Raw genomic sequence first — 281,879 nt, 5'->3', positions numbered from 1 at the left:
GGCTCTGACATCCACCATCATGAAGTGCTTTGAGAGGCTGGTCATGGCACACATCAACTCCAACCTCCCAGACAATCTTGACCCACTGCAATTCGCCTATCACCAAAACAGGTCTACAGCAGACGCCATCTCCCTGGCCCTACACTCAGCTCTGGAGCATCTGGACAGAAAAGACACCTACATTAAACTATTGTTTATTGACTACAGCTCTGCCTTCAATACTATAATTCAAAGCAAACTCGTCACCAAACTCCGAGACCTAAGACTCAACACCTCCCTCTGTAATTGGATTGTTGACTTTCTGACCAACAGACCACAATCAGTGAGGATAGGCAGCAATACCTCTGGCACAATTATTCTCAACACTGGTGCCCCACAAGGCTGTGTTCTCAGACCTCTACTCTATTCCCTATACACTCATGACTGTGTGGCCAGATTCTGCTCTAACTCCATCTACAGGTTTGCAGATGATACCACCGTTGTAGACCGTATCTCATCAACGATGAGTCGGAGTACAGGAAGGAGATAGAGAGCTTAGTGACATGGTGTCATGACAACAACCTTTCCCTCAATGTCAACAAAATAAAAGAGCTGGTCATTGACTTCAGGAAAGGGGGCGGTGTACATGCACCTGTCTACATCAATGGTGCTGAGGTCAAGAGGGTTGAGAGCTTCAAGTTCCTGGGAGTGAACATTTGATCTGTCCTGATTAAATCACGTAAATGCCACAGCCAAGGAAGCTCACCAGCGCCTCTACTTCCTCAGGAGACTAAAGAAATTTGGTATGTCCCCTTTGACACTCACCAACTTTTATCAATGCACCATAGAAAGCATCCTATTTGGATGCATCACAGCTTGGTATGGCAACTGCTCTGCCCAGGACCGCAAGAAACTGCAGAGAGCTGTGGACATAGCCTAGCGCATCACGGAAACCAGTCTCCCCTCTTTACCACTCGCTGCCTTGGTGAAGTAGCCAGCATAATCAAAGACCTCACCCACTTGAGTCATTCTCTCTTCTCTCCTCTTCCATCAGGTAGAAGATACAGGAGCCTGAGGGCACATACCACCAGGCTTAAGGACAGCTTCTATCCCACTGTGATAAGACCTGAACGGTTCCCTTATATGATGAGAAGGACTCTGACCTCACGATCTACCTTGTTGTGACCTTGCACCTTATTGCACTGCACTTTCTCTGTAGCTGCAACACTTTACCCTGTACTGTTATTGTTTTTACCTGTACTACCTCAATGCACTTTATGTACTACCTCAATGTAACTGCACTGTGTAATGGATTGACCTGTATGATTGGTATGCAAGGCAAGTTTTTCACTACCTCGGTACAAGTGACAATAATAAACCAATACCAATACCAGGCATCCACCACTCTCTCAGTACTTAAATAAAGCCAGAAATTCATGCAACAGCTAATTGACACACCAGATATTTACTGCTTCACTGAACATAATTATTGGCTATTGCTTTATTTCAGGTACAATTTGAGTGCAGTTGTGACATAAAATGTTATATAAATTGCTTTTTAAAGAACCTTTTAAACACAAATTATGCAACATTTTGACTATAAGCATAATATCATTGTTTTAGTTAGTTCCTAACAATGCAACTAAAGATGATGACTGCAGAGCGACTGGAATATCTCCTCAACAAATTAACAGTCACAAGACAATCGCCACAGCTGGCTTATGTCGTAATGTAAGTAGTTCATGTGAGAACCCAACTGGTACAGCAGGCTGAGTGCGTAAGTGAAAACTTGGGTATATTCCCTACTCTAAGTGGAGTGGAGATCACTACATTACTGAAATAACTGATAATTCCAGGTATTAACATATTTAAAAGTTCCCACATTTATTTGGTGATTTACCAGGCAATCTTTGATTCCATTCTACTTTGGTCAGATCTCTTTTTTATACACTGAAACTACCTCTCCCTCATTTGAGTTTTTTTTCATACTGGTGTATTACGACACCATTGGATCCATGCCCGCTTCCAGAAGAACAATCCTACTCCCCCATCCTCACTTTTCTGTAGTGCTGCAACTTATTCCCTCTCACATGTCCATCAGCTCCCCTTTGATTCTTTTTTACCACTTACCAGCACTAAGGGGTCATTTACAGTAGTTAGTTAACCTAATAGCATGTCTTTGGTTCATGGGAGGAAATCAGAGCACCCAGTGGAAACCCACACAGTCACGGAGAGAAAAGGCAAACTCCATGCAGACAGCAGCTGAGAACAAGATCAAACCCAGATCCCTGAAGCTGCGAGGCAGCAGTTCTAATTGCTGTGTCACTCTCCTGTTTGTTTTTCTTTTATTTGTTCACTTTCAGGACCATGACTGTTGTTTCTGAAATAGTCTGCATTTTTACATACTCCACTTGTATACTTTAATCTTTGGAATAACATCAAGCACTGTTTCCTTCCCTTTGAGTTGGAGACACAATGAACATGAAAGTTCTCTTTGGAAAAAGTAGCAAAGTTAATGTTTTGAAAGGTCATTGACTGGAAACATTAACTCTGCTTCTTCGACAATAGACACTGAATATTTCCAGTATTTCTGTTTTTATTTAAGATTTCTACTTACTGCAGTATTTTCCTTTGGTTAGGGAGTTTACTCATATGTCATTCAGGAGTTACTCTCCCCTTTGTCTTTTATCCTGCCCTTTTTTTGCAATTCCTCTTTTAATAGACAAAATAGCTTTCAAAATATTCAGTTAAAAGAAGAGTGCACACTTGCCTATAGTAGGCCAGATACTCTTTTTTGTTGATGTAATTTGTGAAATAAATATTGGCTTGGAGGCCAAAGATAAAGCCAGATATCCTTCAAAGTACTGCCAAGGGATCCTCTACATCCACCTGAAAGAGCAGACAGGACCTTAATCTATCATCTCATCCATCCCTCCGTGCATTGAGTATCAGCCTAAATTTTTGTTCTTATATCCCTAGAGTGGGATGTGTGCTCACAACCTTTTCTCTCATGTGCTACTAATAGAGCTACAAATGATACATTGAGGATTTGCATTCTTCAATTCTAACGTGTATGTAAATGGTTAATATATCTGATAATAAATTGGTTGATGCCACCACACTGCTATGGATTCCCCATATGCTCGAAGTCCCTATTGGTATTGAGTTCAAGGTGAGGTGACTGTCTACTATGAAGAAGGTAAGGAAGATCAGAAGGTTAACCCCAAGCCAATCACTGCGTGGTGGCACTGTAGCAGTCTCAGAAGAAGCCATTCAATTGCTCTCTCTGTTAAAATTGTTTTCAGAAATATGGGAGTGCGTTGGCAGCTAAAAAAGTGGAAAAAGATTAAAAATTGTGCTCAATAGAAGCCAAAATTAACTTTGCAATTTTGTGTATGGGTAAGAAAATTAATCTTTGATTATGTTTCTGTGAATAAGGAAAAGATTATGATTGTTAATTTAGGAAAGTTGTACTCCTAGTTATACAAAAAACAATCTGCTGGAGGAACTCAGTGGGTCAGGCAGCATCTGTGGAGGGAAATGGACAGTAGAAGTTTGGGGACATCTGTACCCAGATGAAGGGTTTCAACCCAAAACGTCATTTGTCCACTTCCCCCCACAGATGCTGCTGGACCTGCTGAGTTCTGCCAGCTTTTTGCTTTTTTGCTCCAGATTCCAGCATTTGCTGTCTCTTGTGTCTCCTAATTATACAACATGGTTACATCATATGCCATGACAAAAAAAGTCTCTTCGACTCAAATGCTTCAGCATTTGCTCTTCAAACCCAACGTCCCACAAAAATAACTATCTACCAGCACAATATATTACAAACAATGCAAAAGCATTTATTTGTCTGTCTCTATTAGTTTGAGGCTACAGTTTTATCTTTGATGAGCTTATCAGTTAGTTACTTCCTCTGAGCTGACATTAACGGAAGTGTGAGGCTGATCACATGAAAGGCTGTTGCTCTTTACAGAGATACATCTGAGAGGAAATTTATTAGACTGGAAATTTTGGTGGTAGTTTTTACACAGAATAGTACTCTCATTTCTGTCCAAGCATTTGGAAACAATGTGGCATGTCTCTGTACCTAAATTGCTCAAACCCAGAGAGACTGGAGGACAGATTTACTGCATAATGGAAGTTCATTGCATAATGGAGATTTTTTTGCATTCACTGCACTGAACTTGAGACTTTGCAATAAAATCCTAAATGTATATATTCACAGTGAATTTGTGAGTTGAATTAGAAAGGTCTGGATACATATTTGCATCAAACCTCAGTTTACTGTTATGACCATTTTTGACATTTTCCTTCAATAGAAACATTAATATGGCTAGTGTTTAGTTAATTTTTAATTTTTAAAGCATATTTTTTTATTTCCATGAACTTCAATAAAAAGTGCAACAGATAATGATCATCCACTCCCATCAAAGGCATAAAAGTTACGGATGTACAATATTATATAGAGACTAGAATATAACTGAAGTGGAAGCAAATCTAGAATTTCTCTGAAGATAATAGGATTGCAACATATGATACAGAACAGGATAGTCCAGGCTCAATTCCTAGTTCCCCAAAAGGTCTGGCTAATTTCCTTGGTTAGAGAAGTTAGGTACCTACTCTTGATAACCGTGAATTGAACTCTGTGGGAAAAATAAGCAGGACACTCTACATGGACCAGGAAGTGAAAGAATTTTTATAATCTTCTACATATTATTCATTCACAGGGTCAGAGGTAGCAATAATGATGCTTTAAAGAGATAAATATGTGACTGTAGAGGTTTACAGTAGATCAGTGTCCCTTGTGTGAACTGCAGCAATGTAAGTGGTGCCTGTGGAATGTTACAAGATAAATCCCTTGTTAAGGATGGGCTGGAAAGTTATAAACATGGATAATCCAACATGACATTGATTGGGCAGCAAATGTTAAATCCCATAATAATGGGTGGTATGACTTCTTCAGTGCACCAGCATATAATATGACGAGAGGCCTTTCTTCAATTATGCAGCACAATCACAAAAAGGGAAGTCAGTAAAATGTTTGAAAGTAATATGGGAACTGCTCTTGGGCTCCACAGACACATGACATGGCCCAGGTTGTCAATGAATTTTGATAACCTGGGCCATGGAACCCAAGGACAGAGGAAGAAACCAAGATAAGGATTATGGTGAGGTGTAGGCCGACTGACCTCTTGAAACCTTTGACAAATGCAGCTGGAAAAATTCCAGATTTTCCTCTCTTACAGACAAAGGGCTATTACATGTGGTGGTGCAAAGGAATTAGTGAACAAAGGAGTTAGTACTAAACTGTAATCCTGCAGTCTAATACAATGCTACCTTATATATAATGGAGAATTATAAACAAAGTGATGTTTCATTTAAATAGAGCTTTTGTCAGTTTGTCTCTACTTGCCATTAATCTGCATATAATTCAAGTTGCTTATATGCACCAGTCTTCCATTGTAAAGTGTATCCATCAGTGAATTAATGCAACTGAGAACAGTCTTTTCCAAGCCTCCATCAAAAATCAAAGTTTTAGCATAAGACCAGATTGTCTAAGCTACCAGAACCATATTACTACATCTCAGACACAAATGGAACACATCTGTTCAACTGAATGGCCATATTCATTTTATAATTCAAACTTTATTCAAACTTATATAGACGCTTGTTAAAATGTGTTTGAGTTTAATGCCACATGTTTAGATCAATTAGCCATGATAACTATGCTTACTTTTGATTTTCACTCCAACTAAATCTTTAAGTTGCATCTGATTAATACCACACAGGAAGTTGGCAATTTTTCACAAGAATCAATGGGTAGTACGTCATAATGTCAAAGTATTCATTTCAGTAGATTGGTATGGTTTTATGAGCTCTGAGTTGAGATCTGATTTCCATAAATGAGAAATGGGAGAGTACATATTTTGTGTACTTCAACAGAAGAAAGAATGAAACAACGAAGAGAGAAAAAGAAAATATTAAGTTGAATAATGAAAAAGTCCCAATTAATTTAAAGAGTGGTGTTCATTTAAAAGTATTCCTCACATTCCATTCTCATGGTTACTGTGATGGCGATAAGTGGAGCTCATTGGTAACAGAGCACATATCGAAGTACAAGATTTCAGTACTGGCTGATACATAGCTGGTTCTACACATGATGCAACATGCTCAACCAAATTTATAGTCTGAACAAGAACATTCTAGCCACAAGAAAATACAGCAGATGCCAGTAAGCACTAGGAAATAAAAATAAGAAGAGTGGTGTTCTAACTGTAAATATTTGCCAGTAAACATCATGCAAAGTCAGTGAGAAATGATTCTAAAATCTAATATCATTGAAAGTATATGATCCTGATAAAAATATTTGCTCCCCTTTCATAAGCCTCTCCTGTTTTACTAAAGGGGAAATGAAACTCTTTGGCAAGCTTTCAGTTTCCGAAATTTGGAATTTTCTGCTTGAGCAGAAACCACAAAAGTGGTTACTTCCTACAGGGAAATGCAGTCTGAAAAATTCCACCTCTTATTCCCCTTGCAAACAAGTGACTGTCACTTGTGGAGAGGCAAAGGAACTTGTGAACACAAGTCACTGTTAATTAGTAAAAAAAATTAATGGGGAATGTTGTCTTTATTCTAATACAATGTTGACTTTTATTTTAAGAGGACTGGTAGTCAAGATGATGTTTCATTTATTTAGAGCATTATCAGACCTCACCTGCAGTAATCATGTTTGGCGTTGCACCTCAGAAAGGATGCATTAGCTGTGGGAAGAGTGCAACCTAGTTCACCAGAACAATACACAGTCTTTTAAAGGTTTAAACTATGAGTAATGCATAAACTTAAGTTGCATTCCTGGAGTTTTAAGGGATGACAGGAGATCCAACTGAGATCTCTAAAATTATACAGGCATTTGTTAGACTGGGCATAGAGACGCAATTTCCTCCTGTGGGAGACTGAGATACATGTCATTCTAAAGTAAAATCAGGAAGTAATTTCTATGCAAAAATTAAGGGGAATTTATAATTCTCTTTCCTGAATGCCTGGAACTGCTGAATCAGTTGCAATTTTCAACACTGAGTTTGAAAGATCTTTATTTGGTAAGGATGTCGACTAAAAGTAAACTAAGTTAGAATGGGAGCAGTCATGATCTAATTTAATAGTGTTACAGGCCTGAAGGGATTAATGACCTTTCTCCATGGCTATGTTCCTAGTAAAAATGCTGAAATGCAGGCAGATGCTTCATAAGTCAACTGTTACACGGCATCAACCCCATTCTGATGATTATGAATCGCTTTCTAGTGTTAATTACTTCTATTTGTCATTTGTCAACAACACACCATTTGGCAAAAATATGGACCAAATGACAACAAAATTAAAAGGTGATGCCAATCAGATTACATTTTATAAAATAGCAAATTTGTCTATGGTTCTCCACAGATTAATTTTTTTTGTGCCTGTTTATCTGGGCACAGTACTTCGACACACGAAGGAAAGTGGAGTCGGGAGGTCTGACATACGAGCCCACTCTTCCTTGCTTCTCAGTACAACAAGGTTAGCACTGGCAGCATTTGGCTTCAGGTTAATACCTCGCTTTTTGACTTGGATTTGGAGAAATGTTGTGAGAAAATGAGGAATGACAAAAGAGCAAGAAAATACAGATGGCAAATTCAAGCCTGCAACCTCACTTCAGCATCCAAATAATAACTGTTCTTTGATTTTATAATGTCACTTGGGCCCTTTCATTAGATTACAGCCTTCTAATGCTCTTGAGGTATCCTTTATTCTCCATAGGAACCAGGGAACAATGCTGTGAATCTCTATAAATGGGCCTTGTTACATACCATGTGAATCAGACAATGCTCTAATTCTGTTTTATGGATGTCATCATTCACGATTACACTATATGGCAAATGTCAGTGTGGCACTGCTTCCAGCTTCCAGCAGCAACCACCTCGTATGAATTCATTTCAGCAGCACTGCACTGAGATTGTTAGTAGATTTGATTTTTAATGTTTATGAGCTGACAGAATGGAGATTTTTCTGTGAGTTTTTTCATCTTCCCTGAGCCAGCCATCCCTAAAGCAAACTTCCAAAGACACTCCATTGACTCTCCTCTATTTGACATGAGTGCAACTTTCTTGTAGCCCCTTTTTTAATTCCACCCCGTCTATCTTTCCTCTGTGACCTACCTACAGGACATTACAACTTCCTGTGTTTACAGCTATTACCTAAGAAGATGAAAAATAGAAGTTGTACCAGGCCATTCTGCTGTGCTGCTCAATGTTCATTGTTGATCTTTTACCTGTTTTCCTGCAATAAACCCATATCCTTTGATGACTTAACATCCAAAGATTTATCAGTCCTTATCTTGAATATACTCAGCAACTAAGCCTCCACAGCCTTCTCTGAAAGAGAATTCCAAAAATTTCCTACCCTCTGAGTAAAGAAATCTTTTCTCTTCCCAGTCCTGAATTGCTGATGGCTTATTTTTAACACTGCAGTAAGATCACCCCTGCTCTCCCACCTCTACACCACCACCACCCACCTCCCTCCCCTCCCCCCAGACCCCTGCACCCCGCTCCCCCCCACCACACACACACACACACACACACACACACACACACACACACACACACGCGCGCGCACACACAATCTTTCTAAAGCCAGGATATCACAAACCCACCATCCCAGGAATCAGTCTGGTGAGTGTTCACAGCACTACAGCACTTCCTGTACATATTTCATGTACAAGGACACCCAGGTCCCTCTTAATATCAACACTTTTCAAACTCACTCACCATGTAAAAAGTACTCTGCTTTTGTTTTTTTTCTACCAAAGTGATTGATTTTACATTTTGAATTGAATTGAATTGAATTGGTTTATTATTGTCACATGTACTGAGGTACAGTGAAAAACTTGTCTTGCATACTGTTCATACAGATCAATTAATTACACTGTGTGCTGAGGTAGTAGAAGGTAAAACAATATTGGAATGCAGAATAAAGTGTAACAGTTACAGAGAAAGTGCAGTGCAGGTAGACAATAAGGTGCAAGGTCATAACAAGGTAGATTGTGAGGTCAAGAGTCCATCTTATCATACTAGGGAACCGTTCAATAGTCTAATAACAGCAGTATAGAAGCTGTTCTTGAACCTGGTAGTACGTGCTTTCAGGCTTTTGTATCTTCTGCCCGATGGGAGAGGGGAGAAGAGAGAATGTCTGTGGTGGGTGGGGTCTTTGATTATGCTGGCTGCTTTACCAAGGCAGCAAGAAGTGTAGACAGAGTCCATGGAGGGGAGGCTGAATTTCTGTGTTGTACTGTGCTGTGTCCACAACTCTCTGCAGTTTCTTGTGGTCCTGGGCAGAGCAGTTGCCATACCAAGTTGTGATGCATCCAGATAGGATGCTTTCTGTGGTGCATCGATAAAAATTGGTGAGTGTCAAAGGGAACGTGCCAAATTTCTTTAGCCTCCTGAGGAAGTAGAAGCACTGGTGAGCTTTCTTGGCTGTGGCGTCTTTTGTTTTCCTGACTTCGAAGGAAAGGTTGTTGCCATGACACCATGTTATTAAGCTCTCTATCTCCTTCCACATTATATTCCATCTGCTATGTTCTTGCCCATTCCTTAACCTAACTGTTTCTCCCTGAAGTCTTTCTGAATCCTCTTCAAAACCCATAGTACCCCCCAGCTTTGTATCATCAGCAAAGATGGATACGTTGCACTCATTCCCCTCATCCATATCAATGAAATAGGTTGTGGATTGCCGGTTCCCCAGCATTTATCTGCAGGATCCCACTAGTCACAACTTCTAAGCCTGAAAATCACACATTTGCCCCTACTCTATTTTTTTTGTCTGTTAATCAATTCTCAATCCAGTCTTGTATTAAAGTGTATTCTAATTGTGTTTAATAATCTTTTGTGTGGTACTCTATCAAAGGCCTTCTGAAAATCTAAGTACACCACATCATCTATTCTGTTAGTTTGTCTCAAAAATGTTTTAGCAGATTTTCAAACATAATTTCCCTTTAATAAATTCATGCTGACTCCATCCAATCCTTTTCATTATTTTCCATGTGCTCTGTTAACATTTTTTATTAATAGATTTCAACATTTCCCTATGGCTTTTATCAGGCTAATGTCTATGTATAGTTCTTTGTTTTCTGTCTCCCCTCTTATAAAGTGGAGTTACACTTGCAAGGAACCTACGCCAGTTCCTCATGCTGTCTCCCTTCCCGATTTAATTTCTCGGACTTCAATCATTTCTACAATTTTTAAGAAACGTTTCACTTTAAAACCAAAACAAGCATGGTTTCCATGGAACACAAATTTATTAATGTGTCACTAACCCACAGAGATAAAATGCTACCCTTGATCTGTGTTGAATTTGACAATCTGAACTGGGGCTGCAGTGAGAACCTGTAATGGCCTCAGTGTCCCTGGAGCCAACAGAGGATCTTGTATATCTATGAAGAGAATTAAAGATTTCCAACATGTGGGTGTAGGGAGCAGGTGGAACAATTAAGAGTCTATTTTTTGCAACACTCTTAACATAAAGATCCCTAGAGGCAAGGATATCAATACATCAGTCCCTGTGAACTCACTAATTGACGCAAACCATCTTTTTTCATTCAATTACAGCTACTTTCAAACAAGATAAAATTCAACTCATGTGATAGAGTTCACCTACAGGTGGTAACTCAGTGATGGTGTGCAGCAATGAAGCGAAAGAGGCAATTAATGTGGGTTCCTATGCACTTACCCCATCAACAATGACTATTAAAACTATATAACCTATCTGAATCAAAGAGGGATTTTCTTTCCAGAGTGCCAAACCAGCAAAGTTGCCACAGAAGAGCATATGGGTTTATGTGCCAAGCCACAAAGTTTTCAATTATCAACCTTCTGATGCCAGCTTTTGACTTCAAATTATGATTTAAATTTATGATCACTGAGACACAATCTAAAATTTGGGATTAATCTCAAAAAACTGTGGTTGATTTGTTGACAAACCAGATAAAAATGCAGAAAAGAAATATTAAATTTTAATTAATGGTGGTAATTTGCAAGAGAGGACACCAGATATTTTGTAGGGTGGAAATAGGTTACTGAGATAGGACAGTGCACAGTCATAGAGGGATATGGAAAAAGACGAGGATTTATATAAGGGTCTGCTTAAGCAGAAGCTATTGTAGATCAGTGAGAATAAGCGTCACAGGACTTGTTGCACACGAATAGTAGAGTTTTATATGACTTCTAGTCTGCAGAGGGTAAACGTGGGAGCTTGGGCAGATTACCAGGAGACAAGTCTGAAGGGGAACAAATACAGGCCTGAGGGCTTCCAACAACAGATGAGCATTGACATCACAGCATTGGAAATGGGGGATCTTAGTCTGCCCAGGTGTCTGTTGTTGCCTTTTTCTATCTTCACATATGCTCTCTGTCGTATATGAACTCTCACATCGTTGCGCACACGCACACGCGTGCACACACACACACACACACACACACACACACACACACACACACACACACACACACAGAGGCTGAAATTCAAGATCCACTGGAACCATGCCGATAAGCACAATACTGCTGTCCTGCCTCGTTGCTCTTATGTGACATAGGTCATGACGAGCCTTTGGTAAAAACCCACCACTGTTAACGTTAACATTTTTCTTTTTTCGGTTATTCCACATTTCTCCCTTTCTAGTCCATTACAATTATCACAAAGGGAAGCAGGTCCATGGAAACACCTCCACCAGATTGTGGGTTGCGCTCCACGTCACACAACATCCTGACTTGGAAATATATTGCAGTTCCTTCACCATTGCTGGGTCTAAATCCTGGAACTTCCTACCCAACAACACTGGACTGCAGCATTGATGGTTGTGCCTCACTGCCTCAATGGGAGATTAGGGATGAGCAATAACATTTTTAATTCTCCCACTTTAAGTAATCCCCACACCCATTCCCCAACCTGTCCCCCAACCATGCTGCTTCTTTTCTTCCCCTTCCTAGCCTATTTCTCGTTTTGACCCATCCCCCGGTGGATCTTCTCTCTCCCTTCCCGCACCTGCCTATCACTATCTCTTACCTACATCTACCTATCACCGCCTTATGCCCACCCCACCTCCCCTCTTTTGTCCACCTATCACTGCTCTGCTTTTCCCTCCTACATACTGGGCTTCCCCTTTCCCTATCTTCAGTCCTGAAGAAGGGTTCCGACCCAAAACGTTGACTGCCTGATTTTCTTCATGGGTGCTACCTGTCCTGCTGAGTTCCTCCAGCATCATCATGTTTTTCGTCTAGATTCCAGCATCTGCAGTCCTTTGTTTCTCTACATTTTTAATTCATCCACATTCTACGGATGAATTAAAAAACATCCCATGTTTTCTGGTTGACAAAACTGCTGGTGTGCAAACAATTTCCTCTCAGTCCTGAACAGCTCCTTAAATCTCTCCTTAGCCTCAGTTCTAAGAACAATTCCAGCTTTGCTGGTCATTCCCCACCACCAAACTCCCTTGCCCCTGGTTATACAGAACATGGCACCAACAGCACTGAAATGGGCTATTTGGCCCAACAGGTCAGTGCTGCTGGTGCCTTGAACCCTTTGAAGTTTTGCATTAGTTTTCATTTACTCTGCAAAAATAATTTTCAGAGGACTGAATCACTTTCATTTCCATGTGATGAGAAAGTGATGCCAATTGAGACCTCTCATATTTCATTCTTGCAAACCCAGTGACCTTGGCAGAGTCCTCTTTCACCTATTATATAAGACAGGAGTACCTGATTCCTACTGCTAGTCTTTTGGAATGCTTTTGTACGGTGACCAACTATGTATGATACTTCATTCCTGCATACACAGCAGTAATGGAAGTTTATGCTAATCCTTTGCCCACTGTGTTATTCAATAAATTTCCTCCATTTGTCATGAGAATACTTGGCTGTTTTGTACTGAGAACACCACAAAGGTATTTTGAGAGGTGCAATGCCACAGATTCTACGAAGTGAAAGCTAAAATGGATAATATTTGAGAGTCAGTGAAATGTTACCCAAACTTAGTTTCAATAGCAAGGAACTTTAAACTTTTCATATTCTTTATTTGACAAAAATAAATAACAAAGGGCTGTATCAAATATTCTCGCAAGTAGAAAATGTACAGTATTTACAGTACTTTACATATTTACAGTTTTTATACATTACAAATATGCACAATATCTCAATTATAGGAAGATTTACATATTTCAGTCATCTATTGCATGTAATTGAGAATACAGTGCATTCAGTATATCCCTTTATACTGGAAGATCTCATTCTACATCTATAACTTACAACATCACATTCTCTGCTTCTGGATAATTCTTTAATTACATTAACAATTATTTAAGATACATGGGCACCCAGCTGCATGACTTGAAAATATTAGTGTCTGTCATTGATGTTTCTCATCAAATTAGATGATTGGGTAACCATGCTTCAATACACATCTCCAACTCTCTAGATGAATTGAAGTACAGAAAGTTCAGAGTAGCAATGTGTAAAGGGATCATCTTCAGTACCCAAGTGGCTGTCCCCCAATTATGCAGTCATCATATGAGAAAGGAACCTGGAAAATAATGAATTACACATTAGCAACAATTTTGGTGGCAAACGTATTTCACCTCACATTATACAAATGATCTAAAGTAATGGTTTTAGTCCACACAGTAAACAAATTTATTGTGTACATCATTAATTACTAAAGTGTGGCTTTTAAACATTTCATGGTTGGATAACTTTCTTCCAGCTCACTCACCTCCCAGTCACATGATTCATAATCCCACATCTGATTATCTTCATACAAAATCTGTAAGGATGGATCTGTCACATTAATAAGTTCCTTCTGGATTCTCAAATTATCCCTTCCCAAGGTCAGGTGGTATGGTGTACAGTCATTGTACATCAGGACATTGGGATCTGCTCCACACCGCACCAACAATGACACCATTTCAGCATCCTGCTCCTCCACTGCAAGATGAAGCGCAGTCCTACCACTGGATGGTTCCTGTGGAGAAACAGCACACCTTGTGGTTATTGACATGCAAGAGAAATTTGTAAAATCATTAGTCAATATATTAACTATTGAGAGACAACTGTCAATTAGAAAGTGAACTATCAATTTACCTGAGCATTAATATCAGCTCCTAGCTGAATTAAATATTTCACCATATCAGGAAGTCTGTTTTTCACTGCCAAATGCAAACATGTAAGACCTGAAATAGAAAAAGCAGAAACAGTTAAATGTTGCAACCAACCAATATTCACCAAAGATGTTTAATCCCATTACATTTTCAATAAAGTTAAATTCCATATTATTGTTTAAAAAATACTGTATAAAATAGTATTTTCTTTAAAAATATCCAATGTTATATTTTGTGTCAATTTATAATTTAAAGATACAAAAATAAAAAAAGCATTCCTATTGAAGCTGTAGAAGTAATAGATAACTGTACCATTGTAGTTCTTGCTATCCAGGAGGCTTCGGATATCATGCCTTGTGCAGGATTCGTTGATGATTTGTACACAAGCGAACAGATTCGTCTCAGAAGCAATGTGCAGAGGTGAGTTTCCATTAATGTCCCTCGATCCCAGGTCTCCTCCAGCCCAAAGCAAAGCCTGCAGCACATCAGTCTGTTGCGTGATCACTGCCAGATGCATGGCACTCTGGGGGGAAAAAAAGGTGAACCATTCCAGTGAGAATACTGAAAACAATAGAACAGAGGAAAACTGAAATGTGTGTGTGTGTGTGTGTGGGGGGGGGGGGGCTAATTTGTTCCATTTGTCAGTTAAAGCATTTATTAATACACCAGGGACTTTCCAGCCTCAGGAAACCGCCCCTTTCAGCTGCTCCTCAGTTCTTTATAATAATCTACATTCAGTCTCTAAAGTATCAAATTTAAAACAACGCTGAGCATAAAACGCGAGCTAATATTACTACAAAAAATGCACAAACTTGCAAAAGGTCGCAAATATTTACCTGTTTCAGGTTATTCTGGCGGTGAAGATACGGATCCCCATCCTGGGTATTTTTAAGGATCTGGAACACAACATCCTTTGCAGTGTGGATGATCGCCAGATGCAGAAACCTAAAAGGAGGAAAATGACACGTTAAAGCTTGCTCCTTGGGCCATGGAGGCGCGGGGTGGAGGTGACACCGTAACTCACGGCAAGTGACGGAACTCTCCAGGATTGCGCAAGCTCGGTTTTTTTGGGTACTTTCCACACTGTTAAATATTTATCAGTGAACCAGAGGTTGGCCACCTGCAGGGACTTTCCAGGCTCAGACAGAACTACAACCGCCCAGCGCCTCTACAGTCAGAACATGGTGTTCTCAACAATTTCTTAATCAGCTCCTTCCTCCCTTCCCCCAAAACAAGGGGATTAACTCAACTCAAAACTTTACTCAAAGACATTTTAATCTGAAAAAGAAATTAAATTGGAATAAACCTTCCCCCCCCCGTCAATTAAGCATAAATTTTCCAACTTGTTCTGAACTCCGCATTTTGTTTTTTCACTCGTAGGAGTTTAGAAACTTTCAGCGCTAGTTAAAGTGCTGAGTTAGTGGAATACGTGCGTTTTCTTTCCAAGCGAGTTTTGGATGCACTTTCACCAACCCAAGGTTTTTGGAGCAAGATGCATTAATATTCCTTTTACCAAGCAATTGCAAACTACTTAAAGGCAATAACCTCCCAATGACTTACGTGTCTCCATCCTCCGAGACGAAGTCTTTCCAAGACTGGGCTGCCTCGGGCTTGTCGGTCAGGCTGAGTTCCCTGATTTCCCGCAGCACCTCCTCATCCCTCTCATTCATAGAGCCGATGCCGCTGTCACAGCGCTCCTCGCACAGCCCGGCCAGCTTGCTGCCGCCGCCGCTCTGCAGCGCTCCGCTCGCAGCGTCCAGCTTCCCCTTCCCTCGGAGATGCTGATCCAAGCCATCGATGCAATTGTTAAACAAGACGGAATCGGCCATGCTTCGAGCAGTAGGAAAAGTTTTCCCCGCGAATGAGGGACGGGAATGGGGTGGTAGCGGGAAAAAGCAATAAGAACAAGAGCCAAAAAAAAGAGACAAGAAATGCCAATATCTCCCAAACCAGCGAGCTCCTCCGTCGCGTTTGAGTGGCTTCTCGTCGCTGCAACAGCTTTAAAACTTCGCATTTCGGGGATTTTTTTGCTGGGCGTGGTTTCTTGTCTCCGCCTTCCCCTTTGCTCCAGTCACGCAAAGGCTCTGTGCTTTTCGCTGGGAAATTCCAGAGGGTGGCAAGTACGTTCAATTAGAAAGAGAACAAAGTGTACAGAGTGGGGAAATGAGGGAAAATACCCCCGCTGGTGTGTGCAGTTCACTGAGCAACGGAAGGTCCGCAAGTAAGGGGCAGAGCACAGGAATTCGAGTCCCCCTTTCCCACCACTACCCCCAGTATGGGCTGAGCCTCTAATGCATACATATTGATCCCTCAACATATTCAGAGGGTTTTGTTGGGGTAACATTTTGGAGAGTTTTCTTTTTCCTTTTTCTTTCGCGGTCAACTTCTGGTGGAGAGTGACTGAACCACTCGGAAGCTGTGCGAAAATGTTGGGAAAGCCCCGATCGTTACCGTATTTTTGTGCACGGGAACATCCCGGCCCCCAAAGGGGATTTGGCGTTCGAAGTCTGCATGTCCTCTTCATTCATAGCCCGTGGAAAGTCTGCATGGGAGGGGGGGGGGGGGGGGGGAGTTTAAGCGAGGGTGGTTTTGAAACAAATGACCTTTGGTATTCTGATTTTTTTAGGGCAATGGGGAGGTGGGAGTGTCAGAAATGAAACAGCAGTACCAATCCTTGCATTCTGCAGATCGTTTCAGGTGCAAAACATTGGCTGAACTGGCAGGAGAGGTCTTGAAGTAAGTTAATAACTCTCTCTGCAGCATCAAACTCCACTATACTGCTCAGAACGGCCTCCAGTATTTCTTCTTAAATCGGCCTCAACGCAAAACCAATGGTTGCAAGAGTTTACAATTTCAAAATTAAGCTTTTGGATTAATTTTTTTTGATTATCGCATGGTATTAGAAAGATAATAATATTCATGAAAACAATAAAATATTGATACCAGTCTTCAGACTATCATTGCAATAAGAGCGATCAGCACACATGAAGTAAAATACAGACTGCAAATCATAGCAAACTGTTGCCAGTGTAGTGAAACAACACTTTAAATGGATCTTCTAAGGGGAAAGAAAAACCTCCCGTATTATCAGGTTTCCCTGGTTTATATTCAAAGATATAAACAAAAGGGAAATACGAAATATCTACAGGTTGCCAATTTAACAAATGATCCACAGGTAGGATGCCAGGCTCTATATATCCACTAACAATATCCAGCTCCCACTTACCACCAATTCCCTCTTGACCTTTCCACCTTCCATAAGGCCACATTGATTAGCTGATATCCTGCATTGGACATCAGCGATATCCTCAAATTAAGCACTGAGAAACTGGAAGCTGCTACCTTCTACTTTCACCCCATAATCTGTTCCCAAGCCATCGATTCTATCTTTCTCACTTGTCCAGTCTCAAGCTGTTCTCAGTTTTGGTACCCTATCTGACCACGAGCTAAGCTATCAATCCTTTCCATCTCAAAGACTACCCACTGCTACCTCTGACATTTCTTGTCTCCACTCCAGACTCACATGATGAAACCTTCATTCATGATTTTGTTAATTCAAGACCCAAATATTCCAGTGTTCTAATTATATTTCCATCTTTCACCTTCCAAAACCTTGAGTTCATCCAGAATTCTACTGCTGATAACTGGATCCACACCAGTCCCCTACACCTGTTCCCTTTTGTTTGCTGAGCTACATTGGTTTGCAGTGCACCAAAGTCTCAATCATAAAATTCTCATCCTTGTGTCCAGTTGGCTCCATGACCTCACCCTTTCCTATTTCTATGGCTTCTTCCAATGCTACAACCTCACAAAAACACCTCTCCACAATAGTGGCTCTTGTACATCTCACATTGCCCATGAATGCCATCAGCCTTCTGAGCACACACTCATTTTCTAACTTTTCCAGTTCTGACAAGAGTCACATTCCTGAAACTTTAACTTTGTTTCTCTCTCCACAGATGCTGTTATTTGTACAAAAAAGATCCTTGAGCATTTTTGAAATCATATGTACAGGAGTGGATATATTCTTCTAGCATTTAATGCACAACTGTACATGAATCTGAAAAAAACAGGTTTACTGCAGTTTGTGCACATTTTTTAAATGTCATTTAAAAAAGTGCAGGAATTTGTAACTATTTTTCGGGAAATCACTGATGAAACATGTCTTGTTACAACTATACGCCCTCATGGTATCACCAGGATTGCAGCAATAGTGGTCACTGTATAGGCCATAGGTCAGCTCAGGCCCAAGGCCTCAAAGACTTTCTGGGCACGATATGGAAAATAAATCATTCCTACTCAGGATTGGCTCAAGGTCTAAAGAGTGCCCTCTACTGGACCAGCACTAACTCTGTGCCTTTTTAAAATACAGTCTCTGACGTTCTTGTTGATTCTTTTGTGCCTTCTTTTCTTAAAGGTGTTAATTTCCCTCTGGTTTACCAGTTATTCTCTGCTAAATAAATTTAGCATGCTATTTTCTTTAAAAATCACTATCAAGTCTTGTGCATGAGTAACGATTAATTGAACCTTTTACGACCTCCTAGCACTTCACTTCTGGAATGCAATTCCTGTTGCAATGTGGGAACACCGGTGACGCAGTGCTTAAACAACAGCAGCTGTGGGATATTAATTCAGATTAATAAAGATGATTGTGAATTTATTGGATTGTTGTGAAACCCACCCGGTTCATTAATGTCCTTTAATAATCTACCATCTCTCCCCGGTCTGGTCTTCAGGTCACCACCAATGTGGTTGATTCTGAAATGGCCCAGCAAGCCACTCACTTCAAAGCCAGTTAGGAAAGGGCGAGAAGACAAAGCTCCTGAAAAAAGAGAATAAAAAAATAAATAAATTTGTGCCAATGTGTACAGATTTCCAAAGCCTAGTTTACTTGCAAAGTTAAAATTGCTTGCGTGACCCAGAAATGCATGCTCCTCGACTGGGAGGTTCCCATTGGAATTTGGACTTCTTCCAATAATATCAACACCTATCATCCTGCTATATTTCAAGAGCTGAATTTTGCACTGCCTTGACTGATTGACACGTAGACTCAGGCAACTGCCAGGGGAAGGAAGCAACATACCTTTCTTGGCTCACATCTGTGGTCTCAGAATTGCATACCTACACTCCTTGCCTCCATCACTGCAGCTGTATTTTGTAACCCTATCCCATACATCGGAATGAACTGCAGTGCTGTTGGCACAATCCTGGCTGTACTGCCCTGAAGGATCATTGCCTTCTCCAAAGCCCAGAAGAAGGTGGCAAGTAGTGGCTAATAGCAAATGGCGTGGTTGCTGTGGAGCTAAGAATTGAATCCTGGTCCTCCTGTTAATACACGAAATTCAAAATAAATAAACTTACCAATTTGCTGGTGGTGGCTGGATAGGCAACTTCCACTCGGGAAAACTGGAGTGGAAGCAGGCCGAGCGCTAATTTACTCAACTTCCTGAAGAAGTGTTAGCCAATTTATTACCATATGCAAGTGGCCCAATGCCTGCTTAGGGTAACCATCTTATTGACTGAATATCCTGCAAGGTTAAAATGGCACTGGACATTTTTGAGGCACTCTTGGACCGTGAAATTTATGTTCTAATTTTTCATTCTGGCTGGTACAATAGTAACCAACTTCTATTCTTTGTCCTCTAAATAACATTTAAATCCCCATTTAAGGAAATGTCATAGCTTGCTCACACAAAGTAAATATCAGCGATTAGTATTCATTAATGATTAGAAACCAGCTTATAACTGATTTTTAAAACAACACAATAATGAATTATCACATTATCCAATAAACAACCAGTCACTGTTTTTGTACAATTTTCATGTAAATAGGGCTGATGTACATGACACAGAAATATAGTGGCAGTCTATACCCTAACTCAATGAAGTGAACTATTGCTGGCAGAATCTCAGACGGCAATGAGGAGGCGTACTGGAGTGAGACAGATCGGGTGGTTGAATGGTGTCACAGCAACAACCTCACACTCAATGTCAGCAAGACCAAGGAACTGATTGTGGACTTCAGGATGGGGAAGTCGGGAGAACACACACCAGTCTTCATTGAGAGGTCAGCGGTGGAAAGGGTGAGCAGCTTCAAGTTCCTGGGCATCAACATCTCAGAGCATCTATCTTGGGTCCAACACATTGATGCAATCACGAAGAAGGCACGCCAGCAGCTCTACATCAATAGGAGTTTGAGGAGATTTGGCATGTCATCAAAGATTCTTACAAATTTCTATAGATGTACGGTGGAGAGCATTCTGACTGGTTGCATCACTGCTGGTATGGAGGCTCCAATGTGCAGGATCAAAAGAGGCCGCAGAGGGTTGTAGACTCAGCCAACTCCATCAGGGGCACAAACACCCCCCTGCCCCCCACCATCCAGGACATCTTCAAGAGGCGATGCCTCGAGAAGGCAGTATCCATCATTAAGGACCCTCTCCACCCTGGACATGCCCTCTTCACATTACTACCATCAGGGAGGAGGTGCAGGAGCCTGAAGACCCACACTCAACATTTCAGGAACAGGTTCTTCCCCTCTGCCATCAGATTTCTGAATGATCTATGAACCCATGAATACTACCTCATTATTCCTCTTTTGCACTATTTATTTATTTTTGTAACATGGTAATATTTTACGTCTTTATGTCTTGTAATGTCTTGCACTGTACTGCTGCCACAAAACAACAAATTTCATGGCATATGTCAGTGATAATAAACCTGATTCTGATTCTGAGATTAATGTAACTGCTTTGTCTTGTTCATTGTTGGATTTCACTAGTAAAAACAGAAACAGAAAAAATAGGAACAGGGAAAGTTATTCAGCCCTTCGAGCCTGCTCCACTATTCAATAAGATCTTTGCTGATCTTCAAATTCAGTACGCTGTTTCTGCTTCCTCCCCATATCTCTTCATCTCTTCAGTGTTTAGAACTATATCTAACTCCTTCTTGAATATATTTAATGATTTGATCTCAACTGCCTTCTGTGGAGAAGATTTCCACAAATTCACTACTCTTTGGATGAAGAAATTTCTCTTTATCTCACTACTACTTGATCTACACCATATCCTTAGGCTGTGACCTGTGGTTCTGGACTTCCCCACAGTCGGGTACATCTTTCTAGTATTTCCAGTTGCATCAGCATTTTGTAAGTTTCTAAGTCTCCTCTCATTTTTCTGGACTCTAGTGAGCATTAGCCAATCATCCGAATCTCTCTTCATAGGTCACTGCTGCCATCCCAGGACTCGGCTTGATGAACCTTCGCTTCACTCCCTCCACAGCAAGAACATCCTTCCTCAGATAGTGGCCAAAGCTGTACACAGTGCTCAAAGTATGGTCTCCACAAGGCAGTATGACATCCCTGTTCCTGTACTTAATTCCTCTTATTATGAAAGCCTCCATACCATTTGCCTTCTTAACATTTGCTGCACCAACATGCTTCCTTTCATTGACTGGTGCACAAGAACACCCAGATCTCATTACACTTCCCCCTTTCCTAATCTATTACTGTTCGGATAATAATCTGCCTTCCAGCTTTTGCCACCAGAGTAGATGACCTCTCATCTATCCACATTATAGAGCACTGGCCACACATTTGCCCACTCACTCAACCTGTCCAAGTTGCTTTGGAGCCTCTCTGCATTCTCCTCACAGCTTATAGTCCCACTCAGATTTAAGTCATCTGCAAATGTTTAGATATTAGGTTTAATTCCCTCACCTAAACATTAATATATGTTGTGAATAACTGGGATCCAAGGATTGAAGCTTACTAGTCACTGCTTGCTACTTGTCTGTCAAGCAGTCCTCTGTTCATCTCAGTGAATCAGCCCATGTTCCATGTGCTTTAAGTTTGTACATTAATCACTCATATGGGACCTGATTGAAAGCCTTCTGAAAGTCCAAATACACCACAGCCGCTGGCTCTCCCCCATACACTATACTAGCTACATGTTCAAAACTTCCAGTAGATTTCTCAATCCTAATTTCCTTTTTGTTACTCCATGCTGACTTTGACCAATCCGGTCACTGTTTTCCAAATACCCTGCAATTACATCTTTAATAATGGACTCCAGCATCTTTACCACGACCAATTTCAGGCCGACTGGCCTCTTATTCCTCACTTACTCTCTCTCTCTCTCTCCTTTTTTAAATAGCGGGTTACATTAGCTACCCTTCCAAAGATGGTTGTAAAATGACCACCATCCATCCAGTGTTTCTAGTGTCACCTTAAGTTACTCTGGGAAGCCAACTATTGGGCCCTGGGAATTTATCAGCCTACAATCTTATCACTTTGCTAACACTATTCCCCACTAAAAACTGATTTCCTTCAGATCCTTGGTTGTGTATCATTTCTGAGAGATTACTTGTGTCTTCCTCTGTGAAAACAAAACCAAAGTATTTGTTCAGTTGTTTGTTTCTTTGTTCTCCATTATAAACTCCCTGTTTCAGACTGTAAAGGGCCTACATCTGTCTTCACCAATATTTTTCTCTTCACATATCTATAGAAGATTTCACAGTCAGTTTTTACATTCCCTGCAAGCTTACACTCATCCTCCTTTTCCCCCCTTTTTAGTTAATTCCTTTGCCGTCCTTTGAAGAGCTCTAAACTGTTCCTAGTCCCCAGCTTTGCTCCTTATCTGGGCCAATTTATACATCTCCTCCTTGGATTTATTACTATCCCCAATTTCTCATGTTGGCCACAATTGAGCCAGACAGGAACAGACAATTGTTGTAGCTCAGTATCAGGATCAGAAACAGGTTTATTATCACTGGCATATGTCGTGAAATTTGTTGTTTTGTGACAGCAGTACAGTGCAAGACATAAAAATTACTGTTACCAAATAAATAAATAGATAGTGCAAAAGAGGAATAACAAGGTAGTGTTTATGGGTTCATGGACCATTCAGAAATCTAATGGCAGAGGGGAAGAAGCTGTTCCTAAAATGTTTATTAAACGCTTGTCATTGCTAATCCACCATCAACCTCATAAGTAACATTCCTCGGCTTTCTTGAAAAATTTACTGGAAGTTTTGAACATGTGGCTAATAGGGGGAGAGCCAGCGGCTGTGGTGTACTTGGCTTTCAGAAGGCTTTCAATCAGGTCCCATATGAGTTATTAATGTGCAAAATTAAAGCACATGGAACATGAGCTCATTAAATGCTTCTCATTGCTGATCTACCATCAACCTCATAAGTAACATTCCTCAGACTTTCTTGGCCAGCTCTCATTTCACACCATCGGAGTATCCTTTATTTATATGCAAAGTATTAAAGATTATGCTGGAGTTATGGAATTATGTGGATAGCAGGTATTAATTAAAACAAGAACCAGCCTTCAAAAATAAAGACCTGTTCACAATTTAACTTTCACCGACATTTTAAGGCCATTGAAACCAGTGTCGGGTGTGGGACATTCTGATCCTATACCACTGTAACTACGCAGGGGAAGACCATAGATGAATGTTCATGTTAATTGGCCCTCATTGAAACTCCCATGATGAGATCAGGGAAGGCATTAAGTAGCCATCTCCTGTGTTAACACACTGTTAAAGACATATCTCTGGCACTTAATACACAGTTCAGGACATGTCAGTTTTGTTACTTAATATTCTGGCTGTTGAGTGTGAGGAGAGGAGAAATAGATTCTCCTGTAGACCTGTTTGTGATGAATAAAGATCTTTTATATCAACTAGCTTCAGTGTCTTCAGTGACTCAGTTCAGAGTCACAACACAAGGTATAGCCTGTCCAGCTCGTACTGGTTCAGCCTCCCCCAGATATGATTCCAATCTCCCAGGAATTTGTATCCCTGCCCCTTATACCATTCCTCTACCCATGTATTCATCTGACTTATCCTTCTATTGTCCATCCCTAATTGTCCTTGAGAAGATTTTGGGAGCCACCTTCTTGAACCACTGCAGTCCTTCTGATGAAGGTACCCTCAACCTGCGTTTGGGAAGGGAATTCTAGGATTTATACCCAACGACAATGGAGGCACAGTAACATATTTCCAAGTCAGGATGGCCTATGGCTTGGAGGGGAACTACTTGCAGGTGGTTATCTTCCCCTGTGCCTGCAGCCCTTGCCTTTCTAGGTGGTAAAAGCTGCAGTTTTGGAGGTGCTGTCAAAGTAACCTTCTATAGATGGCAACCCACTGCAGCCGCAGTGAGATAATGGTGGAGAGAATGAGTGCTTAGGATGGTGAACGTGGTGCTCTTCAAATGATTAGCTTTGTTCTCGGTGGTGTCAAGTTTTTTGAATGATTCTCCAAGGCTATAAATATCATAACTCCCTGTGCCCCATTATAGATTCTGCTTGTCATTGCTAATCCACCATCAACCTCATAAGTAACTTTCCTCGCTTTCTTGAAAAATTTACTGCAAGTTTTGAACATGTAGCTAGTATAGTGTATGAGGGAGAGCCAGTAGCTGTGGTGTATTTGGACTTTCAGAAGGCCCATATGAGTTATTACTGAGCCTAATCGAGCATTTAGTGAGCCCATGTTCCATGTGCTTTAACTTTGCACATCAGATTCTGATGACACTTAACCAACAGCTCCTGAGGTAGCCAGACCTGCAGCAGATGTGAAGTTGGAAGGGGATGGAGGTAAATAGTCTGCATGGGTTAGGCTCCACATTATACTGGGGAAAAAAATCATCAGACAAGTGAGAATCCTTTTGTGCTGAAGGCTGGCATTCTAGTCATTTTGTTTCATGTAGAAGATGATTGTCCACATCAAAACTAAAACACTTTCAGTGAGAACTAACACTGCCTGTTGATAAGTTGCATCGATTAAAGAATAATAAACAAATAACTACTGATGTATACTATCATTCCAGAGTTTGCTGACACTGACCACCGGGTCACTGATGCACTGTTGGATTATATGCTTTAGATATATCGAATTGCAGGATGTTTTGACAAAATGTGGTCAGATCTTTGATGTGCTTACATTGATAAACTGTCACCACTGGCCTATTCACTGTTCTTCACTCACCAATTACACGTAGCACTTGTTTTTCAGGTGAAAATGGGTGTTGTAACCGTATGATTGCCTTTGTTACATTAATGGCCAAATGATCCATTTTGCTTAAATGGAAGGATCCAATACCCCCGACTACTTTTCAATGGTTCTCGCAAACTATATTATGTTTAAACTTGGAAAAAATTAGGAGTGTTACTGTTGATCCTTCACTTAAATTTGAAGATATTTGGAGTCCATTTATTCAATACTTTCACATGATATAGATCCCCTTTCAATAACTTTCCAACTTAGAGGAACGAAGTTGACGACATAATATTGCTCTGTTTCTACTGAGAAATTTTAGTCCAGTTTTGTTTTTGAAATTTTTCTGTTTAGCTTAATTTGGTTTGATATATTGTTTATAATTTTTCTTATTGATTTGGGTTTTTTCTCTTTTTATTTATATAATAAATCTTTTTCTTTCCTTTTTTTATATTATATTCATTTACTAAGAGATTGTTGGATCTACAGATTTTAAAATATTTTATTGTTCTTTATGATTATCTATGCCATGATTGTTCTCCTGATCTCTTTGTATTACATGTACAAACATTGATGTTATATATTAATCTGTATTAATTTAAAAACTAATAAAAAGATTGAAGAAGAAAGAAAATGGGTGTTGTATGGGCTTGCAACATCTCCATGCCAATAGGTGATGATCTAGTGTTTCATAGAATATAGAACAGTACAGCACAGGAACAGGCCCTTCAGCTCACGATGTTGTGCTGAACTAATTAAACTGGTAATTAAATGCCTAACTAAACTAATCCTTTCTGCCTGCACAATGTCCATATCCCTCCATTTTCTGCACATTCATGTGCCAACTTTCCTGGGTCAAATCCTGCTGTAAAAGACATGGAAAGTATATCTCTGCTCCACAGTGCCACAGGCCCATATCAAAGCTGGTGGAAGTCATAGAATACGATCCTGATGGATCCAAAACCTACAGTCAACACTAAAGCTCCCTCAAATTGTACCCATCTGAACCACATATACTATGTCCAGGTTAGAGGTAAAACTAGTGAACTCCAGTATCAACAATGAAGGAACACAATTGGTGAACTTCCTTTTTTTAAACCTGCATGTTCCAATGGCCATGCACATTCATGAGAGATGACCCATGCTTAGGTCACACTTGGAGAGCTGTGCAGATTTCTGGTTTTCATTTTATAAAATGGATATAGAAACACTGCAGAAAGTCTGAAAAAAATAACTGGATGGTAAGAACTGAAAGCACTTAGTAATCAAGAAAGGTGAACAGACTGGGGTGCTTTTTCTACAAAGCAGAAGCTGAAGGGGTGATCATTTAGGGGTCTTGAATGCTCAGTGGGTTTGATAAGGTAAGAATGGAAAAAGTTTTTGCACTTTGGGGTAATTCCAAAACTGGGAAAAATAAATTTTAGATAGAAACATAGAAACATAGAAAAACTACAGCACAATTCAGGCCCTTCAGCCCACAAAGCTGTGCCGAACATGTCCCTACCCTAGAAATTACTAGGCTTACCCATAGCCCTCTATTTTTCTCAGCTCCATGTACCTATCCAACAGTCTCTTAAAAGACTCTATCATATCCACCTCCACCACCGTTGCCGGCAGTTGTCACTGATAAATTCAAAGAGAATTCAGCACAAACTTCTTTAACCAGTGTGGTAAGAATGTGGAACTTGCTACTGCAGGGACTAATTTAAGAAAATATCAGAAATGCATTTGATGTGAAACTGGAAGAGCACAATGGAGGAGAGGAATAGAAGGATATGTTGACAAGTCTAGATTAATGAGAGTGGGGGGAAGCTTGTGTGGTGCATAAATACTGCCATTGATCAGTTTTGCCAAATGCATGTACGCCCCAGCAACTCTGTGCCTGTTATCGTAGCATGTGAAAACCTATACTTCCGTCTTTTACCAGTTCCTCTTTCAAATTATTGGAAGTTGGTGGTGTGAGACAAGTTTTGAAAGCATGTTTTTTTCTTGTAGTTTTGCACAGACTTCTGCAAACTTCTGCAAGCTCTGGAATTCCCTCCCTATTTAATATCTACTTCCTTATGTCAATCCTAAGGCTCATCCCTTTGGTTATTTTGTTTCTGTTTATTTTATTTCTATGTCACATTTTGTTAGACACCGCTTCTCAAGGACTCTTTGGAATGTGTAAAGGCATTATATAAGTGTAAGCTGTTGTTTAAAGTTGTCCTTTGAGAGAGCAGAGTAAAAAAAATACAACAGTGGTCAACATTTGAACTATTTCAGGTCAAAAGTTTATAACATTTTCATCACTTTTGTATTTAACTCTTAGGCTTCTCAAGCTTTAGTTCGTGATGCTGAGGTAAACTTTAGTATTATGGTAATGTATCCACATAGTTATCAAGAAAAATATTTCATACAATTTTAAGCTACTTATATAGACAGAAAGTAGTTTTACATACATTAAAGATATGTTATGTATGGGCTTGTCTTCCCATTCCTTTACACTTGTTAATCTAGTATTTCTCCTTCCAATTGCCTTCATTTAAAATTTAACATTAATATATATATTTTAATTTACTTCCTTTGTTATTTAGTATTAACAATGCTTAAAATACTCAAGTTACTTTTAATTTATTTACTATCTTTTTATTCCCATGAGCAATATTGAAGGAGGGTACAAGAATGTAGTTTAATTTTCTGAAAATTGGCTGAGATTCAGGTTTTCCATCTGATTGACAGCCCAGATGAATGAGTTGGTCCCAGGTCAACTTCTGACATGAAAATCCAAATGGAAACTGCTGCGCTGGTCAAACATGAATAGTTTGGGCAGAGCTGTGTTTTGAAAGGAGAACTAAGTTTGGAATGGTTTGGTTTAAATACTATACTGGGTATGACAGGACACTGCCATTCAAGAGGCTGTGAATTCAAACTTCACAAATGCAAGTTTTGAGGTTGATTTCAATACATTTGGCTGTTAAAATGCTGGGAATGGAAGGAAAGACAACCTGAGCTGCCAGACATCAGGCAAAAGGGTCTGTGACTACTCTGTGTGACTCCAATCTCATTCTATGTAGTTGTGTGGTTTACTCCTAATTATATCAGAAGTGGCCAAGAAAAGTATTGAATTAGAAGGAAGATTAGTGAACAACATTTACCCATGGAGAAAGTTCACCATCACCTTCTCAGGGAACCTAAGCATGCAGAACAAATCCTGTTTCACAAAATCATCCACATTCTGAAAACTGGTAAAAGACAAAATATTTACTTGGGAAAGGAGGTGGTGTGGAATTTCCACAAGATTATCTCAATCTCCCACCACAACTCTGGAATAAAGTGAGGCTAATAGTTATTTACTTAGTTTCCTTGGAGCTCCTGTCAATTTTTTTCCAAAGCGTCTTTGCAGATGTTCCAGCAAGGATCTGTAGAGTGATGAGTTAAGAGTTAGAGCTTAGAAGTCTAATGTAGTGACAATTTCAGGTACAAAAAGGAAACTGTGCTCAAGCTTGTGGGCCAGATTTTTCTGCAGTTGGGGATCTCATGGTATGTCCATTCAGTAGACAACTTTTAGGTTTAGGTTTTAGAAGTTTTTGCCTACGAAATTGGTGGAACTGTAACCTGATAATGGCATGGCAAGGCAACAAGATTAAAGTGTGGAGTGACAAATGACCGAGACAGAAGGTGAACTAGACTGGATGAGTTCAGTTTCAAACCAGGTACAGAAGGAAAGTTTAGTAAGGGAGAAAAAGAGATGGGAAAAGAATAAAGCAAACGTAAAAGACATTTTATAGTATCCTAAAATATCTCACAACATCAAGGAATGAAGTTAAATACTTTAAATAGGTTTCATTCTGAGTAAGTGAAGTTGACTGGGATTACATTAAGAATGAAAAGGACATGGAAAGGTATTGCACTCTCATTGGCAGGGCAGTGTCAATTAGTGAGTTTTAATAATTTGTAATTCACTGGCTAACTTGAAGATGACATTATTTTTCCAGTAAAATCTGAACTAGTATCAATTGTTCCATCAAAGCAGATCTTTATAATCTAAGGGATTGCCAGCAAAGTGTTATCTTTAATCAAGCCTTTTACTTTCTGCTAACTCTTGACCGTGTTAGCATTTCCAATGCTGAAGGCTTTCACTAAACTTTCTCTTTCTATCACTTTCATAATTACTGTAAACAAAAGTGACAGAAGGGATGTCTTCAGAAGAACTTAGTTGAAGGTGGTGGTCACAGAATAATTTACATTTTATTGATATACGAGAGCTCTACCCAGTGGCCAGGAACTTGATTGCAGATCCATTTTGCCTTGGTTATTCTAATTCCTTTGCAAATTTACTTTCTGATAAAGGTAGATTTTAATGTGAACTTTGCACTGTGGTGAACTGTACTGAACACCAAGTCTCTTTGAAGAATAGTTGCAAAGCCCATTTCTGTTTCCCCTGTTAAAATGTTGCTTGTAGTCATGGTATTGCAGTGGCATCATTTGTGAGGAAATGTTTGTAGCAACAATTATGATCATCAAAAGTAAAACAGATTGCAAACCTCATTGTATTTCACTCATAGGTTGTCATCACTTGCAGAGAGAGAATTTGCTGATCAGTATCCAAAAGGGAGCTGGGCATGTTCCTGCAAGTAGAAGATGTTTCAAGACAGGGAAGCCAATCCTGTCACTAGATGCTGATAAATCACCTCGGCCTCCTGAAACTTGCTTGCTTGCCTTTCAGATCGGAGAGGAAATTCCCAAAACATTTTTTCCCGTAAATAAACCGAAGCTTTTCCGTCTTGTTTCCTTCTCTGTGGTGACTGCCTGAATGCAGGGCAGGGTTCAGAAGTCATAAAGTGAGTCACTATGGGCTGTGCTATGTACTTATCCAAATTTCAATTGAATGTTACTTAATCACTGACTTAATCATGCATCATACAAGAGATCTAACAAATGAAATAAAAACAATATGCATTTTGCGTGAACATGCACATATGAGCCTGTGTGCAGCATGTACATGTGCGTGCACTGCGTGCATAGTGAGTATTTGCATGTTTGCATCAATTTGTCCATGTGTGCGGTATGCACTTACATATGTGTTTCCATCCATGTGTGTACATACATTTGTGCATGCATATATATACCCACATGCGTATGTACCTGTTTGTGTATCTGTGTGTACCATTGTCAATGTGTATGTACATTATTGTGTGTGTGTATCCACGTGTACTTTTTATATGTGTGTATGTATACAGCATGTATGTCTTGGCATTTGTATGTTTATATATAATTGTGTGTCTCCTTCAGAGTGGGCATGTACATACGTCTCCGCTTGTATGCATGGATGTAACTAAGACCTTAGTGCTGGGGAAGTTGTCCTGGGAGAGAGGTCACTGATTAGTTCTTTTTTCCTTCTGGAGAATTTGGAGGCTTTTGCTGAGAGACTGTTGGTGGTATTTTTCCAGTGCCTTGAGTTGTCTGCTGGTGATAGTCCAGCTCCTGTTGGTAATGCTGGGCAGGTCACATTGTTCACATGCCTGACTCCCGAGAGAGACATGCTATTCCAAACTCTGTCAGGGGAGGAGATTACTAGGTGGATGGAGGAAAAGATACAGGGATGTGCCTCAATGCCTCCTTGAACCTCTGGCTCTTGACTGATCAAAGTGGAGAAGGTGCACTCGGGATGATATTTAAAAACTTGAGTCCATGCATTGGAAGCAGACAGAAGTAAACTGCAGAAGGAATGCAACCCCTCACAAACTACCACCTACTTGCCCTGTCAGAAACCTATTGTCTCACCAGTGTAAGAGTCTGCATTTCCCACAATGGCATCATCAGTCACCTCTGAACCATCAAAACTGGAGTGGAAACCAGTTGTACCTGTTCCCAAGGGACTGGTTAAGAAAGAAAAAAGAAGTATGTGTGTACCTATGTATACGTGTGCATCCATGTATTCATGTATGCATCCATGTGTGTATGTGTGAGAGAGGGATAGACAGAATCTGTATGTGTCTCTGTGTGTTTGCTGTCTATGTGGGTGTATGTGTATGTCTGGGTTTACACAATGACCAATAGCATTATTGAATGATTCTTGAATAATGTATGTCAAAAATAAAGATTGGAAGAAATATCGAATATTCTGTTGATTATTGTTTGAACAATTAGATTAAATGTGACAAAGTCATTTTTTATCTTAAGATTTTAATTAATTCTCTCCATTTTTATAAATTACACTACAGTGATTTTATGACAGTGAAACATGTTTTGGCATTTTTTAAACAGCTATAATTAAGATACATTCCAGGTAACTAATACAGTGGCAAACAAGAAAATACAGCAAATCACACATGCAGGGCAAATGTAAACTGCATTGAGGGTTAATTCCTGATTATATAGAACAATATAGTCAAATGAGAAATTGAGGCAATTTGAATAATAAAATAACAGTCACAGAAATACAATCTATCAAGACTGGGCGACATCCAGTGGGGGAGGTCTTTAGAAGGCATAACATTAATTTAAGTTGGAGAGGATCCTGAACTTAACCAAGTATTCTGCTTACATGAGAAATTACAATAAGATAAAATATCACTGAGGCTGGTACTTCCTCATTTGTGTCCTCTGGGTGGGTTGCCAGTATTTATCTGTTTGACTTTGGTGAAATGCTCTATAATTGCTACTTTAAATGTATGCTTGTAGTACAACTGGATTGCAAATACTCCAATTACACCGATTTGCCCCTACCCATGTTATTTTCCACCATAGGATTTTGCAGAGACTATACTTTGAGATTACTTTGAGAACCCACAGTAAACAATGCAAAGTACAGTCTCTGCAAACTCCTCTAAACTGAGTTGCAGGATAGGTAAATCAATGTCAATGTCCTTGCCCAGCACATCCTCAACATTGAGGCTCTGGTGTTGCTCAACAAGCACCAGTGGGTAGACTGCATCACCCCATGCCTAATACCAGACCTCCGGCTTAAGCACTCTTAAAATATCGGCAAGAACCCAAATGATGTTGCAAGGAGCATTTTATTGCAAGAAAGAACTACTGCATTCAGCACAATGCCACACGGTGACAGAAAACAGTTTGAGTACGTTATATCAAATCTTCAGTCTGATCAGTTAAGCAGATGCACAGTTGCTTGCTCTGTTCATGTAGGTCAAAGGCCATACAAAGTCTATAAGTAAATGTAAGTGTAATGAAGAACTTGTATCATTAATGCACCAATATTGCAAAATCTGGCCCAATACTACTTCCATTAATCGAGCAATACAAATAAAGCAAAGAAAGGAAATAAGGATATTTCCAGATGAAGTGCACAACATTCCCAAGTATCCACCCATCCTCCCTGTTCTGTCCACACCACCTATGGCAGAGTCTGTGGATCCTGTATAGGACTCTTCAGTGCTGAGAACACACAGAAATGAAATGAAAGCTTAGAATCCTTAACCCTGAGGGATTGCTTTAGAGAAAAACCTTCCTGCTTATTGCTATGGTGGGGTGCAGGCACGGAAGAGAGGTTGAGGTATTCTTAAATTTCTATGATCTTCTTTGAAAGTCTCACCCTCTTTTAAAGGATACGTAAGTGATAAATATTCTTCCACTGCTGCTCAATTTCACATTTCAACCAACGAAAACTAATCTGTTAGTTATTTTAATGTTTACTTGGTTGCTATAGAGTTTGGGAACACCAACATTAGATAAGCAGCATGTAAGTAGCATTTAAACTCTGCACTTAGGGCTTTTTGTTTGAGAAATCTTATTTCCTTTCTTTTGCCTTATTTGGATTGTTGGATTAATGGAAGTAATATTGGCCCAGAATTTACAGTCAGTTGTGCATTAATGACACCAGCTCTTCATTACACTCACACTTACCCACACACATTCTATGAGTTTTCAAACTGGGACATATAGATTTAGACCTATCTGAACTGAGCAAGCAATTGTGTATCTCCTTAATTGATCAGGTTGAAGAATCAAGATCACATGCTGAAAGCACTTTCTGATACCGTATTTTGTTATGCTGTTCCTAATAGTTGTTCTCTGGGCCCTGGTGAGTCATATTTTGAGGTTATTTTAAAGATTCTCACAAGCCTGCAGTGCATTTGTCTTCCATCTTAACATCACCCTCTGACTAGAAATACTTGATACTTGCAATTGTTGAATGAGTGGATTGGTAGGTTAATGACCACTGTAAATTGCTCCAAGTTTGTAGGTGAGTAGTAGAATCTGGGGGAAACTGATGGGAATGTTGGAGAATAAAATGGGATGAGTATAAATTAATGTAAATGGGTTTTTAATGGTTGGCAAGAACTTACCAGTTTACCAATTTACCAGCTTGCCAAATGCATCATGACAGCTTGCCAAACAGGCCACGCTCTTGGCGAATGAGATGCATGACATCATTGGCACTTAACCAATGAGAACACAGTGTGTAATGATCTATTTTAACCTGATTCAATGAGCACCCTCATTCCTGGGATCACATCCTGAGTGCTCAGGGAGGTACCAGTATATTACAGTTACGCTTGCCCACAGATCTTAAATGGGCTTTTGGACTAGAACTTGCTATATCTAGTATCCTTTTTCAGAACAGGATCTCCCATAAGGAATATGTGACTTCTGTGAGAAGGACAGGCTCTTTTACTGATCAGATGTAAATTCCTCTTAGAGCAAACAGAATCAGAACCGAAAGTATCAGTTAGAATAATTCATTCAAGCACAAAGAAGAAAGGGAAAGTTGGGGTTAAGGGATACTAAGAAAAAGTTTTATAACTGTTTTTTAATTTTAAGAAATCTCCAATAATAGTTGAAATCTGAAGGAATGAGTCTCCATTCTAGCATAAGTTACACTTCAGAGTCAGAGTGCTTGTATGACAATTGCAAAGATTTATCAAGTGAATAAAATGGACCAGGCCTAACAATTTCTGACATATTTAGAGTCTATTCAGTGGGTGGGTATGGAACTTCCAATGTTGCATATCTTTTATTGCCAACTCATAAACATATTCTAATAGCAAAGCTTCTGGAGAGGCAGAGAAACTCAGACTCAGCTTCCTGACCCATGCTGTGCTTTCAGTTACTCTTAGAAAATAATGCCGTTGGCCTCACTGCTACTTTTATTACAAAATCTGGTCATGTCATTTTCCAAGCTTTGAATCATTTAAAAAATATTTTTTTCCTTTTGAAGGGACTGCTTTTCTGTTGTTCCTTGGTGATTTTGTTCCTTCTTTTCTCCTGCTAAGTTATTTGCTGGAACTCTCAATTTTGTCAGGAACATATGCTGCATGTTAATAGGATTAAATCATGCTCCACTGCCAATATCTGATCTTCCTTGAGTGGTAATTCCCCTGCTTCAGCTGCATTTCCTGACTACTTAGCGAATCTGAGCAGACGCTTAGGAGCTGTCAATCCATGATCACTGAACAATGATTTCAGGGATCCTGTTGTGAAAAGACATGAGCATTGGTAATAAATGAAATGACTGTGAAGCATTTCCAGAATCCAATTCCCCCTTCTGGGCTCCTTCAGAGAGGGCTTCTTCATAATGTTATGCATTATGGTAGCTGCACACACTTCTGTGCAGGATCTTGGCTTAGTTTCAATAACTTTATGATTGGATATTTGTGGACAATTCTGGACCTTCTGAGATATTGAATGATGAGTCAGAACTCCTTCAGCAAGTACGTCATGATAATGGGTATGTCCATGGGAAAAGAATACAGCTTTCCCCTTCATTTTAGGGAAATTCAGTAAAAAGCCATCTCAAGGGTAAATTCTGAATGAAGCTGGCTATCTCAGAAATAAAAAGCAAATTAAAAAAAAAAACTCCAGGGAACATTATGCCCTTCTTATTACACCACAACAAAGAAGAGCATAATTCATCTTAAAGGTTCTAGGCTCAACTTTTCACAACAGCTGCTGTCTAGAAGTATGTTTCTTGAGTGGGTAGATCCTAGCAAGGAAATAATGACATTTAAAGTGAACTCCAATTGTCTTCCTGTTGGAAGTTTTGTGGTGATTTGGGGTAGTATTTCACCAAAGTGAAACGACTGTTGACATACCGCAATTTCCTGGAAAACCCTCAATAGTCTGGCTTGTGGGCGAGTGTTCAGAAAGCTGGATTAGGACTGATGTTAGGCAGGAAGGGCATGTAAGGGTCGCTGGTTTAAAGAGGAGCATCACCTTTTTGGCACATTGGGGCACCTTGAGGCTGTAAGTAGTTAGAAAAGCCCTCCAGTTTTATGATGCATCTGTGGAATGGATGCTGATCAAACTGATGCCCCCAGAAGGGACTGAGGCAAAGAGACTCCACACACTCTCACTGTAACAGCCACACATCACAGAAAGAGGTTAAATAATCCCACTACAGTGGCCATGATAAATCGAGGCACTCATGCTAAGCCGCATCTTTCAGCAATATGACAGCTTCATTTGGCTCTTTACCTTCCCTCAGTGGGTGGTGGGGAAGATCACTTCTGTTATGTGCAATGCAGCCAAACACACAAATAAGTTTTTCACAAAAAGGCACTCTTCAGCTCATCATCAAGGGCATGGGAATGTGACAATATGGAAAGGGGTAAATTGCAGTGGCCAATTAACCTACCAGCAGGTCTTTGGGAGTAAAACAGAGCACCAGGGGAAAACCCATTCAGTCACAAGAAAAATGTGCAGAGTCTACAGACAACCTAGTCACAGCACTTGCTTCATCCCACATAACTTTACCAAGTTGTCAGTACTTTCTTCCGCCTCAGGTGGGCAATTAGACAAGATTCTTCCATGACGCCACCCCTCCCTCTCTGGCCCTGGGTTGGCCTGCTTTTAAAGAAAGACCCTCAAAGGATGCAGGGGAATAAGAGCAGTGGGTGAGCTGTGGCTTTCAGTTATTCTGAGGAATCTTCTGTCATAATCTTAAACATCAGTGGTAGAAGTGGAAAATGCAGATGCTCCTCAAATGTTGATTATTTTGAAACATCTGCAGTGGCATCATTTTCTTTTTAGCAGATGTGGTTTCCATAGATCTCTTGTTTTTCAGCTCTCTGCTCCATTTTTGTCACGTGCATGCTAAGCAGGAGACACTTACTGCCAATACTCAACGGTTTTCTTTATCATTAATTTCACGTAGTGTTTGTTTCCACAGTGCGGAACTATATAGATATCTTGACACCCTTTTAACTTCATGCTCTGAATTTCAGTAACTGTATCTGCAGTGTGTGGCCCACCACACAGGAAACGGCTGCCTGCCTCAGTCTATATGTTTGTTTCTAAGGTGGTGGAGCGATCTTGACAAGTACACCCTGACTCAGTTCTTGCTTTAGTGACTGGGTGACATGCTACTGCATGAAAAGTGGAATCTGACAATTCCTAGCCAGCAGAACAGAAGCCTTGTCCTTATGCAAATGCCCTTTTTAAGATATCTTTAAGTTTGTTAGTCACATGTACATCGAAACACACAGTGAAATGCATCTTTTTTGTATAGAGTGTTCTGGGGGCAGCCCGCAAGTGTTGCCACGCTTCTGGCGCCAACATAGCATGCCCACAACTTTCTAACCTGTACGTCTTTGGAATGTGGGAGGAAACTGGAGCACCCGGAGGAAACCCACGCAGACACAGGGAGGACGTACAGACTCCTTACAGACAGTGGCTGGAATTGAACCTGGGTCGCTGATGCTGTAGTAGTGTCATGTTAACCGCTACACTACCATGCCTGCCCTTTTCATCTTCCTCAATGAATATTATAGATCATTCACAATTATATAGTTTTCTATCTGATTGACATGGAGTAGAAAACTGCATCTGTAGAACTATACAAGTTTACAGCACAGAAGGAAGCCATCTCACCATAGTGCCCATGTTGGTCAAAATATTGGACTTTTTTAGGTTTCTACTTAACATCAGGTCCTGGTCCACAACTCTTCAGTTTGTGAATCCAATGCTCATCTGGGTATTTTCTGAAGATTTTGAGGGGAATTTCTACATCCACCAGCATTTTAGGCAGTGAATTCCTGACCCCATTTCAATTTTTTTTTCAATTCCCCTCTACACCCTCCATGAATATTCTTCCACTCAATCTGTGAGTAAACTCCCTGATATTATACTTCAGGGATGCAGTGGAGGTGGGGAGCTGCTCTTGAAGGGAGATTTGAGCTAGGGTTACAGGACTTTCTGACCCACATTCTTTTAAAGGCAGATATCAGCTTCTTGAATTTTTAGAACCGTTAAAGCTCATCAGACCGATCCCGAAGTAATGCAAAGTGAAACCGCTGTGGGGATTAGGGGAAGGGAAGGGGGGATTTGGCAGCTGCATAAACCATTAAATAGCTTTGGAAGTGGCCAAGATGGCATCTTGAATTGAAGTGCTGAATTAGCCCACATTTATAGGAGGAAACCATGTCAGTGAGGAAGCTGAGGGAGAGAGGGAGCACAAAAGATAGTCTGCAAATGCTGGAGCAATAGATAAATTGCTGGAGGAACTCAATGGGGCAAGCACCATCTGTGGAGGCAAAGGAATAGGCAACGTTTGGGTCGAGACCCTGCGTCATCAACCTGAAACATTGACCCTCCCTTCGCCTCCAGAGATAGGGAGCACTTGGTCATGCACCTTGCTAGGGTACTTCTGGTCTGCAGGGTATTGCATGTTGGGCAGGCAGGGACACTCGAGCTGCTGTGGGTCAATCCTCCATGGATCTCCTCCACAAACACTGCTGTTCAGCTGCTGAGAACCTGTTTGCCCTCGTCATTGGTCCCTGCAACTTACCACTATGTGTCAGCCAGAGCACGGTGGTACAACTGGTAGAGCTGTTGCCTCAGAGCTTGAATGATTAGGGTTCAATCCTGACCACTGCTGCTGTCTGTGTGGATTTGGCACGTTCCTCTTGTGGCCACGTGGGTTTCCGAAGTGTTCCAGTTTCCTTCCAAAGGTGTGATGCCTCGTACGTTAATTGGCCACTCTAAATTGTTTCTAGTGTGTAGGCAAGTGGTAGAATCTAAGAGAGTTGATTTGAATGCAGGGAAAATAGGTTACAGGGAATATTGGTGGGATTACTCTATGAGTTAACTCAAAGGGCTGAAATGACCTTTTTCTGTATCTTAAGAAATATGGAAAAAAATTGAGGTCTCCACACCGTCACTGCCCTCAGGCATTGTTTCCAGAATAATCCTTTTAAGCAGCACTGAAGGCTGGGCTCAGAACTGATCCTGTGCCATTTCCTGGCATACCTGGGGATTCCAGCCCTAGGAAGCGGCTCTGGAGGTGTGTGATGGTCTAACCACATGAAGTTTGAACTTGCGGTATTTGCTTTATAAAGGCTGCCCCCTTAGTATTTCAATATTTTTCCTGTGGTTTTGGATCCACAGCTGTTACCGGAACATTTACTGCAAGTTTCAGGAACGAGGAGACTGAGGGACTGAGGGTGGAGGAGCGGTTCATTGACGGGAAACGCTGAGCAGCAGAATCTTTGATATCCTCACCCCCAGTAACTGATGGTAACTCACTGATTACTTACTAATAAAACTGTTCATGCTCATATTTCCCTTATGACCAATATCTTTACAATATCACACTGATGATATATTTGAAACTATTACTAACAGATACCCTGATATCTGAACAATAACTAGCTGTAACTTTATAAACTGCTGGTGGCCCGACTGTTGGGTCTGTACTTGCCTGCCTTTATTATTATTGTGGTATATGTAAATAGGTATGACATCACTGTAAGACCTGTCTGATTGTGGGAGTTTTGCTGAGTCCATGTGCATATTCTGAGAAAAACCTCAAATAAACCAGCCACACCTTTCAGGTGTCTTTGTGCTTCCTATGTATTATTCTGCTCACTCTGCATGTCACCTCCCTACAGAGTGGGAACCCACAGAGGCGTATACATTGCACCCTTGATGAGGAGGGGAAGGCAAGGTATTGAAGGTGTCTGAAGTAAAGAATTATTTGAATACTAACTGAATTAGTTGAGTGACTTTATTCTCATAGTGGTAGGGTGAGTCTGAGAACTTGTATTTAGTCACAGTAACTTCAACATGAAGGGACAGGACAGTTCAGATTTGAGCACAGGTACAATAAAGGCATTGGACGCTGCAAGTCAAGTATAAGTCTTGGGAAAGTTAATGCTCAGTATATTGATTTGAACATCAGTACAGCTGCTGACTGCTTATTCTGGTCAGAAATGTAAATTGATAAACTAAATTGGTTTATTATTTTCACACGTACCGAGGTACAGTGAAAAACCTGTTTTGCATGCCATCCATACAGGTCATTTCATCACATCAGAACATTGAGGTGTACAAGGGAAAAGCAATAACAGAATGCAGAATAAACTGTTACAGTTACAGAGAAGGAACAGTGAGGTGGACAGTAAGGTGCAAGGCCAAGAGAAAGTGCAGTGCAGGCAGACAATAAGGTGCAAGGCCAGCTTATAAGGTGTACATCAAGGAGTTCAGCAAAGTGCCATTCACAAAAAGCATGCTAAACCTGAAGACATTTTAGTGAGACGCTGAAAAGTCCAGGTCAGATCCCATGGATATCTTCTCATAATGGTCAAAAAATGAAGCTACTAATCACACTACATGAGCAGATCAAATCTATTGGGACATGTTTGGCTGAGTGAATTAAAAGTGAATTAGAAGAATATATTTAGTGTGGGCATCTCACAACCACATCTGGGTAAGCTTCTTGAGAAGATTGCGTATATGTTCAATGATATGAATATTGGCTTGATGAAAGGAAAAGCAGGTGGTGTACACCTGCTGTAAGAGAAATCTTAATTGTGAGCACCCTAAGTTTATACCATGCTTTGTACATGCTAAAGTTCACTTGTGATGCCTCCAATTATGTTGCTATAATATAAGCTGTAAGTTATATTATAAATTTATTTGTTATATTCATTATTTTGTGATATTCATTTTCAGAATCCAGGCGCCACTGACAAGACCAGCATTTATTGCCCATCCTTAATTGACTTTGAAAAGGTTGTGGTGAGCCACCGCCTTGAATTGCTGCAGTCCTTCAGATGAAGGTACTCTCCCACTGTTGTTAGGTAGGGAGTACCACAGTTCCACAATGAAGATATATTTCCTGAGTATATTTCCAAGTCAGAAAGGTGTTGACTTGAAGGGGAACCAGCGGGTGGTGGTGCTTCCTTGCCTCTGTTGTCCTGGTCCTTCTCAGCCGTAGATTATATATGGTTTGGGAGAAGCTGTCAGAGTAGACTGGGTGAGTAACTTCACTTCATTTTGTAGATGGGGCACACTACATCCGGGGTGAACCAGTGGTGGAGAGAATGACCGCTTAAGGTGATTGATAGGGTGCAAATCAGGTGAGCTGGTGTTGAGCTTCTGGTGAGTTTTTGGCCCTGCACTCATCCAGCAAGTAGGGAGTATTCCATCACACTCCTGATTTGTGCCTTGTCAATGGTGGAAAGGTTTTGGAGTGTTAAGAGTTGTTAAGCCTCTGACTCCTGTAGCCACAGTATTTATGTGGCTGGTCCAGTTGAGTTTCTGGTCAATGCTGACCCCTTGGATATTGAAGGTGGGGAACTCAGCAATGGTAATCTCAAGGGTAGGTGGTTAGATTCTCTCTTGTCATTGACTGGCATTTGAGTGGTGCAAATGTTGCCACTTATGTATCCATGCCTGTGTGTTGACTAGGTCGTGCTGCACACTGGCATGGACTGCTTCTTTTGCTGAAGAATTGCAAATGGAATCGATCATTGTGCAATCTTCAGTGAACACAGGGCAGTACAGCACAGGAACAGGCCCTCTGGCTCACAATGTGCTGTGCCAACCATGATGCCAATTTAAACGACACATCTGCGTGCATGTGGTTGATATGCCTCCATTTCCTGCATGTTCATGCGTCTGTCTAAATGCCTCTTAAATGTTGCTGTTATAAACAACAAAACAGCTTGCAATAGATGGTGCTAAGTGATCTCACAATCAATTGATCATCCTACAGTATTCACCCTACAAGCAGTAGGGGATAATTTTCCTGGAACAGTGATGGAGGTAGCGAAATTACAATGGAAGGATTGAGTAGTAAAACAAGCTGAGTCGGACACATATTTGGATCAGAATATAAGCACCTCCATCACAACTGTTTCGAATAGTCTGCAAACCAGGACTACGTTAAGTGGGGCCACAGTAGTTTTACCCAGAGCATAGATGACAGCAAGAAAGGTGTGGGCAGCTGTTGGTGAATAGCCATGAAAGAATGATTGAAGTTAAGCATATGGGGTCACACAGCACCACTGATCACACTTTTGAAGAATTCAGATCCACCTTCACAACACATGATCTTCTAAAGAGATTGTCGTGAATAATGGTTGACAATTTTAATTGTGTCTATTTGGAGCTGAGTAAAATAGAGGGCTATGGGTAAGCCTAGTAATTTCTAAGGTAGGGACATGTTCGGCACAGCTTTGTGGGCCGAAGGGCCTGAATTGTGCTGTAATTGTTCTATGTTCTATGTTCTAATTCTTGTCATTTTGATTTGAACTGTTTGTGAAACAACGAACAACCTGCTGGAGGAACTCAGTGGGTTAAACAGCATCTGTTGGTGGGGGGGGGGGGGGGGGTGGGAAGGAATTATTGACTGCTGCAGGATTTTGACCCAAAACGCTGACAATTCCTTCTCCCCTGCGGACGCTGCTCGACCTGCTGAGTCCCTCCAGCAGATTGTTTGTTGCTCCACATCCCAGCATCTGCAGTCTCTTGTGTGCCTGCGAAACAAGATTGGATCAAACTGTTCACAATATATGTTAACGATTTGGAAGAAGGGACTGAGTGTAGTGTATCTAAGTTGATGACACTAAATTGAGTGGAAAAGCAAATTGTGCAGGGATGTGGAGAGTCTTCAAAGAGATAAAGACAGGTTAAGTGAGTGGGCAAGGGACTGGCAGATGGGGTACAACGTTGGTAAATGCGAGGTCATCTACTTTGGAAGGAAAAATAGAAGATCAGATTATTATTTAAATGGTGAAAGAATGCAACATGCTGTTGTGCAGAGGGACTTGGGAGTGCTTGTGCATGAATCACAAAAGGTTGGTTTGCAGGTGCAACAGGTTATCAAGAAGGCAAATGGAATGTTGGCCTTCATTGCTGGAGGGATTGAATTTAAGAGCAGGGAGGTTATGCTGTGATTGTACTGAGTACTGGTGAGGCCGCACCTGGAGTACTGAGTGCAGTTCTGGTCTCCTTACTTGAGGAAGGATATACTGGCTTTGGAGGCAGTGCAGAGGAGGTTCACCAGGTTGATTCTGGAGATGAGGGGGTTACCCTATGACTGAGTCGCCTGGGACTAGACTCGCTGGAATTCAGAAGAATGAGAGGGGATCTTATAGAAACATATAAAATTATGAAAGGGATAGATAAGATAGAGGCAGGAAGGTTGTTTCCACTGGTAGGTGAGACTAGAACCAGGGGACATAGCCTCAAGATTCGGGGAAAAGAATTTAGGATGGAGAATAGGAGAAACTGCTTTTCCCATGGTAGTGAATCTGTGGAATTCTCTGCCCAGGGAAGCAGTAGAGGCTGCCTCATTAAATATATTTAAGACACAGTTAGATAGAATTTTGCACAGTAGGGCAATTAAGAGTCATGGGGAAAAGGCAGGTACATGGATCTGAGTCAACAGCCAAATCAGCCATGATCTTATTGAATGACAGAGCAGGCTCAATGGGCCAGATGGCCTATTTCTGGCCTATTTCTTATGTTCTTATGTTCTTATTGGTTCCTTTATCCTTATCATTCAGTCTTAAGAGGAGAAGTTGAAAGGTCATATGTGCCGTGAAAGAGGTGCCAAGCAAGCAAGTCATGTAAGCCAGGCCTGATTTCCTTCTGAGCTACAGGTGGACACAGCTCTCCATGAGAGGATACATTCTTTCACCAGTGTTGGTGCACAGGACACCCAGAATGTGTTTAAGTTTAGTTCAGCAAACTGGAAGACAAACAGCAGAAACAAATCAAACCCATTCTATAAAGGGAAGAAGTTCAGATTACTTGCTGAGGTTTGTCTACCAATATGACCAGGTAAGACAGAGATAATTGAACTTTGCAGATATACTGTATATAGTTCCAAGAATTCTCTTATAAGAGATGATGAGAGATTCAGAAGTATTTACATGGACCACTTTATCTCAGTACAATTTGCCAGGAAAATAATGATAAAAATTATGAGTTTGAATATACTCCTGAAGAGTTGTTGAAGAGGAGTTAACTCAGAACATGTGAATCAAGAATTGATGCCTTAACAGAGCCCAGAGATTGATGCCAAGTCAGCAATGTTTGCTGAGTCTCCATGATAAAGCACAATTAACACTAGGACAGTTATAAGGACTGAAGAGAATTAAAAAACTCAATTAAGTGGTTAACTTGGAATTTATGAAGATTGTTGGTAAATTGGTTTATTATTGTCACATGTACCAAGGTACAGTGAAAAACTTCATTTTGCATGCCATCCATACAGATCATTTCAATACAACAGTGCATTGAAATAGTACAAGGGAAAAATGCAGAATAAAGTGTTACAGAGGAAGTGCAGTGCAGGCAGACAATAAGGTGCAAGGACATCTTATTGTACTAGGGGACAATTCAATAGTCTTATAACAGCGGGATAGAAGCTGTCCGTGATCCTGGTGGTGCATGCTTTCAGGACTTTGTATCTTCTGCCTGATAGGAGGGGGGAGAAGAGAAAAGGTTGAACTACTTACCATCTTTCTTTTCTTCAAAGATGGAAAGTAGTGTAGTATATATAAATAGATACAGTTCACTGCATCACATATTTGATTATTTGTGTATTAGAATGTGCATGTTCACAGTCTGAGAAGAATCTTGAATAAACCAGACACAGTTTCCAGAGCCCTTCATATTTGCTGTGTTTTATTCTACATACCCTGAACTTATTTCCCTATAGACCAGGAACCTGTTAGACCACATACATTACAATTATCTATCTAGTTCTAGACAGGGAATCAGCTGATCCTCTTCCCATTCACACAGGATACTCCTGGTGCACTCTCTGTAGGATATATCTTGACTCTTTCATTTCTCATTGAATGTTGTACGGCAGCTCAGCTATTTCCCATATGTACACTAGCTCCCTCCTGACCATTCCTCATTCTGTATGTTGTTAACTGCTTATCCTGCATCCACTACTGAACAAGCAAAATAATTCTGCAGTTGAATATAAGGTGGACCAAAACAACCATCCTTCGGCGCCACAAACTCCTTTCCCCAGTCATCCTTCTCTCTGTCCACTATGTGATTCCAGGCTGCTCATAATCTTCGGTCAATGTTTTGCCCTGACATGAGCTTCTGACCATCATTAAGACTGCTGGGTTCTCCTATCTTAGATCTTTTGTTGCTGTCAACCTCAACCACACATTTGTTAACAGAACATTCATTGGCTGGCCTCCCATCTGCCATCCTGCACAAACCTACACTCAACCAATGCTCTGCCACTATCTTCCATCAAGTCCTATTCACCCATCGTGCCCATGTTTATTGACACATGTTGGCACCTGGTTATTATTTCTTGAATTTAAAGTTTTTATGCCAACTTGCAAATCCCTCTATGGTGTCACTGTTCCCTAACTCTGTAACTTTTTCCAGCCCTACAAGCCTCAGTGATGTTTGCCCTCCTACAATGGTGGCCTTGTCTGCATCCCCAGTTTTCATTGCTCCACTATCAGTAGTCATGCCTTCAGCTGCCCCTCTCACTAGCTTCCACTAGCCCCTCTCACTTTCTATTTCTCTGTTTTCCACTGAAGCTCACCAAACCTAGACTTTGACCAATTGATCTAACATTTCCTTATGTGGCTTGGAGTCAAACAATGTTCCACAAAGCTCCTTGGGTTGTTTTACTCCACTAAAGAAGCTTTATAAATACAAGTTTTGGCTGCACCATTGCACAAGACTCCTGGGATGTTCATGCATGTTCAGGCAAGTTCAGAGGCAGTGCAGCAGAAGTGAATAAAAACACAGTGCTGTGGCCTCATTGGCAGAATTGTGGTGTGAAGCTTCACCATCGGAGAACCATATGACAGCAGAAGGGGGAAACAGTCTTATCAATGTGTCATCATCAAGCTTCAATAGTGCAGTGCCGAATTACCACAGAGAACTAAATGAAATTGATTACCAAAGCAGAGAAACAGAAACAAAAGACTTACTTTTATCTAGTGCATTAAAATTGTTTAATGTCTTAATGCACTTAACAGGAGGGTCTTTAGACTACAACTGGGACTGAGTCAAATAAAATATTAAGATTAATGAGCAGACTTTGGTCAAAGGTGTATTTTCCAGGAGTGCCTTGAAGAGAGAGAGGTTAAGAACTTAAGAGGTCTAGGGAGGTTAGTTTCCAGAACTTTGGACTCAGAATGTGACACCATAGCAATTTCTAGTGAAGGAAGATGGAATATTCAAGATCGGAGGAACCTAGAGAACTCAGAGGGTTAAAGGAATGGAAACACAAATCAAATGTTCAGGGTCAGGGAAACAGCAGATTGCTCTGTTTCTAGTAACAAACACTAATGGCAAATCAACAGATGAGTTGCCTATCCACCCCATGAGAGAAAATCAAACCAAACACATGTATCCATCACCAAACTCCAGAATAACCAGACTGAAGAGCAATTCTACAGGCAAGAGTGTAACCATCTTTCCATAAGTGGCAACTCCCAGACTCCATAAGGAAATAGAGGGATTTTGACATCTCGTGAGTGGGACAGAGTAACAGTTTCCAACCAGTGCCTGTTCCCATCCACAGTTGTGTCATGTACACTGCGGTGGATGCCAAATATATCATCCTCCTAGGCAAAGGGTGGATGAATTGGGTCCTCAACTCAGCAGCCTGACATGCTTCCAGGAGAGATTTCAGCCATCCAGGCAGCTCTCAGACAGCTTGACAAAGGCAGTGTAGTGGTTAGCATCACGCTATTGCAGTGCCAGCAACCCAGGTTCAATTCCCACTGCTGTCTGTAAGGAGTTTGTACGTTCTCCTCGTGTCTACGTGGGTTTCCTCCGGGTGCTCCGGTTTCCACCCACATTCCAAAGACGTACGGGTTAGGAAGTTATGGGCATGCTATGTTCGCGCCAGAAGTGTGGCAACACTTGCAGGCTGCCCCCAAAACATTCTATGCAAAAAAATGTATTTTCACTGTGTGTTTCGATCTGCATGTGATTAATGAAGATATCTTATTGTCTAAAACTGCTTCTATCTCAACCCGACTCCAACCTTGCAGGATAGCACCACCAACCTTACCAAGATCTGCTCACTGAGCACTGATCATTGAACAACAGCAGTCTTCAGGTAAATGTCCACAACCAGTGACAGGGTTTCCTAGTCAGTCAGATCAAGGGTCACGGCTGGAGATTTCTGCATGTGCATCGGGAAGCAATGGAAATGATTTATTGCATTGTAGAAGCACTTAGCACATCTAGTATAAATCACTATTTGTTGCAGTAAATGCTTTAGGGAACATTTAAAGGAAGGTCAATCACAGCAATACATTGGCAATAGGAGGAAAACAGCTGTCATACTGCATCAGAGGAATGAAACACTGCAGCAATGGCCAGGCTTAAAAGTCCAAGAAATTCAGAAAGCATTCAATATGAGGTGTATTTTAGCACTGCATTCACCAATAAAAATTTCTCAGTGTCATACCTCTGTTATAAAATAGAAATGTAGAGGTCAGGTTCTGAAAAGTATAAGCATGTCCACACTCGTTGTTCAGAACAAGCTGCAGAGAAGCTGTGTGATCACTGAGGGACGGTGTTGAGAGCCAGAATTAGGGTTCCTATTGGCGCCATCCAGTGATCACAAGGATGAACAACATGACTGTAGAACCCTTCAGGGTCCTTCAGGAAACATAAAAGGATCACATTTTCTGTATCCAATGCTTCATCAATGGCAGGAGCTGTGCACCAGAAGTATGGCTGGAGACATGTAACGGGTGAGTCTCGCTTCCCATAATGTTACCTCTCAGCTTCCTCCCTGCTCTTCTTTGAAGATCACAGTCTTCCTGCATTGGCAATTAAAACAATCCTCGTTTAAATAGAAGTTCTGACAGAAGATCGTCAGCCTGAAACATTAAACGCGTTTCCCTTTTCACAGATGCTGCCTGACCTGCTGAGGGTTTCCAGCTTTTTCTGTTTTTATTTCAGATTTCCAGCAGCTGCAGTTCTTTTTTGTGTAGGTCGATTTTTTTGGTCATGGTATGTTATCAGGATCGACTGAAGGCATGGCAAAAAGAACAAAGATTCATCCTTCAAGGCAATAAATTAATCCATTTGCAATAAGAATGTTAATTTTGCTTGAGAAGTATTTGAATGCAGAGTGCTCAGTGTACAGAACCTGCCCTCCTGCTGCCCCTCCATCTCTCACCACTCTCTGACCCTATCCTTGCAAGCTTTATAGCCCAGTCTCAAATTTAGTGTCTTCCTCCTTGATTGTCCTCAAAGACTGCAGAAAAATGCAAGACTTTAGTAATTGGCAGTGGTATTGGGACGTGGAACAATATTAGATGATTTTTCCTGTCTAGCATCAAGGGATCCGTTAAATTCATTTGTACTTCTGCTATAGACTCTCTTATATATTATAGACTCTTTTACATACATATACTGTCCTGAAGAAGGGTCCTGACTTGAAATGTTGACTGTCTGTTTTTCTCCACGGATGCTGCCTGGCCTGCTGAGTTCCTCCAGCATCTTGTTGTTTTTTCACCTAGATTCCAGCATCTGCAGTCCTTTGTTTCTCTTTATCTATTAACTGCTCCAGGTATTAACACAGGGCAAAGTATGCAAATTATAACCAGGGACATATTCCTTAAGTGGGCAGGTGACCCCATAGGTTTACATTTGCACTGTTAAAAAATATTATTACATAGAATCTTTCACTGCCTCAGACTGTCACAAAATACTTCACAGTTAATGAAGTACCCTGAGCTACCAGAAACACGGTTTCTTCTTAGTCCCTTGGAATTGATTTGCTTCCACTACAGTTCTGTGGGTTTTGCGGTGGCTAATGAGGTCAATGTGGGGACGCAGACTCTTCCACAGAGGGGGCAGGAGGCGTCTGATGGGGAGGGTCGAGGGTAGCTTGTGAGATGGTGCGTACCTTTATTGTGTGCTTATGTTTCTCAATACCATCCTGAGTACTCTTTCTCCACTTGGGCCAGGGATTCACAGGTGTCGGTGGGGATGTGGCACTTCTTCAGGGAAGTTTTGAGCACATTCTTGCATTTTTCTCTCTCTGCCTGATGACGGAGCTCAGAGCAGTGCTTCTTTCAGGTGGTGTTTGGCAATGAGAACAACGTGGCCAGCCCAGCGTAGCTGACTGAGAGTAACTACAGCCTCAGTACTGGGGATGGTGGCCTGGGAGAGGATGCTGATGTTGGCCTGCTTGCCCTTTCAGTGAGTTTGGGGGATTACATGGAGACAGTGTTTTTCCAGTGCTGTAGGTAGTCCAGGTTTCAAACATGTAGGAGGGCAGGAATCGCTGCTGTCCTGTAGACCATGAACTTTGAGCCAGGTATGAGGTCTTGATCTTCAGGTATTCAACCAAAGGCTGTTCTGGCACATCGAAGGCGACAGTGAATTTCATCATCGATTACTGCCTTCGCCAAGAGGTGGCTCACGGGATATGAGAAGTGGTTCAAGTTTTTCAGGGTTTTATTGTGAACTTTTGTTGTTGATGGGCAGTGTAGTGTAGTGGAAGCAGGTTGGTAGAGAACTTCTGCTTTGCGGTCACTGAGTATAAGGCACATCTTCTTGTATGCATGGGGAACAGGTCAATGATGTCTTGGAGCTCAGCCCCCAAGCGCAGACCCCAAGCATGTGCAAATGCAATCAATTCTGTATACTGCAGCTTGACTGCTTGAGGTTCTGGTGACTTTGCTTCTGGAGTGAAGTTTGAACAGTTTCCCACTAGTTCTGAAGCTTAGCTCCACTCCCATGAGAAGATGGCGGAAATGAGATGCTACATTGCAGTGAGAAAGATTGGGAAAAGCGTTGGGGCAATAATGCAGCCTTGTTTGACACTGTTCTTCTCTGAGATTGGTTCTTCTGTAGAATATTGGTTAGTATCATGGCTTGCATGTCGTTGTGGAGCAAACATAAGGTGGAGGTGAATTTATGTGGGCAGTTCCACAGTCCCTCCCAATAAATGGCATCACAGAAGCCAATTAGTGGAATGCAAGATTCCACAAACAGTTGTTACAATAATAACCAGATAATCAGTTGAAGTGGCACTTGGCAACTAAACATTGGTCAGACAGCAGGGAACCCTTCAGTTAAAAATTATGGTTTGGGAGCCTTTTTAATTCCAAACTGGGAGGGAAGGTGGGGCCTTAGTTTAATATTTAATTTGAAAAATGGTACCTCAGACAAGGAGAAGATGCCTCAGTAATGCATTCTGGACCTAGTGCTTATGTCTATGGGGTGGGATTTGAACCCACAATCTCCTAAATCAGAGGAGGCTGGCTCTAAAAATATGCAGGTTGTTATCCCAGCAATTATCACGGGACCACACCTGCCAGACACCTCCACAATAAACTCAACAGGCCAACCCTGAATTTAAATGCTTATTTCACTGAGTATGTTTCCAGGGTTCCTTTTGTAAGGTTGGCAACAATAGCCCAGAATTTCTGCCAGTGCTGAGATGCCCATGTTCACTGCCAAACTATGAAGTGAGACTGTACTTAACTTTAGTGGATCTTTGATGTCAAAGACCTGCAAAGTGTTGACCTGAAACTCAGTGGTCAGGTCATGTGCAGGGGGGGTGGGGTGGGTCTTGTGAGTGGAAATCCCCTCACTTCAGTGGAGCAGAACAAGTCTTGTCTCTAAAGAGCGGAAAAAACTTTGACAACTGGCTGATCAACCAAATTACTAAACTTTTTGTAAAATTAAAATACTTTAAAGCAAATGAAAAATATTTTTAATAAAAGCTAAGATACTTAAAAACCCTCTCAGGCATGAAAAGATTAAAAATGACTAAACACCCATTTAGTTAGAATATACAAATTACGAAATACTGAGTGGGAGGATACGTTGGGGGCTGAGAAGCGAACTGATAGAAGTTTATAAAATTATGAGAGGCATAGATAGGGTAGTCAGAGTCTTTTTCCCAGGCTGGAAATGTCAAATACTAGAGGGCATAGCTTTAATGTGAGAGGGGGAAAGTTTAAAGGAGATGTGTGAGGCAAGTTTATTTACACAGAGAGTGCTGGGTGCTTGGAATGTACTTCTGGGGGAGGAGGGGTGGGGGAATGGTGGAAGCAGATACTATAGTGATGTCCAAAAAGCATTTAGACAGGCACATGAATATGCAGGAGATGGAGGGATACAAACCATGTGCAGGTAGCTGGGATTAGCTTAATTTGGCATCACTGGCAGTGCAGACATTGTGGTCTGAAGGGTCCGTTCCTGTGCTGTAATGTTGTATATTCTATGTTCTATGGCCTTAGTCCTTTGGAGCTGCTCCTTGCTGTTCCTGTGCCAGATCTTACCTTGCATTAGCTGTTCAGGTAGATTGTCCAGGACAACATTACGTTCCAGTGTTAGGCTCCAGGAGGAGTTCATTGATAGCTGGTGAACAGCTGCTAGCAACTTCTGTTTGCATGCGTACATGCGAATGCTGAACATGGTGCTACTTACTCCAAGGAATTGTTGGCAGTTCTGTGCAGGACTGCAGGCCTTTCCCTGTCAAATCATGGTCAACAATCTTCAAAAAACATACCTGTATTTACCTGTCTTACATCGGAATGTAGAAACACAGAAAATAGGCATAGGAGTAGGCCCCTGAGCCCTTTGAGACTGCTCCACCATTCTGTATGATCATCCATCTCAATACCATATTACCACACTCTCCCCATACTTTTGTGTCTGTAAATGTACTCAGTGACTTGGCCTCTACAACCCTCGGTGTAGTGAATTCCACAGATTCACTACCCTCTGAGTGAAGAAATTTCTCCTCATCTTAGTCCTAAATCTTCTGCTCACCAACTCAAGACCATGACTCCTTGTTATAGACTCCCTGGCCAGGAAAATAATTATCCCACCCCCAGGCTGTGTGGCCCTGTCAGAAATTTGTCGATTGGATCTCCTGTCATTTTGCTAAACAAGCCTAATTCCACCTCATACAGCTATCATATGGCAGGCACGGTAGCATAGTAGTTAGCATAATGCTTTACAGCGCCAGCGACCCAGGTTCAAATCCGGCCACCGTCTGTAAGGAGTTTGTACCTTCTCCCCGTGTCTGTGTGGGTTTCCTCCGGGTGCTCCGGTTTCCTCCCACATTCCAAAGACGTATGGGTTAGGAAGTTATAGGCATGCTATGTTGGCGCCAGAAGCATAGTGACACTTGTGGGCTGTCCCCCAAAATCACTACGCAAAAGATGTATTTCACTGTATGTTTCGATGTACAAGTGACTAATAAAGATCTTATCTTATTATCTTATCTTATTATCCCAGGAATCAGCTGGGTGAATCTTCTCCACATTTCCTCTGTAGCAAACATAGCCTTTCTTTCATAAGGAGACCATAACTGCATGCAATACACCAAGTGTGATCTCAACAGGCACCTGTATCACTATAGCAAGACATGCTAACTCCTGTACACAAATCCTTTTGCTATGAAGGTCCAAAGACCATTTGCCTTCCTAACTGCTTGCTGCACCTGTTTGTTTGTTTTAAGTGACTGTTGTACAAGAACGCTGAAATCTCTTTGAACACCAGCACTTCCTCTTCTAACAGCATTTAAAAAAAATATTCTGTCTTTCTATTTTTCCCACTGGAGTAGATAGCTTCACAATTATTTACGTTACACTGCATCTGCCACGTTTTTGCCCAATTACTCAATCTATCCAAATCACCTTGAAGCCTCTCTGTATCGTCCTCACAATTATAATTGTTTAATGTCATTTGCATACTCATAAGTATTACATTGTTCCCTCACCCAAATCATTGAAGTATGTTATGAACAGCTGAGGCCTAACCACTGATCCCTACCATACCCCACTATTTACCTCAGGCCACTCTGATAAAGACCCATGTATTCTTACTCTCTGTTTCTTACTTATTAACCAATTTTCAGTCCACACAAAGACATTATCCCAAATACCATAAGCTTTAATTTTACATACTAACCTTTTACATGGGACTTTATCAAAGGCTTCTTATGAAAATCCAAATATATGAGATCTACAGGTTTTCCTGTATCTATTCTACCAGTTCAATCCTGAGAAAACATAATTTTCCTTCCAAAAATCCATGTTTAACCCTGTTACTATTTTCCAAGTATCCTGCAATCTTATCCTTTATAATAGCCTTCAGCACATTTCCCATGAACCCATCTGTGGTTTCCTGTTTTCTATCTCCTTCCTTTTTAAAGAGAAGGGTCTCATTTGCCTCCCTTGAGTCTGCAGTAAGTATTCCAAAATCTATCACTTACTGGAAAATGATAAGCAATAAATTCATTATTTCTATGGTTACTTCTTTTATTAGTCTTTGGGTCAAGCTTGTTATGCTTTTTTACCCTGGGTGCACTGAATTGTCACTGTTCTGCCAGACCTGAATAGTTGTGGTTCCAGGAACTCCTACTAAAGGAATTTCCACTTCTGGGTGTCCCCTCTGCAAATCAAGAATTTTGCAAGCCCATTCAGAAACTTGGCAAAATAGTCAGGAGGCCCAAGACTCATCAGGTTCTGGCCTTTCCCAGTCATACTATGTTCACCAGCTCTCCACTGGAATTACCATAAGACTTTTGACCACAATGTTCATTTCTTTTGTTAAGGCACCACAAACCTCTTTGATGACGGATAAAACTGAATATTCTCAATTCAGTTTGAAAAATGTGTCTCAATTAAATAAAATTAAAAAGAAATGCTGTTCTACTTTTTTTTGTTTTTTATAAGTGGTTGTAACTAAAATATAGGCTGTTGAAAGAGTCACTTCTTAAAGTAACTGGTAGAAAAGCCCCCATAGTGATTTTTTCTGGCATTGTTATTCCAAACATATTCTTGGAAGATGAGCACATAGCAATCCAACATGGAAGATTAATCTCTATTTTTTAGACAATAAAATGGTAAAGCATTGAAGTCAAATATTTTCAGCAGTGAAAATGTAGCATTTGAGATTACGGGGATGGCACTGTGGATAGTTCTGGCAAAATCTAGCAGCAATTTCCATGTTAAACTTTGAGGCTGTCCAGCATGTTCCATCATCCAGGTTCTTGCTGACTCTTAGGGTATTTCCTTAGAACTAACAATGTACATGTGGAATTTCCATGGGTCTTCCATCAGAGTTACAGGTGAAGATTGGGAGAAACTCTGAGGAAATTCCAGTTTGGATGCATAGACAAATTTGTTGATGCAGACTGACTTGTCAGTAAGGGAGAAAATCTCTTTAGAATTGTAGAAATCACTTAACCAATGATAGGTCCAATTACAAAACATTTTTAGAATTCTTTCTTTTAAAATCATAGAATGGCATGTGAAATCCTAAATAGGAGGAACTGGGGGAATTTTAGTGCAATGAAGCAATTATACATGCAGAACCATGGAAGTGTCCCCTGATTTCCATAATTGCCACAAACTGGGTAAGCTCATGTCGTGAACTGTTTGTGTCCAGCTCTTGCAAAAATACATCATGCCACACAGAAACAAACTGAGCTCCTGGTGGAAATCTCGAAGATTTGCATCAGCAAAAGAAAACAAAATGGTGAAAAAGTGTGATGCAGAAGTAAAAGGAAATGGGAATTCTAAGATGATGACAGGAAATACATTAAAACTTCAGGAAGTTAAAGATTTAAAAAATCCTGCGTAATTAAGAAGAGCGTCGAGTCAAATGGCTTTTACTCATTAAGAAATTACTATAATTACTGGAAACCCCTTGAGCTAGCAGATTGTAATTAGACCATTATAAAGTCTCATTGTCCTTTATTGATCATTGTTTTGGATGTTGTGTAAAGTGCTTCTGAGCAAGAATTACCTTCATTATTTAGTAAACTTGCATTTATTTCTGTAGTGGAAGGACGGTTAAAGCAAGTAAATGAGCCAAACTGATGCCAAGTCATACTGCTGCACATCAGGGAGTGTTCCTGCTGTCACCTCACATCTTTCGCACAGGGGCTGTTGTTTTTCATTTGCTTCTGAAAAGGAAAAGAGAACTGCAAAGATCCGGACAGATGGAAGAGTGATTTTTCCCGTATTATTGGGATTATTGAATGCAGTTTTCTGTGATTTTTGTAAATATGTCAAAGTATCATCTGCATAGTAAATAAACATTTTTATCTTAGTACTTATTTGCCCCATTGTGTGTAATAGACTGAATACTACAATATACCAGCGAAGTAGGGTCCCCTATTGTTCTGCCATATCAGACTGCTGACTGCTAATTGGTTCACAGCACAGCTTGTAGCTGCAAAATAGATTTCTTATTTTAACCTTAGAAGTATTGAAATATTTTAAACAATTCAAAATATTCATCTATTTTCTTTCATGTTGTAAGAATGATCTTTTGCTGATTCCCAACAATAGCCATTACATATTAAAATCAGAGGAATAAACAGACCTGTGGGATATTTCTAAATTTAAGCTGCTTTTCAATAAACAGCTCAAAATATTGTGCAGCTTTTTAAACATTTTGGTCTTGTCTTGATTCCAAATGGTTATTAAAATAAATTATATTTCCTCACAAATCACTGAAATACACATATGCCTCAAATCATTCAATTAGACATTTTCATTTCTACAACAAAATATATTAAGCTATATCTCATGCTTATTTGCTTCTATATTACTAGGGGGCAGTGTTGCTGTACATGGAACTGTCTGAAAAATAAAATTTCCTTTAATAAAATTATTCAAATAGGCGGTAAAACAAAAAAAAAGAAAGAAAAATATAAGAACAGAAAAACAATTACACTTTCATACATTGATGGAGATGCTAATACAAAAATATGAGAAAAAAAGGCTTACTTATGGTGCTAATAGTTTGATGGTGAAGTCGCAGGTATATGTGCTCAGCAGTACAATTCATTAGTAGTATAAAGAGCCAGATACATTAAGGTATTGTATTTTAAAGTTCTTTACAAGAAACTCATGTCATAAATGAAAACAGAGCTATACATTTGGTGATAAACAGTACTGGAGTTGCTGTCTGACAAAACACCTGGCTCCCATTCACAATTAAAATCTTCTGTTTTTTCCTAATATACCCAACTTCCCTTTTCCATCCGTGTGGAGAGCAATAACTCAATATTAACCACTATTCAGTCCTCTATTCCCAGTAAGAAAATTATATACCACTCAAAGCAATTCTCACAAGTAAATCAGTACTTTTAATGTAAAATAGTCAGAATATTCAACGTGTACACATGTAGAAGTACATAATAGTCACAATAGTTCTAGCTAGGCCCCTGCCAATTACTTGTCAGGAATCCTTAAATCTTCACTGTCTGTGACTATAATAGAAATTTCCAGAAACTAGCTCTCTTTTAATTCCTTCTTGGGCTGCAAAGTTATTGGTGGGCATCGTACCTGCCATCTTTTTGGAGCAGTTTGATGTATTTAAACTTGCTAGGCTACTTCAGAGAGCAGGGAAGAGTCAAGCACATTGGCACATGAGGAGGATGGCTGGATTCCCTGTTGGCTTTTGAATACGGTTTAATGATACCAGCTTTGTACTTCCAGATCTTTAACCCTGAATTCTAATTCTTAGCCTGGAAATCGGTTCATAGTAACTCATATTCTATGGATCATTAATCCAAGATCATTTACACAACTATTGTACTATTGTACCTGAGGAGCTCTATAAGGTAACAAGTGGAAAGCTTGTATTGTAGCTGACCTACTTGGGAAGCATGTCCCTTTAGAAGGCAGAGGGATTTGGGGATTATGGCAATAAAGTCGATAATAATGAGGATGAGAAAAGAATCTCATCCAGAATAAGGTCAGGATTTTCCCAGCTCCTGCTGTTCAAGTCCTTTTTGCGTGTAGAAAACCATCAGACATGAACACTTGTCAGCCTCCGTAAATTGCTGATAAACTCAGAAGTCATGGTGTTGCTCAATAATTTTCCAATTGCCCTTTATGGATCTTGATATTTAAAGGTTGTTCAGTAGCAATACCCTAAACTGCTGGCAGACCAGAAAGGGTTCATTGTTTCATGAAGCAGTTTGTTTTATAATCACCATTAATTCTGTTGGTTCTGAAACCTGTCACATGTAGCAGAACTTCATGCAATTAATCTGTTCTCAAAGAACCACAAAGGCATGTGGTACCGAACTCCTCATTAGTGGATTGATCATAGCATGTTCCCAGATTGGTAATTATTGTCTAACAGCTATTTGTAGATTCGCGATTGCTTCTGTGTTTAATACTGCTCAGCAAATGGCAGAAGTGTATTGGCTGACCTTCTGATTGGCTTTTTTATGGTTAAACATTTCCACATAGCGAGGTCTCTAGTTTTCAAGGCCTTAAACTGGTGGATAGAGGTTGAAAGGAAGGGGTAGGAGGTTTAGACAGAATCCAGGAAAGAACTTCTTCACTCAGAGGGTGGTTAGGATCTGGAATACACTGCCTGAGTGGTTGGCGGAGGCAGGTACTCTTGCAATATTTAACAAGTATCTAAGGGAGCACAGAATGCAACAAACCAAGTACTGGTAAATGGGATTAGTAAAGATGGTTAGCTGATGTTTGGCAGGTTGAAGGGCCAGTTTCTTTGCTATTTGACTCTGTGATTCTATGATATTCTTTCAGTTGCGTCAGTATTTCTACTATAACATCATCATTTCACTGCAGAAGTCAGAGCAGCCACAAAGTTGTTGATAAGGCACTGGGATATTGGGTCCTTAAAACAATGGCCTCAACAAAGAGGTTGAAGGCCCTGTTTCTGTGCTGTACAACTCTATGACTCTGTGAACCTGGAATGACATCAACACTCAGCCAGACTGAATGTCAACTCAAATTTGCTTTCATTACGTGACACCAGCAAGTCATGTGGTGATGTACTCAGATTTTGACAGAAGGCAGCGGGTTTTTCTCTTTATATTTTATACATTTCTTGGGAACACCGCCACAGTCAACTCCTGCATGTTTCAGATTTAATCAGAATTATGATCGACAAAAAGAAATCTGAAGTAGAAAGAGAAAATGTCTTAAATATTCCAGTTTTGATTTCAGTTATATTGTCTGTTGCATTATCTCAGTATGAAGTGTAATTGAATCATTCAGTCTTTTTTCCCCTGAAAAACAAAGTGATGAAATTTTGTATGAATTTCAACAGGTTATTTCTCTTCAACACAAAGCCAGAGGCTTGTTTAACAATCAATTCAAATTTTTCTTCAACGTCCTTAAGTAACTTCATCTCTCCTGCTTACAGGCTGGTTACCTTTTGCTGTACCTCCCATGTCTTTCATGAGTAACCATAGCCAAGGGGGTGTGCAATGTTATAATGCTGATTTCTGCCAATTTCTGTCTGACTGTAACCTGCTTTCGAAGACGATGAGCTATTGAGTTAGGCTCGACCATTTGGACCAATGATAACCCCCTACTGACAAATCAAATTTCAGTCCAGCAGGAAAGGTGCTGTCAAATTTCCTATTAACAAGCAATCCCAATTGAATTCATCCCATTGACATTCAAATATTACTTTAGTTATTACAGTGGGTCTGGTTTGAAAGATTTTCTCATTACAAGGTCTGGTTCTAACACAAAGCCTACTGATCAGCCCTAGAACAAAGTAAATGAGTTATACCTTCATTACAGAAAAACATGGCAGATGTATCCAATAGGGACGTGAATTGTCTGATATTGACGTTGCACATCTGGTATTCTCCCAATAGTCAAGCAATCTTTTTTCCTTAATTTTATAAGCCATAAGAAACTCATAAAGATAGTCATTTTTTTTCATTTAGTAATTAACACTTCACCTTCCAATTCACGTTCTAGAAGACTTTTACTGTGGTTTGGCGAGATAAAGATGATGAAATTAGATTAACAAAGTTTAAACCTTTTAGTTGCTAACTGCTCACAGAAGACACTGACACACCTGAGAATACTCCAAAATCTGTTGTACACTTTGTAATACCAACCCAGTCTTGGGTGACCCAGCCTGTCATTCAGCTCGCTCCTCATGATATGCCTTCATGGTTTCACAAGGGTTGAATTGGTGTTCCAGAAATAAACTGAACTGGAGCAAATTAAATGTACAGTGAGCCTTCATGCAGTTGGTTATTAGTTAAAGTACTGTGAAGAATAAGGTCATTCCAACATGAAGAGGGAATGTTTGTTTAAATAACTTGGACGGTTTCCCTGATGACCTTACTTCACTTTGACAAAATGTGATTGAAAAGGAAGATTTTCAAATAGTGGGCACTTTGTACATCTTTCACTTCACTCTCTCTCAGCCTTTCCTTGTGCACTGGTAACCGAACCTGTTAGTTAGTCAGTGACTATGGTCAATTATTGTTAGTCATGGCTCCACACTGGACCAAGTAGATAGGTCCCTGATCCCTGAGAATAGATTGAAGCCATCTTCTACAATTTGGAACCATGCCTTCTCACAGATCAACTGCAGAGTGGTGCTAAGTATGCTCAAGTCAGTTTTCTTGCACACTGACAGAGGATGAACAGGGAAAACAACTGGAAAGTAAGAAAGAAGTTCCACAACATGAACATTCATGGTGGTGGCATGGTTAGAAACTCTCACAGTGGATTGACCAGAATGTCCCAGGACTGAGAGATTACTACTAGCAGAAAAGAACTAACACCCTGAGGCTGAGGAGTGATCTAATCAAACTTTTTAAAATTAGGAAAGAATTGGGAAGGGCATATGTGAAATAAAAATCTACTTGTGTTGGAGTCCAAAACCAAATATATCTCTCAGATAATCATAATAATCTCAAAAAATACTTCAGACAATGATCGTATCTCAGAGAGAGTTGCCACATAGATTCATTTGAGGTGAGTATCAGATTTGCATTTAAGGTAAAGGCAGTGAAGTAGACGAAGGAGAAAGGAATAAATTGATGTGCTGATAGGGTGGGAAGATGCTCATGTGGAACACAGGCGCTTGTATTGACTATTCCCATGTGATAAATTCTACACGATCATGCTGGCCCTGACTGCTGTTTAGTTTGATATATCTTCTATGAGCAAGCTTGACCAAATCTTGATTGAGCTTTTCAATGAAAGTGTAAGTCCATCTCCACTCAAGAAATAAGCCTCTATTAACCATTTACGGGGCAGCACCCAAGCTTAGGTCTGCACAGAATGCATAATCTTAGCTGAAGTAAGTCTGTGAGGAAGAGAAGGAGGTGAACTGATATAGATAAAACAAAAAATTGTTACAAATGGTCCCAAGCTCAGTCTTTGAGTATAGGTCTGGAGTCCAAGGCTTCTCCCAGTAAAAGACAGTGGGTGAGGATCCAACCCCAAGTTCAATAGCTGTCAATGACAAACATGTAAAATCACTGAGACCCTATTAAAAATACTTTAATTTAATTAAATGAAATCAGACCTTTATCCCAACAGCCAATTGCTCCCACTCATTTGAATGGGCCTGGTGCAGAATCAGAGGGTGGGTTTTCCAGGGTGAGAGCTGGAACCTGTAGACTCTCCTGCTGCCCTATGTGTCTGCAGAGTGAGTTGACCAGTGCAGAGCGGATGTCCATGGCTGGCACTCTGCTTAGGGAAGGCAGGGATCTGGCCTCCTCTTGGAAATTGCCCAGCTATGGGTAAACTGCTGATCTTGGTGGAAGATTTGCCCCATTATTATAAAAAATGGTTGCTTTCTTCTCTTGATTTCCCCCTTTCATACCTCGTTTTTCCCCTGTTATTTTCAGGCCAAGGTCACCAAATTTTCATGTAGTTAATGCCAACTGTCCTGGGCTATAACATTCCTTCAGCCTCTGAGTTTGCCACCTCCTGATTGGCAAAGAGCAGGAACAACTCAAAGAGGAATTTGTTCTTGTCTGCTCTCTGCCCTCAATACCAAATGTCTGTCTGCCATCCCACAACACCAATGATTGACAGATGCTGGAGTGGATCTGGCTAAATGTCTGGAGAGCCAGACGGCTCCAGGACCTGAATTCAAGAATCATATGTGCTTTCTCGTTGAGCTGCTTTGCCAGTGTATAATGTACTTTTGTTTTGTTTTCTAATTTGCTATTCATTTAAGGAAGGAGCAAAGATTATTCAAGATTTATTGAAGAGCAGCAAAAAAGGCAGCAATTGGCAATTTAAGGTAATGAGAACAAATTACTTTAAAGGAGGAAAGCAGGATTTTTGAAATAATTAGGAGAAAAAATATTGCTCCAAGTAATCAAAGTCAAATTACTTGAAAATTGCTGCAATACGTCTTGAATTAATAAAAAATACATTGAATAATTTTTCAATTAAATCTATTTTCATTTTTTAAAGGTTTCACTGGGCTTTAATGATTTAGCTGCCACCATACGATACATCAAAGATTAATGAAAGCGACACAAATACGTTCATCCGTTCCAAAATAAGTGTGCATATCTTGCTTGTAAATGCTGCAGGTTCCAAGCTCTTGGCATTTATCCATTTAATCAAAAGCAAGTCACGGCCGCTGTACAAACGTTGCTAAACCCGGAAGCTCCGGATGGCTATCACTTTCTTGCTGTCTCACACGCGTGGGGCTACAAAAACATGTAGAAATTCTACCCGGCCTCCTCCCCCCCCCCCCCGCCTCCCCTTCCCCCTCCCTCTTCCCCTCCCCTTCCCCCTCCCCTTCCCCCTCCCCCTCCCTCTTCCCCTCCCCCTCCCCCTCCCCCTCCCCCTCCCTCTTCCCCTCCCCCTCCCCTTCCCCCTCCCTCTTCCCCTCCCCCTCCCCCATTCCCCTCCCTCCCCCTCCCTCTTCCCCTCCCCCTCCCCTTCCCCCTCCCTCTTCCCCTCCCCCTCCCCCTCCCTCTTCCCCTCCCCCTCCCCTTCCCCCTCCCTCTTCCCCTCCCCCTCCCCCATTCCCCTCCCTCCCCCTCCCCCATTCCCCTCCCTCCCCACACATGTTGGAAAATGGGACAGGACAATTCTGGGCAGAGTTCCCTGGAATGTGACTTCAACTCACGTTATGCTTCAGCCACTTGTTTTATTCTGTCTCAACAGGTCATGGAGCAGACAATCCGGGTTTCTGTAAGTTACCAGACCACTGAGTCAAAGATCTTTGTTTTGGATCAGGACAAGAGTTAAACTCCCTGTCTCAAATACAGCAATTGTTCCGTGCTTTATTCCACATGACATTCTGAATATTTCCATGTTAAAGATACTTTCACTGCGATGTAATTGCGAATGTCTTATTTCTTAAGCATATTAACCGGCCATAACTGATTATAGAATATAACCCTGTATCAATAAAAGTTGGCTTTTAAACACTATGTAATTTCCATTTTGTCGTTTTAAGTCTAGGAAACCCGTTAAGTAAAATAATAAGAAATAGTTTATAAAATGTTCAAATTTATCACATTTTGAATCAAAAGTGGAATTAAGACCAGTTAGTCAGGATTAGGGTTTTGACGAAATAATTTATAACGATGAACGTCACGGTTTATTCACCTTTCTCTCGATGGACTGACTGAAAAGCCTGCAGGTGGTTTTATTAACTTTGGTGGAAGAGGAAGACAAGTCATTTTGTCTTTAGGGATTTGCTTTGTTCACCCAAAGATTTGTGCCTTTTTCACTTAGTTTCAGCAAATAGGCAAGATAACCCGCTGTACTGGTTACAATTTTCCTGAGCTACGTTTCAGCAGAAATAGCTGACGTTTACACAACGCTGCACAATGAGGAGAATTGTCCATCAAGTAGACAGTCAAAGAATTTTAAGGGAGGGGACGAAAGGCAGAGTCAAAGAGGAGAAACGAAATGGCATTTGCCGAGGACATGAATATGGGACAGGACAAAATGATGACAAACAATGCAGAATTCTGTCTTTTCCTCGATAGGAAATTTTACATTTCAGCTATTTTTTTTTTGCTTAGTTGTGTTCCTAATGTCACAGAACTAGAGAACAAAACCAATTAAATTTCAAACGCTTTACACGAATCTCCATCCTAGTAGAATTACTAATAAACCATCAAACGGCTAATTAGCCTGAGAGATTCTTCCCGGCACCCTCATCACTGCCTCGAAAGAAAGTTACGTAAGAGTGGTGTTCATCTCTATAAGTCATCTGGAAGTGTAAAATCATGGGGGGTTGATTAGATCAGGCGCGTCTGAGTTTAAGATACTGAAATATATTATCAAAGGTTTAAGCTTGCAGTATCTAGTCCAAAAAAGGCTCACGCTTCAGGCATTATTAAAGGCACACGGACTTATCGAAAAAAAGTATCTCGAATAAAATGATCAATAAAAACGTTTGAAAATTAATTAAAAAAAGTTTGAAAATTAAGGCTGGATTTATAGGTTTCTTAAAACCACTATAGTAGTCATCGATTAATTGCTGGTACCGTCTGTTATTAGATTGAAGGCATGATTTTTATTGTATACCAGAGATGCACCTACAATCCGGTTTTTGACAAAGTAAATATTTTGACTGAAAGAGATACTTGTAGTTACACTGGTTATATTGACAAAGCCAATGAAGCAGTGACGGTAATTAGCAACAATTAAAATGTAATTAAGACACGATGTCTAATCTCTTGCCCGATTGTGCACATCAGTGCTGGAATCGTCCAAATCCCTTGATACTGGATCACAGGTTGGTGATCCTTTCCATTGGTTCCCAATCTCCAAGATCTACCCGTAGCTCCAATTTCAGCGAAACAACAATTGACCGGGATACTCGATTTATGCTAAAAAAAAGATTATTTTCCGAAGGATTAAAACCCACTCGTTTTTCAAAAGAGAAAAATGCATTATTTCCTTGCCATTTGGTATTATGTCCCGAGTGAAGTTGAGCACAATATGAAATTTTGATTTTCAACATCTGCCAACATACAAACATTACATTACTAACCTATTGAGATAAGATTGTCCCACAAAAAGACAATTAGCAGCATAAAGAGGATTTCACCCAAAAGGTATTCATTGAAATATTGGTTTGAAAATTTAGGGGCGACGGAAGTGGGAGCACTGCATCATCTATTTTGCTCTGAAATGGCGTCCACTTATCCAACAGGACACGGTGTTGGCGGAGAAGTTTGCACATGTACCCAGTGACCGCCCAGTGGCGGTAGGGATTCTTCTTGTCTTGTATTATGGCTGGGACAATGAACTGAGACCGGGCAGGATGAGAGGAGGGAGGAAACTCTCTCGACAGAAATCGTCGCTCCATCATTCAGCAGTTCTAAAGTTCTTACTGTGTCTGAAGAGCCAATTTGGAATGCGGTGTCCTGTCTACAAAACCTCTTTTGCCAATATGAAACATGTCCAGAAGCGCACCCTTTTGGACATGTTTCATATTATAAAAGAGGTTTTGTAGACACCTCAGGCAGCTGTGATAAACAAACATTGGGTCCCTTTTATGTGAAATAGAGGGCAGGCGAGTCTACTCGAAACCCGTGCAGTTAGAAGGGTGGGAGCTGCGTTGGGACGTGCAAATCAGTTTCTGCGTGCTTACTGGCCGAGATTTTATGCTGCCTCCATCGGACGCCGGGTTCTTCAACGGGTGTTACGCCAAATGTAGGCACCCGAAAGGGCCCCCGACATCTGAATTAAACTGCCCTAGGGTTTGCGAAGTGAAACCTTTGATTGGACGCAGGGTGTTCCAGTGTGAACTTGCTCTAGTTTGGTTTTACACGGGGCGTAGTGGGCATCAACTCTGGATTTCTAAGCGGAACATGAGGTCCGAGTAGCCTTGGTCAGTCAACTTCTCCAAGCCTCTCTTTATTGTGGCAACACTTCCTGACAAGAGTTAGCTGCCCCCCCTCCCCATCCCAGATGCCAGTTTTGCTTTCTGTGCGTGATGACCACAAGACGTAGGTCGATGAGACCCAAGAACAGGTTAGGGAATACCTGTGAAGACAAAATGTTTCATGCCAGTGAAAGCTCATCCACTTGAAAAGTTGGCGCTTTTTTGGAATAGCTGTTTACACGTTACATAAGATCGCCTTATAGCCCTTGTTAAAGGTTAGTATCAAATCAACGTCGCCTCTGACTAAGGAACCATCATAGCGATGACAATGCAAAGCAGGCTCGCCCTTGGAAGCCCTTGTGCTATTTATAATGTACATAAAGGCCCTTTCTCTAATATTATCAGTGAGTTTCAGTAAAAGGCGTCGGTCTATTGCCAGGTTGGGTTTATGGTTGACCCTGAGTCGGGGAATCGTTTTGCCGACTCCGCTTTTGCTTGTCTCTTGATGATGTTGAAGAACTGACAATTGGCACCGCTGGTGAGAGGCCGGTCCCCGCACACAGTGCAGGGGAAGGGGGAGGTTTTAAGCGATAAGATTTCTTTATTAGTCACATGTACATCGAAACACACAGTGAAAAACATCTTTTTGCGTAGAGTGTTCTAGGAACAGCCCGCAAGTGTCGCCACGCTTCCAGCACCAACATAGCATGCCCACAACTTCCTAACCCGTACGTCTTTGGAATGTGGGAGGGAACCGGAGCATCCAGAGGAAACCCACACAGACACTCAGCGGCCAGAATTGAATCCGGGTCGCTGGCGCTGTCATAGCATCAGGCTAACGTACTACGTACTTGGTACCACCCTATCACAGATACTTCCTCTGTACCACACATCCCCCCCCCCACCTCTTCTGCTATTGAACGCCAACTTTTTTTCTCTCGTTCCCAAGATTAACACTGCCCCCCCCCGCCCCTGACCCGAAATATTAACCGTTTCTCTCCCCCTAAATGCTCGCCCATCGCTTGCAGCAGGACGGACCGAGCACGACTCACCGCACAGACGCCGCGGATGGAGCGCACGTCCTGCACACATGGACGTAAAATAACAAGGGGCCAATTAATTCTCGGCGATCCCCCAGGCGTCTCTGCTTTTTGTTTTTATTTTATTTCGGGAGGCGTAATTGGCAGCAAACAAATTTGGAAGTGTTGACTGGAAGCAGCAGGTTGTCCGATAGAAAGGCAAGGCTGAACCTGTGTGAACATCCACATCGGGATAACCCTGAGATCCGGAGAGGATTGGCCATAGAACACAGCCCTCCAGCTGGGCATGCAGCAATGTTCAATCAGCCCCAGCTCCAAAAATGAACTGCGGCTCATTTCACTTTGCTGCGGATTCTCAAATCTTAAATGAGGAATTTTATTCTAGATCTACCGGCGAGCAGAATGACATTGCAGAGAGAAATGGGGCAAGGCTTTGGAGGGTTCCCGATTCTCATTAACTACCTCTGTTTTCTAAAGTAACAAATAGGGAGAGATCATGCCAAAGAATGAGCATCGAATTAGACTCGCCTGCCTTTCATAAATCACGAGCAAGCAAGGCTGACAAACACACAGCACGGTTTCTCTAGAGACTATCTCGGGAGGTGACTGACAGACCCGAGGAAAAGTGTCACAATTGTCCTGTCGGGGTGTTATGACAACACGGTCCCCGGATCTCCGTAACTGTAAGGACAGGTTGGAACATGTTGTCAGGAGTCGGGGCTGATCCAAGGTATCACCTCATTTCAGAACAACAGCTAGAGGCAATGTGATGTGACACATAATCCAGGGAGACAGCTCTCGGGATATACATGTACTGGCATCAGCGTAATGTGACTACGGAGCGTATTCTGGTTTAAAGCAAACAGCGGTGGCCACAGCTTGCGTTCACTCGTGGACTGACTTCAACCGCCATCCATTATTGATCAACCTAACACTCTGCAAACGCGCATCAGTCCCCCAGGCGTCTGGCTACCTCATGTTTATTGAACGCGGTGGAACTGTTTACTTCATTTTGGAGTGGGAGTGGAAATTAAAAACACACATTCCCCACTGTCTTTTTCATTCTCCAAGAAAATATAGCTGTGAAAGAAATGGAATGTATGTTAAAAAAAACAAATTAACCGAGAGGGTCTCAAACACAGCAGATCGTACCAGGGATCTGGGAAACGGAAGCGAAGGGGGATAAGAATATGTGCCGGAATAACCCAATACTGAACCCCACCACATGCTCCCTCTGTTCCAGATATCAGCCCTCATCTCAACTGTAATCCTCTCCAACACCACCGATTTGCAAGTGTGTTCGGTATACTGTGAGAAAGGTCAATAGACTGAATGAAGTGTTTATTATTTGTAAATTCAACACTTCCAAAGGGGGTGGCTCACCTGTCAAGAATTTCTATTTATTATGAATTGAACCAGGACATTTATCAAAACTGCCCACATTTTAGATGTACATTAAGATAAGAGCCAGCTCTCCATCTGGAGTTGTGTGAAAGCTCTTTATCTCCGGCTGCAGTTCCAAGGCGAGTTGGGACCCAGCTGGCTATCTGGCCTTTCCGACTGGATTATCAACACCAACTGCCACCAGCCTCCATTTGCCACTGCTGTTGCTCCAATAACCCCAGCGCGTCCGCTGATGAGATAATGAACAGACTCTCCACATGGGAAAAGGCAGGAAGACATTCCCACGATTTCTGAAAAGACGCTATCGCCGTCGCGGCCGTTGCTGCAACGTTATTGAACATTTTGATTCCCAACAGTAAATTTACCAATCTCTCCGCAGGATACTGTTTGCTTTGCGGTTTAATTATTTGGGCGTTGTAGTTATGGGCAGGTGCAGGAATACAGAGGCGTTATCTCTCAGAATAAAACCCACCTCAATGTAAATCAGCACGGTGAGATAATGGATGCCTGCGTTGCACTGATAGAGGAATCTTTCTGTCGAGATGTCGATTTAAAATAAATGCGACTTCCAGGACATCTGCGAGAATCCAGGCATTATTGGTTTGCGTGGGAGCTAGGGAAATGCTGGACTGAAACGACGATTAAATCAAATCAATCTGTAAAGTGAATAAAACGCGTTTAATTACACCTATTATGTCCATAATGAAAAAACTCAAGCAATGTTTGATTAATTTCAATGGGATCAGCAAAGATCTGACGGCGTTACAAATTAAAAGGCTGCAAGATTACAAATATTTATCTTGTTTGCAATTTAATGAAAATTAGAGGCAACTATTTCCTCTGTGTATTTTACATCCGAAGTCATAAATTCTCAAGCCTTAAATTCTCTCGCTCTAACAGCATGAAGCAGTGCAACCCAGTTGCAACTAAATAAGGAGTCTGTTTTTCAAAATAGTATTATCTTCTTCTCAATAAGGTGAAAACCGGGTCTCCATAATGTTCAGGACTGACCACATTTCCTTTAATGGAATAAACTCTCAATCTCAACCATCTACAGGCATGTTATTCCGCACAGTTCTAATTCCAGTCGTGTGTACACTGAGAAACCTTTTTTTTTGACATTTCAAAACCCTCTCACCTATGTTGGAAACTGAGCGATGCAGTGAGCTGAAAAACTTTGGGAAACTTGTTTCAAATTAAACCCAATGGATCGGCGGGTAGCCTCTCTGTTACTTTGCCTATTACAAGGGCCCTGTGCCTATTAGGGAAGCAGAGGCAGCACCGTTAACTGAGATCAGAGAACGACAGGGTACTGTTGGTGGCAAAGGCACTGAATTGGTGATCACACGGATGTAAGTGTCTGTGATATTAGACACACAGAACATATACCTGCACCCATGTACCCATATACTTAGAACATAGAACAGTACAGCACGGAACAGGTCCTTCAGCCTACAATGTTGTGCCAATCTAATTAAATTAACAATCAAATGCCCAACTAAACTAATCCCTTCCACATAAACATCCATATCCTTACATTTCCCGCACATTCATGTGCCAATCTAAGAGCCTCTTGAATGCCTCTATCGTATCTGCCTCCACCACCACCACCCCCGCAGCACATTCCAGGCACCCACACTCTCTGTGTAAAAACACGTGCCGCAAATCTCCTTTGAATTTACCCCATCTCACCTTAAATGCATGTCCTCTGGTATTAGACATTTCAACCCTGGGAAAGAGATACTGGCTGTCTACTCTATCTATGCCTCTCATAATCTTATAAACCTCTATCAGACCTCCCCTCAGTGTCTGCCACTCTGGAGAAGACAACCCAAGTTTGTCCAGTCTCTCCATATAGCACATGACCTCTAATCCAGGCAGCATCCTGATAAACCTCTTATGCACCCTCTCCAAAGCCTCCACATCCTTCCTATAATGAGGTGACCAGAAATGAATGCAATACTCCAGATGTGGCCTAAACAGCATTCTATAAAGCTGTAGCATAACTTCCTGACTCTTGACTCGATGCCTCGACTAATAAAGGCAAGCATGCCATATGCCTTCTTTACCACCCTATCAACCTGTGTAGCCACCTTCATGGAACTATAAACTTGGACCTCAAGATCCATTTGCTCATCAACACTGTTAAGGGTCTTGCCATTAACAGTGTACTGTCTTTTTACATTTGATCTCCCAAAGTGCAACACTTCACATTTGACCAGGTAAAACTCCATCTGCCATTTCTCTGCCCATATCTGCAACTGATCTATATCCCACTGTATCCTTTGCCAGTCTCCTACACTATCCACAACACCACCAATCTTCATATCATCTGCAAACTTACTAACTCACCCATCTACATTTTCATCCAGGTCATTTATGTACATCACAAACAACAGAGGTCCCAGTAAGGATCCCTGCAGAACACCACTCGTCACAGACCTCCAGCTAGAATAAGTCCCATCGACCACTCCCCTCTGTCTTCTACGGGCAAGCCAGTTCTGAATCCAAACGGCCAAGTCACCGTGGATCCCATGCATCTTCTGGGTGAGCCTCTCATGAGGGGCCTTGTCAAGTGCCTTAATAAAATCCATGTAGACAACATCCACAGCTCTACCTTCATCAAACACCCTTGTCACCTCCTCAAAAAACTCAGTCAAGTTAGTGAGACACAACTTGCCCCACTCAAAGCCATGCTGACTGTCCCTAATTAGGCCATGGTTTTCCAAATGCTCATAAATCCTATCCCTAAGAATCCTCTCCAATAATTTCCCTACAACTGACATGAGACTCACCGGTTTATAGTTACCAGGATTATCCCTGTTTCCCTTCTTGAATAATGGAACAACATTAGCTACTTGCCAGTCCTCCAGGACCTCGTCTGTGGCTTGAGAGGACATGGAGATATTGGTCAAGGCCCCAGCAATCTCATCTCTTGCCTCTCTCAATAATCTGGAGTATATCCCATCAGGCCCGGGGGACTTATCCACATTAATGCTCTTTAAGAGACCCAACACCACCTCCTTCTTTATCTCAAAGTGCCCTAGCATATTAGGATGCTCTGCACTGATCTCCCTATGTTCCACGTCTTTCTCCTTGGTAAATACTGACACAAAGTACTCATTTAGGACCTCACCCACATCCTCCGTTTCCAAGCACATGTTCCCTCCTTCATCCTTGAGTGGTCCTACCTTCTCCCTAGTTATCCTCTTGCTCTTGATGTATGTACAGAATGCCTTGAACTTATATTTGTGCTTATGTGGTTGTTCGATATCTTGGATTAAGATAAAGAGAAATTCCAATTATCAGAAAATGCTTCAACAAAATAGTTTCATTTTCACTCAGTATCTTTCATCGACTTTTATACCTTTATTTTTCCAAAATAAAAACATTTTGTGCAAGATGTTTCTGAGAGCAATGTCATTCTGTGATGTGCATCGAAACATTAGCATCAATCACCAGCTACTTACAGTCATGTGATTTGAGATCATGAGATAGTGATAGAAAATGGAAAGAGATTTTCACCAAGGAGAGGCTAGTAATATTGGTGGACACAGTAATGATGGAATGTGGAAGTTTATTTTGGCAGGGAGAACTTTAATGTTGGGAAGTTGCTGTATCCTTTGCCAGCCTTTGCTTGTGAATAGGAGAAGCTTTGAAGAGTCTTGTAAATTGAAAAAGCGTAAAGTAAGGCATTCTTTGTAAAAAGAGAAACTATAGATATAATAAGAACATCCAAAAATCAGATAAGGAACTATCAGGGTGATGAAGAAAGCGTTTGGCACGCTTGCCTTCATCAGTCAGAGCATTAAGTACAGGAGTTGGGACATTATATTTCAATTGCACAAGGCGTTGGTGAGACTACACTTGGAGTAGTGTGTGCAGTCCTGCTCGCCGAGGAAGGATGTTATTAAGCTGGAAAGGGTGCAGAAAAGTTTCACAAGGATGTTATCGGGACTGAAGGGCTTGAGTTATAAGAAGAGACTGGATAGTATGGGTCCTTTTTCCCTGGAGCATAGGAGGGTGAGACGTAACCTTATAGAGGTATAAAAAATCATGAGGGGCACAGATTAGGTGAGAGTGGAAACATTTGTAGGGGAACTGAGGAGCAAGCTTTTCATATAGAGGGTGGTGGATATATGGAACGGTTTGCCAGAGGAAGTTATTGAGGTGGGTACAACTGCAATGTTTAAAAATATTTAGACAGGTACATGGATAGGAAGGGTTTAGAAGGATATGGGCCAAATGTAGGCAAATGGGACTAGTTCAGTCAGGCAACTTGTTTGGCATGGTTGAGTTGAGCCAAAGGGTTTGTTTCTGTGCTGTATAACTCTATGACTCTATATCAGCAAAAATATAAAAGGCGTGCCATGAATAGGAAGGTATAGCATGAAGGATTAGTGAAATGGCCACTCAAAGGATTAATATGCATGAAGAAAAACTAGCGTAGAATGTGGAAAATGTAAGTTTCATTTTGATAGCGAGACCAAATGATTTAAAATGGTAACCTGAGAAAGCGGTAAACAGAGAAAACCAATAAGGCCCACATGCAGTTTCAGAAATTAACTTGATAGTAACTTGTATGTTGGACTTTGTTGCAATAGGGTGGAGTACAGGATTGAGGAAGTCCTGCTGAAACTACATCAGGACCAGTGTGTGTAGTTTTGCTCTCCATACCGAACAAAGGATATTTTTGCCTTGGATGCAGTGCTGTAGAATTCACCAGTTTGATTCCTGGAATGAGAGGGTTAGCTGATGAGGAGAGGCTGAGGTTAGAAGTCTGTGGTGTGATCTCTTTGAAACATATATGATTCTGAGAGGAAGCAAAAGATGCCAGAAAATATTCAGCAGACCAAGCAGTATCTGTGGAGATAGAAACATGTTGCATTTCATGTCAATGACCTTCAACAAAACTGAAACTTCTGATGAAAGGTATCAACCTGAAAGTTTCTTGCTCCAGAGATGCTGCCTGACCAAGCATTTTTTGCTTTATTTCAGGCTTTCAACATCTGCTGAAAAAGAGAAAAGGACATTTCAGTAACCTTTTCTAAACTGCTGGAGTATTGTGTCCATTTCAGGCACTGTACTCTAGGAAGCACATCAAAGTCTACAAGACTGTGTAAAGAGATTTACTAGAATAGTTGCAGGGATAGGGAAGGCCAGTGATGTGGAGAGACTGAAGAATAAAGAGCAGTTGTCCTTAAAATAAAGAAGGGGGGAGATGATAGAGGTGGTGAAAAATCGTGAAGAGCTTTATTAGAGTAAAGAAGAAGAAACTGTTTTTATTGGCAGAGGACAAATTTTAAGGTAATGGACAAAGAACCATGCAGGTAAAATAGGGAAGAATTTTTCAGTACAGTAAATTGTGATCTTGGAATCCCTATCAGGATGATGGAAATAGGTTTGTCAATCATGTTGAAAAGAAACCTAGATAAATACCTGAGGGATAAAAAGGGGAAGGCTATGGGGAAAGAGTCAGATAGCGTGACTAGTCAGATATATCTACCAAGGAACTGGTACTGGTTCTATAATGTGATTGGGAGGAGGCTGATAATCAAGCAAATAGACATGAAATATGATAGAAAAGGGTCATCATGTTGTTAAATAAGAAACACAAAGAAAGGCAGAGTTCAAGGAGAACCCAGCTGATCTACAGCCATATCACAAGGTTACCTATATCTGGACATACATCTGTCAATCCTGCCCCTTTAATCTAGTCAGCAATGTATAAACTTGTTAGGTTTTGGTACTTGTACATATATACACAGAAATATCATATATTGCAAGGAAAGAACAGTAAGTTCACTCATTGATTTGAAATATAATTATGTAGTAAGTATATAGCTACATTTTGTTTGTTCAGTTGGACTTCAAGAGATTTTTAATTAGATTTTAATATATTTCTGTGCACTGTCCATCTCATGTAACTGTTACACTATCATTCCTGACTTCCTGACAATCTTGACACATTCCAGTTTTCCCCTCACCCTCTACCCCTCACTACTCCTATGTCTGATGTCCTTGCTTTCAATGCAGCGGAAGATTCTGTAACAGAACTCATTGACTGCAGTACTGGGAGCTCTTACCGATTACACACATTCTGGTATTCTGATGACCATGCACATAGTGTTCTTCCTTCATTGGTTGGGTTAGGGTTAGGGTTAGGGTATCTCAATGAGGATCCACAAACGGCATAATGCACAAGTGGCAATCACAAGTGCGCTACAGATGCCACACAACTTAATGAATGCATTCATTTGCAAGATCTTATTCTTCCTTTATGTATAAACTGACATATGTAATAAGAACTAATTTGCTTGTAACCCATTTCTTGCTGAAGTGTCTGTAGTAAGATGCATGATAACCCTCCAATAGAGCATTACCCAAGAAAGGGCCTGACTCCTGCAATCTCCCTTATTGTTTCATCTATCGTAGCGCACAAAATGATGGCTGTGTTGGTCATCACAGGAGCCCCATTCAACAAGTGACATCATGAATTTTCATTGCCTTATGTGCTCTTGAAAGTTCCTTTCATTCAGATCACAAGAACACGAGAAGATAGGAGCAGACGTCGGCCACTAGACCTCTCAAACCTGCCCCCCATTCAATATGATCATGGCTGATCTATGTTGGCTTGAACTCTTCTGTTGTACCAGTTCCCTTAACCCTCGGTTCCTTGATCTTTCAAATATTTATCTACCTCCACCTTAAATTTATAGAATTGCAGAGATTCACTGTCCTCTGAGAGAAGAAATTTCTATGCACCTCAGTTTTAAATGACCAGCCCCTTATTTTGTAGCCATGTCCCCTTGTTCATGACTGTCCCACTAGTGAGAACATCTCAACATCCACCCTGTCAAGCCCCCTTAGGATCTTATATGTTTGAATGTCGTCACTCCTCATTCTTCCAAACTTCAAGAAACACAAATCCATACTGTCTCACCTCTCTTGACAGGACAGTCCACTCGTCCCAGGAATTAGCCTGGTGAATCATCTTTGGACTGCCTCCAATGCTACTACGTCTGTTTTAGGTAAGGGGACCAAAACTGGGTGCAGGTGTAACTGTAAACAAAACCTCCCTTTTCTTAATGTCAATAAAGGCTAATGGCATTGACTGAGCTAAGTGGCAGTGGGGACTATGAGGAGGATGTGGAGAGGCTTTGGGGAAAAATGCACAGGCTTAGTGAATGGCAAGGACATTGCAGATGGAATATAATGTGAAAAAATTATGAAGTCCTCCACTTTATATAAAAATTAGAAAAGCTGAGTGTCTTATAAATGAAATGAGAGATTGAAATGTGTTGGTGTTCAGAGGGACCTGGGTATCCTTGTACATGGATTACTGGAAGTTAATATACATATTTTGAAAGCAGTTAAGAGGGCAAATGGTACATTGGACTTCATTGCAAAATGATTTGAGTACGGTTAGAAATGTCTTGCTATGATTATATAGAGCCCTGATGAGACCATATCTGGAAAATTTTGTACAAGTCTGGTCTCCCACCTAAGGAAGAATATACTTACAATAGAAGAAATGCAGGAAAGGTTCCTGAGATGGTGTGTTTCCAGTACGAGGAGAGATTAAGCAGACCAATTCTGTGCTCTCTTGAATTTAGAAGAATGAGAAGAGATCCCATTGAAGCATATAGATTCCTTCAGGGGAGTTCAGGATTGAGGCAGATGGATGTTTCCATAGGCTGGAGTGTCCATAACTAGGGCCACAGACCCGGCATAAAGGTTGGGCCAGAGGTGATGAGAAATTTCTTCTCCCACATGTTGGTGAATGTGGGGATTCAGTCTCTGATGGAAATCAGTTGTCTTTTAGACATTAAGGGAATTAAGGGATATTGGGTTCGTGCAGGAGAGTGCCACTGAGGTAGAAAATCAGCCATGATTTTATCAAATGGTGGAGTAAGCTTGAGGGACCAAATGGCCACTCCTGCTTCTATTTCTTAGGAGTCAAATTCTTTGATGAGGTCAACAGGGGCCACGTATAATTGGTGCTGCATTTCTCTCAGAGTTGACACACAGTGAAAATCATGTCTATTATGCCTCTAAGTGGATGGAATACACCATGTGGTTTGGGAAGCAAGTCTTCACACACTGGGAGGAGGTGATGAAGGAGGACCTTGGAAATCAGATTCCCTTCTGCGCATGACTGGGAAACCCCTCTGTAATTTCACAATTGAAATTTGTCTCCTTTCATGATTACGTGTCTCTAGGGTACCCTGGTATGTCCTCCTCTTGCCAGATGTGGGAGAAGAGGTTGTGAATGTAATTAGCAGGGACACCATCTTCTCCTCAGTTCTGCTATTTTTAAGTTGGCATATAGTGGCAAAGCTGGTTAGGATGGTTTGCTGTGGAATAGAGTTGAGGGGTGTCTCATTGAGGAGTTCTTCAAAGTGACGCCCTCAGTATTTTGCAGGGTCATGCCAGATCCTGGCTCTCAGTGAGGTGGACCCTTGGGTGTTCGGGCTGTTAGGTGGCCATGAATCCACACAGATCATGGCTACCAGTGAGTTGCTGAACCTCCTGCACTCTTTCCACACACCATTTGTTCTTTACTCTCAGGTTTTCCATTATACCTCAGCATTCAGGTACTTGGAGTGCTGTGTACTTTCCCTGATGACATGCAGCTCACACTCACCTATGGGCTCCACAATGTCTCTGACCTGTCAGTGTGCTTATCCAGCCTTCAGTACTGGATGAGCAGGGATTTCTCCTACTAGAAATGAGAGGATTCAAGTTGTTGTCTTCATTCTATAAACTCCATTCCTTGGTCAGTTCAGCTCTCCTGCTGACCACTGTCTAGAGGCTGCAACAGATATTTTGGAACTTTGCATTGTATTTGACATAGGATAAGATTGCAACCATATATTTATTACATCTACTCCCTCCACCATGACATCACCACCATCTGCTGCTGAAACCCTCACCCACGTCTTTGCTACTTCTACACGTTGCTATTGCCATGCTCTCCTGGCTGCCTCCCATCTTGTAACTTCCCTAAACTTGAACTCACCCACTCTAGTGCCTGACCCAAGTCTGGTCCAGCTGTTACTGACCTACAGTAGCTCCTGGTCCAGCAAAGCCTTGACCTTAAAACTTCTTACGCACCTGTCTTCAAACTCTTCCTGACCTCCCTCCTTCCTTTCTCTGTAACCTCCCGCAGGCCGATAATCTTCCTGGATCTTTGCACACCCCCAATTCTGGCCTTCTGATGTTAAATCCCACCAATTCTTTCTTTCAGTCGCCTTGGCTCTTAATTCTGGAATTACGCTTCCTCTGAGTGCGACTTGATGCTTCTTCAAGGGACGGTTGGAGATGATGCCATGGATTTGTTTGACTATACCCGTACTCCCTGTATGGCTTTGGTGGTCATCACATACGCAGCTAAAACCAGACACGTGGAATCCTAATGCATACAAAGGCTTAATATCCTGCGATATGTTGAAATTACTGTCGACCCCTCCGCTTGTAGTTTGTCACAGGGTTATCGTGAAGTGGCGTTAGATGCGTGGTCAAGTGGCGTTAGATGCGACTTCACTCAAGCTGTGCTTTTGTTTAACAGGAATTTTGTGACAACTAGTTATGGTATATTAAGTATTGCAAAACATGTTACTTAAATACGAATGCTTGCATGCAAACGTAGACATGGCCTGTAGAAGGATCCGGACACCAAAAGCACACAGCAGTTTGAAACTCCTGCAGAGCACCAAAGTACTCACCAATTGTTCCAAAACAGGACCGCGCTTGAAATTAACTTTCTGAGTGTGTTTGATTTCATAGGCACAGCTTTCATTGACCAAGAGAGAGTGTGTGTGTGTGTGTGTGTGTGTGTGTGTGTTGGGGGCGGGGTATAAACACCACAGCCGTTATTGTTATATTTGAATCCGGTCGGTGTTGTCCAGTCTTTAGCGCTGGTCAGGGAGACATCCGCCAGCTGGTATCAAGTTACTCCACTCTGTCAGAAACGGACTGACTCAAAAAAACCGCCGCCAAACAAATACGAATAATAGCGAAGTGCTATGCATCTGCCAGCACGGTGCGAGAGATGTTCAAGGCAGAATACTCTGCACCTTCCGGCCGTATAATGCTGGTTTTCGTCTATTTATATCTCATTAGAAGCAATGACAATTAACAGAATCTTCTGAAACAACACATGGCAACCTGTATTGTGCTAATCCTCTCTACATGAAATCTTGGAAAAGGCATTATCCTTTCACCGAGTTTAGTTCACTTGCTCTGAACAATCCGCCGCTCGCGGTGAAACATGAAGCCTGGGAGACAATAATGAGGAGAACAAATCAATCCACCTGTCCAGGTCTCCATCATCTTTTGCCAAGAAGCTACATGCAAAGTTAAATGTTTTATTCGGCGAGGCGACGACTTTTATTATACTGTAACATAATCAGTGTTTGGAGGCCATTGTATTTTTGAGGTTTACAGTGTGGTTATTGCAAATGAGTTCTTCCGCAGCGGCTGCTGCAAACAATCACGTCCCAAGTATCTCCCTCCCCTGCGTCATTAGATAACACCCCGGTGCTGGGAGGAGGGCGACGCCGCATAAACTGTGCAATATTGTTACAGGACAAACCTCTCCACTGATGAGAACGGCATCATATCATTATCGTCCATTATTTTCCTGATTATTATTTCGAAATGATTCATTAATTCTCACATGTTTTGTTTGTTTACGTACTGGTTTCCAGGGGAACAGTATTTAAGTCAATTACACGCCGTTATTGTTTGCAGATATCCGCAAGGAGTTCGTATATCCCAACTTTCTTTCACTTCGTACCAAAAACATAGGGTGCAGATGTAAAAGCATTTTTTTTCAAATAAACAAAACGCAATTTCTTCCCCTTAATCGGGAAACTTCAAGCCCCCGAGAGACTGGTGGCTGTTTTGTTTTGTACGTTTGCTAACGTGCGCGTTGGTGACAGTATACTCTGAGTATGATGCGCCCCATGATCCCCACATGAATGAGACACATAAATTCGACGTGGTTATAATTCCTTCAGCAGAAATATTTTAAAATGCTAAATCCAAATTCTTACGAAGGTGGAATTATTTGGGTCAACTGAGCAATAGGTTCCTGGGGGATTTTATGCGGACCTAAAGATCCAACTGGGCAAAAAGGCAGCCCGACTGTAAAAGCAAATTGTGGAATCAGCAAAATCATAATCCAGCCATATCGCTTTATCCTTGTTTCACCGAAATAACATTTAAGGCCGTAATCTGATTTCAAATGAATGGAAGAGTGTTTTAAAGATTTTTTTTACTCCTGTAAATAGAGGAGTGATCAGACAGTTAATCCCGCTGTGTCTGGAGCAAGCCAGAGGCAAAAAAAAAGTGCAGCTGTATGGAAATAAGCGCTGGTGGTTAGGCGGAGATGGCAGATTACTGAACACAGACAACGGCACAAACTGGCCATTTCCCCAAGCAAACACTCTCGCTTACCACCACAAATATTGATTTAAGCACGGAGATACACTCAATCCTTAATAACCAACGCTTACGATATCAAAGTAGGCAAGCTCACCATCTCTACAACGCTGTTGTCCTTGTTGTCTAAAGAATGATTGCAAAATCTGTATAATCCTCTCTTTTCGGAAACGATAGCATCAAGGAGGGATAGTGGCTGAATGAATAAAAGCGGCACGAGTCATAATGTTTGCAGCTACACATTTTGAACAATAGCAAGCAGGCTGCCCAGAACACAATGTCTTGGTAAACACATTTATTTGATGACTAATTTAAGGTTTACGTTATACCATCCCCCGAAAATGTGAAGTGGGCATGACAACACCAAGAAATGCGCTTGACTGAATGTGTCACTCCGAATGATATGATTCGGATATTTCACACGCCTGGCAGTATAATTGGAAATACGAAGAGCGTGCTCCTTTCTACACATTGAACCTAAAAAATCTTTGTCGAAATAAGTACACACATCTTTACGTTTTTTTTGAGTCTGCATCCAGATACTTGCTTTCATCTGTGGAAAATTCGCTATAAAAAGAATATAGCTCAACAACTTTGCCTTCTCTAGGCTTTACAAATGTTTCAGTGGAAAGAATTCCGAGTGTAAAAACACTTTTATCTTTCCGCACATTGTACAATTATCATCCCACCATTTACTGTAGGCACCTGTTTTTTTAATTTTTTAATTTTTTAATAGGCAGATTAAAAATAGATACGCTGCCACACAAAGGTACTGTCATACAGTTCAAGCGCCTTTTTTTAAATGACTGTTTACCAAAATAGAGCAAGGTGAACCGAATTAATCCAGATGTAGTAATTATTTTATAGTTGATCATTAATATGATGTTAAGAAACGTCTCAAAATATTGATTCTATTTCAATAAAGAATGAACAGCACAAATGCTATTGTATTTGGTCTGTACCCAGTGGATAATTTACTGCCACCACATTTTTAACGCAATTGAGTCAAAAATTAAACCGAATCTAAGAACAGATTTTGTTTCCCGGAAGGATTCAAAACATGCTCATCTATAGTATCAAATAATAATTCATCAATTTCAAAACAATCATCGGCCAGCCAAATCGTGTTAATCTAAAATGGCAGGAGGACACCGCGCAGAAAGAAGGTTTCGGCAGTGGAATACGTTTCGTTGGTGCCATAAGAACAGCGATATTTACATAGAACGAAACGTGCACGTTGCTCTTAACTGATTCTGAAATGCGACCAGTCAACAACGTCATGGCAACACGCCCCATTTCAGGCACAGGTAGTGAAGAGAGTCAGGAAAAAGTTGAGATCAGATGAACTATTAATTGCAGAACAAGAGTAGGCAATGGATGTTTGGTGTCCCGGCTGCTGCGATGTTATCCACTTATAATCACTAGAGAGGTGGGAAATAAATTGTGTCATCTTCAACCAAGTCACACATGTGTGAATAAAAAGTATGTGTATAGACGTTTGGAGAGGAAAGATCTTCCTTGTCGCCGCTCCTTTCTTTCCATGTGATCTCGCTGATGACACACCGGTTACCTTACTGTCACAATACACCACGCCACGGTCATCCTATTGTCCCCTTTCTCCTCCTCCCGCCCATCCTTTATCGTCCACGTCCTCTGATTGGACTATCTCGATTCTAAACAAAAGGCTTCTCCATCATAAAAGCAAGGCAGTCATGTCGAGAGTCAGTGCTACAGTTCCCTGACTCCTTTGAACAGACCTTCAGTCCAGACATCCAGCAAAATACCTGACTCATCGATCGAATCCGTAAAACTCCGTTCCTTACCCTCGCAAAATACAGGTTGATTCACCTTTGGAAAAGTATTCCCGCGAGTTTTAAAGATGCCAAGAGGATTTTTAGTAAAGAGGAACATTAAATCGTCTCTAGTTTCATACAGGATTCGGAATGAGGAGAGGCAGCCAGTGGAAATTCCCCCTTTGAGCGGGAATGTGCGGGCAGCCATATATCCATTTAGCCTGTCACAGCCAAGTTCTGAGAAAAACAGTCCAGAACAGCTTAAAGATGGATTTACACGAGGTAAAATCGTGGACACGGCCCACAGAAAGGACGAGCTAGAAGAGGACAGTACTTCAGGTACATTCTACACTAAAGCCACTTTGTCAGAGTATAGTATCTCTGGTTGGGCTAACGTCTCCTACACACCCATCAAACCCATTGACAAGGAACTCGGGAACACTTTCTTTGACACTTGTTTAACCCCATCTGCTTCAGACGAGCCTTTCGCTCCTGCGGCCTCGTTAAACCCAATAGAGAGGCTTTTGGTTCAGCCACATCTCTCAGAGGCGACTGCCAAATGCGGAGGCATTACTCACCTGTACGCACCTTTCCACGGGAGTAAGCGATGCGTGCCAGATCCCGGCCCTCGTAAGCACAGGAGCACCCCGAAGAAGTCCAAAGTATTCAGAAAACTCAATTTCGAGGACGAGGTGAGCACTTCCCCTGTCTTGGGTCTACGAATTAAGGTTGACCCCAGGGATTGCAAGCCGTCGCCGGCACTGATGAACAAGCCCCTTGGAGAATTCATCTGCCAGTTGTGCAAAGAGCAATACTCAGACCCGTTCTCTCTAGCCCAGCACAAATGCTCCAGGATCGTCCGTGTGGAGTACCGCTGCCTTGAGTGTGATAAAGTCTTCAGCTGCCCAGCTAACCTGGCCTCGCATCGGCGCTGGCACAAACCTCGCCCTGATCCAAATCCCCAGCGGGACAACCAGAACTGCTCGGTGGAGCCGGCCCGGGCAGAGCCAGTCAGAAAGGAGAACTCGGGGGAACGGGACGGCAGCGCCGGCACCATGGACAGCGCCAAGCAGCCGGGCTGTCCGGGCGGCGGCTCAGTCCAGCGGATGGACGGGCGCTTCCAATGCCGCTACTGCAGCAAGAGATTCCGCCGACAGGCTTACCTGAGAAAGCACCTGGGCGCCCACGAAGCGGTCGGGTCGAGCGTCCACCGCCACCTCGGTGCGGCCCGGATGCCCTTCCCCTGCCAGCTATGCGGGGTGGACCTGCAGACGGCCGAGAGCCGTGACAAGCACCTCCTCTGGCATGCGGTGAGCGGCGGAGCACCGGCGCTCTTCGGGCCCGACTGCGGCGAGAAATGCGCCGCTCCCGAGGATCAAGCTGACAAGGGCGACCTGGGAGCCCTGCTCTTCTGCTGCAAACACTGCCCATCGACTTTCTTCAGCTCGCCCGGACTCACCAGGCACATCAACAAGTGCCACCCATCAGAGAGTAGGCAGGTGCTGCTTCTGCCACTGTCGGCCTCGGCGGGCTGTTAGTGTTACCGGAGGCTGGGCTCTCCCATAGTTTGTGAAGGAATCCTTGGTGAAGAATTCTCTTCAGACCAATTCTTGCTCATTGAGGAAATGTAATCTAAAGCAGCAATTTGATATTAGAGTAGTTGACTGTTTCACTTAGCACACCTCAAACAGTTCGCTGCATATCAATGGACACTGCACCAGTGCTGTTTAAATAACATTTCCAATTTTCTGAATACGTATTGTACCTTTTAACTATTAAGCCTAGACGTCAAACCAATTGACAACACTTTTTGTTGCTGATATGTGAGGGTTGACTGGAGGAATGTACGAATCACACAACTAAAATCAATGAGTGATGAGGGTCAGTGACAAATTATATTTCAGATAACTATATTGCAAAAACGTGGTAGTCCTAAATAGAATTGGATTCAACATAATTGATCATTGTTGTTCCATTTTATGATAAATATTTATATCATGATATTTGTTTGGATTTTAGCTCTTTTCAGAGCGCTACCACAACACACGTCTAAACAGCTGAGTCAAAGCTTTAAAGAACACATCAGGCCTTGAAATCTTCTCAACTGGTAATTGGGATTTGCTTTTAATTGGTTGTTTATAGGACTCTTCATTGACGTCAGAGAAAGAATGGATTTTCTCCCTGTTCTACAATCCTTGGTGGACTGTTACCTGAGTGTTAATAACTGCAAATTTCTTATACCAATCCTATTGTCAAACACCAAAGGAATTCATTCTCATAATGCATTTTCTTTAATCTTTTTTCATTCATTCACAGGGCCGCTTTTATTGCCCATCTCCACTCGGGGTGAACCGCCTTCCTAAACCGCCGAAGTCCTTGCAGTGAAGATACCTTCATATTTTATATTAGGCAGTTCGAGGATTTCGATCTAGCAATGACGAGGAATGGCCATATAGTTCAAACTCAGGATAGTACGTGCCTTTGAAGGGAATTTGGTTGTGCTCCCGGGTTTCTGCTGGCCTTATTGGTTTCAGTGGTAGAGCTTGTTGGTAATGGAAAGTGCTGTCAAAGAGGCTTTGTTGAGATGCTGCAGCATATCTTCTTAATAGTACATACTATAGCAATGGTGCACCGGTTCTGTGGAACTGCCCCTGACTTGTTCATGTAGCCACAATACTTAAATACTGGTTCAGTTACATTTCTCATCAATATAACCCACAGAGTGTTGATGGTAGGGGGATTCAATATTGCAATGTAGGTGAAAGTTAAGTGGAATTGGTTTGTTTCTGTCTTACTGATGATAATCTTTGTCTTTGAGTTGTGTGGCACCAATGTGACTTGCCACTTATCAGCCCAAGTCTGAATATGTTCAGGTCTTTTTGCATGGAGGCATCAACTGTTTCATTGTCTGAAAAATCAAAAAAAAGGAATTGAACACTATTTAGTTATCAGTGAGCATAGGATTTCTTTATTAGTCACATGTACATTGAAACACACAGTGAAATGCATCTTTTGCGTAGAGTGTTCTAGGGGCAGCCCACAAGTGTCGCCACACTTCTGGTGCCAACATAGTATGCCCACAACTTCCTAACCCATTATCACATATTACCTTATGATACTGGAATGGTCAATGGTGAAGGGACAGAAGATGGACAAGGATACTGCCCTGAGGAATTCCTGCAGCAATGTCCTGCATTGAAGTGATTGGCCTTTGGCAATTCTAGTCACCTTCCTATGTACCAGATTTGATTCTGGTCAATGGAGTTTCCCCTCTAACTTCCATTGGCTTCAATTTTATTAGGGGTTTCTGATGTTTCACTTGGCCAGATGCTGCCTTGATGTCATTCTCATCTCATACCAAAATTCAGCTCTTTTCTCCATACATGGGCCAAGGTTGCAATGAGTACCGTAAGAGCATGGTTCATCTCCACAACTATTGTGCATGTGTGTTCCAGATTTATTTCCTGCTGCTTTGGTGGTATTTGAACTTGGCTCCACATATCACATCCCCAGTAGCCCTAATTTTTCCACCTTTATTATGCAATCTTTCATTCCATTGGGTCTGTAATCTACTTATCTATCATGACAGAACTGTTTCCTGGAATACTCAGTTAACTTTGGCATCACAATTGATGTTAAAAGTCTGCCCCCACTCTTAATAACTAATGCAATTTAAATTTTAAGGAGCACCCAACTCCCAATATAGACCTCTGAGCCTCTGATCAGATATGCACACATCACATGATGCTAATATCTTCTTTAGGTTAACAACACTTTGCCAATAAATTCAAATGTTTAAATTATTTAGCATTTACAGATTTAGGATGTATAAATCAGTTTTATATTATTTGTACAACAACTTTCCACTTTATTTCTATTTATATTAATTACTTTTTATTGATTGGATAAACATTGATTATTTTTTATCTCCCTAATGATTTGGTTTTGTCTGTAGCATGAGAAAATATTTCTTTCAGTGAAATTATTTTGCTATTGATAAAATAGGAAGCAAATAAAAACAATCAATTCAGCAGTATATTTTCATGTTCTTATTTGGTAACATTCCTTTGAATACTCTTATTAACTTAGTCAATACTTTCATTTAGATTCACTGGTAGTCTATTAATGATAGACTATTACCACATTGATTACTAACAATGAAATCTGTGCTTTGCCACTTTTCAACTTGCATTTGAAAGATGACAAATAATTATTCACCTAAAATTTAGCATTAATTTTGCACACTGTGTAAAGCAGCTACAAATTGTTTTGCAATTTGACCAACCAATTTTTGTAAGTTCCATCTAAGCTAGAAGGAGATATGGGATGGGTCAGTCACTGTTGTTCCAGAAATGACGATTGATTTAGAACACATCAGGCTGCGAATAAACTATCTTGCAACAGAAAAAAGACTACAGAACAGAAAAACTATAAAACAAAAAGTCTTGGGTTGTTAGTAATAAGATATTCCTTCAAGTAGTACAGAAGTGTGGTGGTTAGTTATTGGACTAACAACAAGAGTTCTGGGCCATTATTTCAGAGAAGAGTTTGAATTCCACTAGTTGGGGAATACAAATTAAAGCAATTAAATAAATCTGTGATTTATCTTTTTAAAAGTCAGTCTCAATAATGCACACCATGGAACTACCAGATTGTGATAAAAATCTCCCTAGTTCACTAATGTCCTTTGGGGAATGAAATCTGCCATTCTTCCTCACTTTGGTCTATACGTGACTCCAGACTTTCCAATTTGGTTGACTCTTAACTGTCTCCCAAGTTCAGAGGCAATTTGGGGATGGACAACAAAGCTGACACTTCCAATCATGTCCACATCCCATGAACAAACAAAATACTACTGTCCTGTGGAATGTAAATAAATATTTCATTTTAGTAATTGCTTTCATTGGTAAGATTTTCATAAACATCCATACTAAAATTTTATATGTGGTGTCATTTATGTCAAAGGATAATTGTGAACTGCAAATTCTGAAAACCATTAAAAACACCTGTATTGAAATCTTTTTCATATTTATGTTGATGTATAAAGTATTTGTCCCATACAGTACTACATTATGTAAATGATTGCACTTTGCAATTGTTTTGTGCTGAACAGTGAAGTACCAAAATAGTTTCAAATGTAATATATTTCTACACCAGTAGACTGTGCGCTAAGTCAGTGATTCACACACACACAAATAGTTTCTATTCTATGTATTTTCTTAAACTGCTTAATGTCATTTTAAGCTATTTTAATAAACAATTGCTTAAAGTCACTGAATGCATCAATGCTGTTTAGTACCAAAAAGCTTAAAAATGGATATAATTAATCTTGATGCCTTGCAATCGAAGATGTGGTTAATTTGTACATAGTCAGGTTTGGGAGATTTATTACTAAACAGAAAGACAGGCTAGTGTAATATTGTAGGAAGAGAAAGTTAGGTAATTTCTAAAAGGTAACCTTTAATTAAGACAATGAAAATAAATGAAAATTTTACAGGTTTTCCATAGTTTCTAAGAAGATCTCCAGCTGTAAAATAATTAAAAAAGGGAAATGTTTTAAGCTCATGCCTTCTAGTCTGAATAACAGATTTCCAAATCATTTGAATTTTCTTTGTCTGGGAAATAGATGAAGACTGTCTTTACACATTTGTTTCTGTATAATAAAATGAAAACTCCATGATATCAGAGTCACAAATTTGACATGGATCATTATTCAGTTGCTACTTTTCCTGCAGAAGAGCTCTACTGATTTGAGTTCTTATAATTTCAATGGCTTGGAAGAAATGCATTAGGACAATCATAAAGATCCATTTAGATATCAATATTTTATTTAGAAAGTGAATTTTAAGGTTCATAAAAAATGCTTAAACACAGTCAAGCCTGAATTGTACACAAATTATAATATGCCAGAATTTATCAAGATTGATGTGTTTATGAACATAATTGCCTCAGATCTCAGTAGTCTTGCCAAATACTAGCACACTGAAGTACCTGCGAGTTTGTGTTGGCATTTCTTTTAATGAAAAACTTTTGGAGAAGGGATAAACTGGAAAAACACTCTAATGGGATAAGTACAAAAAAAACAACCAAATTTTAAAAAGTTGCTATTGCAGATTTTACTATGAATTACAAAATATTGACAGCTGCAGAAGTTTTTGACTAATGCCCAATTATGACAGAATTAAAAAAAAAACTGAATAGTAGATTATCTGGCCCATGATTTAAGTCATCAGCAATTAAGAGAAAGCAATTAATGGGAGAGTATTATACTGTCATTCTCCATACACAAGCTGGTCACAGATGTGCTGATTACAACACATTGGCTACACTTGAGAAAGTACTAAACCTCTGCATTAAAGGATAGGATATCAATGCAATGTTATTGAACAGCACTGATATTGCAGTAATTTTGAAATAAGATGTATGGAACAAATACTGAATTACAGTACTTTAGAATACTTAAATGGTTTCTATTTCTCAACATAGGAGAACATTTATCAGATGCTCAAAAATAAATATTTTAAAAATTTTGCTAAAAGGCATGGTAAGAATATTTTTTTATTGCAATATTCAACAGCACATCTTTCTTCAGCCATTACAAATCTTATAGACAACTACATGAATGACATTACATAATATATATATTTTACCTTATGACTTATTTACACATGCAGTTAGTACTGACATCATGCTACATACTGTTAGTAGTAACATTCCAATTTACCTACAAAATATGAATAATGGTTCCTTACAGGAAAATACATCAAAACAGCTGGAATGTGCATTCAGGTGCACCTCAGCAATTTAAAGTTGACTCAATTCAAGTTCAATTGATTATACAGACACTCTTAATGATCCCTTTTCCCCTTAGTGAACAGATCACAGAAAATTGAAAATAGAGTGCAAGCCCATAAGAGCACATCTAAATACTTACAGAATTTTCAATGTTTGAATAATAAATTTCACCTTGGCTCTAATCTGGTATCACTTTCTATAGTTTCTTGGTTGGAAGCCATGCACAAGGTAAATAGTGTAACTCAGCTGCATTTTCAGTGTTTTAGGTCTGTTTATATATATATTTATATATATATATGATATGTCAGTGCTTCAAATAAAAGCAAGTCTATACATTTCAGCATAAGAGATTAATTTTCCTCATAAGCTAATCTTTATAATTGAAATGCTGAGAGACCATTTACATTCCTTGGGAAATTCATATCTTATAATTTAAAATGAAAATATTCTGTACATGTTCTGTGCCATAAGATTGATTTGGTGAATATATTCTTAAACATAACTTTACATTTACGTACAAACTGAAAACTTACTTTACATTCCTGAATTGTGCACAAGAAATCTGAAATGTTTCTACTGAAAAATCAAAACTATGTACAAAGTAGATAATGTACATGAAAGCAAATTTATCATAATTTCCAAAAGACAATCCCCAATAACTAATGGGCCATTCAGTTTAACTAGCCAAATACAATTGGACAAGAAAATGTTTTTCATTGAAAGTGCAGTAAATATACAGGTAAGTAATCAAGTGGGTGCAGGGCAGCTGCACTGTACAACAAAGCATAGATTGCTAAAATATATATTTTGGTAAGCTAAAAATAGAACTCCAGTGTTCTTAATAAAAAAATAGTTTACAGGGAACAGGTTTCAAATGAATACGGAGTGGCAAATACATATCTAATAATTAGCAAAAGGCAAAACATTTGGTTTAAGCAGCAACATAACAGAAAAAAAACAGCATTTACAAGGCTAGTTCTGAGGAATTAGAGTGTAATTATTTGTTATGATGTGGTCATTAGGATTTATTAGCTGAACCAGAAGAACGTCGCAATTTCATAGACATACGACTCTTGCTAGCACGAGGTGACATTGGAGAGGCTAAGTCGATCCCGTCCACTCCCTGTGCTGCAGGACTTTCGACCTGCTGATTCTCTGGGCATGAGCCTGCAAAACAGTGGAGAAGAAAGTAATATTTGTATGCAAGATAGCCATGTGGCTTGTTTTTGTAAATATATTAAATAAAGCATTTAATATAACCCTTAGGAGACCAAAAATGTTTTCAGAATTTTACTGATATTATTAGACTGTTAAAAGGACAGAAAATATTTGGTAAATTACACTAAGTAGCTCATTTATACTGTAAATCCCATTGTTAAAGGAACAAGGTGATGCATGCTCCAAAGAAAAGTAGTAAATATGTATTATAGTAAGTGAGGAATTGGGTAGCTTTCAGCCCACACCCAGAAAAGTGCAAGCGCAAGAAATTCATTCCATGTTAGGCAGTGACTATGCAGTGTCAAATGGACCAGTCCTGGTTTAGTGAAAATGTAAACGGAGAAATAAGAGGATTTTCTGCAGGGCTCTGTAGTCAGCAGAATTCATTAATGATTAAAAATGAGATAACTTGGTCCTTACTTCATTGAGATTAAACTGGAAAAGATTTATCTCCCCATTGTGAGTGGAAGATAAAGTAAAATATGTTCAAAAGAATGTAGAAAATAACAAACCTCAATTCCAACTTAAAATTAAGGACAGACATTAAACACGTTAAAGAACTACCAGTCTAGCACATTGACACTGAACTAAGCACTTAATTCAAATTTATAACATGACTGACGCAAAATGGAAGCTTGATTATATCTGCAGCACAACTGAATGCAAGTAAGCTTAAACTAAGAGGCCAAATTAATTTGGACTGATGAGATTCATCTCAAAAATATAATAAATAATAACAATGCCATATTTACTAAGTGAACTAGACTTGAAGGAATATTCAATTTAGGTAATACAGCACTTCTTGACCCAGAATACATCTGAAACAGGTCTCAAATAAAAAGCAGGTACCTTAGCTACACAATTTAATTTCCACCCATTTTAATCAAAATAAAAATTTGATTACAAAACACCTTAGCAAGGAAAATAATTTATGGTCCTCTGCAGTCCAAATTAAAGCATTATTTGGACTGGAAATGTAATTTTAAGAAACATTCAAAATTATATAAATATAATGAACAGTTTCTTTTTCACAGAAGTATTAACAATACATTTCTTTCAATTACCAAAAGTTAATTGAGTAATTAAAAATGACAGGTTGAAGGAATTTTGTTTTAAATTTTGCACAGCATACCATTCATAGCTAGCGTGAATGACCTTCCGTTTCAAGCCTTTGCCCTTTACCTTGATGAGCCCAATGTTTTCTAGTGGAGGTTTAGGAAGAAGAAGAAATATCACAGCATTTCTTTCTTTAAAATGAAGAAAATGAAGCAAAAAAAAAGTGAATTGGACAGGAACAGGAGAAAGGGAAAAAAGAGAACAGGTGTGAGAAGTGACACAAATACTAAAGTAGAAGGGTATTAATAATTAGAGCGCAGAACAGAGATAATGAGCAGAATTCCTGATGCCACATCTCACTAGCTTGTATTTGAACACCTTTTAAATTGAAGTTAAAGCTGGCTATTACACACTGTGGGAAACAAGGATATTTAGAGAACCATACTCATTTTGAATAATGAACATTTTGAAAAGAAAACCTATGAGGTATTCAGTAGAAATGCACTGTTAGATCTTAAAAAGTACAGAATACCTTTAAATGGAAGATTCAGGCTTGATAGACTAAATGTTATGATTGCAGTAGGTACTGGTGGTTCACTGTTGACAATTCAAAGTTACATTAAAATATTAAATCCAAGCTGGAGATCTCTGCATTTAAAGGGAAATAATACTGGAGCAAGCACATAGTAAAGCATTTAGTACTGCATGTGTCACACAACAATTAAGTACTGTATATCTAAGAAGGGAGCAAAGGCACACACAAAAAGACATTAACTCCTCACCAGTTCAGAATTCCCTCATTACAATGCAGCACTTTCAATCTGAATACAAAGACTATGGATGGTTGGGGTCTCCATGGACTGTGATTCACTATTTGCCAGTGTTTACTAAATCAAAAATGCAACATTATATTTTATGTTAAAATCCACGTCCACTGAACTTTTCTGCCATGTACTGATATGAAGATGCTGGAGAGGCAGAGAGAAAGAGACAGAGGCAGAGAGGGAGGGACCACAGAATGATAAAACATTATAGCAGAGGTTGCAGTCATTTGGCTGATTGTTTTCAATGTCATATGAAAGAAAGAAAGCATTTCAGATGAATTCCAACTCCCAGATTTCATTCACTAGCCCCAAAGATTACTGTGTCTCAATGCTCAAAGAGCATGTGTTATATATGATGTGGATTTCTGTCCCATTGCTCTTTAAGCAGCAAGTTCTAAAGCCTCATCACTTTCTCGGTGAGCATTTATCTACCTCAATATCCCTCCAATCCTTATATCAACTACATTATGTCCACACTTCCCAGTTATTGATCTCTCTGCCAAGGGAAATAGGTACGACTTATTTATCCTGTCTTGGTCATTCATAATTTTTATACACCTCAGTTAAATTTCACATTTAATTTGTTTTCAAGAAGCAAACTAACCAAGTTAAGCTCTCCTCATAAAAATTCTCCACCCCTTGCAGAGAAAATATCTAAAAATTACACATCTTCTCCAGTGTTATCACATCATTTCTTTGGAATTCCTCACTCCAGAAAGCTGAATTACTGAATACATCCAAAGCTGAAGCAGATATTTAATCACCAAGGGAATCAAGGATTATGGGCAGAGGCCTGGAAAATGGAAACTTGGAACAGCCATGATCTTACTGAATGGCAGAGCAGGTTTGAGAGGACAAATAGTCTCTCTCTACTCTTTTTCTCATATCCTTATAGAAGAACATTGTCTTCAAGTGACTGAGGCACAGAACACAAGTAATCATGTCTGTCTTCTTTATAACCTTGTCTACCTGTTCTGTTACCACAGGCAACCCCTGCAGTACATGGCTGTTGTGTTTCTAGAAAACGGTCCGTGTTGCAATTTTCTGTAACACAAAGCCGCATTATCTGCGCTAAGAAATGCGTTGAGAAAATATTTTGTATTTATTAATTCCCCCCCCCCCCCGCCCCCCCCACTTAAGTTCTGAGAACAAACTTTATTCTGTATGTCATATTTTTGGGTAATGATTTGTGAATTCTGTAAGGGAAAATTTCCATTTCCCAGCCATAACGTGGGAGTTGCCTGTATTGGGTATCTGAACATTGCCTCCAAGATTCCTCTGCTCCCCAAAACTGTTTAGTACCCGATTATTTGTGTATTCCTTGCTTTTGTTCTTCTTAAATGCATTACCTCACAGTTCTCTGAAATAAATTATATTTTTCTCCTCATTGACAGGTCCAGTGATAACTTCCTGCAGCCAACAACGTCCTCTTTCATGATCAAAAACTTCCAGAAACTTCCAGTCATTAAAATTCCTTACTGATACCTTTGCTTCCTGCTACTCTGCCAATCCTGGATTCAACTTGCCACTTTCCCTCAGCTGTCATGGCCTTTTAGTTTTTTTGATCCATGAGAGAAGTAGGGAAAGTAGATTGTAGTACTTAAATAATTTTAATTATTTGGAAGGGAAAACAAGGCATTAAATGAAGAAAAATAAGCATATCACTTCCATGTACTTACCTTTTTAACCAAGGTCAACAACCCCATGAAATGAATGGAGCTGTGCCATCTATGCCAGCCACCACTATCAAATCTGAGGGGGTGAATATGAAGTGTACCAGGTCCTTCATGATGAACCTTGCCTAGAGTAAGGGCTTGGTTCTGACTTCTGGATTGCAAAATACAGACACAGCAATCAGAGGCAAGCAATTCTGCATGGAAGATAATGTCAGCAGTTCCTTGGGGAACCACTGGCAATAAGTATGTTTAGGCCCATTTGTTTTTGACATTGAGGGATAAACATTGGTCACAACACCAGCGTAACTCCCACAATATTCCTTGTTTAATGTCTATCTAAAAGATAACACCATTAATATGCAGCACTTGCCAGAACCTGCAATATTAATTAATGTTCGAACAATAGGTGTTGAAGACTAAAGCTTACACGAGTGTAGATAGTAATAAGATCTGAACATTTTTAATGCTGAAATAATCGCGATAAAAGTCTGCAAATTCAAGGAACATAATTCTGTTTTATTATTTTCTCTTCAAGCATCCAGAACCTCAGTGGAGAACAACTTGCATTTCTATAGCATGACTAGTACTGCAAAAGTTAATAAAGATTTGCTATATTTGGGCTAATTCTGTTACTGAATACTGCAATGAATTAATCAAACATATATGTCTTACGACTGCTTATCTAATGTTTGTCAACAATAAGGAAGATCTTTATCTAACATAGTACTACAGGACCAAGGATATTTATCTCACTAAATATATCACACAAAGCCAATTCCTTTGCAGACTGCTCTCCCAACCCAAGTTCAAAGTACGCGTGTAATGCCAGTGCCTTGCTTCTAGCAGGTCCAAAGAAGAAACACATATCCCAGCCACAACAACAGTCATTTTTCTCCTTTACGACATCCCTCAATTCCACTCCTACAGTATAGCAGTGTTGCTGATACTTTCATGCACAACTGTTTACTTCTCACAAACACCTTCAACTTTCTGCCCATGACTAATCAAGAAACAGCCTGACACAGCTGAACTCACAATTATAAAATCACAAAAATGTGGCTGAATTCTCCCTGTATATGTTTTAATCCAGAAACAAGGCAGAACCACCAGAGGTGCTCTACGTGTGGGGCATCTCGTTGTTAACATTGATTATTCCAGAACTTAAGTCTCATAGCATCAGATCAAACATCAGCAAGGAAACCTCTTTCTGATAACCATCTTATATTCTCCCTCAGTTGATGAATCAGTTCTCCTCCATGTTTAATAGCAATTGGCAAAAGCACTGAAAGCAGCAAGGGCACAGATGTACTCCAGGGTGGGACTCAATGTCCATCACCAAGAGCAACTTGGTAGCTTCCAAATCGAGTCTGTTGTAGGTAATGAGTATACCAACAGGAGGGATAAGCCACCTTGCCCTCCCCATCTCCAATTTACCTGTGGCAAAGGCATCCATCCATGGTGGTACTGGCAGAAATGACCACTGCATAGCCCATGTGGATACAATGTCTTGTTTATACACCAAGCACAGCTCTATCATGCTAAGTGGGACAGACTTACAACAGGAAATGAAGATCAAAGAAACTGCTAGATATCTGGAATAAATCTGGAAATACGCAGGTCAGGCACTTGGAAGGAATGCTAAAGCAAGTCAGGCAATGTTAATGGAGAGAGAAAAACTGAAACAATATCACAAATGGATGACCTGTTTCAGAACTGACCATTTTGGTTCAGACAGGGAGAGCAAGTTACCTGAAGCTGCTGAGTTCAATATTGAGTCTCGAAAGCTCCAACATACCCACGTGAAATGAGGTGCTGTTCCTCTGGGGGCCCAGATAGACAAGGCAGTATGGGAATGGGCACTCACCCTATCAAAGATATTCTCTTCGTCATATCCACCTCCCCCACCTTCTCTGTGACTTTAAACCAAATAGTTTCTCTAAGATCTTAACAAATGGTCCTTGACCTGAAACAATCAAATCCAAGAATATCCCTGTCCTCAACGATAGTGGAGTCCAGCACGAGTGTTAAAACGTTGAAGCTTTCGCAATCACATTCAGCAAGTAGTACCAAAAGAAAGATCTATCTCAGCTTTCTCCTGAGATTTTGATCTCTACATGACATCAAGAGCTGAGAGTACTGGATAGCGCAAAGGCTATGAGACCAGACAATATCCCAGCTACAGGACTGAAAATCTGTGCTCCTAAACTAGCTGTGTCTTTAGCCAAGCTGTTCCACTATAATTAGCACCCACCTCAAAGCAGCCCATTCACAAAAAGAAGGACAAATACAAACCAGATAATTACTACCCAATTAGTCCACCTTCAATCATCAAAGTGATAGGTTGAATCATTGACATTGCTATAAAGCAGCACGTGCTCACTACTGATCTGCTCACTAATATTGCCGAGTTTGGGTTTCACTGTGACCATTCCACTCCAGATCTCATCATAGCCTTTGTTCAAATATAGAACAAAGAGGTGAGGCAGAGGTGACTGCTTTCAACATCAAGGCAGCATTTGACCTAGTGCAGCATCAAGGAACCATGGCAAAATTGATCAAAGGGCATCCAAACGAAAACACTCCAACAGCTAGACTCATAACTTGGACAAAGGAAGATGGCTGTGGTTGTTGGAGGTCAATAATCCCTACCCTAAGATGTCACTACAAAAGCTCCTCTGGCCTGTATCTAAGGCCCAACCAACTTCATCTCTTTTATCAATAACCTTCCCTTCCATCACAAGGTCAGGACGAGGGATGTCCACTAATGATTTTACAATAGTTAGTTCCATTTTCAAACTCTCAGTGCATGATTCCATACAGCTTGACCTAGACAACATTCATGCTTGGAGTAATAAGTGAAAAAGTAACATTTGCATCATGTAAGGTGTCAGGCAACATCCATCTCCAGTAAGAGAAACGTATCATTACCATCACCAAGTTCCCATCATCAACATCCTTCCTGAAAGGGGGGGGGGCGGCGGGGAGGTGGGGGAAGGATGGAAGGATCACCAGTGATCAGAAACTCAGCTGGAACAGCCATATAAATACCGTGAGTATACTGGCAGATCAGAGGCTGGGTATCCTGTAATGAGTGGTTCACCTCTTGATGTGCAGAATAAATCCAACTCTTAAAACTTAGAGATGGTCAAACCATGCAACCAAATTTATGGCTGTCATATATGCAACATTTTCCTTTTTCTATTTTGGAATAGATCTTAGAATCATTCCCTCAGATTGGATAACACATATTCAAGAATTGAGGAACAGGGAAAACAGGAAATTATAGCCTCATATTAGTATTAAAGAAAATTATAGAATCTATGTTTAAAAGCAAGATAACAGGAGACTTTGATTTTCTGTCAAGACAGATTTAGAAGAGGGAAATAAGGAATCAGTGCATGCACTGTGAATAAACAAGAGACTGCATTTGCTGGAATCTGGAACAAAAACCAATCTGCTGGAGGAACTCAGCATCCGTGGGGGCAAAGGAACTGTCAATATTTTGCATTGAAACCCTGGATCACGACTAAGAGTGGAGAGAGGAGATAGATAGTATAAAGAAGAGAGGGGGAGCGGTGAGACGTGGGCCAGAGGTGATTGGTGGGCAGAGGAGGAATGAAAGATCATGGTCAGATGCAGTCAGGTAGGAGACGGGCAGGAGTGGAGTTGGGAGGCAGAGGCGGAGTTGGGAGGCAGAGGCAGGTGAACGATAGATGGAGGCAAACAAAACAAAAAAAAATGAGGCTGATGGAGCCAGGTTGGAGAAGGGGATGGTGAAGGTGGAGACAGCGAGGAGAGTGATAGGACCACAAAGGCTACCAATGCTGGAATCATCACCTCTCCACTCTTCGTCCTAATGCAGGGTTGCAACCCAAAACATTGACAACCCCTGCCTCCCCACGGATGCTGCTCAACCCACTGAGATCCTCCAGCATTGTTTTTTCACTCCAGTGTATGTATTGTATTTGCATTTTCAATGAGATATCATACACAAGATTAGACAAAGTTAAGACTCATGGAAGGGGGGGGGTGGAGTTAATATGTTAACATGGATTTAGAATTGACTGCTAAACATAGAACAAGCTGTAATCCATTGGGTACCTCAAGATTCCGTGCTTAAGGCCTCAGATATTCAACATCTATAGCCATTCCACAGATAACAGTTTTGAGTGTAATGCATCTAAGAATGTTAATGATAAAAAGCTGATGCATTACGAGTACAATCCAAAAATGTGACAAAGATGTAGCAGGTAGAATATTACAAGCAGCTACTGTTTTCTACTATTGTTGGAAAAATAGAAAAGCAAACTAATTTTCTGCAATGAGAAATTAGTAAATGTTGGTATTCAGAAGAGCTGGAGGTCTTGTACACAATCGCAGAAAGTTAACATCAACCCATTTTACCTCTTCCTTCTCACTCTCCAGGGATGCAAATACTCCTGAAACAATGTACTGAAACAATGTAAATCCCAATTTAGTGTACTGCATTTGGTGCTCACAGTGTGGTCTCCTCCACTCTGGAGAAACCAAACATAGATTAGGTGAATGCTTTGCGGAACACCTCGGTTCAATTGAAAAGGACAAACTGGAACTTCTAATTGTCTGTCACATCTCATTTTGACCTCTTGCACCATTTCAACAAAACCCAACTTAAGCTCAAGGGACAGCATTTCATCTTTTGATCTGGAATGTTACAGGCCTCAACAATGAATTCAATAATATCGGAAAACCAGCCTTTCCAGTTTGTGTCTGAACTAGTTAGTTCTGATGGAAGGTCATTAACTTATAATGTTAACTCTGTTGTTCTCTCTTGCTGGCTGACTTAATGGGTATCATTTTCAGTATTCTCTTTTATTTCAGGTTTCCAGTAACTGCAATGTTCTCTCACAGATCCAGCATTGTCCCCCACCCCCTCATTCAGCTTCATCTTTTTACACCTCCACCAAACAGCTGCAATTAACACACATTCACCACCCTCTCTCAGCCACCATCACCAGTATTCGTATCATTCATTCACATTTGGTCTACATCCTACTGTAGATATTCCCTTTGTATCTTCCACCTTTCTTTGCAACTTAAAACACGCCTGTTTCCTAACTTTTCCGAGCTTCGAGGAAAAGTCAATAGTCTGATTTTATTTCTCCCACAAATGTCACTGAACTGGCGCGTTTCTCCAGCATTTTCTGTTCTTAGCCAATATTCCTCAAGACCTTTGATCGCAAAAAATCTCAGTCTTAGGTTTCAGATTAAGCCTAACCTTAATTGCTGCCTGCAGTACTTTTCAAACTGCTATCACATTCTGCATGGAGAAATGTTTTCCAACTCCACTCCTGAAACAACTAACTATACTTTTAATTTACTACCTATTGTTATACTCACAAAACAGTGAAAATGATTTCTTCTTTCTACCCAATCAGTTCCCTCTCTTTTAAAAGGGATAACCCCCAATTTTCTACATTCTAAGGAATATAATACTATTTTCTGTCACCTTTTTGCAATTTAACCCTTGGAATATCCCATCTTAATGCCTTGTAGATGCAGTCAGTGCATATTTATAAATATTGTTCTCCAAACAATGCACTAAAGCTATATTAAGCTATGACTATAATAATGCAAAACTCAATTGGTCACATTGAGCTGGTTGTGGTTAGCTGTTCAACAGGGAAGCAGAATAACAGATAACACAGCATGGACAACTCAGCTCTATGGAATACAACAATCACCTCAGGTTGCACGCCAGTCACACATGACTTAGAATCAATGCACCACTCATTGGAATTGGGGCCTGTAGACTGGAAGAAAAATTATTTTTATTTGATTGTCATTTCATTGTTTTTAATTATTTTGCAGTGTTTTAATGCAGTAATCCTTCGTTTGTAATTATGTTTTATATTCTTTCATTAACATTAACTAATAGTTTTTAAATGTTTCCAACACATTTCTTTGAGAGAAGCTCAGCTCCAGCTTCGTCTCATCTTAAAGGCTGTTCTGGGGCAAGACATCAGTAATATGATGCCTGAGCCTCACTAAACCTCGCTGGTGACCCCCCCAGATAGAGAATGTCATCCTGATCGACCTCATCTGGTTTTGTTCAGTGCATGGAGAGATGGCAGGCTAGTTCCAGTTCAATTTGACCCAACATGCTTTTTCTCTCTCCTTTTTCCATGACAGAAAAGACTGTTTAAAGTCTTGTAAAATACAATAAGGTTCTTTGTCTGAGGAATCCAGAGTAGGGGTCATAACACCAGTTTAAGAGATACTACTTGGGACCAAGACAATTACTTCATTCAAAAAGGTTGCAAATCTTTGGAATTTTCTACCTCTGAGGGCTGTGGATTCTCAATTGATGGTGTATTCAAGGTAGAACAGTAGATTTGTATTCTAATCTCAAACATTCCTTTACATGCAGTTACAACATTCAATATTATCATAACAAACCTAAGCAAGAAGAAAAAAAATCAGTTGTCAAACATTAAGAATTTTGAATTGTTCAAAAAGAAAGTTAGAATAACTAAACTTTTACAAATGAATTAAAAATGAAGCCATTTCTCTTCCCTGCCAGGATGAAAATAGGTGACACATGATGCATGGCAGAAAATACACACATTTTATAAATTTATCACTATCAGATTATCTTGACTCATCAATAACCCTATACAGGAGTATTTGTACAGAGTGATCACAAAAGGCAAACAAAATTTTAAATAAAGAAATGAGTTGACTAAGAATCACTAAAGATTTAAGGGAAATCAAAATTAAAAATCTCACTTTTTTTGTGTTTCATTTGAGACAGTAAAAATTAAATTACCAAAAACCAGATTTCACGGACTAATTTAAAGCATACTTTGTGTATTACTGCATACATGATCTTGAAAAGACTGCACCACTTGGTTTTATATGTTCAAGCCAGCAAAACAGAAAATACACATCTCAAACCTGTTAACTATTTCAAGCTACTGAAAATCTTAGAAGTGATTCATCAATAGCTTGATGGCTATAAACAAACTCTGATAAATTACCAAATTATACTAGAGCAACAAAATCCCTGGTACGTTCTGCACTAGCTAATCTCAAAGCAAGTTGGAGTCACTAAAATTGACATCATTGTGCTTGAACAGGAGGTAAGAGAAAGAAAAATAACAATGAACAAACTTTCATTCCTAATTTCTAATCCTTGACTTTCTGGAAGTGCACGTAATTGGGTAAGAATAAAATTGGACCTTGCAGTAGTGATCTCACAGCTGAAAACATTTTTGCCATTCACAGTCAAGACCCACACACTTCGGATTACTGTTTTTAGCAAATACATAGAGAGGGAAGTTGGTACCAGTGTCAACGAAACAGCAGTACAAGCCACTGACTTCAAGGAAGAATCTGAAAATGGTAGGGAAAAAGTTGTCTTTTGATACTAAGAGGTTCGACTTTGATTTCACCCTCCCTTATGCAATTCCTCTTCCAGTCACAACCCAGATTTGCCATTGAAATTGACAGCATTATATATTCAAAGATATTATCCAGGGCAGAAGGAAGGCGGGGAGGTTGATTAGTTTAAAGAACAGTAGCTAATCATTTAATGGACTCTGTCCAGTCATGGTTCTGAATTTTCTGCTGTAGTACTAACCACTTAACTGGAGTTAAACCAATATGATTGCTAATTTCCTATGTATAAAAGTTAAAATAACCTTTTTAAGTCTTCTGTCAAACATGCTGCATAGCATTTATATTCACAAAGGAAAACATTATATAGTTTCACTGCACTCCTTTACATCCTTGCCATCAGCATTGATATGAATTTAAGATCAAATGACCAACTGTGTACCTTTTTGCAAAGGGGCTAAATCATGTATATGATTCTAAATTGAGAGGAAAGGAGAATGTTGGTGATATTTTTCAGCTTTACAAGAACATAGAACAGGACAGTACATTGCAAAAGACTGTAAATTAAGTTAAATAATATTTTGAGCATTTTCAGTACTTTGGTTTTCCCGCTAATTATCAAAAAAAGGTGGCTTCATATCAATAATATTTATTTCTGCTGACGATGCAAATCAGAGTTTGCAATGTCCCTGATGAAAGCATTTATAATTTTCTTCTCTAAAATAATCAGCAGTGCAGCTTAGCACTTTAGTTAAACCATTAAGCCTGCATCAACTTGTGAATAGTGTTTCAGAAGTCTAAAGGTAATTTTAAAGTGAAATAATCTTGAAATTCATTCAAAAAAAAGCACAATCACTGCACTGAAATTTAGTTGGGTAGAAGTGTTGTTCTAACTTAAGAATCAAGCTACTATAAATTGGCTTACTTTCCATGGCTATTAATAATTTACTAGCAATTAGGCAATGTAATATTTGTTAAACTAGTCCCAACATTTTATTTTCTAACCAACATTAGAATGAAAAATATAATCTGCTTGATTCATATTGAAGTGATTATGTAGTTCTCCGTAAGGTTATGCAACTTTGTGACATGTGATTTTTATCTGTTACCTGAGTGGTTCCTCATTCCTGTTTATATTTATTTCAAAAACTTTTAAGGAATAGTTGCTTTTATTTTAAAAGAGTAAAAAAAGATATGAGTGAGGTATTTTTTTATTTAAAAGTTCTTATTATGGCCAATGAGGTAAAATATAGTAAAATTTCTCTGAAGTTCCTTTGTCTGGTAACTGTTGAAAATGATTTTTATATTTTACAGAAATAAAAAGAGCTTTCATTATTTTCACTTTTGTATATTTATTGTAAGGGTATGTTATTGAACTCATTATAGAAACTTTCTTTGAGAAATTACAATTTGTGGGAGCTAAATTAATTAAAGATGCGTATGATAGCTTCGTGGATGTCAGCATTTAGGTCATTTTAATCAATGATTAACATTTTCTCCATATAATCAAGTTCAGTAGCTTGAAGAAACCTCAATTAATTCATCAGCATTCATTACTTCAAGAAAATAAATTTAGAATAATGAACAATGGGGGAAGCAAACAATTCTTTATGACATCAGAAATGTTAAAAGGCAGCCAGTGAGATAACCAACTTAAACAATGTTCCAGTTACAAACCTCACCTCAGATTTTATAGCATCTAACACTTAATTTACATGTTGCATACTTACTGCTGACATTAGAGCCAAACAGTACATACATACATTAATGCTATTGCTTCTGGTTCATGCAAGAGGGAAATAAAAGAACAAAGAGGTGTTATTTTTCCAAATTAGCCACGATTATTAAAGATATTTCAATGTTGAAAGGTTAGTTTGACGTGCAGGCCTGGTTAGTAAACTATAGTTGAAGGTAATACTTAAATTAAAACACTTGGGAAATTTCTTTTAGTGTGAACAAAGCATCAAGAGAACTGATTTAAACTGTTAAGTGTTTAGTGCTCTGGTAAGAAGTCACCTGAACATAAGCTCTCTCACTGAATCTTACCTTGGACTTATAGAACTGACAATTAATGATCTAAAGGGGAAAATAAAACAATGAAAATAATCACTTTGATACAAAGTTGATTTGCACAGGATAGGAAAGCTCTGAGTTTGCCATTTCTACAAATAACAAAATAGACTGAAAAGACCTTTTAATAGCAATTCCACCAGCAAGTCAATGTTCTAAAACCAATTTATGAAGGACCACCATGATATAACATATTAACTTTTAATGCTAGATAAAGTTTTAAAATAAAGTATGTTATATATTTTGTGAAATAACATCAACTACAACTTGTCATTTTTGAAGGGTACATATGACTCTTACTCATCCAGTTTAAACTAATATGCAACACAGGAAATCCTTTCCAAGAATGAAAAAAAAACATAAGAATTCTTCAGAAAGGACAATTTCTCTTGCCTATGGAAGTCCTGATTTACATTGTTTTACAAACCCATAATAAACTCTAGTTATCAATCCATCAGCTGTTAGTTATTCCAGAGACTCAATACAACTTAATAAAAAACATCTCTCTGTTAAAGTGACAGAATTGCTCGAAATTCAAGTAGCAATGTTATGTTTAGTAATCAAAAGTTACAAATCAAATATACAACCCAACTAGTATTCAACTGTAATGGGCTTTTAATTATGAATTCAAACCTGAGATAAAGTATTTGCTGTTACCTGAATCAGATGGTAAATGATGACAAGGAGCTGGACAGAAGACTTGGGCAGCAAAATCCTCAAAAGTAGTTGGTTCCTGGTGGTGTTGTACAATTGTTTCCAGATATCGAGCTCTCTCCTCATAGCTGACATTCAAATTAAGTATAAACAATCTAATTAAACTAACCAGCATAAAAAATCTGTGACGGTGAAGTGAACATTGCAATTATTCATGTCAACAGGAAAATTTGTATTTCTACCATAAAAATTGTTATTTCTCCCATTAAAAATCTTGGCTTGGTACCTCACTGGAGTTTACAATGTAACTTATGAAATATAAGTGAATGCAAGAGAAAAAAAAAATCAGACTTCCATCCATGATCTCTGAATTTTAAACAATTTTAAAATGAAATAACATTGTTTGTGGGGCAAAACTTTCTCTGCATTCTCCTAATGATATATTTCAACCTCTACTGAAGAAAGTGCACATGCTTTTGTTGAGATTTCCAGCTGTCATACTAACTGTTACTGTTTTTCCAGTTCTTGTAGTTATATAGCTAAATGTGCCTGTAGTTAAGATCAAATATTACCTGATAACAAAATTCTGAATAATAGGCAACAAGCAGCTTTATGCTGGTGGTTCAGCAATGAGAACTAAAGATTGCAAATGTATTTCATTTGAAGAAAACTATGACCAAAAGAAATGTTTACTTTATTCTCTCATTAATAACAACAACACTATATTCTGCATTCTGTTTTCCTTTTTACTACCTTGGTGTACGTAAGTATGGAATGATCTAACTGGATGGCACACAAACAAAAGCTTTTCAATGCATCTTGGCACACGTGACAATAAAAAAACAATTCCAATTAATCCCAAAAGCAACCCACCTGTTGAGAAAATAACAGATTTTGTAGGATCAGAAAAGAGCACAATGCTCCATCATTTCCTTAAATATTGGTCAAAAAGTTTTTAATATAACTGTGCTTGCTTTTTCAATTATTACAATGATTGGTTGACTTTGGGAATAAGCATCTGACAAACTCTGTATCAATCACAAATACAGAAAGCAATGAAATATCACATCTTGTACAAACCGGGACTACAGTAGAGAACATACCTCAGCAGCTGTTTACATTAGGACAAAATAAAGAACGAGTTTAAATGAAGTTAAAACAGGCAACAGTAGTTCCATGAAAATATTGAGATATAGAGTTGTACAGCACAGAAACACCCATTATGTCCATGCTGATCTTTTTGCCCATCTACACTAATCCCATTTGCCTGGATAAAGATCACATCCTTCTATGTCTTGCCTATTTAAGTGTCTGTCCAAATGCCTCTTCAAGGTACTAACTGTACCTGAGTCCACCACCTCCTCTGGCAGCACATCCCAGATATCAACCACTCTCTGTGTAAAAGAAAACATACCCTTCAGGTTCCTTTTAAAAGCCCCCAACTCTCTACTTAAAATAATGCCCTCTTGTTCTTGATATCCATACCATGGAAAAAGATTTTGATCATACCAAGCAATATGGTCTTGCAAAGAACTGAAGTTCTAATTTTTCAAAAATTAGATGGGCAGTGGCCTGGAGTTAAAATATTTCTAATTCAAATCAGCAACTGTATAAAAGATCTCCTGAAATTTGGAACACAAGATAACAAACTGCAATTGTCAGAAAATGTGTTGACTAGGTGACCTAGTGGTGAATCAATTTCTTTGAGTTTTATAGGAAATAGAAGCAGTTATAGGCAAATTGGACCCTCGCATTCCTCTAATTCAATCAGATCTTTTGCCTTAGCACCACTGTCCTGCATGAACCTCATATCTCTTAAATTCCTTATTATTCAGAAATCAGTTTTGTCCTTTTAATATAATCACTGAAGGAGCCTTCACAGGCCTCTTCGATAGAGAATTCCAAAGATTCATCACCTTCTGAGTAAATAACTTGTTCTGGGACTGAGTTTAAGATTGTGACTCCATTTCTTGACCTACCAACACAGAAAACATTGTCCCTGCACCAACCTAGTACAGCCCTGTAAGAATTTTGTATGGCTCAATGAGCACCTCTCACTCTTCTAAACTTGAGAGTATTGGCCCAGTCTTTTAAATGGCTCCTCAGGACAATGCTCCAACCACCTTCCCATCCCAGGAATCAATCTGGTGAACTTTCATTGCACGCCGTCTATCACAAGCATATCACTTCTTAGGAGGGAGGAGGAGACAGCGGTATGTGGGGAGGGAGAGAGGAGGATGCTAAGCATTTCCAGGGTATGCTGGTTCACAACGGAAAGCAGCTATCAGTTAAATAGTTTTGAACAGATCCAACAAAACCAAGGGAGCAATTTCCCTTCTTTGCCACAATTACTCAAGTAGTCATGTGGAACTGCTCATCAGGAACCTGTTTTGTTGGTAGCACAGCTGTTTGGCTTTACAATCTTTAATGCAACATCCAATCAAACCTTGACTATTTGCAACTAGCTGGTGTGTGAGTGATGAGTAATAGCCATTATAACACCAACTAAAGCTAGCATGTGATGAGTAGCTTGGATCTTCTGAGCTAATCTTTTAATCCTTTATCTGTTTTTAATGTTCCTGCAACCATCCATTCCTATAAGTACTTGGATTTTCCTTGAATAAGTAAAATCCAAGTACTTTTATTTGCATTCTTATATCAATTCATCCTCTCATTTATGTTGACTGCTTCTCCTTATTAATGTCACTTGTTTTCACAGTACATTACGTGTGCTTTGTCCTAATATATAAATGAAGCTGTTTGGTAGAGCAGTACTAGTATCACCAAAATAAATAAAAGTTAAATGTCATTGAAATGTACAGCTGCTACAGTCCTTCATGAGATAACATATAGTAACTGACAATAAGCAGATCAAACAACTAGAATACTTATATGGTTATGCATTTTACAGCTTTATTTAAAATATATTTTTTCCACTGTAGCTTCACAGCTGCAGCTAATACTGCCCTTTGTGCAGCAGTGTCTCATGCATAGGGAATGTGGCCTCTTGCATTACCAGAAACAATTTTTGTGTCTTTCCAGAGGGAAAATGGGATTATTGAAACTTCCACCTACTGTGCTTTTCATTCTGTTGATGCAGACTACTGAGAGCCATCTCTCCAAGTACGTTTGAAACAAGTGTACAAGAAAAAGCTTGTCAGCACATGAAATAGAAATGCAGTATCTCTGGGCTCCTGAAAATTCCCAGAGGAGTGATAATCTTTATACATGATGATGCACATAGCTTCCCAAGTGAACATTCTTTTCAAATAAGAGGTTCCAAAGAAAGATTTGATGGTCTATAGGATAACCTTCAAAGCAAGCATTTCCAAAGTCCATCTGACCACAAGGTCAATAAGCTTCACCTACCAGGTTTAAGTTTATCATTTTCCTTTTTGGGAATAATCCATATTCCTATGTGAAAACTGGCTTCAGTGATGAAGGGTTCGAAGTCACAAAATGTAACTAAATTGCAAACATGAACAGAGCCTTTCTGCAAATTGCTATTTGGTAAAAACATCAATGAAAGGGAAAATAAATTGTAGGCAGCTGAAGCTATCAAATGCTAAATGAAATTACAGAACAAATCATTTCAATCCAGAAAAACAAATATATAATTATACATTAAACTTACTAAGATCAGAGATGCTTAATAATAAGTGATGTATTCTAAACAAGGAAAGCCATGAACAGATGCTGTTTACCTTTGAAAAGATTAATATTTTTTTTAATTGGAGTGGAATCAATAAAAGTGATGTCCCTTCGTCTTTACCCTTTCTGAAACTATAGGTCAGTAAAAAAAAAGTGAATTTGAACTTGTTCTGCACTTTTTGGTTGAGATAATTGTAAGAATTTATACTGCAGATATGCAGATTTTCTCATTAAGGTACTACAACTCTCTACGAGAAGGATGTCAACAGAAGTAATACTGTCAATCTCCAAGCTCCAAATAATAAAATACACATAATATTTAAAAGATGTATATATTTACAGTAGCAGTGCTGACTGTTATTTAAATGACAAATATTAGAATAAATGGCTGTTTTAAATTCAGTTACAAATTGTGATTTTGTTTGACATCTACAGGCAAACTCTTACTAAACAAATTAAATTGCAAATAGTGAAATATAGTCTTTAATTGCTACTGCCAATTCTTCTGTCTGAACCACTTAGAATTATGCAAGACCAAGCTGGGCTACCCTGTATGAGGATCCATTTCCTTTTATTACTGAATACACAGTTTATGGGCAGACAATTCAGAACGTGAGGTTTTGGATGCAACTGAACATTAATTCTTTATTGTAACTCATCATGGTAGTCAAAGTGTTACGTCAGCACTATCACAGAACACATTTTAATTGTTGAATCTTGGTATTTACCATATTCAATAGAATGAAAGCTGTGATTTAGCTAAGAAAGGCGACTGTGCTAATCCATGCAGCTAAAATACAACACGTATACTGCTTATAATGTGGGTCAATTAAGAATTAGGCAGAACACCTGGTACTTCTTTAGCATAGCTTGTGGGTTGCCAGATGACCAGAAAAATATGACAGATGCTAAAGCACTGCAGTCACAGTCTGTTAATAGTTGGCAGAGTCAGATTAAATGAGCACCTTGTATGACTTTTTTCAAATATGGCAATTATTAACCCAGTTGCCTTAGTGAACTGCATCAGGTTCCAAGGAGTCTTGACATGGTGGATGTGCAGAGCATGTTTTCTCTTGTGGGAGAATCTAGAACCAGGGGTCATTGTTTGAAGATAAAGGCTCGGCCACTTAAGACAGACATGAGATAACAAGTTTTCTTAAAAGATCATGAATCTATGGCATTCTCTTCCTCAAATGATGGTGGAAGGAGAGTCTTTGAATATCTTTAAGATAGAGGTAGATAGATTCTTGATAAAGTGGACAGTTGGTTTGTCACAGGAATGGCCAGAACATTGCTATTTAACAATCAGGCCAAGTTAAACACACCTCTGTTTAAACAGCAAAATACCATGATCATACTTCAAAGTTCACACAATCCACATCACAGGAGATCAACTAATAAATGAAAATTAATGAAAAGTGATGTAGCAGCTCTGAGTAGCAACATATCTGCTATGCCACTATTTGGTCTACAGCAGAAGTACATAGCAAATATCATATGCAATTTTCTGTCTACTAAATTTAAAGGATAATGTGACATAAGCTTCCGGGGTAGTCAGTAAGGAATGTGGATTGAGGTCGCAATCAGACCAGCCATTAAATGGCAGAGCGGGTTCCAGGGGCTAAATGGTCGATTCCTGCTCCTATTTGTATGCTTATATGTTCTCATTGTTTGTTTGCATACAGCACCACCCAATTACACATAATTTAACATTATATATAAAATGTAGATAAAAAGAGGCAAATATTCACAACTTATTCTTGTTGTCTTCCTTCTGTTCCTGAAGCAGACATTTCAGTACAACATATACCTTACCTTTCTGTAATTAAATTTTTAACTACTTTGTTCATTTGACTAATTTCAAAACAGGTTGTAAAGTACAAAGGCAAATAGCTAATTTAAAATCAAATAATTTGAGAAAGGAAACTGCTTTTGGATACAAAAAGAGAAAATCTCTCTAACCACATGAAAATAAGAACAGAATTGCAACTCGTGTCAAAATAAAAAAGTTTACATTTTTTTGAAATGCTAAATATAACAACTTTACAATTTATGTCAAAAGGCAAACATTAAAGGACTGAACTGAGTAGCCTCTGAAGAGAGACAGGGATGGCAATGAATAAATCAAACCATGCTCATGCTTCTAATGCAGCCAGGAAGGCAACTCTGTGCCGCTGGCTTATTTACATGCTGTCCACTGGCTTCTCACCTCAGAAGATATTCAATATAGGGCCACTTAAAGGTCAGACTGCATTAGGTAAAGCTAGCTTGCACCACTTTTTATTGGGCAGTTGGGGTTCCACCATGTGTCACCTATCAAAAGGAGAAGATTGTGTCGCCCTTAATGGAGCAGCCATAACATAGACAAAGGCCAATGACAGAATCAATATACTGAAAATGGTGCTATCCTCCTGCCTAATCTTTCTTACATCTCCCTCAGCCACAACTTTTTCTGATTTACAAGGTGCATATAAGCATGTACATCTTACTCAATGTGCTTCCCAACCACCTTTTCCACCCCAACCCTGTTACTTTTAGTACCGCGATGTGAAACAGCAAGGGACACAGGGCCGTTCAGCATCAACCTTACACAGGACATTATGCACAGGGTGGAGCTCATGCTTTCCAATACGAAAGTGTTGAGCAATTCATCAGCACTTGGTCCGAACTACAAGACTGTACCTGTTGGCCAGTCTCTCAGCTTTCTGCATAGCATGAAAATAACCACATGTCTGGGTGCTTATAGTACAAGTTCAAACGTGAGTCACACAAGCTCAGATTGCTGCAATCATAACTCTGGAAATAGTGTTCAAAGTGGCACGTAATGTGTCACAATTCAGCAACCTATCCTCGAACAGCTTACTTTGATCTCAGAAGTGACACTCCAAGGGATTGTCTGCGACTCAGTGAAACATAAATCTCTCATGTTTCTTTGGATGGCAGCTTTTGTGATCTTCATTACTCCATCAACATTCTTACTTTTGACCTGCCCACCAGCAAGCTCAGACAGCTGCCATTCAGTGAAAGTACATTGCAAAGCTGGGCTGCCCAGTTCCAGAGCTATCAAAACTACCATGACTAACTGCATATTTCTCCACTAAAGGTCTGCAATTCCCTTCACTGAAAGTTAACAGCCTGCTGCCAGCCATATTGCACAATGAATTTGGGAAGAGGAGGATCTAGTTAAAGCTAGTACAATAAAATGGACTCTTGACCTCATAATCTACCTCGTTATGACCTTGTACCGTATTGACTACTTGCATTTAAATTGCAGCTCTGTAGCTGTGACACTTTACTCTGCCTTCTGTATTGTCTTACCTCGTATCACCTCAATGCACTGTGTGAAGAATTGATCTGACTGGACGGTACGTAAGACAAGTTTTTCACTGTACCTCGGTACATGTGACAATAATAAACCAATTCAATTCAAATGGTCCACACAGGAACCAACAGCATAAGTAGAACTATGAAAGAGCTTCTGTGGAACAAACATGGGGATCTAAACGAGTAAGCAAAATCTTAATGCTCTTACTCTGAAAAGTATGAAGGTATTTAAAATCATCAAGGGTCTAGGTAAAGTAGACAGAAAATTTATTCTGTCTGGCAGAAAGGTCAAGGATTAGAGGACACAACATGAAGGTGACTGAGAAACAACCAAAATTGACATATTTATGCAACAAGTAGTTGAAATCTGGAATAATCTGCAAAATCTGAAATCTGGAGGGGGAGTAGTAGGGGCAGTTTCAATCATTACATTCAAAAAGTGAACTGGAAAAGTACTTGACAGGAGAAAATGCAATGCTATGTTGGAGAGGACAGGAAATTGGAACTAGCTGGATTACTCTTGTACAAGTATTGGCAGAATTTTCCTCATTTCTAGTATTTTTTTCTCCTCCAAATTACATCAGAGAGTACATGCAAAATTCATCTGCAGTGTGATTTTCAACTTCACGTCTGAAAAACAATTGTTCTTATTTACTTTGAATAACTAGTTCTTAACTTTGCTTTCCCTGAAACTCTGCTATTTAAAAGGTCCAACACTCAAAATGCATTGATTGTCTTCACTGAGATCTCTTACCCTGCGACCTCAAATGCAGGTTCTTGTGTGCTTTGTCTACTTTGTTCATAAAATTCAGGGTTATGGTCACTCTCTGCTTCCTAGCCTCAGGATTGTTATAGGCTGTTGATCTCTGCCTCATTTCCATTTTCTGCTTGCTGCTCTATACTCAAGAAGAGACTTTACCTACTTTTTATTTAGCACAGAGGAACAGGCATAGGTTGTTGCTGCACTGCAGGTTTCTCTAAAAGGTAGGCATTCAGAGATTTCACTCCATGGCAACCTCCTGCTAGGAGTGCTTGGCAATAGCCTCCAAAGGGTGTCCCTATTCAAAGATCATGCCCCCAGCAGGCACTGTTTTTCACCAGTCAGTCTAGATCACTCTGACCCCTTAGGAAGGCTATCCTACTTCCTTCCCATCACTGCAGCATTCATTTAGTAGCAACATTCCATGCAGCTGGAAGTCTTTAAGAGACCTTTTAAGAGCTCGTTGTAAAGATAACATCTGCTGGGCAACATGCTGACAACTGCAGGTGGTTACAACACATCAGTATGGAATATCATGCTGAAATGAATGTCAGTTTCAGCACTGAATTACACAGAGAATTCCTGTGAATCTTGCATTTGAAGTCCTTGTTCTTTATACCACATACACAAAAAGGATAACCCACAATGCTGCTTTACCACTCAAAGCAGTACAGAGCAATTTAAGTATTTAAATTGGCTGTTACTATCAGGATTTTCCACAACTGTTTCACTTTGCCACAAAGTATAGTTCCAGTTTCTTTTTTTTTAAAACAAAAAGAGGATGACACTACAAAGGGAACAATTGTGCCTTCTCCACAGTTAAATAGAGAAAGTGCAAATTAGCTACAACTTCCTAACATTTCTCTCTCAATGGAGGGACTTAAATCCTTGACATAGTCCATGAACTTAACTGACTTTTATTTTGAGAAGAAAAAAATCAATTTGTCTACACTCCTGAAGCTGTGCTGGGGATGTTCCAGATACCTTTCTACTAAAGACTTGTGTGCTTGTTAGCAAAGAGCTCATAACAGTTGAGTAACCCTTTTCAAGTCAAGGGAATTTAAAAATGAGAGCTTGCAGGAAATTCCTAACATCAACAAATATTTTGCCAATATTCAAAGAAAAATAGCACATCAGAAACTACAATAGATGAAAATATACTCAAACTGCTGGAAAGCAACTTTAAAAAATAAAGAACAGTTAAACAAAAGGTTTCCAGCACACCACATCAAATAATAACCAAAAATTTAAAAAGAAGTAGCATCGCTCAATTTTGCTTTTTAATAAAACTTTTTAAAATACAAAGAATCTGCAATACAAAACAAAAAATCCTAGTAATTCTAATTATATTTAATTTGACCAAAAAATATACTTTATCAAATTACAATAGAAATTGGATCCAAATTCTACTAATGATCAATTCAGGTCAGTTACTAGGTCTCCTCAAAGTGCTGTATACTTTGAGAAGCTACCCATTCAAAAGAAACCAAAAGCACTTAAATGGATCATTCCTGCCATTTAATTTGAGTTCAGTGAAACAATGCTAAGCTGCTAGGTTTCATTGTATGAATTAATATGAATTAAAGCCGAGGAAGGCAATGACCCAAGCTCCCTATCACATTAAACCATATGCCAAACCTTTCATCATTGATACTTTATCACAAGAAATCAGAGGCTGTGGTTTCCTTGTGAAAATCCCACTTCACATACCCGCTGTGCACTGAGCTACTTGTCTGGGAACATGTTTGACAATATTGCCTTTTCACAATCAGTATGAACAGATGGATGGTAACAAATGTGGCTTGGCAACTGAAAGTTATTAAAATTTAATAGCTTACACATTAAAAACAAAGATAGAAATTTAAAGGAAGACAATAGTAGTTGACCCAGTTACCATTTCTTTTCAACAATGGAGAGTGATGGGGGTGGGTGGAGGGGAAATCAAAGCTGATGAAAAGGGAGGAGTTGACTGAACCTTTCACTGGACTAATACTAAACTGACTGATTCAGTGAACAGTATTCAATTCCTTCAGTCGTATTTTTTTTTTGTAAATTCACTTCTCAGGATCTGGGTGTTACTGACAAACCAGCACTTATTACCCATCCCTACCTCCCCAAAGAAGTGTTGGTGAACCACCTTCTTGAATCACTGCAGTCAATGTTGAGAGTATGCCCACAATGATTTTTGGGGGGGGGGGGGGGGGGGTGGTGGTGGGTGGGGTGCAGAGTTCCAGGATTCAGAGCCAGCGATGACAGAAGAACATGGAGGTGGTGGTCTGATCCTCTGTCTTTCCTAGTGGTAGAAATGTCAAGTTTGGGAGGTGCTGTTGATGAGTAACTGCAATGCTCTCTGCATATGGCACCAAATGCAACCAATGTGTGCTGGTGGTGGATGGGGTGCCAATGAAGTGAGCTGATTTGTCCTGGATGGTGTTGAGCTATTGAAGAGAGTATTCCATCACATTTCCAATTTGTGCATCACATGATGGAAAGGCTTTGATATGTCTGGTTTCAAGTTACTCTCCACAGGATACCCGGCCTCTGACCTGCTCATTGTTTTTGAGGCTGGCCCACTTGGATGTCTGGTCGATGGTGACTTCTAGGAAATTGATGGTGGGGTACTTGGGATGGTAACGCCATTGAACATCAGGGCAAGTGCTTCGAATTTAACTCGTTGGAAATGACATTTTGAATTGAACTATTGGAGTATTTTCCCCTTGATATCCATTGACCAGTTTTATCAGAGCTCCTTGATGCCAAACACAATCAAATGTTGCCTAGATGTCAAGGGCAGTCCATCTCACCTCACCACTGGAACTTGGATCTTTCAGCCACATTTGGACCAAGACTAAAATCAAATCTCAAGCTCTGTAGTCCTGGTAGAACTTAAACTAGGCATTAGTGAGCAGGTTATTGGTAAGTTCTGCTTCACAGCACCAACAAGAGATTCTATTTCTTGGCTGATGATGGAGAGAAGACAGATTTAATAGGATTATTTATTTCACAATTCTCCTTTCCCCAGGAATAATATACACCAAATCCCACGGAAGTAGTTTTGCATCAATGGTAGAAATAGTGATCCTATTGTGTGAGAATATAACTTCTCCAGTAGATTTACAATTAAAGAGATTATGCTTCTGAAGCATAATGTGATGTTATTTAAATTCTCAACTTTAAATTACAACTTCATAGTTTTATGTGCCAATGAAATAGATTTTAAACTGGATATGAAATGCAACATCTCACCCTTATATGAATTAAACTCCATTTGCCATTCCTCAGCCCACTTACTCAGCTGATCAAGATCGCCCTGTAATTTTTGATAATCTTCTTCACTGTCAGTGATACTACCTCTTTCCTCTTTTAGTGTCATTTGCAAACTTACTGACTATGCCTTGTACATTCTCATTCAAATTGTTGATATAGATGACAAACAATAATGGGCCCAGCGCTGACCCGAGGCACACAATTAGTTACAGGCCTCTAGTCTGAGAAACAACCTTCCACCATCACTCTCTGCTTATTACCATCTAGCCAACTGCATATCCAATTAGCCAGCTCTCCCTAGATTCCATATGTTCTAACCTTCCAGAGCAGCCTATCGTGTGAAACTTTATCAAAGGCCTAACTAAAGTCCACATAGACCACATCTACCGCCCTACCTTCATTGACCTCCTTGGTCACTTCATCAAAAAAAAACTCAATCAAGTTCGTAAGGCACAATCCCTCACGCACTTCCCCGACTCGTGCTGACTTCCCTTAATCAACCCGTCTTTTCAGATGCACGTACATCTTATCCCTCAGAATCCTCTCCAGTAACTTGCCTACCACTGATGTTAGGCTTACTGGTCTATAGTTCCCAGGTTTTTCTTTGCAGCTCTCATTCAGAGATTGGACAATTTATTATGAAATTCCAGTATTTTCTGTTTTCATTTAAATCTCAGCATTTGTAGAGTTTGCACTGAATGCTTATGTGGGAAGGTAACTATATTCCCAAATGCCCTCAAAATTCACAATATGGTTCATATTTCTGAACAATTCATGCTTTAAATTACAAATCTAATCTCCATAAAATATCACAAATAAATTCAAAGTTTGTATCAGTTCTTTTCCCAATATCTATTTTGTTCCAGCTCCTAGCAGAATTTTCCTTCTTCCAGTAATTCAGCAACTCCAATTGCACGATCAATCAAATAAACTGTTCAAATGGGGAACAAGCTTCATTAGTGCTTTCTTCAGGACAGTGCAATCAAAACATTTAAATGATCAAATTATCACTGTAGTAAGACCCAGACAGAAGCTGCAAAACTATCAGAGCCAGATATCAAGAGTACTAGATTACTATTAATCTGATGATCAGGAATATCTATCTACACAACATATGTCAATCAATAACACGAGATAAAAGATAAAAATGCCTGAGGTTCAAGTAAATTAATGCTAGCTTCAGGTATAACTGAGAACACCTTATGAGTAGAATCACTGTGAAAGTAATAATATTTTCACTAAAAGCTATTGAACATAGCTAGGATAAAAAGCAAATCTAAGCTTTTTAAATTGTTGTGGTGTTAGGGAAATCTCTTCAAAGATAAAATCAATTTTTTGATGGTTTTAAAAAAAATCACATTTCTGTCCTTCAAATGCATGGCAGAAATGTAAAGTGTAAAAACAAACACTGCAATCCATTCGTATTATTAAAATTATATACTTTTCAGCTAGCATTACACACAAGTTGCACACCAGCTTTTTCAACAAGATGCAATCTGTGCTTCAGTCTGGCCCAATGAGATATCTGTCATTTAAAAAATACCAGCACCCAAGCATAAAATTATCTTTGTGCACAATAAATGAGACAAAAGTAAATTACATGTAAATGAATAGATATTGTTGAAAGGGTGTGATAATTATTTTTGGAGCTCACCTGCAAACCAATGCAATTAAACCTATCTATTCGCTTTGACATGTTGATAAGGTAATTCTATCAAACAGAAATTAAAATGTGAAATGTAAATAAGACATATTAATTTTGAACCATTTCTAACCAAATGACAGCTCTCAACAAGGAATTAGGAAGTTCTATCACCAAACGGGGAAAAGTAAATCCTAGATGTCAAATGACTTTCACCTGTTTTGCTCTATCACAGCTTTGACAAGACATTTAAAAAAATACTTCTAGATTCTGAACCTTCTGTTGAGAAATAAAGCCACAGGAAAAGTGATCCATTCATGACTCACTAATGAAGTTAAGCAAAGTATTAAATTGAAAGAATATGTTTATATAGTTGCAAAGAATAGCAGTAGGCCTAAAGTTTGTAAGTATTTCAGAAACTGGAAAAAAGGAATTAAAAAAAGTTAGAAAATATGGAATACAACTTAAATTAGCAAGAAACATATAACTAGATTATAAGAAATTCTGTAAGTATGTAAAACGTATGTAAACATTGGTCCCTTGGAAGTTGAGATAGAAAATTAATATTGGGGTGCAAGGAAATGATAGACACGTTAAACAAATACCATGTATGTGCCTTTACAACAAAAAACAATAACAAAAAAAACCCAAAAATAATATTAATTGAGGAGTAATAGAGTAAGAAACTTAATATCAGCTGGTAAAATGTACTAGGTAAACTAACAGAACAAAAGGCTGACAAATTGTCTGGACCTGACTGCTTGCATCCTCAGGTTCTAAAAGAGGTGGCTGCAATAAATCACTACATTTTTAAAGGAAACAAAAATGCAGTGAAGTTTTGTTTGATGTAGGTTGCTTGTCAATCTTCCAAAGTAGAATATAGAAATCATTATACAAACACTTTGTCTCCCACTTAAAAGCACTAAAAGCATGTGAAATTAGAAACCATCATGAGCAGCCATCATCCCACTTCTTAACTATCATTGCTTTTTGGCTGAATACAAGGATTGTGGTGAGGAATACAAGGAGCAGAAATCTCACCTATATTGGTCAATGATTCCCAGTCAGAGACTGTGGAGCCAGAAATAAATTCACATTTTTGAGAATTAAAGATATCTACATGCATGTGAAAGAAGACAGAGTCAGGAATGGGGGATGGGGGTTACTGCTTACTTTGGTGCATGCAAGGGCTGGTCATGATTACTAAGCAACATGGAATCTGGCACAGGATCAGCTGCTAAACTCAGTCAGGAGTTCGTAGCCTCATCGATAATTGCTGAGTGGCACCTATAGCTTACTAGCCAATGGTTTTCCATCTCAGAATGGCCTAAGTATGTATTGTTTGGCCAGAAGGGCAGCAATATCTACAAACCTGGTGAGTACACAAATAGAATTATATAGAAATTAATTCAAAACTATTTACATCTGCAAGCCACGATAAGCCAGAAAGAGAATAAATTAGTAGGTTGGATGGAACTTTCCAAAGTTGTTTGGAAAGCATCCAAAAGGAAGACTCAATTCACAATATTCAATTTTTGCTGTTTTGAATATAGGATCAGAAGCCAGGCCCTGAACTTCTTCCATCATTCAATTAGGTCATGAGTAATCTGTCCGTCACATCTATTTATTGGATTCACATATCTTTACACACTTTACTAACAAAGATCTAGCAACCTCAGTTTTGAAACCTTCAATTAACTAAGGAACTGCAGCCTTTGAATTTGAGCACTAGATTTCAACCACAATTCATATAGAAAAAAATGTCTCCCAAATTCCTTCCAAAATGTCCTGGCTTAAATTTTAAGATAATATTCCCTACTCTGGAATTTCCAATTAGTGAAAAACTTTCTCAATTTATCCCCCGTGCTATTCTGGTGAATTTGTACCACATCCCTCCAAAGCAAATACATACTTCCCAAGGTGTAATGCTCAGAACTTAACACAGTATTCAAATAGTGTCTGGTCAGACTCTGTACAAGGGATGTATATGTTCCTCTTCATTGTATTTCAGCTCCCTTCAGATGAAGACTAACGGATGATGCTTTATGTACCTGCCCACCAGGAGTGTTGTGTGTATATGGACAGCCATATCTCTATATCCTTCCAATGTTCCTAGATTCTCATTTGTTTAAAAGCTCCAATTTACCTTAATTTGTTCTTTGAATCATCAAGATAATAATACGCTGGATGATGCTGACACTGGCCTGCCATTTGGAATCATCACCCACCTGTATTTACCTGGCTTGGATACAGATCGGCCTACTGACCTCCGTGCTCAGAAGTTGGCCAGCAAAGTGTAACTGCCATGTAGACCTTGGGTCATATAGTCTTGAGATCTCATCTGCGCAATACCCTGTCAACCTTTGAAAGGTGAAAAATCCAGGGCAGAATTCATCACCTGTCAAAGCTCAATGGACATTTTTTTTAAAATTAAGTTTTTAGATTTTAATTTTTAGATGCACAAAGACAGTTAAAAACAACTGGAAATATTTTTCAATAATTAAGAATAAATTAAGATAAATTATCCCATTCTCCCGGCTGAAAATCCTCTTTTAAATGAATGGAATATCTGCTAATATGCTAAATGAGACCAAATAGTATTCACAGAGTAATACTGGGGATTACAGCAAGACTGGGCTTTGCTGTTAGACCCCGACAAAAGTATTTGACAGATGTAGCTGCAACATTTCTGTAAAAGCTGGGATTTGCACAGAAACAATTGAATGTCAGCAGTTCCCTTCAGCTAGCACAATTCAGCCTTGCCACAAGAGTCAAGAGTCATACAGCACAAAAACGTGCCCTTCAGCCCACCATGTTTATGCTGACCTTTCGCTCATCTTGTGCTCGGCTCTCAATCAACATAGCAATCAAATATAGTTGCTAATTTCACATTTCAAAACCCACATTCTGATAAGTTTTTAAATACAACACTGAAACTAAACAAATCTAAGGAATGGTGGAGACACAATGGACTGCAGTTGCTGAATCTAGAGCAAAAAATAAACTGCTGGAAGAATTCAGCAGGTCAAGCAGCATCTGTGGAGGGAAAGGGATGGTCGACCTTTCAAGTTCAAACCCTGCATCTGGGCTGAGACTTTAGCAGGAGAATAAGACAGTATGTAGAAGTGAGAGGGAGAATTGAGATAAAGGTTGGTGAAAGTAGAAACATTATATTTCCACCCATCACCTACCAGCTTCTGTCTCTACACCCCCTCCCAGCTCTAGCTGCCCATCACACCACACCCAACAACCCCCTCATCTGGTTCCACCTATCACCTCATTTCTAGACACTGGCCATCTTCCCTCTACTCTCTCAGTCCTGATGTAGTGCCTTGACAGGAAACGTTGACCACCCCTTTGCCTCCACAAATGTTCCTTGATTCACTTACTTCCTCAAGCAGTTTATTTTTTGCTAAGCAGTTGTGGCTTTCCTCCCAGTGGATTGACAATGAGAAATTACTAGCTGAGTTCTATAAACAGCCTAGTTATCAATTCTAAAAACTAAATTCAGCTAATTTGAAGCTGTGGGCAGTTATCAGTAAAATATACTAAATGCCAAAGGCAGCTGGTGACCACAAATGGAAGAGATTACTTGTGGTCAAAACCTGCAGTGCCTTCTCACTGACAGCACAATGCTATTGCTGAAGAAAGTAGATATCACTGAAAGTGAAAAGCGATCTCTTGCTTCTGAAACTAAAAATCTGTTCCATATTTAGTCTTTTTCTAATTATTCCAATTGTTTATTTTTGTACTACAAAATAGTTATCTACATTCAAACTGAGGCATTCAGATGCAACAATGAACACACTATGGTCTGTAAAATAGTGCTTGAAAAACACAACAAAACAAAGCAATACTAAATGCAGAATCAGGACTAACTGCAATGCAGAATCAAATCTAAATAGTTTTTCTGCATTGTAAACAAAAATCTGATCTATTTTAACTAGCACAACAATCACATATTGTAATCAAAATGCTGGAAACAGTCAAACTGAAATTTTAATTCCAGTTCTTTTTCTACAAGTGCTCTTTGAGCTGCTGAGTGTTTCTTGTTTTCAAATCACATTTGACAGACTTTCAAGTCATGGGATTAAATGTGCTCTGTTGCTTAATCAATATCTTTCAAATTCTATTTTTAATATATTCATAAGCTCCATCTATACTTTTTAGAATATTGATCTAACAAAATAGTTTTCACTACTCCCAACACAGAAAATTGCAGTTTTACCTTTGAGCTGGAAAAACTGATTTGTTTGGCGAGTAGATTCCCTTCTTGAGACATCAGCAGAAGCACAAAAGTGAAGAAATATGCACTTTATATCTATCCTAGTTAACAGGATTTCTATAACTGAAAAGTATTTTAAAAAAAGGATACAAATTTTGATATAGTGGAATTAGCGATTTTAGTGCTCGACTTGCATTGATTGCTGTAGCTCGTACTAGACACGGTAAGACTTTTCCATCCACAATTGCTCCATCAAAGAGTGGGCCAAAAAATGGTACCTGTTAAAAGATAATCATTTTGTCCAGTTTTAGAAGTTGACTTGTTACACAAAACTTCTGGCTTAAAATAACTACTTATTTTGCAATTAGAAAGAACTATAATTATAAGTAAATAATAAAAATGAAGCAGTATCTATTTCAGATCCAAATCTTTTACTTGGTCTCTTCAACAGAGATAGACGGGAGTGTTCATTATTTAAAATAGATATATTCTTCCTTATTCCTTGACATTTCAACTTTTACTACAAGTATGACAATATTATAATTAAATTGGGAAGACTCAATGAGGGAGTCATCTAGAATATTGCCACTTTAAGATATTTTATCATGGTGACTTTCTCTCATACCATGTTCCAAGTGCATGTAGTCAGTGTTTTCCAGACTGAATTCCATTTGCTACATTTGTACCTACCTAACTAGCCCATTGATATCTTTCTGCAGCCTAGTACTTTTTGTCTCCCTGTCAACCATAGTGCCAATTTTGCTATCACTGATAAACTTCTTAATTACAGGGCCATGATTCTGGTATATATAGTTATTATACATATCACAAAAATGGGCCATGTAATGAGCCCTGCAGAATGCAACAGCATGTAGTCTTCCAGTCACAAAAGTTGAGAATTATCACTGATCCACAGGGCCATGTTCTCTTACACGTGGTAAATTTTATTTCTTGATCAATCTGCCTTATGGGGCATGTAAAATGCTCTGCTAAAATCCATGTATACTGCATCAAATATGCAATTTTCACCAATACTTTGTTTTCTTTCCAAAAAATTTCAATTGTTAGTCAGATATGACTCTTCCCAGCACATTCCAAGTGGTCATCATCCTACAGATTAAGGACTTGCAGGTGGAGTGGGAATGGGTGATTGCCAAACAGACCAAGAGGAGCAGACAGGCATAGAGGAGTTAGTGAGTGCAACATGCTCTCCATTTGGTATTCACCTATGAAAAATGAAGGAAGGGATAGTTTCTCAAGAGAATATAGCCAAAGTCAAATGTAGAGCACAGCAAAAAGTCACTAAATGGCTGCCGAACACTCTGAATGATGAGGGTGAACAGCCAGATGTTGTGATCGATATCAGTACCAACCACATAGGCAGAAGGAAGGACAAGGTACTGCAAGCAGACTACAAGGAACTAGAGCGCTGATTAAACAGGACCTCAAAAGGTGGTAATTTTGAAGTTACTGTGTCACACTCCAGTGGGTACAGAAATAGGAGGATAATGCAAATGAATCCATAACTGTAAGATAATGCAGAAGTGTTGGTTTTAGATCTTTGCAGCATTAAGTGATTCTCGAGGAAGGTGGAACTGTACACACCACTTGGATTGGACATCAACAGGGCTGGAACTAATATTCTTGCTGGGAAGTTCAATAGTACCAGTGGGGAAGTTTTAAATCAACTTGATTGGGAGGGGGGGCGCAGAGAATGAGAATCTGACCCCAGTTTCAGAAGGAGCAAAAGCAGATGTGGAAGGTAGAGGTTTAGTAAATGAGCCCTAAAGCTAATGCAAGGAAATAAAGACACTAAACTGAGAACTAGATAGACAACGCAGCAAGAATGACATTGTGGCCATTACCAAAGAATTATTAAAGATGGGCATGCTTGGCATCTCAATGTTCCCAGCAACTGGGTCTTCAGATAAACAGAGATAGAATGTGTTGCAGTATTGGTTAAAGAAACAAGTAGAGCTGTGAAGAGGTATGATACGTACTGTGGCTGTATTTTAAACCAAAACACAATATGGGCAATGTACCATCAAGGAGAAATATCAAGACAATGCTTGCCCAGGGTCCACCAGCATCTTGGTACAAAAGTACTACCATAATGGATAGAAAATTTTTATCCAAAGGATGTGGATATAAGTGGCAATGCTGGCTGGCATTTATTGCCTATCCCTTACTGCCTCCCCTATCTGTGATCACAATGATGGAGTAACATATAGGCCAGACTCAGTAAGAATGGTAGATTTTCCTCACTGAAGGGTATGAATAAAGCTGCAATGTGGCTAGCTTTTCTAAAATTCCCAATTTCAGCTACCACATTGGATTTGAACTTGCATCCTTGGATCAGTGTGGTCCAGACCTTTGACTGCTTGTGAAGTAACTCAACCATCATGCTCCCCTATATCTCAAGCAACAACTTAAACGATCACATAACTTTGATGATATAACACAATATTGTCAAATATCACCAAAGTCTGTCTTTCAGATGAATCTGTTCTACTGGATTGCAATTTTAAAGCTAGAGTAAAGATAATGGGACTGCGCTGGGCTCATCTACATGCAATGCTTTGAACATTTGCAAAAACCTTAATAAAGTGGTGAAGAACCGAAAGTCTGTTGCTTAACCTTTGAAACTACAAAAGAATCATGAATTAACTATTAATAATCAGAAAATTAATCATTTTTGTGTCTTGAGACCAGGAGCATGTACTGGAATCTCAATTCGACTTCTTTTAGGGCCATGTTTGAAGCACAAGAAATAGAATGATTAGGCTACGCAGCTTCTTTGCCATTCAATTAGAAAATGGCTATTGTTTTAAGACAGGGCCTCTTTGTGGTTACCCTACCCCCATCATGTGCACATCTCCAGACAGAATTATTGCTCACTAAAGCAGAAAAAACAAACCATCTGAGCAACTCTGAATGAGATAACCACAAATGCCTCAAGTAAATTTGTCTCCTGTGGAACGTATATACTAAACTATTCAGAGATGAAGGCTGAATATTTGAGAAATGAAATCAATCACAATATGGTCTTATAATTTTTGGGAATGCTGTAAAATTTTCTCAGTTCTCTTTTGTAAAAACAAAAGCAGACAATGCAGAATCAGATGTTTTATTTATTTCTGAGGTCTTCCTAAAGTATAGCTCTGTGTTCATAATACTAATGCTATAGATGAAAATAGTAGTCCGAAAGAAGTTCCAGCTACAAATCTTAAACAGTTAAATAGTGTGTAAATACCATGGTATTATTAATTCAGTTCTAAGTAGGCATTTAATATATATTGGACTTCCTTACCTCAGGTTTCTTCATTACATGGATACTGAACATATAGTTTTTCATTGGATATATAACAATAAGGACATCACCAAACTCTGTTGGAATGATTCCTCTTCTGTAGTCTCTTGTATGTTCTGACCAAACTATATGTACTTCATCATTACCTAGGTGTCTCAACTACTCAAAACAAAACATGAAACAAACACATGGAAAATTTATGATTATATACAAATATCAATACTTTTGTCTTAATATGGGCAATCATTTCATTTTTTTCTGCACTGCATCAGAGGGAAGTGGGTACATAATGCTTGGCCACTTAAATGGAAATACATGGAAAATATTCCTTACTTAAAACATTCTATTGATTTTAACAAAGCTTTTATTGTGATTTTATACAAGAACTAATAATAGGATGGGTACTTCATGAGATACAAATGGCATTTCTCAGTTATAGTACAATGCATTTATTAAAGGGAGTGAAGGTGGGTTTCACGGGCATCTGCTCCCGGAAAAGGTTTCCAGCACCACAGACGTTTTGAAGTCATGTGCAATAAGCAGCCATAATGTTAGACCAACTGAGGTTATTTTCACCAACCCACTCTGAAACACTCTGCAATGACCTGCAAACATTTTAAGTCTTAGCTGACTGAATATTCCATGAAGATTTCTCTACTGTGTGACTGCAAAAAAAAAAATTCAAAAGCACAAACTGGTAAACATGCCTATCAAAAATAGTAAGTAAAAACTTTTCATCTGCAGCTGCCAACCAGAAAAAAAAAGAATTGATGAAGATGGACTACTACACATTAAAATGCGTTAAGATCACCCAACGTTAAACTTCTTAAAATGTTATCACAAAAAAAAAGTCTTCTTTGCGATGCAAAAACATATGAAGGTAGAATGGTCAAATTCAACACAACATTTTGTACAAATTTCTTTATGCATGGGAGGGCAAGACGAGGCAGATGATGGTGGTTGGGTGGAAGGCAAGGGAACTTGGACGAGACTGTGATGGCAGTAAAGGGTCATTAATGATTGTGCATCCCTCCTATTTAAGCAACATCCTAAGTAGTCTTGGAGAGATTTAAATTGTGTGTGGCTAATTGTGATTGTGGTGTTCTGTTACTCATGGTAAGTGTGCTGATGTACTGCTCAGAAGTTTAACTATTTTGTATATTTAAAACTAAAAATGTTCACTGCATTCTAAATAGAGGTACATTGGTCTCACCCAAAACCATAACTCCTAGTCAAAATCTTATACTGATAGAAGAAATGCAGGATAATAGTATAATGGCCTATAGTAATTAATTTCTGAATATTTTTAAACATTTTATTCTTTAATTTCTGTGTACATTTCAAAAGTCCAGGGGCTTTCATTCTTTCTAATGGGAACTGAACCACATGTTAACATTTTCAGGGTAATGGATAGGAACAAGTAGTAATGAACTTCGGACCATGTTAATTTTGCAGATACAGCACATTATTACACAATAGGTAATAGTGAAAATAAATCACTTTTGCAAAAAAAGTTTTTGTGAAATCTAAGACTAGCAACAATCAAAAAAAAGCATTTGAAATGTCTACAATTTTTAAAAAAACATTACAATAGAAACAAGGCACTAACAATAAATATCAATTATGAAATTGGACAATATACTACTGATATCAATTTCAAAGCAAGGTGTTTGTAAACTAGAAATGAAATTCAAGGAAAAATATACAAATATATTTTTTATTGCAAATGTACCTTTTTAGTTAAAGAATCATCCGAATCAGAAGGCATTCTTGTAGATACATGAAACATTACTTCTACAGTAGAGGTAGCAAAATATGGAGTTGATAGTCCAGTGCTCTTATTTTTTTGTAGTCCACCCATGAAACCACAATGATTGGTAAGGTTAACCTTAAACAAGCAATGAAACCATGAATAAAAGGACTGATTAAAAATACTATTAAAATGCAATTTACCCATTAGCTTAGTCCACAGAACGGAAAAGGAAGAGCATACTATGTTTAGCAATAAATGTTTGTGCATCAAAGATAATGAAACTGCAAAACGTCACGTCCTTAATAAAATCTGTGATGCTGACCAATTAGGAGTTTTTGTTCCATATTGCATCCCATAATGGGATAAATGGGCAGCCATTAGGAACAGACACTAGCAGAGAAACTGAAAACAAATTAAAAAGTTCTCATAACCTAATGCAATTGACAACAACTCTGATTCAGTTCAGAATGGAAATTGCAGAAGTAGAAAAACAATGCAACTTAGTTTTTGCAATACAGACCTATGATGATTTTTTAAAAATGCTATAATTGCTATTAGAAAAGTTATTCAATTAAACTATGCTAGCTTGGACTGAAATCCAGCAAGTCTAATATAACAAACATTTTAAATATTTCAACTTCTCATCTGGCAGTGGGACTGGGCAATCTCCAAACATGGAAGATCATGGAGTAGAAGAACAAGGAAAAAGCTAAAGGTGGGGAGAAAGGGTGCTTCACGTTAAAGCATCAGTTTTTATCTTTAAGCCCCAGAGAACAAATCAAATATCTTATCCTTACAATTCTGTCGCAAGTGTGCTAATAACTGAAAATAGTAAAGCCGATTGCAAATTTCAACAGTGATCAAAACTTTGATCAAAAACATTAAGAAAGTAATTAATCAAAAAAGTGTGGAAAACTGAAAATAATGCAGCTTACTTATGATACAGCTACACTTTCTTTACTATAGCAGGAGCTAGCAGATAAAGAGCAAGAGTATGATTGTAAATGATTATAACAGTTCACAGTTGCTTCCAGTTTCTCCCATTGGGCAGCTGATGGTTTCTATGATTCATGGGGGATAATGAAAAACATCCATACATAGCAACTAATATCCTAACTGAGTTTCAAAATAAGATTTTCACAAGGGACAACTAAGATTGCTTTCTTCATTAAATATAAATACAGGTATTAAACCAAAACAATATTTCATTTGAATTCTGAGAAGCCCCAGTTTAAAAAGAGAAATAAGGAAAATATTAATTCACAGATTAATTGGAATTCAACTTAGTGAGTATGTTTTCTCATACTCTTCCAAAAGGATAATTCTTGTTGGGTTACAGTTCCACAGATGTTAGAAATACTTCAGGTTTTTAAGTGGCCCCACTTTATACGAGCACCAAAACTATGGAATATTATGCAGCTGATTGGATGGAAAAATAACAGCACCATGGAAGAATCTTAAGAGGCAAGGTAATTTATGATGACTGTTATTTTGGACAAATCTCACCACTGCAATGCAGGCTTACAAATAACTAGCAAAGCCAACATCTATTCAAGGAAGAAGTCAATTAACTCCATATTGATATTTTGAAGCAGACACTTATGGTTTTAAGTGAAGAGAATAATGCTTCAACGAAGATGATGGCAAAGATCTCAAGATAACATAAAATGTACTGTCCTCAAAGGGCAGTTATCTTTGAGATTTATATACTTACTATCATACAATATTAGGTAATTTAAAAACATCTTCAACGTGAGAAACATTAATTTGTACAATCTTATTTAGAGCTGTTGAATATGGATTTAGAAAGCACAAGATGCTTTACCTCCCAACCAAGACCTGCCACAAAGTCCTCATAGGATTGGCTCCCTCCAGTATTTGTTAGAATGGAATGCTTATCTTCCTGTCCTTCAGCAACATAAAACACTGCTATCTTGTGTGTTTCTCGACTGCACGACATAAAAGATAGTTTATATAAACCAGAAATATTTATGTAGAATGTTCATTTTACTTTAATTTCAATTAATAACACAATAATGGATAAGCTACAATGCTTATGAATGCCTAGACTTACAAAATATTTCAATCTCTAACATATAACAAAAGCAACTGTCACTAAACATTTATTTAATGCCTTTGTTACAGTCAAACAAACCGAGCAAAAAAAGAAAGTGACACAAAACAAAGTTTCCCTTGGTTTTGCTAACTTAAAATGCCAAAGCTTTCTAAGCATCAGCAAATAGAACAACTTGCATTCCTATCAAATAGACTGGTATAGTGTTACTGACTCTTCAGATTTGGTCTGCTAAATTACTAGAATATACTAGAAGCAGCCACGGCAAAGTGGAATCAGCAAATAACTTCTACTAAGAGTCTTATGCACAAGATACAAGATATCTTTATTAGTCACGTGTACATCAAAATACAGTGAAATGTATCTTTTACGTAGAGTGTTCTGGGGGCAGCCTGCAAGTGTCGCCACACTTCTGGTGCCAACATAGCATGCCCACAGTTTGCTAACCCGAATGTGGGAGGAAACTTACGCAGAGTGAGTGTCTCTGTTCATCTATCCCAGCTCTTGGAAGAAAAAGCTGAGGAGACATCAATTTCTGGCTGACACGGTCTGGTGAAAACTCCAGTCAAGTACATTAAGGTTACCAGCTTATTTTCATGTTCAACACCCTCCTTGTCAAAATATCTGATAATGACTTCCTATACTCCAATGTAGTGTGACTAAAAAGGCACAGAAAATTCTGGCAAATGCCCAACCATAAGGGATGCCTATTATAAGTACTGATGTATATCTGTAAAGATTTTTTATAATCCTTATGATTGTGTTCCCTATTTTAACTCCAGTCAGCTTTATAAAATACCTTCCTTGAGAATGGACACATGAATTGCATTCTCAATACTTCAGCGCTTTGGTGCTTAGCTGTTGAGACATGCAGTTAGTAAGGTCCCAATTTCAAATCTTATATCTGTACTCGGCTAATTAATTCAATCCTGGATGCATAGTACTGAAATTGCTGGTCATGCAGTTTGAAGGCCTGGACTAATTTGTCTAGAGAAATGACTTCACATCCTAGCACATTATCTGCTAATAATGCTAAGAAGACTTGTGCATTAACAGCCAAAATGGTGAGAGAATACCTGCCTTTATTAAAACAAAGCTCTAAAAATTATGCTATAAATTAATGAAATATACGAGAGAAAAACCAAAGGAGATCACAAAATAAACATTCACCATTGTCTAGAGTCTAGGTTTTTTAGTTCTCGTAAAAGCTTTTCATTTTTCTTCAGAAGATGGAAACTGGTCCTACAATGAAACAATGTTAAAGTTAGAATGGATACCATAATTTTTCCCCCCAATATAGATAAAGTTTACTGCAGTAAATCAAAACTAGGATGCACTGAAATATTTACAATGAAACTGAGAAAATAAAATTTATAGAATATAATAATCATAATGGCAATTTTCAGAGAAGTTGAAGAATGACCTGCTACATTTTATCCAAGAACCCTAGAATAAATAGGCACTTGCTGTCCCATTAACCTCCTTCCTAATCAGAGAGAGTCTTTAATTGTGTCTTCAAGTAACACCAATATTGTACTTAGTATGGATTTTATTTGAACCACTTAGCTCCTACCTTTATAATAACTTTCATGTTGACACAGAAACAAGAGCTAGATACCAGAGAAATAATGAGCAGTTCCCCTCAATGTCAAATGCAATGCTTAACCTAGCTGGAGCATCATGGTATTAGAATTGGTTTATTATTGTCACAATGTAAAGCATTTGTTTTGTGTGCCATCCAGATAGACAATGCCATACCTAATTACATCAAGACAGTAAAAAGGAAACAGAATGAGGAATATAATATTGCAGTTTCAGAGAAAGTGGAGTGCAGGTAGACAGATAAAGTGCAAGGAGCACAACGAGGTAGGCTGGGAGGTCAAGAGCTCATCTTTTAGTGTATAAGAGGTCTGTTCAAGAGTCTGATAACGGTGGGATAGAAGCTGTCCTTGAGTCTGGTGGTTTGTGCTCTCAGGCTTTTCTATCTTCTTCTCGTCGGGAGAGTGAGGAAGAGAGAAATGACCACGGTGGGTGGGGTCCTTGATTACGTTAGATGCTTTCCCGAGGCAGCGGGAAGTGTAGACGGAGTCAATGGAGGGGAGGTTGGTTTGCATGAAGGACTGGGCTGCGTTCAGAACTCTCTGCAATTTCTTGCAGTCCTGGGCAACAGTTGCCATACCAAGCTGCGATGTATCCGAAACATAACTGAAGTCAATGGAGATCAAAAGGCAAACTTTTCAGTTCAGAGTCACAACTTGAACAAAGCAGGATGGTTATTGGTGGCCAGTAATCGCAGTAATAGAACAACAATTCTTCAGCAAGTGAGATCAACAAAGTGATTAAAGAACTGGGAACCAAAGCCAGAGCTGAATTTGAATTTAGAAATTCAGGATACAAGAAAACTTTTTTTTTCAAATCATAATCATGAAATATTGACCAATTTTTAAGCAGCCTTTCACACCTGTATTACACATACAGCTGTTCATGAATATGTGGGAAGTATTTTTCCACAACTGGGCAAAATAGGATTTCATCTTAATATTTCATGACTTTGATCTACTGGTGATAAAAATGAATTGATACAAATTTTCATGCTCTACACCATACTTTGCTTCTATGTAATGCTTGATAAACATCTCAATGCAAGTGCTGATGGCTTTATTTATATTCTTACTACAGGAGTATTGCTGGAATTTTAGTTTTTTTTCCTAACACACAGAGGCATGGCTGGAAATATATTACTATGTGGAAAATATCCTAGATTACTATGCACAGGAAATAAGTGGAAGATCTGGATTTGGAACATTGAACAAGTGCTAGTATCACAATAGTGCATCTGTGAGACCGAGTATTACACGAATGATGTGTTGCAGGTGGTGACTACATTAGAGCTTAAACCTTTGTAGGGAACAGAGGGATCATGTGACTGTTAGACAGACATAATTGGCCAAGCAGATCATGCACAAGTTCTGCAAGGGTATCAGGCTCTCTAACCAGTACCCAGCTCTCAGTACTGGAGAACCCACTGATTCAAGGGGAGTCACAGGAAAATCCATACTCCCGTATGTGACTCAGCTCTACAGGTGGGGTTAGAAAGGTCAAGAAAGCTATATTTTTTTTAGGCACTTCAATTGAAAGTGGGTGATATAGGTGTTTTTCTAGCTAGTGAAAGCACCCTATCTGGATGCATCATGGCTTGGTATGGCAACCACTCTGCCCATGACCGCAAGAAACTGCAGAGAGTTGTGGACACAGCTCAGCACATTATGGAAACTAGCCTCCCCTCTGTGGACTCTGTCTATACTTCCCACTGCCTCAGTAAAGCAGCCAGCATAATCAAAGACCTCATCCACTGCAGACATTCCCTCTTCTCCCCTCTCCCATCAGCAGAAGAAACAAAAGCCTGAAAGCACGTACCACCAGGATCAAGGACAGCTTCTATCCCGTTGTTACAAGACTATTGAATGGTATGATAAAATGGACTCGACCCCAATCTCCCTCGTTATGACCTTGCACCTTATTGTCTACCTGCACTGCACTTTCTGTGTAGCTGTTACACTTTACTCTGCATTCTGTTATTGTTTTATCTTGTACTACCTTAATGCACTGTGCAATGAATTGATCTGTATGAATGGTATGCAAGACAAGCTTTTCACTGTACCTCAGTACATGTGACAATAATAAACCAATTCCAGTGATGCGATTCCAGTGATCTGCTGCCTCCTTGGTACCAGGATTAAGGACATCACAGGTAGCTGCAGAATAGTCTGGGTGTACAGCCAAAGGTTATGGTCATATAGCTACCAAGGACAAGGGTAGAAAAAGAACAGATGATGTTCTGCAGTCAGACTACAAGAAACAAGAAATTAGATTAAAACCAGGACTTTACTTACTCATTATGACAGAGGAGGCCCTTTGGCTCATTAAACCCAAGCAAACTCCTTAATCCCATACCTTGTCCTTATTTTGCTGTAACTCTGCAATTTATCCTCTCACATACTGATTAGTGGAGAGTTAATGAGCAACTCACATTAGCCAATTAACCTCCAGCACATCTTTGGGACATCAGAGGAGACCTCAGCACTCAGCAAAAACAAATGTAGTCATAGGAAGAACACAAACTCCACACAGAGAGTATCCGAGTCAAACCCGGTTCCCTGAAACCGTGAGGCCACAACACTAACCGTTGCCCCACTCTGCTCTCCAGTTATTTTTTTCTCAGCCATGATGGAGATCCACGGATGGAGTTTAACATTCTGCTCCATTTGCATCTGAAAGGTGAGGCAAGCACACACTGTCCCTATCCCAGATCTGCACGATGGAAGAGTGAAGGGGATGGTATTCTGTGTCTAACTCATTGCGTTCCTGTTCTGGAAGTGTTTAATGAGACAGTGTAGAGGGAGCTTTATTCTGTTTCTAAGTTATGGTGTGTCTGCTCTGGAGGTGTACAATGTCTCCTGCCAGTCACCTTGGTCACAGGCTGAACTTACTGAAACGGAAAGCATGCTGTTTCACAAAGATGGATAACTGATACAGACAGAGAAATCAAGTTACCTGAAAAAGAATAGAGGGATCTTGGTGTTCAATTCCATGGATCCCTGAAGATGGCAGGACAGGTGGATAAGGTCATTAAGAAGGCCTATGGAATTACTTGCCTCCACTGGCTTAAATGAGGAATAAAAGAGCAGGGAGGTCATGCTACATGATCACAGCTGGAATACAGTGCAAAATGCTGTCACATTACAGGAAAAATGTGACAGCATTAGAAAGGGTGCAGGGAAGATTTTAAAAATATCTTATTCAGGTTGGAGAATTATAGTTAGGAGAGCAGACTGACTTGGGTGAGGTTGTTTCCTCTGGGTCAAGGAAACAGAGGAGACTGAATAACAATATATAAAATTGTAGGAAACCTGGTTGGTGAGAACAGGAAAGACGCATTTCCCTTTGCAAAAATATTATAACTAGGATACATGAAAAAATTAACTGGATTAGAGGACAGGAAATTGTTTTATTGCCAAAAGGGAAATGGATTTCAGGAACAAAATGTATGAAGACAGAAGCCTTGTAGCATTTGGGAAGTACCTGGATGAGCTTTTTAAAAACAGTAAAAGACAATGGACCAAGTGCCGGGAAATGGGAATAACGTAAATGTGTTTTTTTTGTTCAACATGGATATGACGGGCCAAATGGCCTCTTTTCAGTGCTGTAAACTTCTGTAATTATGTGACTAATACAAGTTGAGTAACAATGAGGATGCAGTAAAATGTCCCAAGATGCACAAGAGGCCAAAGTTGGGGGAACATACATCTCAAATCACTGGTAGGGCTTTATGGAGTTATAAAAATGGGAAGGTGTGGGTCAACGAACAGATTTGGAAACATAATGAGAATTTATGTAGTGTGGGAGGTGGGAGATTGAACAACGGAGGATTGGAATAGTCAGCTTGAGGTGGTAATGAAGGCACAGCAAGGATTTTAGTTGCAGATAAAGGGGAAGTAGGCATGAGTTGGGGGCAAATAATGATATAGAAGCAAGTGGTCTTGGTGATAGAATGGATACAAGGTCAGAAGCTGTGAACAGATTGCTGTTGGAAAACTCTCAAAGGCAAGCATAGTTCTTGCTTTCAGTGCCAAAATATTTACAGCACAGACAAGAACAGGTCCATGCTAGTGTTCCACATAAACACCTCCCCATCCCTTGGAAGTTAACTTCATTAATATATTCTCCTATCCCTTACTCTATCACATGCTTATTACAGTATGCTTCCTTTGAAAGCATCCATGCTATTTATTTCAGCTCCTCCCTGCAAGTTTCACGTCTTAACCACTCTCTGGGTAACGAAGCTTCTCCTGGCTTACCCATCTACCATATGTTATTTATGGTTCATAGTTTGATCCTTTCCAATACATGCAAACATCACTATTTCTATCAACAATTTGAAAACTTTGCTGCTGCTGCTTAAAATTTCAGCACACTTTACCTGTGTGGACATAACCCAGAGAGCATGTGGTAATTAGATTTTTGCTGCCCACACAGGATGTGGAGGAAATATTATCATTTGGGTAAAATGTTCAATTCAAGTGCTGTGCCTGATTCCCATTTGTTTGAGCTCCATTTATTTTTCCATGCTTTTAAAAATAACTGCAGAGACCATACAATATTTTTTTTTGCCCAAGAAAATCTCCTTGCTTTTTTTAAAAAAATGTGCATGACCGAATAAGGACATCATGACTTTAATACAATGTGGAAATATTTCAATTAAAAATATAAACTCGAAAATAAAACTACACCTTATTAAATGTCTTACCTTTTGTCCCAGGAATTCATGCCAAGAATATTTAACAGCATCCTGCAGTAGTAAAAGACAGACTGAGGTTCCTGTGGGCACGGTTCTTCCTGCTCCGTTGCCTTCATATTCAAGTCATTGCCATGCTTCTCCACAAATTCTTCCTCTTCAGTGTACTGTTTTAGGATTGCGTTGATTACATCATTTTCCTGTTTTTCTGAAATACAAACTGGAGGGGAAGCAGGGATATTAAGTTGCACACCAGCTCTCTGGAGACATTCTGGACTGGTGGAACCCAGATATTGCAGCATCTCATCCAAGGCATCTTCATCATCATGAATTACATCCCAAGATGGCACCATTTCTCTGCATCTTCTTTTTGTTTGAGGTACCAAATATTCTCTTAAATCAGCATCAGTAATGTCTGTCTCACTGAAGACAGGTTCTGCCATTTGTTCTTCTTTATGAAGATTTGTGAACTGGTGAGCAATTTGCCTTTGTTGACAGCAATGAGGTGGCCCATATAGAATTGCAGAATCCCAGGAGTACTTACCAGATATATCACGCATCACAACTCTAACATTTGAGGTAGCTGTTGAGAGTCCAGCTGACATCCCTCCTCCAGGGATATTACCCTCAACAGGGATTTCCAAGTATGAGATAAGAGTGGAACTGTTCAACACAAAAAACTGGAGATTTGGATTCTCAAAGAGTTCAGGGGAAAGCTCAGTACAGTCAGTGAAGGGATTGTCATGGTTTTCACTTATCAAACTGGTCAGCATTGCTGGGCCACCACTCAATGGATAATGGCCAACATGATTTACCAAATGTATTATCACAGTCCGGGCAGCAACTGAAATCAAGCCTTGCTGAATGCGACTCCTCACTGTAAAATAAAAGTGGAATGAATTGTAAAAACATTTTCTGACTGATAAATAATTTGATCCAGAGTTAAAAATTGTAAATTAAAACATTATAGTATAATCAATCGTGTATGGCTTAATTTGAACATATTCTAAAAGATACAAAGACCGCATGATGAGTCTAAGACACAATATTCATAAATATTGGCAGTACCGTGCATTCCTCAGCCCAAGTCCTCAAACTTATCAGCACAAGTGCAAGTCCCAAACCTACTGGCCATGCCTTGCTGGCCCTTTCCTGACTGTACTTCAGCATAGGACTCCCTATGGAGTGCAGTGGTAGGGCAGGTTCTTGCTGAGATTCCCCAATATTTATGCAAATTAGATCAGGTGGAGGACCTGCACATCACTGATTTCAATGGGGATAGTAGAGCTTAGAGGAAGAAAGGGAAAATGGTTAAGTTTCTTTTTTATCCAATTATTTGTGGCTGGTTTAATATTTTAAATTCTTTTTAAAAATGTTTATGTTTTAGTTGATTTTAAAGTAAGGTAAAAGGTTTTGAAATGTTTCTTAATGTCAGGGACTAATACAATGTGCAGATAAATGTACAGCATATTTAATTTTACCCTGTACTACCTCAATGCACTCCGTACTACCTCAATGCACTATGTAATGAATTGATCTGTATGAACGGTATGCAAGACAAGTTTTTCACTGTACCTCGGTACAAGTGACAATAATAAAGCAACAGCAATTTTCTATGTTCTAGACTCGGAGATAACTAAATGCCGATTAGGATGAAAAGTGAAAAATGTTTAATCCACCCATCCACATGTTGATGAACCTGTGTTTTGTCTAAAACAAAAATCACTTCACCTGTATCCAGTTTCTGCCATGGAGCTCAATTTCTGGCTTAATACCAACATATTGTCCCAGATTTTATAGCCGATGATTCACCACTCACAGTCACCAGCTGTCTGAACTTAACTTACACGAATCCGAAATCTTGTTTGCCCAGATGGATCAAGTGGTAAGGCCTTGAGCAGCGGCAGGAGCTTAATTGATGTAATGCAGTGCAGCAGGTGAGTCAAAACAATGAAACTCAGAAAAACCTTTGAGAACAGTAAAACCCTGCCTCCAGCTTGGCTGGCTGGTTGTCAAAACATATTTATATGGCAAATACCTCCAATGTTCAGAAAGATTTTAAAACACATTAAAATGGACCTAAGACTTAAAATTATAAAATATGAATAATTAGCAAAATAAAGTCAAATACAAAAGGGCATTTTATTTTCCTCCTTTTTCCTCACAATCCTCAGTGAAGTCAATGCTCCTGCGGACCCTGCACCAGAGCAGAAAGCAGATTCCATTGTGTGTTGGAAAAATCTCATAAAAGTCCTACTCTGTTGCTGGACTCCATGGGGAGCTCAGTCACTATGTAATGGGACACAAATAATTCTATGGGAGTTCCTAAACATATCTGCAAGTATGCTGAGGAATTCCAGCAGTTTAATGCTGAAATATCTGCATTCTCCAGCAAAATCCAGGCTGTTAGAATAAGGCATAACACGAAAGAAAAGATTGCTTTTTGTTGCTTCGGCTATTCTTAATATTCCTTCATACAAATTTTCATATACTTAATAGGAATTTTATTATGTTTTCCACCCAATGTCTCTCTCCAGTTTGTTATGCTTTTTTGGTTTTTGGTAAAGTCAATGTCAGTCAAATTTAACAACCCCATTAGACAGCAAAAGTTTGGTTTAAAAAAAACACATTTCTGAATTTTTGCTGAATGCTATTATTGATTTTCTGAAGTAGAATCATTGACTTAAGCCAGTCTTTCAAAAAATAAACTATTGCTATTAATTGACAGTCTGACCCTTAAAACAAGACAGAATTCTGCTGTTGGTCACAGAAATCAGGATGTCATTTATAGATACTGAGTTATAATATTTCAAGACCATAACGAAGCCAGTGGATCATGATTGGATTACCTATTTTATTTTTTTTTCCCAGTGCACTGAGAATCAGTGTAAACAATCTCTAATCTATTTTCGGAAGGAAATGAAAAACTGTTGCACATCACATTGACCTTAGCTGTTATCTGAACAGTATTTAAGATACCAAAGAGAGTATTTCTCCAAATAGTGGTAAGCTCAAATTTTGAAAAGCTGAAAGAACACTTGGAATAATGGATCAAGAGTAGACCATTAAGGAATGGACTAAATGTTAAATATATCCAGGCAAAGGTGCAGTGATTATGTTCAATGCTTATTTATAATAACCACAATGTTGGCGACTGACCAAAGACTTATCTACTGGCTGTATAATAGAGGCTAAAACCTTTATCAATATTGCAAGGTATGCATCTGTTCAATTGCAATGCATATGAATTCCCAAGTGCATCAGAACAGACTCATTGTCAATGACAGAGAGAACAGTGAAGGATGGAAACTAAGTAACAAGCATATTTGGTTCCATGGACCACCAACACAAATAATCTTGCATTTCCATCTGCTAACCTGAAAACCAGCCAGCAGCAGGTGAAGAAAATGCATCATAGGTCAGTAGTCCTTCATTTGACACAAGATATTCTCAATTGTAAGAACAAAAGCCAAAAGAAAAAGCTTAAATCTGAAGAACCACATGCATGCTTATGCATGGGTGACTGTACTCCCCAATTTTTGAGGACGGTTTCCCAATGAGATACTATATAATTATGGAAAAACAACACCCCGGTTCAGAAAACATGTTCCACAATTGATCAGATGCACTACTGAGCTGGTGCTGAGAATAGCCACTGACAGGAAATGCATGTATTTCTATGGATATGCGCACATCTGGAAGCCCCAGTTTCTTTCAGCACCACAATGCATCTGGAGCCAGGCATATGTAGCTAATGTTCTAATATTGTGGCTAAGCACAAGCCTGGTGAAAGCCTGCAGCAACTATTTCTTTGTCGGCTCGAGGTTTACTTGGATAGGCGGAGTTGAAGGTGGTGCGGAGAGGAGGGGTGGCTGAAGGTTTAGGAGATGGCAGCAAATTAATGGAAGGAAAGGAGATCCAGGGTAATGGGGGTGGGGCATGCAGAGGACAGATAGAGGGCAAGAACAATTTGAAGAGGGCATGAATAAATGATTTCTGGATGGGGGATGTGGGGGAGGGGGAAATGGAGTTTGGAGAACGACATAGAATTAAGGTGATAACCTAAATTGTACAAAATACACTGGCAACATGACTGTTGACTAACAGTCCTTAGTAGTTAAAGGACTATTAGTCCACACGAAATGTCTCTTTTCAAAGTAGTGTTGAATTTGTTGATTTTGAGAAACACAAGTGATCAAACCGTGAACAAACCTTTACCAATAAATGCCAAAAAAAATTAAATCATGGAATATAATCCTTTCGATTTCCCAAAACAAGTCTGATCTCTAAGCAGCACTGTCATTTCAATCATCATAAAATACAACTTTGGATACTGGAAATCTGAAATAAAAACAGAAAATACTGGAAACACTCAGCAGTTCATGGACCGTCTGTGGAAAGATCAACAGAGTTGACATTTCAGGTTGTAAACCCTTCCACAAGTTGAAGCATTCCAGCATTTCTGTTTTTGTTTCAGCACTATCATATCATCACTCAAGTAGCTCTTCTTGTAAAAGATGGCAGTTCTTTGAAAGTAGTAATATATTGGTTGGTATAAATGTAAAGATGTGGTGTATACAGCCATTCAGAGCCTTTTATAAGGTCTCTTAGAACAAAATACTGCTGAAGATCAAGGATATGCAATTGTACAGAAGGCAATTAAAAATGGTTGGAGAGAACTAAATGGAAAGTACGAGTTAAAGGCAATTCTGAACTAGTGGTTGGAAATGTGTAGAGGTGCCTCATTAGGGTTTATTTTAGCTGTATATGTGGATGATTTGGAAAGAGGTGCTGTCCAAAGTCTGCAGGTAATACTATGAAGGAGGCAGAGTGAATAATTCTTCAGATAAGAGTGACAAGGCGATACTACTTGGTACAGTTTGGATGCTGCATAAAGCCAATGGAATGCTCATATTTATTGAGAGAGATACAGAATACAGAAGTTGAGATGTAACAAATCATTTATATAAAACCTCAGTAAGTCCATGTTTACAGTAACCATGTACAATTTTGCTTTCCATGCAAGAGAAAAATTTGTTTAGGCAACATAGAGGATAAATACAGGCAACCCCTACGTTATGACCATTTAGGTAACAGAAATTCACTTACAGAATTCACAAATCAATACCCAAAAATTTGAGATGTGGAATAAAATTTGCTCTTACAGAATTTGTGGAATAAATAGGATACAAATAAACACAAATTTTTTTTTTCATTTCGCATTTCTTGACACGTGCAGATGACGTGACATTGCGTTATGGAAAATTGTGCTATGGACAGTTTTCTGTATACTCAACCCGCCCATAATGCAGGGGTCGCTTGTCTAAGGAAATAAACAGCAACAGATCTTTTCCAGTAATAGCATGGGGACATTAAACAGCAAAAGATTTAAGACTGTGAATAGGAAAAAACTTGCAGTAAAATGGATAAAGATTTCGAATGGATCACCAGAGCTGATGATGGGATTACCACCGTTTAAATACTTTTTAAAATACATGAAGCCTAATATTGCATTCAAAATAAAAGCTATAAAATCTACAAAGCTCAATGCATCTGCAGGAAGCTAAACGGATCTAAATACATTTAACGTGCAGGCTTTCTTTATCAATTTCATAAAAGTGCTTGAATTTCTGAAGATCCATCAGGGCAGGGTGACACTGTTGCAATATAATCCTGACAACTGTAGCAATTAAATCAATTCCAAGTCAACAATTAGGAAAAGGTTAGACAGTAGTTAGATGGAAATGGGATTTCATACATTCTGAATAGTCAGTTTCTGTATTCTGTATTTGCACTGGATCCATGATTAGCGAAGTCCAGAACCATTGATGACTTGGCTCACAAGACTAGCACTAAAGTGGATACAGAGGCTACATTTCCCACCAATTGTCTATGAATGCATGGGAAATGAATGTCAATTAATTTTCATTAAGGCATAAATGTAGAAATTTGCCCAACAAAAAAGTGTATTTGATGAATGAGTGCATAAAGCTGGAAAGGGGAAAAAATTGTAGACACTCACAGAGAATGTTTAATCTGAAACTATCAACAAGATACAATCATTTACTGAAGCAAGATAATTTGACTATCAAAGACCCTAAACCTATAGAAGTAAAAAGCCACATCTGTAAAACGTGTGTCACTGACCTGATGATGATTAAAAAATGTGATTTAATTAGAGCTTTAAATTACAAAGATGTACTACTAAGTAGGGCTGGTGACCTTTTCAGCTTTTAAAGTAGAAAGAGCAAGGGCCTTAACTTGAACTGAAATGTACAAGTTAATAATCATTAGATAAAAGAACATTCTAACTATAATCCCTTTCCATCTCCTCTTACTATATGCATGGAAAAAATTCCAACTGAAACAGTCAGTTCTGTGCCAATTAACATTTTAATAAAATCAGTTGGATGAACATGTGGTTAAAAATGAAGGTTAAACAAGCCAACGATGACATTCTGTGGAACACGATAACTTTGGAACTTCTGAGATTACAGATTGAGGACAACAGGAAGTGATAAATGAAGGATGGAACATAGGAAAATACAGATTATTAAATTCCTTCCAATGTCAATGATAGAGCAAATTAGTGAGTTTGGCAGACTGAGTGAACTTTGTCTATCTGAAACCCAATTAAAAAAAAACTCATTAGCTTTATCTCAGGACAAAAACAATATACGCAGATGTGCATATGGTAGAAAAGAGCACTCCTCATATTCTGCAGGTTTTTAATGTCATTTTGTCACACTAGATAGAATGAATAGTTTAAAAGGTAAATCATTTCCCCACACTACTGCCCCTTAGATCTGAAATACAAAGATGAAATCTTTTGATGTTCTAATTAAGCTTTCTACTCAATTATTGAATTCTCAATAAATGACCTGAAAAGGTAAGAATACCAATAGGCAGCTCAGAAGTCTTTTCAAACCTTCTTTTGATTGTAAGCTGCAGATGATTCTCTTTATTTTTCTATCAGGACATTGCTTTGGACAATTGCCAACTACCTTGCTTCATTGCTGTTGTATTTTGTAATTACCTCTTATCCTACTGACAACCACCAATCAAGCTTGTTGAATCCAATGCTGAGCTTATTAGGAACAGCTATGTTTAGAATAGTTTGGCACTTCACCAAAGATTTCAAACTGCTTGAAAAGAATGAAACATGCTTTGGACAATGCAGTGATGATTAGTAATTTTATTCCTCTGAAAAGCATCACGTAGATGCCATGGGCAAGAAAAACCACCTGCTGTTAGCACATAGCAAAAGGGCTCAGCATTTATCTAATCGGTAATATCATTTTGGTGCCCTTAAGGAAACTCAATATGAATAGTGAATAGCAGTACATAAAGCCTATCAGAGAGATATTGAACTCATCTGTTTCAATTTTTTTTGGTTGCTTCCAGACATCAGGATCTTTTCTCCATCCAGAGAAAAGACCCTGTTATTCACATATACATTAAAAACATTTTATATTTAAAACAAAAATGTAAGATTCAAAATTACACCATTTAGTCTATTGTAAAAATAAGCCAAAGGAACCTAAAAGTTAAATTGAATCTTTTAACATTTAAACCAACTGAGAATATTCAATAATGGAATTATGCAATATTTGATGGACATTAAAAGGTAAAATTACTTTTTTGTGATTACTCAGGAACACTTCTGATGACACATTCAGGGCAACTAATTCCCAAAATTACAGTCGTTTCTAAAAGGACAGAAAATTCAAAATATGAAGTCTGAAATTGGTAGATTCAGAGCGACAGTGCCATATTTATAAGTATTTTGGTTAGAATTGAGTATTTTAGAATTATGGAAAACTACTAACAATTTTATTGCAAAATTTGGGATGAGAATAACTGATACCGCTTCATATTTTAAACAATTTATCAGTAGCTTTGCCTTAAGATGCTTAATTGAAGCAAGGACTATTTTACTTTTTAACAATTATATTTAAAAATAATGCAATTCTCTGGAAATAGGTTTACTGCAAGAAAATCCAGTGCAAATTACCTCGATTTTAAGGAATAAAAGTGTGAGAGGCCCTCTATTGACAACACAAAAAAACTCAACCTCAGGGTAAAATGAGAAGATGAATGTAGCATCAAGAATGCATTATTCAGCCATTTAAGGCTACGTTGCCATTCAATATAATTGTGAGTGATCTGTTAACTCTATCCAGCTGCCTTGGCTCCTCATCCTTCTAATAACCCTACCTAATTTATGTTAGTGATTTAACCCTTTGCCATAGCCTGCACTGTTATAATTCCCACACATAAACACTTCAATATAGAAGGGCTTTTAAAAATATTTGTATCTTTTAATATTTATACTTTTTGATATTTATATTTCAGCGTTTACTATTATATGCATTTTCCAGCCTTTATTTAGCACTCAAACATTTAATAAGCTCACTTAAAATTGTTCCTTCCCCCCGCCACCACCATTTGCTTGCTGTGGAAAAACTCTTGAATATTACTGGCTGCTCAGTAAGTTTGATGACATCTGTTATTGGATTCCTCTGAGTCCTGATGGCACCAGTATCAGAACAAAGGAAATTGCCACCAGAGATCACAAGAGCTTCTGGGGGACTTGGAAATCAGCAGCATATCCCGCTACTGCACCATTCATCATTATGTGCCCACCATTATCTTGTAATCTTTCGAAGGCCTTCTCATATTGACTAATATCCTACAAATTTGGTGTTAACCATTAATTCCAAAGTGCTTTTGTTTCTACAGTCTAAATTGTTAATACAAATTGTGAACACAAATGGTCCCAGCAATAATCCTATGGGACCTCAGTTTTGAGTCATAGTATTAAACTTATTTATACCCAAAGCTTTGTCTTGTGATATAAAACTATATGGCCTCTCAAACCTCCATGAGATCACAGTTGATCCTTTACCAGATTTCTGCCCATTACCAATATCCATTGATTGCTTCAGCGTCGAAACATGTCAGCCTTGACTACTTCACAGCTTCCACAGCTCTCTGGAAGTACATAATTCCAAAGATTCATAATCCTCTGAAGAAATTTATCTTTACATATTCCTAAGTGATCTGCTCCTTATCTATGGTTTGGGGCTTCTAAACTCTTCAGCTAGAGGATACAGATTTTCACCATCAATCCCTCTCCATCACATTTCTGTTGCATAAAGCTTGGTTCTTTATACCCTGTCCTTGATCTGCAGCACCTTATTGAAAGCCTTTTGGAAATCTTGGTAAGTAAGCTGTGTTATAACTGCTGATTCTCTCTATTAGCCAGAAAAAGTAAGATGGGAAAATTTCTATTCCCACAGACATTAGTAAACCAGAAGAGCTTTTATAACATCTAAAAACTGTGGAGGGGGAGGTTTGGGAGAAAAGAAAGAGGTAAACAGACCTCAAACCAATTAATACTTCAAAAGAACACAAAATATAGAAGGCCCATCAAGATAGATATGCCATTTAATAGAGCAGGGTTGATCTTTTACAATTTCTCCTCATTTACTGAGTGTGGCCACTGGCAAGATATTGCCCATCCCTAGAGGCAATTGAGAACTCATGAGCTACTTCCTTGAACTGCACCTGCACTCTGGTGAAGGTACTCCCCTGGTCTTACTGTGTAGGGAGCTCTAGGATTTAGAACCAGTGATGAAAAGATGGTAATATATAAACTTGTTGCCAATGACTTCAGTTTTACCAGAGCTTTTCCTTTGTTCATACACTGGATGTAGGCTTCACTGTCAAGGCTAGCTTCACTGCCACCCCTAATTGTTCTCCAGTTGGGATCAATAGCCTTCTTGAACCACTATGAAAATACTTCCACATATCTGCTGAATAGGAATTTCCACAATTTTGGCAGATGGGGCCTTAGAAACCTGTAGCAGCTAGTTTAACTTGGTCAATATCAACCAACTCACAGATGAGGGTCGATGCTTGGTCTGTCCTGATACAATGATTCAGGACACCTCAACGTTTTTCCACACTCCCTCCAGCTCAATGTCACATTTTAGTTTTACCTGAATGCTTCCAAGATTTGCTCCTCTACCCCTCTCTATATTTCATGTTATGTACTACTTCTTGTCAATGGGTGGAACAGTTCAATATTGTATTTAGATTTCTACATTGGTTAAAAATCTTTAGAAGTATACTCCTGTTTCTCCCGAAGTTAGAATAGTGTATGAATTGGAAGGAAACTTGTAGATGGTAGTACTCTGTTATGCCTGCTGCCAAATGATATCTGCAGCCATTTGCAAATGATAAATATGATGTTGTTTCAGAGGTCAAGAGAATAAATGATCATGGTAGTGGAAAGGCTCCTGATCTAGTGGGCTGCTTTATCCTGGATAGTGTGAAGCTTCTAGTATTGTTGGAGAGGTGGGAAAGTGGAGTCTATTCCATCACACTTCTGACATGTCTCAGACTAGATCAATTTTTTAGCTAAATATAGGTGATAATGCTTCCACTGTTATATACAATTGCCAACCATTGTTCAAGAATAGCTGTGATGGGATTGTGGAATTTTGTCCTAACTGTAAGGCCTATAGTTCTTATCTATCTGTCCCATAATACTTGTGCTGTTCAGTGTGTCCATGCCCCGTGTTGTAGCATCACTGGGTTGGCAGCTCATTTTCAGTTATGCCTGAGGCAACGCTTGGCATGCTTTCCTACATTTCTCATGGAATTGGGGATGTCCAATTTGATGGTAACAATGACATGAGGCAATTAAGTCACAGTTTGCTATCACTGATGGCCAAAAGCAACTTTTGGATGCCTAGATTGAGCTTTTAGATCCCCAAGGTTGACCTTACCATCTTCATATCTGGTACTTGTTTGTTCCCAGATAGTCATCGTATTTTGTTCTTGTGTTTCTTTGGATCTGTTTGTACAAGAATCTGACCTACAATGACCTATTAGAATGCAGTTAAGAGTCAATCACACAGAATAGCTCTGTATAGTTTACAAACCTCATATTGGCAATACTGGGCAAAATCAGTAAAGTTTCCCCCCCAGGGCATTAGTGAACAAAATAAGCAACCCCCGTTTTTCATTGAGGTGGGGTGGGGTGGGGGAAAACGAGGGTCTATTCCTAAAAAATGACCCATATATCGATTTTCCATTACGCAAAGGTGCATCATCTGTGCATGCATCCAGAAATGAGAGTTGGAAAATTTTTGTGTGCTTATTTATTTTTTACTTCACATAAATTCTGTAAGAGTAAATTTTATTCCGTATCTCAAATTTTTGGGTAGTGTTTTGTGAATTCTGTAAAAGTGAATTTCCATTATCTGAACAACCATAACGCGGGGGCCGTCTGTATTTTTAATGAGAATCTAATAACTTCACGGTCAAATTTTACGGGTGTTAACTTTTTATTTCCAGATTTAATCAACTGAATTCTCATCCATTGCAGCGGCAGTACTTGAACTCTTAATTGCAAGGCACGTATCTGGATTACTAGTTCAATAATCTCAATTCCCTGTATTTTAATTACCTTTAGTTTTATGATTTTAGTATAGTTAGGTTTAAGTTGGTGGGGAGGGTGGGGGGTGGTAGAAGAGGCAAGGCAATCCAATTTGGATGCCTCATTCTTCCCTTGAAGGGAAGCAAGCCGCGTATATCTGTTGAAGTCAACTTTGCTGATTTCAAAACAGCTTTTCAGGGGACACTCATTCACTGTTACATAGTGCTTTCTTTTCAAGCACATAGTATTAAAATCCATAAGATACATTTCAATTGATCTACATTTTTGATTTAAAAATTCAAAACCAGAACAGTCTTTTTTACAAGTTAGTTACTCAGATAGCTTTGCTTCTTCAACTACATTAATATCTCTTTTTTTTAAAAAAAGAAACAGTTATTCTGTTCAATCTCATTCATAAGATTTTCCCCAAGATATGCCAGCAGCATGGAGCTAGGTAATGGTCTGGAAGTTTGGGACTCCTTTGCAGAACTGCTTGCACCTATTTGTCCTGAACCTCCTGAGAGACTCCCATCACTGTCATTCAGAATGTTCTCTGATACTGGTGCTTCATGCAATCCAGCAGCAGAGTGCCAAATTCATGTGGTTTTCCAGTAGTTAAAAACTGGCACATCCAGCAATTCCACTCATTTCAACAAAGAGGATCAGTAGAAAGAGAGAAGGGAAAGTTTCAGGTAATTCATTTTTTTTTGAATTAAGAAATGTATTTTCTAGTATGTTAACAGTTTACAGTTCTTAATATTTAAAATTTGAAGTTTAAATAAAAATATAGTTTATACAGATCTTTGAACATTGTCAATAATGTCAGACAATCCACAGATCAAAGCTGGCTTTGTGGGAAAGGTTGGCCCTAGTGGATCTGTTCTAGGTTTAGATAGACCTTGTGTGTTTGGAAGTAGAAACATGGACTATTGTGAACAACAAATTGTACATAAAGTGATATCGGAATGGCAAAAGATTTCAAGATCTTCACAGGAACACTATTAAAGAAAATCTGACACCGAGTCACTTCAGGAATCATCCTGGTTAAAAACAGTATTTTAAAGAGAATAATAAAAAAAATGAGTTAGAGAGATTCAAGGAGGGAATTCCAGAGCCTAGAGACTTATCATTTTAAAGCATGGCTGCCAAAGATACAACATTCATGATTATAATTGCTCATGCGGCCAGAATGGGGGGGTGTGGGTGGGGGGGGGGGGGGGGGGGGGGGGGGGGAGCAAGGAGAAGGAAACCAAGCTTCTTCTAACTATTTTTAATCTCAGCACAATGATTAAATAAACAACACAATGTTCCCATCTGTTGAATTCTCAGAATAAAATTATTTCAAATGTTAGAAATTCAGCACCTTCTTAGTCTTGCTGACAGGCTATGCCATGGACAAACATATGCATCTATCTTGCTGCAGCTAAATTTGAAGAATACTTGTGCCTTGGTCTGAAGTAGAAGAAGAATTAAGAAATGATCTGCACAACTGTATCATAAATTAAAAATGTTTCCTCCTGTTTTCCTGTTTAAAAACACATTCAGCACATTTAACTTGCTGTTGACAAGATTCATTCTCATATTCTTATTTATTCAAGTTGCAGGCAACACAAAAATACAATATTTGTTTATCCACAATTGCCTGTCTTAAATGCAAATTTTCAATTTCAAGAAGTGCCTCAGTGGGATTTAAATACTTGGCCTCTGGGTTGGTAGCCAAAATAATAACTACAAATTTCTACTGTTTCTTTAAATGTTTCTTTGCAGTTCTGAAATTCACTATTCGTGGCTTATTTTGGGACATACCTTCAGTGACAGTTTGGAGTTTTGATGAGCGTTCGGAGTCAGGAGAGTGCAAAGGTTCTGGTTCTTTCAAGCTTTCCAAATGTAAGAATGGATCATATTCAACAGAGGCTAGATCTGACAAGTTCAGAGGAAAGTATCTAGGATTACTTAAGTACTGAGCTCCATACACACAGCTATGCAGCACCTATTGATAAAAGACAAGAGGATTTACAATTACGATCAATAGTAATCATTGAAAATGAAACAAGTGAACTTTAACCTACAGAACCGTAAGTGGTGAAAATCCATAACTAAAGCAAACTGTGGCGACTCACCGTCTAGTCGGGCGAACCGGCTCGGCAGTCGGGTCGTGCGGCGTCGGAGCGACGAGGCCCAAGATGGCGGCGGGCCTCGTCTTTCCGAGCGATGGGGAGAACCTGCGCGCGGGAAAGTCCTGATGACGTAGGACTTACGTCATTGCCGGTTTTTTTTTGGGCGGGAGTTTTTCTCCCTTAAAGGGCCCGCACAAGGCGGGAAAATAAACCAGTTCTGTTTGGCAATCCTCCGAGTAGAGTCTTGTTTTATTCCGCGGTAGCAACCGCCACAAAACCAATTTTGTTTTTAAACAAGAGGGAAGACTGATAAATGTGGCCGTAAAAATGAATGGCCTGTAAAAAAAAATCTTTATTCATATACAAATAAACACTGGAAATTGGAAAGTGTAAAGCAGTAGATAATCTCTTCTTTTGCAGTTTGTCTGTCGTATTGAAAATTAATTGGCTCACAATAATGAGGACAGCCATTCATAAAGAGGCAAGGGCGATTGTTTTTAAAGATAAATAATAATTAAGGTGACTAAAAAGGCAATTGTTGGCAAAATAATGGATTTGTGGCAAGAATCAGTGACACACTTAAGGAAAGAAATCTATTTTTATAGAAAATGAAGAAATAGGTCTCAAGACTTCAAAAGAACAAGACATCATAATATGCCCTTGCTTAGTGGATAGAGAATGATTGAACTAACAATTTTCCCAAAAGAGAACAACAATCACCTAATTCAGAAATGTAAACTTGGAAGGGGAAGTAGATACAACTTCATTGCCTTTTCCTGCACTAACCATACTAAAACTTTTCAGTAACTGTACCCGTGATCTTAAAAATTTCTTGGATAGTCAAAAAAGTTCAATTTACATTTCTCAAATCTAGTTTAATGAATACTCTAATAAAATAAATTCAGATTCTAAGTGGATAACTGGTACTTTTCATACAAAAATGTTAAACTATTTATTATCGTGCATATTTTACTTAATTAAAATATTCACATGCTTAGATATAATTATTAAATTCCAGGGAAGTACTGATGACCAAATTTCTGATTATGATAAATCACGACATACACTTTTCATGAGTCTGCAGATACTAATGCACTTTATGGTCACTGATGACATGAATCCAAGAGAAGGAATGTTCCATATATGGACTGATGATGACCACTACCAAAAACATTGGCTATTTTTGGCCACAGCGTACACTGCCCTTCCCAGAAAATGCAAAGCATATATTACATGAACTGATTTTGATCTCTTGACCATGCAAATCAGTTTAAGATTAAGCTGTAATATTGAAAGGGACAGGGAAATTGATTCTGTTATTACTTCATGATCAACATAGCCAATAACTTATTCTTCATTCTGAAATTGCAGTGCTTTGTCCAAGCACCACTATTGCATGCCACTTAGTGAACAGAACAGAAATTGACCTTTTACAAAGTTGACTTGCAGCACATCTTGTAGTTAGCTAAGCTTGCAATTGCTGCATGTCCAGCACTGGTAGGACAGTTTGGGTTGCAAAGATACTTGACACTGTAATTTTCCTTGATTTTGTTCCCCCACTAAGCAGGGTGACTAAATTACTACGGGTATCATTTTAGGAATGCAAAAATTTCAAGTGTTTAGCAAGGATCATACCAAGGAAAGGCACTGATATAAACCATTCCATTTTGCATCTGTCAATGATCCATGACCATGTGTTATCTGTAGCCTGTTTCTCATCTCAAATTATTGAAATCATTAGCAATAGATCAAAACTCCTAGCTTCATTTGCTATCAAGATGATTTCCAGCATGTTGTTCCAGTGATGGGTGAAACATGGTGTTAGTCAGCTCATAATTTGTCAAACCTTTTTATGGTCATTGATGACATGAATCAGAGAAGAATGTTTTAAATTGCAGTAAAGGAGGCAGGATGAAAAGAACAAAGGAAGGAGACCAACAGAGACTGAATGACACAGATTGTGTCAGCTAAAATGGAGCAGCAAAGACTTATTTATTGTAGCTAATCTGTCTAGGGAAGATGCAAATTGAAAATGATTGAGCATAGGGGAGACAAAAGCTTTTCCCAATTCTGACGAAAGGCCATCAGCTTTGAAATGTTTTTTCCCCCTCCATAGGTGCTTTCTGATTAGCAAAATACTTCCAGCATTCGTTTTATTTTTAGATTTACAGCATCTGTAGCGTTTCATTTTTACAGAATTACAATATATCTGTGTAGCTTGTGATGATCTGGGGTGGATTGACGATGTTGCTCCTGAGAATATGCATGGGGTAGGGATAGGGAACTGCAATGGGCATGGAGACTTCTTCCATCCCACCCCTGTAATATTAACAGTAGTTTGCTTTTTGTTTGTGTTTCATTGGCCACTTAATGTTAACTGCAAAACAAAAACACCAGTGTCATTAGGAGTTTCCAAATTAGGCTAATGAAATGTTTGAACTTATAAGAATTTATTTGCCTGATATATTGTGCACTGCATCCCACTTTCCTCAAGACTCAATAGCACCCTTACCCCTGCCAAAGTCTTGGTGCTTGGTAGGTGTAGCCAGGGATCAGTTGTTGGAAAATCTCCCATTTTTACTTAAATGAAAAGAAGCACCATCCATTTCAAAAGTAAGTGACCTCCTTATCCTTTGTACCTACAAATTTATTAGTACATCTGTAACACCATGTACGGTTTTGGTCTCCTTATTTAAGGATGTTAATGCAGTGAAAGGTTTACTAGACTAATATCTATATAGGGCAGCTTGTATTATGAGGAATGGATGAATGGCTTGTATCTACTTAAGTTTAGAAGAGTGAAAAGCGACTTGATTGAAACATAGAAGATCCTGATAGGTTTTAACAGGGTGGAGAGGTGGATATTTTCTCTTGTGGGAGAATCTAGGATTAGGGGTCACTGTTAAAATATACAATGTTGCTTATTTAAGACAAAGATAAAATGATAATTTTTCTCTCAGAGGGTCAGGAGTCTGTGGAAGCAAAGTCTTTGAGTATTCTTAAAGCAGAGGTATCAGGATACACGATAAGCAAGGAGATGAAAGTTTAACCTTGGTGAGATGGGAAAGCCAGAGTTGAGGTTACAATCAGATCAGCCATGATCTTATTAAATGGCAGAGTAAGTTCAAGGGACCGAGTGGCCTTTTTCTGCTCTTAATTTGTATGTTTGTATTTATTTTGTAGGTTAATTACTTCTTTGGCAAAAGCTTCATTTTTTTTCATATAATCACACACATCTTTGACTTATTCCCCCCGAATTTCCACATGCTCTTACTTTTATACCTTTTTCTAATACAGCCATTCTACAGATAAGTGCATCCCATAGAAGGGCAAGATTGGTCAATAATCCATATAATGTATATTTTGAAAGCGACATAGAATCACAGGGTTATACACCACAGAAACAGGCACATCGGGTTACTGAGTCTGTGCCAAGCATCAAGCATCCATTTACATTAATCCCACTTTTATTCTCCCACATTCCCATCAACTACTCCCAGATTATACCATTAACCTACAAACTAGGGGCAATTTACAGTGTTCAATTAACCTATCAACCCATGCAAAGTCTACACAGACAGCACTTGCAGTCAGAATTAAACACAAGACAGTGGAGCTTTGAGACAACAGCTCTACTAACTGTGTCATTGTCCCACCCCTCCATACAACATTCTGAATACAAGGTGCAAATTCTGTATGGTTGCATATATGGCTTGCACAGAGTTTTAGGTGTGGAAAAGAAAATCAAAATTGGCTTTAGCAGGGCACAGAGGAGTGATTTTATTTTAAAGGTTTTAATTGGTCAAATGTGAAAAAAAATCAATCCCTGCAAACACATTTTTAAGAGTTCGGTGAGTTATAAATCCTCACAGGGTTCCAAGACTGTGCATAATATTCCAAGTATGGCCTTACCAACACCCTGAACAACTGTAACAAAACCTTCATATTCTTAAACTCCAATCCCTCAACAGTAAAGACCACTACATAGTTTGCTTCTTAACTATTTGTTGGACCTGCCTGCTAAATCTTTGTGATTCATGTATTCGAACACCTAGATCCCTCCGAAGTTCAGTCTCTCTCCATTTAGATAATGATCTGCCCTTTGATTCCTTTTACCAAAGTGCATAACCTGACACTTCCCCACATTGAACTCTGTAAATGAATTTCCCACATTGGAGACTAAGCTAGAAAGAACCCGATTTGTTTGTGTGGACTCCCACCCAACACCCATGTAATTGGAAAACTAAGATGGTGGATGCAATTAATTTAATGGCTTGCTTGAGTGTACACCTGACCTTGGAGCATGTGAACAGATTCAGAGTGGCTGCTAAGGGAGAAAGAGTAGGAGAGAGGCCCATAAGTGCACAGACCATAGTATTGATATAATGTGTTTTAAATTATGTGCTGTAGAAGTTTGTTTTACTCCATTTTACTATAACACTGCAGACTGATTCAATAAAATTCATCATAAAGCCAAAAGAAATGGACTGCTGAATTAAGTACAAATTTTACAATAAATAAAACTACAAATAAAGTGAATTATTCCAAATCAGTACAATTACTTATTTTCAAATATATCTTTTTATGCAAATTATACAAATGCTTACCTTGTAAATGCAACTGAGGATAGATTTGTCTGAATTGTCCTTATCTTGTCCTGCAGCTTGGACAACTTGTAGCAGTGTTTTCAAAGGCAGCACCATACACCAGTCCAAAAGGCACAGCAATAAGGATACTACTAGCTGTTAAGTGCAGATTATAAAATAGAAAATTAATGAAAGCTATATCCTGCAATTTACCACCCTACTTGCCCACATTCACACAGCATGTTCTTACCCTTTTATCTTGTTCATGTGGGGATACTTCAGTGCTTGGCAGTAGGTAGGTAATTGTTGCCATCAAAATCTAGATGAAGATAAAAAAAAACAAGCTCATACTAAAAAACAAATTCTCCTATATATCCAAAGAGAGGACAAGATTTCCAGAAACTAAGAAAATAAAGTGATTGGAATCCAATTATATTTCACAAGGAGAGAAAAACATGATGACTGTGCACCAGCCTATTATAATTGAGCTAGATCCAGCCCACTGGCCACTGCTGCCACCTTTAACTGGGCTAGATGAGGAAGTCAATCAAACTGACAGCACACATGGGAGGCCTCCAACAAGGCTTAGTGAGGCTTAGGCAGCATTATTGTTGAGATTCTGCCCTTGGTATGCTCCGGATGGCATTTGATAGGAATTCTAAGCAATAATCTCGTTAAATGATGTTACAGTCTTGAAGGGGATGAATGGCCTATGTCCTAATACTACTACGTTTCTAAACTCTCCATTGCCTAGATAAATGAACTTCCAGCAAGTAGTTCATCAGCTAGGAAGAAATAGTCAACTTGGCTGAAACCCCATCCACCATCTTACCCCCATCAGCATGCACACCAGAGTGTGCCATGACACAATGCACTCAATTAACTTGCTAAGGCTTTTTTCACAGCACTTACTAAACCTGAAACTTCTCTCCCCTAAGAAGATAAACACAAGAGCACTAAAACCCCTAAATTCTCCAAGCCCCACACAATCCTGAATCAGAAATATAGATTAACACAAAAGAATGGTGACTTGCAACAGTTCAAGAATGTGGCTCACTTTCATCTTCTCCAGGGGAATAAATGCTAGCCATGTCCCACGAAGGAATAAAAAGTTAGATCCATAAACTGAGAAATGAGTGACACATTAACATTGAGTAAGGTATGAAAGATCAGAGGACAAAATGCACCAGGCAGAAAGGAAACGAACAATGCAAGAATAGAAGCAGCAAAATGGTGTAATAGATACTGTACAAAACAAGTTTTAAGAGAAAAGCAGGACCGCAAAAACTCTTCTACACACATTTGTATTTGCCAAACAAAAAGTATGAGTAGTGATGAACTCAATGATGAAAGCACATAAGTAACCAAAAGACAGGGATCACTTGTATTTTGTGGGTAGGTATTTCCCATGTACAATGTGAAAAATTTTAAGAGCACAATAGAAGCCATGTCACATACAAAAATCAAAAATTACAAAAATGATCAATGGGTGACATTGAACGCATGACTGGAAATAAGAAAACATTTGCATGAAAACAACAGACAATTGAGAAACATCAAGTTGTTTAAGGAAGTCGCACAGAACTTCATGAACAAAGAAACTGAATCCCAGATTTACAGGAGATTTTTATGATGGGTGTGTAGGTAAATTTAGTATTTTTTGCTAAACTCAAGCAGCAGATTTTGCAGCCAAGTTGACAACACTCACCACCTACACAAGACCACATCTCTAGTGATCGTTTTAGCAGGAATTTGCAGAAAATGCTGAAAAAATTTTCACGACAAGACCTTGTGCGTGATAAAGTAAAAGTAGCATGGAATGGCTGAAACTAACCTTGCCATAAAATGAAAAAATCTTTTGAAAGCCAACTAAGTCATTCGCCGGAATTAACTTAAACTTTCAAAAATAAAGTATTAAAAATAAATTGGAATGTTTGAGACTCTAAAAGATGTTTGTTAAGATTTTAAAAATGAAGTACTTTCAAAACAAGCCACTCAAGATTTAAAAAAAATGATTTAAGACTAGTTTTAAATAATAATCCATCTGAAAGTCTTTATATGTCACTAAATTCCTACCCAAGGGCACACTACCAGCTATTATAAAAGCATTTTTTGCAGTTCACAACATCCATGCTTTTTTCCCCAACTCCTACCACTACCCATTTCTTTTATTCAATCATTGCGAGCACTTTTTGAAATATAAGCCTTAAAATGTGGAATTACATTCAGACCAACCATATAAACTCTCCCTCCTCCTATAAAACCCTTATTACTATCAGACCAAACCTTTGGTTACCCTCTAATATCTTTTTGTTTCAGTATTAATTTTTAATCACTGAAACACCTTTGGATATTTTCCTTAAAAGGACCATATACATAAAAATTATTATTCCTAAGCAAACAAAAATACAAATGTATATACAACTTCATATAATTAGCTGCAGTCTTGAGTTGAGAATTATTTTACAAGACATCACTTTTCCAATCAATACATGAAGTAAATTTTCACCTCAAGAATCTTTTTCGGAGAATCTGGTGGATAATTCTGCAACTTGTCCACATAATTGATCAATAGATGTAAAATATCACAAGCCACTTGTGCAACAGCTTTGTTTGGGAACTGCAAATACATGATACATGATAAGTTTTTGGTTCTTAAAATTGTTATTTTTTAAAAAAAGCTGAACTGTAATAAAATTATGGAAATATGCTTTACCTTTAAGGTTACACAAATTACATTTAGAGCATCTTTGATCTGAGGATGTTGAGTGCCATGTACTAACTCTTCACAAAGCCAAATGCCAAGGCTGCATAGTGCAACACATCTACAAAAAAAAAGATTGTAATGACCATTATAATCTTGTACTCAATCTTAAATGGCATACAAATGATTTTATATGGGTGTAACAGGTGAAGATATTGTACCTTTCAGAATTACCTTAATCTGTACTGTGTGTTTATATGATTTCAATTCAAACATGCTACTAACCACTATGCTGCATCTGCAAGATTAGGCCACATTGTGCTCTACTGGTTAATCTAACAGCATTTGCTAAAGCAAATGAGCCAGAAGGGCAAGGTCAAAAAAGTGAACATTTTTAATACTTCCCATTTGAAAATCTCCAAAAATTAACAGCTGAAGAAATGAGATGCCTCATATAAAAGTTAACATTAATTGCCAGAGATGAACTAGTGATTAATAATTATTATTTCTTTAAAGCATACTTCTATTTTTTGTGGTGATTTTAGAATTTATTATGCCATTAACAACTTTCTACCATACAATAGATTTCAAATGGTAAAATAGGGAGTGAGGTATTGAATTCATGAAGAGATGACAACCTGGATGATAGCTTTTGGATTATTACATTTAACAGTGCATTTTCTCTTATCCTGACATGGTGCTGCTAAATAAATATAGAGTACAATAAATTTCTCCATCATTTGTCAATAAATTCTAGCCCAGCATATATTAATGTTGACATTTCTCATCTAGTTACATGATAATATTTGGAAATTTATTATTGTTCCCTCATTACCATTGGCTCTTTGCACTGAAACTCATCATTTACAGCACCATGAAAGAACCCTCATGATATTGCCTGAGCAGTGTAAGGGGCTTCACTCTCTCCTTCTGAAGAGCAGTTAGGGATGCATAGTAAATACTGACTTTGTCAGCAAGCCATCATCCCTAACAAATGAATTTGAAAAGTTAATTTAAAATAGAGATTTTATGAGAGAACTGGACATACAGATTGGTACACTTATCATTTTCTTGGGGCTTTCAGCTCCACTCCAACCAGATTGGCTCACTATGCATGATAATTTTGCGCCATAATCAAGTTCTTATACAAGCTTAAAAACAAATTTGGCAAATGGACCTAGAGCCACAGAATTACTAGTAAATTTGATTAGCAAGTAGGGTCCATTGTGTACTTTGGTGTAGTTGGACTGAATGGGAGGAACTTTATTCAAAACCTGTCTTTGATGTAATTGACCAAGGAGTACGACATGGTATTCATGAAATGTCTGAAATTAAGTCTTCCCTGTCCTATCCCTTGATCGCCACAAAAACAGGTGTGATATTGATAGGAAGACTTGCATTATCAATTGTCATCATTTAGAAATACTTACCTAGCTGGCCCAGAAGGTTCTTCCCTTGCTGACTTTAAAATACTCTTAATTACAAGTTCCTTTGAAAACAAACAGAGAGGGCCTCATAAGATTTCCAATGTATTAGTAAGTATGTAAAAATTGGTCTAAAAGTAACTGCAATTATTGAAAAATACATGTTCAACAGAAAAGGTTTGCACTGGAATCCTCATTTAAACAGTTTTCAAATATTAAGTTCAATGCTTTACATAAAGTAAAAACAAATTAATAATGTATTTTAAAAAACAAGCCAGGAACGTGAAAACTTAGTATATTCTGATTTGAAACAAGCAGTTAACCTCATTTGAGATGCTAGAAAAGAAAAAAATTAGAAAAGTTACAGCTATCAAATCAACAATTTTAAAGATTTATAAAATTTTTGATAAAATATACTGTACATCAGAAGACAAACATCTTGGTACTCTTCTTTCCTCAGATAGCATTAAATACAATTTAACTGGTTCATCCCCCATGTAGTATGCCAAAAATATGTACTGAAACAAAATCTCACTGGAACAACAATGATGCTTCATAAGTTCACAGTCCCCAGTGTACTGTGAGAAAGAGTTTTGCAAATAAGAGTAAAAAAGTGCTTAACTATTTTAAACATACATTGTAAGTTTCTAAAAAGAAAAAGTCAATTATTGCAAGTAAATATACTTTTTAAAAAAGATGACCTGATTTCAATATGTGTTTCAAAACAATCTTTCCTTTGGTGTCAAACACCACATTGGGATTAGATTAGTGCTGGCAAAATAATTATCACTTTTCCATCAGTCGCAATTTTAAGCTGGTACCATAGGTCAATGGGTGTACACTTAAAACATTTGAGATGCAGCTATACTGAAGCCCATGTAGAACAGGGCAGTACATGGCTTCCTCCTTCATGACATCTCACCTAGTTTCTCAAAAAAATATTGTGTCATCTGATTCCAAAGAATTTCTGAAGGAAATACATTAAATGATTGCAAGCATAAAGAATTAAAAATTAAAAATCACACACTTGTTAAACCTTCATATTCTTTCAGTTCAGATGACAGCTGCAAAAACAGCAGGTTAAATGCAACCTTAAATCTAAATACAAATATTCAGAGATCTCAAAAATTTTTGAAGAGCAAAACATTACATTTAGTTTGTTTACAATCATTTCAGACGTTACAAATATGAGAAGTTCTTTAAAAATCTCTAAATTGGATAGCTATAATTAAATTGAGGCACATTAAAAGTCTCAATTATAACGTCACGTGGAGCTGGTTTTAGACATTAAATTGTATTATTCAGCAGCCTGGGAGGCTAATTTCACAGCACACATTAACACTTCTGCAGATACGTCACTAAGTAACATTTCGCCAACTCTAACAAAAAGAATAATCACTTCCCCTTGACATTCAGTAGCTTAACCTATGAAACTGGTTACTGAAGTATCAGGGCAACTTAAAGAGAAGCAAGCAGATGTAGAGTCAGAAAGTTGTTATCTGATTTATATTTTAAGAAGGGGTGAATGCTGGTAGTCTCACTGCAACTTGCGTTCACAAAATCCAGGCCAAAGAAGTTGGTTATGTTATACGTGGAATGAAACAAATGTCCAGAATGTAACCAGATAAATAATGGAATTGAGAAAAGTAGTGTACTATTTCAGTAAGTATTTGGCAGGAAAAGAGATTTTACAATGAGAAAGAAAATGGTTAAAATATTTACTAACACTTGTACTAGAAAACTTACCTTAACATCATTACATTTTGTGGATAAAATATCAGTAAAATGGTTAAAATATTTACTAACACTTGTACTAGAAAACTTACCTTAACATCATTACATTTTGTGGATAAAATATCAGTAAGAGAAGGTTGTAACGTAGGGAGGTCATCATATAAATTTGGGAAACAAACTAAAGAACCCAGAAGAATCTGAGCTTCAACTCTTGGAGCCTGAAATGACACAAGGATAAATTTCATAACCATAACCAAACAAGAGAGTGTTATTCTACCTTCATTTTAAAGGACAAAAGGACAAACAACATGATCAATTTTGAATTAAAATGTAACAGTGGTCCAGAATTTCCAATTGTAAATCTAATGCTAATTTATCAAATGAATGGATTATCATAAAACTTTCAATTATTTTGTTACAGCTCTTTGGATTGGTGTATTGACCAATAAGATTTAAAACACAGTTAAAGATTGCTGGAGGATTCCTTCTGTAACTTCATAGAGAGGGTTATTGCCTTTTTCCACACAAATGCAAAGATTTGCTTCTCACTTCCTCCATCCCTCATCTCAAATGACAGCAGTAACACTTGCTGGCATATTACTGCAAAGTGCCATTTGGTAAAGAATAGATTATCTGATTATTTGTTCAAATCACAAGGGTGGTTCACAGCCAAGCTTGAAGTTTCACCAAAACTAATTTTTATATTATAATACAGACAGGTATTAAAAAATCCGATGACCACTGCTCCTCGTGTATTAACAATGACCAGCTAGTCATTCCTTTAGAGAAACAAAGGACTGCAGATGCTGAAATCTATATGAAAAACACTACGATGCTAAGGGAACTCAGCAGGCCAGGCAGCATCCATGGAGAAAAGCAGGCAGTCAACGTTTTGGGTCAGGACCCTTCTTCAGGACTGAAGATAAGAAAAGGGGAAGCCCAATATATAGGAGTGAAAAGCAGAGCAGTGATAGGTAGATGCAGGTAAGAGATAGTGATAGGCAGGTGCGGCGGAGGAGGGGAGAGCAGATCCACCGGTGATGGGTCAAAGGTAAGGAGGAAAATGGAGGGGGGGGGGGTAGAAAAAAAGAGAGATCGGCTAGGAAAGGGAAAAGAAGAGGTGTGGTTGGGCGTGGGTGTGCTTGGGGGGGGGGGGGGCGCGGGTGTTGTGGGGATTACTAAAAATGGGAGAATTCAATGTTCATGCTGTTAGGCTGCTAGGTTCCAAGACAGAAAATGAGGTGTTGTTCCTCAAGTTTGCGTTTGGACTCCTGGCAGTGGAGGAAGCCAAGGACTGACATATCTGTGATGGAGTGGGAAGGGGAGCTGAAGTGACTGACAACGGGGAGATGCAGATCGTGGTTATTCCTTCAAAAGGGTAAGAAGGACAATGACAGTTGTAGTGTAATCAGCAATAATTTGCCGAGATAAGCCCATTTAACACAGATCACAGAACAAATTAGACACATTCTACAACTGTAAAGCTCAATATCAGACAGTAGACTTCCACTGAACCTTCAGGAATCAACAGTAACTAAAAAAAATGGTTAAAAAAAAAAGGTTAAAAAAAACATTTAGTTTGTTATTTTTGCATCTGAAGAACGCTAGAAACCGCACAAGTCAGTGATGGAGATACAAGAGACTGCAGATGCTGGAATCTGGAGCAACATATAAAATACTGGAGGAACTCACCAGGTCAGGCAGCATCTATGGAGGGAAATGAACAGTCAGTGTTTCAGGTTGAGACCCCTCATCTGGATGGAAAGATAGATACTGGCCATCTACCCTCCTCTATCGTTCAGTCCAGATGAAGGGTCTTGACCATAAATGTCAACTATCCATTTCCCTCCATAGATGCTGCCTGACCTGGTGAGTTCCTCCAGCATTTTGTGTTTTGTTTAAGTTCAGTGATCTTTGGATGAAGTACACTGACTAGTCCCTGTATGTGTCTCAGAAAGAAAGACATAAAAGCCAAATTAAAGTACTTTTTCTTTTTGAGCATTAGTAGAGTACTTGGAACAGATGTGAATGTACTTCCAATTTCAAAACAGAATTTGATTATTATTGTGCTTCAATGTTTGACTGAAACCTAATCGATGTACAACATGAGAAAACCAATCAACATCAAACCACTTAATTCCTCCAAAATCTTTTTGAAAGAATGTTTAAATTTTAAAATTTACTTTATAGATATAGATAATCTTTATTGGGTAACTTTTATGGATGTGATATTTTTTTTCTTGTAAACAAAAATCACACAGCAATTTCTACTTAAATTCCAATATAAAATTAACAAATCAAGCCAGGATTACAAAAGCAGATCATCAGCGTTGTTTTACATCCATTAAAAATAGTAATATACTTATTGACCTACATTGAGTGAAGAGGAGAAGGTCACTTTGCTGGCAGCAACTATAAAGTCCCAAATTAGCATGGTAGCACCAGGCAATCCAATAGAAAAGAACCTTGGAGAACAATGCTTGATGATAGTATTCACTATATCCTAAAAAAAATGTTTTAAAGTATTAAGGCAACTAAATTGGACACGACCAATTTTCCAAATTTATTCAAATAGCCCATTTCAAATCACGAAACTATGTATTGCACACTTGAGTTTCAACAACAAAAACAAAAAAACAATGAATGAATTTTCACGTTTTCACAGGCCGAATACTTCACATTGAGGTCCTGTACAGCAGCAAAATGGCCTTCTGTGCCACTAAGGAATCATATCGGCCGGGACGGCGGGAGTGTGGCAGGTGAAAAGTAGGTGAAAAGAAGCTGTACAGGAAATAAACCTGACAGATAGTCAAACCTCAAGCCAGACAATGAGATCTGTCAAAGGCTAAATGCTTTAAGCAATTTTAAAAAATTCTTTAAAACTTAAAATACTTAGGATTTCTTTTAAAATAAACAGTTGATAACCTCCCCCCCCCCCCCCCAGACATCACTGCGACGAAAGTAATGCTTACCTCAGCCTCTCCTAACATTTCCCTTTTTTTGAAATGAAATGGGGAGGTACACCCTTTGCCAGCTTCAACCTGATGTAGATCCTTGCATAGATTGCCCACCACTAAGCAGTGACAAATCTCAGTCCCATGATGGACTTTCATGAGTGCAAGGTTGGAACAGATGGCAAAGAACAACGAACCACTTGATAGCAATTTTGGGACTTGCAGCTTTGCAGACATTTCCCCACAAAATCTGGCTGTTACAATCACATGAGTTATGGAAGGGCTGCTAATATCATCAGTGGTTTATGGATTAAGTTTTGTACTACTACTCTAAATACTTTGCAGTACTTAAGATTATAACATTGTTTTTTCCTCCTCCACTTCTTGTCTGTTCCAGTTCCACAGCATATTTAAGAATGATAATCAAAACCTTGCACAGATGGTGTAGGCCTGACTAATTTCATGAAGTTGTAATTGACTTAAGTGATTTGTAGTATTTTGAGTAGTGTAGAAATTTGCATCTCTATCTCCAACACAAACATTAGTCCTCAAACTTCCAAGGTAAGAACAGCTTAGCAGGTTGCAGCATTAACCTACAAACTTTAAATGTGACAACTCAAAATTTGTATAATTTTCCAATATACATTTCAGTAACAGCACCAAAGGCATGTTGAGCAGAAAAGTACTTACCTGATCAGGATTTAGGAGTCCACTGTGCATAATATTATAGAAGTGAACCAAGAAATCAGAATTGGGTGAAACATCTTGACGGCGTTTCATAATTTTGCAGATAAGCTTATATGCATGAAGCTTTCCTTGTTTGTATTTTTCTGGTAATGTTGTTGCCTAAATGAGAATTAACTTGAGCATTAAATATGAGATTGAGGAAAACAAAATATTTTGTCAGTCTATAAATTAGATGAAAGAATTCTAATCTATTATAAGTACAAATTGAAACTAGCGGATCTTCAATACTCAGGAAAAAAAGTTCTTGGGAGGGAGAGGTGTTGTATTGTGCCAGTCATCCTTAAATAAATGATTATCGCCATGGATGATACAATTTAATCATGAGTTGTTTCAATATATAGCAAGAAAATATGTGTCAAGAATTATAAAAAATGTATTAAATGATATGCAAAGCAGAAATATATATTTTAGACATATTCCTAATTGTGAAAATGCTTCCAGCTGCAAGATCACTTATCACACAGTAATTCTCTCACCATTGGCTTCACGGTATTTATGCTGGCAGATGGGTGCAATGCAATATAACACAATTATTCAGAATTTCCATGATAAATGTGGACTCGCAAATTTGGCACTGTTCCCACATGAACACTTTTTAATATATGACAGATGGAAAAGACAGCAAATATTGGAATGTAAATAAATACAGGTAATTTTAAAAAGAAACTTTCAGCGACTTTTAAACTTTATTTATACAGCACAGTAACAGGCCCTTCTGGCCCAATGAGCCCATGTTGTCCAATTACACCCACATTAACCTACTAACCTGTACATCTTTGGAATGTGGGAGGAAACCAGAGCACCCGGAGGAAACCCACACAGTCATGGGGAGAACGTACAAACTCCTTACAGACAGTGGCGGGAATTGAACCCCGATCACTGGCGCTGTAATAGCGTCATGCTAACTGCTACGCTACCGTGATAGCGGAATACTTGATATTATAATTTATAGGGAATGTTCACAGAGGCCTTTTCCAGATGCAGGCCTAACCTAGGTTTCTCCATTAGTTCCAACATTCTGAGCCATTAACTTTAACTTCTGTACAGATCTTTCTGTACATTTTCAATTTTCAATCTAATCCCCAATAGGAAAAAAAATTAAGTTTTTTTTGTCTGCATTTTTCCCTTTGCTGAACTGTTAACAAATGTAGCAACGAATTTCTCAATCCCAGGGTACGAAAATACAGACAACAATTCTACTTTCAATGGATTTTCTTTAACCTTAAAGTTCCTTAATGGCAAATAAAAAATTGAAGCAGTAGTAAACTGAAACCATACAAAAAATATTTTGACTATGATTGTAATAAACACACATTTCACAGCTAATTAAATACTCTTGAAATAAAAACAGAAAATATTGTAAGCACTCAGCAGGTCAGACAGCATTTGTGGAAAAAGAAACGCATCATCACTTCAGATCAAAGGTTCTGTCGGAATCATTCCGACGAAGGGTCTTCAACCTGAACTGTTAATCCTGTTGCTCTCTCCATTGCTGCAGCTTGACCTGCTCAGTGTTTCCAATATTTGTTTTTATTTCAGATTTCTTTTGAAATTTAGTTACTGTTGCTGTAAGTAGAGATCGTCATTTAAGAGTCATCTGAAAAAATGGCCATTAACAACACAGCACTGGAAGTCTCCAAGTCTCTACAGTTGGACTTTTCCACAATACTCTGACTGAGAGGAGAGTGATAACAACCAGTATTGACACTGTGGAGAACTTCCTTGTCAGTGCTATTCTAACAAGAACAATCTTTTAGTTGTCTAAGGAAGCATCTCATATAACAGCACTGAAAGGAACATAAGCCACCACTGTGCTGAAGTCAACCCTTAAATGACTCAATTTCTGAATGCATTGATAACTAAACGTACTTATTAATGGAAATAGAGAAATGAAAAATAATCCACTCATTTTTTGAAATTTATTTTACCTTAAAAAGCCATGGAGTTAGAATTCTGAGAGGTGGTATCAAAACTGAAGGAGGTGGGGAGGTCTGATTGTCTATTGTAATTCCAAGATTATCTCTCACCTTTAAATAAACAAAATTAAGTTTAAGTTTTGTCAATAAAATTAATATATGGCTTAGAAGACAATAATTCAATGGGAACATTTCACATTATAAGAAGAGTTCCAAATGAACACCTAAGGCAAAAGGAAAGAACATTTATTTTCTGAATGCACACTGGCTAAATTCTAAACCTTTAATAACCAAACTATTTGACATTTAAGATAGCTTTGTTGGCATGTTGTGGTACAATGCAGTAATTTACATAGTATAAAACTGACATGTCCGTATATTGTACATGACCACTTGGAATAAAGGAACTGGTAGGGTAGAAGAGGCCATGGCCATTGTTCAGTGCTTACCATTATGATAGTTGTATGATATAATGATAATCATGAAGTTGACAATTCAAGGCATTTAACCTAAAACATGATCTAAAGCAAATTCAGACACTGGTGAAGAAGACCTCAGAGTGTGCAAAGCTTTGAAAACTGCATATCCAAAGATGCCTGTTCCTCCCAAGTTTGACGCACTCAGCATATCACCAACTGACACTATAAGCCAAAATATCATCTTCTGGAACAACTGAAATTTGCATGTGAATGTTTTTTCCCCTCTCTCCAAGGAGCCTGGATTTAACAAACTCATTGAAATAATGTTTATGAAAATTAGGTCTGAATTACCACTTTGCCCCACCATCCCCCCCCACATCATACCACTGCTAAATTCAGAGACAATGTCCTTTGGTTCTACTATTAGCAATATATGGTCTATTCCTGTGTTATATCTCCCAGATTTGCAAAGCCATTTCAAAAAAATTATGGGTAAACTGTGATTTATTCTATTGGAACAACATCTTCCTTTCTTTCAATGCTCTTGGTTAACAAAAATCTCAGATTAATAACTGATTAGCATCAATTGCCTTTCAAAAGAGTGCTAGACTTCAACCATGCTTCATTTAGGCATTTTCTAACTTCACTACTGAAAAGTCTGGGATTTATTTTTCTGGAATACAACTCCAAATCTGACACTCCACAACCAGTCGTCGTTTCTCCCAATCGAACCCTATCAAGTTCAATGTATTTTAAACCCTAAATCACGGCATGACTTTCCAAATTCTTGGAAATACAAGCCTCTGGTCTGGAAGATTAGATCACATGGGATTCCAGGGTGAGCTAGCCAACTGGATATAAAACTGGCTTGGTGGCAGAAGTCAGAGAGTGGTAGTGGAGGCCTATGACCAGTGGTGTGCCGCAGGGATCTGTGCTGGATCCCCTGTTGTTTGGCATCTTTATTTACGATTTGGATGAGAATGTAGGTGGCATGGTTAGTAAGTTTGCAGATGACACCAAAACTGGTGAAGAAGGTTATCACAGATTAGAGCAAGATCTAGATCAACTGGGAAAGTGAGCCAAGGAATGGCAGATGGAATTTAACTCAAAGTGCGAAGTGACGCATTTTGGGAAATTAAACCTGGGCCAGATTTGCACAAAAAAAGGCAGGGCCCTGGAGAGTGTTATAGCTCAGAGAGACCTAGGGGTACAAGTGCCCTAGCAGTGACTGAAGGCAGTGACACAGGTACAAAGGGTGGTGAAGGTTTTTTGGCACACTTGCCTTCATTGGTCAGAGCATTGAGTAGAAGAGTTGGGACATCATGTTACAGCTGTATAAAACACTGATTAGACTGTACTTGGAGTACTGCATACAGTTCTGGTCGGCTGGCTATAGGAAGGATGTCATCAAGCTAGAAAGAGTACAAAAAAGATTCACAAGGATGTTACTGGGACTGGAGGGCTTGAGTATAAGGAGAGACTGGATACCCTGGGGCTTTTCTTTCCTGCCTGAAGGAGGCTGAGGAGTGATCTTGTAGAGGTATATAGAATCAACAGGGGGACAGATAAGGTGAATGGACACAGTCTTTTTCCCAGGGTGGGGGGAGTCTAAAACTAGAGGGCATAGGTTTGTGAGAGGGAAAAGATTTAAAAGGGACCTGAGGGGCAAGTTTTTTCACACAGAGGGTGGTGGGTATACGGAGCAAAATGCCAAAGTAGTACAATTTTGACATTTAAGGGATTTAGATGAGTATACAGATAGAAAAAGGTACAGAGGGATATGGCCCAAACACAGTCAAATGGGACTAGCTCAGGTAGACAACTTGGTTAACATGGGGGAATTGGGCTGAAGGGCTTGTTTCTGTGCAGTATTACTCTACGACTCTTCTGAGTGATGTCTTTTTGTAATTTAAAACATGACATCCAAGTACCATTCTGTTAGTCTTTGCTGTAGGCCCTCCAATATATCCTTTCCAACTGTGATGCCTAAAACAACTCCTGAAATTGCAGATGTACTCTGAACAGGGCTTTGCATGGATGTAAAGTAATTTTACTCCCTTTATGGCATTGCTAATTTGTTCTTGGAAGGAATAAAAGAAGGTTCTGTGTAAATACAGCCTATTCAGACTATTTTGTAGCAAGGAATGTGACCACTAAAATAGCCATCAAATTTAAAACGGTGGAAGTTCTTTATTTGCTGATCATTATGGCTATCTCCAGGTTATTCAGTAACAACCTGAAATGCTCGAATAAAATACAGATTTAGTACCAAATACCCTGATAAAACTGCAACAAGTGATGGCATGCAGCTGAACCCAACTTTACCTGTCATACACTTGTGATTCCCATTCCACCAAAAAAAACTTCCACCAAACTGACCAAAATTTGGCATAAATAAAAGCTAGCTTTTGTCTTCAGTCTAGTGAAGGCAATGTGGAATAAACTGATATGTAATGGAAGATGAAGATAAGCAATGACCATACAAGCCTTGATTATTTCTCCAAAACTGTGATATGGTGAAATTTATCGCAGATTCCCCTGGCCTGGATAATTAACAACAAAGTACAGTTTATAACAAAAACTACCGAACTGAAACAATGATGGGGTGACAAGAAGATCAGAATGCATAACAAAAAATTGCTGTCATCTTTGACAGTCATCCAGGAGATGTTGAATGTTTACCAGGTAATCAGCAAAAGCACAGTGCAGATACACTGAAAAGTCAAATTCAGCAGCAGCTGCATCCTGATCAAGTCTTAAAGACGCAGAATGGTGAGCCGTACAAGTTCCAGATTATCTGTAGTCTCCCAAAAATGGTACAGACTATAGTATATAATCTAGCCTTCAGTTGAACTATTACATACGGAACACAATTATGGCAATGCAACAACTACTGAACAATTCACTGAAATTATAAACGCACATGGTTCTGCATCTAGTTTCTCAAAAATTACACAATACAAATGGAATATATGGCATATGTTATCATTCATAAATCACTTAATGTGCAGCAACATATTTACATGAAGTAGATATAAAATCAAAGGAAATGAATGGGAAAAGTTGATTCTACATTAGCATAGATAATTTACAAGCAAAATTTAGTTTAACATCTTACCTTGGCCAAATTCTGCCAGAGTTCACACAAATAGTCAAAGACTTGTGCATGAATTTCAGGATCCTTAATGCAGTTCACATCACCCAAAATGCCAAGCATTCGTCTCCACATAACTGTGGCAACATCTTCATGCCACCCTTTGAGACTCCCACCTGCCATCACACTGCAATCTTCATTTGGAAACTCACTATTTTCTGTTCAATATAAAATTTAATGTTACAAGCACACAAAATGCACTAACATTAAAGTTCAAACTTTAAATTTAACCTCAGAATATGTTTCCAATAAAGATCCAAATAATCACATTTTAATTTATTAGAAGCATCATTCTACTGAAACTATGGTGTTAATAGAACAAACAGTATGAGGACTACTGGCCATTCACTTCTTATCCAATGTTTAATACTATTATGGCTCCACAATTCCATCATAGTCCAAAAATCTTGTGAATATTAGCTGTTTGAAACCACTAGCATTCAGCCTGAAACAGCCAGAATTTAGTAAACCCTGTAAACCCAGAAACACAACATGTACTGAAAAATTTGAAAGGTTGAACCTGTCAGTTTGCTCTGATGCTGGATAGAGATCCCAGCAGTGATTTCTCAGCATTACAGTTACGGGGGGGGGTTGGAGGGGGAAATGTCTATAATACAGGATCTGAAGCCCCATTAATTTTAATTACAATTTTATGATAAAGGTTTCACGCCAAGATGAATCTAAGTTACATTGTTAAATATTTATTTTTCTTTAGTGTTCATTCAAGTGTTTTAAATAATGTTTTTAAATTTACATTTTGAATATTACCTCAATTTTAAAAATATAAGTACATCTGAACCCCAGGCTTTAGAAACTGTTAGCTTCAATAACAACTTTCAAAACTGGCAAAGCCACCACCCCCTCCCCCACAATCAACCCCTCCCCACCCCCACCAATCCTTAGTCTGCAACAACCTTTACAACTGTCAAGGGCCTTCAGGGGCGCTCCTCCCAATATTGCTATACTATCTTCCAAGTGAAGAAATTTCTTCTCATCTCAGTTTTAAATCTCTTATTAGGAATCTATACCCATTTATTCTTCATTCTCCATTCTCCAGCCAGGAAAAAGTCCTTCAGCTTCCATTCTTTAATCCCTCCTGGAACTTTCTGAATTCCCAACAGCACTGGCCCATAAACTCTCCTTATAGCTCCTTAATTCAGGAAGCAATCCAGTGAACTTTCCGTAACCCCATCTAAGGCAAGTAAATATTAGGAAGGGGTGGAGACCATAATTATATGCAGTAATCCAAGTATGGTCTCAACTGATCCACTGCGCCTATTGAATTATGTAATGTTGACAATTATAAAAGTTGTTGGGGACTAAGTTGTTATTGAAGTTGTAACTGAAATAAATTTCACACAACAGCTTCTTTACAAGCTCAAGCATCTCACAACTCCCACAGCTATTGCAAAAGGCTGTCACATATGTATGGCCTGAAAATTTGACATTAACTTATAATTGAATAAAAATTTATGAACTGTGCAATACCCAAGTCATCTGGAGTCTGCAAGACTGAATGGTGCAATTTTTCATCCAGTGGCAAATCTTTTTGATCTACTGGATCAGCATTCAAAGTGGATGGAGAGGGTGTCTGAGATCTTGAGCAGGGATTTGAATGAGTTGGAGAAGCACTCTCAGAGCCTGAAAGAAAAGTTAATAACTGAGGAGATACCATTAAGAGAGAAAAAACTATTTTGAATTTTGGTGGCGTCAGCATTTCATTGCAACCTATAGATCCACCCATCATCAAATGCTGAAACTATACAAATAAAACTTAAGTGAAATTATGATTTATGCATATCATCTGGAACAATGATGAAAACACCATCAGGCCCTCTTTTTTTTCTCCTCAATTTCAAATTTTATTTCACTAATAAGAATTCTCTAGCATGAGACTTTCATTGTATTCTGCTTCATTCTAAAGAAATGCAATTTATCATTATGAACGTTACAAAAAAAGAATTCTTTTCCTCTAACAAAGAAAACTGGACTAATTATACACAAAATCTATAAATAAGCACCAGTCATGCTAATTAGTTCATATATTTAATAAATATACCCAAAATATTTTCCAAAATACATTGCATTTGGCATTTTATTACAAAAATAAGGAAAATGAAAATGCCACTATAATGCATTGAAATTAAAAAGGCAGGGAAAAATAAGAGGATGAGACTGACGAAAACATAACATGAACTGGGACCATAATAATAACCGTATCCCTGAAGTAGAAGTGTATAGACTGATTTAGCAGACTTTTTCAAAACCAATTAACTCTAACATGCAAGTGAGAATGTAATTTTATAAACTACATTCTCATAATACTCAGTTACATAAGACCATGTACATCCCAAAAGGACCAGCAATACAATAACAGATTCCAATTTTCCATTCATTTTTAAAAAATAAAAATGCATTTCCATAGGTTGTTCACCAAGTTCAACTGTACATTTTCCTGACTGCATTAATTGTCACATTTCATGGAATTTACCCTTGCCCCCTAGGAATGAGGTTACCAACTCATTCTAAATCTAACAAGCCTGCAACAGCAATAGTTATTACTGCTTGCATAGTGAATTGATATTAGCGATCAACTGGATTACATAATCAACATAGTGCCATTATATATAGCATGGGGACTCTCTAAATTTCATTGCCTGTTTTCCACTGGAATAATTCAAGTAATAGAATGATGATAATATTCCCCCATTTGTACACTCTAGAGTTTGCTTTTCAAGGATACAACAACTACATGCACATGGCAGGTTAGTGGCCTGCATAACAACATGAGATTATGTTATTTAATTGACAGAATTTTGCTGGACAAAATATAAAAATATATGGAGTCTGGTTGGGTGGGAAGGGTAAAACAAACTGCTCAACCAGTTGCACAAAAAGCGCCCCATTTCTGTCCAATGTCTGAAAGTGCCTGATCAGAAACCATGTTTTAACACAGAGGAGTGACAGGATTATGAATGTTTTTTAAACAAATAACTGGAGAACTACTGGAATAGAACTATATTAATGTAAACAGTGACTTTTAAACTGCCTCAACAAGCACAACAAACCTGTGATTGTGACTGTGTCAGCAGACGCTGTCTGTAGATTGAGGCTGCTCGTTTCAGAATTAATGTGCATAGCAGTTAAACTTGCCAATTCTTGTTCCTCAGCACTTTGTCGTGGAGGTCCTGGATCTGCTTCAGTGTACAAGGTAGAAATGGCTTCACTGCCGAAGCAAAAGCCTATAATAGAATAAAACAAAATTATGACCATTACGTACTTACAAAAAGAATTCTGGGGAGCATAAGAAAATTGTGCAAATAATTTGAAAAAGCAGCCAAGAAGCATGTACAAAAGTAAAAACTAAAAGTTCATGTCAAAATGTATGCAAACAATAACTTTGCTTTTATAAAACCAACAATCTGGTATAAACAAACAAGAATAAGTCCATATGTTCTCACTAAATGGATAATTATTCCGAAAACCTAATGAGTCAGCATTTTCTGGGGTATTTCAGTTTTAGTTTTATATAAACATACACACAATTCTTTACTTTCCTTATATTTCCTTGCTCCAGCCCCTGAGAATAGAAGCTTTGATTTGGAGACTTGATAAGTGTTGGGACAATGAAATAAATAGCAAATAAGGGGAATCATATTAAGAAAAACACTGTTCTAGCAGAGAGATTTTCTTTTAAGTGAACTATAAAACTGTTCAGTACATCACTAATAACTGCTCTATAAACTGAGATAATAAACCGATTTCTGCTACCAAACTTACCTTACAGAAAATATGTAATGAACACAGTGCTTAAACTTCTGAGACACCGGCTAAATACATCTATGGAAAGCATAGTGAAATTCTCATGCCAAAAAGGAATGAATCCTGTTCTTTGACTGGGAGACAATTGATCCACAACTATGTTAATGGCTGATTCAAGCAGATACTACAGAACACAGTATTCAATGGATAAGGGTATATCTAGATTAGAGCCTTCTCTACTCGGAAGAGCTCTTAGATCTCAACTCTACTTTGTGCCTAAGCTTCACAACACTCATTTCCATTGTAGTCCTGAAGTCACTCAGCTTTGAATACACTTAATGACTCAGAATCCATATTTCTCCAAGGGAAGGAGTGTCAAGGATTCGCAGCTCTTAAAAATAACATATTATATCACAGTCTTAAATGGTCAACTTTTTACCTGAGGCTATTGTCAGCTAGATGGAGACAATCCCACCAGAGAAAACATACTCTCAGCAGTGGCAACTAGATATTGATGATCACCCTTCTCAACTGTAACATCTAGGTGTGTATTTCCAGTGCTCAGTATTGATGAATCTTCAGTACAACTCTTCCACCCCCACCCTTCCCCATCTCTACCACTCACCTATACACTAGGGGCAATTTACAGGGGACAATTAACTTATCAACAATATCTTTGGGAAGTGGGAGGAAACTGAAGCATCTGGGGAAACTCACGCAGTCATAGGGAGAACATGTAAACTTCACAGAGGTAGCACAGAGGTCACTGGAGCTGTGAGGCAGCAGCTCTACTCATTGCCATTTTGCATTTGGCTTATTTGACACAGCACCAGTAAGTTCATTTTCAAGTAGGAACTGCAGACTCACTTAGATTTGAACTTAGTCTGGCAGTTCCTGAGCATTGTGCAGCTCCTCCAGCAAGTGGAAGTGCATGGGAACCAGCAACTAAGAGAGGCCAGATACATTAATCTCAATCATTCCAGATTCCAAATGGCAAATCTTTTATCCACTTCTGTTCCACAATCTTATCGACTAAAATATGAAATACACAATTGGCAAAAGACAGCTTACATTTCTATCATGTGACAAAGATTGTGTTCAAGAGACTTTGTTATTGCATTTTGCAATATTCAAAGAAACTTTGGAAAAGTTGATGGGAAGTTAATGTTACCAAATATAGGGGCATAAAATTCCCTTTGATTCAAGCCTTGCGTTTCCTTGGTCAGTTGGCCAAGCTGAGGTCAATCACTGATTTTGTTCCTCAGTCTTAAGGTTCATGGTGTGCACGTTTGTTTTTAAACCTTATGCCAATAGGTTTTCTTACTTTACTTGTTTCAATAACATGGCTTTCATTTTATTTAACTTTTAATTATTTGGTGTGAATTTCTAATCCCTGTAGAATTATGACATTCATTCTGGACATTAAGCCAAAGCAGAACGGATAATTTAGTCCTTATGAAGAAAACAGCTGGCCACATTGAAATTACAAGACTAACTATTAAAATATCAGGATTTAAAAAAAAATTTGAGTCACTTCTATGCAGAAAATATAGAGTTCATCATAAGTCAATAGCCACAAGCTGAGAAACACAGATTACAACCTTTCTGGCCATGCAAAAATTAACAAGTAACTGGTACAAATAAGACAAGCTCTGCAGGGAAGAGAATCACCGGATAATATGGTGAAGAACAATCCACTTGATCCAGAGTTTGCAAGGTGTAGGGCTCTACATGCATCCACCTCAATTTACATCAGGGCAATATTTTAATTTCAGTATCCACCTCATCACGTTATAATCTTTAATTTGCAATCTCGTAAAAAAAAATCCAAAATCTTGCTTTGGTGAGAATTCTGTAACTCACTATAGTGTGCAGTGGATACTTTGAGGAGCAATATAGGTTTGGAATTTGTGGTCAGCTGCAAAACAGCAGTGTTCACAAAAGACCTTGAATGAAAGCTGCCCACAAGGGTAGAGCCCTCTCTATGACATATACTCAATTCTTTTCCAATGTTTGGTGCTGTCAGGTATCAGTTCCAACAGTGTGTACAATAGTAATTCTAACAGTGTGTACAATAGTAATTCCATCAAGCAGGAAAACAGTGAAGAATTTTCACCAAAGCACGATTTTGGATATTTTTTTTACAAGATTGTAAATTAAAGATTATAACGTGATTAGGAGGATACTGAAATATCAAACTTTAAAAACAATCAAATAAATTATATTTTGGAATCTTTATGAGGGAATTACACCAAAATAAAATCAGATTGCTTTCATAGCTACAGTTTGTTATGCAGTAATTGTGGTATAGCACACTATTAAAAAGCCACAGACTTCATTCAACATAGTATTTGTTGGGAATTTTACAAAAGGAACAGTTTGTAAATATTTGAGGTTCAGTCAAATTCACCATTTTTTTTAGAAAAGAGATTATGGTAGAGGAGACAGCAAGCCAGTACTCTTGGAGGAGGGGCAGGGAATCACAGAGAATGACATTTCACTATGCATTTTGTTACGAACCAGCAACAAAAGAAACTCACTGAGTCATGATTCAGTGTTAAAAACTATTTTATTAATAACTACTTATGATAATAAGAAAAATAAAAGTAAAAATGTTAAACCTTGAACATTAACCCCAAAACTAAACTCGTCGTGTGTGTGAGGCAAAGTCCCAAACTTCAAGTCCAGGAATGGTTATTAAAGTTCAGTTCCGCAAGCCATAAGGTGAAACATGAGCAAAGGCTTCTTCAACAACCACCGTTGTCTGAAGATAAGACGTAGAGAAAACATAAAGAGTAATTATGAAATCCAAATGTTCCATGATAGAACCCAAACGACACCTCAGTGTTTACTCGGTAGTGACTTCCTCACCTCGAAAAGCATCCGTATCGTGGCCGTCCACACAAATACCTGTTTCCCTCTAGAGGTCAGCAAAAAATGAACTCCACCGGATTACTCCCAATTTCCATTCGTGGATTGTAGTAACAGACACAATTATTGTTTCTCATTCATCGATAGAGAAACTAGCAGGCTGGCGTCTCTCTCTCTTTCTCTCCTCTGACTGACTTCAACTGACCTCTTCAACAACGTCATTACGTCCTTTATCTTCTGTTGACGTAAGCACGCCACACACACACACACACACACCACTATGCTCTATCTTAAAGGAATATTCACCTAGTCCGTAACAATTTGCATGCTCTGGAAGTTTCTGTGAGTTTCAAGTCAGTAAGATTGTCATTGTTGTGAGTTTTGCCATCATTACAACCTCAAAAGTGAAAACCATAAAAATTTTCTCTTTCACTTTTAGAATGGAAAATAAATATTGACTAGACATTAAAACAGACATGATAAAAAGCAAAATAAAAACAGAAAATGCTGGAAACACTCGGCAAGTCAGGTAGCATCTGGCAAGTGTTTCCACCATTTTCTCTCTTTTTTTTGAAAAATACTTCCAGCATACACAGTATTTTGATTTTCAAGATGCAGAATGAAGTCTTTCCTATTGTCTTAAAAAGTGCTTTAATGCAATCTCATAAGAGACTGCCCTTGTGAATCATGATGAATATCAGCACTTCATCATAGCCCCTTTGACTGATCTGGCAACTCAAAGAACAATAAATATCTCCAAGTATAATCATTCTACTTGTTTTAGATCACAAATCTTCCATAGTATCTCATAGCACAAGAACCTGAATAGTTGAGCAGGGATATAAGATCCCAAAATCTGGGCTAAATATGTTCTCCAGTACCAAAAATGAAAGGACATTCACAATCTAACCCTCCCATTAGCACTAATGCAAAGATAAAAGTAAAGTCACACAAAGTAATCAATAACAATAAATAAACACCAATATAAAAAGAAAATACCAAAATTAAAACATACTTACTCTCAAATTTTTGTCCATCATATTGAAAAGCATTGAAAGAATCTGAATGGCTATCAGAACTAACGAGATCACTGCTTCCAGCACTGGCTGGGGATGTCCACTCAGATGGGACGCCAGGGTCATCGACAGGTCGTGTCTGATTCTGTCTGTTCAACAAATCAGGAAGGTCCTTTGGCACTTCCAAACTACCAGGACTGCTTCCTCTTCTCAAAATATTCTAGTCCAAAAATAAAGTCATTAACTTAAAAATAATTATAAAATACAATGAACAACTATTGCTGTCACCAGTGCTTTCTGAAGTACCACATGCTGATTTGATTGCATATTTAATGAAGGTAGATTCTACTTTAATGTTCTAATTAGTAGCATTTCATTCATTACTTACATCGATCAGTATGCTTAGTTGAGCCCACAGATTTGACAAAATATCAAGTAAAGAAAAATATCTGTAGTTTACATTTTGAGAAAACATTAAAATAATCAGAAGTTCATTTAACATCATCATAGAGAAAAGCTCAGTGGCTTGAGTTTTTTCCCATCTGGTATACGTTTGCAGGAAATAGCCGTGTGGGATGAAAAAGTTATTAGTAAGTGTTATAAATACAAATGTAATACAAGAAAGTAAACAAACTTACCACTGAAGTACCAGTTCGTAATCTTTCTGCTATAAACTCATCCATAAGATCACTAATGTTGGGATTACTACTATTTCCAATATCAGTGCTGAAAGGTCGAGGTTTTTGATTAGGCTCCTCCTTGTTGACTGAAAGCAAATGAAGTTTTTGTTTAAAATAACAAGTTCGTAATCATACAAAGACACATGATTTACTAATTAAAGCAATAAAAAGGAATTTAGCATTGCAAGGGTTACTTGCCAAATCATGCATTTCCCAAGAAATGTCCTATCCTTACTGTGTGCAATTAGAGGTAATCACAAGTTAGCATTAGCATAATTTACATCAAAATTAGTAAAGGTTAACAATTTTTAATCTTTGATGGAAAAGAAATTACAAGTTAAACTACCATCAACATTTTTCCTTCCCAACTTACAATATGAACTCAAAAGTTATTTTTCTATAACCTTGCTTCAAAACTTGAAAAGATAAAGCCATTTTAGGTTCAGCTCCATGAAAGCCAAAATATGAAATCTGTCTACAAATACAATGGCTCAATCTAAGACTATTGAGAGCTTGTGTACTATAGTACAGAAATGCTGCCCCCTAGTGCTAAAGACATATAAAGTGCATTAAACACAGATTCAATTCATTATGCTACCATAACTAACCACAATTGAATTTACTTTCAAAGATTAACAACTGAAAACCTGCACACACAAAAAAAAAGAAACATTAGTATTAATTTAATGAGGGGGAAAATGCTTGCCAGGACATATCAGCTGATCAAAAGCGCATGCAAAACCAATTAAAAGCAGTGTTCATCCCCAAGCTATTTGATTGCTTAAAGCTTTTCAGTTGCATCAAGCCAAACAGGTGCTCCTTTGTGCTCTGCACACTGTTAGTGCTCACCTGCAACTTTCCTTCCAAAATATCCCAAAACATGACTGTACAGATCCCTCAGTGGAGCCTCTGCTGGTACTTTTCTCTGCCTCTGTGGGGAAACATTTGCCTTCGACTTTGAAAAAGCGTGTACGACAGTTCTATAAACACCACCTAGGGAACTTTGCTGCTGCACTGATTCCTGTAAGCTACAGGACCTGATTGTTTCATGACCAGCCACCTGACTAGCACCTGTACTTCCCTTCAGTATTGGGACATTTGCAGCAGTAATCAATGTTGACTTCCGGTTCTTGCATTCATTTTGAGAAACTCTAGTGTCTAGAAGTCTATAGACACCAGGTTTCACTGAATCAGTTGGCGCCGATGAACCACTGCTGAAACCACTAAGTCTTCGAAGCCTGAACTTCCAGTGAGCTTCCTTACTGTCCAATGGGCTGTAGAACTGCACAGACTCAGTAGACGGACTAAAACTAACATGCAAGCTCCCATTCTTTTTCTTATTTGCTATGCTTAAGAACTGTGTCTCTGGTGATGCTGCAGTGATTTCTTGGTTAGCTGTAGGATTTTGTGCACTTAAAGCTGCAAGTGGGTCAGTAATTGTGGTACCATGTGGAATTTTATTTGAATACATGCTATATGCATCAGTTATCTCACTGGCAAGTTCAGTGACATTTGAAGTTTGATAATTTGCATCAGCTAGCTGCTTCCTTTTACTATGACCTGCTACTTTGTTGAAATTCTGCATGGACCTATGATGATTCGTTGATAATACCATATTTCCACGTTCTACCTCAGTTGCCTTCTGGCGAGTAAAGACTTTTCTCCTCTGTTTGCAATCTGGATTTTCTGACTCCATCTTTGATGAAATTCCCTGGTCAAAGCTTTCAACTTGTTTGCAATTATGCTGTTCAATATTAGTCTCTGGTACCTTATTTTCTCCAGTAGAAAATGTATCAATACTCAAAAAATCCTCTTCTGGACACGGAAGAGAGTTTTCAGCATTTTCGAAGTCTCGCATTTTTACCTGTGTGTCAGTTTCCCCTCCCAAAATCACATCCTGGCCATAAGCACTGTACATTCTTACTAGTCCCACACAGTCCAAATCCATCTCACCTACCATCAACTCATTATCTTCATTTAAAGGAACACTAGTTTTATCTTTCCCCAATTTCTGTTGGGTATGCTCAGACTCTTGAATAGTCTCATTAAAATATTTCTGTATGGAGGACAGCAAGTCTGGCTCACTGTCATCTACTGTGTGCTGACTGTACTCATAATAAGGTGCTACAGCTTCTACATCTACATGACAAAGATGATCATAAATACTATCACCGACTTCCAGAGAGCCTTCTGTACTTTGTGCATCTGTAAAGTGAGTTTCAATGGACCTAGATAATGAGAACATCTCAGCAGAGCTTTGCAAACTTGAAGGAACTGATGAGCTGTCAATGACAGGAACTGCACCTTTAGCTCTTTCAGCTATGAATGGTTCCATTATGTCTGATGTGCTGCTGCTTCGTGGCATTGCCTGCTCTTCACGTGCAGTGCTGAATACTTCAGAGGCATTTTCTTCACTCTGAGAATAATGCCTTATTCGAGTAGGCCTTGCCAAAATTTGGACATCATCAAGATCTTGAAAACAAACCAAAGTTAACAGTTATAATCTAGGGGGATTGGGATTTTCCCACAAAAGTAGTAGTATGATTATAAGGCTTCCCTTGCATGTGTCCAAGCCAGCTTAGGACAGAATGTTGAAAATTAGCTTAATGGACAGAAAGATGACCATTTAGATCAACACACCTGACCACTATGAAGCATCATTTATTATGTGTAAAATTACGTTAAATGCTTTCCCAAATATCCAATTGTTAGTGTTTTGAATTACATTTACCAAACCTATATTGTGAATTTCCAGATTTTTGAGTCAATATCTCATTATCAGAGCGATTTGGCTAAATGGAAGAGCATTGTTTAATCATGCAAGCCTTTTCATCCCCAAACTCATTACTTGCAGGAAACTTATAAAGGCTCGCGACAATTAAGAAAACACAAGCACGAAAATGAAGCTATTTCAAACAATGAAAATTGATCACATTTATTTTACAACTTGCAAAATCTCCAGGATCTGTGATTTCTAAACCCCATGTAGTTTTGATAAAATTATATACCAACTGTACAAGAATTAGCAAAGTTAAATCATCCTTTTTAAGTAATAGAGGAATGCACAAACACAAACCTTTCCCATTTTCAATTCTGAAGGGTCCTGCCCAAAATATTTTCTCACAGATGCCAGCTAACCTATTTACAACCAGTGTCTTTGTTTCACAATTATTCTTGAATTTTACGTACATAACACATGCATTCATATATATCCTACAATTTTGCCAATTTCTAGTGCTAATTAATTTAGCATCAAACCAAGCTTTTAAATTCTACTCCATTTTGCAAGTCCTATTAATTGCTATGCAGTTAGAATTGCCAAGCAGTAACAAGACAAATGGTAAACAGGCAGAGGAAGTAAGCAGAGCTGGAACTACCTGGAAGATCATCAAAAAAGGGGGTGAGGACTAAGTCAAGCAGGTAAGGATTGGAAGAATGGAGCAGAACAGGTGCACTTTTAGCATTGCGCATAGAGGCCGATGGACAAACACAATCATCAATGGATCGGCTTCCGATGGCTTTAAAAAAAAGTTAAAAATTAAGAGAAAAGGACGGAATAAAAGCCAAGAATAGTAGTAGTAATGAAAAAAATGTTTTCACAAAGACAAAACTAGGACACACAAAAAAGTAAACAACAAACATAACAGCAGAAGACAATTCTGTGAACGTACCATGAACTAGGATTTCAGATAGACTAACATAACATTTCAAATCCAGTAAGATAAATTTTATTTGATCAATTTTCAATTTTCATTCATTTTAGTATCTTCCACACATAGAAGTAAAATAAAATTGTGAAATTTGCAAAGGGGCTAATAGAACAGTGGTAGTAAGTTGCTCTAGCATGTATTCCAGGTTTAGAGGGAAACAACAAACTGCAGTTCTAGAATTTTAGTTTCAAAGCTGAACATGAAAAATGAAACAAAGCTGTAAATCTGATTGCTGGAAAGGGGCTTTCAACTAATCCAAGCATAGCTAACCATAACCTCCATTTCTGGCAACAGATTTCCCAAGATAATATTAGATAAATGACAAGAATGAAAAGCAGTTATCTGAAACTCAAACCACACAAATATCATCTAATGCTCCAGATCCATCTTGATGCAGGTCCAGCAAGCAAAGTATCCAAGAGTAAATTCTGTGGAATTGCTTCAAGCTTATGTTCCATGAGGAGTGGAAATGAGAAATCATGAAGAGCAACTAGCAAGTTGCAAAGATCTACACTTATGCCAGAGTCCATGGAGGAATGGGGGCAATTCTGCACAAATGTATTGGCATTGGTCATAAATAGAAACTACTGGGCCATGTTGTTCTTCTCTTTAACATAGTAAAATAGTGCAAACTTAAATGAACAAAAGCCATACAAAAAAAATGAACATGGTTTAGTTTCTAAAGGGATAGAACTGTAAAGCAGAGGAAGTTATGGAATACTCGTATCATCATTAACTTTTTCAAATGCAGTCGCCTGATATTGAGGTTGACTTGCTTCCACTCCAGTTCTGTAGGTTCCAAGGTGCTTAATGCCCACAAGTCTGGCAGACTCTGGAACAGTGGCGTAGTAGGTGTTTGACTGGACAGACAGATGGGTAGTTTGTAAGGTGGTGCAATCCTTCCATGTGCCCAGCAAATGGACTCAAGTCTTTCAATGCCTTTCTGGATTCTCCTTTTGCACTTTGAGCAGTCATGGGTCAGGAACGCTGGAGTCAAAGATGGTATACTTTGGAAGCATTCTTGAATCTTACACTGTCTACACATATTGTAAGAGCTCTGAATACTCCGTCTTTTAGGAATCTGGTGTGCAAACGATGTGGCATGCTCACTGGAGCCAAGTGAGTGTAATTAAGGGCCTCAATACTGGGGCTGTTGGCCTGGCTTGGATCAGTGATGTTGGTTTGTTTACCCAGCCAGTAGATTTGAAGAATGTTTCAGAAACAAGGCTGGCGATATCTCTTAAGTGCCTTGAGGCACTTGCTTATAAATACAAGGTTATTTGAAGTACACTCAGTATTACAAATTGTTCTGGTCTCCAGGTGAAAAGGATAGAGACACTGGAGAAGCTGTCCAAAAACTGGTTTTATGAGGATAATATTAGAATAGAGATACTACATCAACCATGAAATATTGAAAGAAGTGGACTAATTCCTCCAAAGAATATGAAGACAAAAGATTGACCTGATAGAGGTTAATTTTGGTAGATTAAACATCTTTTTCCATGGGTGCAAAGAAGTATGGGTCACCAACGTAAGGTAGTCACTGATAAATCCGAAGAGGAATTCAGGCCATTCTTCTTTACTTAAGAGTGTAATTAAAATGCAAAATATACTCCAATGAAAATAATGGAGGAAACTACTGTCAATGCTTTTAAGGGGAAGAAATAAAAGGATATATTGATAGGTTAGGAAGAACAGTGAAGATTTATGTGAAGCCTAAAGCTAGTCTGAACTTGCTATCAGTAAATCCAGTATCTTGATAAGTACGATATGATGTGGAGAAGCAGGCAGTTTCTAAATGATCAAAATATAGTGTCAGAAATACCAGTTTAGTCTCAGACTGGTGATGTGGGAGGAAGGTGAAATCAATGGTAAGAAAATACTGTTTCTTAAATGGATTGAGGAGAACAACTTCAATCTTCCTAATGTTTACATGGAACAATATTTGGATCATCCCTGTCTGAAGGTGGGACAAACAATCAGACAACAATGTAGGAGCTGGCAGAGTTGGTAGCACGACAGGATCAGTGTTCATGAGCTTTCTGAATTATGTCACTAAAGGAAGTACCTAGATGGGGAAAAGAATGGAGTAAAGCTTGATGACTCCAGAAAAAAATGGAAGTATTTTAGAAGAGGCTTTATTATCGGAACCATATGGGGCACCCCCATTCAATTGAATGAACAAGGATTGGCGTAGGAGAAGGGTAACGTGGTCAAGCTTAGCAAAGGCTATGAACAAGTCAAAGGGACAGAGCTTTCACCAGAAGCAGATTTTTCAAAAATAACTATAATGACAAAATCCTACAATCTCATCAAGTATTGAAACAAGAATTGAGAGCTTAAGGAATGTGGTTGCTCGTGGAGATAAGCTGTACCACTGAGTCTCTGCAATACTCCACAATCAACTTGGAATGAACTATTTTGGAAGAGGTGTCCAAGTTAATTCTTAGTGGCATCCAGTCAGATCTGGAACTGAATAATTATATCTGCTGTAAACCATTCAAATCTGTGTCCCTTGGAAATAAGGGAGCAAAAAAGGAGGTGGGAGAGTTAAATAACAGTGACTAAGCAGGGTGGAAGAGGAAACATGAGAGACCGTAGATGCTGGAATCTGGAGCAACAAACAATCTGCTGGAGGAACTCAGCAGGTCAAGATGAGGCTGTGACTGAGCAGAACAGTTTGCACAATATTACGACCAGATAGCTGAACACAAGAAAGTGCCATTGCATGCAACTGTAGGGTAGAGCTTTCACTAGCAGCAGAGATAGAAGTGCTGCTGGAAAGCAAAACGGATTGAAGAAATAGATCAGAGATGACCTGGACTATAATTGAGAAAATGGGAATAGTGAGGCCATGTGATGTGGCAAGACCAAGGGTGCAAGAGATATTACAGAGAAGGGAAAAGGCATGCTGATGTTAAAGAAAATCTAATCTTCTGTGAAATAAACTGAAAAGAAAAATCAAACTGGTCCTGCTAAAATATATACCCTTGAATAAAAAATATTAAAGGGGTCAGAAAAAGCCTTCAGTTCTAAGAAATACATGTTAGAAATTACCCCTAACAGGTTAGATGGTCCAATTTTAAATTTGCTGTTGTAAAAGAATACAAAATAATTTACATCACTTCAGTAAGCTGTAAGAAGTCTTTTCAGTCAATTCTATTCATTTGATATACAAAATGATCAACAATGTACAAAGAGGAAACTATAAAGCAGTATTCCATTGGACGAGTAATATCAATAAAACACAGAAGCATCAGCCAAAATGTTTTTTGGAGGTAACAAAAAGTCCTGTTGACAATTATTTCAGTCTTACTTACCTATAGTTTTTTGTCGTACTATGCTTCTTGCTTTTTCTGTTCCGGGAGAACCAGCAGTGGTTGCACTTCGTTGCCTCATTTGACCTTGTCCAGGTTGATCACGGCTCCAACCTCTTGAAAATGATTTATCAACGGCAGTCCTCTGACATCCATGACTACCACCTTAATTACAACAACAAGCAGTTAAGATAGTAACCTTTTTAATTAAGTCATTCATTAATTAATGGTCAATACAGATAAATAACTCTTAGACAAATAGATAGAATATAGATTTAAATTATAGCCAGTCTCACCTTCTCCACCCCACTGTCAAAAAACACTTACTATATTTTGGCAATACTTTCAAATAAAAAAGATTGTTAATCTTCCTTGCAATATTTTATTCACTATTTGAATTATAGGCATATTTTACATTTACTAATATTTGATCTTATTTTAAGGCTAAATAATAGGCATGATTTTACAATTGTAATAATGTTCACCGCCATTACTTTGCAAAATCAAGTATTCTGGGATTTCTGTGTACGTGTAGTTAAAGAAGAAATTGAAACTGCTGTCAGAAATTCAGTATTCCACAACAGGCCTTGCTCTTTAGCAGCCTTCTCAACTGGGATCATGGTAAATCATCCAAAATGATGAGAGGTTTATATTTACAAAATGTACCAAATTCACCAAAACGTTCTAAAATTGTTATGCTTAGCCAAGGAGGTCTGAATGCCTTCAAATGGCATTCCAACCCAAAGTATCTGCTTAGAAACTCTTGGTCCTAACAGGACTTATTCAATAAAGATGTAGATAGTAATTCACTCACACAAATATTCAAAAATATAATCATCTGGTCAAAGGATTCAGAGTGCTCTGCCATTCCCCTAAAGAATCCAGTGCAGAAATTGAAGGAACTTTTTTGGAGAGCACCATCATTCAAAAAGCTGAAGAGTGTTAAAATGACAGATATGCAAAGTTTGTTGCATGTTAAATTAGAATAGATACACAGATTCACAAATGGAACATGCATGCCTAAATCCTCAATACCGATCATGGTAAATGAATCAAAAGGTTCACAAATATTCAATTTCAGTGACAGTGGAAAATCTGCCCCAATGTTTTTTTTTGATAAAGGATCATAAAACAAATTCAATTTCTAATGGGTGTGTTTCCCAAAAATGACAATTTGTAGTTGAATCAGCAAAATAACAATATGGCAAGTACAAGAAAAAATTTGAACAAAATTTAATTTCATGTTTTATTACCAAGGTGATTGTGAGGTTTAGCAAAAAGAAAAGCAGCTGTGCATTTTTAAACAGCTTCTTTCCACTTACAGGTAGGATACATAGTGATAAAACCCTTAAGTCCATCAAGTCATCTACTCTACAGCCTGGGTTGGCAGAGGGAGGCCAATCTATAAACAAATGTTTCTCCTGTTTAATCTAATAAAAGATAGAGGATACTTTAAAATTAAAACTTGGCATTATATAATGTATGATGCATAGTACCTTAGGGCAGAAAACTAAGCAAAAAAATAGTTACACGATGACTGATGTGAGGCGTTTCACATTGACAATTATACAGTAGGTTATAAAGGATAAACAATGAACTGTGGTTTGCCCAAATTGTTATTATAATGCTCATATGCATCCTTTATAAAAAGGGAGAATATAGGCAAATCTTTTAAAGGAAAAATTTTAAGTACTTTCCAAGTTTGAATACAAGAGCCTAAAGACTAGTACAATGAATCATGACATCAGGAGATGTAATCAAAAGTTGCACACCTTTAAAGAAAAATAGTTCATAGATAGACAGCAACAAGAAAAATGCTGCAGTACTCTTTTCCATAATGGTGCAAGCTTTTAAACTTGGAAATATACCACAACACAGGATATTTGAGAAAAACTAATGATGGCGTATTTCCTAAATCATATTCAAACAATATTGGATAGTTAGCTATACCTTTTCCTTTGTGTTTTTTCTGTTTTTGTTCACTCAATTTATCTAAAGGCAGATCATGCAAGTCTAGATTGTACAAGTTCCGAGCTAATACTTTGGTCAAGGTTTCCATTGTCATTGCCCATTCAGTGATCAGTTCTTCCCAGCATGTAAGTGATGACAAAACCACCAATAGTTCATCCCATAGGTCCCGGGAAACATACACATCCAAATTTGCTTTGATCCAGGCCACTATGAGTGTCTAGACAAAAAAAGACAAATTATACACAATTAGCAAATAACTGCAGATCCATCCAAGAACTTTAACTTTTTTTGTATAAAGTATGAGTATAGATGTACATTAAAAATGTTATCTTTGCATATTATCTGAAGTGCTCATGTTATTCCAGAAAATAATAGGTTAACAAGTGGAGAAGTTTAATAAAAACAGCATACAACTACAAGTAAACATTCAGACAAGTTACCTCAAAATTCCTAACTAATCTAAAATTAACAGAGTTCCAGGAACAGTCCCTCACCATTTAAAAAATATTATAATATAGAACAGAGCAGCACAGGAACAGGCCCCTTGGCCCATGAAGTTATGCCAAACTAATTAAATTAGTAATCAAATGCCCAACTAAACTAATCCCTTCTGGCTACACAATATCCATATCCCTCCATTTCCTGCACATTCATGTGCCTAAGAGCCTCTTGAACGCCCTTACCGTATTTGCCTCCACCGCCACACCTGGCAGTGCATTCCAGGCACCCATCACTCTGTGTAAAAAAAAACTTGCCCCACACATCTCCTTTAAATGTGCCCCCTCTCACCTTAAATGCATGCCCTCTGGTATTAGACATTTCAACCCTGCGAAAAATATACCGGCTGTATACCCTCTCAATCTTATAAACCTCTATCAGATCTCCCCTCAGCCTCTGCCGCTCCACAGAAAACAACCCAAGTTTGTCCAACCTCTCCTTATAGTACATGTCCTCTAATCCTGGCAGCATCCTGGAAAACCTCTTCTGCACCCTCTCCAAAGCCTCCACATCCTTCCTGTAATGGGGCGACCAGAATTAGATGCAATACTCCAGATACAGCCCAACTAGAGTTTTATAAAGCTGCAAGAGAACTTCTTGACTCTTGAATTCAATGCCTTGACTAATAAAGGCAAGCATGCCACGCGCCTTCTTTACTACCCTATCAACCTGTGTAGCTACTTTTAGGGAGCTATGGACTTGGACCCCGAGATCCCTCTGCACATCAACACTGTTAAAGGTCTTGCCACTAACAGTGTACTGTTCCTTTATATTTGATCTCCCAATTGCAACACTTCACATTTGACCAGGTTAAACTCTTTCTGTCATTTCTCTGCCCATATCTGCAACTGATCTATATCCTGCTGGATCCTTTGCCAGTCTTCTATGCTATCCACAACACCACCAATTTTCGTATCATTTGCAAACTTACTAACCCACCCATCTACATTTTCTCCAGGTCATTTATATACATCACAAACAAGAAAGGTTCCAGTGCGGATCCATGTGGAACACCACTAGTCATGGACTTCCAGCCAAAATAAGTCCCTTCGACGACTACCCTGTCTTCTATGGGCAAGCCAATTCTGAATCCAAACAGCTAATTTACCGTGGATTCCATGCATCTTAATCTTGTGGATGAGCCTCCCATGAGGGACCTTGTCAAACGCCTTACTAAAATCCACGTAGACAACATCCACAGCTCTACCTTCATCAATCACCTTTGTCACCTCTTCGAAAAACTCAATCAAGTCAGTAAGACACGATTTGCCCCGCACAAAGCCATGCTGACTGTCCCTAATTAAGCCATGGTCTTCCAAATGCTTATAAACCCTATCCCTAAGAATCCTCTCCAGTAACTTCCCTACCACTGACGTGAGACTCACTGGTCTATAGTTTCCAGGATTATCCCCATTTCCCTTCTTGAATAATGGAACAACAGTAGTTGCTTGTCAGTCCTCCAGGACCTCGCCTATGGCTAGAGAAGACACTAAGATATTGGTCAAGGCCCCAGCAATCTCATCTCTTGCCTTTCTCAATAACCTGGGGTATATCCCATCAGGCCCTGGGGACTTATTCACCATAATATTCTTTAAGAGACCCAACACTACCTCCTTCATCATCTCAAAATGCCCTAGCACATTAGCACGCTCCACCCTGATCTCCCTATGCTCCACATCCTTCTCCTTGGTAAATACTGATGCAAAGTACTCACTTAGGACCTCTCCCACATCTTCCACCTCCAAGCACATGTTCTCTCCTTTATCTTTAAGTGGTCCTACCCGCTTACATAGTTATCCTCTTGCTCTTGAGGTGTGTATAGAATGCCTTCAGATTCTCTTTAATCCTACTTGCCAAGGATTTTTCATGGCCCCTCCTGGCTCTCCTAATTCCTTTCTTGAGTTCTTTTCTTCTAGAAAAGAACTCAAATACTCAACATTTTTTCCTTATATAGCATGTTGTTGCCCAAGCCCTCAACTTTCTCTCTCTCCATATTTTTTTTATATACATACATTGAAGTCTCAGTAAGCTAATCACAGCTTGCATTCCCACTTAGCTTTGTGTCATCAACAAATTTGTAAATATCATATGTTGTTCCCTCAGACAGGTCACCGATATAGGTTATGAATAGCTGGGGCAAAAACACTAATAACAGCCTGCCAAAATAAAAATGATCCATTTATTCCTACTTTTTTTTTCTTCTTTTGTATCTGCTAACCAATTCTCAATCCATGTAATGTACTATTCCCAGTTCCACCTGCTCTAACTTTGTCCACCAACCTCCTGTGTGGGACCTGATCAAAAGCCTTCTGAAAATCCAAATATCCCATGCCTTTTTCACCCTTATTGGTTCTACTAATACATCCTCAGATAACTCCAATAGATTAGTCAAACACGATTTCCCTTTTATACATCATATTTGACTTTGTTTAATTATATCATTATTTTCCCAAAGGTCTTGCTAATGCATCCTTTCGTACAGATTCAAGCATTTTGCAACTACTGACATCAGAATAACAGGTCAATAGTTCCTTGGTCCTTGCCTCTCTCTCCTTTCTTAAACAGTGATGTCAATATTTGCTACTCTCTAACTACTTGCAGGAACCATGCCAGAATCTACAGAATTTTGGAAGATGATAAGCAAAACATCACTGTCTCTATCACCACTTCTTCCAAAACTCTGGGATCCAGATCATCAGATACCTGAGATTTATCATTTTTTGGGGGATCATTAACTTCTCTAGTAGTATGTCTTAGCTATTACAAGTTTCTTTTATTCCTTAATTGTATTGGTCCCTTGTTTCTGAAGTATTTCTAGAAAGTTTTTCTCACATCTATTTAACTTCTCAGCATTCTGATTGAGAAATCTCAGAAGTTTTTCAGAATTCATTTCCTACATTGTTAATACCAATTTAACTTGTCCAGCCTATTAGTGGATCAAACACCCCCATGATGACTACAATGACCCCTGTCACATACACCTCTAATTTCCTCATTTATATCATGCCTTCCATCATTGCAGGAGACACAAGAGTGTGTAGACACTGGAATCTGGAGTGAAAAACTGCTAGAGGAATTTGTGGGTCAGGCAGCATAGGACTCATGTGGATCCTGTTGTAGGGTCTTGACCCGAAATGCCTACTATCTCTCTGCCACCACAGATGCTGCCTGACCTGCTGAATTCCTCTAGCAGTTTGTTTTTTCCTTCACCACTGCAGTTATTCAGAGGCCTACAAAAACAACACCCATCAATGTCTTCTGCCACCTGCTGCATCTTGGCTCCACCAAAACAGATCCTAATTCCACAGCACAATCTTCTGAAGCCAGATTCTTTCTAACTACTGTCTCACCATGCCACCTGCTTTTCCTTTCTGACTGTCCTTGCTTAATGTCAATTATACTGGAATATTTAACTTTGTTCAAAATTAGAACTTTGAAAAGTCAATAAAGAGATGTTGCTGTCATGCATGCAAAGAAATGCAATCCTTCATTAACAGAACAGCCTTCCCATCACTGAATTAATCTTTCACTTTACAAATATAGCCATCTCAATCATCAACCAAAATATGACTATTTCACCCCAACAGCGCACAACATTAAACCACCTTAAAGTTGTTAAGCATGGTATACTTCATAAAGAAAATTGATCCAGATACACGCTTTACCCGAAAGAGCGGTGTAGCAAGTCGTCCTGCTAACAGAGAATTTTTTCTCCCTTGAGACAGTGGCAGAGCTTGCTGTGGTCGCTTCATAACAGATTCTGTAATCCTCAACATAATCAGCAACAGTTGCTCCCTACAAGGAAACATGCTTAAATTACAAATGTTCTGCACTGTGGCATCTCAGGTTCAAGTCTCACTTTGTTGCAGCTTCTTTTATAGATGCAAGATGCAAGTTAATAAGTTAATAAAATGTTCTATGATGCAATTTACTTGCAAAATTTGTGTCTCCACAGATTTCAATTTGATATTAAATTAGTAGTAGAATGACATCAAATTTCACTTCCCTTCTGCTGTCCCATTGCCAGAGAATCTGTTGCCTATTGGTGGAGTAACATCAAGTTAAATCTGATTTAACTACGGAAAGAAATTCCATGTTCAGAGTTCAAAATGCACAAAAACTCTATAATATCATGGCACATACACAACTACCTTGCAGTAAACATTATACTGTCAACTAAGCAGCATCACTAAACATGTATATATTACACAATAATGTTAGATTATACTGATTTTTCACAAGCAACTACCTTGCAGTAAACATTATACTGTTAACTAAGCAGCATCACTAAACATGTATATATTACACAAGAATGTTGGATTATACTGATTTTTCACAAGCAAGCTAGTATTATTTCATGAATCTTATTTATTCTGGAAGGCAAGAGCACAAAATTATTCTAAATGAAAAAAAACAGATGCTGGAAATCTGAAGCAAAGTAGAAAATATTGGAAAAACTCAGCAAGTCAGGCAGCATCTGTGGAAAGAGAAACAGTCAACCTTTCAGGTATACAACCCTTCATCAGAACTGGGAAAGAAATAGATGCAAGTAGGTTTTCAGTAGTAGGGAAGGTGGGGGAGGGATGTGAGAACAAAGGATGCAAGAGATAAGACATTTTTATTTGTCACATGTACATCGAAACATACAGTGAAATGGATTTTTTGCGTAGAGTGTTCTGGGGGCAGCCCACAAGTGTCGCCACTCTTCCGGCACCAACATAGCATGCCCACAACTTCCTAACCTGTACGTCTTTGTAATGTGGGAGGAAACCAGAGCACCCAGAGGAAACCCACGCAGACACAGGGAGAACGTACAAACTCCTTACAGGCAACAGCCGGAATTGAACCCAGGTTGCTGGCATTGTAATAGCGTTATGCTAACCACTACACTACCGTGCTTGCCCACATAATAGGATGAGTTGAAGTGGCTTATTGGGTATAGTTATCAGCACATTAAGCTACAAGACCTGTGTAATGAGTTTTAATGGTGGGGTTAATATATATTACACTAATGTTTTATTAAATGTATGTTAATTAAGACATTACCATTCAAAACTAGAACATCAAGAAGTAGTCCTGATTTTGACTTCTAGTGCTCTTCACAATGGTGCGCTCTGTCAATGGGAATGGACAAGTACACCCGAGTTCATCACCAATATCCAAAGGAGATGCACTTTTGAATGAAAGTATGAAATACTTTGGAACAATATGCTTTGACGTTTTGGCATGATATTGTTTATTTTTATCATTGACCCACCACCTTTGCAATTTTCTTTATTCTGGAGAGATTTTTCATCAATTCATTGACAAAGGACTTACAAACAATTTTTTTTGAGCAGTTTGGTCACAGACAATTTGGAACATTTAAAATTTTTTTTTGTTTCTCTGTAATCTGCAGGCAGTTTCAATAATCATTTGTCGATTTGATGACATTTGTCAGGTTGCCACATAGGATGCAGGCGCAAATGGTGCAGTCAGTCATCTTCTGTCCTTGCTCACAATGGCCTCCCACTATTAAGCATTATCACTCTGATATTATTTACTTCAAACAGTCACAACATAGCATTTTTCATCCATGTAGTATTTCCAACAGAGGATGGAAAGCCATTAATATTTGACCTGAACATCAATAGTAAATACTTCCAGAAATGGCATTTCAGGCCAAATATCATGAGCAAATACTTCAGAAATGGCATCCTAGCCAAACTAAAACTAGGTGGTTTAGATTGGTTGTTAATTTTTTTTTTAAACAAACATCTGAAAAAGTACAGCCTGAAAGTGCAAATTGTGGAGCAAAATTGATTTTTACTTTGTCTCCTTGCATACTCTTTGCCAGAGGACTGCACACCAGTTTGGGAAGGCAGCTACGGTGAAGGTTTCTGGCAGTGATCTCCAAACCCCTACTATCCTTTGAATGAAAAAAAACTTTTCCTCATCATGTTCTTCAACCCTGGATTTTGATTCCTCAGCTAAGGGAAATAGATTCTTCTAATATACACCTCACTGAAGACTACCCTCAGCCTGCTCTGTTCCAAAGAGAATAATTCAAGCCCATCCAAACTTTCCTCACAGCTAAAATATCATCAGAATTCATAATGAAGAGATGAGAGCTCAAATCCCACACTGGCATATTTAGAATTTAAATTCAGTTAGTAATTCTGAGTTTAATAAAACAATATTTGATCCTTATAAAAATCCAACTATGTTCACTAATGTCCATCAGGGAAGGACATCTGTTATCCTAAATGTGTCAGAATTCACAGCAGTGCCATTGACTTATAGTCCTCTAAAATGGCTTAGCAAACCACTCTGTTCTGGGCAAATACGGATGAGCAATAATTGCTGTCAGAGAAGTCCACACTCCAAAGCATGAATTAAAGAGGAGATATACAGGACCCAATTCTAGCAAAGTCTCACAGCTCTTGTATTCTATCCTCTTAATTATCAAAGGAAAGCATCCCATATATGTCTTTTACATATCTGTGTACCCCGGTATATTTCAGGATCTGTAAACGTACGTTCTAAGGTCTCCCTCTTCCTCCCACTTATCATCCCATTTATTGAATATTCCCTTACCTGGTTTAACCTTCCCAACTGCAGTATTTTTTCTCCATGAACGACACATTTTTTTTTGTATCATCTGCATTCAAATCTCCATGATCCTATTACAAAGATAACCTAAATAAACTGAACTTCTTGAATGAGCTACTTAATTTAAGACACTTCACTTAAGAATACACTGAAGCTCTACTCCCATGAAACGTAGTTTGCAGTTGTGGGCAATTTGAAAATTAATAATACACTTAAGCTCTACTCCCATGCTATATAATGGTATAAATTAACTGGTACTGTAGGAATTGCTAGATAGAAAAAGTACATATAGTTTGCCCTCTATCACCTTGCAATCAAATGAAAGTTACTGAATTGTTGACTAATAATATAAATAAATCATTGTCTACTAAAACCCAGACATGAGGAGAGGAAAAGATGTGGAAAGAGATGAAACTCATACTTACTGCACATCATGTCTCAAAGTACCCTCAACTGCAAACTACATTTCAAAATATTATTTTCCAAAATAAAGCTTTTATTAAAATTTAATAAATCAAATCCACAACATTTTATGCAGGGTTGCAATGTAGAAACAAACTTTTGATCTTACCAGGTTTTCTTGTTCATTGTTGTATGGACAACCATGTATCTGTAAATGTTGAGAACACGTTTACACATATCTACATGCTCATCCAAAAGGGCCCCAATTTCATTGGCAGGTTCCAGTAGCAATATATTTGCAGAGTTTGTTATAAAGACCTGTAATAAAATGGAAAATAATGTAAAATTAAGAAGACACAGATTACACAAGATATACGTAGGGCATAACTGAAAATGATCGATTCAAGATTAAAATCAGAGGCATCAATTTTTGATCCTAGCGCAAATGTTTGTTCGGTAATCAACCTCAAAAATTAGAATTTTTAGTGCAACTCACTTAACATCACAAAATAAACAAGGACACAAACCTGCAATGATGCTTGAACGCCTGCATACACATTTCTGTCTTCTTCTTCTGATTCAGGTGCTTTATTAATTGCATTCTGGTAGGATGAATTTCTTGTCCAGCTTGGATTCCTAACATGGCCTGATACTTTGGTTACTTTATCCTATTAATTAACAGGAAAAAACAACAAACGAAACAAGTCCAATTCGATGATGCTGGAAATTGTTTTTCAAACAAATATTTGCTGCCTTAAGCTGGATCCCATGTTCTTCCCCTCTCTGGCCCTGCACGCCTTACTTCATTTGCCCCACTAAACCCAAAACACCAGCTCAAAGATCTGTATTCCCTCCAACAAAAATTTAGGAAATTTGTCCGTCAATTCGAAGAAAACGATCAATTTAGGCCTGTAATTGTAGTAACAGGATTACAGAATACAAATAAAACAACTCTATTGACTCTACACTGACTGGTACGTTAAACACATTCCAGGACATTCTATCATACCAGATTTTAAAACACTGAGATAACATGAAAGCTCTTAAAACAGGAAAAAGCCATAGACTTTTAACCAACCCCTTTTAGATCAAACGTGTTTCCTTAGTGTTTCCGGCACCTGCTGGATGAACATTATTTGAGTTGAAGGTTAGATGTAACATAAATAACAAGAATATTATAGAAAAGCTCAGATCAGGCAACATTCATGGAAGGAGAAATACTAACATGCATATCAAACATTGTATCAGACCTTCTGGCCCACCTTTTTCTCGGCCCTCCACTTGTATAAAAAACTGTTCATCTCCAATAATGTTTCCCACTTGTGGTGCAAGTTAAACAACCTGAAACATTAACTCTTTCATTACTTGGAAGCAAGGATTCAGGCAGGAAATTAGGGTGGAATTGATGTCTTTAAGCAAATATTACTTGACCCCATTGAAAATCATTGAAGCTAACTATGTAAATGAGTTCAAGCAGCAGCTAAATATCCTTCTGGCATTCTGGCAACACAAAAATACAGTGAGAAGGGAGGTGGTGTGGAAATAGAATTGTGAAAGAGTTATTGGGTGCTCCTCATCAAATGAAATCTATATTTTAAAATTTTTTTCTCACCAAAGAGGCCAGAGAAACCTGTAAATATTATAATTATTCTGAATGAAGAGTAAACTTCCATACCTGGAAACAGGAAAATAAATGTTTATACAAATATTGACAGGTCTATCTGTAATTATCCAATTTAATATAAACCCAGGTTAAAGTTGTGAATTTACCATCTTATGTGCCTAAAAACCAGTCAATATATTATGTCAAGTAGTGATCGTTGTATTGTTAAACAGTTAAAATCAAATCAAGATACTATTGTGCAGACCTAATAATACATGTACAAAATTTAAAAAAATCACAGAACAATATTAATTATCATTTTCTGTTATAGAAACATACCAGTACTGTTTTCCAACTAATGAACCAACTTCCTTTTGTATCCTTGGCATTCTTAATATTTGTTTTAAAAAACAAAGTAAAATTGAATTAATTCTGAAGAGGTACTACCATCTTTTTGAAATTATGCAGTGAAATCTTATATCATCAAAATGAAAAGGGTGCAAAAATCAACATTTCCTTCACTATAACATTGTTGCAATTCTTTGGCTATAAAGTTCTGACACTGAGGCCAGGTAAGAGCTATTTAATTATTGAGCGTATTTCCTTATACTTCTAAGTCTGGAGAGATCAGATGACTCATAAAGCAACTATACACAACTTTATTCAAAATGCAGGAAGGCAGATTTTCAATAAAAATGTCTGGGAAAAATGATAATCATTGATATGCAACAGAATCTATGTTTTACCATTGAAAACACACTATAATATTCAAGTCAAAATCAACTTTTATGTAAATAAACAGTACCTCCTCCTGCTCCTTTTTTTCTGGTGGATAAGAGCCTCTTTGTTCTCCAGCACTAACTAAATTTATGACACTTGTTGAAGGGGAATAACCCAAGTCCTCAGCCTCTTTCATAAATACAGGCTTATCCTCTTGCTGAATCCACTCTTGATAAACCTTAACAACTCTTCTCATGGCTGCAGCTTCACAGATAGGCAGCAGAAAAGCCTAAACGTGATAAAATTGAAATAGTCAATTTTTTTTACTGCTATAAGCAGATGTTTAAAAATGTTTCTTTGCATTTACAGTATAGTTTTGTAGTCTGTTTTTAAAAAAATGTAGAAATGTTTGTAATGCATGCTCATCAGTCAGGTTTCAACAGCATTAATACAGTCATATAGAGCCATGGAGTTAGACAGCATGGAAAAAGGCCCTTCAGCCTAACTCATCCATGCCGACTGAGTTGCCTACCCGAGCTAGTTCCATTTTCAATCCCATTTCCCAATAGCTTTCTACATTTAGATCCTGTTGGCTCGAGTTTAACTAAGTTTTTAATGTTTTTATTTCTCTGCATTTCAAACAAAAACTGTGGCTGCACCAAAAATACAGGGTATCCTTCATTCTCCTTAAACTTGCCTTCAGAAAGTCAAGTTCCACAATTTATAAAATATGGCCATTACAATAGTTTATTTTTGATACTACAGCTAAGTTCACATGAAAGTTCTGTCAATTTATAAAGGTGACATTCCTGCATCTGAAAACCTTGCCAGCATGAGACATCTTCATTTCACACAAAACTTTTCATAGAAGATCAATAAAAGGGATTAGTATTAGCCAAAGTTTATAAAATTATGCAAAATATATTGAAAAGTACCTGTCGAAAAACTTCAATAATAAAATTGACATTCTCCCTTGAGGAATAAAAAACTTTCCGCACTATTTCCATATCTGTTAGATGTTCTTCATCAACACTACACAAACTAGATGAACTGGGTTCACGTTCAGTTAAGGTACTGGTGTTAGAATGCGACTGTTCCAGTTCTGTGCTACCATCTCCAGAGTCTGCACGACAAGAGCCATCCTCCCGAGCAGCTAAACCAGCAGCTGCTCTCTGGAGAATAAAATAATTTCATTTAACAAAATTCCAGTTAGATAATCATTAAAATGAAAGAAAAAACAACTTGTTTATTAATTCAAACCAATTAGTTAGCATGTTTTGTTTACTAACCTGAATGTTCTTTGGTACACTTTCACCTTCAATTCCAGGAATCTGAAGCCCTGGATTAACTTTTGGCTCAAACCAGAAAGATACCAACCATCGGATGACAGAAACACGAGCTGATAAAAATGCATCTTTAGTACAATACGTTGCTTCATTAGTTTCTGGGTCTTTCTTTGTTATCACATAATATGGTTTTGATCTTAATTGTGGAACATCTGAAAATAAGGAATTATACCAAAACCTTTTAGGAATATTATAATTTCTACATGGAATGGCAAAAAAAAATAAAACTTTGCCACTACATTTCTTCATCCCTGAATGTTTTAATATAATTCATTCCTTTAGGCATATTCCACTCCCCATTTAGACCATGCACCACAACTCCAATTGCTTGCCTTTGATCCTGGACACATTTATACTGCATCTATCAAAAATTTAAACCCATTAGTATTTAAACTTCTAATTGACTCAGCCAATGTAGCCTTTTGGAAGAGTATCTGATTTCCAATTAACTTGCATGTCAAAATGCACTCCCATTCTTTCTCACCATATTAAAGAAATACAAAACTTTCTACACTTGAGAAGCATCTTGAAGTTTCAGATGTCTTTAAGATGATCAAAAAATTACCACCCTAGCCAGGTCATAACAGCATCAAAATTAGTAATAAGAAGTGGAATGTCAATTTTGAAAAACAATTGCTATTACTAGCGAGTGAAAGAAACAAATTCAATGTATAGGATTTCAGTCAGCTTAATCACAAGAAAATTATCTTCCTTTCTGCCTTTCACTTGATTCTCCATTTATTCTTTCACTCCAGATTTAAGCCGTACATTCCCTTTGATTTCTTTTCTCAGTATTTGTCTAAAAATTTACGACCTTGCTTCATGCATTGTCTTTTCAATTCATTCAGTATTTTTCCTCTCATCAGTTGTACTTCTTGTTCCATTTATTTGTTTTCCTTCCATTCTTGGCAACTTCCTTTCATTATCAAAGTGAATCTTAAAAATCCTATACAAATTCTAAACATTTGAATAACTTTTATTCACATGCGATTTCTCCCCTTGACATCAAAAATACTGATGCCTTGATGTGGACAAGTTAGACCTTCCAGTATTTTATCTTAAGCACGTCATGGTGGCATGTGCGATAAAACTTTTGACCACGTAATAACATTTATCAGAATCTAATTGTAATTTTGCTGTTGCCTTTATACTTGCTTTTAGCAGCAAGAGTAAATAATGATTAGAGGTAGTAATGTTGTTCCTTATTCTAGTTTGTAGAGAAAAAAATGCTGCAGCAACTGCCAACCAGCCAGCACCAGTTTACACAATAAAACTACAATTAAATTTTCACCCTTCTTCCTTCTAGATAATTACCCAAGGCAAGTTTTTAATTATTTTGTAAGCAGTCATGAGCGAGTACGAGAAAAGTTAAAGCAGAAGTGAATCTTGTTGGACTCCCATTCAGGATAATTGCTTCATTTCCCTGCCATCTTTCCATCTCCCTACAAATGTACTGATCCACGATGCAGTTGTGAATTTACTTTTTTGTTTAATTTCTTACATGCTGTCTCCCAAGTTCTGTTGCATTTATGATTGCCTCTGTCAGCCCAAAACATAAAAGCAAAAAAACCATAGTGCCAATGTAAATCCATGCTAAATAAGCAGCTATAGAATAATTGGGCACTGATGGGGAGAAAGGTGTCAGTACATTTGCACATCATTGAAAGTTCATGGTATAGCTTTGTTCATGCACATATGGCACACATTGCAAGTTCACTCAAAGAATGGGTTTATATTAGAAAATGCAGGTGTAACTATTTGATATCACCTACTGGATTTCAACAGATACCAGGCAAGAGTCAAAATACTTTGAGGAGTTTGCATGGTTATGGGAGAGAGTAGGCAAGTGAACCTATTTGGATAGTGTTTGGGAAAAAAAAATCACACAATGGGCTGAAATGGCAGGTTTCTGCATTGCAGGATTCAAAGCTTTCTTAAAGGAGGTGTCCAAATAAAATCAGGCCACACAAGTTAAAAATAAATTAAAATTCTCCAAATTAGAAACCTTAAATACAAAGAAAGAAGCTGCAATAGTCCTGGAAATCAGTTAAGGTTTTCAGCAAAATTTAATTGAATGTTTAAATGAAATGAATCATAACGCTATAAGAGATTACAGTATCCCATTGCATACATAAACTACTTTCAAATCAGTTAAAGCAAGTGATGGATCACAATCCTTACTGGCCTTTAGAGCAACAAGCCAAAACAGAAAACTGTTATAACTTTAGTTTCCTATATAAAAAAGCAAAATCAGTCTGGGCAATAACTCTCATCTAAGCAAATGTTTTGTATTTAACTGATGTAAACTATATTCATATACTACGCATAATCTTAAAGTAACAGATCACAAAATAAAAATCTGAACTAAGCCTTAGAAAGCTAAAGACACAAGATTAGTATAATGATAATTTTGAAAATATTCACCGCTAAATATCTCACACATCTAGTGCAGTAATCATCACATAAGCCTAGTTCATGCAGACATTGACAGATAAACAAAAAAAATATGCTTTGTTACCAAGTATTGGATTAAATAAGCTGGTCTCTCTTGAAAAATTGGGAAATATGTGAGGCAGATAGTACTTCTTGAAATTTGCAAATAAGAATGCAAACCCTTTCTCCTGATTTCCTTTGTCTTTCCATTCTAATCCCTTTGCCTGTAAATAAATATACAAGCCTTTAATATTGTTAATGCACTGAATGTAATGTACACAGAACATGATAGAAAAGGAAACCCTCAAAACTATCAGTGCTCTCAAGCATATACCAACTTCATTAACAAACAAACCTGTCTAGTCATTAGAGATAGGGCAGCACACATGATTTAGTAAAGGTAATGGCTGAAGGTGCACTTCTATTTCAGTACAATTCACCCTAAATTTGTCAAAATCACAGTAAAATTTCAGATTTTCACATAAAAGTTTCATACATGTGGCTTTTGTTCTAGTTTTTAAAAAATGCAGTCTGGAACATGGCCACTCCTCTAGCTTGAATAAATCATCAAGAGTCACTTCTATTTGCATCCAAATTGTTGAGAAAGATCTTAAAATTAATCTTTGTTTTTAGTATAGAGAGAAGGACAAGAATAGGCACATTTTAAAAGCTTTTGATCTGGATTTTTTGGGGTCTGCAACAAGTTATGCATTCACTGCTAACCTAAAAGAAAGCAGTCTACAAAGAAATAGTAAGTTATTCCCAATGCTAGTTAGTGACAAGCATTAGTTCCATAAGGATCACATGTATCCAGCAACCATAATGCCGAACTAGTTGAACAGCCAAATTAGAAAGGGGGAGAAAAAAAAACAGCAAATTTTAAAGTTATAAAAGCATTGACATTGGTACATAAAAACAAGAAAAACTAAAATAACACATTTTAATACACAATGATATTTACTATAATTTGATATATTTATCTAAAATTGCAAACAATGTATATAAAATATGTTTTGTCTTTTTAAGGATAAGAGTTTTCCCAGCGGTATTTACTATGATCATTCAGACATCACAAGACAAATGGTACTTTATAACAAGCCTAGTTTAATGAATATTTCTTGATTGTAACAGAAAGGCAAAATAGTGAAGCGGGTGGAGGACTGAATCATTGACAGCAACTTAAGGTTTCCGTGCATGCGTAGTGATTCTATAGTTGCTATCAGTTTTAGTGTGTGGTGAGGCTGAATACTACTAGTTTTGTTGTCATTACAAAAATCCAGGCCTCAAGTTTTATTAAAAGGCTAAAACATTAACTATTGTCTGCCAAAGGAACTAGCAAATGATTCTGCTCAACTGTGAAGTTATTTGCTATTATTTAAAATCGTATTACTCATTTGGGATGGAACAGACTGATTAAGAATGGTTACATTTTTGAAAACAATGCATTTTTCCACTGTTACTCAAACTACACCAACTTAATATTTTAAAAGTAACGTTCACACTTTAAAACCACCGTATTAGTACTGCCTCATGCCAGATTCCACACATTTGGGATATGCAAATACATTTGAGTAGAAGCTTTTCAGGAATTAGGGGAGGGGGGTGGAAAACTTCCCATAGCTAGCCCATGTGTAAATTTTGCACTTGGGTTGCTGATAGTATCCAAAGTAGAAGCTTCAGGTCCAAATATTTCTTCTCTTGACACTTAAACTACAAATGCAAATTTCCTCCTAATTGCTGCATTCTATAGTACAAATTAACTGCTCCCAGGTGCACATTTTACTTGGCTCTATTGGCAATCCTTCACATTTCTGCTAGAATTTCTCAGCACAAGTGCCAGCAACTTTTGGGGCTTCTATGCAAATACAGGAATTTCAAACTTGTAGGGGGAGCTCCAATGGCAATTTACCAGTTATGCTCCACAACTGGAATCATGGCAAAGCAATAGCTTGATGAGATATTGCCAGAAATCTATTCTTGGATAATGTGCCAGATTAGACCAGGTGCAGTGTTCATGAACCCACCGCTTTCTCTAAAGATTTGGGAATTGCAGAGAAAAAAGGAATAGAGAAAACAGATTAAATAAAAAGAGAAAATGCCAGAAATACTAGCACATCAGGAGAGAGAAATACTAGCACCTCAGGAGATCCCTTCTAGGTTAGGAAGTCACTACTTCTGGGAACTTTCCTTCTCTGGTTGGAAGGTCAATAACCCTTCATCAGAACTGGAGAGATGGTAGATTCCTTTGATTAAATTATTTGTCCTTCATTTAAAATGCTTAATTATATAAAAAGTGTTTTAGGCAACTTTTAAAATTTAATAACCACTGAAACTAATAAAAAAATGTTTTTTTGAAAGACATTCAAAGACATTTAAAAAAATTAGACACGGCCTGGATCTGGAGACGATGGGTTCAATGGTTTGGGAAATATAAGTGGTAAATGCAGGGTGCAGACCCAAGATTGGACTGTTGTATCCTGGCATTATCAAAGACTCGGAAAAATAAATGCATCAAATTACGGGTCCTAATTTAACCAAACAAAATTATGGGGATCTGTCTAATATAATACATTTCAGTTCCCCATATTAATACAGGGCATCAAAGATGAAAGGAGGGCAACTTCCCAATGGAATTAAAACTCTGATTCTTAAATATTATAATTTACTTGTCAACAGACTAAATCTCCCTTTAACCAAAAATCAGAAAACCCTTCATCAGAAAACACTTTTCAAAACAGAAATCCTTAATAGCTTAGTTATAGTTATTAAACAAAAAAATCTATATTTACTTTGTTCTCAATTGTAACAATGTATCAAGATGGAGGTAAGGAGTGCAAACAAATAATTCACCAATAGCTAATGCTTGCAAGCGTACATCCTCCATTAATTTTGCGCATCTCAGGCCAATTCCCAATTAAGTTCTTAAGCAACTCACAGAGACCTGCAATCAGTTCCAATTAACAGGTTAAATGGGTTTCATGGCTTTACATCTGATCCATAACTCACTGACATTTAAAAAAAACTTTTTAAAAGTATTCAAGAGATCTCAGAGAACACAACAATAGAGATCAGGAAATCACTATTTACACCCCCTTCCTTCCCCCAAATCTATGAAAGGTTCCATGCCCTTCATTCACCACTTTTAAAGCATTTGTAAAGATGGAATCTGGTCACTTCACCTGGCAAAGCAAACCCTCCCTTTCTATGGGATGGTTCAGTGTTTCTTAAAGGGAACAGAATACAGGGGTACATCAGCAACAGGGAAGAGAATTCAGCACAAGGTGCTTGGGAAGCACTACTGGAAGGGACCGAAAAAAGATGTTTGCCAAAAAGTGACATTAAGACCAACACTCACAGACATTGGGAATCAACTTGCCTATTTATGGCTTCTCTATCTAAACTTTAAAGATGAAAATCAAATATGAAAACAAATCAAGGCAATATTGAGAATTGATTTTAAAAAAATCCAAGAGTTAGTTTAGTAGTAGAAGCAATAATGCATTTGCCCCTCCCCCCCCCACCCCCAAATAGGATTAGTTAGGTTAGTACAATAAATTGTCTACCTGGATTACCATATATTTTAGCAGAGCATCAAGAAAGTAGCTCGTAAGATCATCTTGTCCTTTATCTCCTGATTGTGGGGGTACAAGAGGAGTGATTTCCTCTGGAGTGACTTGAGCTGTCAGGAAAATATAAAAGTACAACAATAATCATATGCCACAATTTTTTCTGAGTATATTTAAAAGCCAAGAATATCATTGCCCAGATTCTCAGCACCATTAAATCAAACCTTAAAACATGCTTAGTATCAATGTGTTTATTGACCACTATGCTAACAGAAGTAAGTACACTGCATTAATTACTGGATAATCATTTGTTTATATTCTGGACCCAATGACTAAGTAATTTGTGGTTTGTATTAGATTTCCTCTCCAATGTTGTTGGTCAGTTACTTTGGCCTTGGTTCAGAATGCTCATGAAACAGCTTTTTTAAAATCCAGTGCAGTTACATTATACATGCACGGCATTATATGTACCAAGATCTTTTGAGGGAACTGTTTAAAAAAAATTGACAATAAGCGATGAGGAAATAACAGAAAAACCAAAAATCTAATTTATTGACTTAAGGCAAGACGAAAGAGGGGGAACAAGAGGCAAATGGCTATATTGGATTTGACTTGTTTTTCTTGTTGACCTTGGGGAATTTTCCAGAATGTTTGGTTGACATCATTAGTGTAACTATACTGAAAAGACATGTCAAGATGCATGTATAGTTTTAGAGGGCTAATCTATAGCACTCCAGTCAAATGTTAAAGTCCCACAGCCTTTGCAGCATCTTGAGCTCTCAGCCACTTCTTCATATCACAAGAAGCAAATCAGTGGTCGAACATTGGATTTTGTAACAGTGGGCACCTCAGGAAGACGTGAAGATGCATCATCCATTCAAAACTTCTGGATATGTTAGCAAACACATCACTATATCCACAGTCATCATCTTGACCATTACTACACTATAGTCTCTTTGCACCCTCTTCGTAGATTACCTTTCCATCTAACTTTTATCATGAGCAAACTTGGATCTATTTCACCTAACCGCCCCCCCATAAATCATCACAACAGACTACAAATTGATAATGCCCGAGCAGTGATTCCCAATATATTTATTTTTCTTCCTTTTTCCAAACATAAAAAAAACCTCAGACCATGTTAATGTCTTAGTCCCAATTTCATAAAGCCTACTTTTATACAATATCATCTTGTACGGTGCCTTAAACTTTTTGAATATCCAAACGTACTACATCCAATGGGTTTCACCTATCAGTTTTCACCTTTTAGTTATAATCTCAAAAACAGGATCGCACTTTCATTGATCCTTGTCAATTCTTCTCAGTTAAATACTTACTGAATGCTCTATTACTACATCCCTAATAAAAGGTTCTAGCAGTCAGACTGACTGACCTTTAGTTCTTGATTTTCTCTCTCTCATTCCTGAGTGTATTACTAGTTTTGCTCTCTACCAATTGTCAACCACCATTCTAAAATCCAGGCAGTTCTGGAAGATCAAAATCACTGCACACACTGCACCTAAAGCAACCTCCTAAAAGACCAGTTCAGAGCAACAGTGCTAAGGAATGGTCATCTTTTAATTATATTAAATTTCTTGTAATATTTCTTTAAATTTCTCCTTCTCACCAGATGGTCTCAATATTTCTAGAATGCCTTTTGGTGTTTTCTCCCACGAACAGATACTCTTACCTCCCCATTAGTTCCTTACCCTCAATCATAATTTATTCTGTCTCTTTTACAGAGCACTCTATTTTTGTTAACATCTTTTTCTATAATTATGGAAGCATTTATAACCTACTTTTAATGTCCCTTGCTTCTTTCCTCAAATTTCTCAGACAGAATATGCAATTTTCTTAATTTAACTTACCACTTACTAAAACTAGGTTATCTACATTGTTTAAGTTATAAATTGATCAGATTAAATCAGTACCTTTACTTCATCGTCATCTAGTAAAAATTTCCCTTTCTACTCACAGACAGAAAATGTGTTTCCAATTTAGAGTGAATAGTAAAATTAGTTCAATTTAGTTTAGCCATCAACAAGTCAAATAAGGAAGTTAGAACAAACCTCTTTATTCAAAGACAAGTGTAAATGTGGAACTCACACCTTAAGGCAAGCAAATGAACACTTAAGCAGGAGCTACATGAGAGCAAGAGGATGCACTGAGTAATGGGTTGGAGGAGGCTCAAGTGAACATGGACTGTTTGGGGCAATTTCTATGCTATACAGTTTCTGCACTTGTGTGTGAATACTTGTTGAATAGTCTTCCATAATGGTACAAAAACAGAAAACTTCAGAATCCTCAGCAGACTAAGCAGAAACAGAGACAACATTTCAAGTCAATGACCCTTCATCAGAATGGAAAAAAAGTGAGAAAACAAGTGCATTTTAAGTCACAGAAGGACGATAGGTTTCAGACCAAAATTGTCAGCGTAACCATTACTTTAAATATTGGCAATAAGAAATGAAAAAAAAGAAAGAACATCTTGAAATATCCAGAAAAGTTCTTGTGTTTCAATGTGCAGTCTTACTATGATATTGCATCACGAAATGGAACCCTATTTAACATTTGTGAAATGAGGCCAACTGTGAATTGATAAGCTTTTTATTTCATAGTTAGATGCTTTATCATAATTGCCGTAGCTTTGTGACAGGATTAGTATTATTCATTGTAATTGTACTGTATAAAAAATAAGATGGGGAAAAGAGCCCAATTTCAAAAAAAAGACTAGTGAAAGGCCTTAACAAAAAGTAATTAGTTCTTACTTTCCTGAAGATGAAGCGGAGAGTTAATTAGATTGTCTAGTGTTCGAGGCCCATGCTCAGATTGCAGAGCTGGAAAGCCAGGAATAAGACAGGCAAAAATCAGCAGCTGTTCTTCAGTGCAATTGTGTTGGAGTGCTTGCATCCATAACAAAAAGAGGCGCACACCTTCCCTTCGAATCTGAAATGGATAAAGTACATTCAATAATATAGAAATTCAAATTATTGATGTATAAAAAAACCTCAAATTTTCATACATCAGTTGTTTTTTTTAAGGAAACACTGATTAAATAACTAAAAAATTTCAAATCATAATAAAATGCTTAAAAAAAACTAAGCCAAATGTTGCTCATGGCACTGGAAAATGTCTATACTTATAGTACAATTCAAAAGGACTGAACTTCTCCAGAAGTGCCATGATATTAAAGCATTTTAAAATGTACATTTTGAAATTATTTTTGTATACCATAAGAACAACCAATCTCTGAAGAGAGAAATAGCTTCAGAATAACAAAATCGATATGGTAAAATATTCAACTTTTTCATCCCCCACTACCAACACAAAAAGGACAAACACGGGATAAATAATACAACTGCAAACCACATTGGGTTTCAGGACATTTCTAATCACATCTTAAAGACTGCTTTTTTTAAAAAAAACATGCAAAACCTTCAGGGAGTTCCCAACATGAAGGAGTTTCTTTAAAATCAAGCCTGCAAAACAAAAGAAAAGCAACATTTGCAACACTGAAACAAAAACGCACCGCAAAGACAACACATTTTGAGGGCAAATTGTCCAAGCTCTCGGTCAGACTTGATAAATGCTTATAATCAAGTCCTTGGCATTTACTCATTTACTCTTGGTGACCTTTGTACCCTTTGACATCTTTTTATTGCCAAAAGGAAAAGGAGAGACCACCACATACAAAAATAATTGCAGCCTTAGAGTTCTGGCTTTGCATAAAAAAGATTAATTCATTTAAATATAATTTTTAAAGTGCTCTAGTTCCTTTTTTTATAATTCAGCTGCCTTAAATATTTGATCCAAAGATGTCTGGAAGATAGAGTTTCTACAAGTATACTAAATATAAATGAATAGATTTACAGAAAGTAATTTTCCTTCATGATTAGCCATAAAAAACTCACATAATAGCACACAAATAAACAACTTTATTGATTTGATACAGCAGTCAACACAAGAGCTCTAACTAATGAAGTACATCAAGAATAACCTTAGTTAAAATTTTTTTTTACTATAACTAGGGGAATGCGATTTGCACTTTCCTTATTGTCATTATTTAGGGTTGTGTTTGTACCAAACTGCTGCAAAAGACGTAAAAATGTTTACTTTCTCCAAGTAGTTAATTATTGATTATGCAAATAAATAATTAAGTACATGCAAGGTTACCTATGCTGTGGAACTGCCATCTTGTCTGAATTCTTTCTGGAAGATGTTGCAAAATTTTCTGCAAAACAAGTTAAATTTGGATCAAGGTTTGCCTTTAAAGAAAAAAATGTGTTCTCAGAAACATCATTAGCAAGTTACTCCAAAAAATGTAGTTTTACCAAGGAAAACTGCAGAGATGTGGAAGGCAAGTTTTTTTTCCATTTAATATAAAACTTAGTCCAAAACTGCAGTAGCAAGAAGCAAATAGATTCATGAGTACACATCTCAAAGGATAAATTGTGCCTAAGCAGTAATTTTTAGAAAACTATATATTTGTTTTTTGTGCACACATTTACAGTTATGCAGTAAGTGCACAAATGCAGTCTTAAGCTCTGGGTACTCAATTAAAATTTGTCCAGATTGTACAGGGTATCATTCTCAGCCAGCTCTATGGGATCTGTAAAAATAAAACTGCATCAAGTCAGTTTAAGACCCAAATTATTTATACTTGGCAATGATTAGCAACATTACTCAGAACCCACAAGTAATTACAATAACATTTCTCTCATCAGTAAATGCAACTTCTGAAGTTAAGCTTAAAGCACATTTGTTTTTAAAGGTGAAACCATCACTCTGCATTAGTTACCACATCTGTCTCTCAGGGATATATTTCATGGTTATACATTGAATAGTTCAGCTTTAATATTCTTCATAATGGCAAGAAGTAGACACAATAAAACACACTCTTAGTTCTTCAGTCAAGAAAAAATATCCAACATACTACAAAAGTTAAGTTGAGATTCTACTACTTAGTGACATCTCAACACTAGTTATAAATATTTACAGACATCTTTAATGTATGTTATTTAAACACACGGAACTGAGGATAGATTAAAAATATAATTGAATAAGCAAACATTTATACCAATGACGTTGGCTCTGTTTAAGTTTGTAGCTCATATATTTGCAAGCTACAGGATGTGGTTTCAAGTCCTATTGTACAGACTTGAGCACAATATCTAAGCTAATGCTTTAAGAGAAATACTAAAAGAGTGCAGTACTTTTAAGTGTGTCGTCTTTTAGATGAGAACCAAGACCAAGTCTCCTGACTTGTGGATATAAACAATTCCAAGGCACTATTACCAACAGCTAATAATTTATCCTTAGCATTTTAACCTGATACTTAATTCAATTTAGTTTAGCCATCAACAAATCAAATAAGGAAGTTAGAACAAACCTCTTTATTCAAGTTAACATGCATTCATTGTTACCATGGTAACAAAACTATATTTCTCAAGTGTTTTGTATAGCATTTGTATCAATAACAGAAGCAAAGAAAATGCAGACACTAAAATCCAAAACACAAATGACATATGTTGGAAGCATTTGGCAAGTGAGGTCACGTCACTGGAGAGAGAACCAGTGTCAATATTTTGGGTCAAGGATGCTTCAACAGAATTAAAAAAGTGAAGGTAAAGTATTTCTAAGCTGCGAGAGAGGGTGGTGTGGAGAAAAGAGAGGAAATATCTGTGGTAGAGTGTAGACCAAACTTGTAGAAAAAGAGTAAGAAGAGAAATAAAGAGAAAAATGAGAAAGAAAAAGAGTGAAATAAAGGGAAGGAAAAAAAGAGACACCTTTTGACTGGAGGTCTGTGACAGAGGTGTTCCGCAAGGATCAGTGCTGGAATCTCTGTTGTTTGTAATATACAGTAATGATTTGGATGAAAATGTAGATGGTCTGATTATTAAGTCTGCAAATGGCACGAAAATTGGGACAGTTATAGATGGCGAGCAAAGTTGTCAAAAGATATAGCAGGATATAGATCAGTTGGAAATTTGGGCAGAGAAGTGGCAGATGGAGTTTAATCTGAACAAGTATGAAGTGGTGCATCTTGGGAGGTCACATGCAAGAGCAAAGCATATAGTAAATGGCAGGACACATAGGAGCATTGACGTACAGAGAGATCTTCAGGTACAAGTCCATAGCTCCCTGAAAATGGCAACACAAGTGGATAGGGGGGTAAATAAGGTGTACGGCATGCACGCCTTCATTGGTCAGGGGATTGAATATAAAAGTCGGCACGTTGTAGCTGTATAAATCTTTGGTTAAGCCACATATGGAGTATTGTGTGCAGTTCTGGTCACTGCATTACAAGAAGGATGTGGAGTCTTTGGAGAGGGTGCAGAAGAGGTTCACCAGGATGTTGCATGGATTGGAATGTATTAGATAGGAGAGATTAGACAAACTTGGATTGTTTTCTCTGGAGTGTTGGGAGGCTGAGGGGTTGACCTGATAGAAGTATGCAAATGATGAGTGGCATTGATGGAGTAAATAGTCAGGGTTGAAATATCAAATTCTAGAGTGCATAGATTTAAAGTGAGAGGAGGAAAGTTTGAAGGATGTTGGCGGGGCAAGATTTTTTTTTCTTTTACACAGAGAGTGGCAAGTGCCTGGATGCACTGCCAGGGGAGGTGGTAGAAGCAGATGCGATGCGACGTTCAAGAGGCATTTAGATGGACACACAAACAGGCAGGGAACAGCAGGATACGGACCACGTGCAGGCAAATGGGATTAATTTACATTGGAATCATGGAATCTACCTTCTCACTGCACTTTTCCATGCAGTCATCAAAAGATGCAACACCTGATAGTTTATGACTTCCAAGCAACCAGGAAGTGCTTCTTTCAACTTAGTCTATTAATATTCAGTACTCATGATGTTGTTCTCTCCATGTTGGCGAATTCATATGAAGATTGGGCAACCACTTTGCAGAACATTTCCGTTCAGTCCACAAAGGTGATGTTGAGATTCCTGTCTCCTGTCACTCTAATTCTCAGTCCCATTCATATTCTGACCTCTGCCTTCATTCTAACATCACTCCAATAAAGCTTGAGGAACAGTACCTCATCTTTCATCTGGGTAGCCTATAGCCATTGGAACTTAATTTCAAACTTGACAATTTCAGGTACTCTCTCCTCTTTCTTTTCCCTTTTTCACCACATATGCAATGTGGCTATTTCAATTCATTTCACTTTTCTATTCACCTGCTGCCTTTTAAAAGTAATTGTTATCTTTAAGACTATGGTCGGTACCCTTTCACTAACATTCCCTTTGTTCTGTACTACTTCCTCTCTGCAACATAAAACTTGTTTTTCTTCTAATTTTTCCATTTCTGTTGATAGATCCTTGACCAAAAGGTTAATTTTTCTTCTCTCCCCACTAAGACTGCTTAACCTGATGTGTGCTTCCAGCATTTTCTGTTCTCATTTGTGTCAAGAAACCAACTATGGCAAGTTCTGTTTCTTCAGCTGTCCCTCAGGATCATGGATGATTTGCCTCCTCTGCAGTTTTGTAGGTTCTGAGATGACTGATGAGGACAATGTGGGAAGTGAAGAATCTTCCACAGAATGGGGTGTGTCTCATGGAGCAGGCAGATGGGTCATTTGCAAGGTTTCTGTGGACTCTAAGGTCTCAACATCAGGCAAATGCTCCTTCTCAACTTGACAATCCAAAGCGATCATCAAGCCAGTAATTCCCGAAAGTCAGTTGGAATATTACACCCTTTCAAAGAGATTTTGGGCACATTCTTGAATCTTTTCCTTTGTCTGCTTGAAAATGCCTTCTCATGACAAAACTTGGAATATTGCGTCTGTTTCTGGAGTTTGGTAATGGGTGTACAATCAACACTAGCCAGCTGTGTAATTAGGGCCTCTAAACTGAGGATACGTTTGTGAGTAGCACATCCATCTGACAGTAGTCATAAGCAGTGGAGTTATCAATCATTTAATTCCATAAATTGGAATATTTCATATTGTTATCAAGAAAAGATTTTGCTGTCCCAATTCAAAGTCACTAATTAAAGGTGACCTTCCTCATCTCCAAAACAAAATTTAAGGGAAACAAACCAACAATAAAAGAAGAGTAAGCCATAACTTAGCTGCTTAAGCTTCAAAGAGCAAATTGCTAGAGTCTGGCAGTTGCACTGGGCTCATGGGGACTAGTTAGGATCTCCTTTGTTTCAAATTTGCAGCAGTGCAAAACAAAGCCATGTAAATAGAGTACAAACTCCTCAAGTATAGGTACATGTAAATACAGACCGTCCTCGGATTGGGAACGCCCAACTCATCCACACTCCTACATATGAGCAAGATCCCATAACATTATTAAATTCAAAAGTCTTATGTACATAAATAGGTTCGTTCCTACAAACAGCTGAATTAGTTCTCTCTCTCTCACACTCTCCCTGCTTTTAGTAATTGTTCTTTCTGATTAGTCTTGTGTGTTTTTGTTGCCATGCATTACAATAACTGAGGAGGTATGATTACCATAGAGTGATTTTTGTGTACTTTCCAACATGGTCAAAATTGCCTTATGGACATCTGTAAAAATGGAACTCGTTTACAAATGTATATTTGTATAATATACCATTTCTTAACAAAACCTGTCTGCATAATAGTGAATGGCTTTGGTTTCCAAAAGTCTAAATTTCAGCTGAGACTAGTCAAGTAGATAACAGATTATTTCATTGTTTTAGTCTTGGTGCAAAAAATCCCTAACATAGTTTTCAAAAGGCTACACCCTACCCTCCAGCAAAGCTCAATTCTCAAAAGCATCATGCATTCATTTAACAGATATCTATGACTCCACCATGGGCGTTGTAACACTAGCTGAATACACGCAAGTTCAGTTCTAGGTCAAAAACTTGTTTATCATTTGATCCATTAAATCCTTTACCCAATTTAAATGAAAATTTAGTATTTTAAGATGCATTAAGAACTCAAAGCTCAATATGATTATACAAATGAGGATAATATGCATAATATTGCACCTACAAAACTAGCTTGTGCTCAAGCACCACTGAATTGCAATTTAAGTTTTATTTTCAAGATGTGAAGATAAACTTCCTTCAATGGTTAAGAAAGTATTAAATAATCACTATCAAGAAATGGAATTCCATGAAACATTTACAGTTATGCATCAACATTTTTTGGTGGGATACTCATGGAAGGAAAGTTTTGTTTGGTGCAAAGGGGGAGGGCTTTCCAGGGCAAGATAGCACAAGGACATAATTCCTAACTGTCAATCTTCTCAGCAGATACAGTTTATGGAATATTAAACCCCTGGACAAAAGGCACTAGACGAAATACAGTATATGAAAACTTGCATTAGCTGATCAACCATATATCAGATATACTGGTTTAATAATAGTGTGTTACATGCAAACATTATATATAGTGATTTTGAAATGACTGAATAGGTAACGTTTTGCTTCATGGAATCAAGCAAATGCACATGCTATTATGATATATACCACCGTAAATTGGATGCAAAAATGTTATTAATATTTTTTGTTCTTACAGGGAAAAAGTGACTTGCTTTTCTCTTATCAATCCTTAAATCCACTGCCTTCCCGCCCGCACCCCCAATCCTCACTCCATGCTTTATCTTTTAAACATGAAATATTACACTACTGCACAGAGTTACTAGCTTACCACTTTTATATAAAACAGATCAAGTTAACATGTCATTACACTAACAGCATTATGTTCAGATAATGCTATAAGTAATTACACCATAAAAGTAGAAATCCTTGGAAAGGCAGGTCAGTCAACATTAATAAAAGAACATGTTTAGATACTTGTAGTGTTTAAGCAATTCAGTAAAAGTCAGGCCTATAAAGATATGGTACATTTTCAAATGCGTACACATCAAGTTAAAGCACCCTTGATGCATACATAAAAAGTTAAAGAAATAGCAACATTCATAGCAAGGGGCATTAAGAAAGGCACATGAACAGGCAGGGAATGGAGGAATATAGACCATATGCAGGCAGATGGGATTCATTTGGATTGACATCATGTGCAGCACTGACATCGTGGGCCAAAGGGCCTGTTCCTGTGCTGTACTGTTCTTTGTTCTATGTTCTACATTCTAAGTGGGCATCAGAATAAATGAAAACAAACAAATGGAGGAGAGAAAGTGTTAACTGAGAGCCTATCAACCCATAATGTCATTTGAATGAACTATGCTGAAAATTCTAAACTGCTTCACTCTTTTTTTCCTGTGAAAATGAATGCAACATTCTTTCCCCAAAGCATTGCATTCAGTCTTTTCTCTTTACAGGTGCTAAATATTTTCAACATTTCTGTCTTTATTTTACATTTACAGATTTCCACATTTATTTTGTCGTTCAGATGTGTTCCATTCGTAATTTTCAAAAGTCTCCAAATCTCAATGTCAAAGGAAAAGAAGATGTCAACTAAAATTAGCACACTTATCTTGATTTTCCAGTAAAGGGACTTCCTCGGATTAATCCTGTTCAAGTCAGTGTGCAGTTGGAAGTAGACTGGTATACAAGATTTTGAATACCGTGCAATGGCTGTAGATAGTGTTGTAAGCATATGGTTATACAACTGGATGATTACAATAGAACAACATACCGGGCTGATCTGTGATCTAATCATCCTGCCACATATACTCACCCCACCATCTCCCCATGTCGGTACTAACCTTGTACATCGTGTGTGTCCAATCATGCTGGACCCTGAGGATTTGAATGGCAAGGCAAAGCAAGGCCTCTGCTAGATACCACAGGAGATCCTGCCCACAGCCTTTTCTCCAGTCAAAGGCTGTAGGTGGAACTTCATCCTCAGTCGAAGTCTACTATACAGACGCATTAAAATAAAAAGAAAACTGATGTTGTTATTTTCTTCTTAATCTCCAAGTTGGGAATCGTGATCCAGTGCCAGGTCTACTTGATGCAACTTCAAAGTCAGATTCCCCAGTCCAGTACTGAGGAGTCCAGTATATTCAGGCTCCGGCACATTGAAGCAGCACATATTTAGAATGCTCTTACCCATGAGCTGCTGAACAATGGTTGTTCCTTCAGAACCGTTTGCCACAGCCAGGCTAATGCTGCTCAATGTTAAATAATAGCTCCAAATTATACCACAAAATAACTCCAATATAGTCCAACCTCAAGATCTGACTGAGAAAATAGACCCAACTGAAAAATAATGTTACAAATTGTGAACATTCGTCTTTCAACAATATAATTAATGTCAACAACATCTATTTCCACAAAGGCACTTATATGCCACTACCTGCAGATGCAAACATTGCTGTCAACACCATCTATGACTATCCATCCCTGACTGTCCTTGTGTCCGTGATCTACTTTCTTGAACCACTCCAGTTTTTCTAGTGAAGGTACTGACCCTATGCTACTAGGCAGGGAGTTCCAGGATTTAAACCCAGTGACAATGAAGGAATGATCATTGATATGGAGTGGAACTTGCAGCCAATGACACTCCCACACCTCTGCTGCCATTGCAGAGGTTAAGGGTTTAGGAGATATCAAAGAATGGCTGCTTTATTTAGGTTCTCACCTCAATTCGATTTGATTCACATTTATGAGTAACTTCTAAATTCCCTCATAGCATTTAATAACACTCTTTCCTTTTTCCTCCCCATGTTCTGCTTATGGTTTCTTGTCACCATCACCCTTTTGTCCAATCTTTCGTTATCATTAACAAACCTGAATGTGGCTCATCTCTAATCTCTGTACACCATTGGAAATCAACCAGATGTAGAATAAAATCATGAACCTTTCAACATGAAATCAACAAAATTAAGTTAGCTTTTTCAGTACTTGAATGCTTACTTTAAGTGATGAACAAGAATAGAATACAAAAAAGTTACAATTGTAGCACAATACTGAGAAATGAAGAAATGGTAGGAGAGTAGATCACTGTCATTGACCGTTAAGAACAAATCGCATTTTGGTATGCATAAAAGTTGTTTGCCTCATGATATCAAATAAGTGAATCCCTTTCGTAATGAAACATTAACATTCACCAATTTCCAGTATTCTTACCTCAAAAATAAAAAGAATAGAGTCCAATTCTTCCCTCTGTGATTTGTGACCTGAAACAGCATCAAATACACCAGGTTACTTTTACAAAATATTTTGATAGCTAAGATTTACTACCAATTAAATATTTCACTCTGGCACCATCTAACTGCAACATAAAACTCTATAAATTATGGCACTAAGATTTGGCCTTGAGGGGATGTCAGAATTTTGTCTTTGTTTGTAGTTTTAAATTCAAATCAAATCTGCTAACCATTGTCAGAATGTCAACTGTGTTTGGGACATAAATTTTATACTATAAACATCCCCAGAACGCAATGCATGCCTCTTTAGATGCATGCACTTCAGGAAGCACTTCTGTAAACACAAACTAAGCCAAAGAAGCCACATTTCAAAACTAGGGAATTATACCAGTGCAATAGCCACTTGAAAGTTATGGCAATAAATCCCTAGCTTCATTAAGGAAAGCCATAAGAATAAACAAACTGTGGAATACAGTGCCAGGTGAAATATTTAAAGTGGGTATTAAGGGGGGAATAACCTGGACAAAATCCAAACTGAATTCCATTCACACCTCAAATGACTCAGTTTGTGAAAGTAATAACACAAGAATGACACAAGGTGTCCAAAGTTTGATGGTGTGGGCAGAGGAGCCATTCTTGAAATTATTATGTGCACCATTACACAAATTGCAGTCCCCCAACAGTGCTACATTCAGTATTTTAAAACCACTATAATACTGCCATGGTTTAAAAACTATAATAAGCCAATATAGGAAGGGTTTCATACAAAAATATATCAAACTTTAATTTATCATAATTATGTGGTAAAACAAAAAGCAATTATTATTATGGAAAAAGACAAAAAAACTTAGTAAATTTATTGCCAAAATTAACTAAGTCACAAGTCCCAATCATAGTTTGGTTATAACCAAACAAAAAAGTTATGATGAGAAGTCATGTTTTGTAGTTGTACAAAAGCACATTCATCATGAACTATTTCATCACACTCTTGACATCCAAGTCATGCCACCCTAGAATGTATTGTAGATCAAGGTGCTACAAGCTTTCAGTTTTTAATTCAGTAGCATGTCCTTGCCCTGATCAAAAAGGATGAACAAGATGGTTCTTAGAACAGATTATCAACTCGAAACATCCATTTTTCAATTAACTTACGCCGCGTGCCCTGACAAGTACTTTTAGGATTTTCCTTTATGATTTCTGCTTCCAGCATATAAGAGTTGCTCCTTAATTTAGTACTAATAAGAGGCAGTAGTGTGAGAACTATTGCCATAGCAAAAGAAAACTCTTAAAAGGGTAAAATATTAGCTTGTTCATTGCAACAGATTTCTAATAAGCAGTTGTGGAAGACAACAAAAATCAAATCAGGTGCCTTTTTTTTTGTATTTTCCCCCCCAAAGTATTTTATTCTAGGGGCATGAAAATAAGCTAGTTAATTCACATTTCACATTTAGTTAATTCACATTTGTTCCCAGAGTCTTCTTAATCACTTTCAACTTTCTTTTCAAGTATGGGTATAGGGTTAAATATTGATACATTAAATTTCACAAACTTTTACAAATTCATAAAGACATCTAAAATGAAAGCAAGATTACTTCTGCATTATCTATTATTTTTCCCATTTCTACAATCATAATTGTGGAGTTATATGGCAAATAGAAAATTAATGCCATCAAATGAGTTATGTACTTTGATTTTCCTTTTTTCGAGATCAATAAGCATGCCAGCAATAGAAACATGGACAGAAATATGTATTGAAATCTATCACTATGTAATGTATGCCTCTGAGTACAACCCAAAGTTGTTTTGCACCCTAATTGACTACAGAATTATTGCTGGAAAACAAAACTAAGCAGGATGGGGGAAATACCTTGGATTCATGGTTCAAAGGGAAAATAGCCTGAGACACATCTACATGAAAAGCGAAATAATTAGGGCAATGCAGGCACAACTATCCACATCTGTGCCCTCCCTCCCCCCCCCCCCAACCCACCACTGCCAGAGTTATTCCAAATCCTTCACTCTCTGAGCCACAGTCACAGAGTCATACAGTGCAGAAAAATGGCCCCATCAGTCCACCACATCCATGCTGAACATCAAGTATTTACTTATACTAATCCTTTCTACCCAGCATTTGGTTCATAGTCTTCTACACACTGGTGATTCTAGATATTTCATCTGGGTAGTTCTTAAATGATGTGAGAGTACCTGCCTTCACCAACCGCTCAGACAACATGCTCCAGATTCCAACCTACTGTCTGGTTGTAATTTTTCTCCTTCAGATCCCTCTAAGCCCTCTTACCTCCTAACCAAAGCCTAGTTTTAGATACCTTTCCCTTGGGAAAAGTTTCCTACAATCTACCCTATCATTGCCCCTTATATTTTTGTATATCTCTGTTAAGTCTCAGCCTCCTCCACTCCAAGGAAAACAAACTTAGTCTATCCAATCTCCTCTCATAAAACACTCCATCCCAAGCAACATCTCTGTGAACATCCTCTGCATCCTCTCCAGTACAATCATCTCCTTCCTGTAGTGCAGTGACCAGAACTGGATACACTACTCTAATTCCACTCATTATCTGATGCCAAAGTGCTACAGAATTAGGGTGGGGAAGGTTCTATCAGAATCAACATACCAAAAGCATTTTCATGTGTTACACACAAATACTGGCACAAAGGTTTTTTGACCTATACATATGCTATCAATTATCAAGACTTAATCAATAAGCAACAAGGTGATCAGTCCCCCTGTACTTACACGTTTCATCCAATCAAGATGTTTGCAGATACCCTCAAACACTGATTTAGCAACTACCTGTTTGTCAATGGAGTTGCCTTGTACTAGTTCTGCAAGTGGTTTTGCATGTGGATTGGCACTAAAAAAATTAAGAACCACTGAAATTCCTTAAATTCTTTTTGAAAGACTCGATAAGCAGCAATACTTTGGAAGCAACATTCCATCTCTGACTTACGATGGTGGTTTTTAAAAACAAAAGCAACCTCAAGTAAAATTTTTGAATGTGACTCAATATTGAATTCTATAACTTAAGGTAACTTGATTTCTCAGTCTGTATTAGTTATTCATCTGTGATATTGGCTTAGCTCATTTCTTCCCCCCTTTGTTTTTACCTTTTTTGTGTGCACATCCTCCTGCTCTATACTTCATAACTTCCACATTCTTTTGCCTATCTTTTTTGTTTATGTTCTCACTCTATAAATACTCCCATTTGCCCACTGACCACACAACCTGTTAACAGCTTATCCCCACGGTCACCTAGGTGTCACCCCATCAAAGAGACATCCCCCTCCCTTACCACTCCCCCTGCAGATTTACAGGCTTCTTTTGCCTCCTTTTCAGTTATGACAAAGGGTCCCTGAAACTCCTTTTCTCTTCCCAGTGATATGGTCTGACTTGCTGAATATTTCCAGCATTTTCCATTTTTGTTTTAGATTTCCAGCACCTGCACTTTTTTTTTATGATTTTCTATTAAAAATTGAAATGGGTTAAGTGTTACTACAGTTTTTTTTTTAAATAAGATTGGATCAAAACTGCCACTTAAAAATGGGCAGCTCCATTTGTACCTATGTAATGGGCAATTCATCATTCTGAGGTAAATATTCCAAACTTTCACTCAGTTATTGATTCCAAGTCACCTGCACACCTTTATTGGATTCCTCATGGAGGCCAATGGTGTAAACACAAACTACGGCAGATTTTCCAGCAGGGCCACTGATTTCAATAAAACAGTTGTTGGGCAAGTACAGGGTAATTTCCTTTTATGTGATTTAATTTGGTTGATTTAAAGGCATTCAACTGCAATTAATTATGATCCAGCACTTTTTTTTTACCATTTACCATGGTAGCATAGCGGTAAGGGTGGCACAGTAGTGTAGCAGTTAGTGTAACGCTATTACAGCGCCAGCGATCAGGGTTCAATGCCCGCCACTGTCTGTAAGGAGTTTGCATGTACTCTCCATGACTGCCTGGGTTTCCTCCAGGTGCTCCAGTTTCCTTCCACATTCCAAAGACGTACAGATTAGTAGGTTAACTTGGGTATATTTGGGCGGTGTAGGCTCATTGGGCCGGAAGGGCCTCGTACTGTGCTGTATAAATAAAGTTTCACAAAAAGTTTTACATTTAGCTGATGTTTCAGTGCTTTAACCATTTTAATTGAAAAATTACATACAAATATCTAACGGTTTATGAATGTACACGAATACATTCTATGATAGCTTTGACAGCTGCTAAGCACGAGAGTACTCTTACCAGCTGTCAAAGCAATTCAGAGGACAGAACCTGTCAGTTATGCTCAAATAGCCCCTGTGCTGCACCATTTTCTGGTGGAAAATTGTGCATGGGGCCAACTCCAAGAGTACAGACAGCCAGCAGAAAATCTAGTTCATTTACTGCATTAATTAGAATGAGAATTGAAGGGAGTTGAATGAGAAAGTGTCTCTTTCCTACATTTCTTTTCGACAGAGAATGACGAATTGCTCAAGCAATCAGAAGGAGGAAGGAGGAAGGGATCTTGAAGAGTTTCTAATGAAGTTGGATCAATCGATCCATTATATAATCAAAGGAAAAGAAGTTTCTAACTCCTCAAGAGGACATGCTACAGTGGTCATCCATTAAATGCAAGAAAATAGTTTGATTATTAGTATCATTTATTCATCCAGAGTAAAATTAGTAAACGAAAATGAAGGAAGTAGTTATGATGTATTTTACAAAACTGAAACTGATGTGACTGAATTTGGAGGAAGACATTATGTACTATAGTACCCTTCCAGATGACCAAAGGCAACTTGGAGCCAATGGAGTACCTTAAATATAGTCACTATTTGAACATAGGAAACAGAGCAGCCAATTTGCACAAAGTGAGCTCACACAGCTGTGTGATAATGACCAAAAAATGTTTTTCAGTTATATAGATTGATGCATTAATGATGTAGGAGAGCTCCCCGTTCTTCTCTGCGAGAGACCTCATGTCACCATTTCAATCATCTAAGAGCGGATGGGAACTTGTTTAATGCCTCATCTAAAAGATGAAACCTTCATCAAGCAGCGCTCCCTCGATATTGGATTGGAGAGTTAGTCTAGATTTTTCTCTCCAGATTTGTACAGTGTGATCTGAATCGCAAACTTGTACCTCAAAGAAAAGATGCAATCAACTGAGCCACGGCTGACAAAAGCTAAGTAAAAACAATGAATTTTGGGAAGGGCAAGAATGGATTGAGAAATATTTTTTCCTTATGAGCTGATGGAAAATGAGAAGTTCCAGAAAAAAAATTAAAATAATTTCCAGTGCTCAAACATAGGCACATCAAGAGGTGAGATCTTCACCAATGATTGCACAATGATCAACTCCATTAGCAAGTTCTCAGTAAATGAAGCAGACCATGCCTATAAGCAGCAAAACCCAGACAACGTTTAGGCATGAGCTGTTAAGTGATAAGTAGTGCCAAGCAATGAACATCTCCAACAAGAAAAGCCCACCCTTAATATTTATTATCATTACAATCACAGGGTTCCCATTATCAATATCCTGGGAAGGGTCACCTTTGACCAGAAACTCAACTGGACCATCCACATAAAGAATATGGCAAGTCAGAGTCCGGATGACCTTGATGAGCAACTCACCTCCTAATACCCAAAGGACTTTCCACCTTCTACTGGGCTCAAGTCAAGAATGCAATTGAATGCTGTATATTCATCTGGAGGAGTGCAGTACCAACAACTCTAAAGAAGCCCAATGCCCTTCAAGGACAAAGCAACCTGCTCCATCAACTACCCCAAATATTCACTCCCTCCACTGTCAGCACATAGTGGTTCCAGCATGCAAGCTCTTTAAAATGCTCTGCCCAGAGTATTATGACAGGAGTTCCCAAACTTATGATCTCTGCTGCCAAGAAGGGACAAAGGTAGCAGGTGCTGGTTTCACTCCAAGTCACACACCATTCTGACTTGTTAATATGCTGCTGATCCTTCATAGTCACTGGGTCCAAACATAGGAAATCCTTTCCCAAAAGGTAATGCTGAACTTTAGTAGAAGGTGGCTGGTCAACACTACCTTCTCAAGTGCAGTTAGAGATGGACAATAGATGCCAGTCTTGTCAGCAATGCCCAGATCCCAAAAATGAATTTTATTTAAAAAAAGTCACAATTTAATCAAAATAGATTTATCAACATAATCCACTCATTGTCCTCAAGTAACCTGAGCAATACATTTGCAGAATCTCAGGTAAAACAAAATAAATCTCCTCCAAAGTCAACTAATGATTTATTTTGCCTGGTAGCCATAGTGACTTATTTGCAAGAAACATAACATTAATGTCCCACATCTGCACAAATAATTAAGCACACTAAGCACTACACAACACCACAGAATACCACCTTATTCATTATTCACAAAATAATGAAGCAACAATTACCCCATCTTAAACATCAAATTCCTTAGTACAGTGGACCCTTATCCAACCGAATTAGTGCAAAGAAAATGAATCAAAACTCAAATGAATGGTCTCACTTTTCATGCCCAGAGTCTCCATTAGTTCCACAAATTATTATTTTTCATACAATCAAAAGAAAAGCTTTATTCTTACCTTTTTGCTTTAGGCTGGCTTCAATGGTCACAAAATTTTCAAAGAATACATAGTAAATGTGTGAATATGTTTGATCAAAGAATGGCTTCAAATCATTTGGTTCAGAGTTTTCTACAAGTAAAAATAAATAGGAGGGTCAGTACCTCAGATTTATTTCATCAACGTTCATATTGTTCTGATACATTTTCACAGGACCCATATGTCAAAAGATAAGCTAGCTCGTTTTTAATCAACATATAAATCCTATATGTGACAGATGTAAATCGAATGTGGCTTCTTTGACACATGTTTTGGTCCTGTCCTCTTTTGGAAAAATATTGGAAAGATATTTTTAACATTATTTCAAATGTATTGAAGATTGATTTACAACCTCATCCTATCACTGCAATTTTTGGATTACCAAGGATAGAGTCCGGCCATCTATCTGCCTCCGCTAACCGTATGATTGCCTTTGTTACCTTAATGGCCAAGCAGTCCATTTTGCTTAAATGGAAGGATCCAATACCCCCTGCTACTTTTCAATGGTTCTCTCAAACCATATCATGTTTAAACTTGGAAAAAATTAGGAGTGGTACTGTTGATCCTTCGCTTAAATTTGAGGAAGTTTGGAGTCCATTTATTCAATATTTTCACATGATATAGATTCCCTTGTAATAACCTTTCAACTTAGAGGAATGGAGTTGACGACATAATATTGTTCTGTTTCCACTGAGAAATTTTAGTCCAGTTTTTTTTTCCTGTTTGTTTTTTTTTGAATTTTTTTTTCCTTAGCTTAGTTTGGTTTGATATACTGTTTATAAATTTTCCTACTGTTTTGGGGATTTTTTTTTCTTTCTTTTATTTTTTTATAATAAATCTTCTTCTTTCTTTTATATTATATTAATTCACTAAGAGATCGTTGGATCTACAGATTTTTTTATATACTTTATTGTTTTTTATGATTATCCATGCCATGATTGCTCTTCCGATCTCTTTGTATTACATGTACAAACACTGATGTTATATATTAATCTGTATTAATTTGAAAACTAATAAAAAGATTGAAAAAGAAAGAAAGATACATTTAACATGAAGTCAACCTTACTCTACAATCCAGAAAACCAATGAAGCTGGAGTTCAAATTCTGGTAAACATGATTGTGAAACCTAGAGCCAGTAGTACTAATCCCACCTCACGTGCAAATACAAATATGTCACATAGTAGTGCTAATATACTTAAAGCCAATTCGTTATTGCAAAATAATCATCAAAGTAAGGATGTGGTAGTACAGGAAATACATCTGATCTTTTCAAATCTTAAATCACCTTTTTGTAGCTGCTGCAGGCTGCTAACAAATACACCACAACCAATCATCCATGTAAATATATAACTTTATATATTTAGTTCCTTTAAAATTATATACATATTTTCCCCTCACAACTGTCCTGCAGATATGAGCCAAATATGTTTGCTGCTGTGTTTGTGAGCTGCAGACCCATCCTAAGCCTGTGCTTAAATTGCTTTGGACTGGCTCTCAGTTCACCTACAAAATGACTTTTCTTATATCTTTTATGGGACAGCATGTGGCTTTTATTTGATAATATTTAATGCCAGTGCTAACAGACGTATGTAAAACATGTGACTAAACAAATGAGAACTACAATTACACTATAAAGTGCCTTTAACATTGCAAAATATCCCAGGACTGATATTGAACTATATATGACAGGAGCCATGTTAAAAAGGGCATTAGGGCAGATGACCAAATGCTTGGGAAAAGGCACAACTGCCAATAATGGAGTGATTAAATCTGAGAATAAGCAACAGGAAAATAAACAAAAGTGCAGATATCCAAAATGTTTAAAGGCTGGAAAAAAAAATTACAGATGGGCATGGATGGGATTTGAAAACAGAAAAGAAAATTTTAAACATAACTTAAAAAACTACACATGCTGGAAATCTGAAATTTAAACAGAAAATGCTGGAAACAGAGTAGGTCAGGTAGAATCTGTGAAAAACATGGTTAACATGTCAGGACCAATCCACTTCCTCAGAACTGGAAAAGGGAGAAAACAACTTAATTGGGCCCTATGCCTCTTGTTTGAGCTACCAGTTCCTCTCCACTAACACACATACAGTATACCTGGCTGAACTCATCCTCACATTGAACAAGTGCTCCTTCAACTTCATTCGCTTTCTCCAGATCAAAAGGTATCAGTGTAAACACCCACATAGTACCAAGCTACACCCATCTTTTATGGTAAATATGGAACAATCTTTGTTTCAAGCTTTACTCAGGCCCACTCCCTCAACTCTTTTTCAAGTACATTGACGACTGCATTGGTGTTGTTTTCTGCACTACCACAGAACGAGAAAATTTCAGTTCTTTTGTTGCCAATTTCCACTCTTTCTTGTGGTCCATCTCTGCTTCTCCTTGCAGCCTTGCTACAAGCAGCTATTACAAGCCCACAGAATCTCAAAGCTATTTTAATTATACTTGCTCTTGCCTGGCCTCCTGCAAGGACTCCATTTTATTTTCCCAGTTTCTCCATCACATATTTGCTCCAATGATGAGACTTTCTGCACAGGTGCCTCTGAAATGTTTTGCTTCCTCCTGTTCCAGCTTCCCCTCCTTTGATCACATCTCATCTATTCCCTCCACCTCTGGTCTCTCCCCCCACCCCCAGAAAGAGCAGGAACAGAGGTTTCCTGGACCTCAACTTCTATCCCGTTAGCCTCCACATTCAACAGATCATCCTTTGCCCTTTCCACCAGCTCCAACAAGATTCCACTACCAGACATAGTCAGTCCCCTCTCCTCTCAGCATTTGAAAGTCATCACTCCTTTACGAGTCTTTAGTCCACACTTCCATCCCCACATTCCCATGCAATCACAGGATTTGTAACACCTGTCTTTTCATCTCTTCCCTTCCCACCATCCAGGAACCCAAGCAGTTTTCCCAGTGAAGCCGTGATTCATTTACACATCTTCCAATCTGGTGTACTGCGTTTATTCACAATCTGGTCTCCTTTACATTAGAGAGATCAGACACAGATTCAGTAATCCTGAGCATCCAACTGCCCGCCACTCTAATTCTTCATCCACATTCCATTCTGATCTATCGGTCTGTGGCCTCGTGCACTGTTAAAAAGAGGCCCAACACAAGTTTGCAGAACAACAACTCATCTTTCATCCATGTACATTGCAGCCTTCTGAACAAACTTGAATTCTCCAACTTTTAGGTTGCTCACTCCGTCTTCTATACGCATCAGAACTAGCCATTCTCTCCATCTATCATTTTGGCTTAGTTTTTCTCTCTCCAATTAGTATAACCTGGCCTGCTAATCATGTCCCACAGCTATGCTATAGCAACACATAACACAGGCAAAGAAGTATTTTATTAATAGGAGGACCCTAACAGCATTGATGTACAGAGGAATCTTGGGGTCTATGTCCCTACCTCCCTGAAAGTGGCAATGCAAGTAGATAGAGTGGTAAAAGTGTATGGCATGCTTGCCTTCTAACTGCCACATGAACCCATTTAATCTCACCTCATCAGAGATATTCCCTTGGTTATTCCCATCCCTCCCCCATCTTCTCTGCTAATGAAAACTAACTTGTTTTCTCTCCCTCTCCCAGTTCAGAAGAAGGGTTTCAGACCCGAAAGTTAATGGTTTCTCTTTCCACAGCTGTTATGTGGCAGCTGAACATTTATTGCATTTTCCTGTTTTTATAACAGATTTTCAGCAGCTTCAGTTCTTTTGATTTTCAAGTTATTTTCAAGTTGCAGGGAGGCGGTGGGGGATGGTGGCATGATTAGCACAAAATGTCATTGATGTGAAATGCGTCTCTCTCCATTGATGCTGCCTAATCTACCGAGTATTTCAGCATTTTGCTTTTCTGAAAATATAAAAAATGAAGAAATGGTTAACTAGGATATAATGCAAGTCAGCAATTACTGGGATCATGGGTGAACCTTGCTTGGATCATACAGGGAATACCGTATAGCTCTAAGATCAATGCTACAAAAGAGGATACAAATACGCTGCCTGAGGGTACAAAATATTTATTAGAATTCCTGCTCCCCCCCCCCTCAATACATCCCAAAAATGTGCAGGCTGGCAGATTAATTGGTCACTGTAAATTTACCCTAGTGCGTGGGTGAATGGTAGGATCTTGGGGGAGTTGATGAGAATGCAGGGAGAATAAATAAACAGAATTAACATAGGAATAGTGTAAATGCGTGGTTGTTGCGACTTGGTGAGCTGAAGGGCTTCTTTCCCTGACGTATCTGTCCATGACTATCAGAATGATAACAAAACTATGAAACAATACATACCAAGAAAGATTATACAAGTTGTGGCATTTTTTTCTCCTCTAGAGGTTTTTGGGGTTGGGGCGGAACAAGGTAACTTGATAGAGGTCTTAACTAAGATTAAAAGATTTCAGTAGGAACTGTTTCTACTTGTGGGTGAGACCAGAACCAATTTAGTTAAAAACATAAAAACAGACAAATGTAATTTCTTCATCAAAGGAGAGGTTGGAATTTGGAAAATATCCACGGAGCAACTGAAACAATCAGCAAAGATAGATACAAAGAAAACCTGGATAAAACATGGAGAACAGAGTAGACGAAGGAGGAATAAATGCATTTTTGAATGTCTATATGGCAAAAAACTGTTGAAGTACCATGATCAAACCTCTATGGTGCATTGTCAAAGAATTCTAGTCAACTATTTCTCTTTAACAAGTTCAATATTGCCAAAAGAGGCACTAAGGAATGAGAACATTTCAAATGAAGGAGGACCAAGGCATTGATAAGGGAAAGTAGAAATACAAGAGTAGGTTAGCAAGAAATGCAAAGAGCAAAGTCTTTCTATGGAAATGTATTTGAGTACAATATTAGGGAAAAGATAAACTGGAGTTAATGTGGGTGTCTTATAAACTGAGAAAGAAATTGCATTAGGAAACAAGAAAATAAACATTTTGTGTCTGTCTTCATAAGAGACAAATCTTTTGGAAATAGTGGAGAACTACAAGCCTACAGCAAATGAGGTGCTCAAAGAAATTAGCATTAGTAATAAAAAGTTAATATTGGAGCAATTAATGGACTGGAAGGTTAAGAACTCCAGAACCTGATGCCTGCATCCTAGGATTTTGAAGAGATGATGGAGATAGTGAAGCATTTGCTGTCATCTTCCAAAATTCAATGGATTTGACAATGGTTCTGATAGATTGGATAAAATACCCCTCACATAAGGAGGAAGATGGAAAACAGGGATCTATAGGCCTGTTAGCCTGACATCAGTACAAGGGAAGATGCTGAAATCCATTCTTAACAAATAAGGCAATCAGAGAATAATAATACAATTGGGCTGAATCAACATGGATTTATGACAAAGAAATTACATTTGAGATATCTGAAGGTTTTTTTTAAAAAAGGTTGTAACTAGCAGAACAAATAATGGTGAACAAACTGATGTAGTGCATTTGACCTTTCAGAGGTCTTTGATAACATGCCCCAAGAAGTTAGTCAAAAAAATTTAGCATACAGTACTGGGGGTAATATACTGACATAACTGAGGATTCATTAATTGTCAGAAAACAATACAAATGAATGGGTGATTTCATGTTGTGAGGTTGTGACTATTGGAGTGCTACAGGGATTAGGGTCCCAGATCTACATCAATGTTTTGGCAAGGGACCAAGTGCAATTTATCCAGGTTTGCTTATCGAAGTCAAGTGCTGGCTTCAAGAGTGAGGAGGTAACAGAGAGGATTCAGGGATACATTGAGAGACTAAGTAAATGAGAAAAGACAAGGCAGATGGAATATAATGAGGAAAAATGTGAGGTTTTCCACTTAGGTACAATTGAAATAGAAAGGCAGGATATTTTTCAATGACGAGAGACTGAAAGATATTGGTGATCCAGGGAATCTGGATGTCCTTGACTCAATTAGGAAGCCAAACAATTTGTTAGCTTTTATTGCAAGAGCATTTGAGTACAATATTAGAGAAGTCTTACTCTCTGGCAAGTCTGCACCTGGAATATTGTGTATAGGTCTAGTCTCCCTATCAACAAAAAGATAACACTTGCAGTGAAGGGAGTGCTGCAAAGGTTTACCAGATTCATTCCTGGAATGAGGGGTTTGGCCAATCTTTCTGGAATTCAGAATAATGAGAGGTGATCAATGTACACAATTCTTACAGTCTTTAACTGGGCAGATGAGAAGTTCATGTCTCCCCTGACTCAGGTATCTAGAACCTGAAAACAGAAGTGGCAATCTGAAAAGGGGTTTGCAAAAAATCTCCTCATTCAGAAGATAGCGAATCTTTGGAATTCTCCACTGAAGAGGGTTGTGGAGGCTCACTTGTTAAGTATATTCAAGACAGTACTGATAGATTTTTAGATATTAACAAAATCAAGGGATATGGCATTGGTGCAGGAAAATGGCAGGGGTAAAATTGTCACCATGGTCTTGTTGAAATGTGGAGCAGGCGTGAGTGACCAATTGAATGTTCTTGTTTCTATTTCTTATGTTTCAATGTTAATGACATCCGTACCGGCCATCTCTTATTAATGCTTGATTCTCCACATGTATCTTATTTTGTCCTCAATAATCTTTTGTTTTCACAGCACTGATAAATCTGTGACTAGGCCAATCAGTATATCACTTTTTTTTGAACAAGGATGCCACATTTCCATTCCTTCAGCTTTTTAGCATCATGCTTTCTCCCCACCAAGGTAAAGTAAAAGATCGCAGCCAGAGCTTTCTCATATTTATATACGACATAGGAGGCCAACTGGTCTATCAAATCCATACTATTAAAACATATGTACAAACCCAACTTTCCCTATTGCCTTCTGCAATATTAGTGAAAAGAAATGCAGTGTACTCACTTGTTATCTCAATCCTGCTCTCTGCCCTCAATGGACTCCTTTTGATCCTGATCAACTCCACTACTCCTTAAAAATATCCATTTTACTTCTTGTACTTACAAAGAGAACTTATGTTTTTAAATATATTGCCCAAATCTCTTCTCAGACACTCTTTGATTCCCCTTCTATTCTCTGCAATCTGCCTGGCTTTCTACTGCATCCAGTATCTGACATTTATCGAACCTTTTATTTTGTCTTAACCCCTTTTCGCAATTTCCCTCTCTCCCCTGCCTTTTTAAACAAAATTTCCCTCTCTCCCCTGCCTTTTTAAACAAAGGAGCACAAGAGTTTATTGAAAGTCATGGGATCTGAAACAAAAGCTGAGCAAGTACTTTCATCTATCTTCACAAAAGTAGTTGGGGCAGGGCACATCGATAGGACAGTTAAGAAAGAGGGGTAACTTTGTTTTGTAAATAGGGGAATTAAGTGCAAAAGCAAGGAAGTCATGCTAAACCTTTACAAATCACTGGCATGGGGTCGGCTAGGGGACTGCATACAATTCTGTACCTCCCACTATAGGGAGTATATCAGAAGCCTTGGAAAGAGTATAAAGGAAATTTACCAAAATGAAAAAAATTTACTAAACCTTAATCATTGGAGAAACTGGGATTAATCCGAGAACAATGAAGGTGAAAAGCAAGACCCAAAAGGTGCTGACTGTTGTTTGGATAACATATTCCAAGTAACAACATCTAAACATTATCTGGTCATTAGCAAATTTACATTTTTGGGAACTGACAGTGTCAATTGACTGCCTAATTTTTTTTGTTTTTCAAAAGTACTATACTTCTCTAAAAAAATAAGTACTTCAGGATCTTCCTATGTCTTGAAAGACAATTTAAGTATAAATATTTCTTTTGTATTGGCAAGTTTGGGTGGGAGAAAGAAATAGTTTCATCATTGATCAGAGATTTAACTGAACCCACCACAGAAAAAGTGTGGAAGGGAACATCTAAGGCTACAGATCCCGCAGTGTTTGACTCCTGACTTCTAAACAATCTTTCTGTCATCTACAAGGCAGAAGTCAGGAGATCAATAGAATATGCTCCAGTTGCTTAAATGACTGCAGCTAAAAAGGAGGGGTACTGATACAATATGTGATTGTCCTGTATGATCCAGATTTTTAAATTGCAATCCTAAATTGACGTTTTGACTGAAATTAAATATAACTTTTGAGATGTGTTACTGGAATATATTCGAACACAAGGCCCCACAAGCAACTAGATAATATCAAGATGTAATCCAAAAAAAACAATGCCAACTGAAAAATAAACTTTGGCTAAGCCATGAAGAACAACACTTTTCCTTGAATTGCTGCTGCAGGATGTATTATATCAAACAAAGAGCAGTTGGGTCCTCAGCTTAACATCTAGCCAGAAGAACATTAGAAATTTGGCCTAGATTTTGTGGACAAGTCCCTGCAGTGGTATTTAAGCATTATGCCATTTAATTCAAAAGGTGCAAGTGCTATCATTGAGCTACAAGCGACGTATTGTGCAAATATAGTAATGCATTTTAAAATCGTACATTGAAAAATAAACACTCAACTCTTCTGTTCAGAACAGATTTTTAAATAATAATGAATGATAGTGCATTTATTGGACTTGCATTTATATTACTCAACATATTTGCCTTGCCTGATAAAGCTTCAATGCTTTTAGTAGAGAGAAAGTTGGGTTATAGCTTTGATTTAATTTTAAAAAATACTGTCTAATAGACCCATTAGCAGTTTAACAATTCCTCACTAGGATCAGCGACATTTACACCAACTTTCAGTTTTATTTGCAGCTATGCTGAAATTCTAGCACTTAATTCAAGGTGAATAAACACATCTCTTGACCTAGGACTAAAGAGATCACAAAACATTGACACGGCTACAAGAAGTTAACAATCATAAAAAAGCACAAGGAACAACAGTACAGCATCAGAGCATTTCATTGATTCATTCCATACGTTCTATAAACATCACCTTTTTTTTGCAATCAAAATAGAAATTTTTTTTGAAACTGAAACTTTATTAGAATGAAAAGCTATAATGAATAGTAAAAAAATAAACATTCAAAGAAAATAGGCTCTCAAATCTACAATTGTTCAGTAAAGAAAGAAGGAAGAGTACTAATTACATTTACTTTCTCATATTTTAATCTTACAAGCAGAAAAATCAACCAAGTCATGGAGAACTTGTGTTAGCATGGTGCACACCCAATTATTTCCTGTTTGGAACTTATTAAATCATTAAACTAGTTAAATTGAAGAATAGTTAAATATGTTTACTTTTCCAAATAACTTTCAAAATACACTGCTGCATCTCTTGAAATTGAAAGACGTCTGTATACTCCAAATACACTAAAATGCAAATCAAAATTACACCCATAAAAGTCAGGATACTTGTTTTCCAATTACTGCATTTTAAATATTTAGACAAAAGGGAGAAAACGTTAGCCATCTAATCAGTGGATATCTTTGGAATGATCTGGCCATTTAATCTTTGGAAAGAATGGAAGAGATACATCCGACGTACAACAAGATCTCCATCTCTAACAGTAACGATTCAGGAAATATTGAGGACTCAATATTAGAAACAGACCCAACAACAAATCAGCCTAAAGAAAACAAAAGCTGGATTAACCCACAAACAAGGGCTGCCTGCCATTATGCCTCGTACAACACTGTATTATGACCAGAAATTACGTTCAGTGGAACAGGATTGTGTTGTTGGGTTCTGCAATTTCAACAGGCAGCCCAGCTACGTGATACCAACCTATGACAACCCTCAGATGCTTTAATCTAGTCAGGACATCTTTCTTCGGATCCAAGACTTTCTGTGTCGATTTCTTCACGTCGCCGTGAGTTTTTTTAGAAAACATTCCGCTCCTTGAGTTAAAGCGCCAGACGCACCGTTTTCTTTTGCTGCTTTAAAGTTTTATGCGAAATAAAGATCAAAGTCACAACCTAAGAAACTCCTCATAACCGAGAGAGCGTGTGGAAAGCGCAGCCCCATGTAAGCGGCCGCGGCCCCGAGCGAACACTGCCCAGCATCAACCGTCAGCCGCCAACATGGCCGACTTCAGCAGGACAAACAACCGGCACGCTTCATCGAAACCAGAGAATTTCGAGCAGCCGGCAAAACCCACTAGCATTCTGACTCCAGCCTTCATATCGCAACGTACTTCCACTTCAGACAGTTACCCTACAACGCGAGCTAGCTGCTCTGAAATGCTTCATAACCCCAGCCTCTGGTTCTTGTCTATCGACTGCTCGGTTACTGCTTAATCAAGGCTGCTTTCCCACTATTTACGGGCGCCCGTCGCTGAGGTTTTCGGGCTTTGTAGTCCTGCACGTTGAGTCGCTCACGGCCTATCCGGGTATTGGACTACAACACCCAACGTGCACGGCGCGCTCAGCGCCCAAACCGCGGCCGTTAGCGCGCTTCCATTCGATCCTCGTAAGCCCCGCCCTACTCCTCTCCTATTGGTGGAAATGGAGCCCTCAAGTCCCTGTCCGGGCTTGTGTGTGGTCAATCGGGTTGTCAATTCGCCTAGACGTTCTATCGCCCCCTTCCGTTATTATCGAACTGGGGAAAAATGTGATTTTGAGGCGTTGTGAACGTTCCATATAATTAAACTAAACGGCGGTATTTGTGTTTTGATTTATTTTTAAATTTGCCGCCAATATGCCTGTTCATTCACGAGATAAGAAAGAAAACAATCACGAAGATATGGACGTCGACTACCCGGAGAATGAAGGCAGTAGTTCCGATGATGAAGACACGGAGAGCTCCTCTGTATCAGAGGATGGGGACAGTTCAGGTGGGTCTAGGCCAGAAATCCTCATACATGTGCAGCTGACTGGCCAGGTCCGGCCAATAGAATTCGTTGTTCTCCAATACCTCGACCCCCTTTCGTTGCTGTTTATCCGTGCTTAGAAATCCGGTTCGACAACTGTTGTTGTTTGTTTGCGAAATGTGCCTCATCTCCTCTTCCTCTTTAGTCCCCATACTCCTCCATTCTCCCCAACTCTTCATCCGCCTGATATCGCCCCTTCCTCTACTCCTGTAGACCCCTGCTCATTTCACACACTGCTCAAACCCCCGCCCTGCTCCCAACTATAAATTGCTTTTCAGTTGTTTGGTGGGGGGTTCAAGGAATCAGGGGAGGTCAAGCAAAAAGAATTGGCACTCACTGTCATTTGGTGTACTGGGTTAAACTAGAATGTTTTTAGATCTAATTGGAATAATAGCTAATACCATTGGTAGTATGGAGTAGGGAAAATAGAAGGTATTGTACATAAGAAGATATAGGCAACACTGGGGAAAAGAATCAAACACTACTTTGTGTAACAGGATAGTTAAAGATGGATTTTTAAAAAAAATGTTTATAAGAGAGTGAAGAAACAATTGAGCCTGCAGGATCACAGAAGGTGGTGGGGTTAGGGGAACATGAATGATTAAAAATTGTGTTAATGTTCACAAATTAATTATGGGTCTGGTGTCTGAGTACTGGTTCAGAATCTAAAGAGAAAGAAAAACTCTGGCAGCATCTGTTGGAGGGAAATAAACAATCGACATTTCTACTCGAAACCTTTCATCAAGACTGGAAAGAAAGAGGGGAGGTAGCCAGTATAAAAAGGTGGGGGGAAGGGGTGGAGCAAGAGCTGGCGGGTGATAGGTGGATCCAGTTGAGGGGGGTGATGAGCAGGTGAAGGAGGGAGAGAGGAGAGTAGAAATGATGTAAGAAGCTGGAATGTGATAGGTGGAAGTGACAAAGGCTGAAGAAGGTGGAATCTGCTAGGAGAGGACAGTGGACTATGGGATAAAGGGAAGGAGGTGATGAGGGGAACCAGTGGGAGGAATGTGTGGGTGATGGGCAGATGGAGAGGGTGATTGGGGCCAGTGGGATCAGGAGAAAGTAAATGGAAGGGACAGAGATGACTTATTGGAAGTTAGAGAATTCGATGTTCATGCTGTCAGGTTGGAGACTACCAAGGTGGAATATGAGGTGTTGTTCCTTTAATTTATGTCTAGCCTCGACTCGGCAGTGGAGGAGGCCATGGACAGAAACGTTGGTGTGGGAATGGGAAGTGGAATTAAAATGGCTGGTCACTGGGAGATCCCAGCTGGTACAGTGGACAGAGCAAAGGTGCTCAATGAAGCGGTTCCCCAATCTGCATCAGGTCTCACCGCTGTAGAGGAGGGAGTACCGGATGCAATAAATGACATCGGTGGATTCACATGTGAAGGACTGCCTCACCTGGAAGGACTGTTTAGGGCCCTGGATGGTGCTGAGGGAGGAGGTGTAGGGGCAGGTGTAACACTTGGCGCGGTTGCAGGGATAAGGGGGATCGGTGGGGAGGTCAAGTGGACAAGGGAGTCATGGAGAGAACAGTCCCTGTGGAAAGCGAAGAGGGGAGGGGGAAGATGTGCCAGGTGGTGGGATCCTTTTGGAGATGTTGAAAGTTGTGGAGAATGATATGTTGGATGCATAAGCTGGTAAGGTGGTAGGTAAGGACTAGGGGAACTCTATCTCTGTTATGTCTGGGTGGGGCGGGTGGGCAGAATTGGGTGAGGGCAGATGCACAGAAAATAGAAGAGATGCAGGTGGGGGCTCCATTGATAGCAGTAGGGGAGAAACCCCATTTTCTGAAAAAGTAGCACATCTTGGAAGGCCTCATCATGAGAACAGATGTGGTGGTGACGGAGGAATTGAGAAAATATTATAATATTAGATATTTCCCATAATAAGATGGAATAGAGACAAGACACTTCCTTAAACTCCATTACAGGATATTAAAAGAGTCGACAAATCATGTTTTGGTAAACTTTTGGGGGGAATCCTTGGATACAAGAATTTTACTTGTCATTCACATAATCTAGCAAAAAGAACAATCCAGGAAACTATAGTTTTGTAGACAAACTAAGAGTCTTTTGAGTGATTGAAGGGTGATCAAAAAAATATATGGTGAGGAATGGTGAATTCATTTGGAATGTTTTGACTCTCACTTGACAAATTATTGAGGAATTCGCATAATTTAGTTGATGCACATTCAGTAGATCTGCTTGGATTTTAGTACTATGATATAGATTCATGTAAGACATGATGAAAGAGCAATGGAAGTGAACCTTTTAAAATGGATAGTTACCTAGTTCTGACAAAAGATGCAGTGCACATCATTGTAGAAAGAGGTTGCTATTTGCATAACAAAGGAACTAGAACTAGTACAGCTGTTATTTTTATGTATATTAATGATTTGGAGAAAGGAACCAGTTTTCCTGGGTTTAACAATTGCATCAAATTTGATTGAGAATAAGCAGTAGGCCTGTTGCAGATGGCTGTGTCCAGGTTGGAAGATTGTATCAATATATGTGATTTGATGCTTGAGTTAAGAGAATGTAAAATATGAAGTTGCTAATAGAAACACATAGTAATGGTGTAAACACTTTACTGTAAACTATAGGTAGGAGGAATATTTGGCTTTAATAGGAAATGTCATTGTCTATGAGATGTGCGTTGGAGTATTATTTCTTAAAAGGCAAACAGAATCTCATTTTGATAGTGTAAGCGATAGAGCTGGACTTGAAATTCACTTTGTGTAATAAATTTTTCCCTGTTCCAAAGCTAGAAACTGCCTTGAAGTGCAATAGATCAATGAAATAATGTTTTGTTTTGACATAGACTGGAAAAGAGTGAAGTTTTTATCGTTATCTGAAAATTGTTTTGAACCCATTACTCTTGTTATTTTTCAATATATATTTAAAGATCTGTTTCTTGGAGCATTTTTATTCATGGCCTTTAATGTTTTGCCAGAGCCTCGTCAGCACTTACTAAATTAAGTTCCTGACTGCACAAAGCAAAATGGTTAAGATACAGTGAATATTGTAACATTAACAAATCCACACCAACAAAAAACTGGAAATCAGTACATGAAATGATTTATTTTTCAATTTTTAAAGAGTAATTGCCATTTTTAAGCCAGTTATGAGATAATCCTTACTTTAGTACTGGATGTAGATTGTGTTCATGTTGAAACCTAAATGTGAACATGTAACTGAGACGGTCATCTTTAAGCTTGATTTGAATTCTGGTCCTGAAGGTGAAAACCTGGTACCTAACCACTGCACTAGCCATTCTTTCACTTCTGCTTCAATGATAGTAACATTAACATCTTACAGAAATGGACGACGAAGATTGTGAAAGGAGAAGGACAGAGTGTTTAGATGAAATGTCCAATTTGGAGAAACAGTTTACAGATCTAAAAGAACAGTAAGTTGATCTATATTTTTCAGTGTATTTATAGTTTTTGAACATGGCTACAGGCAAATTTCCCCAAGTTATTCAGTATTATTTCTTGTGTCAAATATTAAGAACTGTTTCGTTGTACTCTTGTAATAGATCATATGTTTCCAATGTTCAGAAACCAAACTGTTATGAGGAACCAGGAAAATCGCTCAACTATTGTTATTTACTCATCATTTAGGGAATGCAACTTGGAGAACTCTGAATGGTACCATACTTGTTGATGGTTAACAGTTCCTAAAATGAACCTCTTTTGCCATTAGTTAACCTGCTATTTTATAAATTTGTTTCTTCTAGCATGATACAAAAAACAGAAAATAAGTCAACAAGTTGCCACATTCTCAGTTAAAGAGTCAGATTCACTTCTTCAGTTTAAAAAGTGGAATTGTTAAATTGAATTGGCAGATAATTGTCACCTGTTCTAAAGGGAAATATTTGTATATTCACCTTTGTAAAATCTTTTTTGTTTGTCTTTTAACTGCTGCGTAGAAATAGATTTGAAAAGGTCAGGTTATACAGTTTTCTCTAACATTAAGAAATTCTGTTACAGTGATGACATGGATGGACAGTGGCCCAACGTCTTTATCTTTTATTCTCCGTGGATCATGAACCATAATAAGTAACTGGGAAATTTGAAGAGATATCAATCCATTAAGACTAATGTGACAGAAGTTGTGTGTCCCGGTTCTTCCTTTTTAACCACCTGTGTGTCACATTGAAAGTCATCTTTTTAAAAATATCACTCCCATTTCTTCTGTAAGATCTTTTCTGCTGGTTTGTATATATTTATACATATCTTTTAGATATTAGAGGATATTTGTCAATTTTATCTTCAACTGCTCTGGTAGTTGCTTCTAATCTTAGAATCCTTTAACTGAAAAATAACATTTTGCAGAGTTGAATTCAGCTGCCTATTCATAGTTTGTAAAGGATTTCATGATTTTGAAACTTCCAATAATAAGTTTCTATTCAGTTCTCTGTCTGACTATAACCTGAAATTTTATTTGGTGTCTTGCTACAAACGTTTTCAAACAGAGGTGCCATGATGCTCAATTTGTATTTTGCTTTAAATGCTGAAACGTTTACCGTGAGAGTTTTTTTTAATGATACATCCAGGATTGGATTTTAGCAAACCTCCATCTTCGCCACTCTCTGGGTGGAAAAGGTTCCCCTCAGATCCCCTCTAAGTTTCTTGTCGCTTGCACTAAATCTATGTCCTCTAGTTTTATCTACCTCTGATAGGCCTCTGAGTATATTCAAGACAAAGGTGAATAGATTTTTGAATATTGAGAGAACTGAAGGATATGAGATTAGTGCAGGAAATTGGTACTGAGGTAAAGGATCAGCCATGAACTTATTGCATATCAGAGCAGTTATAAGGAACCAATGGCCAACTCCTACTTCTATGTTTACTATTAGTCACCTATTCTTCAAGTATGGTTGACAATTTTGTTTTGATCCATTCTAGCTTTCTCTTATTAGCTGAAAAATTTCAAGGCACTCAGTGATTCAATCCTTAATTAGGATCTGGTCTATAATTCTGAGGTTTTCACATTAAGTAACAGAATAACGGGCATTATTTTCCAATTGAAAGAAATAATTTCCAAGACATGAGGCATCGGCAGTATTTACATTGGTCACTCTTTAGTCATGGAAAATAATCTGACAATATTGGTTTTGGTGAGTTGAATGGGCTCCTGTGATATATATTTCTATGCTTCTGTGATTATTCAATAACTTATTTGTGTCTAAAAGATACATTTCTTCAAGGAGCCATGTGGCTTCTGCTTTCGTTTCTTACTGTTGTTGATTTCTATAATGCTCACAACTTAACTTCCATGCTCCATTTTTGTAACTTTTGAAATTGTATGTTGGGTGCAGGTCTGAAAAAGAAATGAATAATACTCATCTCTGTCTTAATGTCACCACTTTTTACATTTGAAGTGAGGTTAATTTTAAAAAAAGTGTGCTGCATGCTGCTGGTGGTTGAACTGTAGCTGGTCTTTAATTTCATCCTGTTAATTTTGTTCAGGACTACTTTATGTACAGCACATTAACTACCATGATCCAAGTGTAAATTCCAGTCCAGTTTTCTTATGTGCCATGTAAATTAGAATAAAAGATGTACTAAACTGTTCACAGTGACCTTCATTTGGTACTGCCAATATCCTCTCTTTGAATGAATGAGGTTTGCCATGTTTTGGTGTACATTTGAATTAGCTAAATCCAATTATTTATGAGTGATACTAACTAAATAGTGCTTTTATTTCCAGGTTATACAGGGAAAGATTAAGCCAAGTAGAAGCAAAGCTTGAGGAAGTTATAGCAGGAAAGGCTCCTGAATATTTGGAACCTTTAGCAGCCTTGCAAGAGAATATGCAAATCCGAACAAAAGTTGCAGGTAAAACAAAATTAGGTTTCATTTAATAATTTGTATTGTGAATATTGCTGATTTAATGCATACCAAACATGATGGCCGATTTCTGATTTGTATTATTTGTAACCTGTAATTTTTTTGATTTGCAAAGGTGATTTACAGAATATCCTGATCTTTATGATATGTAAATGTCATGGATCTGGCAACTCTGCATTTTATCACAATTTAGCTTGTATGTTAAACAAACTTAAATTGCTTCTTTTTAATGTCCACATTGTATAGAGCTCCTTGTATATTCTTATGGATCAAGTATTGCTAGTAAATGTTTAGTTTTGTGATGAACTAGCAACATATACCCCATAAATTCAAGAAAGTTTTGGACTTGAGTGAATCTATATCCAAGCACAAATGTCTTGAACGTGCTGATGGATTTCAGCTGGGGTAACATTTAATGAGATTCAATAGCACAATTATACTGGGGAAGCTGCATCAGGTTAGATCTGGAGCAGCATGCACAAGCAAATGCATTTCAAGGGAGATTTTAAAGGTGTAAATACGAAAGGCAAGAATAAGCTTGGTTACTTTTTTTTAATTGTGTTATAATGGTTTGTGTTTATAAGTTTTTAAATGCTTCTTCCATCTGGAGTATTCATAAACATTTGAAATGTTAGACAGTTTTGAATATATAAAAGGTGGAAGCACATTTTCCTCAGATATTTTGTGGGCAGGACTTGTTCTAGCCCATCTGTATGACCCAGTTGCATCTCACCAGGCCCTGGCACTGCTTTGGACCTTGCTGATTGGGTCTTGGGCATGTTCACCTATCAAGTTTGGCCTTGTAGATCTGAACACATAATTGTAGGGCAATGGGTAATCTAAGCAATCAGTGTGGGTTGCAAAAAGCCTTAATCACCTTTCAGGAACAAGGCAAGTAGTTGCAGTTGAGGTATGGTAGTATTATGATATAATTAAAGCATGTAATAGTCCTGAGGAACTGAACAATGACTCCTATTCCTTTGTTATAGAGGTAGAAATAGGCAATCTTTATTATGAAGTGTATGAATCTCAGTGCAACGTTGAATAAGAAGAAGCATCTGGTTCAGCTAGAGACAGTGGTCACAGAGAAGAATGGAATTTGTGGCAAAGTTATGAAGCTCGTGCCAAGAGCCAAAGACAATTTTGGCACATCCAAGGAAGGATGCACATCAAACTAACTGGTCGTCAGTGGAGTGGCTGGATTTTATCAAGCAAGTTTCTGTTATGAATCCTGTGAGTGGCTGGAAGTGATTCAGATTGCCAATCTGGCTCTTCCTTAAAAATAATTATGCACCACTTATTGGCATGAATTCACTTGACCAACAGCTGGCAGTTCTTCAGGAAAGCCAAGTGAGCATATCTGAAACAACTTGGAGATCAAATGCCAGCTGATCTTTCTCCATAATCTTAATTGAAATCAGTGGGATATCAGACCAAGCAAGGATCTGAAATTACACCTGCTCCCCTGCCCAAACACCACAGTGTAATGCTGAAGTTTCCCCAGCAAGATTTGGCTATGCTGTTGGACTCCACATGGAAACCACTGGCAGACTGAAAGAACAAAGTCAGCTTTTCAAATCTGTTTGGCCCAAGTATTCTTGCAGATTTGAACAAAGTAGTTTATACTGAGTTAACTGATCTCGGCTATCGCTATAATAAAGCAGTAGAATTGGTTTCAGTTACCCCAGCATAGGAAGAAGAGATGATCAACTATGTTTTTTTAGCTGCTTTGTAATGAACATTGCAGAAGCCTTTGCATATCGACATCCAGGAAGGGGAATATTATGATTAGCTTTTTACTTTTGTCACTTGTTCCTTCCATCCGTTTTCCTATTTACATCACTACTGTACCCCATGTAACCAAGACCTGGTTAAAAAAAAGGTTAATAACATTTGTTCCATATATTTATGTTGAAGAGTTATTGAATTTGGTAAGTTGTAGGGGTAGTCTTCAAACAGTTGTGGAACATTATTCAACATTATTCACTGTCTTCAGGAAAGATGAAGGAGGGAAGTAAAGTATGTTCTTTCCTTCTTGGACCAAATTTGTGACTTAGTTTAAAGTACAATAACATTTTCATTTTAATATAGTGTTTGGGTATAACATAAAAGTTATAAGAAGGGATGAATTTTAAGTAGTTTAGTATTTATAAAGAACCACCAAAATGTATGGCTAGTATTTATTTAAAAAGCTATTAAATGGGTTACTAGATTCCCATAAAATATCTGCTGTATTAATCTAGAAACAAAACCTTCATATGAAAACTGCAGTCAAGAATTGATCCAAAAGCAAATCGTATTGTGCTTCTTTATAATTGCATATTTTCAATTAACGATCCATGTAAGTCAAAGGAAAGGAGTGATTTACTTTAACATTTTGTAAGCTGACTTGCATTTAATATTACAAAATGGTGGTGTCAAACTGATTATGATTTGTAGTTGCTGATCTGATAAGGATCTTACTATAAATGCTAATTTAGTAGTCTTGCTTATGGATATGAATCTTCTCATTACTCCATCTAAAAAAAAATGATTTTGTGATTACAGGTATCTATAGGGAGCTCTGTTTAAAAACTGTAAAGAACCAATATGAATGTGAGGTACAGGCTGCATTCCAGCACTGGGAGGTAAGCAGTAGTCAACCATGGTGGGCACTCCAGCCAATGCAGAAGATCGCTTTGTGTGGAAAAGGTTCTTACCTGGCACCCATATACATAAAGCCAGTTCCTCCTTGAACTCTGATATTAATGTACCCCATCCATACCTTGCATCCTGAATGCCTCTATATAGCACTTAATGTAGAGGAGCACTAATGAATTCGAGATTTTGGTAACCAGGAACACTTTTGCTCACCACTTTGACCTGATCCCTTTGTGTCAATATTAAGTACATCAGAGTAATTTCCCCTGACTAAATACCATTATCTTCCCCTCTCAGGTGAGCCTGTGCTACTAGTGAGGTAGGAGTCTTGAAAGTTGGCAGGTGGCCGTACTTACAGAATCACATTATCAGGAAGTGGCATAATGAATTTGTGAGATACAGTAGCTTTCCCATTAGATGTTAGTGATGAGGCTTTTTAAGGATCTGCCAGACTGGGTGTGCCTTTGTTATTTCCTGATTCAGCATCTAGTGGTTTGAATTGTAGAGCTGCTAGATGTGCTTTTTTAAAAATCCCATTTAGCATTGAGGTGATGACACAAGACACAACAGCACTTGGTCTCCAGTAAGACTAGAGGCACAGACCAGATAACCACGGCAGATTTTTTTCAGTGAAGAATATAAGTAAACCAATTGTAACTGTAGAAGAATCAGGTGGCATTTAGGTTACTTTTACTGATGTAGATTTTTTATTAAATTGAATTTGAAGTCTTAAACTGTCACAATGGGTTACTTTTTTTGGATTAGTGATCCAGCAATGAAGCACTTCACCACCATATCCATCTATCTTTGGCAGCATTGGCAGGAGTGATTACCATCTAGTCTCAGTGGAGAATGAGTTTTGTTTTCATACCATTTTCATGTATTATTACCACTATGCTAAAAGCAGATCCAGCAGCTTAAAACAGGGAATTCAGGAGGCTATACCAGCAGTAGTTGAATATTGTAGCATGCCAATCTGTAACTTAATGACATGGCATACTTCATCGGGGCCAAACCAGATGACAAATGATCGTACAATATAGAGTAGAGAGAAATATTCTGTGAGTAGTACCGAGTGCACCTGAAAATGAGGAGCCATCCTAGTGCAGCCATATCGCAGGACTAATTCACAGTACTGTCTCATTTAATCACCAATATTAGAGGGCAATTATGTGGAGAAGGAGCACATCCTCATCACGTCATAGAATCATAGAAAGTTTTGGTGCATAAGGAGGCCTTATGCCCATCAGGCCCCTTCTGGGCAAAAAAAGATTTTAAGCTGTTGGGCTGTGGCATTGCTGATTATGGTAACTCAAGTTCAAGTCCTTTGTAAATATAATGTAGGTATATACTGTAACTACTCTATATTTCCAGGCTTTGACTTCCAAACTCCTAGCGCCCTCTTGATGAAAATACATTTTCCTCCGCTCTCTGCTAAACTTTCTCTTAAGGTGCCAGGTGTAGTCCTTTCACTTTATGTTGACAGAACCTGGCTTGTGAATCCAGAAATTGTTACTGAAATATTTGCAATTGTCTTCAGCCGGTCCTTCTCCTGATGTAATGTAAATCTGTGATTGCAGACACGTGACATTAAGGAATGATTGAGACATAGCAAAGACTACAGGCCCTGATCATATCTGGGCTATATTGCAGAAAACCTTGTATCTAAAACTATCCCCTGGCCCTTAGTTTTGTTCCAATATACTTGTGTTTGCCCAATTAGTGTGGGAAATTACCCAGGTATATCCTTTTTACAAGAAGCAGGATACATCTTTCCTATTCAATCACTGCTCCTTCAGCCTGCGCTCTCAGTCATTACAAAGGCAATGGAAGAGTTCTATCAAGTAATACTTTCATACCAACAACCTCCTCAATAACAGTCTGGATTCTATGAGGAAAAATCTCAGCCACAGACGTCATTTTAAACTTTAGTCTTAATGTGGACTCCAGCTGAATTCCTGAGCTGAGCAGAAAGTGACTGCCATGACATAATATGGCATTTGATTGAGAAGATACCAGGAAGAAGATAATGGAGATCAAGGGGAAAATCTTTCAATGACTGAGTTACGTCTTTCATAAGGAATTGTGATTGTTTGGAGGTTAAAAAATTCAGCCCTAGAATATCATTGGAACTCGTGCAAAGCTATGGCCAGTTGTCATCAGTGGCTTCATCAATGATCTTCCTTCATTCATTTCTTTAGAAGTAGGGCTGTTCACTGACTGCTTTATTTTCAGCTGAGAAGTGGCAAATATCATTTGTGGAAAAACTGAGAAGACAGAAAATTACTCCCTCTAAGAAGGAACTGCTTCCTCTTGTCACTTGTAGAGACCCTGCCACCAAGATCATGGGAGGTTAGTGATGGAGTGGCCGTTGTCATCAACCCAAAATTAAAATGGAGCAGCCACACAAATGTCATTGTTACCAAAATGATTGAGAGAATGAGCATCTTGAACTAAAAGCCTTGATTTCTTGACTTCTCACTCTGTAACACTTGCAAAACATGTCAGGGATGTTGGAATACTTTCTCCTTATCTGAAAGGGTGTGGATCTAGCACCAGGAGAGCTTAATATTTTCCAGGTCAAAGCAGTCTACTTGATTGACATGGCATCCCCAGTAAAACATTCCACTCTTCTGCTATTGGTATATTGTGTATTATCTAGGAGGTGCACTGTACCATCTTGTCAAGACTTTTTATGGCAACACTTGTAAAATCTAGCACCTGGATAGACGTGGTCAGCAAGTACGTAGGAATGCATTATATCCAAGTTCCCTCCATCCCAAGTATCATCCAGGCCTAACTTTTAATCAATGTTTGGTCACAGAATATAAAACTTGCATCTCCCTACTTGATAATATTGTGCACTGCTTTAATAATATGGATTGCAATGATTCAAAGAGGATTACTACTTTTTCAACATCAGCAATAAATGCCAGCCTCTGCACGCACATCCTGAAAATGAATGAAGAGTGAAAAATAGTTATGCATTACATATAATCATTATAAATATTGCAAATATATTCTGTTGCTTCCTAGAGTGAGAAGTTGCTTCTGTATGATACTGTACAGAGTGAATTGGAGGAGAGAATCCGGAGACTTGAAGAAGATAGGCACAGCATTGATATCACATCAGGTATGTCAGCTTTCAATTTAAACTAAATTTATTTAATGCAGGTTTTAAGTATGTAAATAATATTTAAGTTAATCCTGCATCCGAACTCCCGGTTCATGGTCTTTTAAGTCAAGGCACTTGAAACGTTCAAATATCTTTAAAGAATAATGAGATTTCTGCTTCCATTAAGCCTTCATGCAGTGAGTTCCAGACCCCACCATTTTTTTTGCGGTGGGGGGGAGGGGGGGGTGAAGAATGTTTTCTGAATGTTTGCCCTCTGCTCCTTCCACCCGTAACCTAAAATCTACATCCCATAGTTATTGACCTTGCTGCTATGCAGAATAAGATCTCCTGTTCACCCTGCCTGGGTCTCTCAATTTAAATTAAGATGTAAAAAAAATTTCCCCACAGCCTTGTTCCAAAGCAAACAACCATAGTCTAGCCAGTTTTACCCTGTAACTAAAACTTTCCAGGCCTGGCAACAATCTCATTAATCTTTTCGGCACTCTTTCTGTAGTGTTATCACACTCTTCTGTAATGTTGTGACCAGACATGTACCCAATATAAAACTATGGCCCAACCATAGTTTTTCATAATTCTAGCATGAATACCACCCCTTCAACCCCCTGCTCCCCCCGAACTTTGTCTTTTCTGGTTTAGTTACAGAAAGATGAGTATCCTATTTGCTGCTATAGCTGTCTTTCTGCATGTCCTACCACCCTTGGGATTCATCAGCATGTTCTCCTAGATTCCTCTGTTTCTGTACAATTCTTCATATTCTACCATTGTCCTCCTCAAATACATACACATATTTCTCCCACAACTTTCTTTCTCACTCTCAATCACTTTGCCAAATTTAGTATCATCTGCAAACTTCAGCCCCTACATTTAAGTTCAAATCATTGATTAAACACCACTAAAAGCAAGGGATCCAGCATTCTCCCCTGTAGAGCCCCAATGCATATTTCCACTCTCTAAATCTCTTGTTTTCACCCACAAAACTAATTTTCCAATGTGCCATTTTTACTTTTTTGATCATTTTGTTCTTTTGTTTGGGGGGGGGGAGGGGAAGAAGTGTTAGAATATACAAAAATAACATGGCAGTTTTTTTTATAGCCAAATTTGTACAATATTTAGCCAATGTGTCATCATGAAAATTGGGCTGATGTCAGTGGGAGGGAGAGAGAATGAGGGAGAGGAGGAAACTAACAGTCCAAGTACACAAGGCTCAGCATCACACTCCTGCCTCTAGCTAGATGTGAAGGGAGTTGGCAGATTTGTGTGGAAAAGAAGAATAAATTCCAACTTTTTTTGTGGACAGATGGGAAAGGTCCTAGCTTTGAGGGCTGAGCCTGGCGTAATGGGAGGTGGAAATGCCGTGAGAGGGAGGAGCAGTGGATCTCGTAAGATGCTCGATGTTTCACTAGCTGCAGGTGCCAACTTCTAGACTAGACTAACAGGATCAGGGGAGCCAACAGGAGAAGCAGTCCCTTATCTATCCAAGCTGACAGTAGCAGAAGCCAAACTATTAGAAGGGCAACGTGGAACCCAGAGCAGAGCCCAGCTGATAGTAGTACAGCAGCAGTGGTAGAACAGTAGGTCTTGCAGGCTGCCTTGTCAACAAAGTGATCTTTTATAAATATGAGCAAGGAGGAGAACGAGAGCCTGATGTCAGGGGTGAACAGAAGCAAGAGAAAGAAGATGAGCAGGATTCGGATTACCACCAGGCCAGTGAGGAGAAGAGAATGATGAACACGATTGCACTTATAATTTTTTTTTAAATGACTAATTCCTCCCTTGATTAAATATTGTATACATTTGTAACTTGTGTCTTTCAGAGTTATGGAATGATGAACTACAGTCCAGGAAAAACAAGAGGAAAGATCCATTTAGTCCAGACAAAAAGAAGAAACCTGTAGTTGTCTCCGATATCCTTTTAACTTTTTGTTCATCTTCACAACATATCGTATACAACAGAAAAGTTAATTGGGAAATAGGTATAGAAAAGCTTTTATTGACTGGTACCACTTTAGGGGAACTGATAATTTTGCAAAGCTTCATTTGAATTGGATGCATGTAGTTTAGTATATTTATTGTGTAGTATGATTTATGGTATTGGAAATGCCAATAAAAATATCTTTGTGTTTTAAAAATAGTCATTTTGTGTAATATTACCTTGAAAGATTTCTTATTCCAACTATTTGGTGATTGTTTGGTTTATGACTATACATTCATATTTTGGAGAGAATTGAATTAATTTTCACATTTTGGAAATTTCCTTAACTATCAAACGTCCTTATGTAGTTTACATGTTACAAGACCTTGATATACTTGAAGACTGGACAACAATTAGGAAAGTATGTTTCGCTATATGATGTGCCCTTAACACTTTTTTGACTTTGAAAAGTATTAACCTCTGCTTCTGAATACCAAGGCATTTAAGCAGCTTTTTTTTTAAACCAGTTATTTTGCAGAACCAGTTTTTAAGCCCAAGCCCAGGTGATGCAATTAGAGCAGATTGTGTGTTGTGAAAGTATTCTGGACAAAATATCAAGTGTGCTTCTCTATATAATTGTTCTATATTTAATTAAATATGCCACTTACAGAATTATGCAATTGCAATGCAGCCCATCCCCAGGTAATGAATGGGTTCCATTTTTACAGTTGTCCTTAAGTCAGTTTTGTCCATAAGTCAGAAAATGCACAAAAATCACTCAATATACTAACCATATCTCCACAGTATTGTAACGAGTGGCATCAAAAACACATAAGACTGGAAAGAAAGAACAATTACTGAAAGTGGAGAGAGAGAGAGAGAGGGGAAACTAGTTCTGCCATTCGAAGGAATGAGCATGTGGGACTTTTAGTAACATAATGAGAGCTCGTTCATGTGTATGGGTGTCTATAAGTCAGGCATTCGTAACCCAGGGACAGCCTGTACCATTCAAAAAATGTCTGCATTAATTATTTAAACTGACTGTTTTGTTCATTAGAAGATGATGCTCTAGATGGAATAATATAAGCCAGTAATGTTTGAGGGATTGAATTGCTGTTGTTGGAGTCAGTGATGCTTGAGCAGTTTAGAGAAAATATCTTCTTAAACTACTGTCTAGGAACAATATTTTTCAATGTGGTGGATGATTAAAGGAACAATTTGCATTGCATCTTTTGGCTGGGGCATTGACTATTGTGGGGCAGCCATAAGTGACCTATAAATGTATTCCCCTAACAATATGCATCATACAGTAGAACTCTGTATATTTACATTTTAGTTAGTAAAAAGTGTTGTTTTTAATGTGACTTCAGTAAGTTATTTCTTGGACACTAGTTTTTTATGTCTTAACCATGAATCCTTGTTTAAAGTTTAACCTAATTTCTTAATCATAGTTTATAAAAATCTTATCATAGCTTGTAAAACTGCATCGACAGAAGAATGTATTAATACGTTCTTTTGAATTGACACAGGCAGATGCCCAAGGGAGGAGCCAAACAATTTCAAAAAAAATTATGTGTAATTTGTTCCAATGTTTTTTAATTGCTAGAATTTTTAAATTTTTATATTTTTTTTTGTCAATTTGATGTTAAAGTTTCAAATTGTCTACGTAGAACCTTCAAAGAAGGAGGGCGAGAGATAGAGAGAAAAAGAGAACTGGAAATAAAGAAATTTTCTTCACAGAATTGTTTCTAACTTTCCTACTGCTTGATAAGCAAATGTATTAAGAGATGTACAGATTTATAATAAAAGCAGAAAACCCTGGAAATACTCAGCACTTAAGCAGGATTTGCAGATGGATATAGTTTTGGGTCAATGATCTTTCATCGGTCTTGAAGATATGAGCGATTTACACTTTAAGCAAGTACACAGGCAGGGAAGGGGGTGGAGGGGGGGTGTGGGATAGCCAGGAAAGCCTGGCATGCAGACTGTTTCCAGCATTCCTTAGCCTTTATTTTGGTTTTCCAAATTTTGGCTTTTTTATGTCCTTTGACTTGCAATCACTTTTCCACAGTTCTATTACTGTTCTATAAATTTTATTTTGTAGTTAGTCTTTGCATAGAGTTATTCGACTGTCACTCCAGGTCAAGACAGTTTAGCTAAAATTGTATAATAAAGCTAGTAATGGGAAAACAAAAACTAGAGGGTTCTTTGTTTATTCCTTGAATTTTATGTAGATATCTGAGCATTTGCAAGCACCCTGAAGTGTCAGGGATCCAAGTTTCATCTGTGAATTTGTTTGAAAATTTAAAGCCATTTGAAAAAAAAATAAACTAAACATCGACATTGTGGCTTGGGGATAAAATTGCCACCACTGCATTTATTCCAGCTTTTGATTTACTACTTTTTATTGTTATTGCTATGACAGAGACCAAGATAAGGTCATCCTTATTCTTGTATCATTTTAGCAGGAAAATTGTGATATCCAGGATTTATCTTGCTGGTTAATTCTGGAAGAGCTTGGAGCCTGGGTTCCAAAAATGATTTATCCAGGACAGTTATGACATACTGAAGTTTAGCTTTTGTCATAGCTCATGGACATGATGTATCCTCTGTTAGCAATCTAATTTCTTCAAACTAATGAGTCAACTGTTCAATCAAGGGAGTAAAAGTTTCTATCTCTGAAGATAGCCACTTTGAGTTCTATTTACCTGTGATCGCAAAGCAAGGTCATATTTGTGCTTCACCTGATCATTAGGTCCTATGTCCTGATGTTATATTGAGGTGCCCTTATTTATGTCCTTGATTTGTGTGGTTGGGAAAATAAGCCGCATAAACTGGGCACTCCATTTTCCTTATAGACATGGATGTAGTTGTGGAGAAAGCTAATATTAGCACTCTAAGTGTTTCTTTCCCCCACTCCTGCAAAGCACATGGTTCCAAATGCAGTGGAGAGACCCTGTACTGCAGCGGGTCCTTCCACAGGTAACTGCTCAAATGTGGAGGGGTGAAAAGGTGGGCATTCAGAAATATTCAAAAATATTCTAATACCGATTAAAATACCATAAAAGTTAATCAAACACTTAATTTAATATTTTTAGACTTAAAGAAATGTTTAAAATGTTTAATTTTTAGAAAACTTTTAACTAAACAAAATAAAGTCTAGAAATACAACGACTTGCCTTAATCCATTGCGGCTATTCTCCATTGATTGCAAGGGAGGAGAGTTCCTTGTACATGTTCTTCAACTAGTTTGAAGACACAAAAGACTGCAGATGCTGGAATCTGGAGCGAAAAAAAACTGCTGGAGGAACTCAGTGGATGAGGCAGCATATGTGGAGGCAAAGGAACGGTTCACATTTTGGGTCTCGACCTGAAACGCAGACGATCCCTTTGCCTCCACAGTTAATGCCTGACCCTCTGAGTTCCTCCAGCAGTTTTTTTTTTCTTTAGTTTCATCAGTGTGAGTACTGCCAAATCACTGCAACTCTGTGCTCTGCCATGAAACTTCATAAGAAGTCCAGTACCAAAACGCTGTTGAGAAATTGCCATTGAATGACTGCCAGTAAGTTTGGGGCTTTGCATTCGTGCCCAGATATGCAGTGATCCCATATTTTTAGACATAAGAACAGGTGAATCCCATGTGAAACTGTTGACAGTGTCTCCTAATAAATACAAATTTTATTTTTTGCCCTTAATATGGAGGCATTTTTCAAGTTTTTTTTATTTTTTCTTCTGCTATTATAATGCATTGTGCAGTTAAAACCTTTTCATTACGGAATAATTAGTTTCTTTTCATTAGTAAAATCTAATTACCCTTCCTGAAATGAGTCATATGATTTCTCTCATTCAGGTCTCATTTGCAGCCCTGGAAATCATAGAAATAAAATTTAATATATTGACTCTTGCATTCTCAGGCAATGGCAACGCTTGGGCCACACAGAGTAAAGACAGACGGTAAGTGGAAGTGTGAAATCTTAATTAAGCATTGGTTTGTTTTATTATGATCATGAAAATGTATTTACTTTCTTTTTATTTAAACTTCAGCATCCACCAAGACAGAAAAACAGCTTCACAGTGCCAGATCAGAAGATGGCAGGTTATTTTATGATGGGGAGTGGTACAGCCGTGGGCAAACTATATGTATTGACAAGAAAGATGAATATCCTATAAGGCAATTATATATTTTTTCCTCAAATTATTGAAGTATTCACTTGCATATTGATTTACAGTTACTCAATTAGATTACTGATTGACTACATAATTCAGGAAGTGGGAGTGTGGTGCTGTGTTAAAGAACACAAATATAAAGAAGTGTTGTTTTAGAAATATTTCAGTTTTATTGTTTTATTTTCACTTGATGTGTTTCTTGATGTTTTGGTTAATTTTACAGGCCTAATCCAATTTTAGTGTTTGTTTAACTTAATAATGTGGAAGAATTATGATTGTACATCCCGAATTGCATTTCCTTACAGTGCTACTGAATTCCCAATCTCTGTTACAATTTCACAGGGAAATGCTAAACAGAAAGCCAGGAGTATGCCTCCATGTGGTGGATGGAGTAAGATGCAGTTTTATGGAACTTTTCTGGGTCAACCAAAGATACAACTGATAAAAGTCCTCAGACAACTTTTATTTGTTCATAATTTCTGGTTTGGGTGGCGATGGTTCAGGAAGAAAAGTTGATAACAAATTTGGGAAGAAAACGATGACTTTTAACCCAACTTCATTTTACCCTTGTCTTCAAGGCAATATAGTTTTTGTCTCTGTGAAAATGGCTATTGAAATTTTGTTGATTTTAACTCCAGTATTATTTTAGGTTTCTTGATTATGTCATTCAAGTGGTTCTTTAATTTGTGGATTTTTGATAGCAACTAAATAAGGCTGTCAATTTTGGCTTTTTTTGTAACAGCTAAAGTACTAACCTAGGGGAAATTCTCCATCCATTTGCCCTCCACAGACAAATGGAAAAGAATCAGGATTATATTGTCAAAAATTGTGAAACCCTGACCTGTTACAAATGTGATTATATTTGATTTAACCACGTCTGGCTTGGGAACATCTGACATCTGTCTGACCCTCTCTGTCTCCCTGTGTCTCTCTGATTAGTTTGTTGGATTATTTTCTCATACACCACTTCTATCTATTTAACTACTTGACAAGATTGGTTTGTTTTGAACTTCTTTGTCAGCATTTTCTCCCAGTGGCTTACTTGGGATACTTCTGTTCTAAAATAACAACCATGGCTCTGAAAATTTGAAGAGAATTTCATACCTTTCACCCAAATTTGGGTTAAGTATCTGGAGGGGCAGGGTTTAGAGGAATATGGCTGAACACAGGAAATTGGGACTAGCTGGGTGGGCACCATGGTCAGCATGGACTGGTTGGGCTGAAGGGCCTGTATCTGTGCTGCATTGCTCTATGACTCTTAACTTCTCATCCTCTATTTTAGCAACAAGGGAAATTTCAGATGAGTGCATTTTTTTTTTGGTATGCTACAACATGATCTCAATCCCTGCAATCAAAGTAACTAATCATATTGGAATGCATTGAAAAGTTGTAAGAATATATTCCCAATTAAGAAAATAACCTAAATGTCTGTCTTTTTTAGTGCCACAATAACAACCATCAACAATGATGAAGTTTGGTTTAAGAGAACAGACAGCAGCAAGTCAAAACTTTACATTTCTCAGCTGCAAAAAGGAAAATACACCATCAAACATATGTAGCTTCATAATTTTTGTGTCAGATCTTTTTTTTAAATGAACTTTTTGTATCTGTACAACAATGAGGGTGCTTTGACATCTGAATTATTAATAATGAAATATAGTTAATTCCATTTATTTGAAATATTTGGCTATTAAATGTGTTTAGTCTTATCTGGCAAGGAAAGGTTACTTGAATGGAAATACTTTATATAATGTCACTTTACTAGTTTACTATTTTTTCATTGTGCATTTTCTACTTTACTCATTATGAAAACTAAGATATTTTTTGTTTATGAACTGTATACTGTTGAAATCTATTCCTCTCTGTTACCATTTTGTTCAAATGAGTGGATGGATTTTGTCAATGTTGTGACCTCTGCCTCAAGGTGCTTGATTCAATCCATGCCTAAGATGAATAAACTGCCCATACAATGTACATCCATGTTGACTTCTTAAATTTGAGAGAACCAACCAGCATGTAGCTCGACATTGTGTCTCCTGGCACTGTATATTCTATGAGCTTCAGACACCGTCGTATCCACCTGAATGTGGTATCCAATGCTATCAGATAAAAAAAACCTGCTATTCTTCTGAATGTTTTCATTTTGTAATCCATTCCATTACCTTGGTGTCCATCGTGGTTGTTTCAATTGAATGGAACAAAATAATATATAGCTAGAACAAATGTGAAAATGCTGTAATATTGACAGTAGATCTAATGTGTAGAATGTTTAAAAAATTAGTCAATTCACTTTCACATCTGAGTCTTGAGCTTCACAAATGTAAATACAAATAGGCCATTTTGTTGTCACCTGAATATACTGATTTTAAATGACTGACATATTTAGAATATTAAAATGATTTTTGACAGGGGCACTTTGCTAATGCTAATGTTGGCCGATTGCATTATGTTTTTGAACAGTAATGCAATTAAATTTGTGGACTGCAATTATATGAACTAGACTGATTTTGTTGCCTTCTGTTTTGTATAAAGGCACTGAAATTGAGTAAAATGCTTATTTCGGAGTGTGGTTTCATTATAAACAATGATTTTAGTTCAATGAATAAAAGGTATGTGGTTTTACACGTTCTGTAATTCTTCGGGATGGTGGATTCTAGAACATCTGGTGAATTTAGAAAGGTTCTTTACAGATATAATGTGTTGAGCACAGTGTGAATATTGGAATAGAACAATCAAAGTTATGATATGGCCTATTTCAATTTTTTCTCTCAATCCCATATATTATACATTTAACATAATATGCTTCATACCAAGATAATTCCTGATTTGGTTACAAAATTTTGTCTTTATAAATATACTTTGGCTGCTAATGAATGTTACCTTTTCTTGGATATGTCTATGAATAAAATGAACATGAAATTGCATCAGCCAAATATGAATCATTCTTGAATAGTCAATACATTTTCATTTAGGCAGGGTGTTGTCTTGCTGGTTTGAGAAGCACCTGGATTTGTATATAAGGGAAATTTGATCCTATGTAATGGCCTATCATGAATTTACAACATTCCTTGATTTGTGTGCCTGTTGGGAGGGAAATTATTTTGCATGAAAATGTTTTTAAAAAATTGCAAATGATCATGAACAGACATTCTGTTAAAAATTATGTGAACCATGCTAATAAAAGCAATTTTTAACGTTGTCTTTTTTTTTAAAAAAGCACCTTTCTGTAAAGGCAGAGGTCTTTTTAAGGGATTGTGGTAACAGGTACTTTTCAAAAGCTGGTCTTTGGCTACTAATAGTAACCAAAGCTCTGATGCTTGTTCTGATCTGCATCAAATCACTCCTGTGCTTATTGACCTGCAGTAACTTATCAGTTAAGTACATGGTTTTAAGGGGTGTCCTTAAGAGAGACTTGAACAGTGAGTTCTAGTGATTAGGGTCTTGGCATCTGAAAGCACAAACATGAATGGTGGATATTTTTTGTGACATTACAGGAGGTATATATTGCTGGCAGTTGATCATTTGTAACTGCGTTTGTGAAAGTGAAGATGAACTCTTCTTGAACAGCTACAGTCCATCCAGTGAAGGTATAACTACAATGGAGATGAACCATAAATTTTATAAAATTGAGAGTAATTGATACTAAGCAGTAATTTGCAGCCTAGTACAATTTTTTTTAAAAAATGAAGCCCTCTTACACATCAGTATTGAAACTTAAGCTGCTTTTGTATATTTTATTGTTGCTTATAATAAAGTAACAATGGATGGGTCACACCAATGAGGTGATGATCAAAGCTGCAAAATCATATTAATTATTGCCACTATTCAGCTATAAATGAAGTCTTAAAGGAATCCTATTTCAAAATGTTCATCATCATCTCACCAGCTTGTATCCTCCTAAATTACATTTTAATTGAATTAGGTGGCTAATAAAATAATACTGTCCATAAGAAAAAGACAATCAGCAAATCACTTCAATGTTTACCCTTTGTCATTGCAAATTAAACAAATTACATTTAATGGCCTCCTGGGCAACTTTAACTGAAAGCTCCAATTTTGTGTGCTGACTACTTTTCTAGCAGTTGCTTTTTGCCATGGTTATTATTGCCAATCTTTTAAGTTGATTGAGGAGTTGGTTGTCAAAATTAAAGTGTCAGACTGAAGACATTGTGGTCAGCTTACTTTAATGGGTTTCAATAAGCAATTTGAATGTTAATGTTTGATATTTCACTATCTAATATTGGAATCTAAATTTCTCTAAATGCCTGACTTTTATGAAAGTGCAAAACCTTCATAAACCTTTTGGTGGCAGTAAACTCTGATGGAAATAAAGATGTACGTGACAAGATAATTTGTACTGTCTTTGTTTTGGAATAATTAAGATCCAGATTTTGCAGTTATAGTTTTAAAAAACATTGAGAAAAAATAATACAATTTTAGTTAATAAATTTTAAAGGGAAAGAAAGGTGCTGCTTAGTCACTTCGCAGGATTCAATACAGTTTCACTTACGGAGATAAATAGGAGCTGAAGACTGGAGTGATTTTATGCATATACACTATTATGAAACTCAGTGGTTGATTTTGTTTTTAAAATACATTCTGTAAATATATAACAAGTTAATTCAAATATTCCCTGGTATAAAATTGTAAATACCTAGGAAGCAGGATAAGTATTTGACAGGTTAGACTAAATTTCCATCTTAAGTGTTCCAAAGACCAAAGAGCATTTGCAATATTTCTAATTTTGGACATTTTTATATGTAACTATGGAAATAAAATTCTCTTTATGATTAAAATATATTAAACTAAATCAAAGTAGGTGTTAATTCAGTGTAATTCACCTTTCATTCTTTCAATCCAAAGTAACTAAAATCAGGCATTTCTCAGCTCATACACAAAGTAATCAAATGTGAGTGCAGAGCTGGATAATGTGGATAGTTGTGTCTTCAGAGTATAATGAGGATTGGAGAAAAACTAAATGCCTTTTACGTTAAAATTGTTTAATATTTCAATGTTAGTGCTCTTCTAAAGCAAAGGTTATTAGGGGAAATGTTAGTTGCTATGTTCTGTGTATCAATTAACATATTAGCATGTGGTAATATGTATGTTGTATTCTCAGATCCTCTCCCCCCCTCCCCCCCGTGACTCAATAAAGTGTTTATTCTCCATTGAATATAAAGATATTAATAATGTCCAAGCTACAGCACAATACCATGTACAATATTAAATCCCAGCTAATTCAATCACATAAATTAATAACATTTTCCTCATCTGTTTCAAAATGGGCTTGGTAATTATATATAATTTCTGGATATGGATTTAAGCAGAAATTATGAATCTCATAGAATACAAGATTTTCCAAAGTATATTTCACCATTGACCTCGCATTTCTCTTTCTTTCAGTGCAAAAGCCATTATTCATGAATAACGGGCAAAAATACAATGAATTGCTTTCTCATCAATGAAGAGTGGAGATCCATTATGATTTGTATGTCCATCAGTAATGACTACTGGTTTGTGGAATTAATGCAGAATCTCACTATTCTCCAATTGATATTGTTATGATTTGGATGCAGTAACTGAAAAGGGCATTAATAGCCAATTGCATATTGCACTAGCTCAGTTCCCATGCCCAGGGTAGCTACCTGCAGCCCACCCATGTCTGCTACTGTCTTGGTCCAATGCAGACTGACTATCTCACTGGCACTCTGCACTCTGGAGTTCAAAGCATGGTCTGAATGGCAATATGGCTTTGTAATGCGTAAGGAGGCCTTCCCATCTGTTATGGACTCAGTGAAAGTCCCTTTAAGATAGAGAGTGTGTGTGTGGGGCGTGCTTACGTCAATAGAAGATAAAGGACGTAATGACGTTGAAGAAGTTAGAAGAAGAAGGAGAGAGAGAGAGAGAAGGGAGAGAGACACCAGCCTGCTTGTTTTTCTCTATCGATGGATGAGAAACAATAACTGTGTCTGCTACTGAAATCCATGTATGGAAGTTGGAAGTAATCCGGTGGAGTTCACTTTGTTGCTGACCTGTAGAAGGAAACAGGTATTTGTGTGTGGACGACCACGATTCGGATGCTTTTCAGGGTGAGGAAGTCACTACCGAGTAAACCCTGAAGTGTCATTTGGGTTCCATCGTGGAACATTTGGATTTCGTATTTACTCTCCCTATGTTTCTCTACGGTGGTTGTTGAAGAAGCCCTTGCTCATGTTTCACCTTATGGCTTGCGGAACTGAACTTTAAGAACCATTCCGGAACTGGGAGTTTTGGACTTTGTCACACACACACACGAAGAGTTTAGTTTTGGGGTTAACGTTCGAGGTTTAACATTTTTGAATTCTAACATACTAACATTTTTACTTTTATTTTACGTATTATCATAAGTAGTGATTAATAAAATAGTTTTTAACACTGAATCATGCTCAGTGTGTTTCTTTTGTTGCTGGTTCGTGACACATCAAAAACACCTCTGACAACTGCAAAACTTGGGGGGGGGGGTGGCTTTAAAAGACTGCATCATGTATCAATGATATTAAGCATCTTTTTAATAGCTCTGACCTTTAGGACATTTAAAATGTATTAACAGTAACCTTTTCACATCATTAATATTCAAGAATAAAGTTAATCAAAAACATAAGCAAAATCATTAAAGTTAAGCAAAATAATTAAATAAAGTAACTTATATTTTCCTTTGACTCTGAGGTTTGCCTTATAATCCCTATTGAAATCAATAGGGTATTGGATTCTGTGGCTTTGGTCTAATCTAGTGCAGTATCTGAGAGATGATTCCCCAGTGTAATTTTGGGGAATCATAGCAAGACCGGGCTCTGCTGCTGTTCTCTATGTGTACTTGTAATTTATAACCTTTCCCAGTAGAAATTGGACATTATTATTTTTGTGTTTTTAAGCCTGTAATTAGCTGCTTAATGAACATTTTTAATGAGTCCAAAAATACAATTGTGGTTCAGGTTCAGGTAATGTAACATTTTAAAAGATTTTTGCTTTAGATTTTAAGTCACTAAGTCTTAAAATAACTAAAATGATTTATGAAGTAAGTATGTGGTCATCTGGCCTGGAGGTGGATAACTAAGAAAAGGACCTTAGGAACAATTAAACAGTTAAGGTGGAGGAGAATGTGTCCCAATGTTTCTTTTCTTTTGACACTTAAATATATGCATGAAATATGATTAAATCCCATCAGCATCTCCTCTTCCCCCTTCCCCCACCTAATTTAGCTAAGAAGGAATGAGAAATATTCCCAACTTCAGGGTTTTATACGCTTGTAGATCAAGATGAGGAGAATAAAGGTGATGGTAAAGGAAAAAGATATATTGGAAAGATAAGATACAAGCATTTTGGGGCATATGCAGATGTGCATTCTGCCAAATACAAAAGGATCATTTAAAAGATTGTTGTGCTTTTATTCCAAAAAAACAAATTCTGTTGAATGTAATTATTACAAAAAAGAGAAAATCATCACCTATCTTAAGTAGAAAAAAATAGTTACCCTCATACAATTAAGGAAATGAAAACACTTTGAAACATCGACATATCTTAAGAAGATTCTATAATATCCTTCAACAGTCTGCTCTTAGCCTCATCTTCAGGAAGCAAATATTCATCATTCTTTTACTGCCCCCACCCCCCATTGCCCTTCTCCTGTTCCAATTCTAGATCTCTGAGAATGGTCACATTGTACATTGTGGTTTAGATAACAACAGTTTTTGTGAGTAGTGAATGGCAACATTTTATCTGAGCAATGCAAGTAAAGAAAGTATTTCTTAAACATGCCGAAAGCTCGCTGAGTGAGGGTCCTGTTTTGAGCATAGGTCCTACTATAGGTTACTAGCACAGTTTTAAAAACATTCCATAGCATGGCATATCAAAATGGTAGTGGAAACATTTATAAGTAATTGGGCAATAGACAAAACAGAGTAGGAAAAAAATGCATCATTTTCAGGTTGGCAGCTGTTACTAATAGGATACTGCTGGATCTGTATTGGGGCGTCAGGTGTTTGTAATCTACATTAATGATTCAGTCCTGATGATGGGTCTTGGCCCGAATCATTGACTGTTCATTTCCCTCCATAGATGCTGCCTGACCTGCTGAGTGTCTCCAGCATTTTGAGTGTGTTGCTCCAGATTTCCAGCATCTGCAGTCTCTCTTGTGTAATGATTTAGACTGCAGTGTGTATAATATTGATCACAAACAATTTTTGTTCTAAGATTGTTACACCTTTAAGAATTGTGTCATGTAACAAATGACTCTCTGGGCTGAAAAAATGATTATAGAAAGTTGCAGAGAGACATTATGTGATGAGCCCTTGAATAATGTGGACATACCTTAATCTGAGTTATTTGTGTCTCAAGTCTGCAAATTCTGCAAGTGGACTTTTTTGGATGTTGAGGATCCAAAACAGAGAACAGTTATTCCGCATGGATGAAAAGGCAAAGTTTAATGTATCCAAGTTTATTGATAATACAAAACTAGGAGGGGAGGGAAAGTGAACTGGAGGAGGATGCAATAAGTCTGCAAGTGGATAGAGTTGGCTTCAATGAATTGGCAAGAAAAGTACAAGTGGACCATAATGTGGAGAACTGTAAGATTATTAATTTTGGTAGAAGAAAAGTAAAAAGGAATATTTTTTAAACAGTATGGGTAGCATTCTACATTTGAATTTGAAGCAGCAGTGGGCCATATGCCTCTCTACCTTGCTCCAGCATTTAATAAGACCATTGTTGTTGGGACTGCAGCTCTCAATTCTGCAATCCTTTTTACCTACAGTAACCTTTCACCTTTTTGATTTTCACAGATGTATCTATCACTGCCTTGAAGGTATTCAAAGACCCTGTTTCCAATGTCCTTACAGGAGGGGATTTCCAGACGCACAAGCTTCTAAGATCAAACAAGTGCTTCATCTTTGTTTTAAATGGTGATGCATTATTTTTAGACAGAGATCCCTAGTTCTAGCATCTTTCTAAAATGGAAACATCCTTTCACATCCACACTGTCTAGACCCCTCAGAATCTTTTTTGTTTCAGTCAAATCTCTTCTCACTCTTCAAAACTTCAGCAGATACGAGAGCATTCTGTTAGCTTTCCAAATTACTTGGTGTACCTGTATACTGGTCTTTCTCTATTCATGCACTTGGATACCCAGATCCTATGGAATTCAGAGCACTACAATCTCTTGTCATTTAAATGATATGCTTCCTTTTTATTTTTCCTGCCAAAATGAATAACTTCCCATTTTCCCACATTTTTGTCCATTTGTCAGATCTTTGCCCACTCACTAAGTATCTATGTAGCTTTGTAGAGTTCTTGTATCCTCTTCACAACTTACCTTTTTTTTGCTATCTTTGTCTCATTTGCAAATGTTGCAGCTGTACCTTCAACACTTTCATCCAAGCCATGTATATAGATTGTAAAAAAAATTAAGACCCCAGTACTGATCACTGTGACACACCACTTATTAAAACTTGCCATTCTGAAAAAGACCTATTAATGCCTGTTCTCTTTTCCTGTTAGCCAGCCAAACTTTTATCCACTCCAGTATATTAGCTCCTACACCATGAGCTTTTAATTTCCACAATATCCTTTGATGCAAAGCCTTATTAAATGTCTACTGGAAATCTGTGTATAAAATGTCCACTGGTTTCCCTTTATCCACAGTGCATGTTCATTCCTCAAAGAACTCCAATGAATTGGTTAAACATACTTCCCTTTCACAAAACCACATTGACTTTGCCTGATTAATCTGAATTTTTGTAAGTTCCTTATTATAATGTCTTTAATAATAGCTTCTCACATTTTCCTATGACAGGTGTTAAGCTAACTGGCTTGCAATTTCCTGATTTCTGACTCCCTCCCTTTTTGAATAAAGGAGCTACATTTGTTATTTTCCAATCTAATGTATCCTTCCCCAAATCTTGGAAGTTTTAGAAAATTAAAACCAATGACACACCATCTCACTAGTTACTTCTTTTAAGACCCAAGGTTGAAGTCCATCAGGATGCAGAGAGCTATCAACTCACAGCTCCAACGATCTGCTCAGTACCATTTTCCTGGTGACAAAGTTCCTCCCTTCCTTCCAATTCCTGATTTAGAGTTATTTCTTGGGTGTTGTTTGTATCCTCTGTAGTGAAGACTGATGGAAAACACCAATTTAATGTAGCTATCGTTTCCTTATTTTCCCTTTAGTTCCATTTCTCAACAAAATTCAAGCGTAGTAGCACTGTTATCCTTGCGAATTGATACATCTTTTCATGTGGCAGGTGACTTCCAGTTTGGAAAGTGTAGCGTGAATTGCATGAAGAGCATAGTAGCTTCTTGTTGCTTGCACTGTGTGATATGAGTGACAAGAGTATGACATTGCAGCAGATGCTATACATTGAGGTTGTTTTATATCTGATTTATTTTATAACCACAACAATTTCAGTTTCTGGTTCATTGCAGTTTCCAGATCACTATGTGAAGAATATGGGTTCCCTGCAGAACAAAGCAGTTTTAACCTTATTGGCAGTTTTTCTTCAGAATTGTCCAGAATCTACCCAGAGCCAAGAATCCTATAAATTGAGCAATCATATTAATTATTATGCTCTTACATATGTAATAAGACTCCTGAAGTAATGCAAAAGACATTGTATGATTGGGCATTCAGATTTATTTGGCACACAAGTATGTGTACTGTTCCTAAAATTGACATCGAATCTCAAATTAAATATTAAGTCTCTCAATAATTTTGAAAGAAGGCTACCAATCGAAGGCCCACCATTTATAGCAATGAGCTAGCAGGTGATTAAAAAAAATTGGTATCTATCAGCTGGCTTCAAATAATTTTCTTTCATGACATCCTTAGACACCAGTACATGCTAGTCAAAATGCAAAATCCTGTAGATGCTGAAAATCTGAAATAAAAACAGAAAATGCTGGAAATACTCAGCAGATCTGGCAGCATCTGTAGAGAGTGAAAGAGTTAATGTTTCAGGTAAATAATCTTTCATCAAAAACTGTGCATTTTAAATCCTGCCTCAGTAAATAATACACAAATAACCCTTAACCCTGTACTTTGGTTAAGAGATGCTTTAAGCTATGATCTTACACTATAAAAAATCCTTTCCCCTTAACTACAATCACTGCATGTAAAATGGTAAAACTATTTCTTCCATTTTAAAACATACCTCATACCTGATATATCTTTGCTCCCATTCCATTTGGCTTAGCAGACAATGCAGCTCAAGGGGGTAAATATTTGCTTTAGGAAATGGGAAGTCATCAGCAAATTCTAGCACCAGAAATCTTGTGCATGAGAAACCACTTGTATCCCCAACCTACTGTATACTCCTACTCCCCTTCACATCAGTGGGATGTGAGTATCAATACTGATTAATTAGGGGTGAAAAATAATTTTAATTATATTTTTCTATTTTTCAGGTGCTAGTTTGAAACTGGTGATTGGTTGTTACTAAGTAGCTGATGAGGAAAGTTGTATCACCTCAGTAGCATCCTTACAAGTTTTATAAAAGTAAGAAAAAATTACATTCATTGGCTAAATTGTGCAATTAGTACTGTAGTTGCAGCATAAGATGATAATAATGAAAAGGAATAGGCCATAGAGCCCATTGAGTCTGCTCCATTATTCAGTGAAATCATTACTGATATTGTACTACAAGTCTATTTTGCCTTCTGATCCACATCCTCTGATTCCTTTAGAATCAATTAATCTCAGCCATGAAGATGCTCGAAGTCAGAACATTCACAGCTTTCTGAAGTAGAGAATCACAATTTTGAGGAAATTTTGTCCCATTTCAGTCATAAATTACCAACCCTTTATCCTGACACAATGAGAAAGATACAGCAGAGAAACAGACCCTTTCACCCACCAAGTCTGCGCTGACCATTAACCACCCAGTTACGTTAATCCCATTTTTTATTCTCCCCACATTCTCATCAATGCCCTCCAGATTCTACCATTCACCGACATACTAGGGTCAATTTACAGTGGCCAATTAACCTAGCAACCCACATGTCTTTGGGATATTGGAGGAAACTTATCTTACCCAGAGGAAACCCACACAGTCACAGTGAGAAAGTGCAAACTCCACACAGACAGCACCAAGATCAGGATTGAACCTGGGTCTCTGGCACTGTGATGCAGCGGCTCTACTCACTGCACCACTGTGCACCATGGTGCCCAATTTCTGGGCAACACTTTCCCAACATTTACCCTCTCAAACTCACTCACAGTTTAATGTTTCAATGAAATCACATACTTATTGAAAAAAACTGAAAGTGTCAGAAGACAGATATTAACACAGAGAAAAAAAAGCAGCAAAAATCCAGTTCAGAAAACCAAGAGTAGACACATTGCTACATGTGTAGTCCTACCAAAATTCTTTACATTTTTAGAAAGATTTCCCTTCTCTTATACTCCAACACTCTGCAATGAAGACCAATAGTATTGTACCTATTTGTTAAAATCTTGAGTCTTTGTTTCAAAGTTTCCTCTCAACACTAAGGTTTAGCAATTCCTCAATGTTTGTAAAGTATTCTGCTTTTCTATTCTTCTTACCAAAGTGAATGGTCTCACATTTTGCCTCATTATACTCTAATAGGGCTGTTGTTGGAACTATTCCAGTTTCTTGGTAGATTATTACTAATACATCAGCTATCTCTGTAGCTACTTATTATAGAACCCTGGGATACAGGCCATCAGATCCAGAGAATTTGTCTGGTTTTAGTCCCCTTAATTTATCTCTTCAATGATATTAACTACTTACATTATATTTATGGTTTTCCATTATTTCTGTTTCAGTTATTCTGTTTTCTACAGACCATGATGGCTCAGACATTTCTTTATTTATCTAATTTTTACCCTATTTTCTTTGCTACACTTTTCCCTCTGATTCGGTATGTGCTTTTGGTTTGTTGTATGAATGTATAGAACCATAGAACCATAGAACAATACAGCACAATACAGGCCCTTTGGCCCACCATGTTGCACCAACCTTCAAACCACACCTAAGACTATCTAACCCCTTCCTGCCACATATCCCTCTATCTTAAATTCCTCCATATGCTTATCTAACAATCTCTTGAACTTGCCCAACGTATCTGCCTCCACCACCACCCCAGGCAGCGCATTCCATGCACCAACCACTCTCTGGGTGAAATACCTCCCTCTGACATCTCCCTTGAACTCCCCCCCCCCCCCCATTACCTTAAAGCCATACCCTGGGAAAGAGGCGCTGGCTGTCCACTCTATCCCTCTTAATATTTTGTATACCTCTATCATGTCTCCCCTCATCCTCCTCCTCTCCAATGAGCAAAGCTCTAGCTCCTTTAGTCTTTCCTCATAATCCATACTCTCCAATCCAGGCAGCATCCCGTCAAATCTCCCCCGCACCTCTTCCAACGCCTTCATATCCTTCCTATAATGAGGCGACCAGAACCGGACACAGCACTCCAAATGTGGTCCAACCAGAGTCCTGCAAAGCCGCACCACCACCCCAAATGTATCATGAATTATTCTCAGCCATCTCCAACAAATTCCTTTTTCTCTGTTTCTCTTCCCACAGATGTGGCCTAACCTGATGAGTATTTCCAGCATTTTTCTATTTTCTATTTCTGTTCTGAATGACAAAGTTACCAAAAGTGTAATAAAAGAGATCATGTGGGCTTTAGTCTCCCAGTCTAAGAAAGGATTTACTTGCAGTAGAGGAAGTGCAGTGTTAATTCACATGACCAGTTCCAGGAATGATGGGTTTGCAATGGCTTTCAAAGCAGTGCAGATGAAATGTTTTAGGAACAGTACTGAATTCTTTTGAGATTGTCTCCTGTGGAGCAGTTTGGTTATATTGACCAAATTAACAGGTAAAGTTTATAAGATATGGAAAGATAATGAGTTAACAACTCATCTCAGGCAGTGAAGGAAAACAGTTGGTATTTCATTGGGCTGTGGATTATACACAGCTCCTGATATTTGATTCTATGTCTGCTAATCTGTGAAATTGTATACAATGGGAGTCTCCTCTGATACTATTAGTTTTGCACTGTTACTTTTGGACAAATTTAATTGCCCTAGTAACTAATGCAGTGAGAGAATTTTTATACAATCCTTCTATGATCTATAGCAGATTATACCTCTGAGTGCACCATGCTATTACTTTTACTTTTTGACAAGAATATTGAACCTAAAAATATTCTGCAGCATGGAGAAAATGTACAATGGCTGGTGTTTTCTTCATAATTTATATCTGATCTAAAGCCAGTTCCAATATTTCCTGGTACTCTTTCTGCTCAGAATCCTCATGTAGACATACGAATCTCTGTAATCCAAATTAATGTGCAAAATCATTCTTAACCACACTTATTGCTCAGTGTGTCAATCATGTTTTTATACACTGACAACTTCACTTAAAAGAAAATATTTTGCATTTGATTTAAATATTAATTGGGTTAAAATACATAGAAAATCTGGTGCAAACGAAAGATTTCTTGGCAAAATCTCAGTATGACATTAAGGTTAATGCTTCTCTGAAGGGTTACAAATGGTTGTTAGATGTCCTATGTTGCTGGGATAATGATTAATGAACAAAAGAATAATAACTTGGTGCAACCAAGAAACTGTCATAGTTGTATAAGAGAGAATATACAGTAAGCTTTCACTATGATACTTATCTGCAAGGGAGCATCTAGGCCACCTGTTGCTGACTGATCAGTGTATTATTTCCTGTTATGTCCTGGACACAATCTCAGTTTAACATCACCTCAGGGGAGTTTTTGTTCAAGGATGCAGTTACTTTTCTCCTGCGGTGTTATACATGGGGACCTTCATTCACTGTGCTATGCTGACCTTGTTAGTGGATTTGAATAGGCCACCACAGAAGCCTTTCATTGCATACATGCACAGGAACTCCTGGGTGGCCTTTTGTCTGGCTGAGAGCTCTTGTTAATGGACTGCCGAGTTAGAGTGATTGCAGTACATGAACTCAGTAACCAAAGAAAAGGGAAACAAAGAGCTTCTAGTGGTTACATCTAGGTCAAGCTTGTACAAAGTGAGCACTGGCCTATTAATGTCAAAGCTAAATATACACGTAACCCAAGCAAGCATTTTAAAATAAAAATACAATAGAAATTTCATTCTTTGAGATACTAAAAATTAAATTGATCAAGGGGAATCAAATTTTGTACTGACTTGATTAATTTTATCCAAACCTTTACTGTTGCCAATTTGAGAATACTACCATCCAGATCTCACCAAAATTCTTCCACAAGTAACTCAAACACTAGCTCTCTCAAAACTAAAGAGACCAGGCTAAATTGTAGGTTTATTTTCAATGTGCAGCCATTTAGAGATAAGAATTAAAGCTATTTCTAAAACCAAATTGGACAAGTTGAGATTTTTTGGTCATTTTCAATTTGATTTCAATATGACTCTTCTTTTATACATTTCCTGCCATTGGTCCTTAGAAATATCGACAGATAATTTACTGTACCATTCTAAGATTTTCATCCCTTGAGGGAACAAATTCACAAGATCACAAGACAAAGGAGCAGAAGTAGGCCATTCAGCCCATCGCGTCTGCTCCATGAGCTACACTAAAAACTATTCCTATCTAGCCCCAATTTCCGGCCTTGCCCCTGTATCCCTTAATACCTTGACTAATTAGATACCTATCTATCTCCTCCTTAAATGTCCCCAATGATTGGGCCTCCACAGCTGTAAGTGGCAAAGAATTCCATAATTTCACTCCCCTCTGGCTAAATTCCTAGCATTAATAATCTATTTTTGGCTTAACCTTGGCAGTTTTGTAATGTTAATTAAGGGCTTGATAATTGCTCTTAGCAATCTTATGTTGTTTGTTACTTAATTTAAGTTAATACAGCCAATTTCCTCCATCCTCTGTTCTAAGATGTTAAACAGGGCCAGTTCATCTAAAGAGCACTGTAATTGTCCAATCCCAGTATCATCATTATCTCCTATTCTGGGTTATTTACCTCGTCACAGGGGAGCCTTGGTGCACGTTCATATGCTTGTAAGGCCAGGTGGTGGCCATAGAGTCCAAAATTTCAATAACTATTGGGAATAAATAGTGTTTGTTTAGCAAAGATTGTCCGCATGCATTAAATAACTCATAGTTTTTTGTTGTCAATTATAACAGCTGCAGTTTACTTCTCAAATAAAACCAATAAAAAAATCTAGATGTTTCATATCTGTTGGTCTCAAGATGCACTGAAATGCTTTAGTAAAATATTGCATTTTCTAGTGATTATTCCTTCTTCATTTTTATTATTTTCAAACACAGTGGAGCAAGCTAGAATTTAATAGTGTTGATTAATTTAGTAACCATTCAAAGAACATTAAAATATTTGAGCTAAGAATTATTCTGTGCCTTGTGTTTGTTATGTGGTGTACTGATGAACCAGGGTCTTAGGCACTACTAAATGTGCATGCTGCAAAAACCAAAGAAAGATATGGAACTGGAATTAGATCTTGGTCAGGAGTAAGAGAGGGCAGTAGCCAGAGGCTTGATTGGGGCTTGAGCTTGAAAAGATTTATGATCATCAGGGGTTGGATTAGAGCAGGGGATATTCAGCTGGATGGAGATGGTTGCATTGTTGGGGTGGGTGGTATGGAGATTGGGGCCATTCAATGAGTTTGAAGGTTCAGGATGCAGAGTTTGAGGGGAATGGAAAGATCAGGAGTTTGGTGATCAAGGGCGTTGAGATGATGAGATGGGTCTGCTGGGGTGTGGGATCAATATCATGGGGTAAGGGCCAAAAGAAAAGAAAGTAACCAATGGGACTTTCCTTAGTATGGGTCCAATCTAGAATAACACTAAGACAATCACCTGAAGTGGCCAACAATGGTTATCCTCCAGCACACCATACTCTAATTTCCCCAGTAATGCTCCAAAAGGAATACTATTCTTTGATGTAAATTGTCTCGGAAATTGTGTCAGATATGCAAGTTCAACTCACATTAGGAATTGCCCAGCTTAATTTCCAGAGTAATATGAAATGAATCAGCAAAGGTCAGGGACCTTCTGTGGAAAGTGGAACAACTTATCGTTTCAGGTCAAAGACTGTTCATCAGAACATTAACTGTTTTTCTTTCCATAGATGCTGCCTAACTTGCTGAGTGTTTCATGTATTTTCACTTTTTATTTTCATATTTCCAGCATCTGAAGATTTTATTTGATTTTCAAGTGCTTCACTCTGGAAGAAAGTTAATTCTGTACAGTACTAAATAAAGCAGCTTCAAGCAATCAGATTTCTAGGTCAATGTATTGATGCCAAGCTGATGCATTCCTGGTACAGATCACTGGAACTCAGTTCATGTGAGGTACACCATTCTATATGAAAATGCAAGCTGTTGATGCTGGAAATGTGAGAAAAAACAGAAAATGTTGGAAATACTCAATAACTTAGGCAGCTTTCTGCAGAAAGAGGGTGATCGACTAGAAACTTTAATTTTCTTTCCCTCTCCCCTACTGCTGCCTGATCTGCTGAATATTTCCAGCACTTTGTTTTTATATCTAACATATATAGAAATTTACAAGATATCCTCCAGTCCATTTTGAATTTTGAGACTCATTTACATAGAGCTGGTGCCCCAGGGTGGAAAATGGCTGTTGCAGGATCTTTGCACCATTGGAACATAGATAATCTGATGCTAAAATGGTGGGAAGCTGGGAGTCAGGGATGAAGGAAGGGATTAATTTTTAAAATGACAACACCTGCTCCTTCCAGCCTGTTTAAACATATTAAACTTACATTTCTGGGCTCTCTATTGGATTGGTGGGTGTAGTTGTGTGAACACTCCATCAAGCTGAGTCATTGACTAGTATTTGGAGTCCTTTGTATGTATTAGAATCTTGATTTTAATATCATCAAGGTTGGCCTATTGAGATGTTTTGGTCTTTTTCAGCATGTCTTTAGATCTGGTTCTTAGAGTCATAGAGTCATAAAGCACAGAAAAAGGCTCAAGGACAGCTTTTATCCCACTGTGATAATACTATTGAACTGTTCCCTTATATGATGAGATGGACTCTTGACCTTGTTATGACCTTGCACCTTATTGTCTACCTGCAGTGCACTTTCCTTTAGCTGTGACACTTTACTCTGTATTCTGTTATTGTTTTTACCCTGTACTACTTCAATGCTCTCTGTACTACTTCAATGCACTGTGTAATGAATTGATCTGTACGAACGGTATGCATGACAAGTGTTTCACTGTACCTCAGTACAAGTGACAATAATAAACCAATACCAATACCACAGAAAAAAGCCCTTGACTTGTCCATGCCGACCATTAAGTACCCATCTACACTTATCCCATTTACCATCACTTGGTCCATAACCTTGTTTCTTGTTTCTGGTCCTTGTGGAAGTTGGTACAAAAATTGATGGTAAATTGTAAAAAGGTTCTATCAATCAACATTTAGTACTGATGGTCTAATCAATTAATCAAACATTCTAATTTTTAGGGAAGCAGCAGGCACGGTATTGTAGTGGTTAGCGTAACGCTATTACAGCGCCAGCGACCTGGGTTCAATTCCGGCTGCTGTCTGTAAGGATGTTGTACATTCTCCCCTTGTCTGTGTGGGTTTCCTCCGGGTGCTCCAGTTTCCTCCCACATTTCCAAAGACGTACGGGATAGGAAGTTGTGGGCATGCTACGTTGGCACCAGAAGCGTGGTGACATCTGCGGGCTGGCCCCCAGAACACTCTATGCAAAAGGCGCATTTCACTGTGTGTTTCAATGTACATGTGACTAATAAAGATATCTTATCTTATCTTATATTATTGGTTACCTCAGCCAGCTTCAATTGAAAGATTTGCAGACTTACTTCACAAACTCAATGAGGAACAGCCCTCAACTTTTACGACTCTGCGTCTTCCCGGACTTTTACACAGGATCTGGGTAACATTATTTATGCAGTTATCAGGCCATGTCCTGTGTCAATATCAGGTACTGTCTTTTATAAACCTCCCAAATTCATCCACTTCAGCATTGTTTGCAGTCAGCAAAAGTACAGAGGCAGGAATTTTTAAAGGATGCTTGGATTTCCCATGAGTTGCAGAATGACTTGCTTGAGGCACTGAAGATGGCAACTAAGCAACTGCTGAAGTATGTCAATAGCAGGTTCTACTCCCCTGTTCATGCCCTCATTCACCACTGTAAGTGTAACAGAGGAAAGATTGTCAAGATTTCTTCGATGACTGATGAAATATAATGGCAGTATCTCAGACTCATAATTCTCAATGCACTTTACCAGGTGACATCAAAATATGTTTAGTTAACTGGCAAAATTTTGCTAAGATTTCTGAACTCTGGTAAGATGTCAGATTCTATGGAATATGGAGTATTTCCTGACTTACTGTTCTATTCATAAAAGAAAATCACACTTAACCAGTTTCCTAATCATAGCTTGTGATTGATATCTTATGATAGTCCTCCCATTCCTAGCGTATGGTCATCTTTTCATGTGATTCCTGAAATTATATGTGGTTATTGTGTATATCCCTGCTAAGATTCTGGGATTCTTGTCTTTTATTTGCATAGTGTGTGTGTAGGAAATTCTCTCCCCTGAAGAAACTGGTACTTTTTCTCAGTGCAGTGTCATTATAATGTGTGTTTCTAAGTTCTGTGCAATTTTGAGCCTTTTATTTCTATGAAAGTTTGAATTTCAGACAGGCAGTTGAACAAACCTAACAAATCTACTGCATATTTTTGAAGTATCCTTTGCATACTGCTATACCAATAGCAGTTTGACAGTATGAGGTAGATCTTAACCTAACTGCAATAGTGTAAATAGAGAAGTAACTACCTGGTAACTTCAAAGGTATTTCTGTGAGGCAGAAGGAGCTGAATTATTCCCCAGGACTCCAAAAGATAACTGTTGCCCTCTGGCAGCTGGGACTTTCCCCCTTGTCTATGATTCCTCCAGCTGTGGATATACCAATCAGATTGACCTCTGCCCCACCCAAATAATACCAGATGCAGCTGCTGAGATGCATGTCAATGAACAGTGGGGTTTAAAATGGACTGTGCTTCTCCTTGATACTCAGGCTGCCCAGAGACTAGTTTTACTCTTGATAGTTAAGAGCTGCCTCTTGCTGCAGTAACAATCAGGATGATTTTTTTTAAAATCAGTGACTTAATCTAGTTCTCATGAGGAATGAATTGGGCATTGCAAAAAAAGAGACCCTGATCTCACACATTCACTAAATTTCATGCTTAATATTAGAAATGAAAATGCACTTTGGAGTGTCCCTCAAAGCATATAAAACAACTTTTACTGATTTAAATGGGTGTTGAAGTCTACTTGGGACTTGCTGGAAAATTTCTGCCAACCAAGCCAATTGTGGTCAATTGGACTCCACATTTCCAGCCAATGATACATCCAAAGAAAAATATAGCAGCCCATTCTTTCTTATTATAGAGGTGTGATTTTACAGTTTCAAAGTGCAGCATGACTATGCAGATGCATGCCTGGAATTCAAGCCTACTGTGAAATCAAAAAAAGACTCTGCACTAGTTTTGGTTGCCATGATTTATTTATTGAAGTGGCAGTGTAGGATGGTGATGTTAACTAAGGCCTGTCAGCTAGATGTAAAAAACACATGATACTAACTGAAGAACTGTGGAGATTTCTCACTGCCTTGGCTAACATTTATCCCTTAACCATGCTTTAAAAACAGAATTACCTTGTGGCTGTTTCCAGGACATGGTGATAATAATAATAATAAGATTATTATTAATAGTAATAATAATAGTTAAACTAGTTTGTCAGGGAGATGGGATGGAAACCTGAGAGCAGAGTCAGGAGGGAGATAAAAAAAGCTGGAAATGTATTAAGCAAAATAAAAAGGCAGTGGAAACAATGGCAAGTCGTAAATAGGGTCAGACTACATAAAAGTATTAAAAGACCAACTTTAAAGACTTAAATATGTGCTGCATCCACAACAAAGTAGTTACGTTAACAACTAATAGTTGTGGATGGGTATGACTTTATTGCCATTACAGAGATATGGCTGCAGGGTGACCAAAGTTGGCAACAAAATATTCATGGGTGTTTGATATTTGGGAAGGACTAGCAAAAAGGAAAAGGAGGTGGAGTAGTGGTGTTACTAAGGGACAACATCAGTGCAGTGGTTGGAAAGGATCTTGGTTCAGTAGACTGCAGTATAGAACTAGAATCAATTTGGGTAGAGCTAGGAAACATCTGGGTGCAGAAAACATTGGTAGGATGTAGGCATGGTACAACTGAGTAAATTAGACGGACTTGTTAGATTGGTAATACAATAATTATGGGGAACTCAACTTACATTTAGACTGGGCAAATCAAATTAATACTAGCAATACAGAGGATGAATTCTTGGAATATGTCTTTCTAGATCAGATATTGAGTAAACATTTAGGGAACAAGCTGTTTTAGATCTGGTACTTTGCAATGAGAAAGGGTTAATTAATAATCTTGCTGAAAAGGCCCCCTTGGAAAAGAGTAACAATAATATGATAAAATTTTATGTTAAGTTTGAAATTGATATACAGTAATCCAGCACACTTGCAACTTTGGTGGTACTGTACTGGCAGATTTTATGGATTATTGGATGTTACTCCCATTAATGCTCCAACAGGCTTTTAATTAGAGGTTACACAGTAGTATGATAAATTTTCCACTTAACATGCTAAGTTGAAAGAGAGTGTAGGAAATGGCACCCCAGTGAGTTTAAAGAAACTGGAAACAGAACCAGGTGAGTTTCAGGGAGTGTGGGAAACAGGGTCCAGTTAAGTCTCAAAGGACAACAGGAACTGGGCCCCTGGTGTGCCAAAGGGAACGTGGAAACTTGAGGCCATGACTGATTTCAAAGAGAACACAGGAATCAGCACCTGGTGAGCCAGATGCTGACCCATTGGGATTTCTGAACAGTGACATACAGGGGGAAGAAGGAGCCTGGAGAGTCATTATTATTAACTTCAGACCTGATGTAGTCTCATGGCATCAGGTCAAATATGGGAAAGAGAAACTCCTCCTAAGGAATAACACCTTCCATCCTCACTCATTTTATCAATTAGTGCTCCTCCACGTTGAATAATACTTGGCAGAAGCTTCTAAATTAGCAAGGGCATAGAATGTACTCTGGGTGGTGGATGTCAATGTCCATCACCAAGTGTGGTTTAGTAGTGCCACACAGACCAAGCTGGCCAAGACCTGAAGGGCACAGATACCGACCTGGGCCTGCAGCAGAAGGGAGAAGTATACTTGCCTTCATCCTCAACACTTTACCTGTTGCAGATAGAACTGTATCTGACAACACTGGTAGAAGTGACCTTGAGGAGACAGATTCATTCTCCAACATCCCTTGACCCTTTCAGCTCTCTTTTATCCACCCAGATCTGCCATTCTCTGCAGATTTTACACTGCTGTTTGAAGTGCTGCTGACAATTTAGTGACAGTACTTAGAATCATTCTCAGTTCAGCAGTTGAGCTGAATTAATGACAATTAGCAGCTAATTAGTGTGATTCACAATGCTACATCTGAAGCAAGCCTTTTTCAGAAATGATCACGATAACTAAACTATATAGCTAATTAAAATAAATGCAATGATGTAGCCACAGGTTGTTGTTATTTTGCAAATAAGATTTTGATTATCATATACTATGAGAGGGTTCCGCTGTAATGGGCAATGAATGGGAACTGAACTAAGGCCATTACTTCAGTTGGTTGGATTATGTTATTCAGACAATATCAAAAATAATTATCTCCATTGAAAAGGAAGGAAGTAACAAAACCAAATAGCTCATGTTGAGCTTATGCATCATGGGAAGGATAAGAACAAATTATAAAAATACTGCGCACAATCATTGGGATGTTACTAGCAATGAGGAGTTGAAAAGAGGTGTGATAATTACATCACATTCATTGGATCAGAGAAGTAACCCAGGATCTTTGAGTTTGGGAAGAACCTCAATAATCAGTGATTGAACATTTCTACCAACTGCAGAGATAATACCAAAATGGTACAAATTGAAACTAATCATTAAAAGAGAAGATTAAAACAAAGCTTAGTTAAACAAAGGCTGGCTGTTGAAATGGTCCATTTGAAGGAGAAATATGTAAGTATTTTAATAAGCTGCAAAATCACAGGCAAGAAAGAAAGACAGAATGAAATTAAACTAGATATCTTATAATGAATAAACGCAAGCACAGACACAGTCAAGTGGTGATTACTGTGCTCTATTATTATACAATTCTGAAATTCCCAGGAATTCTTTTGAAGGGGCAGGTAAAGGAATATATGGGCCTTAAATCTATGAAAACAATTGTGGCCTGCAGAATATAACTTATCCGTGACTGTTTAAAATTAGGTCATTTTTGACATGATTTGCTGACTGACTTTCATTTTATGTCATTCCACTCAAAATTTCATCTTCTTACAATAAAACAAAGTTGATACTTCCAATGCAATTTATTGTATTACCGTTTCCTATTCTTCCAAAGCTATTGTCATCACTTTTTTTTCAGAATTTCCTCAACTACTCTGCCTTTAGTCACTAATCTCTCACTCTTAACTCCATTTCCTCTCTAAAATTCCCAGAAGTTTTATATCTCAGACCCAGGCACACCTTTCCTAATTGAAGGTTTTAAGGTTTCTACAACTCAGAAGAGATCTTACTAAATTCACAAAGAACATTTTTTTGTCACAGCAGTCATTGTGCATCATTGCATTAAGTTTCCATGCTTCTCCACAGCTTCCAAGACAGTTTGCCAGCCACCTTCCTCCAGCTGATCGCAGCATTTTGCTGCACTTTATTCAACTCTATATTCAACCGCATCTAAAACATCTCTATGAATGCTCTTGCTTTGAATCCCACACTCTCGCCTCAAAGGATTAACCTATTGCCCATTCCACAATATCAGACAAAGCAGTGGTCCCCACTCCCAATGTAAGTTGATGATACCCAGCTTTACCTCTCCACCAAAATACTTGACATTTCCCCTTCACTTTGCTTGTGCAGCATTGAGTTGTGGATGAGTGTTAACTTGTACTAACTAGTGCTATAACTGTTCATGACCATCCCACCACACCACCTCTCAAATCCCTCACCAATTCTGCAGCGATTTTTATTTCCTTTGTGTCCCCATGGGACCATACACCTTCTGTTCTGATGAAGTGTTTTGGACCTGTATCATTAATTCTGTTTCTATTTCCATGGATGCTGCCTGACCTAAGTGTTTCCAGTAATTTGTATTTTTATTTCATATTCCAATCCTTCTGCTTAGTCATCCCATGAAGTGAAGCTGACCGTGGGCAGCACTATACCTCAGGTGTCAGATTGTCAGAACCTTCCCTCAGACTGCCCTGATGAGATTTTAACAGCTTGTACTGTGAAAGGTCTTATTAAATGTTTCTGAAAATTGGAGACATTTGTAAAGAGTAGAAATGGGTTTAGTTAATTATAAAAAATAAAAACATAAAAATGAATAATAATACATTTACTTAAAATATAATTGTCATAGAAATTAATTAAACAATATTAAGATTGAGTAAAATAAACAATAAAAAACACCAGTCATCTACAGTTACTATCACAACCTAGATTAGTGAGTCTATTCAAATAAATGGAGGTGTGCTTATATGGTTGGCAGTAAACTGAGGGGCGAGATGAGAAATGTTCTTAGCACACCTGAGCTCTGCCCCTGGATTCAGTGGTGAGTTCAGCATTGGCGTGGGATGTTAGATATGGAGGCATCTGACCTCGAGCTCATACCTGATTTTTTATTGCTGCAAACTGCAGGCACAGAAGTCAGGAACAAACTGAAGCAGGCACTTTCAAACTGTCAGCCACCATGATCTGGCCCAATGAATTCAGCCTTTTTGTCATAAACTCTGAACCCTTGGTGAAAGGTCTGATGAAAGGTCACTAACCTGAATTATGTTTCTTGCTCCATGGATGCTGCCTAGCTAGCTGAGTACCTCCACCATTTTCTGCTTTTATTTCTGAACTTCTGACTTTGATTACATCACTTTCCTTTGTAAGTTTTGGGTTTCTGTTGCTGCATGCCTCCAGCCTGATTCCTCCAAAACATTTCTAGCAATTTCCCATTGTCCAAATTCTGTAAACCTCAGCTTCTCTGTCACACCCATTCTCACTGACCTTGCATTTAACTCCTTTGTGATCTCTCTTCATGTCTGTAATATCCTCCTGCCCCACAATTTCCCTTCTACTACTATATTCCCCATTCCTCTGATATACTTGTAAGACCACAACATCAGCAGATGCACCTTCACTCCTGAGTTGTCATTCTGTGAAAAACTATCCCCAAACGTTTTCAAATCTCTCTTTTTTAAAACCTTTCTTTATGACCAAGCTTTTGTTCAGAGCTTCTAATCCTTTTTTCAATGACTCGGCATTTGTCATAGTCATAAGTGATCTGGGACCAATTTTCTATGTTAAAGAGTTATTTAGATGCAAGTTGTTGCTTTAATTTTAATGTAGATTTTCATTAATTAAATAGTCAATAATTCTTCAAATAGTTTTAATCCGGTTTCTAAGGATTGATTGCAAGTAAAGATTGGTCTAAGCATGCTTCAATGTATATTGTACTTAATTTACATATAAAGAGAAGATATGGGACATTACAGAACCTCCAAGTTATTAAAGCTTGAAATAAGACCACCAAAGAATATCAGATCAATAAATAGCATTAAGGATTCGTGAGCTAACATGGATACAAGGAGATAATTGTTTAATATATTTTGATTTAAAATATGATTTATGTGCAATTCTATGCACATATCTTTGAAAAACCAATATCATGTTATTTCTTTCATGAGACTTCATGTAAAAGCTGAGTTATTATGATTATGAATTATTTATGAATAATTTAATGCTTAAATTGTAATCATCAGCAGTGAACACCTGTCAGCTGATTATTACAGCACCAAATGTTTATGATTTTCCAGCATTTTTATATTTTTGTAAGATGTAGAGCTGTCTGAAAAGAATTCTAATGTTCCTTTTAACAAACTGTTTCTTTTGGAAAGATAGAATCTGCCCATAGATAATTATAACAACACATGATTGCAATAATCATATGTTTTAGCCATTGTTTATAATTTAAGTAAATAGATCGCACACTTGAAAGAATTCACTGTACTAAACAAATGTTGCTTCTTATGTTCCCAGATTTGGGCTTTTCTGAGACCATTCAAATAGAGGAATGTTCCACTAATTTCCTGTGCTTTGTAGTTCATGTTTAAGCCTTGATAAGACCATAGCTATTAGCCAGGAATCTAGGAACAAGTCATGCTGAAAAAACTTATTTGTTTGTAAAACTGGAGACAGTCTGCATGCACGTTCCAGCTGGCTAATTAGTGACGCGACAGGCTGGAGACATTAGAAAAGGTGCTGAAGAATTCCTTTAGAATAGAAACACCTACCCTTTCTGCTACAATATGATTGCTGTAATATTCATTTTGCAAGGGCAAACATAACTTTGATTTCTGAACTTATCTTGTGAATGTATCTTGTGAACTTACTTGAAAGAATTTACTTGAAATATGCAACGTTTTACTGGCAAATTCATAGAACCACAAATTCAAAGAAATATGTAGAAGAAAAGATGGCCATTCAGTCCATCAAGCTTGTGCCAACTCTTTGATAGCATTATCGAATAATCCAGCTCCCCTGCTCCCTTCTCATAACCTCATCATTTCTTTCCTTTCAAGCATCCAACTAATTCCTTTTTGAAAGTTACCACTGAGTCTACTTTTGTGATCCTTTCCTGGCAGTGAATTCCAGACCACAAAAATTTGTGTATAAAAACATTTCTCCTCTCACTGCCTGTGATTCATTTGCAGTTCACCTTAAATCTGTCTTCTCTGGTGAAGATCTGTCTGCCACTTGAAATAGATGCCCTTTTGAGCCACAGAGCCATTTGGCTGTGTAATTTAATCATTTAGCTTGTGACTTACCTTGGTCCTTAATTCAAATTGGACACTCATGTCACGTATCATGAGCTCCATGCATCAAAAGGACAAGGTACGCATAGAAAGTCTGGGAGTGAATTTAAAACAAAGTTAACATACAAGGAGGAAAATTTTGGAAAAACACAGGCAAGGGGAGTCCAAGGACACTTTATAAATACATAAAAACAAGAGGTATTAAAAGGAAGATTAAAGCCTATTAAAGTCCAGAAAGGTTACATATCTGTGGAGATGGAGGACATGTGCATGCCTTTCAATGAATACTTCTTCTCCCTTTTCATATGAAGGGAGTAGTTAAATAGGTGTGAAATACTGGATGAAGTAAACAGAGAGAAAAAGAGAGAAAAAAGAGGAAGAAATGGACAGAAAATTACAGAGAGAGAGAGAGAGAGAGAGAAAATGTTAGGGATTTACATCTTTAAAGAAGATAAATCAGTAGACCAAGGTGAAATCCCTCACAGATTGTTAAGAGACGCAAGGGAGGACACAATGGAGGATTTTGAATTAATTTTCCAATCCTCCTTGCCAAAGGCAAGGGCTGTATGAACGAAGTATTCTTATGTGGTACTATTGCTTAGAAAGGAAGAGAAAATGATTATGGATCTGTTAGCATTGTGTGAAAAAATTATTGGAAAAAAAACTAAGGCACAGAACTAATAGTCATTTGAAGAAACACAGATTGATCAATCACAATCTGTGTGATTTCATCACCATCTCCTCCTTTACTGATACATTGGCAGAATCCTCTTCCTCTAGCAAAGACACCTTGGTCTACTGATTTATCTTCTTTAAAGATGTAAATCCCTAACATATTCTCTCTCTCTCTCTCTCTCTCCCCTCTCTCTCTCTCCCTCTCCCTCTCCCATTGGCAGAATCCTCTTCCTCTAGTAAAGACAAATGTAAAACATATAGCTTCCCATCCATGTCCTCTGCCTTCACAAGAAGATCTCCATTTCTAGAAAAGGCCATGACCTTCCATTAACTTCATTGTAACTACTCTGTTTTTCATAAGAGGCACTTGTGTTACCTTTTGTGTTAGATTCTCATACATTCTCTTTGCTCCACTCTTCCTCTTTTCAGAATTCTGCTGAACTTCCATATTATAGAGACATTTGATCTAAATTCTTTGGAGTATAGAAGAATGAGAAATGATCTTATGGAAAACAATCAGATCCTTAGGGGGCATGACAGAGTAGCTGTTGAAATGTTTCCACCAGTGCGACAATCTTATATGATATTTAGTCATACGTACATCGAAACACACAGTGAAATGCATCTTGTTACATTACTGAGAATGTGCTGGGGGCAGCCTGCAAGTGTCACTACTCTTCCGGCACCAACATAGCATGCCCACAGCTCCTAACCTGCACATCTTTGGAATGTGGGAGGAAACCAGAGCACCCAGAGGAAACCCACACAGACACAGGGAGAACATACAAATTCCTCACAGAAGTCAGCAGGAATTGAACCCAGGTCGCTGGCGCTGTAATAGCATTATGCTAACCGCTACACCACTGTGCACCGTGCTTGAACAAGGAAACATAGATACAAGATTAAGGGCCGATCATTTAAAACTGAGGTGCATAGGAATTTCTTCTCACAGAGGGTGGTGAGGGAAGTAGGTCAGTTTTTGGAAGATCAGATAATTGAGGACTATAGGGAACTGGCTCAGAAGAGGAGATGAGGCTTAGGGCACATCAGCTAAGATCATATTGAATGGCAGACAGGCTTGAGGGGGCAGAGGGCCTACTACTCCTATTTTCTTATATTCTTGTGTTCTAAACGGCAGTATGCTTAAATTCTAGTCATTTCACATCCACTTCCATTCATTCCCCACTCTCTTCAGGTTTACAATGCAGACAGTGTCTTAAAACGTTTACTTGTGAGGAGAGGCTGGGTCTGTTTGCCCTGAAGCAGAGAAGGTTAAGAGGGGACATGATTGAGGTATGTAAAATTATGAGGGGTATAGATAGGGAATCTTTTCCCCTAAATCAGAGGTGAAGAAATTTAGGACATAGATTTAGCATAACGGGTAATAGATTTAGAGGGATCTGAGGGGGACCCAGAGAGTGGAGATTACCTGGAATGATTTGCTGGAGAGAGGGGTGGAAGCAGAGTCATTGATAGCATTTAAGATATGCCTCGACATGCATTTGAATCACCTGGGCATTGAAGGCTATGGACAAAGTGCTGGAAGATATGATTAATATGAATGGGTACCCACTGTCAGCATGAAGGCAGTGGGCTGAATGGCCTGTTTCCATGCTGTATGACTCTATGACTTTAAATTTTAAAAAAGCTCAGCGTGATACACAGTGCCTGAATAGAAAGAAACAGAGTTAATGTTTCAGATCAAAGTAGAAGTGAGACAGAGAATGTAAGTGACAGGCAACTGGAAGACAGGGGTTACATTTGGCACTTTTCTATTCCACTCGCTCACACTGTCCTACTCTACTCTGACCTTGCAGCTCTCTTCTTGCTAAGCCTGTCCCACCCTGATAACATTCCCTTGTCCTCACCTTCCAACCCTCCCCTTCCTCCTCTTGTATAGACTGTCCTTCATCATCACCTCTACTGCGATGCCCCCTCCCCTTTCAGCATTCCTGGCCAACTGTTTTCTCCAAAACTTTATTGTTCAGTCCTCAGCAACACTAACACACTTGATTATGCTTTGTGCATGTCCACTGCAGAAGCAACGCCTGCTTTGTTTCCTCCACCATTGCATGGATTCCCAAACAAACTTCCCAGTAAAATAGATACTTACTTGGACTTTTTTTCTATTTACTATACTGTATTCTTTGGTCCCTTCAGTGTTAGGGAGATCAAATGCACATGGGATAACTGATCTTTGAAACACCTCCATTCATTTCACAAATGTGACAGTCACTTTAATTCTCTATCCCATTCCAATTCTGACTTTGAACATAAAACAGTACAGCATGGGAACAGGCCCTTTTGTCCATGATGTCTGTGCTGACCATGATGCCAGTTTAATTCTATCTGCATGCATATGGTTTATATCCCTCCATCTCCACCTGTTCACGTCCCTGTCTAAATGCCTCTTAAATGTTACTATCGTAACTGCTTCCACCAGCTCCCCTGGGAGTGAGTTCCAGGCACTGTTACGGACTCAGTGAAAGTCCCTTTAAGATAGAGAGTGTGTGTGTATGTGTGTGTGGGGCGTGCTTACGTCAATAGAAGATAAAGGACGTAATGACGTTGTTGAAGAAGTTAGAAGAAGAAGAAAGAAGGAGAGAGAGAGAGAGAGAGAGAGAGAGAGAGAGAGAGAGAGAGAGAGAGAGAGAGAAGGGAGAGAGACACCAGCCTGCTTGTTTTCTCTATCGATGGATGAAAAACAATAACTCTGTTTGCTACTGAAATCCATGTATGGAAGTTGGAAGTAATCCGGTGGAGTTCACTTTGTTGCTGACCTGTAGAAGGAAACAGGTATTTGTGTGTGGACGACCACGATTCGGATGCTTTTCGGGGTGAGGAAGTCACTACCGAGTAAACGCTGGAGTGTCATTTGGGTTCCATCATGGAACATTTGGATTTCGTATTTACTCTCCCTATGTTTCTCTACGGTGGTTGTTGAAGAAGCCCTTGCTCATGTTTCACCTTATGGCTTGCGGAACTGAACTTTAAGAACCATTCCGGAACTGGGAGTTTTGGACTTTGTCACACACACACACGAAGAGTTTAGTTTTGGGGTTAACGTTCGAGGTTTAACATTTTTGAATTCTAACATACTAACATTTTTACTTTTATTTTACGTATTATCATAAGTAGTGATTAATAAAATAGTTTTTAACACTGAATCATGCTCAGTGTGTTTCTTTTGTTGCTGGTTCGTGACAGCACCTACCACTCTCTGTGTGAAAAACTTGCCTCACAAATCTCCATTCAACTCCCCCCCTCCCCCCTCAAAAATATATGCCCTCTAATATTAGGCATTTCTACCCTGGGAAAAAAACTCAGACTATCTACCTCTCATAATGAGAGACTATGCTTCTCATAATTTTATACACTTCTATCAGGTTGCTCCTCAGCCTCTGAATCTCCAGAGAAAACCAGTCAAGTTTTTCCCTTTATGGCCAATTCTCTCTAATCCAGGCAACATTCTGGTGAACCTCTTTTGCGCCCTCTCTAAAGCCTCTACATCCTCCCTGTAATAAGGTGACCAGAACTGGACACTATATTCCAAATGCAGTACAGCTGCAATGTGACTTCCCAACTTTTATACTCAATGTCCCAACTGATAAAGGCAAGTATACTGTATGCCTTCTTTACCACCCTGGAAAATAGGAGCAGGAGAAGGCCAGTAGTAGGATAGAAAATGGTAACAAGGGCACTCAGATAATCACAGGAAGAGGGTTATAATAACAAAGGGCTCTGCCATTCCATATGATCATGGCTGATTGTCTATCTCAATACCATACTCTCGCACTCTCCCCATTCCCCTGGTACCTCTTGCATCTGAAAATCTACTTACCTCCTTCTTAGAAATATTGAACAATCTGCCCTCTATAGCCCACTGTCACAGCAAATTCCACAGGTCCACCAAACTCTGAGTGAAGAAATTTCTCATCTCAGTCCTACATCTCTTGCCTGTAACTTGAGACTGTGACTCCTCACTCTGGACATCATATCCCAAATGGTGGACTACTATATGAGGAGAGATTAACATGACTAGGCTTGTATTTACTTGATTTTAAAGATTGAGACCCTAACCCACCATTCCAGGCTACACAATCTGTGGTCATTATGTCCCGTCTAAGATAAGGAGAACAAAACTGCAAGTGGTACTCCAAGAGTGGTTTTCCTAAGACCCTGTCCCAACATTGGATTCAATAATTTCGGTTAACAATTCTGCTTCTCACATGAACACTTCCTCTAGATTTATCTTTTATTCCTTACTTGTCCCATTACTACCCTCTTTCTCCTTGCAGCATCATTTGTTATGTTTTAGGTCAACAATGATCATTTCACACCCATTCCTGACTTCAGTGGTAGGGAGCTGGATGGAAAGAGGTAACAAGGGCATTCATGTAAATCTCAAGAAGAGGGTTGGGGGACTGCTGTGAGAGGGAAGGAGAATTAGGACAGGCAGGGCCAAAATTACCTTGGTGTGGCTGGAAGGGGCACTTACTCATTCTGGATTCAAAAAGTAACAGGCATACTTCAAAGACTTCCTGATTCCATCCCTACTGGCCTTAACCTGGTAGAGTTATTGTGGTGCCTTCCACACTTAGTTAAACCTGCTGTTGAGCACGATGATGTAATCAGGTCTTGACTGACGTTTGTGAACTGAGACCCTGTTAGGTTTAATCAGGAGCGTAATTGCCCAAGACCTAACGAATCATGAGTGGTAGGATCCATCTGGACTTCTTCATAAAATTCCATAGTAAATCAAAAAGATTTGAGGATTTCTTTGTGTTCCACCAGGAAAGTAATTACAACTATTGAAGATTTTATGCACCAGTAGCAATAAATTTGCTTTTGTCATTCAAATCAGATAGCATTATTTGTTGGTGGTGTTACTCCAGTATTTTTATTAGAACGTATCAGTGGCACATACAGGACAGCATTCACCAAGCTCTGTTATATATGTCTGTGAATTGCAACTGAATTGAAGACCAGAAATAGGAACCTTCCCTTTGTTATTACTGTATAACCCTCTTCCTGAGAATTACCTGAGTGCCTTTGTAACTACTTCCAATTCAACACTGAAGTCAGAGGCAAGTGAAAAATTATCATATGGATACTGTTGGCCTAAATGTCAGCACCATCTTGAAGAAGTGTTCCATATGATGAAGGGCTCCCTACATGACAGGGTCCAGTGCATTTAATCTAAAGGAAATAGATTAAATGCAGGGCAAAATTAGATACTGTCTGTTCCATGTTATTACCAATGATCTAAATTCCCACTGCAGCCAAAAGCTAAGGACCTTATTATTGGTAAACATAGTGTTTCCTAACTGTCTCAGCTAGGTTTTCTAAGCAATCTGGAAAACTTCAAAGGAACAGAGGAAATACATTGTGTAGGTGATTAAATGGCTAATTGTTGTTTATAGAGATAAAAGGGCCCGAACCTTCACACCAGAAGATCAGTGATGGTACAAAAAAAGCAAATTGTGTAAAATCTGTTCAAAACAAAATGCTCATTTTGCTTTTGCAAGAAGGTAGAGCTAAAATATAAACGTGTTGCAAAACATTTAATTTGGTGGGCAAAATAATATACTTAGAGTAACTATTCAGTAGGTTTCTAAAAGTATCCCAGATTACTACATTTACTTGTGGTGGTATGTTTTTTTCTTTCTGTTTAACCACCCAAAACAAACATCATGAAATAAAGGAAGCTTCCCTCAATGTCCCAAGGAAATAAAGAAAAGGAAATGAAAAGATTGATGAGGACTTCTGTGTTTAGCGTTATTCACAAGTCTTGAAGCACCATATTCCAGAAGAGAGCAGGATTTGGATAATATCAGACTGTTGAGTGTGAGGTAACATTTTCATTGCATAAATTACAGCCATGAGCAGCAGAAAACCCAGCCATTTCTATCTGGCTTGCTATGACATCTCCAGTGCTTAGTTTCTACCATAAGCCCCTTGGGATTCACCATTGATCATTAACCATATTAGAACTGTGGCTCCATGAGCAAGTCAGAGGCCAGATAGTCTGTGTCAGTGACTTAATCTTGATGGTTCAAGGCTCCCTTGTCTCTTACATTCACTTACATTCCTTTATAGGTGGAACCGTGCAGCCATAATAATGATGCTTGTCATCAACCAGGATGAGACAGTTCAGTTGACCCAATGAGACTCTGACTGGAATCAGTATCCCCTTCCTATACCACTGTTTGTTTTATGAATGATACACTGCAGCCATCATTCAGGTAACTGTGGCAGTACCTCCCTCGCATGTGGCAAAGAAGTGAAGTAGCACTACTCAGGAAATAGCATTACTATGAGTTTCTACCAAGTTACCTACCATTACAGCTGGGATGTTAGTGTCATGCCTTGTTTCTAGAATCCCAGCTTTACTGTCAAGGAGCACGATTACCACATGGATGTAGTTCAAGGGGTAACTTCTATAATTCTCGGAGACCCTGCTATAACACATGATTCTAGGGACAGCAATTTCTATTGCAATGTATTGAACAGGAAGATTTAAGGCACTGAAGGAAACCCATTTCCTAAAAACTGTTATCTGTTAACTAATTGTGAATGGAATCAATTGTAGATCAACTAAGGAAAGTGGGAAGTGGCAGTGGAAACTTAATGGGGGAAATAGTAAGATTATACATCAAGTAAATACAAAAAATGTCCTTATCCATAAGTAAGTGATATATCTAGATATTGGTATTGGTAAGAAGTTTAGCGATTCTCTGAAAATATTAAAATGAATAGCCTGTGGCCATCCAAATTCCCTAGGTAGTTGTCCATTGCTCCATTGGTTTGTAACATAGTGTAGCCCATAGATTTTGAGATTACTAATATTTTGGAGAATTTCAAAATCATGGGTTTTGCTTATGAGAACCATTCTGAACTTAGCAGTTTTTGCAGTTTATGTAATTAGTTCCAACAGCACAGATTGTCTCTGAAGTTCATTTTGAAAACTTGTAATTTTCAAGATTTGAGGCAAGAGAGTAATGAAAAGAGATGGTTAAGAACTCTGATGCCAAATATCCTTCTAATATTGCTTTTCGTTTCCAATGTATTTGGAGGACTCCCTGAACGTATTCTAATTTCCAGAACTGGTCTTCTTAACACAATCCTTCCCTTCAGAAATAGAGATTTTGCATTATGAATGCATGAGTTATTAACAAAAATTAAAATAAGTATCTGATCAATTTTTTATTAAGCAATAAATAGTTTAAGTGTGCAATCCTACAGCATGCTGACGTGAAAACAACAGAAGAATTCTGAATAACTGCAGATGAAACAGTACTTTGGGAGAACACACTGATGGGATAAAACACTAACCTTTGCTATTTAGTTATACATATTCATTAAATTATTCCAAAGTATTTTCAAATTATCAAGAAGCTTAAGGTTAAATTGAAATGAAATGTTCACTTAGTTCAGTTTTTGATATGGTCCAGAAATCCTCAAAGGGGTTGAGTTGTGATGCCCCATGACTACAATATAATTTAGAGCTCAAAATCAGTGTTTACAAACACTCCAAACAATATTCCATGTAATTTATTGTGCTAGTACATGATAGTTCTTACACTTCTGTTTCATTACCATACCACTTTCAGATCAGTCCTGTTTGAAGTGATGATTTATTCAGAGTTAATTTCTCTCCATTGCTCATTATTGGTGACAGCTGAGTAACCTCATAATAATACCACTTAGGCAAAGCAATATAAGTGCAAATCTCCATATAAACTTTAAATAGATGCAACATTCATGGCTTGTCATATTTTATTGATCTTACAAGTAATCCCC

At 38.2% G+C, this 281,879-nt stretch overlaps 4 protein-coding genes and 1 long non-coding RNA gene across 10 annotated transcripts; 2 read left to right on the top strand and 3 right to left on the bottom strand.

Annotated features, from left to right (window-relative positions):
* Window positions 1–13,057: 13,057 nt before the first annotated feature.
* On the bottom strand, window positions 13,058–16,144 carry nfkbiab (nuclear factor of kappa light polypeptide gene enhancer in B-cells inhibitor, alpha b). Its single transcript, XM_052017714.1, has 6 exons — window positions 15,719–16,144; window positions 14,995–15,103; window positions 14,471–14,681; window positions 14,142–14,230; window positions 13,774–14,022; window positions 13,058–13,584 (listed from the first exon to the last, which is right to left on the bottom strand). Exons 1-6 carry the CDS (start codon window positions 15,985–15,987, stop codon window positions 13,531–13,533), a joined length of 981 nt encoding a protein of 326 aa, XP_051873674.1. The 5' UTR covers window positions 15,988–16,144; the 3' UTR covers window positions 13,058–13,530.
* A 45,034-nt stretch (window positions 16,145–61,178) lies between these two features.
* On the bottom strand, window positions 61,179–78,117 carry LOC127574024 (uncharacterized). The gene is made up of 3 exons (XR_007956857.1): window positions 77,938–78,117; window positions 66,865–67,048; window positions 61,179–61,290 (listed from the first exon to the last, which is right to left on the bottom strand). It is a non-coding gene; the product is annotated as an uncharacterized LOC127574024 (long non-coding RNA).
* A 1,602-nt stretch (window positions 78,118–79,719) lies between these two features.
* LOC127570433 (insulinoma-associated protein 1b) lies at window positions 79,720–81,171 on the top strand. The gene has a single exon (XM_052016057.1). It carries the CDS (start codon window positions 79,720–79,722, stop codon window positions 81,169–81,171), a length of 1,452 nt encoding a protein of 483 aa, XP_051872017.1.
* A 5,002-nt stretch (window positions 81,172–86,173) lies between these two features.
* ralgapa1 (Ral GTPase activating protein catalytic subunit alpha 1) lies at window positions 86,174–228,211 on the bottom strand. 6 transcript variants are annotated; one of them, XM_052045902.1, is made up of 41 exons: window positions 227,621–228,211; window positions 217,941–218,051; window positions 211,324–211,373; window positions 203,468–203,525; window positions 202,730–202,773; window positions 202,063–202,240; window positions 199,301–199,407; window positions 195,814–195,952; window positions 193,239–193,447; window positions 192,885–193,121; window positions 192,035–192,238; window positions 190,154–190,294; window positions 189,796–189,944; window positions 186,299–186,428; window positions 182,115–182,352; window positions 180,168–180,329; window positions 173,987–175,609; window positions 173,096–173,223; window positions 172,461–172,677; window positions 167,877–168,050; window positions 166,297–166,449; window positions 164,773–164,966; window positions 161,248–161,346; window positions 159,263–159,418; window positions 157,993–158,121; window positions 155,711–155,836; window positions 153,891–153,949; window positions 152,473–152,581; window positions 152,266–152,376; window positions 150,007–150,075; window positions 149,778–149,912; window positions 144,860–145,043; window positions 131,617–132,481; window positions 126,480–126,551; window positions 125,061–125,184; window positions 123,215–123,370; window positions 121,483–121,641; window positions 118,323–118,450; window positions 101,307–101,431; window positions 88,779–88,848; window positions 86,174–87,595 (listed from the first exon to the last, which is right to left on the bottom strand). In XM_052045902.1, the coding sequence occupies exons 1-41, from the start codon at window positions 227,724–227,726 to the stop codon at window positions 87,505–87,507; spliced, it is 7,719 nt and encodes a 2,572-aa protein (XP_051901862.1). In that variant the 5' UTR covers window positions 227,727–228,211; the 3' UTR covers window positions 86,174–87,504. The 6 variants fall into 6 exon arrangements, with proteins under 6 accessions (XP_051901862.1, XP_051901773.1, XP_051864892.1 ...); XM_052045813.1 differs by having other exon boundaries at window positions 199,292–199,407; window positions 227,621–228,089; XM_052008932.1 differs by having other exon boundaries at window positions 175,442–175,609; window positions 199,292–199,407; window positions 227,621–228,089.
* Window positions 228,212–228,416: 205 nt separating this feature from the next.
* brms1la (BRMS1 like transcriptional repressor a) lies at window positions 228,417–251,124 on the top strand. The gene is made up of 10 exons (XM_052015469.1): window positions 228,417–228,668; window positions 232,028–232,118; window positions 234,425–234,552; window positions 237,112–237,191; window positions 240,241–240,337; window positions 242,155–242,244; window positions 242,609–242,673; window positions 246,167–246,206; window positions 246,297–246,423; window positions 247,861–251,124. Exons 1-10 carry the CDS (start codon window positions 228,533–228,535, stop codon window positions 247,976–247,978), a joined length of 972 nt encoding a protein of 323 aa, XP_051871429.1. The 5' UTR covers window positions 228,417–228,532; the 3' UTR covers window positions 247,979–251,124.
* The last annotated feature ends 30,755 nt before the right edge of the window (window positions 251,125–281,879 follow it).

This window comes from Pristis pectinata, chromosome 1 (assembly GCF_009764475.1).
Source record: "Pristis pectinata isolate sPriPec2 chromosome 1, sPriPec2.1.pri, whole genome shotgun sequence".
NCBI classification, from domain to species: domain Eukaryota; kingdom Metazoa; phylum Chordata; class Chondrichthyes; order Rhinopristiformes; family Pristidae; genus Pristis; species Pristis pectinata.
This window is presented reverse-complemented; position numbering and strand designations above follow the sequence as displayed.

Bases quoted from the DNA above. Each gene is read 5' to 3' on its own strand.
- nfkbiab (XM_052017714.1), bottom strand. From the start codon at position 15,987: ATGGCCGATTCCGTCTTGTTTAACAATTGCATCGATGGCTTGGATCAG. The intron at 14,231-14,470 runs GTACAGTTATCT...TTTCTATTTCAG, and splicing joins GGATAGCAAGAACTACAATG to GTCTTACATGTTTGCATTTG. The intron at 13,585-13,773 runs GTGAGTGAGCTG...ATTATTTTCCAG, and splicing joins ATGAATCATGTGACTGGGAG to GTTCCTTTCTCATATGATGA.
- LOC127570433 (XM_052016057.1), top strand. From the start codon at position 79,720: ATGCCAAGAGGATTTTTAGTAAAGAGGAACATTAAATCGTCTCTAGTT.
- ralgapa1 (XM_052045813.1), bottom strand. From the start codon at position 227,726: ATGTTTTCTAAAAAAACTCACGGCGACGTGAAGAAATCGACACAGAAA. The intron at 186,429-189,795 runs GTAAGATCAAAA...GTTTCCTTGTAG, and splicing joins ACAATGAACAAGAAAACCTG to GGAGCAACTGTTGCTGATTA. The intron at 126,552-131,616 runs GTAAGACATTTA...GTTTCATTGTAG, and splicing joins ATGAATTCCTGGGACAAAAG to GACCAGTTTCCATCTTCTGA.
- brms1la (XM_052015469.1), top strand. From the start codon at position 228,533: ATGCCTGTTCATTCACGAGATAAGAAAGAAAACAATCACGAAGATATG. The intron at 232,119-234,424 runs GTAAGTTGATCT...TTTTATTTCCAG, and splicing joins TTTACAGATCTAAAAGAACA to GTTATACAGGGAAAGATTAA. The intron at 242,674-246,166 runs GTATGTTTCGCT...TTGCATTCTCAG, and splicing joins ACTGGACAACAATTAGGAAA to GCAATGGCAACGCTTGGGCC.